The sequence below is a fragment of the Leiobunum rupestre genome, chromosome 5, assembly GCF_980474605.1.
Source record: "Leiobunum rupestre chromosome 5, qqLeiRupe1.1.hap1, whole genome shotgun sequence".
NCBI lineage: Eukaryota > Metazoa > Arthropoda > Arachnida > Opiliones > Sclerosomatidae > Leiobunum > Leiobunum rupestre.
The window spans coordinates 48,795,281-49,083,638 of NC_143388.1; the positions used below are offsets into that span (position 1 = coordinate 48,795,281).

Below are 288,358 nucleotides of genomic sequence, written 5' to 3' on the forward strand. Positions count from 1 at the left end.
TTGCTCGTTGACATACAAGTGAGATAATTATGTTATACTGCCTGATTAAAAATATCTGTCCAAACCATCGTTCCTCCCATACAAAATTACTGGGGAAAGCAGTCTTAGTGCTATTTATAAAATGGCCTATTGCACTTAAACGATTTTGGAGAAGACTTGATGCGAATGAAAACGAGAAATCGCTGAATTTTTGGATCAGACGATGCCAATTGTTCTTTCTTGCGCCTTTCTTCGTTTTAAAAAGCACGGTTGCGGTGATTGAAATCATGGTCAGGGACAAAAGAAGGCCCATCCAAGTGGGTGAGCCAAGTGCTTCCTCCGGTAACAAAACATCGTCGTGTTCTCCTTGTCCATCCAAACAACTGAAGATGCGATATGATTTCCATTGAAACGGCGGAGTAGCGTGAATCCCCTTCACCAGAGTGTACAAGTTATACACTCTTCCTTCGCCGTAGCAGATATCGGTTCGCTACAATAGGTTTCAAAATATTAATATCAAGTCATGAATAAAATGAATTAGATATTTTACTTAATCAAGAAATCAGATTTTTTAAATTAAACATCTCAACAAGAAGCGTGTTTCTTTGTTCCGCTCTACTAGTTTAGAGCAGTGCATTGGATCTCAACATGATTTTAGGATTGGAAATAAGGAAGCGAGGACATCTTACACTATCTTTTTATCCAAGGAAGGGACTTCTGATTTCAGAGAAATTCTAATATTATAAAATTAAACTAAAATATCTGATAATTTCTAGGTCCACCTTTAAATCTTTGGGGACAGTCGGCAACCGACAATAAAGCAAGAGAGGAACTTTGACCTCAACCTTGGACCTCAACTGACAGTCAATAAAATTAACACTAGAGTAAAATTTATTGATTTTGATCATTTGGCTATTGATGACGCCCTCATCTAGCGATAGCCTTTTCTTCATATGGTTGATCTTGTTGTATCTCTGAGTCAAATGGTATTTCATAATGCAATTTCACCTGCTACAAGAAATCCAAAAAATCCATACTTAAATGCCCTAATTTCTTCAATCTGATCAATTTCATAAGCTTCAAGAATTCCGAAAAATCATATTTTAATGCACCAAATTCTTTATTCTGGTCAATATCACCAGCTATAATTCCAAAAAAGTCATACTTGAATACACCAATTTCTAGAATTTGGTAAAAGGAAATGAAATTCGAAGCAGTTTTCCTTCTCGATATAAATGGCGCTCAAGTGTATGCGCTGGCACCATATTACTGTAATTGTTTATGTATTTACTTGACGTAGTAAAAACGAATACTATAAAGATTTGTTGTCAGAATTTGGATACATTATATTAAAAATTAATAATTTATCGTTAATAATAAAATAAATAGAAATAACATTAAAATAATAAAATAAATATAAATAACAAATTATAAAACTATTAAATATATAAAGTTAATTTTTAATAAAAGGTTGGAGTGTTTATTCCATTGGTTGCTCCCGGGTTAGCTTTGATGGCTTTTTATTACTGTTTTTTCGATATGTAGTAAAATGTCCTCCTTCTAGCAAAAGATTATCTAAAAATCTTTGACGGAAGATAATAATGTGCACTAATGACCAGGGTTTGTTAGTGAAGGCTTTGTAGTTTATTAGGATAAATCAGTAAAACGTCTCACGCCTTCGAAGAGATTAAGGATATTTGCGCTGTTCTCGTTGAATCGTTCCAACCTGAAACATTTGACAAAAATGTGAACAAATTCATTGTATAATCTCCATATTAAGTACACCCAAAGTCGAACTTAGTACTTAAAATTTCAATTTTTTTTAGCTTATTCTACATTTGTTTTTGATAGCTGCTTTTAAAACTGTTAAACAGTTGGGTTTAATTTAGAAGTCTTATAGGAAATTAGATATTATCGTTTGCGGTAACTTTTAAATATCCATATGCGATAGCTCATAGACCTTCTTAGCTGTTATCTACGCATTATAAGGATATTTGAGCTGACAACTGTTTTTATGTAATTAAAATTGTACTAGCTATTTGTGCTAATACACTAATTAAAACGACGAAGACACCGATAATATAAAGTGCACAATAAAAGTTTAAAACAAATAAATATTAGACCCGACTAGTTTCGGACACGTTATTGAGCCGTCATCATGGGTATGACCCGTTTACGAAGTTTCACTTATTTATAGCCTTTAAAAATACTTTCAAACATTTTTACCTCTTACCTCTCCGAGGGGACTAGGTCCCCTAGGAGGGCTTATACAATCACCGTGTCTGGGTGTCTGGGTGTCTGTCTCTCCTAGGAACGCGTTCGCATTTTTCTTGCAAAGCTTAATCATTCCTTACGCAGTTGCTAGGAATTAGGGAACGAAGTCGAAGGGTTGGCAAAACCACCGTGCGACGGTGGGAGTTAGCGGATTAATTTGCGGTTGGGTTTGGTTTGGATATATTTTTCGTTAACGCTCACCGTCGCAACAGTTTTTACTCAGTTTGATTGGATATTTCGTTATTGTAATGTTTATGTGTAGGGTGTGAATGTTGAGTTTGTGTTATGACGGTTGTGGGTGTTGAGTGTGTTCTGGTTGTGTTTGTTGTGTCTGTGTGTTTTCTCTTCCACTTCTTCTTATTGACTTTGGGGACGGACCCAATGAGAGGGTTTCCACAAATTGTTCACGGTATTCGTCTTGGTGTCTATTTGCGATTTATTAGCGCCGGCCGGGAATCGAACCCGGGTCTGCTGCGTGCAAGAGATTTTTCCTGTACCATATTATTTTTTTTTATATATATAAAATTGTCAAATGTGGAAATTGATCAATTCGTAGTTAAATACGATCGTCGTCAGGAATCGAACCCGGGGCACATTCTTATGACGCGGATGTTTTACCGATGTGCCATTGACGTCTACATATCTAAAGTTTAAATACCTGTAAAACCGGAATAAAAATAACTATAATATTTGTTTGGGTGGGAAGATTATAAACACCTTATGTAGATTTTTATTTGGTTTTTGTTTCTGTTACTTTAGTGTTTGATATTGCATTGGGTGTAGTATAACGTTACTTCTGCGTATTTTGAATGTGTGTGACGTTGAGACAAGGCTAACTTTGTTAAAGCTTTGTTATAAATAAAATATTTCAGTGTATTTAGCATCACATTGTTTTATAACTTGGCCATTAGCTTGAAACTCTTTAAGCCACAACCTGATACATTTTAGACGTATTATCCGAATCCCTCTTCGTTTACCTTTTAAGTTTCACATCGAATATATATATTCGAAGTGACACTATTGCTATGGACGGAATGTCGTTAAGTGTTCTTTGTTTGTTTGGCATCGGCGTGGAAAGCGACTACACGGTAGAGGGAGCGGCAAAAAAATTATTATATTGGCGACACTAAGATTCGAACCCAGTTTTCTGGCCGCGTAGTTTCTAAAACCGACGCCTTTACCAATCAAGCCACGCCGTCCTCCTCGAATTTCATGCTTGAACTTTTAGCCTTGAACACTTTTATAGATTGTATAGCTGGTCCAGAGATTTTCCGCCCCCTCTCGCATGCCGTTAATTCCCGCCCTCTTCAACCAACCTACTTAAAGGGCGAGTGACTGAAAAAAAACCAGTTGGTCTCATTCGATAGAACTCTTTGACGCGCAAGCAGTGCTGTTAATTTCCGCCCCTTCCGACAAACCCCCTTAAAGTAAGAGTGACCGAGAAAAAATTTGGTATCATTCGATAGAACAATAAAAGAAAAAGATTGGAATCGTCTACGCTCGCGTCTGAGTGAAATCAAAAAATCCAAAGCAGTCGAACTTGGGGCCTGTTGCAAAAGTCTGCTTTGTTAGAATCGCACATGTTAAATTCAATAATTCAATGGGCTAGCACTTTTGCAACAGGTCCTTAAGCTGCAAAGTATGCGACCATGGGGACAGAATCTCCGTCTTGCCATATTCTTAGTACATAAATACATTCTTGCAATAATATGATTCATGCACTTGTTAATAATACATGTTAAATATCTGCTCTAAGAAAATACCAATTTAATCACCGAGATAGTATAAATTTCGAGAATGATATATTCTATTAATTTCTGTTCTGCAAAATTACATTAATGGGTATTTTTTTAATGAATTTCCAAATAACCATGACTTTTGGTGATATAAATTTCCTAAAATAAGCATATTTAAATCCCAGTTTAAGAATTTCTTTAAATCATATTTCCACTAATTTCAATAATTTAAAAGAATTATGTTCGTCGTGTTTTGCTTACCTATTCCACCTTTGGTACTTTCCGTCTATCTAACGATAGAAAATCACATAGCCTCAACAGATTTTGTATTGCTTTGCCCACCCGCGTACCCTGAGGGTGGGTGGAGCCTAAGTTTTAAGCCTTCAACTTGGGATGGTATTTTATATATCTAACGATAGGTAAACATGGCCTCAACAGCTTTTGTATTGGTTTGACCACCAGCGTATCCTGAGGGTGGGTGGAATCCACTCTTTAACTTAGGATGGCAATTTATATATCAAACGATAGGAAATCACATGGCCTCAACAGCTTTTGTATTAGTTGACCTACCTGTGTCAACTAAGGGTGTATGGGTTTGCCCACCCGAATAGGCCGGTGTGGAACTAATAGTACGGCCTGGGCCGACTTGTTTACTTTAGGACAAATTATCGCATTAATTTTTATCGGCTTCGTTGGGTTGTCGTCATGAGCCCACGCAGTTTTTATTGGTGCTTTCACTTATAGTTTTGGTTTTCGCTTTAACTTTGGTTTTTCCATATAAAGTTGATTGTTTAAGACCTATAATACCATAGGTTGGTTTTTCTCTGTGAAATGGTTTCTTGCACGTTTATTTTACGTTTCGTGAGCGTTGTAATAATTTTAAATTTGTGTTTCCTATTTCGCATTTTGTTGCTTTGGTAATTTAATAACATTTTGGGTCTAAAGTTGGTTTTTTGTTCTATTGAAATTGGAAATTTGTTAAATACAAAAACATTTGTAATATTAATAATAAAAATAAAAAATAATCTTCTGGTTGGGATAAAACCGGGATACTTTTTGGGGCATCGCTTTTGCTGGCGGAATATCATTGAGTACCCTGTTCAGTAGTTAATACACCTTAGGGCAAATTCTTCCGAGGAGAGGTATATTTTGGCAAGCTTGACATCTTGTTTATCCTCCATAGCTTTTTTGATAAAGTAAGTTTCCGAAATATATCATTCCATAGGGTTATTACAATGTTTTTTTTTTTTAAATGATAGGCAATAAAAGTAACTAGGTGAATTGTTCCTAAGGTATAAGCCTAGCTGATTATAATTATTATTATTATTATTATAATTATTATTATTATTATAATTATTATTATTATCATTTTTAGTTACCTAGCTAAGCAAATAAACAAACAAATAGAACAAATAACATGGTTAATCAAAGCATTTGATCTATGTTTAAATATTTGAAATGGATTACGTAACGTTCTGAAGGTTTCGTAAAATATATCTCAATGCCCTCGATATCGTTGAAATGTCGAACTGAAAGCCATTGAAAGACACGGCACTCGCAACCTATGAGAAATGAAATGCAATGCTCGTAACGTGGTTTGAAAAACGTTTTGTAGAGTCGTTCAAAGCTTAAAATGGTGAAGTGTAGCAAAGAAAATTATCAAAATCAAGATTAAAATCACTTTAACTAGGAGTATGCAGACTCAAATATAGCCTCTGCCGAGGGATCGGAAATCCGACGCGAAATCTCTAACCAGGCAAGAAATCCCGAAGTCCGGCGAGATATCCCGAAATCCATTGAGAATTCGCTAAATCCGGGAAAAAAGTTAATAAATCTGAAATCCAACAAGAAATCTTGAAATCCCGGATTTCACGCTGTTTTTTTGGTGAATTCAAGGCCGATGCTCTCCACCTTCAAGTTTAGATAGAAGGAGCTAAGGATAACGAGTTTATCAGGGATTCTTTCCTCCTTATCGTCCTTAGGTGTCCATTTAGCTTGGAAAAGTTAAGAGGTGCGGTTTTTCTCCCGAAAATCACGAGGTGAAGAGCGAGTTAGTCAGATAAAGATAATTCGTTCTTGGTTTTTCTCTCAATGGTAAACTATTATTTTACTCTATTTATATTAATATTAATTGAAGCGAAGTTTCCTGATAACGAACTTAAATAACGCAATGCTCGTTCGTTAGTTAATTAGCACCTTAGGTATAGTTAACGTTAAGCGACGAATTAAATTTTGGGGCATTATAAAATCTATCTCGGGTTAAAATTATAACTCGCGAGTCTATGCGAACTTTCATCCGCATCAGATATTATATTATCAGTGAAATCGAATGGCTTTAAAGGTGCAAATAAATATGAGGAATAGTTTTCCGAACTGTACTCTGCGTGTAACATTTATATAACATTTTCAGTTATCGTTTCAATCAAGTTCGAATCGTTTATAAGTTTATAAAATTTTCTTCTTACTTCCTTTGCTGAGTAGTCTTGATATTTAATTAAAATATTCTCGGAAAAATTCATAATATGTTTCTAAATTTTTCAAACTATCATTAAGATATACACGCCTGTTTTATTGCTGAACGTTTATAAAAAATGACTTGGACAAATCTATTTCAAAACATATACATGGTAGTAAGAAAACGAGATGGTATACAATGAGGTTTTATGAAATTGTAACCATAATAAAAGGATAGAGCACCATTTTATCCTTATACTATTTGTTTTCGTTTCCACAACACTTCAATCAAAACATTTACTGTTTTCGCTCCATCAAACTGACAAGTTTATTAAACCCACAAATCGAAATACTACCAACATTGTTCCAACCTTTTACTAAGGAAGATCTAAATTGATCTGTTTAGAATCAGACCATTTTGTAATATTACACTTCTAAAACAAAACGAATTGAGATGAATTGTGTTTTATTCAAAATAATATTGACATTGTCTTTGGTCAAACGAAAATTCAAATGCTTACTCGAGCAAATCTCTTTTAGTAAAGCGTAGCACGAATGCCGGGCTGTGGACAAATATTTCAAGTGGGCGTTAATTCAACTATAGAGTGGTTGTTATAGGTCCGTTATAATCAATATTTCCTCGAAGTAATAAAATAACGAGAGTGGAGATTCGCAAAGAGCTAAGATTACTTTCCAAGGAATCCCCTGGTTCGTTTCAGTTGTCGATTTTCAAAAATTGTTTGATCGTCGGTGAGCGGTCCTTGTTGTATTGGAAAGAAACTCAAAGATACCTTAATATTGATCATTGGGCTCGTAACGAAAAATATATTTAAAAATTAAACTTGTGGACGCGACTTATAGCGGATTGAAGAGCAAAACCTAGAGGGGGAAAGTCATTCGTAAACCTTGTGTACAACTGATTACTGGTTTTCAAAAAATATGTGATTTCCAGTGGTTTCTCAGATTTTTCTGCATTCCTAAAACACCCATATAGTCGAATATAGTTGATGAAAGGCCCGAGTTAAAATTTCTAAACTCTAAACATTTACGACTTGTATACATTTCTGATAGTCAAACAATTATGCTTGATCCCATGTGTAAATTATCTCACCTGGCTCTGGTCTAAGTAATTAGTGCTACGTATTTATCTAGTCCCACCCTGATGTCGCCCCGTTCCAGAAACTTCCGGATCGTCAAGCAACAATTGTATCCCCGTAGGGGATGGATGATAAGTCAAAATGGTCCACACTGTTAAAAAAAATTGTTCTTATTTGAACAAATCGCCGTTCAGTTCTAATATGAACAAAAAATATTCGTTCGATAAAGAACGATGGTTGATGGTTCAATATTGAACTTAGATGTTCTATATTGAACAAACGTTCTTTGTTCAAATTAAAACTTTTTGTCGTTCGCGGTGGAACACTTTGTCGTTCGCTGTGGATCATTTTCTCGTTCGCCGCGGAATGCTTAATCATTATTGCTTTCTAAATTATAGCTCATGTCTTCTGCCGGCAGTTCATCATGCTAAATTAATAAAAATATCCTAACCTAACCCATTGCGCACCGAAGAGGAAAACCAGGCCTAAAACTAGACTACTTGAATTTAGTTCCAACTTCAAGTTTCCTCAACTACAACCATCTTATTAAGCATAAAATATCTACCACGTAAGAGATATGCGTTAAATAACTAAAACCTTTTCCATAGCGCATAAGTTATTACATTATATTCTGAGCCTAAAGGCCGAGAACTGCTAACAAATGATGTTAGAATTTATTTCTATGCTGAAAACGTCAAACCAAATTGCAGTATATTACGATATATTTTCTGTAAATTTTAATTCTGGAACTTTGGCAATTACATTTCCGAACGAGTTTCGTCTACCTTGCCAATCAAATAAAAATACACTTAAAAAAAACGGTGCGTGTCCTAAACAGCATTACAGACCTAACTCCATTTGAGTCGCTAAAGTGAAGGAGCTACGCTTTAACAATGAAATTGAATCTTCGGTAAATTTCCAAACACACTGTACATACAACTACAAAAACAACTTCATTACAACATGTTCTTACTCACCCTGTAAATAAATAACTACGAGTAATAGTTTGATCAACCAGTACACTAACTTAAAACAACATAATAATGTACGAAAAAACTACTTATAACAAAGCGCACTCTAAACCACTCATTTATTACTATATGGATGTTATACTTTTGGCCATACGAAGTTTTCCGCAAAAAAGTGACACACTTATTTATACTTTTGGTCATACGTTGAAAGTGTTACGCTTATATGTTAGTACATGTACATGAAGACCATACAAAGAAATCTATATAGGATTGTGTGTAAAACCTGTTCTAAGGGGAACGATCTCCTAGCTATTGAAACGAATCTATTCTATTGTGTAGTTTACAAGCCTTCCTCTAGAGGGCGAAAGAGCATTCGTTCTTATTTGAACGAAATATAATATCTTGAACACACCGTTCTCTGTTACATACCTTTAGAACGCTATCGTTAATTTTTTAACAGACTGTTCTAAGTTGAACGTCTTCTGAACGAATTTTTTTAACAGTGCATGCATGTGTTAAATAAATAACTTTAATAAATTTTGGAACCCTCAATTGAATACTTTTTGTTAAATAAAATTTTGACACTAATTATACTAACAATAACCCCTAGACAACGAACTTCGTTTATTAACTAAATTACAATAGATAGAAAAAGAAATGTTTCTTAAACTAAAAACTCTTAATCTCGATGACATCGCACGTGTAATTATTCATTCTGATAATAAAATCGAATCACGTAGGCTTAGCAATATTTATCTGCATTTGTGTCAGCCCATTAGATTATCCCTTCCGAACCAGCGCGCGCCAGTTGTTACCGTGAACCGTTGAAGGTTTTCAAATCAATTTCTATTAATGGGCCACACCGGCGTTGGAATTTGACCTTAGTCAGGGGAAGATGTATTTTACTTTGAAATTTTTTAATTGGATTATCATAATTGTATAATATACTTAATATTAAGATTTGTTGTCAAACATACAACTTAATTTAATTAAGAGTTTTAGGCAATAAAAGTTAAGAGTAAATTTAACTATTTTGTTATGCATATACTGTGTACTTTAGAAAAGATTGCAAACATATTATAATAAAACCTTTTATTGACTTCAACTCAACAACATTGATTTTACAAATTATGTTTATAATATTTTTTATTTTGTTTACAATTCAAATAAATTACAATACATTGACATAAAAAAGTGGATTATCAGTTTCTACAACTATTTCATTCTAATTGCAACACTCATCTCCGAAAGTTTAATTTTCTACATCCACACGCCCTTCATTTGCAACCTTTAGCGCATTCCGAAGTGCGATAAGAGCTTCTGGTGTGGGTGGTAGATTACACTGGTGAGGTTGTAAGCGACCTTCGGTCTCTAACAATCCGTACGCCGTTACTGCCGGCAGCTTTGGAGTTGGAACATCAGAAGTCTTTAAGACCATGGCGTGAAAATGCACCCGCTTAGTGTGTGGAATAAGTGTTCCAAGTGTTGGGGGCAATTGCCTTCCTTCTTTTCCAAATTTTGCGAACATATTCCAGCAAAGTTCTTTTAATGTTTCATATTTATTGTCGAAATATCTGAAAAGTCTACACACGTATCTTTCCATTTGCCTGGAGACATAGTCTGGTAAATGCTCATCAGACCCTAAAAAAGGTGAAAGCCTTCAAAATATCACCATCGCTTGATATTAAGGCTTTGAAATGAGATTTTAAGTCTTTATCACAGCCCTTGAAAACGTACCACCCAATTAATGAAATTTTCGTGAATACTGACCGGTTCGTCATTGTTACGCGTAAGAGTTGTAATTGTAGGTATTTGAGGATAAAATCCAATAATAAGTACCAGTACGTTAGTATCAACGGAATAAACGTTCAGTCTAGTATTTGGATCTGACATAGCGACGTCTGTTGAATGCAAGATTATTTGTTGGTCAGCTTCTTCAAGTTTTTATTCTCATTTTCCATATCTTCCAAAGTGAAGACTTCCTCAACATTTCGGTTTGAAGAAAGAGTACTACACGACGAAACAATGCATGTTTTTTGCTGTGTTCATAGTACTCTAGCAGCTTTTCTCAGATATAGTGTTAAAATGTTGAAGAAAACTTTTTACATTTTGTATTTTCGTATTATCATTAACGTGATAATGAATTGCAATATTCTGCCCTAGACGTTTTTCTCGAGTTCTCGATTTAAATTAATTTTCTTTATAATCATCAAACAGAATTCTTATCACATCGTAGGGCAATGTCATCGCACTAATTTTCTTCACAAACCTTTTTCGAAAATTGCAATGCGGTTGTAATATCCTTCAACGTTTGGAAGGATTGAACGAAACACATCGCGTCAACAATGAGGACTGATCTTCCACAATTGTCTGGTTCTTTTGCAAATTGAGTGGTAATAAAGCGAGGCTAGAAACAAATTTGTGTTTCGAGGTTAACATGTACATGGAACCGTCCAGATAAATATTTGAGGGTGAAATTCGTATTCTCCAATTGCATCCTTCGCTACTAGGTCAGGACGAGCGTTTGCTGCCACTAGTAGTCTAGAAATCAAGTTACTCTCTTGCTTCAAGTTGACGAGATCACCTTTGATTTCCATTCGCACTGTACGCCCGGAATCTTTGAATAATTTGTAACCGTTGCGTTTCTGACTTTCCCAGTATCCTACAGCTTGCCGACATTTTTTAAAAGCCGCGTTTCCTAATTCGTCCCGTTTGTAAATATTATTCGTAATATCAGCATCGCGAATGTCATTTAATTGTGCAAGTCACTCATGGAAAACGGGTTACCTTCCTTGGAAATAACCTTAGCTACATTTTACGTATTCGTAAGTATTTTACAGCCTTTGCCACACTGTTAAAAAAAAATAGGATTTTTCGTACCAGAAAAGGTAATTTTCGCTGCATCCCCAGGAGGCCTTAAAAAGGTATACAAAAATACCTTCTCATGAAAGTACTTAAAAATACTTCCGTAGCTAGGTATTTTTTAAACCGTAACGTATAAATTGATATCATATCTTGATTTGAAATAAACCTTTATTAGCACTATATAGTCCCTATTCAATGATCAAATAACGCTTCTATTGGTGTTAAAAAAATACCTTTTAAGAGAGGTATTTTTTGAACCCTAAAGATATATATTAATACCATTTGTGTATTTGAAATTAGCCCTTGTAAGTACCATTTACTTCCTTTTTAAGGATCAAATAACGCTTCGATTGGTGCTAAAATAATAGCATCACCGCAGCTTTCGGGATAGATCATTAAATTCCTTACAAATATATCATTTTCTTCAAGTTAGAATTTCTAACCAAAGAAGTATGCCACCTAAGACTAAATTGATCGCTCAGTTCCCAACTGCAAGAAAATAAAAACCAAACGGTGGTGTGGCCAGGGTTTTAGGTTTAGGGTGGCTTAAGCCAGCCGTAAGCTCTGGGGAACGTTATGTGTTTTTAAATTACATAACGGGTAGATTTTGGCCAATCTAGGGCGAATGGTGCCAAATGTAAATTTTTGTTTTTGTCCAAAAAAAACACAAAATCATACCACACCCTAGGTGTCTCAAGTTATATAAATACACCTCAAAAGTGTACTAAATGGGCTTTTCAAAGTGTTTAGTGGGTTTCAGAGTTATTTGAACTTTTGGTGTTTACAGAATAATATACCGAAAACTGCACTTGTATCTTTTACTTGTAAAACTAACGTCTATACGTTCAACTATAATTTACACGGCATAACCCTTAAACGGGAAAAATAATATTAATTAAAGACTTAGGCGTCCTATTCGACATCAAACTCAATTTTGGTCTACATATACAGAATACCTTAATGAAGTGTAAATGACTTCTTGTTTGCTCCTACAAAATTTCGCGCCAACTACAATCAGATAGATGCTTTGTTACTCTGTATACGTTTTTGGTAAAATCTACTTTGCTATATGGGTGCGCTCATTTCTCGAATGCTAGGTGCACAAACCTATAAAAATTAGAAAGCATTTCATTAATCAAGCCCCCCCCCCCCACCCCCCGACCCCAAATACGAATTCCATTAACCAACCGCCATTGTTTTTAAAGGGAATAGAACCTCCAACGCGTTCTTTAAGGAAGACCCCATCAATTTACTTTATTACCTTCACAATCAGCGATTATCAGCGTAGCAGGTGTGAAAAGCCATGGGGTGCAGTGGACATTATTGGAACCCTCAGAAGGCGACAGAAATATAGAGGGTTATATTCCCTTTAAGGGCAGCCAACAAACAGTTTTTTTGGATATCCTCATTTTCAAAGGCCATTTAACAAATAAATTTATGAACTTTTGAACTGAAATATATTTTTTATTACATTATTTCGTCGCTACCATCATCCTCGCTACTTTCAAATTGTAGCTTTTGCTCCAAGAAGTGTAACATTAAGGCGTTTCGAATGTTTTTGCCATCGTCGCCATCATTTCATCCATTGATTTGAACCGGTTGCCTTTCTCTCATATTCTCTATAATTTTAACGACATTCCTTTTTTCTACCGTGATTTTGCAGTCTTCGGCAATGTTGTTTAGAGGCAAAGCAACGTTTATCATTGGAGAAACGTCAGTAACTTTCATTTCAAGTTGCTTTCGCAGTCGTCTAAATCGACATTAAGTCTGCCAAATAGGTTTACTATCACCCTTCCGGCCCTACTTATACGTCGATTAAATATACTCTCTTCGCTCCCTTTGTCGGCCGAAGAAAAAAGGTTTCAGAAGCCAATCGGTCAACGAGAAGGCCGAATCACCCAGTAAATGTAATTTTACATCAACTCCATTGATTTCCTCACAAGATTGTTTGGAAATAGCCTACCTTCTTGCGCTTGATTTAGTTTTTTTCTGAATGCACCTGATTTAATGTACATTGCTTTGTATTTAGCGTCGCAAATTACTAACGCGGACACCGAATACCACCCTTTAAAATTGTAGTTATCGTCCGCGAATTCCTTCGGCGGACAAATATTAAAATGGCATCCGTCAATCGGCCCTACGGTCATAAGAAAGTTTGAGTTCTTCCGCCTTCGCAGGCATCTCTTCGAATGGGCTCCACTTAATATGGATAGGGATTAAACGTTGAAACGCCGAAGAAATAAAAGCTTTGAAACAATCGTTTACCGTCTTTTTCCCGACACCAAATAACGAGGCGATCACGTTGTATTCAGCGCATGAGGCAAATACTTTTAAAGCTATCGCGACTTCCTTAGTTACCGGCAATGCTTTCCTCATCACGGTATCTTGCGTAAATAAATAGTCATGTACCTTGCCAACTAGGTACAAGAAGGCTTCTTTTGTAGAACGAAAATGTGAAATGAAATCTTTTTACGTTAATTCTCGGACCACAACGTACTACCATACAGACTGGGACGGTTTTTTCCATTTTCGCGGACCTTCTAACTCAGCTTCTGCTGCTCTGTATAATAATAATAATATCCGATGTTCAATTAAGAAGATCAGAAAAGTATTTTCCATCATTTTTAAATTTTCCTTTTGGCGTAAAGCCTCCTTTGCATCATTAGAAACTGTCTCTTCCTGTTAATATCTTTCTTCGCGGTTATTATTTGCGTTATAAAATTTTGGTTATTAATTAAAAATATTGAAATGGCTAGAATTGTCATAAACAAGCGCGTAATGATATCATCATCGTTGTTAGTTAGCCATGGTGAAAAACGGATGACTGTATTCGACAAACGTGGTAGCGAAAAGAGCGTGCGAACGGTTGTCTTTCGATTTAGGCCACCGTGTCAAATATCGGGAAAAGAGATATTCTTGGTCCATGATCTAGCCATGCACACAGAAATTTTTCTGAAGATATCGACTTTACTTTTGCCTCTTATGTATTCATTGACGGATTAGATATTAGAAAGTATATGAATTTAAAAAAAATAATGGCCGGTCCCCACAGGAATTTTTTCCATCGCCGTGGTTGGCTAAGTCTCTTTAAAAAAACAATTTGATCAACTAATGCGTTGGAGTGGCCAACATGTTGTGGAATTTTTTCTCTATAGACCGATTCACAAATTACATACAGTAAAACAAGCCAAAGGGGCAAAATTTCTATACTGGGTAATATTGTTTCTCACGCTAGGCACGGTAGATGGCGTACCATTCAGCACGCGAAATCGTCTGCTTATATTAGAATATGGCGGCGTCCTAAGAGTGTAGCTAGGGATTTATTTTGTCATTCAAATTGAGTTAAAAACCTTAAAATTATTAGTTTAAGATGAATATAAACGCGGTTTTGGATGGTGGATTGATATTCCCACTTGTGGGGTATAAAAAAACCATATATAGAAGAATTTTACAAGGCAAGGTCTAACACTGCCAAACATTTCAAGAAGAGCTACAAATATTTAATCGAAGGATACATAAATTCAGAAGCTCTACTGAGTAAAGCAGTTTTGTAAGTATATTTTTAATAAACAAAACTTAGGTTAACTAATTGAAACTAAAATTTTGGATAAGAATGAAGATTAGCTATCGATGTGCAAAGTTATGGTTATTTCAACTATTTGAAATGTTTCCATTGATTCAACATCAAAATAGATGACCATACTATTTCCCATTTTTAGGAAAGAACACATAGTTTACGTGAAAACTAAATGTTACCGAAGTTACCGTAAAAATGAAAACCCCCATACCGTTTGCGCAGCTTTAAACATTTCAAGCCCTACAATTTTGGACGAAAACTGTTCATGCGCAGCTGGTGTAAAAGGAACTTGTAACCATACAATATCTCTCTTAAGGCTGCTATGCATTTTAAAATCAAAACATGTAAACACGCCCCCTAATGAGTTGTCTTGCACTGACAAGCCCCAACAGTGGAACCGACCGAGAGGCAAAAAAATCACACCGTTCTCAGTTATTGATGTCAACACGCAAGCGCCCAAAGAAGGTGGAAAAAGCAAGCCAATTTTTTGCAAGATTTACAATGCAACCTCTTCTAATCTGGATAAATCTGAGGTTATTTCATCTAGCAAGGAATTAATCGCTAATCTGAATACTAGGGGAGATAATGGCTGGGCAAGCATCCTCCCAGACCCAGAAGAGTTTATGTGGGTGGAAACTAAAATGGGTTTAGCTCCGGAAGGTTCGCCATTGAGCCAACAACTTCCTCTAAATGAACACGGGTTTGAAATTGTCCACAACTTACGTGTGTTTCCATGCGCTGTTTCCCACCAATCCATACCAATGGAGAGGTTTGCAATACCTTCACATTCATCGGAATCTTTTGGGTCATCTGGTTGGAGGTTATCACAAATTTCTCATCAATTTCATTCGCCAGAATTATCAGTATTACAGGTATAATTTATAAATATATAATATATTTTATTATGTATGTATAAATAATATATAAATGTCTACTGTAGAAAATTGAAGTTTCATATGAAGATGCCGAAGACTTAGAAAAAAAAACCAGGGATCAAGTAGAGTCAGAACTATGAAAGGAACAACGAGCTATCAGACTGAATTCTTCAATGTTTGGACAAATATGCAAACGAAGAAACCAAAGTTGGACAGAGGTCGGAGTAAAGAACATCGTAAAGCCTAAAGATCTTGGACATATTAATACAATCAAGTGTGGAAAGCAGTTCGAGCCCATTGCAAGAATGAAATATACAGAGAAAATGCAGAGCCTGGGACACGACCCACAGGCATCAGACCCATATGGGCTTTTGGAATTAAAATGTATATACTCTAAGCGAACCAAAACACCAAGCGAAGTCCTCACTGAAGATTTTCAAGTTAAATTGGTATCTGGAAAACCAGTTTTAATGGAAACGCATTATCATTTTTATCAAATAATGGGGCAAATGGCTTTGACTGGACTGAGATGGTGTGATTATGTCTCATACTTTCCTTCAGGTTTAATTATTGTAAGAGTTCCTTTTAATAAAAAAAAATGGGAAGTAATGCAATTAACCTTAAAAAAATTCTACTTCACACGCAATTTCTAAATTAGCTGAAATTAATTAATACTCAATTGTGTCTTAACCTCAAAATTGAGAAGTGATAATGAATTGTTCCTAAAAAAATGAATTGTAATTTTCAAGCCAAAAGTTTTTAATAAAAATGAAATTATTTTAACAACTTAGTTGTTTACAGTTAAATCTATTTCGGTGATATCGTCTACACTGTCTTCAGTCTCCTGTCTGGCACGCCACTCTTCCTCTTCTTCAAGCTGCCAATTTTCAGGTTCCAGTATTTCTTCGTGAAAGTCAACTAAATCATCATAATTTCCAGGTTCTAAAATTTCATCATATAGATCTGATGGGACACTGTCATTCAGTCTCTCTGTCTTTTTAATTATCGGAGTTTGAAAATTAGTCAATATGGTAATGACTGTCCACATTTGATTAATTACAGGTGCAAGACTAAGAGGTATTACACGGTCAAGGATATGATAACCCCTAATTCGGGCTATTCTTCTTTCGACGTGGATCCGAAGAGCAGCAATTTTTTGTGTTTTTTCTAGTTCCGCTTTGGAAAATTGCCCTTTCTCTCCAAGAAAAGGCGGCATATATAGTTCAACACCTATTTTATCTAACATGTCTTTAATCAAGAATCCCTTGTCGCACATAACGCTATCATTTGGAGAAAAGTTCAGAGACAAGAAACCGCTTCGTCTCGTTATTTCTTGGTCCGAAATATTTCCAGTAAAAAGTTGGGACACAAATGTCACATACCCATTCGGGCTAATCCCAAGAAGGCCTTTGAAAGTATTACACGACTTATAGTTTGAATATGTTCCCGACTGCAGTACTAGGGATTTAGATGTTTGACATTTAAGTTCACTTGCATCGATAATCACACGAGTATTTGGGTAGTCTCGTTTAAAATCATCTGGCATTGTTTCGTTGATTTTTTCACGTGTTGGCCAGATATTTATTTGCCCCAGACGAATGTACATGAAATTGATCCACGTAATGCAAATATTGCTTACAGTACTCATTGCCACTCCAAATCTATCGGCAAAATCCTTTACAAACAATCCCAACCGAAGGCGCATTAAAACGAGCAAAAATTGATCGTGAACGTCTAGTTTTGGGGCCGTCCAAGTGGGGAAGCAATTGTCTCGGGCACTTTTCTACCATTCCACAAATTTATGTTTCCCCGTCAGGGCCGGGATTAAGACGGTGATACAAAGCCATAAGTTGATCGTAGCTTGGTAATCCGGTATAAAACAATATATCTTTGTCATTGTCTTTAATGTTATTTATACTGGGCTTCAAAACTTTCAACCGTCTTTCTGCTTCCGCTTCATTTCTCTTTGATGCTTTCAATTCTATTTCCATTTTTCTTAATTTAAAATCTTTGACATGTATTACTCGTTTTTGGATATTAACTTTCAATTGGAGTTCTTTAACCAGAGCTTTCAATTCTTCTACTTGTTCAAAACAAGCGGAACAATTGAAAGTGTTAGCGGAGTCACTGGGTATTATTTCCATTCCCATATCGTTCGTTGTTTTGATATCCTTATTTATGCAATCTTCAATATTATTATTTAAAGTCTCAACTACGTCAATAACATGTGATAGCGTTTCTTGAACAACTGATTTGAGATCTTCAGACCGTTGATCAAGATTGGACGGAGTTGATGTTGATGAGGAAGTGTTATTTACAAAATTCCATTTAAAAATTTAAGGTACCACTCCCTCTTTTAGATATTTGTTGCCATTTTTTGCTCGTTTGTTTTGGTAGTCGGAATCTTTAAAATGACGTGACAAACGAAAATGTGATTGTATTCAACCAACACTGTCGTAGAGCAATTCTTTTCACAGAAGGCACCTTATGATAGGATATCTAAAAACAAATCAATCAGTTTCACAAATCTATTCTCATATTGAAAAGTGATTACATTTTTCATCGTTCCTCTCTGGTTACAGTATAAGACACAGCACACTTTGCCTGGTGGACCCATAGTAAAGGACGCTAAGGCTTAGCAACCCAAAAGAAAATTTAAGGTTAAAAAATAAAAAAGGTTGTTTAAGTCTTTTAAACTTACCGATTATCCATCCAATATTCTTAATTATATAAAATTGTGTTATATGACCGTTACAATTAAATATTCGAAAACTACTTATCGAGGGGAACAACTAACTTATCTTTACCAGATTATATTTTGAAGAGTTAAAATTTTAAAATTTCTAGCCAATCAGGATGATCGCGACGAAAGCGCCATCTCTTGAGGAAGGAGAGCGGAACATTATTTACCTAGTCTGGTTTTTGCCCCTGTAAAGGTATCTTCAACCTTTCCATTATGTATCGGTCTATTTACAAGGAAATCGAGAGCACTTTAAGAAAACTGTAATTTTTACTCTTTATAAACTCTGCGTAACTCAAAAACAAGTATATGCAACAGCCGATTCATTTCAATGCGTTGGAGGCAATTTCAACTTATCTACACTGAATATTTATGGAGTTTGTTAGTATTATAAGTGTACTACGACTACGTTACAATACATGGCCTTCGGAGTTTTCAATTTTCTGGTTATTGGTGTGGAGGATGGGCAACAGGAAAAACAGTCTTAATACAATTGCCCTAAAAGAACCCCACTCTTACTTCAAGGTAAACGTGCATAAAAATTAATGAAATTCTAGGAGTTTGCAATCACGAATTCCTGATGCATGCCTGGGTTTACCAGGCTCGGTAAATATGATGCTAGAGTTTGGAGAAAGAGCCAACTTTATCAAGATTGGTGTTTACCTGATAATAAAAACATTTTGGGAGGCTCAGCATATACAATGGACATTTAACAGTAACCAAAAAGACTGATCAGAGCTGAGACCATAGCTCGTCTAGACAGATGATTGAACGGACTTTCCCTCAACTAAAAGTCAAAAGGAAGAGCTTAAAAGCACTTGACATGTCGCTGATTTATAAGATATCAGAGGTTATGTAACGTAAAAATTGGTATTTGGAAATTCTAGAAGGAGTTTTTATCTCACGCCCTCCTTTACTTCACGCTCATCACTATAATTGACAGTTCGCCGAGCTCCCTTCAAGCTTAGTCTATTCTTTACTGCTCGACCGTCGCTGCTCCGGTGCCTAAAAATAAAATGCCATACCAAGGGTACCAACAGACCAAGGTCAAATTCAAGGTCGTCTTGATCCCCTCTTTTATTTAATTATATTCATTCGACGTAGCCACCACGGCGGCTATACTATTGAACCCCGTTATATTAAAAAACTCGTAGGTAATCTCTAAGTGGGTCAGTCTGGCGCCAGTGACTGCCTAGTTACGGTGATCCTTGTATTAGTAGATGAGAAACTGACACTGGCACATTTTGTGTTGTGTTGTATTGTATTTTGAAATAATTGATTGCATTTTTGCGGGTTTTCTAGTATGCACGGGAAAATTCTAAGTTAGGATAGTTTAGAAGATGCTGCAGGGATTAGAGATGCCAGTGCCATCCTGCCTAAATGCCATCCGAGATATCTGTCAAATAGCAAAGTTTTGTGTTATGCGCGTTTACCGGTGGTTTTAAATTTCTTACCCCTTTTGACCATTGGTCGGGGACAACTCCACCTTTAGCCATGATTGGACTTAATAATGAAAAATTAAATTCTGTTAGGTCACGTGGTCTATTGGTACAAAACCATGGAGCGCGCCCAGAGATATATATTTTTTTCAAAAACTTCGTCTCTGAGGTTTTTCAGAACAACCTTTCGGTTGTCTAGTGAACCACCGAGCTAGAATGTGCTCTAAGTCATTTCATCGGTCGGAAAATCTTTATTCGGGTATTAACTCATTCGTTTTAGTCGACAAGAATAACCGTCACATAATCATCAACATCCAGATGGCTTCGCTCCACGAATCTTCGATGTTTCTCGCTGGACGAAAACTCTCAACTCTTCGAGCGTCGCCTGAGATGTCTTACTCACGACCACAACGTGGTCCCTTCACCTTAATGAGTTTGGCCACCCCTTCGATGGACTTCGTTTCCTAGTGAAAAGACTTGTAATAAGTTTAAAACGAAGATTTAAAATCATGGCAGATGGCACACAATTAGGTTAGGTGAAAATGGCATCTAAATGTGGTTTAGCTTCGGAGGTTTATTAGTAGTTTTTAGTTTCCTTTCATTTAAGAGTGTGCATGCTTTAACCATTTTTATGTCGCGTAAGTGTTTAAAGTTATTTGTCTAGTAATAATTAAAATTGTTTTTTTGGTATGGCAAAATATATTTCCTTATTTCATCTCTACCCACAAATTCAAATAGTAGCATACTCCGGGCAGTCGGTTATAGTAGATTCACAGTAGTAGTAAAATAATAGAAACAATTGGCAACTGGTAGGCCTACCTATTATGTGTGTTAATTGGAATCAAATTAAACTCATATTAAGTAAAATATCTAAGCTTTATTGTCATGACTGATTGCGGTCAACGTCGAGCCTGGAGTGGGGTCTACCCAGGCGGGGGGGATCTACCTGGGAGAGGGGAAAGGGTGTGCCCTCTATTGGTGACCTTTGCCTGAGATTACAAAATAATTAAAATGAATTAAAACATATATACATATATTTTTTTCTTTTTAATCATTATCTTCTCCAAATCGCTTTGGCGGATGGATGTTTGTTCTGGATCTGGTTGATTTCAGTCCGGGCCCCAAGCGTACTGATTGTACCTCTTGTTGACGAGGTCCTTGACGAGGCATTGGGGAGTTCCCTTTTGTGATATCGTCTGGCATCGATAAACGTTCTAAAGGAGATTTTGTTGAGCTTGTCCCAGCCTGAACTCGGTCGTACATACTATAGTGATCTTCCTGAGAATGACGTACCGGGGGGGATATGTGATAACGTGGCTGCAATTTTTTCCGGTGGTGGTGGGTAAATTAAGTCTCCCATTCCCCTCAAAGATAGTGGAGACTCAATTTTTTCCTGCGGCTCAGTACCTTTTGACTCTCTTGCCCTCCTCTCATTGACTTCTTGGGAGTGATCTTGACATCCGGTTTCATCACTACCAGGCAGTCTTTTCCTTTCTTGTGTGACGATGTACGTTTCTGGAGGAAAATCTGATATGAAATTTCTGATTGGTGGTTGATCCTGCTTGGCCTTCTCATCTTGAATAATATGCTTATGCATTGCATACTCAGGTAGTATATTTTTGTTTTACTGAATAATCGATTCTCAGCTGTTCTCTGGTACGGCGGAATATTTTTCCTTCCGGGGTTTGAATCCAATAAAAATGTGGCTCCTTAGCTTTGTCCACCACGATTGCTCGCTTCAACGCTCTAGGCCCCGTGATGTACCACACTGGGGATTTTATTGCCAGCTCTTGTGGCTTCATGGCCTTTCTTGTTGCGTGTTGTAATATCATTGTTTGTTGGCGTTGTTGTAACGTTTCTTTAATTCCTCTGATGGTGTAATTCGGCTGCAGTGATTTTGCGGATACCGTAAATGGGGTGCTGATGCGTCGGCCCATTAGCATTTCTGCTGGAGATGGAAGTTGACCAATGGGGGTAGCACGATACTCCATCAGGACAAACTGGAGATCCCGGCCATCATGCTTTGCCTTAGTTGCCAGATTTTTAATAGTTTGCACTGTTCTCTCGGTTAGGTCGTTGGTTTTCGGGTGATATGGACAGGCTGTCGTGTGTTGGACACCCCATTGTTTCAGAAATTGTTTGACATCGTACGAATTATACGGAGGGCCATTGTCCGATATTAAGGTATGAGGAGGCCCATATCGCGCGAAATGAGGATTTAGGAAGTTTATAAGTGCCCGCGCATTCGTGGTCGTTAGGATCTTTCCCTCGACGAATTTAGAGAAGTAGTCGACTAGAAGAACTACATTTTTGTTATTTAAATGGAATAGGTCCGATCCTACAACCTCCCATGGACGTGATGGTACGGGCAAGGGATGCAGCGGAGGCTGGGAATTCGCCCGATCACGTGTACGGCTTATTTCACATTGTGTAATAAATTCGGTTATTTCCTTCGACATCTCCGGCCAGTAAACCTGCTGCTTAGCTCTCGCTATACAAGCCACGACCCCTTGATGAATTACTTGAGTGCTTGTGTTCTTAGTTGCAAGGGGATTAACAGCCTTTCACCTCTATAGATGAGTCCTTGTTCCACATGGAGTTCCTCTTGGATTGCCCAGAGCGGTCTAATCTCTTTGTGACAGCTGTTATATGATTTTGGCCATCCTTCCTTAATGAAACGTAGCGCTAATTGACTAACTGGATCTTTGCTTAATGTTTCCTTCATTTCAGTAATTTTGTGGTCTGCCAACACTGAGAGAGCATGGACGACAACGTTGGGCCCTTCCAGCTCCGGCGTGCTAACAGGTCCAATAGTATGTAAAAATAATGCCACTTGCCGTTCATGAGACTCGTTATTGAGGTTCGAAGCCGTAGCGTAAATTTTAAAATCGGCGCGATATTGAGCCCACGCTGCCGCCGGGTTGGAATTTCCGGGGTGAAAATGATATGGGCCTTTGATTGTTATGGACGTCGCCATCTTGAATCTTGAAGCAAGGTTTAGGTTGGAGACGCGATGCTCACGCAAAAACTAAGAAGCACGTTTACGAAGAAAACTGTGCTATCGATATAAACGCGCACGGACGTGAGAAACTTCTGACACCATATTATGTGTGTTAATTGGTATCAAATTAAACTCATATTAAGTAAAATATCTAAGCTTTATTGTCATGACTGATTGCGGTCAACGTCGAGCCGGGAGTGGGGTCTACCCGGGGGGCGGGAATCCACCTGGGAGAGGGGAAAGGGTGTGCCCTCTATTGGTGACCTTTGCCCGAGATTACAAGATAATTAAAATGAATTAAAACATATATACATATATAACACTACCCAGATCTAAAAGATTGGTCAGGGGATACAAATTGTGAATGGGTCTGTGCTAAATAACTTTATATTGAAAGAAGATGGCGTTGTAGACGTTAATGAGATCAGTGAATGGTTTTGGGCAGGAAGATTGTGGTTGATCCACTACCAGTGGCGTAAATAGCGCCCCCGCAGACCCCGCAGCGTGGGGGCCCCTGAGAACAAGGGGGCCCCCAAACGTTTATGATTAAAATCGGTGCTATTTAAAAGGGCCCCGAGTCGTTTTTCGCGGGGGGCCCCGGAGTTCCTAGTTACGCCACTGTCCACTACTGAAACGGGTTTGCCTGAAAATTTCTATAATATAATGGAGTATAATTTTAAGTATAACGTAAAATTGAAATTATCAAATGCTTCCCGGCAACTTGTATCTAATAGGTGTAATGTTATAATATCTTGAATATATCGCATCAAGCTCATAAAAAAAATTATTAAACCCTCTACCAGTTTTTGATTGGTTGTCTTGGCTTTTCCGATAACTAATGGTTAGTTTTAATTATGCAGTGCTATACGGGAAATATAACAATTAAAGTCACTCTGCTCACCGGAAAAACTAAACGGATGTTGTGCTAATTCTATGGATATTTTTTGCCACACAATGCTTCTTTTAATTCATCTTTCAAACTCGTGAATATGGTGATAAGAAGAAGAATGATTAGCGTCACTAGCCATACCCTCACACTCTGGCTAAGATCGAATTTCAAATTCAACATATGACACTTCAAAGTAATTTGTTTCACAAAACGCTTGAGGTTCTTTCATTTCAATATTTATTTATTTTTTATTTTTTTACCACGGACTTAATAAAATATTAATATGTAATGATATTATAAATATTAAAAGGAATAAACCTTTTCGATATTTGTAAAATGGTCTCAATAATTTCGTTTTCCATAATATATATACGACACTTCAGACGATAAATCCGAGAGGAAAAATAAGTTCAACGCTAGGCCAACGCTGCACTGCGCCGTTGAGTTTGGTGATCAAGCGTTGAATATCGTAAAAGCAGTTGAACCAATTTCAACGATCAAACGCTGACACCAATGACTTCGTTGACTACTTACTGAACGTATACATTGTATTATAAAATCCAAATGACCAACTATACATAAAAATATTATATTTATATTAAAGGAACTGGCAAGAGGGGAAAATTTTTTAATTTGAAAAACGTCATAGTGACGTTTCTAGGGGGAGAATTGGCGAGATTTAGGAACTATTAATTGCCTACGTCACGCGATAGCGTAAAGAAAGAAAATGCAAAAAACGGCGTTTCGATTGTTTAATTTACGGGAATTAACGTGGTTCTAGAAGGATTAACCTAAGCCATTTAAAACAAAAGCAATTGTTTATCTGAGAAAAGAAATTCTGTGGTTTGTCCAGTTGAAGGTAGAAATAACACATTGCTGTGCCAATGCGGTAAAGATGGTGGTATTCAGTGCAATAATGGAAAATTACTTAATTTTGAAAGTTGCTATCATGTTGAGCCTTCAACATTAAATAAGTAACCAAAAACTAAAAGTAGACCTAAAAGCTTGAAGAAAAGACCTCATCGTGGCAATCTTGATGTAAGTTTTATTTTTATAATGCTTTCATATTGAAATTTTCAAATTTACTTATTGAAAACTACCTTCCTAAGATATCCAAGATGCCTCGAGCAAAACTAGTAACTGTTTTGAATGCCATAATAAAAGGTAACCCACAAATCAAGTTGTAAAACTATGTGAAAGGAATGGAACCAGTACATGTTGAGCAAACACCACGTGTGAATATGGTTGAATGTTTCTTGCAATGGGAGCCCACTCTCTCCAAATACTCCTGAACCAGCTGGAGATCCAGATGATATTCCAGGGTGGTGTAATTGTGGGAAATGTAGGGATATGCCAACTCCAATAGAAAGATATTGTTGTACTGCCCGAAGGCAAGCTAATTTTAAATTTTTCTAAATGAATGATATTTCACCTTCGCTACGCTATAGGAATACTGGGTGTATAACTGACGGGCCTTCGGAAATGCTAATTCTCAATCGTGCAGCTCTGCATATTATTATGGAAATTCGCCACGATGATATAAACAAACATTTAGATAATAACAGGTGCTATAGGCACTCGGTATACAGGGCCTTAACAGCTTGGCATGTTGGTCCGTTGGGCAGAGGCAATCGTGAAATAGTTCCTTCTTGTTCCGTTGTCAAAATTAGACAGAGGTATCCTAGTGCAACCGGGCAATATACTGGATATAAATAATACGCTGCAAATCTCCTGAGAAGAATGATGGGAGAAAGGGGTGGACGCAGGTAGCCATTTTAAAACACTACTAGCAAATTGGTTTTAGTTATTGACGACAAATAAAATAATAAAATTTTAATAAAATCATGTAATTCCTATTACTTTTAATATTCGTTGTTAGACTCACATTTTTCAAACCAATGGTCCATTTCTCCATTTGAATTTTCAAGAGAAAACCTATATTTCTCTTCTCGCAGTACAATCAGCTCCTGTTTAGAGGAAACAGATGCTGCTAATGATTTTTTAATTAATATTAAGTCATCAAACATATCACATGATTTTCTAACTGTTTCTTTAAAGAGAGTTAATTTTAAATGTTCTTCAGCTGGTTTTGTATTTTTTTGCTACTTTCACTGGCACAGCCGTGCGTTTAGTGGTAGATTTAGAGCTTTAGACTTTATATCTATTACAACGCAAACCAATTAGAATAAAACATAAAAATTACTAACAGTTTTACCCTAGGACTCCTTTTTATATATATACTAGCTGGGTAGCCCGTCCTTCGGCCGGGCCCCAGCTAGAACTAAAATCCCGTGAAGACTGTTTCGGCCGGGCCCCAGCTAGAACTTAAATCCCGTGAAGACTGTTTCGGCCGGTCCTCAGCTAGAACTAAAATCCCGTGAAGACTGTTTCGGCCGGGCCCCAGCTAGAACTTAAATCCCGTGAAGACTGTTTCGGCCGGTCCTCAGCTAGAACTAAAATCCCGTGAAGACTGTTTCGGCCGGTCCTCAGCTAGAACTTAAATCCCGTGAAGACTGTTTCGGCCGGTCCTCAGCTAGAACTAAAATCCCGTGAAGACTGTTTCGGCCGGGCCCCAGCTAGAACTTAAATCCCGTGAAGACTGTTTCGGCCGGTCCTCAGCTAGAACTAAAATCCCGTGAAGACTGTTTCGGCCGGGCCCCTGCTAGAACTTAAATCCCGTGAAGACTGTTTCGGCCGCGGGCCCCAGCTAGAACTAAAATCCCGTGAAGACTGTTTCGGCCGGGCCCCAGCTAGAACTTAAATCCCGTGAAGACTGTTTCGGCCGCGGGCCCCAGCTAGAACTTAAATCCCGTGAAGACTGTTTCGACCGGTCCTCAGCTAGAACTAAAATCCCGTGAAGACTGTTTCGGCCGGGCCCCAGCTAGAACTTAAATCCCGTGAAGACTGTTTCGGCCGGGCCCCAGCTAGAACTTAAATCCCGTGAAGACTGTTTCGGCCGCCGGCCCCAGCTAGAACTAAAATCCCGTGAAGACTGTTTCGGCCGCGGGCCCCAGCTAGAACTAAAATCCCGTGAAGACTGTTTCGGCCGGGCCTCAGCTAGAACTAAAATCCCGTGAAGACTGTTTTGGCCGGTCCTCAGCTAGAACTAAAATCCCGTGAAGACTGTTTCGGCCGGGCCCCAGCTAGAACTAAAATCCCGTGAAGACTGTTTCGGCCGGGCCCCAGCTAGAACTTAAATCCCGTGAAGACTGTTTCGGCCGCGGGCCCCAGCTAGAACTTAAATCCCGTGAAGACTGTTTCGGCCGGTCCTCAGCTAGAACTAAAATCCCGTGAAGACTGTTTCGGCCGGGCCCCAGCTAGAACTTAAATCCCGTGAAGACTGTTTCGGCCGGGCCCCAGCTAGAACTTAAATCCCGTGAAGACTGTTTCGGCCGCGGGCCCCAGCTAGAACTAAAATCCCGTGAAGACTGTTTCGGCCGGGTCCCTGCTAGAACTTAAATCCCGTGAAGACTGTTTCGGCCGCGGGCCCCAGCTAGAACTAAAATCCCGTGAAGACTGTTTCGGCCGGGCCTCAGCTAGAACTAAAATCCCGTGAAGACTGTTTTGGCCGGTCCTCAGCTAGAACTAAAATCCCGTGAAGACTGTTTCGGCCGGGCCCCAGCTAGAACTTAAATCCCGTGAAGACTGTTTCGGCCGGTCCTCAGCTAGAACTAAAATCCCGTGAAGACTGTTTCGGCCGGGCCTCAGCTAGAACTTAAATCCCGTGAAGACTGTTTCGGCCGGGCCTCAGCTAGAACTTAAATCCCGTGAAGGCTGTTTCGGCCGGTCCTCAGCTAGAACTTAAATCTCGTGAAGACTGAGTCGTAAACCAAACCCTTCCACCCCCCCCCCCTCCCAGCGCAGCCGCTAAATTGACTGAGGCAGAAAAATATTGGTTGTATAGGTGTATGTAGGTGGCAGGATTCACGGCACCGTTCCAGGGCCAAAATACATGATTTAATTAATTAACGTAATTGGAAATGAAGACTGAGTCATAACCAAAACCCTATTCCCCCCCCCCCTCGCCCAAGTCTCCATTCTTCAAGTGACGATGACGCAGCCGCGAAATTGACTTGACAGAGGCAGAAAAATATTGGTTGTATAGGTGTATGTAGGTTGCAGGATTCACGGCACCTTTCCAGGGGCAAAAATACAAATACATTATTTAATTACTGAATGTAATTGGAAATCGATGAAAATAGCGCGACTCGCTGCCTTTGCGCCTTAAGAATAGCTGTGAGAAATTTGGAGGTCCTAGGTTGAACGGCTCGGACGCCTATAGGGAAACAGACGCAAGACAGACAGAAGACACTTAGGAATATAGTATAGATATATATTTATATATATATCGAAGTGGCACTATTGCTATGGACGGAATGTCGTTAAGTATTTGTTTGTTTTGCGTGGAAAAGCGACGACACGGTAGATGGAGCTGCGAAAATTATTTTTTTTTTATAATTTATATTAACGGCGAGACTCGAACACAGATAGCTGCTGGCCGTGTAATCTCCAAAAACCGACGACTTTACCAACTGATTTACGCAGTCCTATGCGCAATTCTTGTTTGAACTTTTACCATTAAACACTTTTTGTTTCGTGCCCGCAATATAGGGGGGCGCATTTCTTCCATTGGGGGCGGAACGAAATTTTGCGTTTACTCAATAGCGGTACAAGTAGATTGTTAACTAGTAGTGCCCGTAAAGGCGGGAGAGATAGATCCGTTAGACATTGCAGCAGAGAGCATATAATATTATATGCTCTCTGATTGCAGGGAGGTCTACGGGTAACCTCTCTGTAAGAGATGGGGCGGAGAAAACTGGAAACAGTCACCTCGTAGCTGTCGCAAAGGTTAGAAGTAACAAATAAGTGTGGCACTTTCTTATCGAAACCGTGTATGATCAGAAGTAACAAATAAGTGTGGCACTTTCTTATCGAAACCGTGTATGATCAGATGTAATAAATAAGTGTGGCACTTTCTTATCGAAACCGTGTATGATCAGAAGTAATAAATAAGTGTGGCACTTTCTTATCGAAACCGTGTATGGTCAGAAGTAATAAATAAGTGTGGCACTTTCTTATCGAAACCGTGTATGATCAGAAGTAACAAATACGTGTGGCACTTTCTTATCGAAACCGTGTATGGTCAGAAGTAATAAATAAGTGTGGCACTTTCTTATCGAAACCGTGTATGATCAGAAGTAATAAATAAGTGTGGCACTTTCTTATCGAAACCGTGTATGATCAGAAGTAATAAAAAAGTGTGGCACTTTCTTATCGAAACCGTGTATGGCCAGAAGTAATAAATAAGTGTGGCACTTTCTTATCGAAAACGTGTATGATCAGAAGTAATAAATAAGTGTGGCACTTTCTTATCGAAACCGTGTATGGTCAGAAGTAATAAATAAGTGTGGCACTTTCTTATGGAAACCGTGTATGGTCAGAAGTAACAAATAAGTGTGGCACTTTGTTATCGAAACCGTGTATGGTCAGAAGTTATAAATAAGTGTGGCACTTTCTTATAGAAACCGTGTATGGTCAGAAGTAATAAATAAGTAAGGCACCTTCTTATCGAAACCGTGTATGGTCAGAAGTAATAAATAAGTGTGGCACTTTCTTATCGAAACCGTGTATGATCTGGATCGCCACCTCGCGAATTTTTAAGGAAACAAAAATATAGGACAATATGGCTGCCTCCTAGCTCTTTGTTAATTTTCGATTTTTTTTAATTTTATTACGTATAATGACGGTAAAAAAGTGTTTTTTTTGGCGACTGCAAGAATGATTCAAGGCGCGAAGTTGAGGGAATTAAATACTATAGGTTTCCAAACCCTAAAAAACAATTTACAAAATTTGAAACGTGGTTATTGAACAGCGGTTGGAACTTGGCCTATATTGATAAATTCGACTACAAGAAGAGTGCCAAATATGTTTGCTCACTACATTAATTTTATAGGACAATCTGGACAAACTATTTTAAATCCACATCTAGTTCCACTAATTGGAAAGTTAATTAGTCAGTCTGTTTATAATATTTAACATATTAGGTTTTCAAAATCGTTGTTAAGTATACCTGAAAAAAAAAAACAATTAGCCAAGGCCTAGAAGTCATAAGCAATTATCAAGAAAATATTCTAAACACAAGGCTAGAAAGATTCATTTCATTTTCTAACTATTCCAAATTTATTACTACTAACACAAAATTAATTAATCCGGTATCAAAATTTCTCAAAAAACATTTTTTACATTTTATTAGCGACTTGACTCGTTTGGACGTTGCCATTTGTCCTAGATTTCTTACTCTAGAGAGCCGCGCTAGAGGGCGCGTCGTTAGTTAGGCTAGACCGAAAAAGGCAAACATTTCTATGCTTGCCTTATGAGTCCCTATGTTATTTGTCGATGGTGAGACCAAAAAATCCAAAGCAGTCAAACTTAGGGCCTGTTGCAAAAGTCTGCTTTGCTATAATCGCACATGTTAAAATCAATGGGCTAGCACTTTGGCTAGGGCTTTTGCAACAGGTCCTTAAGCTGCTAAGTATGCGACCATGGGGACAGAATCTCCGTCTTGCCATATTCTAAGTACATAAATACATTCTTGCAATAATATGATTCATGCAGTTGTTAATTATCCATGTTAAATATCAGCTCTAAGAAAATACCAATTTAGTCACCGAGATAATATAAAATTCGAGAATGACATATTCTATTAATTTCTGTTTTGCAAAATTACATTAATGGGTATATTTTTAATAATTTCCGAATTTACATGACTTTTGGTGTTACACTTCCCAAATGTTTGATAAAAATTTCCTAAAATAAACACATTTGAATCTCAGTTTAAGAATTTCTTTAAATCATATTTCCACTAATTTCAGTAATTTAAAATAATTATGTTTGTTGTGTTTTGCTTACCTATTTCACCTTTGATACTTTCCATCTATCTAACGATGGGAAATCAAATGGCCTCAACAGCTTTTGTATTGGTTTGCCCACCCGGGTATCCTGATGGTGGGCGGTGCCCACTCTTTAACATAGGATGGTGAATTTTATATCAAACTATAGGAAATCACATGGGCTCAACACCTTTTTTATTAGTTTGCCCACCCGGGTCTGCTGATGGAGGGCGGCATCCACTCTTTAACTTAGGGTGGCAATTTATATATCAAACGATAAGAAATCACGTAGCCTCAACAGCTTTTGTATAAGTTTGCCTACCTGTGTCTACTAAGGGTGTTTGCCCACTCTAATACACGGATGTGGAACTAATATTACGGCCTGGGCCGCCTTGTTTATCAGTAGCATGGGGGCGATTGACATTGGCGTTGTGGTCGAAAACTGCCAATAGATTTCGGGCTATATAAGACTTGTAGCTGAAAAAATTATACGTTAGATATATGTATTTAAATAATTCGTAAAAGTTGCTTTTACCCAAATGGAAGTTTTTTCAATGCGTACGCTAAAATTACTGAATGAAACGATTCCAGCGAACCAATTTGTCTTAAAAAATAAATCAAACAGTGAATTTTTTCAGGAATAATAATAAGATAAAAGAATGTACCTAAAGTTTCCATAAAATGAAAATCTTTTAAAAAAACTGGCCACCAATCACAGTACGAAGTTTTTGAAAAGCAACACTCTCATACTCCAACCACTCTTTATCACGATATTCCTTAGCATCCAACTCTTCATGGGCACAACCACCGATACCTCACTTGTGTTCATTGGTGTCAAGGTGCAGATTTGTTAACCCAAGTTTCTGAAATAGGTATTTTCAGTTTAGTAATTAATAGTTATTTTAAAATTATAAATTCACCTTCATTTTATCTTCGTCCTGCTCGCAGTTTTCTGATGACCACCAGAAATGGGTGACAATAGGGTCTATCCATGGCTCATTGTGTGGCATCCCCGTGCTTTACTAATCTGATAATGCCATTTGTCCTAGATTTCTTACTCTAGAGAGCCGCGCTAGAGGGCGCGTCGTTAGTTAGGCTAGACCGAAAAAGGCAAACATTTCTATGCTTGCCTTATGAGTCCCTATGTTATTTGTCGATGGTGAGACCAAAAAATCCAAAGCAGTCAAACTTAGGGCCTGTTGCAAAAGTCTGCTTTGCTATAATCGCACATGTTAAAATCAATGGGCTAGCACTTTGGCTAGGGCTTTTGCAACAGGTCCTTAAGCTGCTAAGTATGCGACCATGGGGACAGAATCTCCGTCTTGCCATATTCTAAGTACATAAATACATTCTTGCAATAATATGATTCATGCAGTTGTTAATTATCCATGTTAAATATCAGCTCTAAGAAAATACCAATTTAGTCACCGAGATAATATAAAATTCGAGAATGACATATTCTATTAATTTCTGTTTTGCAAAATTACATTAATGGGTATATTTTTAATAATTTCCGAATTTACATGACTTTTGGTGTTACACTTCCCAAATGTTTGATAAAAATTTCCTAAAATAAACACATTTGAATCTCAGTTTAAGAATTTCTTTAAATCATATTTCCACTAATTTCAGTAATTTAAAATAATTATGTTTGTTGTGTTTTGCTTACCTATTTCACCTTTGATACTTTCCATCTATCTAACGATGGGAAATCAAATGGCCTCAACAGCTTTTGTATTGGTTTGCCCACCCGGGTATCCTGATGGTGGGCGGTGCCCACTCTTTAACATAGGATGGTGAATTTTATATCAAACTATAGGAAATCACATGGGCTCAACACCTTTTTTATTAGTTTGCCCACCCGGGTCTGCTGATGGAGGGCGGCATCCACTCTTTAACTTAGGGTGGCAATTTATATATCAAACGATAAGAAATCACGTAGCCTCAACAGCTTTTGTATAAGTTTGCCTACCTGTGTCTACTAAGGGTGTTTGCCCACTCTAATACACGGATGTGGAACTAATATTACGGCCTGGGCCGCCTTGTTTATCAGTAGCATGGGGGCGATTGACATTGGCGTTGTGGTCGAAAACTGCCAATAGATTTCGGGCTATATAAGACTTGTAGCTGAAAAAATTATACGTTAGATATATGTATTTAAATAATTCGTAAAAGTTGCTTTTACCCAAATGGAAGTTTTTTCAATGCGTACGCTAAAATTACTGAATGAAACGATTCCAGCGAACCAATTTGTCTTAAAAAATAAATCAAACAGTGAATTTTTTCAGGAATAATAATAAGATAAAAGAATGTACCTAAAGTTTCCATAAAATGAAAATCTTTTAAAAAAACTGGCCACCAATCACAGTACGAAGTTTTTGAAAAGCAACACTCTCATACTCCAACCACTCTTTATCACGATATTCCTTAGCATCCAACTCTTCATGGGCACAACCACCGATACCTCACTTGTGTTCATTGGTGTCAAGGTGCAGATTTGTTAACCCAAGTTTCTGAAATAGGTATTTTCAGTTTAGTAATTAATAGTTATTTTAAAATTATAAATTCACCTTCATTTTATCTTCGTCCTGCTCGCAGTTTTCTGATGACCACCAGAAATGGGTGACAATAGGGTCTATCCATGGCTCATTGTGTGGCATCCCCGTGCTTTACTAATCTGATAATGAAAATAAAAGGTAATGTATGCAAAGGAATTTCAAATTTACTACCGAAAAATATTTACTTTACTTAATCTTTTTCTCAAATTTTTAGCGGAATGCCAAATATCGTGAGAGTGATTAACGTAAGGATACTCCTTTCCGGTTAAAAACAATTGTTAGAATCTTCACAAATGATATACTTTTAGTAAGATTTACTTAAAAAGCACTTGATTTGGGAATGAAAACCTCCGAAAACAAAGAGGTTCCATATTTACACTTTTATTTTCTGCTTCCCTTTTTTCAGCAAATTCTATGGCAATAATTTTGTGGGTTCTGGTGCAAATGGCTGTATACGTGCCGAATTTTGAGTAGTATCCCGGGGAATCATTACCTAGGCAACGCAATGATTATGATACAATCAGTATAAAGAATAGCAATTTGAAGAATTAGAATTTTTCAAAGAACTTATTTACGTGCATAGCAGGAGATTATTAGTGGCTCCTTAATTTGGGAGAGTAATTTTATTTGCTGTGTATCCGAATATTGCAAAATTTCAGCATAGCAGGATTCTTCGTGACATTAGCGGCACCAGGATTTTTGGAGAGGTAGGCCAACCATTTGGAGGCTCCTCCAAAATTATGGAGGCCCCCCACCACAATTTTTTTAAATCCGTCCACGTGGATTAATTAATTATTTTGAAACCAGTGGTGACATTTTTGGGTAAAATGGGTACGCGATGAAAAAAATTAGAGTTGATTATTATTAAAAACTGAGTGTGTGTTGATCCTCTTTTGTGTACCGATAACACTGAACAATTGAGTGGTTATTTAATTATTTCTACGACTGAATTTCAGTCTATAAATTTCCATTCATTCCTTCGGTACTTCGCGTGTACATCCCTTACCTCAGAACTTACAACCTTACGTAGGTACACTAAGTAAAGTAAATATAAGAACCATTAATTTCTAAAGATAAAATTAAATATACAATTTCGATATCGTAGCGCTCGCGAAAAATTAAAACTAAAAAATAAACTTCTGTCAAAGAAAAGTTACTCGTCCCATTGAAAGGAATAAAAAAAGCAGTTTCGTTAAGCGAATCACTCGCGTTGAATATTGGAAAATTAATAATTAAATAAATTATTTCGCAATCAAATTACCGAATTTTTTATATTAAATAATTTGGAGGCCCATATATTAAATTTTGGAGGCCCCCAAAATTTCAAGTAAGCCCAGGCCTACCCCGGACTATTGCTGGCGCCGCTACTGCTTCGTGATGATGGTATAGTAAAGTATGACTCATAATTTCGACTTCCAATAGAGTGTTGTCGTCTGATACGATTTTGAAAACTTGTATCGTCTCAGCTGAAGTGTTAATAGTGGCCGCCATGACAGTTACCGTTTTTTAGTTCCACATTGAGTATATATATATCGAAGTGGGACTATTGCTATGGACGGATTGTCGTTAAGTGTTGTTGATTGTGTGTGTGTTTGTGTGTTTGTGTGTTTGTTGTGGAAAAGCGACGACACGGTAGATGGAGCTGCGAAAAATAATTTATTAATATATTTTATATTGTTGGCCTGGCCGGGGCTCGAACACAGACAGCCGCTCGCCGCGTAATCTCAAAAAAAACCCACGACCTACCAACCTAGCCACGCCGTCTTCAACATACATTTGCTTGAAATTTTTCCATTGAACAGTTTTTTTCTTCCATTGGGGGCGGGACGAAATTTTGCGTTTACTCAAAAGCGGGGCAAGTAGATTGTGAACTAGTAGTGCCCGTAAAGGCAGGAGAGCGCTGACGGTGCAGTCTGCGGATCGGACTGAGGATTTGCGGACAGCCATATTCCGTTCTCTTTTCGTATCACATAGGCTTTTTCGCCCGTCAATTTTCTCCCTCGCCCCTGAATCGCGACTGGGGATAATAAGTGTGGCACTTTCTTATCGAAACCGTGTTTGGTCAAAAGTAAGAAGTGTGGCACTTTCTTATCGAAACCGTGTATGGTCAGAAGTAATAAATAAGTGTGGCACTTTCTATAGCGGTACAAGTAGATTGTTAACTAGTAGTGCCCGTAAAGGCAGGAGAGATAGATCCGTTAGACATTGCAGCAGAGATCATATAATATTATATAAAAATAATAAGTGTGGCACTTTCTTATCGAAACCGTGTTTGGTCAGAAGTAATAAATGTGGCACTTTCTTATCGAAACCGTGTATGGTCAGAAGTAATAAATAAGGGTGTCACTTTCTTATCGAAACCGTGTATGGTCAGAAGTAATAAGTGTGGCACTTTCTTATGGAAACCGTGTATGGTCAGAAGTAATAAATAAGTGTGGCACTTTCTTATGGAAACCGTGTATGGTCAGAAGTAATAAATAAGTGTGGCACTTTCTTATCGAAACCGTGTATGGTCAGAAGTAATAAATAAGTGTGGCACTTTCTTATGGAAACCGTGTATGGTCAGAAGTAAAAAATAAGTGTGGCACTTTCTTATCGAAACCGTGTATGGTCAGAAGTAATAAATAAGTGTGGCACTTTCTTATCGAAACCGTGTATGGTCAGAAGTAATAAATAAGTGTGGCACTTTCTTATGGATACCGTGTATGGTCAGAAGTAATAAATAAGTGTGGCACTTTCTTATCGAAACCGTGTATGGTCAGAAGTAATAAATAAGTGTGGCACTTTCTTATGGAAACCGTGTATGGTCAGAAGTAAAAAATAAGTGTGGCACTTTCTTATCGAAACCGTGTATGGTTAGAAGTAATAAATAAGTGTGGCACTTTCTTATGGAAACCGTGTATGGTCAGAAGTAATAAATAAGTGTGGCACTTTCTTATCGAAACCGTGTATGGTCAGAAGTAATAAATAAGTGTGGCACTTTCTTATCGAAACCGTGTATGGTCAGAAGTAATAAATAAGTGTGGCACTTTCTTATCGAAACCGTGTATGGTCAGAAGTAATAAATAAGTGTGGCACTTTCTTATCGAAACCGTGTATGGTCAGAAGTAATAAATAAGTGTGGCACTTTCTTATCGAAACCGTGTATGGTCAGAAGTAATAAATAAGTGTGGCACTTTCTTATCGAAACCGTGTATGGTCAGAAGTAATAAATAAGTGTGGCACTTTCTTATTAAAGGGAGAGTGACCGAAAAAAACAGTTGGTCTCATTCGATAGAACTCTTTAACGCGCACGCAGTGCCGTTAATTTCCGCCCCCTCCGACCAACCCCCTTAAAGGGAGAGTTACCGGAAAAAAAAGTTGATTTCATGAGGGTGGGCGGTGGCCACTCTTTAACATAGGATGGTGAATTTTATTTCAAACAATAGGAAATCACATGGGCCCAACAGATTTTTTTATAGTTTGCCCACCCGGGTCAGCTGATGGTGGGCGGCATCCACTCTTTAACTTAGGGTGGCAATTTATTTATAAAAAGATAATAAATCACGTAGCCTCATTAGCTTTTGTATTAGTTTGCCTACCTGTGTCTACTAAGGGTGTATATATTTGTCCACTCTAATACACTGATGTGGAACTAATATTACGGCCTGGGCCGACTTGTTTATCAATAGGCAAATTACAAAGGTGACGTCCCAGGGTTTCAAACGACAACACTCTATTGAGAGAAAAAGGTTTGTAACTATTTAAAATATGAATTTTTATCATAATAAATCAATTTGAAAAAATTAAATTTAAGATTTTATACTGAAATATGCATGAAAAATAAATCTTTGTTCAGAAAACTAAGCCATTTTTTGTAAAACAGCTCCGATTTCATTACTTTTTTTTCAAAATATTATAAATTTTCTTATCCTAGTAATTTGAAAAACTAGTAACAAGTTTAATTTGTCAAATTAGTAAAAATTTTATCGCTTAGTGATTATCTCCCAAATTGGTTCAGATTTTGCCTTAAACCACTATTTTGAATTATTAAGTCCTTTCTAAGGCGCAAACTAAGACACTCGAAATAGACCTGGCTTATGGTGTGGCCTATTTCTGAAGCCATGGTAAAGAGTTCTTGTCAGCCATGACATTAAGTAGCCCACGGTAGTCACGTGATAATTTGACAAATAGGATCGTGTGGTATTTGCCGCGACGTAGGATAAAGTTATGGTGCCTTTTTTGGCGTGCTTAGCTACAAAAGTTGCACATGACGTAATGTAGAAACACCGAATTTAAAGTTATTTAATATTAAATTTATTTTAAAAATATAAATTAATTTTATTTCCACGTTTATATTATTATAACTTTTAATACAAATCTAGCATAGCTAGCAGGTGAACTGATAAATAATCCGTCGTGTCTTTCACCCAAGAATAGAGACGTAACGGGTTATACCGAACAACTTGTAATAAGTGAAAGTTACCGATCGCCTAGCATTGTTTTGTCAAAGCGTCACCAAGTGAACCGCTTATTGGCTCCAGCATCGATTTTAGTAAGATCCCCGTTCAAAACAGAGAATGAGCCATTAATCTGGGCTAGTAAAGTTTGTCAAAAATGTCATTCTGTTACGTAAATTACAATAGAAATCGTGTAACGTTTTTAACGATAGTTAAAAAACGTACGCAATAACATTGTCACTTTATCAGTGGTCCAAATAACGCTGTTATATAAATAAGCCTATTGCTTCGAAGTCTGTGTAGTAACCATTTTCGAGATGGGAAGAGCAACTATGGAAATTCTGCTTTCAATTTTAATCTCGGCATTGCCTCTATTGGCTTTTGCGGCACCAACAACAGAAGGTAAACGTTAAAGTATTTTAAAAATTGGGCATAGCAGTTGCGGCGCCAAGGGGGTAGTCCAGGGTGGACATGGGCTAACTCATTATTTTAAAGAAAACCCCAAAACTTTTGCGACATTCTCTTGAGAAAAATAATTAATTTAAAAGTTTTACAAGAGAGGCGCGTTGATAAAAATATTAAAACCTTTATTAGGGTGTAGAAGGCGAACAAAAACAGAACTGAGTTTTTGACCCGCGGATCTTGTCGAAAGCCCAATAATATTTTGCGGGCATCCACACCCCAATAAGGTTTCAATATTTTCTACATGCACGTCTCTTTTGGAAACTTAAATTAAATTCTTTGGGGATAATCCTTAAGTTCCTTAAAATTATATTTCAATCTATAACAGGTAGCATTTTAATTGAATTTTCGAGTATGAATCGCCATATTTCGCTAGGTTTGGGAAAAAAAGGGTACGCTAAAATCCTTCAACAGGGTCCAAAAATAAAAAAGGACGCACCAATCCTCATTTCTACTTGGCCTATCTGACCATTACATCCCGGAATGTTGAGGGCAGTAGTTAAATTTTAAATCAGCATTTCACCCTCCGCGAAATCTACATTCCTGAACCGCACGTTATGATATTTCCCGAAATTTACGCCATGCGTTGTTTAGTTGAATTTTACATAAAAATGCTAGTTGCTAATGTTTTAAATTCGCTATATGCAATAATAATAAATTTACCACTTAACATAGTAATAGAGATTTTAATAATTGACTTCTTTAGTTAATTACTTAGAAAATCAGATTCCTTTAATAATAAAATACTAAAATTAGTCATTTCCAAAGTTCACATAAATAAATATCACGAACAAATAAGAATACACTGCAATCAAATCATTGATATCAGAAATACTGTGATCCTCGCGTGTCTTGACTTGCCAAATTTACCTAGGGTTTTGCAAATCGTAAACCTGCTACTTTCGAAGAGTGAAATATTTCAAAAATCGTCGAGTGATTTTCGCAATAGAAAATAGAATCCTCTACAAGTTATTCACCCTAAAAAACAACTAATAGTGCTCGAGGTAAAACCCTAAATTTGTTTAATCGACTACCGAACTTCCTGTTTCAAATTTAAAACAAGATTATTTTTATCGCCGCAAATGATAGTTCTAATAGCTAAAACGAAAAGCTGGCGAACAAAATTGTACTTCGATAAGGTACATTTAAGTGGAGTGGCGGAGTGGTTAGCACTTTCGCCTCGCCTGGTTCGTTCCCAACTTAAGGCACTGGGTGATGACTCGAAAAACTCCTTCCGCGTTGAGTTTGCAACTTCTCTCCCCACTGGTTAAAGGCGTTTTCCCTCGAGCTATTCGGTTTCCCCTTTCCATAAATCCTTGTCGAGGTTAACGTTAATAGTAAGTGTAGAGAGCTGTTGGCTCACGTGGCATGAAGGGCTTGCAACCACCCACCCACGCATTGTAACTCGGCCAAATGAAATTAAGGCTTTAGAAGTCACTCTATGACTGGGAGCTAAGTGGGGAATTGGGCATTAGCCTAGCTGATTATAATTAAAACGCATAATAGGCGCTTAAATAAAACATCTTCCAGGAAATCTCTAAAAAGTAATATTTCCGAGATAAAGGAAAATTTCCATTATTTCAACAAGCACTATATAAACAATATCTTGCAGGTCCTGGTGCGTTGGTTTATTATTATGTTCGTTAAGTAAGGATAATTTTAACTTGGCAAGAAATCATTGAAGAATAACAATTTACCTCTTCTTACCAAATTCACTAAAATCAGGATTAAAAATGAACGTTTATCACTGTAAGATTTGTAAAAACAAGAGGCTTTAAAGCATTTGTAATTGGAAATACTTTTGAAAAAAGCGGATGCAATTTGTAAACGTTTTAAAGTAAAAATCGAGTCGAAACGTGCGTAGCGCGCAAATTAAATATTTCAAACTGTGCAATAGAGGATTTTATTTTAAAACTTAGTTGTATGTACAAGGCTTAGCCAGTTTTTCATAATTTTTTGACTTACTAGAATTTCCATTTATAAATATGTTTTCTTTTAGGAGAAATCCGCGAATTCGATTTCAACGAATTTTGCAAATTTCTGAGTGACAGTGAGAACGACTTTTCCGGGAACATCGTATGTTCTACCCTTAAAAGGGAAATTACTACTACTTGATAGCACGTCTTCAATTAAATATTTCTGCACCAAAAACCATATTTCCTCGTATAGATAAAACTTCATTTATGCACTTTAATTTGATCAAGATAACGATTTGATTTAATAAACATATTTGTAATCAACTGGAACCAAGGTACATTTAGTTCCAAATCAATCATATTTTGAATCAAATAATCTTTATGAAATTGGAATAAAGTTAAATTTCAAGCATTGTAATTGGATTAATTTTGGATTGAAATTTCGATCCAACATTTGTGTAAGCAATTACAGAGTCATCACTCGAGGTTAGTCTTGATATAATACAGCGTCTTTCACTAAAAATGTGTTTTTAACTTATTATATTTTGAATTTGATATTGTCTAAGCACTAGAAAAAAGTGTATTTTATTCGAGAAAATAAGTATTCCGAGTGTAATTTAGAAAAGAACTGTGTATTTGAAATGGGTAATATATAAAAAAACCTTACATCACTAAACTAATTGTTTAATTAGTTTTGATTCTTCATTCTGGCATAGCGGTGTCCAAATCATGTCCAAGGCTTTGAAAACGCTCTAATCAGTCTGGTCATTTTAAAAATACGATAGCACCCTTTTTCCAAAATGGAAAATAATTATATTTCATTTTGGCCGACAGAATTGCCCGTGTAAGTATTTCCAAAAAACGTGAGATTACTACTCACTACCTGAGAGCAAAACCAAGTAAAGTCTAAAATCCCAATTTCATAAAGACAGGTTTTGTTTTTTAAGATGCAATAGGCACTTAAATAAAACATCTCCAAGGAAATCACCTACAATTTTTTTCCAAAAGCCAGGACCTGCAAGTTACTGTTTATATAGTTTTTTTTAAATAATGGAAAATTTTCACCTGTATATTTGTTTAGCCTAATTTTATCAAAAAAGCTACCTGGTTAAAAGGAAACACTTGTTGCATCACGAACAGGTGAAAAGTTTCCATTATTTGAAAAGGCACTATATTAACAGTAACCATAGTAAACTAAAAATTTTATTCCACGAAATGGAGGTTAAAAATACTTCGAATAAATTAAGTATTGAGTCTGCCAAATGTAAAAACACTCGAGAATTCTAATTTCAAATTTTTTTCAAAATTCACTTGCTTGACTCTTCTTTTTTGCTGTTTCTTTATGGTACACCAAAAATAATAATAATACTGTTTTCTGCTTAAGGATGAGATACGTAATTGTACCGTAAACTGTATTCTGAGCGACACGAAAGAGTCAAAGGCCTACCCATTTCCCAACAACACAACTTGCGGAGAGAACATGGTAAGATTCGATACAATGCATATCTTAATCCGGAGGTAACATTGTTGCATACCCTAAATCTTGTAATATTTCATAGTTCCGTGGAAAAATTGGAAATTTAGTGATTCATGTTGCAACTACATGTAAATTAACAAATTTGACATAAGCTTTAGGAAACCAATGAGATACTGACCGATCGTGAAGCTAAACATATTGATTTTTACTGTGTATAAACAAACACGTTCTTGCTATTTCCGATTTAAAAAAAAATAACTAACCCCATCCATTGGTCTAAGGATATGCTCATAATAATAATAATAATATAATTCCAAAATTAACAAATTAAATGGTTTTGAGTTGGTTCGAAAAATATATATTTTTTTATATCTAAAGGGTTAACCCAAAAATAGCAAAAAACAAATTCCTTAATTATAAATAAATACATTCTTGATTAAGCCTTCAATTTATTTATTTTTAGTAGTTGGGAAAAGTTCGTTACAAAGTATCCTTTGAACCAATGACTCAGTCTCTAAGAACTAGTTTCATAGTTGTTGAAATTTTCAATCTGGGTAGAATACGTGAAACGCTTCTTACTTAAATATTGTCTTTGCAATAAATATTATTTTTCGAATTCGCGACAGATATGTCAGGAAGGAGATTGCGTTGTGAATTTGAACCAGAAAAAACCAGTAAGTTTTTTTTAATTTACCACATGTTTTCATACTAAGTAAAAATTTTCTGTTCATTTTCTGCGATCACATGTTACTTATTCCATAAGTCTATACTTATGCCATAAATCTATACTTATGCCATAAATCTATACTTATGCCACAAATCTATACTTATGCCATAAGTCAGTTAACTGTTACTCATACATATCTATGGAGTTACGTACAACTGACTTCATACCCAAGTGAGCTAAGCCAGAGAGAAATGCCAAGGTCTTTTTAAGTTTCTTATTATAATGCTGATCGTTTTTGTATGGCAGCAATTCTACGAAACGCTATCAGTAGTTATTTCAAATATCTGTCACACTTATGGTTTCCCTTTTCCATAAAAACGTACTGAGGTTAAAGGTAATATTAAGTGTAGGGAGCTGTTGGATTGCCACCACCCTTCTACTCAATTCTACCGGTGATTTTCTTGACAAGCCACTAGTTTGATTTAGACCTGTGTGGTTCCTTGTGAATACTAGCTTAGCTGGTTATTGTTATTATAATTATTATTATTCATGACACAGGTCATGTCGACAGATAATTTGTCTCAGTTTCTTTTTATTTATAACATTTTTAAATAGAATATCTTAATGAGGAAAATTTTTACACCGACTATGCAGAAGATGGCGCTACGCAACATTAGGGGGGCTTTCTCTCTTTTAATTAATAGCGGCACGTTCAAATTAACACGTTACACCGAACATGCATCGTGCCCGTCATTAAATAGAACCGGGAAAGCACCCCTAATGTTGTGTAGCGCCATCTTCTGCATAGTCGGAGAAAAATTCTTCCTTACTATTTCAATTTTCTAGAGATATTGAACATTTGAACTTTTTACAAACTTATGTCATTTGTTTTTCAGAAAGTCAAATCGTATTACGGATATTATCCCTATTATTACCCGTATTACAACCGAGGCTACTATTACCCATACCGTTACTGGTACGGTTAAATGCAAATACAACGTCTGTAGATTGAATAAAGAATAAAATATTATGGCAAATAACCAACTTGTGATATTCTATAATGTACACATTAAACATTTAAAAATTCATAAAATATAAAACTCACGATATTAAGTGCACGTGCTGTTTTTAAAAATATAGATAAAATTAGTTCTATAACAGTCTTTGGAATCTGTAACATTGAACCAAACATGCGGAATAAAGTCTTTACTTACAACCATCGTAATATATTGGCTATCATCTCTTCAACAAACAATTTAAAGAACTATACATTGGTGACGGAGATGGGGTACAGTTCAACTCAATTGTTATAAAGCGACATGACCTCTGACTCCCCTCATTACTACCGTGTCTTATATCGGAATCAAGTGACAACATTGGCCTTCGTTGGGAAAGATGGATACGGAAACTCTAAATCTTGATTGACGTACATGTAATCAATGTTAACGATCCTCATGGGGGCGCACCAGGGGATGCTCAGCGCCCCAAATGAATACTTTAGCATCCCCAACCCGACCGACCCAAAAAATATTCGATGGCTCTACTACCAATAGATATTATCTAAAATATTTGTATATTAATCAAAAAGGAGAGCTACATCACAATTTAATTTCAGTGAATATTTAAAACGGTTTTACTTTAGTTTTGAAAAATGTTGTTTTCGCGCATTTCACTGCAACCAAAGTTTAAATATTTCAATTGAAGAATTACCGAACTAGCCAATTAAGTGTTTAGAACATTGAGTTGGGAATAAATAGAGGTACAACTAAACCTGGCTTGCGCGGGACCAATTACGTTCAATAAGAAGACTATATCAACTTTATCGTTCTACCGTGGCGGCATCTGTCTCTAGTGGTGGCAACTATATTACAATTGAATTTTTTCGCGAATCTGATGCGAAATTGAAATGTATGATTTCTTGTAACAAACAAACCTTTGAAGTTGTTTAAAAATAATTTTATTTTGTCAACACGATCCTTTTTAACACAAGTTACGGTGAGTTAGATAATAATTATTTATTTTTAGCCATATAACTTTACAAAATATAGATGGCGCTATTGCCTAATTATAAAGATGAATTTCGTACAGGTCCCACGTAACCATGGCAACCGAAATCGTAATTGTAATTCTAGCAGTATTATTCCCAATTCAATGGTTTAGACGGATATAACATTGCCTTGGTATTTTTTGGCTACACCACGATACACGAAATAGAGAAAATTGATTGGACAATACTATACTACAACAATGGTAAAACGTTCATAGCACTGCAGTTCATGCTTACTATTTCATCCAATTCATCGACGTGTATCCTACTATATTAAAGAAAACTATTAGCTAATCTTTTTAAAGATTAGTTGTTTTAAATCCAATGAAAAAAGCGAATTCTTAAATTATTTTAAAAAGCAATACCAATTAATATCATCATGAATATATCTAGCTATGAATATACAATAGCAATAGCCTCTCTAACCTCCCGCTCAAATTTGGGTTGGGCTTATCTAGTCACGTGATCAATCACATCTGCTCCGACCGAGTGAGGAGCATGCCGTCATTTCCTTCAGTCTCCTGATTGGCTGAAAACGCCTCACCGGTCTCGAAAGTTGCCACCCAAATCAAATCGACATGATAGAAGGGCTATATCGTAGGGTTGGATATTCATAGCTAGATATATTCATGATATCATATATCGGTTACGTGTATTTTTAATAAAATATTCTGTTTTTAATGAAGTCGAAATTCATAATTTAAAAAATAACAAAATAAAGCCAATTTTGGTATATTAACTAATAACAGGAGTGGCAGTTCAAAATTACGATTTTTAGTATCAAGGCATTGGCGCCCGCGAGTTTTGGCGGCTCGTTACGAGCTTGCCTCTTCGAAAACGATCTCTTATCTTACATAACGGAGGTGACAAAATTCAAGACCTTTATGCAACTTTAAATGTACCTGCATCACACGCTGGCGTACAGGATGTTGCAGCTCAAAACGAATACGTAGTCTAATTACTTCAAACCTTAAACAACCATCTTCTTCCCCGGAGTAACCCCAATTTCGAAATCATCAGATTTCACGACGCGACACCATTTGAATCTGAAACCATTGAAGAGTACCAAACCTGTGGGTTTGTTAATCTAGACCGATAAATATTGTGACACCTCATACCCACTTGCCTTTTTAGTAAGTTACGTCGTAAAGGTCTTCGAAACCCGGCTATTACTGTCGATTAATTTATAAACATAGCCAAATCATATGAGCAGTCGGAAAAACAAGCCACTTTAATCGAGACAAAACAGAAGAAATCTTCCGCTACTGATGCTAACGCTATAACAGCTACAACTCCCTCGGATTTCACGACGGAGACGATCCATCCATCAACATCTACCTACCAACAAACACCACAGTCACCGACTTACATGGTACAAAGTGTTCCTTCTTTTCAATATCCATACAATAGACCAAACTACCCAAAAACCCAACAATTAATTCAATTCCGGCCAAAACATCCGCCAGTCAACTCACCCAAAATATCAGCTTCAGTCACCAAACCAGAATGCTTTCTGTTTCAATTGCGAAGGTCCTTTCCCAGCGGTCTATCTCAATGCCCGGCGCTCAACACTGTTTGCATATACTGTGAAAAGTTGGGATATTTACAGAAAGTGTGTATTTCAATGATGCAAAAACAATCCAATTGGCACCCTCCGCCCTCGTGTTGCAACACTGATAAATCAACAAGACGCTGAAATATATACCAAATTATTAGAAACACACTTTTGTTCTTTACATTGGTAATAGGACCAAGTCACTCTGTGACTTATTGCTGATCAGCCACCATTAGCCGGTGTCATATCGGAAAATACACCAAACTTTGCTCATTTACAACTTCCAAAAATATTTTCTATCAATGGCGATAATTCTCAGCGCTACTCGACTCTCGAGCGTGCGTCAATGTTATGGATTATGTAACTTATACGTACATTCGTCCACAACCTGAACTACATCTATCTAATATCCAAGTGTACCCGTTTGCTTCAACTTCTCCACGAGCGCCGATCGGTTTTTTCCCCAGGGGGGCCGGGGAATCACTATTAGCTCGCGTGGTATGACTTGGGTATAAGCCTAGCTGATTATTATTTTATCTCATTGGCTCCTAGTAAAGGTGAAAAGATTAGTTACATTAGTACATTACAAAAATTATGGAATGTTTGAGGGAAACGATTAAGTTTTAGTTTAACTTTCAATTATAACGTCCACCCTTGTTGGTTCTCTCAATTTTAAACGGTTAAATCAGGATTATTCAACTTTGTTAACCAACTACTATGTGTATTATCAAAGTCATGTGAAATTTTTTCAACCAGTGGCCGGGTTATATTTACTAAAATATAACCCGACCACTGGTTAAAAGGCGTTATAAGTCGCTAGCTGATTTATACCTGTAGTGGTTACTTGGCCTGGGTATTAGCCTAGCTGATTATTATTTTATCTCATTGGCTCCTAGTTAAGGTGAAAAGATTAGTTATATTATTAATTAATAAAGATTATGAAGTAATAAAAAATAGAGAAAAGAAAAAGAACTTACAAATGTAATTGTCAGTGTCAACTGTCAAGTGAGTGATACGAGACTCAGGGTAGCCAACGGTCCGTATAATCCGCTAATCCGTTTCCGTTAGGAGTAATCTAAAGACTGAACCATTGAGTTGAGAATAATATAGAGCCCCAGACCGGATTTTCTCCAGAGGCTTTAAGCTAATTACCATTAGTGGCAACGAGACTCAAAATCAAGGAACTTTATCAAAGTAAGCCTGGCGCCTCGTAGAGTTGCATGCGCGCGCAGTCTTGCGCGAGACGAGATGCACGTAGAAGTTAAATGGTAAAAGGAAAATGAGCTGTGAAATATCTTCGGACCTATCTAATACTAATGTGCCTTACTACACGGACAATCTTTTTGCACCGGATGAAGAAAGGCCAATTTTCTTCCTCTCAGATGCACCACACTTAATGAAAACTGTTAGGAATGCTTTGTTTTCATTGTTGAAGATAAGAAACGTTATCGGCTTTTTCCCGTTTCGTTTTTTTAACAGGTTAAAAATGTTAAATGTAAATTTGATATTCTTTTTAATTATTGCTAATCTTGTTTATTATTTTTTAACCTAATATATATATATATATATCCGCTCAAATGCGTTTATAGAGTCACATTGTATTCTGTCATTCCATCTTGTACAGTATTCACTCTTAATATGTTTTAATTAATAAACGTTTGTTATTTTAATTAATGTATTATAACTCGTTACTAGTTTCGTCAGTTTAGTGTAGTGTAGGCTTTGCTGTTATCATTGGTGTTATCATTGGTGTTTAAAAACTCCAATAGGTTATGGGCCCAGCACGCTCCCACTGCGCAACAGCAACACTGATGAACAAGTCTACTGCCTGCTGAATCCGGTATCCTGGTCCCAGTTACCATCACAGTAATCCGTATCCTAGCCAACAGTTCCCGAAAGCCACCAGGGATAGTCTACTTCGCCAAGACGTTGAAAAGCTGTCTGGTCCGGAGAACTGGAGGAGTTGGAAACGAGAAATAGTCGACATCCTCACCGTACGAGACGTTTACGAGATATTGACTGGTGAATGGGTTGAACCCGCGGGGCCGTTATTATCAGCAACAGCAGAAGAGAAGTCTGAATGCACCTTAAACAAGAAGAAATACCGAGTTGCATTCACTACAGTCCGGGGTATCATCTGGTCAGCCTTGTCCAAGAAGGTCCAAAACATGATTACCAATTGCGAGACACCAAAGGAGATGTGGGACAAACTACTTGAAATTTTCGAGCAGAAGTCGTCCAACCGTCTGCGAAAGCTTCTGGCGCAACTTATGCGAACTACGAAGTCACCAGACGTCGACATGGCCACCCACATTGCCCAGATGTGTTCTCTCTGGACAGACATCTTGTCAACGGCACAGACAGAGAAGAACGTTACATTCAACGACTGCATCTTCGAGTCTCTACCTCAGGATGAGTATCGAGAATTCGGTATGATTTGGGACACGCTGCCAACAGAAAAATAGACGGTCGCAGAGTTGGAACGATTATTGATTGGCTTTCAGAGATTCCTCTGGTCTGAAGGCGAAACGCAATGGCGGATGTCGTAAAGGTCACTCATCATGAGGCATGAGCTAAAATGCACCAATTGCCGAAAGTTTGGTCACATAGCAGAAGACTGTCGAGGACAAAGAAAAACTCCTATAAATACGAGCGTTGACGGAAGTAATCGCACCAGCATTGGGGATCTGTTTGCAGCAAACGGTCTCGTTGCTTGCTCATCGTCTGAAGCAGCATGGTACTTTGATTCGGGTGCAACACAGCATATCACGAACGACGCCACAAAGTTCCTAAGTTTCCGCAAGTTTGCTACTCCAGCGACTCTTCAGATTGGAAACAAAACGCAGATGACAGCGGATGGTGAAGGAGACATAAGGATTCAGTTCCGGATCGGAAAGAAACTCTATCAAGAGATAGTCCACAATGTCTGGCACATCCGTGACTTTGCCTGTAATGTTTTCTCGCTAAAAAGCGCAATGAAGAGAAACAAGAATCTGGAGTTCAAGGTAAAGCGCGCCGAAATCTTATATTCCGCGGTCTAAACTGACCTTCTCTTTAGACGTGATGGGCATCGCCTTTTGTCAGAATGAAAATACTTCAGAACCATGTTCTATTCCATTTTTCTGAAAGTTGACGAGGCACAGGTTAGTATTATTAACGTTTATTATACATCCTTAAGTGCTTTATCGTTCAGAATTAAATTATTTCTGGGAGCGACATTATTAGATAAAATATCAAGGGCGTAAGCTCATTAAACAAGTTAGCCAGCCAAAATATACCTATCCTCGTAAGAGTTTTTAATTTTCAGTGAAGCGTAACTGTATCCGTGGTTCTGCGGTAGAACGCTCACCTGTCGTGTAAGAAGGCACGGGTTCGAATCCCAGCCGATTTAAAAATTATGCTACACCCAATGACAAAAAGAGGGCGCTTTTGGAAAAGCCTTTTCCCTGATTCTAAGAAACTGGGGACGCAGTTATTACGCTTTGCCCCGAAAATGCGTTCGCAGGCCTGACAGACAGACACGGTGGTTATATAACCCCTACTAGGTTACAAAGTCCCCTCGGAGAGATGAAAAGCGTGCCGAAATCTCATATTCCCGACCACAAATATCCATTAATTCGCCACTATTTATTAAATAGAAAGCATTATACTACCTTTTTTATTATTTTACATTTAATTTAAATGTACATGTTTTTTGTGTTTTGAACGTGTTTGGTGTTTGATTTCTTTATCTTCGATTTTCTTGTTGTGTCTATGCTGCAGTTTTAGAATTAGACTGGAATGTAATCTCCAACTTCGTTTTCTGTTAGTGAAGAAATAATTTGTGAAAAAAACTATTTTGAAATAGTTTATCGTTATTTAGTCTTCTTATTTTAAACCATTTAGTTTCGCTTTTATATCTATTTAAATTATAAATATAATTATTGTTATTTTTTATTTTCTTTGATTATAAAAGTTACTTATGGCACACGCCGCGTAAAGGCAGATAGGGTAAAGTCGCGTCGTTACTGAGGCGTCTCTCGTTCAAAAATCCGTATTTATTTTTTTCCGCGAAAATGCCCACAGGATCCGAACGTTTGGGGGCGCTGCAAGAGTATCCACCAGTCCTAGCGCGCGATTCAATATTCAGTTTAGGACGACGCAAAAACTGATTAGTTTGTAATTTACATTTTAAATGATTTAAATTTGACTGGACCATTTTGTTCCGCCGTAAATTGTTCTAATACGAAAAATAAGAATTATCGATTATCATTTTTCAAGTTTCCAAGGCAAAATGAATGATGAATAAACTGAATACGCGTTTTTTACATAGATTTATTCTTACTTTAACTTTCTTATTGATATTTCAGTTCCCTATCATGGTTGAATAATGTAAAAAACGAGAAACTGACAAATAAAACAACGGAATACCTGCATTTTAACCATAGGCTTTGCTCTAATCATTTCACTGACGATAGTTTTATGAATATTAAAACTAAAAATAGTCTAATACCATCAGCTGTGCCAACAATATTTTATGAACAAAACTTATTTTCCAGTACAGTTAGTGAAGGTAAAGAAAAACATCTAAGGGCTCTTAATGTTGTTTAAAACATTTACTGACAATTAATATACTAAAATGTATAGCATATCCATACGCGACATAAGAACACGGGTTTGAAGAAAGCGCGTTGGTCACAAACGCATTACAACCAATTTCATAGGAAAAACATTGAATGTTCTAGATAATAATAATAATAATAATAACACTTTGTCCAACAGTATTTCATACGAAAATTCAGAAAATGGTAATTGAAATTTGAAACTGTCTAATTGTCTATCTCAATAACAAATGGATTTTAATACATTACATTACTTTAGTTGTTAATCCCAATGGTAAAAGAACTTTAGAATTAAACACGCAATTGTATATACGATAAGTAAAGTTGGAGAAAACCACCTATGGACTGTGAGAAGAATGATAAAATACGCGAAAAAGTAGATTAGTTCATAATAAAAGGGAAAATATAGCTAAATCTCACAGTCCATAGGTGGTTTCTTCCAACTTTACTTATCGTATATACTATTAAATATTTCTGAGGTGGCTGAAGATGAAATCGAAAAAGAAATTGTAGAAATATAAAAACTCAATAAAAGTCACCATAAATAACTTGCAATCAAAAATTTGGCGTCAAAACCTAAAATTACAGGTTAATTAAAGGTTACCAAATTTCAAGGAAAAATGGTTTCCTCAAGCTCCCATCAAAGATGACCCTGAAGAGATACGTTGGAAAAATTAATGGTGAAACGGGAGTTACAAAAGCCATCTCCTTGGTGTGATACAAGACCTTCTAAATTGTCCGACAATCAAATTCCTGAAGACTATAAAAATATTTTAGATGCCCTTTTGATCACTCCTGAAACTCAATGTTCTACCTTAAAATTAGCCTGTGAAGCATACTTAGCTGGGTATGTTTTGAGGGAATTACAAAGAAGGAATTTTGTGGCTGCTGCGTTGTAAACATTTCCCAGCCATGTCACAGCTCTCCACTATTGGATTTGATTAAAAACCAAGATAGAGGAAATCTTAAATATCCAAGTCGTCCATTCATATTAATTGTATCAAGAATAGTCACCTTTGTGCAACATTTGCGGGTCTCAAGGTGTTTACGATGAACTTGAGAAATGCATTTTGCCAAAGCACGAACTCTGTCCACTATTTTATAGTTGTGATCCAGAACCTGCCAAATTAATTGCAGGAATAGTCTGTCAGAAAATAGTCCCTCCGGTTATGGATAACATAACGCGCACAATTTCTGCTAAGCATGAAAAAGTAAAAGAGCTTGTATATAAGCCAATATCTAGAAAAGAATACAAACTTCAGTAACATTTACTTTGTTATTCAAAGATTCACTTTACAACTATACTAAAAATATATCTATTTAATATCAAGAATAATTATCAACAACATTATTTTAAAGATGTAGGTAAATAATTACCTAATTTAAAATATTTGAATTATTGGTTTTATAAAAAATACTATTCATAATTACGCATTACCGTGATAAGGTGTTGACCACATCTGCCGGAGCAGAGCCGGAGATACACATTTTTTATTTTTATTGTCGTAGAATATAAATAGAGTATTAAAAATATTTCAAAGCTAAATTATAATTTAAATATAACTAAAATATTAATTTACTCTTTCGTTAATAAAATAAAAATATAAAACCTGGGAAAAAACGACTTTTTCTTTGAAGAATAACAGCTGATTGCACTGGTAGGCGGCAATAAAAAGAGAAAATATGTGAGGAGTTCTAGCGCTCCTTCTCCCTGGCGGGAAAAATCTTATTTTGCAAAAACACGGCGATTGTTATGGCCGCTATAGCGCGGCAGCGCGAAATCAAAGTTGGCCGTGCCAGTACGCTTTTTTATTTTATTATTTAAATATTGGTAATTATTGGAGCTTTTATCGGTTTATTCGAGTTTAATTTTTTTTACTGAGTTTTCGTTTTATTGTGTCATTTTCCATCGTAGAAATTGGATTTAAATATTCAGTTCGTTTTCCTTTAGAATAGACTAAATGTATTTCCGTCTTCGCGTACCCTACCTTATCCTAACATGTATTTTTCCGAATTATTCAATCAGAGTATCAGACGTTGGTTTGGGATATCCCCGTTTCAGTCGCTAACTCGCTTTTAGGAAGAAGGTATAAGCAAGAAGGTATTATTCTTGGTATAAGTATAACAAACTTTAAAGGTTGATAAATAATTGAAATAAAATTTATTTTGTTAAGTGTGGAAAGCTCAGCCATCTGACATGACAAATAAATCATTCATCTACGGAATCCTTCTTTCCAATATACATACATGTGGCTAGCATTGAGTCATTTTTCGTTGATTATAGGAAACAGCTGCACTTACAATTATAGAGGAGTTTAAACTTAGGCAAAAATTTAAGACTATTATTTCTATTCACTATGGCAGAATAGTTTTATTTCAGTTTGCTAAATTTTTTAACAAACTAAACCATTATGTGTACTTTGATAAAATAGCATACAAGAATATATTTATTTAAACTTATTGAGAATAATTATGTTAAGATGATCTGTGGGCATAGTGGTTGAATTTACCCTAGCATGAGAGAGGAACTGTGAGGATTTCATTTTCTTATGTGGAAGAAGCTTACTCTTTGATCATGAGTGGTTTTTGGAGAAATGCTAAAAATTGTCTATACATAGTCATTCTCCCTAAGTATAAATAAATACTTATTTCTACTAAACTTATTTTTATGTACAGCTAAATCATCATTGTGGAGCTATGACTAGGAGACTTTTGTTACTTTCAAACTCTACACAGCATGGAGGAGCGTACCTTGAATATTGCTCAAATCAAGTTAAAGCTTTCTTTTTGAAGTAAGAAATAACTTCATCATGTGATTTATTTGAGATCTAGATCAGTTCTGTGACAGTTTTATTTTTCCTTTAATTCATTAAAATGACAATTTTTAGAGAAGCTGGCTCTATTCAAATGTGACTTAATTACCAAACGTTTCTCAATTTATATACTTACCACTGTTAAAGATTGCTAAACTATAAACTTGTAACTAGTGAAAATACAGCATAGCGTTGAAAAATTCAGCCTTATTAAACATTCAAAAAAATGCATCTGTAACAGCATAATAATCTTAAGTATGACACTTTTTATTGTTTTAGTGTTAATTTCTTGACCAATCCTTTTTTTGACACTGCCGTTCTCATAAAGCTCCAACTTGAACTTTCACTCAAACTGAGTAGCATGTTATGTTCCTTGGTAGAAGTATATTTCGCCTTTGGCTTATTTAGACACTACGGGGCTCTGTCCTGAGAACTAAACTTAGATTGCGAAGTAGCTCTAAAAATCAGTTTGTTGATAATTTTTCCTAATTGACATACTTATTATCATTATGTTTCTTTGCTATTATGGGCAGGGCTGTGCATAGGGGGAAGGGATAGCTGGGTCACTAAATTTGTGTATATACCGGAGGGCCGCTACACTCAATTTCACCCAGGGCACTATTTTGAAATGATATCCCGTATTCGATAATCGTACCGCTATGATGGTCGAATTTATAATAAAAGGAAGCTCAGTAATTTTGCTTTCTGTATTAAAAGTTAAGTTTATTACTGGATGTTCTTGCTATGAAGGCAGTGGGATCCCGGTTTATTTTCACCTCTGCCTATTTAAATTTCAATCTCAGAATGAAAATGAAGCGTAACAGTTATCCATAAGATTTCTTTTTATTAACTTCAGGTATGATGTAAAAAAGGTTTTATTCATTCCATATGCTCTGAAAGATTATGATAAATATTCAAAAAAGGCAAAGGAGGGATTTAACAGATTGGGTGAGTAGGTTTTCTATCGAGTCCTTTTCAAACTGTGAACTGGAGCTTTCTAAGTACACTCTTTCATAGGTCTATAGAGTGTTGTCGTCTGATACGATTTTGAAAACTTGTAACGTCACAGCTGTAGTGTTAATAGTAGCCGCCATGACAGTTACCGTTTTTTATCAATAGGCAAATTACAATGGTGAAGTCGCAGGGTTTCAGACGACAACACTCTATTTTAAAAAATTTAAAATATGTAAAAATAAATAGACTTAAAAAAGTTTAAATTCACAATACAGAGTAATGGTATTGTGAAGTCCTAGTACTTCACCCATGCTTTTTCCTATAGATAATACCAAAGCTACAGAGTACTGTTCCTTTATTGTCAAGGTATTCAAAATGGCGACCACAATAACATAAAATATATCAAAACAAAAGATAGTGACAAGAACTTTAACTTTCCCATTTAGCTATTAAGCGTTAATTTTTAGTGTTGTGAAGCTCATTTTTTCAATTTATTTTAGACTTACAAGTGGAGAGTATTCATGAAACACCAGATCCAGTAGAAGCCGTAAAAAACGCCGAAGCAATATTTATAGGTAATTACCAAAGTTACAAATCAGAACTGCTAGTAAAAAAAGTTAAATTATATAAATATGTTGGGAGTCACATGGCAAAACCTCCAATTCTGATAAATTGAAATTTGAGATGGTTTTATCGCTTCAAATCAATCAAGTTATACATGCAAGTACTTTCTAAGTAATATAAGTGATAAAAGAAACTAGATGGTGTTAATTATCGAACATTTTGTACACTAATTAACACCCTTCAGACATTAGTTTTACTGTGGGAAATACAAATAAAACCACATTTTCAAAAATACAAAATAAGTTAAGAATTACTTTGTTTGGCCATTATAAAATCTTTAATTTACTCCCATTATGAAACCATGGCTGTATTCAGTAATACTTAATGTTGAGGAAACCATTTTGTGTAGAATCTTGCTGAGAGCACCACATGTGCAAAGGCTTAACTAAAATTCCCATGTTTAGAATAATTCAGATAAAATGTTAAAATATTTTTTAACTGTTTTATTGATTTTTCGTAATTACTTTCTAACAATATAATTGTTAATATATTTGGGCCATTCTTCGCTTGTGCTGATCCCACCATACCATTGAGCAAAGATAAAATGCTTTTCAAGTGGATGACTTCATTGAGCAATGTTAAGTTATGTTAAAAACCATATAGTAAGAAACCGGACTAAATCTTTACTCAGTAAAACGTTACTGAACACAGTTAAGATATATTTTACACATACCAGGTTTGATGTGGTTTTTTTAAATTTTCACTGGACAAAATGGCCATTAGTAGTTTTCACCAAATGACAGACAACCTGCATACCTACAATAACTTTAAGGAAAAGTTGTCCAAAGAACTTCATAGTAGGTAATGCTAGCTTTATCGTAAATCCAATATGCTTTCTTTCTTTAGGTGGAGGAAATACTTTTAAGCTTTTAAAAACACTGTACGAATTAGATCTTATTGAGCCTATCAGAGGCAAAGTTTTAAAAGTAAGTTCATTATGCATTACTTAGTTCAATAGTTTTCACACATTCTTCCCTCTCCAGAATCTTTTTCATCCAAAACCAATAACCTTCAAACCCCTAGCATTTGGTTTTAACATTTTCCAAAATATTACTTAGTACTGTAAAACTCTTATTATATAATTTTATCTAGTGATACAGATGAGTGTTTTGTTTAAATCGCATCCTGTAATTTTGGTGTTTTATAGTTTGACCCCTTCAAGTGATTTCAGTAATGCTTTTCGCAAATGAAAACTTAAATAACGTAATTTTTTTTAAATAAATTGAATCAATGGATCACATCATATACAGATATAAACTGCTCTGTGCATGCGCCTTTTCTTGGGAGTGTAAATGTGCTTCACAACTTGCATTTCCCTTTAAATAAATTAGTGTTGTAAGTCGGAAAATGTTCCGTATTTTTCCGAAAAAAAGTTTTCATTCCATAACTGTCTAATATATTGTTTGCAAATTTAAATAAATCGGCATTTTCGCCTCATTTTTTTAAATCTTAAAGTAAAACTAAACCTCTAGACAAGTTTAAACTGATTAACAATGTAACACTATTAATGTTTTGTAGTATGTTTACTAATATTAGACATTTTATATCGTTAAAAAGTTCAAAACATTAAAAACCCTTAAAAGTAATTTATTTTACAATTTTTATTTTCCCAAAAAATTAACAAAACTAAAATAAATTAAAACAAATAGTACCATAGCGTCGTTTCACCCTTGCTTTTTCCCATGAAAAAACGTGTATAATGGCAGTCATAAACAATGCAAAAGAGTGATTATACTCAACAAAAAGAAAATGAATAAAGTTTTTACTACCATAAGTTTATTCTGAACTATTTGACCATGGAACAGTTGTTGACAGTTTTGGTCAAGTATGATTTTCCAAAAAAATTCATAGGATTACTATTCATTTTCTTATTTAGGATGGAATTCCCTACATGGGAGTTAGTGCCGGAACCAATATGGCCACAGTAACTATTTGCACAACAAACGATATGCCAATTGAATATCCACCATCTTTTTCAGCTTTGGGATTAGTTAAATTCAATATAAATCCACATTACATCGACCTTGATCCAGGCAGCACACATATGGGTGTAAGTATTGTGTTTATTTTAATATAACTAGTACAAGTTATGTTGTAGAAGGATGCTTGTGTGCAGCTTTCTTCAGAATTTATTGTAATTTTAATTAGGATCATTAAGTTTCAGTGTTTTAAAAAATATTGGTTAATAAGTGGGGTTGGGAACTGGCGAAGAGCAATAACCAGTTGTGTATTGGTAATAACTTAATTGCCAGCTCACACTCTCAAAGTCTGAATTGAAGGTATTCAAATACTTTTCAAAGCCACTAACAGGTACTGACTACTGACTCGCGAGCCCTCTGGGAAAAAAGGTACCAGCTCATTAAAATAAGTCAGTGCACGGACACTGCATGACTGGAAATAACTATTGCCAAGTTTTTTTATAATGCCATTAAAAGTTAAAATTCAGAATTAGAATTTTAATTATTGCTATGGAATGATATAATTTCCTTTAAAGTAATGTCAAATGCCCTTTTATAAATAATTTAAAAACTTTTTCTAAAAGGAAACAAGAGATACAAGAATAAGCGAATACCATGAAATTCCAGGCATGCCTCCTGTTTTAGTAAGTATAATTGAAGATGGGCATGAATAATTTACTTCCAAAATCATGTTTTAAGATTAAAAATTGCTAAACTGCTTCTTTGTATATTATGGTCATAAAGGCTCATGTATTCAGCACTAGACAGGTGCTGGGGGAAAAATAAAATTGTGCTACGTGGTGGAGAAAAAGAGCTAATCTTCCCAACCCCCCTCACCCCTACGACCTATACTACCTCTTGCCATCCGGTAGCATTTTGAAATCTGTGCACAAGTTTAAATTTTTCACCACCAGATGGATTCATATAGCCAGTTGGGCCAGTGAAAATCCCATTTGTTTCAAACTTAGGGGGGGGGGGTTGATAGTCTTATGGTACGGTAGTATTCTCCAAGAATTTGCAGTGAACTGTTTATATGAATCAATTCAATTAAACATGATCATCATACATACAAATTTTGCAGTAGTAATAATGACACACTCCTACACAACCACCCTAAAATTAAGAGTACTTGTTGCCACAGAAATTTTAAATGCATTTTTCCACCAGTGTATGCCCTATTTTGTTACTCCCTCAACTTTACAAGCTTAGTTTAGTGTTGCCAGAAGTCATTGAACTGATTTTCAGTTATAGTCCAGTATTTTCCATTGTCATCCCTAGAGCAGCTGAGTGTAGGTTTCAGGCTATAATGATAATTTCAGGGCCCTAGCTATGGGAATATTTATTTTAATGAACTATCTTTGTAAAAAAAATTTCTATATGTGGTACCATAAGTCTATAATATTGTTCTATAAGTTTATCACTTTGCGAAATATTTTACTGAGAGCTATTAACCAAGTGACGTCATCACAAGAAGAAAATCTCCACCTAGCGAGGCGCTGTCAAAGGCTACATGTGACGCGAGAGCAAAAAGTCGCCGAAGCCCGTAATGCAGTATGCCTTGTGAATAGCTCTCAGTAAAACTTTGACATATGAAGAATAGGAAGTGTCAAACTTATGTGTCAATATTATACATTTTTGGTGGTACTTAACTAAGATCCTCAAATGAGGAGAATTATGAAATAAACCCTCTATTTTAATAGGATCTTTGAAATTGTCTTTGGTCATAATAGCAGGCTCAGGTGGAACCATTTTAGAGAGAGGCTTGTACTCTTAGTTGGAATCTTTTTGTCATGGGTCGGAACTTTTAAGGAGAGTGATTGCTCTGGGAATAAATTTAAAAAAAAGGAACTGCAAAATCGAAAAATTATTTAATTTAATGTTTCAATTCAATAATTTATAATTATTTGACTAAAAAATCGTTAGTTCAATTTTTGAGAGAGTACTCATCATCCCGTAAGCCTGTCTGTCAGAGATTTTCTGATCACTTTTCAATGGGAACGAAAGGGTAGTTTCAGTTGTACACAGATAAAGTTAGTCTGTATCGTATGTTGGTAGTTTTAAAACGAGGGGCGCAGCTAGACCATTTGCCACCCAGGGTGGTTCCAGAGTTGAGTTGGCCACCTCTCTCAATATACACAAGATTTTGGTGTCCCCCTCCTCTACCTATTTCCAGGGATAACTCATACGAAAAACTTAACCCCTTAAAAGTTTCCGGACCGCCCCCCCCCCCTTGCTACGCCCCTGTTTAAAACGTTGGCACATGCTTGTGCACAATCGGGATTCCTAGTTGAGGACAAAGGGTGCCAATTTACAATACCTATCAGTTAAAAGGTGTGCACTCAGACCATGACTTTTAGGGACATTAATGATTCAGTTCATTTTCTTCTCATTTATCACAAGTATCTGGTGATTTTTAACACTTTTAGATTTTATTTTATGGTAGAACAATCCGTATTTCCGTTTGAGACATTTGGCTTATTATCTCTTACTCCTTTTGTTTGTAAATTTTTAAATCAACTTTCATTTTCAGGCAATGAGAGAAGGATCCATGTTAGTCATTGACAATGATAAAGCAATATTAGCAGGGTTAAAAGGAGCAAAACTTTTTGTGGCGTAAGATTTCTTTTGCTGATTTAATTCAGATATCCTTATTAACACTGAAATGGAGGAAATAAAATTGGGGAAAGCTCCCGTTAGTGTTGTTTGGAGCCATTTTCAGAATAATCGAAGTAGAAATGTTCCACATTGCATAGTGCTAAAAAATGCCAAAACTGAATAGATTTTCCACTATCAGGTTGTTCAGTGTTGTCAGGTAGTAAGCTAATAGGTTTTTTAAATGCCAGTGGGGCCTTATCATGACAATAACTAAAGAACTTTTAGGTGGTGAAAGTACCTTTATGAAAGTCACCATTTGCTTAGTTTAGTAAGCCCAATTGTTTTTTTTTGTTTAGCCCCCTGGCCTCATTAAACGTTTATTATAAATTGAGAAGGGATAAAATATGTAAGGTCTAGCTTATGGCTTTCATCTTGTAATAACTAATTTATGAAAAAACTTATTTGAATCCATTTCGGAGTTGTCAGAGCAAGGTTTTTCTATACAACGTTTAATCAATAATATTTTTCAGAAATAAGGAGCCAGTGGAATATGATGTTGGTTCAGATGTTAGTTTCCTGCTAGGTTGAATAAATATGGAAATTGAAAATGTTGTATTTTATATTACGCAGTTAAATAAATTTTTTGTAATTTCCAAACATGCATGAAATTAAGTCATATGCGAGTATATTTTAAACAAAAATCTAGAAAATTCCTACTGTTTGGTTTAATTTAGGACTATGGTTGCTTATAGATAAAACCACCTAAAATATAACTGTCTTTGGATGGAGCAGCTTCTCCGCTGAATTATAGTAATATAACTAGTTACTTATAAAAGCTAGATTACTGTTTTGAAGGCTTGTTTTGTGATAAATTTACTGGAATGTTCAGAGGTGGTGCTTAGCTGATTATTACTTAATTTGGTAATCACAGGACAATTTACCCACCTTTTCCACCTTTCCGCATAGATTTTGATCAAATCTCTTGAGAAAATTGAGATAGACATGTAGGGGGCGCTAGTCAGAGTGACATAGAAGGCGCTTGGCTTGGCGCCAATCATTTCCTGTATATATAGGAGCCACCTAGCTAGATAAGGGGTAGCATAAACGAAGCTTTAGGAGTAGTCGAGATGAAGAATTGCTCAGTGGCAGACGTAATGGTATGAAATAATAATAAACTGTTTATATAACTATCAAGGCATATTCCCCGAATTTAAAAATAAGACGTATAAACTCGCTTTCTTGCTTAGGCACATAAGAGTTTATTACAGACAGAGGTGTACATCATTTTGTAGACAAGGACAGATAATTGAAGTATTTATCTAGCTCTATTTTGTAGATATATATTACAGAAAAAATGGTATGACAATTGGAAAAACTTTTACCCAAAATTTACCTCCTTTGAGTTACTTAAAATCTGCCACAAAAATTTACGTCCTTAGTACGTTAAGGTTACGTGAAATTTACGTAAATTTTGGGTCCCAATCTGTGATTAAATTATTACCTAAATTGTTTAATTTTTTTTAATTCAATATAACTTAATATATACCTATATCATACTCCTTACAGACCTAGTGGCAACCTAAACGTTACTAAGCATAATTTCCTACCTGGCAACCTATTTTTACCTCACATTTACCCTGTTTCACCAAATATTTGGTATAGTTACTCTTCATTTACCTTTATTCGCTACCCACGATTTACCTCTTCTCCACCTGCGATTTACCCTTTCTTCACCCCTGATTTACCTTTTATCAACCCCCGATTTACCTTCCTCCACGCGCTATTCCATTAAAATTATTTTATGATACCTAGAAATAATAAAGAATATATTAAAACTTAATTCTACACAATTTTTTTTATTCAGTTGAGCAAAATCTTTTCGTTCTTAACGAAATCTTTGCGTACAAAGCTATTAGTTGGCACAACACTACTTATTTGGTTATCTAGTTCCCAGTAGACCAAGGCCTTTATAGGTCTAATGGGGGCCACGTTTTTAACTGTTTTATTTTGGGTTTTTAGCAATTGATCTTGGTAATGCTGTTGTACAAGTTCACTAATTGATGCTGACATTTTGTTTTAATTAAAAATTAAATTACTTAAACTGAAACATTTAATTACTAAATGAAACGCTTAAAAAATGAAGACCTTAACCCATAGGCTTTTCCAGCGTTTTGAACGCGTAAAATATGTGACTTGCTTTTCTATTGGCTGTAACTGAGCATGCTGCCAGATGGATGTGAAAATAGCCAAATGGCTACTTTTAATACAATTAAAAAAATTTCTATTCAATACTTTTTGTACTATTCTGAGTGTCATGTAATTTAAATATACATATATACGAAAATATATTTACTTGTAAACTAATGCAGTAATTAATTACTTACGAGTTTTTATTTATGCTATACATATTAACATTTGCTATAACAGACCTTTGTTTATTTAAAATTTACCCAATATAATATTTACTTTCTTCAACTTAGAAAATTTCAGATTTTTGTTGATGTCGTTACATTTACTTAGAATAACCAAGATGCATGTTTTTGTTTATTGAAACTTTACCTAATATTTACTATCTTCAACTTAGTAAATTTCAGGTTTTTGTTTATATCCTACTAATTTGTGATAGCAGAGACCCTCTTTGTTTATTTAAAATTTACGAAATATTTACTTTCTTCAACTTAGTAAATTTCAGATTTTTGTTGATGACCTTATATTTACTTGGAATAACCAAGATGCGCCTTTAGGTTTATTTAAAATTTACCCAATATTTACTTTCTTCAACTTAGTAAATTTCAGGTTGTTGTTTATGTCTTAATATTTATTTGGGGTAACAGAGACCCTTTTTGTTTATTTAAAATGTATCCAATGTTTACCAGGTAAATTACAAGTGCTTACTAAATACTATAAGTTTACCTTAATATTAAACTAGGTATACTATAATTACTCAATATTTACCAATATATGGCCTTCATATCAGAGGTAAATTTTCTTGACACCTACTGTTACCTAATTATGATCTGAAAATTATTAAATTACCTCAAATTTGTTTAAAATTTACCAAATTCATCATTCCAATTTTTGTAAGGCTAGGGGAAATAAGTATTTATTTAGCTCTAATTTTGTAGATAATGAGGACAAATCTAAAAAGCATTTATCTAGCTTTATTTTTTATAGATAGCAAGGACAAATCTGAAAAGTATTTATTTAGTTCTAATTTTGTAGATAACAAGGACAAATCTAAAAAGCATTTATCTAGCTTTATTTTTTATTCATAGCAAGGACAAATCTGAAAAGTATTTATTTAGCTCTATTTTTGTAGATAACAAGTCAGCTAAGGCTGTAATAATAGTTCCACATCAGGTATGTAGATATCTGGGCATATTGAAATTAAACATACCATTGTAAAAATGAAACAGAATTTAAAAGTCAATCGGATCCAAAATTTCAAGATTGGGTTTTTTTTTAATGGGGCTGTTGCACCTCCTGTTTACCTGACAGAGCTGAAACATGCACACAGTGTAGAGATATAGCAGTAAATATAGATTAAAAACAAAACGGAATTTAAAAGTCAATCAGATCAAAATTTATAAGTGCGTAATTTTTTTTTAAATGGGGGGGCTGTTGCGCCCTTTGTTTACCTGATAGCTGAAACGTGCACAGTGTAGAGGTATAGCAGTAATATAGATTAAAAATGAAACTTTAATTTAAAAGTCAGTCTACGTATTTTTCTTATGAGTGTTTAAGGAGGGTCGAATGATAGGGGTTGACAAATCACCGCTAACTACTTTTCACCTGTATATCTTAAAAAAATGGTATTGATATGTTTATTGGATAAAAATATATGGGAAGTGTTGCAAATGGGGAGCACAACAACTGATGAAGTGGAACTAAAAAGGACAGCTATCTGAAAGTATGTATCTAGCTCTAATTTTAAAGTTTGAATTTTAACCTCTAAAATAACCATTTTTAACCCTCCACGATTAACTTAATTGCAAAATGACCTTATATTACAATTTTTATTTAGTTTAGAAGATACTATAAATTAATTAAAGAGTTGTCATTTAAAGAATTTCTGATTGACAAGAGTTATTTACTGCAAAAAATAATTCACACTTTGTATTATAATGTTAAATAATACAATCAAAATAAGAATTATATATCATTTATTCAAGTGTTTCTGACAAAATACTAAACTTATTTAGCCCAGCTGAACGTTCATCACTTTCTTTGGTTGTACTATCATCACTATCAGAGATAGGACCATCATAATTTTCTGTATGATCAATGCCAAATTGTTTGGATATGCTTTCTAATTCATCAGCATTCTCCCATGAACCTGCATTAGTTAAATTTATCCAAGTCATATAAAACCCAATCTGGTATATACCATATGTACTTTACTTTTGTTTTGTAAAAATCCAGGAGGATAGAAAGACAAGCAAATAGTTCTGCCATCAAGAGCCATCCTTAATATATGATTTGCAGCTCTGTATGCATCAGGTCTACCAGATTTTGCAGATAAGAATCCTCTTTTTAATGCCCATGCTAAAAAAAAAATTGTTTACTTTAGATATGTAATATAATTTGCACATTAACTAATAAATTCTCACTGTTAGATGTTAATAAGATTTCTCTTTCCGACCTTTATTTTAGGTAACTTATGTTAAGTTCATTTCCCACAAGATGGAACCACTATTTATTGATTAGCAATTGTTAAGCTAAATTAGCATGTTGTCTACATTTGACCTTAGTTTACTTAACTAATTATAGTTAACTTTAGCAATTACGTTTTATTTATACCACATGCACTGTAAATTTACAAAATCAAAAGGCAAAAATAGGGAAATCCAAGTGGGAAATATGCTCATAAAATGTCGCATGGGTTCAAAGAAAGTCCGGCTGCGTGCAATAATACAGTATATTTCCCTAAGGGGACCAGAATACGCTCAGATTTTTAGACCCCACCACAGTCGCTTTGCGACCAACTCCAAGAGTTTGTATCGATGCTAAGGCCCCAACTGAATAAAGACAGCCATACTATAAACGTCCCGAAGTTTACGTTTATTCCCCCCTCTTTCAATAACAGAGCGTCGATGAGTGAAAAAGCGACATTAATTCACTGAAATATACGCGATTTCTCATCCTCAAAGGGATATAAACTGTCTATGCTGCCATACAACAACTAAGGTACTATCTTCAGTGTCATTGCTCAGTTTCAGCAGTTTATGCTCCACGACCCTTTAATTGCCCTTTAAAAGATACGTCAAATGGACACCCTTATAGTTGATAAAACTAATACCCTTACTTCTTAGTTTCTATATGTATTATATTTTCTTTGGTTTTTAACGCTTTGACACAAAATCAGTTTCCAATCCTCATAGTAGCTCCTTAGAAGCATAGAGGTAGGTGAGCAGTGACTATATAGAGACAAATTACCTTCACATATGTCATATGCAGACCATGGTTCCCCAGCACCATTTGGATGCTTAATTTTCAAAATTTGAGGGACTGGAAGATATTGTGCAAAATAGCCAACAATGCTATACGGTTCACGGACTTGGGCAATTGGGAAGCATCCACTGAGGACCTGAAAAACAAAAATGTAATTTATCTGTTATATTACAAGGAGATTGTTAAATTTCACAACTTACTTGGAGTTGTTTAGGTGCCAGTGAAGGAAACACTAAACCTGGACAATCACACAATTTAACATTACTCGTAAGAAATATTGTTTGAAAATGCTTAGTATGGCCTGGTGTTTTTGAAACGCTAACCACCTAATTAATTAAGAAAATGCATAAAAATATATTAATGGTTGTTAAAAATTTAATTTCCCAATCAATTATATAAGTTGCAAATTGAAGCTGCTAAAAACAGGCATCCCTGCTAGATATTAGAGTCCCTAGCAGGGCTCACAACCAATAACAGCGCTCAAAAATCTATAGGAATTATATGAAAATTTGGGAACTAAATTACCAATATCAAGGAGTTCTGTAGTTTTTAAATATAAATACGCAAGTTTTATCATAACAATGTTAGACAAATCAGTAGAGAAAATTTAAAATCTTTTCAAATCCGCGCTTTTATGATTTAAATTTTCGTGTCATTGTTTTACTGGAAAAGGAAAAATTAAATATATTTATTATTGGTGTGTAAATCTTTTGAAATTTTATAAGAAGGGTTTTAACCGAGTATGATAAAAATATTGGAATGAAATTGCATTATAGGATTTTATAGGACCATTTCAGAATTATAGGCAATTTGCTTGGTGAAATCTGATCTCAAATTACATTTCCAACTTTTTGTTACTGAGGAAACTGGTATTGGTGGGGAGGTTTGGCTTAAGTTACTAATTTCACATGCCTTGAAAGTTATCAGGATGTCAAAAGCAACATATATTTGATACTTTCATATTTCATAAAAACCCCTATAATAATTTAAATATTTTGATATGGAATTTGTAATGCTTTTTTTCTACAATACTAGAATATTTAATCAATATAAAAATTGGCTCAATAGAAATATTAAATATTTCCAACCGAAAAAACTTCTAAATTTATAAAATACCTTTTTTCCCATAAGAGCATTTAAAACCGATGATTTTCCAACATTCGGATGACCTGGTAGAAAATTGTGGGTTTAATTAAGATGCCACTATTCTAATTCTAACTTAAAAATTACCAACAAGGCCAATAGTTAAAACTCCTCCGTTATACCGCTGACTTGTATAGTACGAAGTATCATTTTTCACGACATTTATCGGACCTTTGGTCAATGGATCATGCTCATCATCATCATCTTCCTCACATGCTTCGGTGTCATTTTCTTCTTCCTTTATCTTAGTCTCCCAAGAGGTTAAGTCAACTTACATGGAAAAAAAACCACAAATTTTCACTTAGTTATATTTTAGAAGGTAATTGAGAACATAACTAAATATAACAACCTGCTTCTTTGACAATATCTTTGCACATTGACAAAATCAAACTGGATATTCCACTTTCAAGTTTAAATTTTCTTATTTTCTTTCCTATATTTTTCAGTGAAATATAAAATAAAAAAAGCATAACTCACACATAGTACTGAAACCTGCTACATATTTTGAATAAGTTCAATGTAGAACAGGAAAAACTAAACTATATTAGAAGTTTAGAACTTACAGTACTTCAGAAAAATTGCCTTTTCCATTAGGCCTGCGAGCCGCAGTACCATGTATGGAAGTGTTTTTTTCCCTCCAAAGTTATTGGTATATTTTACTCCTTTGTAGTTTAAAATTATCTCAGTAATTCTCCCACAACAGAATATGGTAGCTCTCGTATACAAATTTAACCTTATATGAAGTATGTTTTGAGTCTACACCCTAATTGGCTATGGCTAAACCATCTCTGTGGCTTTTTCTCTACGACAAAAAGCATTCCCCGTGCCGATTTAAGGATTAGGCCTACTAGGCACAGACCTAAGGGCGCCCTTCACTGATTCAATTTAAGATAAAAAGATTTCAGGCTTGTTGTTTTATTATTTCAAAATCATTATTCTCGTTACATAAGCTCAGCTTCGGGACATGCGAGTTTTGAGTTTTTATGCTTTGCTTACATTGTCCCTTACAAAAGTCTGCCTAGGGCCCCACCTTCAGTAAATCCAGATGATTCCCATTGTGTGAAATGTAAACTACTTCTAGGTAAATGGTTGTTACTCCTATTTAATCTCCTTAACAAATTCACTCCCTTTTGCAATCCATAACTTCAGGCCTTTAGCAGGGTGTCTATGGTCAGTCATTGATTAAAGGATATTTTGGGTTTAGGAGCCGAGTTAATTCCGCAGAAAAGGTTTTAAAGTGCAAATTTTATAATTTTCATTAGATTTATACTGTGTGGGAAGCTCATACAAACCTAGTTTATTGGATCCAGCATACGCAGTAAGGCAAACAACATGGAGGTCTGAAAAATTTTCTTTGAAATATTGTTTCCATGCAAGAACCAACGAAGGAGGCACAAGATCAATCTTGTTCAGAACCAAGATAACATCTTTGTTCATTTTCTTTGCACTTTCAAAGAGAGCTGGTGAAAAATGGAGAACCTAATTTAAAAATAAAATATTACAGGGTCATTTCTACACAATTCCGCCCAGTGATGTAACCATGCACCATTGTTTTCTAAATTTTACATACCACTATGTAGGTCTATAAAAAGATAGTATTATAATTATTCCCATTAAACTAAAACCCTACATTTTATAATATTGCACCAATTGATTGCAGTTCTTCATTTTCACCTCCGGTTTATTTAAATTACTTAGATAGTTAATTTGCAGAAAAATTTCTGTAATTATTTCAGAATTGCGGAAAATAAAAATTTTTTGTTAAACATTGGAATTTTTTTCTATACTTACTTCTGCTTAGTATAATTGTTCTACTTTAACTTTTTCAAGATGTCTTTATTGGCACTTAAACATATATATATATATATATATGTATGTATGTATGTTACAATTTTGTTGTGTGGATTTTTATGACAGTTATAATTGAGTATAAAAATCCACACAGCAAAATTGTAACATATATTACTTTAAAAGAGTTTTGATACTAGACTAGTCTAAGAGGTTTAGTTCTACTTTTTGGATTTGAAAAAATGACCCTAAATTTAAATTTGCAAACAATATTAGGCTAATAATGGAATGAAAACCATTTTTTTTTTCTATTTCTCAGAAAAATACGGAAATTTTTCTGAAAAAAAAACCTCAGTAATTTTTCTGGAAAAAAGGCCTCGCTAATTTTTCGAGCTAGAAATTATTACACTTACAACTCAATAATGACCAAATAGTATACAATAACATGCATTTTAATATATAAACTATTCAAAACTTCATTTAAGTGTGATTTTTATGGATTTTAACTTAATGTATGAACAAACTTACTGGATGACGGATATCGGCAATCAGTAGCACTATATCAGACATTTCAAGTACTCTCCATAGCTGTCGCCAGGTTTCCAAGTTCAGTTCCATATATCCCAAGGAAATCCCAAATTTTCTTTCCAAATCATCTAAATAATCCTGGGGGGAAAGGTATCAGGCAAATAGGCTATTCTATAAAAGCGTTAAGGCAATTCCACTGTTCAGAGAAACCGTAAAGTTGGTTTCCCATTCACCAATTCAATCGGTTACCTATGGGTGTTAATTGGTATTTGAATGGTCAGAGAAACCCATTGGTTTCCCATTGACCAATTCAACTGCTTACCTATAGCCTATAGTGTCAATAAATAGCAGGTCATGGGTTTTATGTTGGTTTAAATTCTGTTTAGTAGGTAATACTCAAAATAATTAAACAGTTTTTAAGGGAAGTAATCAAAAATTCGAAAACAAATGGATAATGATTTACTACATATGAAAATCGAAAAGTGTCTTAATAATTTCAAACAGGTACTTGTCTCAGGGGCGTATTAACCATTAGGCAAAGTAGGCACGTGCCTAGGGCGCCATTTTTCTAGGGGCGCCAAAACTCTGATAAAGCCCCACGGTCCATGTACTTGGCTTGCCCCTACTCAAAATAACGCCGAAAAGGTTTGGGGAAACTAAAATATATTTATTTATTAAAAACCAATACGCCCCTGCGGGCCCTCCTTAGCTGACCAATGCCAAGGGGCGCCAAATTTTTCTGTGCCTAAAGGCGCCGAAAGGGTTAATCTGCCCCTGACTTGTCTGTAATATCAAGTGACAATTACCAAAAGTGTGTCAATCAAATCTTTTTTTTAATAAATGTTTCGAGCTAAGTAAAAAGGGGGAATGGAGAGGGAAAGAAGTTTAAAGTAGTAATAATTCCACCTGGTGAGGGCTTTGAGCTAACAAGAGTTTTGATTTTTAGCCACTCGACGGAAATGCTACTGCCATCTATCTAGGTTTTATTACAAAACATGAAAGAACAAACCGGAAATAAGGTGCATTGTCCATCCTAGTTTAGCCTTCTATGTGATCTATCTCGATATCTGCATTCAGTAAATCTTTAGCATTGGAAAAGATAGGAACTTGCACACTTTTAGTAATTATGTCACTCTTGGTAAGATGTTATAAAAAGAGCTATTACAATGGACATCGTAAAAATACATACCACGAAATATTTTTGTTCCAATGCAAGAAGTTTCTCTTTCGAAAGTGAGTAGTTCCAAGGTGGTCTTTTTGGAATTTCAATATGAAACTTTAAAGCATTCTGATAAAAGGCATGATATGATATTTCTCGTGTTTTCTGAAAATACAAAGTATTCCCTTACCAAAAAATAAGTTGGTTTTTAGTTGGTATTCACATTTAAGTTGATATTAAGTTGGTTTTAAGTGGTCAGCATATTTCAGTAAACTAGTTAAGTTGGTAATAAGTTGGTTTTAAGTTGGTGGGAAAATGCCTTTTTCTTTAAGTTGGTATTTAGTTGGTTTTTAGTGGTCAGAAAATTACATATTATTTGTAAGTTGGTTTTAAGTAGGTTTTCAGTAGGTATTTAGTTGGTTTTAAGTTGGTATTTGTCTCAAATACCAACTTAAAATATTTCCTAGACCACTTATTTTTTGGTAAGGGTTACGCTTTAGCTTCAAAATTCTGCAGATTGGTATTAGCCTAGCTGATGATTATTATTATTAGTATGCTAGAGTCAGTACAGATTTTACGGAATATTAAATGGATTTACGATTAAATTACTGCACACCCAGGCACGTGCCTATGTCGAAATATTTTGGGCCCACTCACGGCCTCCAATTTAATGGATAGGTAAGAAATACCAGTTAGTACATTTTTTGATATCCTTAATGGAACTATGGGAAATTTCTCCTAAGAGGAATGGCAAACTATTTTTCCTATTTTTGGCATTTTCAACATTTTTAAATTTGTTAAAATTTTTAGGAATGAGTTAGAATCCCATGCTATTTTCAATGGTAAAATTTTAATTTTTTGTTCTCAAAAACATTTGTCATTGCCATGGGAAAACGGTTGCCCATTGAATAAATTCCCTTAAGGATTTTTCATGTTGCATAAGGGTCTACAAATCCCCCAAGTTTGAACGAAATTGGTGGTTTACACTTCTTGATGTCTCCTAGTTAGTTAGGTACTAAAAAGTTGTTTAATGCATTCCCGTGGTTAAAATTATTTCTGAAATGAGTTTGTGCCATGAATAGAATTGGAATGTGTCTATGGTGCTACGGACAACAATGGGAGAGGATAAACTTTCTAACCTACATGGCTACACTGTTGTGATTTATCAAATTGTTTATAAGACAGTCCAATAGTGGTTATTGAATTTGGAAAGAGCTATAATCGAAGAGTGTCATAAGGTGATTTTAAGCAAAGAATTAAAATTTAAATAAGTAACTTTTACAAAAAAAATTCAATCTATCTTTTTCGTATCTTTTTACATAGATGGCAGCAGCTATACTATATTATAAATTTTTACCCTCTGCCATTTCGGGTGAAGTAGCGTACAGCAACCTCATCTTGTTTTTTCATTATTTTAGGCGGATACGATAGTTTGTCACATAGATAGTGTGGGTATTTTTTATTTTGTCCGCAAATGATTATTTAATTTTTTAATTTAATTTTAGAAGTTGAACCTCTTTGAGTATTTTACAGTTTTTTTGGGGTTATTATTTTCGTCTTGTATTCGACGACACCACGTGTTTTTCAGCCCTTGGAATTCCGGTAGTTTGTTAAAACAAATTATTTCCAAGTGGTATGCCGGTATTTTGAAAAAACAAAATTCCATGTGGTATTCCGGTTGTTTGTTCAATAAATTACAAGTTTTCTTAATTTTGGGAATTTTGGGCTATTTCTAGCTGTGCTGCCTTTATATGGCCGCAACCGCTTAGGCCTTTTCACGATTTATGTTATTATTTTCGTCGTGTGTTCACCGACACTTGCAGTTTCGGTAGCCCACACCACGTGTTGTCCACTCTGAATAATTTCCACATGATATTGCGCTACTTTCTTGTTGTTCTTTGCGTTGTTGATTTGCATAATCTCCACGTGACATTCCGCGAGTTGCTAAGCATCTATTATGTCTTCAGGCAACAGTGAATCGAGTGATGAACCAACAGACTCTACTGAAGAAACGTCGGACGGCATTTGCGAAGGAGAATTTTTCACTTTTTTTTAATTGGATCACCTCTCCCGTAATTCCGCGGAAATGATCAAATGGTTGCAAAAAAAGAAAATGTAAGCCAAGGGCTTTGATTGTGTTAAATGCAATAAACAAATGCAATTATACCCAGCTGACTCTGCGGTTGACCGTTTTGTATGGAGATGTCGCCGGCGTTACACTCTACCGAAACAGAAGAAGAAAGTGCAATGCAACATGCAATTGTCCGTTCGGAAAGATTAGTGGTTTGAGGATTCTTCATTGCTGCTCAGAGATATTTTGCTGACAATTTACTTTTTCATTTTCAATATTCCACAAACCTTTGCTGCTCAAGAGCTACACATTGCCAAATCGTCCGTTTCGCAGTGGTATCAAGCCTGCAGGGAGGTGGCATTTGATGCCGCCATTCTCACCAGCGAGAGGATTGGGGGGCCAGGGATTGTCATCGAGATCAACGAATCAAAATTTGGGAGACGGAAGTTCAATCGTGGCCGTCGAGTTGAAGGACAGTGGGTGTTTGGAGGTGTGGATTGAGAGAGCAAAGCGTTTTTTATGGTGCCTGTCGCTAAGAGAGATGCAGCTACTCTTATCCCTCTCATTGACGGGTGCATTGTGCCGGGTTCAACCATAAATTCCGATTGCTGGAAAAGTTTTTCTCCCAACCCTTGACAATTTTGTTAATTTCTCGCCATATTAAAGGCTTTTTAAATCTTTGAGTTCAGTTAAATCCAACAATGACTATAGTTATTACAGTTGCGTAGCCCACTTTGCCCTTGGTCTGGCGATATATGCTCCAATTTTTTTCACGCCTGACAATACTTGGTAGGGTATTGTCCTCTAGATTGCGTTATAGAAATACCCAAAAAAAATTTAAATTTTTAAATTAAATTAAAAAATTAAATAATCCTTTGCGGCCTAAATAAAAAATACTAACGCTATCTACGTGACAAACTCTATCGTATCAGCCTAAAATAATTAAAAAAACCAGATAAAAAACGTGAAAATACCCAAATATTTTAAAAATTTTAAATTAAATTAAAAAATGAAATAATCATTTGCGGTCAAAATAAAAAAATTCCCACACTATCTACGTGACAAACTCTATCGTATCCGCCTAAAATATTAAAAAAAAAACAAGATAAAAAACGTGATACCCAAAAAATTTCAAATTTTAAAATTAAATTAAAAAATTAAATAATCATTTGCGGCCAAAATAAAAAATACCCACGCTATCTACGTGACAAACTCTATCGTATCCGCCTAAAATAATTAAAAAATAAGATGAGGTTGCTGTACCCTACTTTTGCCGAAATTTCTATAAAATATTCAATATTTGATATTTTCGAACATGGATGGCAACAAAATCATTCACAATCTTTCATTAATTTTTAGTTTTGGCCCTCGTTTTTTTCACGATCTTTAAAATTTCATTATTATTATTATTATTAAGTAGGGTGGCAAGGCAAGCACTTCGACCTAAGGTCCATTGTCCAACCTCAAACTGGGTGACTTAAATAAGTCCTATTGCTGACACAAAGCTTAAAATCTGCATAAGAGTTAAATGTTTGTTTAGATGGAAGTGGCCTGTAAGTAGGCCAATAACAATCTTAATACTAGCCCTAGAGAGTGAGAGTAATTCTCTGGCTCTCTCCCTAGAAGGGCCAAGAGTAAACTCTTTTAGCCTGCCTTTGACCCTCAATATCAGACCATTGTCTGAGTTGACGATCTGACAAACTTGGAGATCAAGCCGCATACAAGTCCTTGGGAGATGAGGAGAGCAGGTTCCTACCCAATGAACCCAGCCCTCGCACCTTCCTTGGCCAAAGCGTCGGCCCTTTCGTTCCCAAGATGCCCCTTATGCCCGGGCACCCAACAAAGTTGAACTTTATTGTGAAACCCAAGAGCAGAGAGGAGATCTAAGCAGCTAAAAACCAGTTTAGAAAGAATACTATACGGGCTGAGAGCTCTAAGAGCAGCCTGGCTATCCAAATAAATCTGGATAACCTTCCCATGATACCCCTGATGTAGACATTACTATTTCTAATAGTCCCTAGACTCAGAGGTTGGCTGACACAAGATACACTCTAATCTAAACCAGTAAAATTGGGGTATTTTTATAATTGTTCTGTTCATAATAAATACAAAGAATTTTCCATCCCTGACCCTGATCCCACTTGTTTTTCGCGAGATTAGACCCAGCCTGACTTTATTTTGACCCCCTATGATCACTACCCTTTCCGTCAAACGTTCAGCGTAAAGGCTCGTTCATTTTTACACAACACTGCTTTAGCGTGTTTAAAGGCTATCTGCGTTCTACATTTGATATGAAAAAAATTGGATTCTACTTTCTCGTGAAACGTGTTTGAAATAGTTTTAAATATACTTTTCATAATAATGAAAACTAAAGAAGTATTTGAAATACTTATCCAAATCTTTATAGGTTTCTATTGATATTTTTCTGGCAAGGGCAAAAAAAAAAAATTGAAATGAATTGAAACTCTCATATATCTTAAGGAAATTTGAAAGATCATGAAAAAAACGAGGGCCAAAACTAAAAATCAGTTTAGAGCTGGTGCAGGGAGGTCACCTCATGGTTAATCCTAATAAAACTGTCTTGGTTCTTTTTACTTGTAAAAGGATAAAGGCATGTTTGAGGGTATTTCCTCGGGGTCATCCTGGATAGCAAACTAACATGTAAGCCACACCTTGACTATACAGGGTGTTAACTAAGAAACGATACAGATCCAATTACTCAAAGTGTGTTTTATGTAAGAATTTGAAATTTTCAGGTTACATAGAGAGTGCAGGGGGAAAATGACAATGAAAATTTCAATGACCTTGAACCAGGTCTTCAAGGTCATTCAAATTTTATCTCGAAAACCCTTAGGATTAGAAGAATGGTTTCAATTAGAAATGTGTTCAATGTTTAAGTTTAAGTCTAAGCAGCTTTGATCCGATCTAATTTGACCAATGGGAAGTTGGGAAATGTTAGACCAAAAACCATAAGGTCGTGTGTGGTATTCTAATGAAGACACAACATTTAAGAGCTTATAAATCGAAAACCACCAGATCTAATGGATCAAAATTGTCGTGACACTCTAAACTGAGTAAGGGAGTTCGTAATTTGTAACTTATGATGACCAGGAAACATTAGTTCAAGGTCAATCAAAATTTATCTCGGGAACCATTAGGATTAGGAGAGTAGTTCCAATTAGAAAAATGCCCGCCAAGGTTTTTTAAATCAAATTACCTTTAACCGAGGTAAATAAACCAAGACCTTCTAGAGTAGAGTGCCAATGAAGTCAGAATCAAGCGTCAAGCGAGAACTACATCAGCGGCATCAGCCGAAGGTCATTCTATTGTCACCCACGACAAAAGGGAGAGAAAGAACCTATCTAGATATTTTATATTTTGAGGATTTTAGCGGTGCGTCGGTGCAAAAATTTAAAATAACCCCGAGAAATGGAAAATCCCAAATTAGTTTGCGACAGTCGGGGTCCCCGTATGAACACTAGGAAAGGGGGAAGACAATTTCCAAATTTTCCCCTTCCCAATGAAAATTGTACACAAGAAAATACACGACATTTGACGAGTTGCGTTCTCCTTGCTGTGCTGTGTTGTTGCTCCTAGCTGCCACTTATAGGGAATTTATGTAACTAATATATTGAAGAATTCCATTTCATTCAATATTGCTTAATATAAGTTCAAGACACACCAATCGTAAATAAATATAAATTCTACCTCAGGCTGTGAAGAAAGAGGTTTCATGGATTTTTCTGTACTCTGTCTTATCTCTTCTTTAGTTTCTTTCTTAAAAATTAAGTTGAATCTGAATAATAAAGATATAAAATATTCTTTAAATTCGTTAATTTCATCAACAATAATTTTGAGCACCAAAACAAGGCAAGTTTATTTCTCTGCTTTCTGCACTATGCTATGCCCTTGTGTTTAATAACTCTAAAAATGCTCAGCGCTGAGCTCAACGGTCAGCAGTTTTTAAATGAACGGGTTTTTTAATTCCAGTTTTGACATCATGTTGCCCGTCCATTGAGCAATGAAATCGTGGGCTGTAAAAGCAGGTTCTTCCATTGCTCAACAGTCACGTGACATTGCAGCACGGAGTATGCCTAGTGGCAGACGCCGCAACAGACTATATTTTACAAAATTTACAACAAGCGTAATAAGCGTTCAAAAAGGTCCTACATCTCATTAGCAAGTCCCAACTAAAATAATTTTTCAGATACTTCGTTGCTAGTTACTGAATGCAGCCTTTATAGCTAAAACTTTTGATGTATTAAAGGCGTCATTATTATACTATATACATTTTCTTCACCTGTTTCTCATTGCAAATACATCTGTTGGCTGCTCATTAACTGAGAGAAGATTACTCTCAGCAGAGAAGTTTTCTGTTGAGGTACCTGGTCTGATTATTGTTGCTTCTTCATTGAAATCACTAACTGGTTCCGTTTCATCTGAAGAAGAAAAAAGTTCATGCAAGAGAAAAATGTAATTTACAAATTCAACCATTACCTGATATGGCATCTTTTTTTCTTTCCCGTTTTTGTTTAAGTTGAACTTTCTTCTGTTTGGCACTGAACGGTACTTTTCTTCTACCTTGAGGCATTATAACTATTCTTCAAGATTTTCTTTTCTATTAAATGTAGATCATTCTTTCATTTTACCACAAGACTATTTAACTTTATGTTTTGGAGTATCTTTATTAAACACTTTGCCTAGAATAATAGGGCAGGTGAGATCTATATCTAAAAGGTTTGACTTATTGGCACAGTCCATTTCAATGAACTGATTTCAAAATTAATTTAAGGAAGATAACACTCATTTTACTGCCAAGGTAAATTCACTATTATTAAAAGTTAATTGTCAAGCTGATGCTAATGTAGATAAAGGTTCTTATTTTTCAAACACAACTGCCAGGCACTCAAGCATTTCACTTTCACGTTCATTCAGTTGTTGTTGGACTTCTAAACGTACTTCATTAATTGATGCTATTGATCGATAAAAATTTCCAGAAAACTTTCAAATGACATATGAAAAAGTGAAACATGTGACCAACCTCTAACCCATAGGGAACTAACACTGTAACCATCATGTTGGGTAGAGTTTTTTTTTATAGTAAAAAGCTTGGGTGACTTAAAACTGTTAGCTCCCTATTGAACCAAATAACAAAAGGGACATTTCAGCATCCCTGTATCTGGAAAAATAGTACAAATTGTGTATGCACATGTAAAAGGGTGTCACAAGGAGCAGCTTTGTAGAAACTGCCTAACAAAATCACTCCAAGTGCACATACAGAGATTTGGTTACTTATTATTTTTCCAGTTGAGATTCGTCATATGCTTTGTATTTTTTAAGCATAAATGTCCATGTTATTAATTAGCTGAGAGGGTGAGAAAGTTGGTGTGACAGATGGTAAATCTGTTGCTTGTTTTATTCTTCCCCTAATCAGTGAATGTAACGTTTTCAGGAAAATTTAGTTTTATTCAACAGCTTTAAGCCAAACACCAAAGTAAGAAAATTACATAATTAAAAACCAATGCATAGTTTATTTTTATGCTGTTTATTGTCAAATTACTGGCAGTTGCAGGTAATTATAATGAATAATGAAAATGTATTACCCTTACCAAATACCGCTGTCTTGGGCTTTATTAATCCTGTAAAATCATTTTTCATGATGGGCAACCTCTCATAATGAAAATTTATAGGGCAGAACGATATTGGGTTGAACCATAAACTACGTACGTAGTTTAAATTTCGAGTACCGACTACGGACTACCGAGTACCGACTGAGTTGTAAATCGAACGTGTTAAAGACAGTGATGCCAGGTCGCGAAAACGGAATTTTATTTTCCGACTTTTGAAATTTTCCTTTTTGGACAAATTTTCCTAGTTTTCCCAAACACTAAAAACAATGATATTTGCACAAAACAAAAATAACAAAGGTCCTGAATAAAATAATACTTTTATTTTCATCTCGCAATGAATAAAAACTAGGAACAATTTTACCAGTATACACCATAGATATAATAAATGTATATAAAGGTCTAGATAAATTATTTCAAAGGGAGTGAATACGGAGGCGACAGCTAGCAGAAACGCGTAATTTCTGCAGGCTATCCTTATAAGGCGCTATCTATCGGTAGGAAAGCTCGTGCTATCGTCGCGAGACCCATTGTCTCCTGCTTAAAAATTATACTAAAAGTAACTTAGTACTAAAATGCTAAGAGAGCTCGCGCTCTTGGTCACGTGCCTTCCATGGTGTCTGCTAGGTGTCAATAGTCTTAGTCGATAATTTAAAATAACGGTCAAAAACGCCGCTGAACAGTTTAGTAAAATATTTTCGACGGCGTAATCATCGGCCAATTTCGGTATGGAGATACCGTACTGGCCGGAAGGCAGGCAAGGCTGCCAGATTTCGATAGACTGAAAATGGCCAACTCTCTCAAATGTTTCGTTTTCAAAACGAAAATTTTGCGGCGTAGCTATCGACTAGGACTATTCCGTATTTTATGTTAGGCTTAGACGCCCCGAAATTTATCTAGACCTTCATATACATTTCTTATATCTATGGTATACACTATACACTCTTTTTTTTGGGAATTTTGCTGGGCGCGTTAATGTTGAGTTTACCCCCTTTAAACCCCTTTCTCCATATCCTGGGACCAAAGACCCGAGCCTAGACCCTCCACCGGTGGTTCCAGGTAATGGCCGACTAGCGGGGGGGGGGGAGGTAAACTCAACATGGACGCGCCCGGCAAAATTCCAAAAAAAAAGAGTCTATACTGTGGGCCAGTTATTTAGCAGACGGTTTTCCAAATTTTCAGAAAAAAATTGCAGATAGGCCAGCTTAAGCGAATCCGACAAAATACTTATGATTGTATTAATTGGCTCCTTCATAATAAGTCAATTAAATGTAGGTGTGTAGGGGCGGCTTAAGGGCCGGGCAACCCGGGCAACTGCCCGGGGCGCCGTTTTGAGAGGGGCGCCAAAATTGAGTTGTGCGCCTTTTTAGTTTACCAAGAATTGGATTTGTTTATAAAATTTTTAATAATATAATTTGAAAAATCTTGAGCTAATTAGAAATACAAACCGTTTTCCCAACCAAAATGTCCAACATCATCGATGATCGTTTTTTTGCGACTATTTATTTTAAAATAGTAAATAAACCATAAAATTACGGTGCATAGTTCTGACGGATAAAACATTTTCCTGGGATTTTCAATATAAACCAGGGTATATAATATGAAGAAGAGAAAGTGGTTGGGCGATACTACAAGAATAGAAGTGTGTCAGAATTTTTAGCCCGGTGTACCTAGCAACAGGGGGCATACCACCGGAGGCCTATCATCATAGTGCCCTACGCCAGCGTCCCCAAGCCCGGACAGGTGACAAATCCAGCATGGGTAGTAGCGTGGGGCTAGCCAGTAAGAATTTGCATGTACACCGATTACGTAATCATTAATGAGTACAGAATGATTACGATGAGTACAGAATGATTATGATGAGATGATTACGATGAGTACACAGGCAACCCAAAACATTAAAATTGTTACAGATGAGTAATTGAGTACAGGATAATTCTAATGAATAAGCGTGATTACAGATGATTACGCACTTTACAGATGATTACACGTGATTACAGATGAGCACGCGTTATTTCATAATTATTACGGTGATTACAGATGAGTACGAAGATTACAAATGATAACGGGATTAAAAATAAGTACAAAAGATTACAGAAGAATACGTAATCATTACAGTTAGGGTGTACACCGATTACGGGAAGTCGATAGCCCCTAGGGTAGTAGTACCCTACTACTGTTGGTCGCACCTTTGACGCAAGCCACTCAACCCAGCAGAAGGTGCAGCAATTTGTGGACCAATTCACACTTCGCACACAGCCGTGCGAGTAAGAGTGGATGCTATAGCAACTCCTTCCGACAACCTACCTACGTAGGTAAAGAGTCATACCCTTTGTAGAGAGCTCCTAAAGGGGAACGACGGGACACAGCGGTCCACATAACCCGGCACAGCTGGCCACGGAGATCACGGTGTGACTCCATAAGGCCGGGAAACAGGAACAACGTACCCGCACACGGAGGCCCGCCACCCCACAGCAGGCTACCCAATCCGCCGAGGCGGCTAGTTTACACGGACCCTCTCCGTTAGCCTGAGTCGAAGCTCAGTTTCCAGCCAAACCTTGCCGAAGTCGGAGGTGGAGATAGGACCATTTGATCAGATCTAACATCTCCCAGTGCGCCACCGCCCTTATGGGTTACAAGAGCTGGACCCCGACTCCCCGGTAAACCCACCAGTTATTGCACACTCTAACCAATTTAGGGCCACAAGAATAGAAGGAAGCCCAAAGTAATACAGTACTTCTATGTACTTGCTTGCTATTTCGTTGTCATTTATCCAGCTTTATGATAAATAAACTAGCAGGCCATTTTCAAGAATTCTATTAGTTTCTTAGACTATTATGAACCTGCATTTAATATTCTAAAATGCATTTAAATCGTTTTCGATGGCTAGTTTTTAAGCAGTCTATCGGTACGATTTAATTTGTCGTGTGTCCGTGGTTACCGTTAGTCTCTTCTATTTTACGCGCACGCGCAGAAAGCCATTTATTACTTTCAGTTATATAGTTTTTGTTAGATAGATATTAATAAGTCACGTTGAATTGAATTAAGATGTCCGAGAAATAGAAGCATTCTGGTTCTTTTTATAAAAAAAAGTAAATTAAGAGAAGCCGTTAAAGCAGAAAAGCAAGCGACAGCTTTTAAAAAGTTCATAAGTGTAGGCCTTAAAAAAACCCGTAAAAAGTTTCTTAATTAAGTTGTTAAAGCAATTAATGTAATGAATAAAAGAATTAAGTTTACTAAGAACAACCCGTGAGTTAAAAATAAAAATATCCAGGGATTATTTTTATCTTTAACTCACGGGTTCTTCGTAAACGTAATTCTTTTATTTCACATATTAACCGTGATACTATTCAGTATGGACATTATAATTAATGTACTTAAGGTATACTAGTCTTGCCACCTTACCTAGTGTTTCAAGCTCCATGTAAAATGACCCTGTACCATAAAGAAGGTATTAAATACGTTTACACAAAGTATTTAGAAAGGGATTAAAGGGATTATTTATTGTTAGGAAAACGGTAAATTTATAATTTATTTGCTTTAGTCCCATTCGACCGAAATCCCATTCGGCCGAAGGCGGTTTTTGAGGTGTCCCATCCGACCGAATTCCGCCGAAATGTGCGGTTTTTATGTGTCCCATTCGACCGAACGCTGCTATATAAATTGGCTTTTGCTATGTTTTCAATTTAGTTACTGAAGTCGTTTGCAATGGAGCGGATAGCTAATAAAGGAGGTTATTTATACATCAATAATAATTATTTATTCTGTCTTAATAAAAAGATACAACCAAAATTGAAATAGTAAACTTAACCAACTCTAACCTAACCTAACCTAAACATGGACTTCGATAGTACATACCTTATAAATAAAATACCAAATCACCCCGCCAATTGGGCTACATTTTAAAATTCTTTCGGTCGAATGGGATTTCGGTCGAATGGGAATAAACGATTTATTTAGTCTCAAAATAAGAGGGGCGCCAAAAATCCCCCTTGCCCGGGTGGAAAATATTTCTTGAGCCGGCCCTGAAGGTGTGCCATTTTTATGTTAGCTTTGATCATAGAGATAGAAAATAAATAGAGGCACCATTGTATCTGGCGAAGTTGACCGCGAGTGCCGACCCCCTTTTCGCCAATGTAGGAAGCAATGAGATGGGCAGATTACGTGGCGCCATCGACGCGCGGTGAAATGAAATACATTATGCCTTTTGGAAAATCAACTGTCTATTGATGTTTACAAAAGAAGGATAGATGGCGTTGCAAGTTCTGCCCATCTCCGCTTTCATACATGCGTGGGGGGGGATGAATTTTCCTGATCAAAAACAGGGGTGCCTTAACGCGGTAATCTTCCCTCTATTTCTTTTCTATCTCTATGGCTTTGATTAAAATAATTTTCCCCTTGAATTTCCCTAGACTCCCTAGATGTGGAAAATTTTCCTCAATATGGCATCACTGTTGAAAGCTGTTGGCTCCTTAGGGATAGAAAAGAAATAGAGGGAAGATTACCGCGTTAGGGCACGCCTGTTTTTGACCAGGAAAATTCTTCCCCTTCCTCGCGCATGCATGAAGCAGCCTTGGAAATAACGGTGGTCAGGTGGTCAAAGACCAGTTAATTAATTGCTCAGACCAGTTTATTTATTCAAAATTTGGGGGGTCACTGGTCACCGTGTCCAGTTTATTAATTCGAAATAATAACAAAAAACAGAAGGTGACCAGTTTAATAATTCCAAATAATGGGAGATGACCTAATAATCCAAGGTTTATATCAATTTCTATGTACAGCGACTCTGCTTACTACCGCCGCGGCCACACGTCGTGGTTTTATGTAGAGTCCATTCGCTCGCATCCCTCGAACGAGTTGAACTGTCTAGCCCCCCTCTGGCCTCAAACCCTCAATCATGGACTCTAAATTAAATGCCTCAATCCTCTAGTCTCACTTTCCCCCGAGTACGCTAGGCTACCTGGCTACGCGGTAACGGACCGGGGACTCTGGAGTTACGGGGCCTAGAGAAAGAGAGATAATAGAGTGTTGTCGTCTTATACGATTTTGAAAACTTGTAACGTCACAGCTGTAGTGTTAATAGTGGCCGCCATGACAGTTACCGTTTTTTATCAATAGGCAAATTACAACGGTGACATCGCAGGGTTTCAGACGACAACACTCTATACGGTAAATTACGAGGGTCTTAGTAGTCTTAGGTGAGATAGTACTATATTGTACTATTCATGTGGTACTCATAAAATAAAGTTAACTATTTTGAATACGTGTAAAGTTAATGTTACCAACATAATCTAACTTCTAAACATTTAGTATAGGTTTTTTTAGGCTTATAAATGACATTGGAACATTTTATATACGACTAGTTTAATAATTCATAAGCTAGGGGGTCACTAGTCGTAAGGACCAGTTTAATAATTCATATGCTAGGGGGCCACTGGTCATAAGGACCAGTTTAAAAAAAATCCTTATTTCCAAGGCTGGCATGAAGGTGGCGATGGGCAGAATTTGGTCTACGCATGGTCTACGGGCAGGGTGATGAAAAAACCGGTTTTGGGGGGATGAAATTTCTTCGGTAGAGTGCTTGCTCGTCGGTTGCCTGTACGATAACGGCGGCGTCCATAAAACGTTTCTAAAAAGAGTTTATTCCTTAACTATTTTCATTGGTTTTGCCCCAGTGTGAGAAATAAGGCACTATCACAGGCCAATCTCCAGTTTAAAAATTAGCTGGGCCAGTTTAAAAATTAAATGTTTTGGGTGTTAGTGGCCCTGGTGACCACTTAAATCATTCAAGGTTTTTCTCCTTCAAGATTTTAGTTCTTTAAAAAAATTATATATTAATCCCTAAAATTATTTGGTCTTTGCTTCTATGCTGTGTGCTTGGACTTGTGACAATGGTAAGTGGCCAGTGACCGAGTGACTAGTGGCTAGTTTTTTAATTAAACTACCTAGGCTTTACAGGCCACAGGTCCAGTTTAAAAATACTCCTTTTTTCTCAGCCTGTTTTGCCCTTCATTCTAAAATCGTCTGCAAATTGTTTGTCTTCTGCTTCATTCCTCCTTAGTATGATGTGTCACTTTCTGTTACTTAAATGCGGCTTCTAGACTTCCTACTTTCAGCCGATATCAATCACATCATTAACAACTGTTGAGAAAGAGAAGTTTGGTTATATCTGGTAATATACGATATATTCTTTCCTGTATTGGTAATTATTTTTTAGTAATGTTCGCAATTTTTTCCATTTTAATAGTTAGGTATAATAATTAAGAATAATATATTTATCATGTAAATATGTTTCATGAAGCTTCACTTTTCATGGCTAAAAATTAATAAATCTTGCTAGGAAATCAATAAGTTTCCGAAGTAGTTTCAGATAAAATCCCTTGAGATATATTTAAAGGATATTTCAACTTTTTCTTGTGTCGAAACAACTGAACTTATTATGCTGAAATAGTTTTGTGAAATTTTACGGGAATTTAATTTAATTCACCAAAGTTTTGTGAAATTTTACGGGAATTTAATTTAATTCACCAAAACTAAACCGCCACAAGTTGTTGGATCAGACAATAAAGCAAAGGAAGTCACACTATTTTTTAAATGGACTTATGATATTATTGTAGATCACCTTACTCTTTTCTTGTATTTTTAAACGGGAAATTTTAATTCCATTATTCATCATTCTCAAATTCTTTTATTTCCTCATATATACCCTTAATATTTCTTCTGACAAATAAGTGGTCCCATTTCAAATCATTATCAAAGTTAATTTTATGCTTATCATTTGAACAATTCAGCCATTATCTTCGGCTTGTAGAAGAGCCTATCGCAGTATTAGGTTGCATCTCAATATTTACTACCTGGAGACATGACTAGGAGTTCACAGCCAGGTGCTTTTCCCAACGCGCGCTGTTAATGAAAAACATGTCTTTCCCTTCTCAAACTTTTACCCCCCAAACCGTGGTATCTCCAGTCTCGGAGAAGGACCCGAGATGAAATATTTTAGTGACGCTCTCTAGCGAGGATTGTGGGAACTACAGCTGAAGAAAAAACCAGTTCTGACTGGGTTTTGTTTTTCCCAGAGGGACGCGACGGCCGAGATAAAAAGAAAACGCCAGAGAGAAAATTCGAGTGGTGGGTAGAAAGCGGGAATTATTGGGAAAAACTGGTTTTTGTGTTCACGACGCCGGGGTCCATTCACCGCGGCAACCGCTGTCAACTCCTAGTATGTCTCCTGGTACTACTCATAGCAGGTGGTTGAGTAGGTACCTCCAGCCAAAAGGAGGGTGTCCATGAGAATTTCCAAGCTGCCTGCATATTGCTTTGGTGCGAGGATGTTCCAGTTAAGAAAACACAAGTTGTTTGTCCGTAATAAGTTGTATAAGGCTGATGCGATTTGTGTTAAGGATTTTTAAAATTTACAGTTAATTTTGTATTTTCTTATTCAAATAACTTAACCTAATGGTAGAACTCAAACTACGTCTAAAAATAAAATTTCCCTAAAAAGGCTTATTAGAAGTGACCCATTAATTTCCTTAATTTCTTAGAAAGTAATGCAATCTATAATTAATTTCCATTAGTTGCCAGCCCATATCACAGGCTAGTGCGTAAATTGTGCAGTTTCGTAACGCATTACAAGTGCCTGTGCGACTCCCTGAGTTGCACGTGCATAACCTTCGATAGTACCTGTTTCTCTTGATAAATGTGCCCTCCTTCATTAACGCGGGCCCCAGCTAGATGTTTGTGATAAAGTTATTATAATAGAGTATTAAAAGAGACCACACCAAGTGAAAGAGCGACTCTGAATCTATAAACAACCAAATTTTCATAAATGTTTCAATTTGTTCCGCGTCAAAACGTAAAATGCCTGTATTACTTGAACAAGGTTGGCATTTTTTTGATTTTCTTAATAAAAATCAAATCAATCGTTTTTTTTTATTTAAATTGAATTTATTAATTTTTTAACAATAGCTCTTTCCCTGTATAATTAACAGATATTTTACTTTTATCAGTTAGCTAATCTGGAAATAAATGAAATCTTTATTAAATTTAATTATTATTTAGTATTTTAGTTAGGTCAGATTTTCTATCAGTTTTTTTTAAGAACATATTTTTGCCATTTTTTATTCCTCCATTGAAATACATTGTGTGATTTCAAGAAATGATTTTAAAAAAAAACGATTTAAAGCTTGATTTTAATCAAATTGAATTAAATCAGCCAACCCGGGACCTGAACTTATTTTTAGAACTCTAACAATACTGAAGTACTTTTCAACGCTTGGAAATAAAACGAAATTTTTACTATAAAAATTGATGGTAAATTAAATTTAGATATGGGTAGAATTTATATAAAAAATTGGGGGAAGCTAAGAATTGAAAAAACTGTAAATTAAGAATTATGTTCTAAAAAATGTTATATTGATAAGAGGAATGAAACTGGGAAAAATGTATGAAGTATTAACAACTCATTTATACACATTTTGTTGTAGTGACAAGGGGCTAAGGCCCGAAAGCTTGCGTAAATTTTTAAATGTTTTAAAAATAAAAATAGCACCATGAAGTATCCGTCATTGGAAAAATTTTATTATTAAATTAGTTTATAAAACCATGGTAAAAAAATTAAACATATACGATTAACAAAGTTATCTATCATAACAGTAGTGTATATGATAAAATCATTGTAAAAGACGGTTCAGTACACTGTCATACCATTTATTCTAATTTTTCATGAAAAACGTTTGCAAGAGCGTACCCGAATGTTTCATTTCATTTTACTTGATACAGATTTTCTATCACACATCAAATATCGTTGTTTTTATTTATTTACACTCATAACCCCCTGTCTAAAAAAACGAATGGTCTAGCTTCAGAAGTCTGTCGTCCGTGGCGCGGCCAATCAAATAAAATATTATCATTAGTTAGGTAATCAATAATTTTTTATTTTAAAATGTTTTTCTGAAAATAATTTTCTAATATTGGTATCGGCCAATATCAGGTTTGCTTAAGCCGATATTGGCCAATACCGATATTAGAAAAAGATGCCGATATATCGGTGCATCCCAACTCATAATAAGAATCGTAATAATTAGAGGGGAAACCTGGCCAGTGGGTTGCTGACCAGCTTTGTTAAAGACATTTTCAGCTACGAAACACAATAATCATTAATATTTCATTAAATAGAGCAATTCCAATTCTTAGCGTAGTAAATCCCAGCCTTTGAAGAGTTTATCAAAAAAATGAATTTGGCTATTTTGAGGCCACATTGTCTTGATTTAAAAGGATGCCATATCAAAAAATAATCTATTTACCCATGAGAGTTTTGTAGAAAACATTTCTGAGACTTATCATAAACAAAAAACATTGCTATTTATTGTAACAGTGCACTCGTATTATAAGTGTTGTTAAATGATATAGAAACTAAAACGAAGAATGAATTTTATTTATGCTCAGGGAAAATGACTATGTTAAGACTATTTACGAGCATCATTGTCTAATTTTCCCATGTACATTAGTCGGAAGGAAAGACTTTCCAGTGCTTCAATAGAGTGGAAGATGCAAGTGTTGGGAACCTATGAAATACCACACTGATTTTATTTCTTAGATGAAAAGATCTTACTATTAGAGCCAGTGGCGTGGACAAGGGGGGTTTCCGGATCCAGACCCTCCCTTGGTCCTACCTTTGTGTGTTCTTAATTTCCACCCCCTTCTTGACCCTCCTCTTAACATTAACACACTGTGACCCCCCCCTTGACGAATTTCTGGCTACGCCACTGATTAGAGCACGAATGAGTTTGGGAGCAACGCTAAAAATTGTTGCAACATAGTCATTCCTTAAATATAAATAAGTACATTCATATTTAGATTTTTCTCTTAATAAAAATATTTTTCATTTAAAATTTTAAATTTATAGATAACATTGCAAAATGAAGTCATTGAAAGATAAATTAAATGGGAATGAACTGGATCTCAGTTTATGTGAGCTAACAGAAGTTCCTGTTAAGGAGTTGGTGAGTTATTACTTTTAATTAAAAATTGTATATGCAAAGACCAAATTTACTCGTACTGCTCCTATACGTTTCCAAAATGCTGAGTTAAATATGCTTCCGATTCCAGTCCAATATTTGACCATCTTAAAACACTTCTGCTTCCCTCTGAGACTCTTGAAGACACTTCTGATTCTGTTCCAAAATTTACCCTTTCTAGTACCCTTCTGATTCCGCTCCTAAATGTTATTATTTTTAATAAAATGCTTGTTCAAATTATAATACATTCCTATATTTCTCATATCCTATCAAATCTACTATTTTTGGTATCAGATTTAATATTTTTTTTTCAAAATCTATTAAATTTCAATTACTAAAAAGTGTAATTCTTCATGGTTCACAGAGTTCAATTACAGTTATGAATTATGATTTCCTTTGTCTAGTTTACATTAGTAGAAGTTTGAAAACAACGCTGAACTCTTAGTTTTTCAAAGAGAGAAATCCTATCACTTATATTGCTTAAAGGTCTTCCAACTGTTCTTTATTCTAAGCTTCTATTTCAATTTTTAAATACAAACGCCTACATTAACAACTTGAGCTTGAGCCGCGAGTTAAGATTGTAAAATCTTGAGCGTGCAACACTGTCGTCGATGACGGCAATCTTTCCTTGCGTGAGGAAGATAATTTATTCCTCAAGCCACCTCAAAGTACTTCATGAATATAGACAAGTTTCCCTGAGTAATATTGGTTGGTCTACAAAAAATATTTCAGTTTCTGAAATCTTTTTAAAAAATAATAAGCCAATAAGCTTCTTATTTACCTGTCTTAAGCCTACCACAAGGTCCCCCTATTAGTAAAGCTCTATGATAGGCTTTTTGTTCAACAAGAACTCACCCGTTATTAGGTATTATAAAGCAGCAAGTCCTAGCAGCTATGTCCTCAACTAGTCATTTTAAAAAAATATCTAGTTCAATGAATTATGGTTGTGCGCAAGCCATCCGTTAATGTTTTTAACTTTGAATAATATGTTGCCTACACACTTCCTGCTGTGTATAACTTCTGGTAACGATGCTGAAAAAATAAACTTGTTGTCATTTTAATTTTTTTTAATTATTGCTATAATACATTCAGTGCGGTAGAATACTCATTTAATTTTATATCTTCACTTGTATATTTTCGTTTCAGTCAGCCTTGCCCAAGGCAACACACTTGGATCTGTCTTGTAACTTTCTTTTGGCTCTACCAGTAAGTTTCTGAACCTTCGATCTTCAAAGTTTTAATTATGAAGGGTTTCCCAAAAGTTTTTTATGCTGAACTAATACAAAATTTTATAGAATGAATTTTGACTAACTCAGTGACACCAATTTTAAAAAGTTCAAATAGTAAATGATGTTCGAAAGCTGTTGTTAAATTTTTTGGGTGAAACTTATGCCACAAGTCACACAATGGTTGAAAACCAGTTTTATGACTAGTTTCTCTAAAGCTGTGTTCACACTCGCTTTAAATCAGCTTTTATGGCGAGTTTCTCTCAATTTCATTGCTTAAAACTGGAATTCAAATTGACTTAAATAGGATTTTAAGCTAAAGTCTGACTAACTTAAATTTTATTGGTCAAAACTGGCATTCAAACCTACTTAAACTGGGTTTAAGGTCTGTGTCCCAAGCCTTTAGAAATGAAACCATGTGTAACATAATTACTCATAACATTGCTTCTGTATAATGTTTCTATAGAGGGTCATTCCATGACAAATCGATAATTTTTTTTTTTAATTTTCCACCCTACCTTTTTAGAATTGGAAAAAAATTTGCTTTAAGGGTTATTCTGGTCGAAAAAGCCGATTTCCAAATTATTTTTAATGTGCGATAAGCGGTTTTTGAGATATTCGCTATAGAACTTTACCAAAAAAGGCCAAAAAGGTCTTGAGACCTAAAACTTGGAAATTGATATCTCGTTCAATAAAAGTCCGATTTTAATGGGATCAAGCTTATTTTAAAGCATTTTTGTTATAAAAACCAGAATAAAATTTAAAAATTCTATATTGAATTTCTCAGTCTTAAAAAACATGTCAAATTGTTTGACTTTTGACCTTTACCTGTAACCCCAATTTTAGTGAAATATAATTTTTTTTTCTAATTCCCCGTCTATGATTTAGTCGAAAGATAAAAATCCCAAAGTAATATTTTTAGTTCTTTAGAAATAAATTATTTTGTAGAACCCCTCGTGCACTTTTAGAGATATGGAACTTTGTATATCTATCTTGTTAGTCCAGTCGATTTACATTAAAAAAGGGGTGTAACTAGAAAAATTTGCAAAATAATTTTTCTCTTTTGCAATTTGTTCCTAAAATCGGTCTGAATGGCCCCTGAAAAATTTCATGGGAAAGTGGTCACAGGTGGTCAAGCTAGATTTTATTTGGGAAAGTTTAAAAATTTATCCTGACTTCATGCTTTGAGATAAAAGGCTGAAATTTGGTCAGTATACTTCACAGCTATAGGGGATGATTATAGGCCAAAGCTTTTTACCGCCGCCATCTTGGATTCAATATGGCGGACGCCAGTTAGGTGTAAATTCTCGGTATATCTTATCAAAAAACTTTATAACGTATGCAAATACTCTTGATATTGTATATTTCCGGTTTATCATGGGCTTGCGCGGTAATAATATTTTCCCGCCATTCTTATAATACAGTATGGCGGCCATTTCCCCCTACAAGAGTGAAAATCACAATTGTTACTGGTAGATTTATGCCGAGTTTGGACAATATAGAATTTTTAAAATATTATTCTGGTTTTTATAACAAAAATGCTTTAAAATAAGCTTTATCCCATTAAAATCGGACTTTTATTGACGGAGATTCCAAGTTTTTGTTGTCAAGACGTTTTTGGCCTTTTTTGGTAAAGTTCTATAGCGAATATCTCAAAAACCGCTTATCGCACATTAAAAATAATCTTTAAATTGGCTTTTTTGACCAGAATAACCCTTAACTCAAATTTTTATCCAATTCTAAAAAGGTAGGGTGGATACCTTTGGACGATTTGTCATGGAATGACCCTAGAACAAAAAATTCAATGAGACCTTGTTTCATGTGGAACATACATTTAGAGAACCCTATATGGAAAATTCTAAATATTATTTAGTGTTATTGAAAAGCTTACCATGGAAACAAAATCTTGCTATCGGTAGCCATGATTTCCAAAGCCAGATATGCACAAGTAATTATCTCTCTTCCATTTCCCGTTTATAAAGATAATGACAGAGTCTGAATTGACATAACTTAAGTCCTATTCCAGAAACCAGGTTTTCTTAAAGAAAATACCTTGATGGCACGCTCATGTGTAATTGTTTCATATGGTAAAAACTAATAAAACTTTTTTCAAAAAAACCTCATGGGAGCAGTGACAGAACTATTTAACAACACAAAGAAGTAAACGTTTTTGGGGAAAACTAATTATTATAACCTGATAATTTGTTGTAGGTGTCATTTTCAACATTGACATATCTCATCCACTTGGATCTTAGCAAAAATCAATTAGAGGAATTACCATACAATTTTGGAAGTTTGAAACTACTGCAGCACTTGGATGTGTATGGAAACCAGCTAACCAACTTGCCAGTTAGCATGAGCTCACTTAAAAAGTTAAGGTGGCTAGATTTGAAAAATAACCCTCTGGAACCAAAACTTCTTTCTATAGCTGGTGACTGCCTGGACCAAAAACAATGCCAACAGTGTGCAATTAAAGTGAGCAACATTTTTAATACATAACAGATGATACTGCCATTGAGAATTTGATATTTCACTTTCAATCTAATGAGTGTAGTGTAAATGAAATAATAATAATAGTAATAATAAAGGCACCACTTTAGGCCCAAGTCATCTAGTGACTTTTATTGCCTTTAGATGTGGAAGTATTTTGGCAGTATTGTGATTTAATCTTTGAAATGATAAGCTGTTTATTATTATTTATTTAATATCTTAATGTACGAGAGGATATTGTTAACAAAATCTTCTATGACATCGGCCACCAAATCACTCAGGCTAATTACCCATTTACCGTTCCTAAATCTGTTACACCTTTTCACTCCATCACCCAAAAACCAAATTGGGCATGCTATTTAATTAGCTCATTTTCCTTAATGATCAATATCTTTTTAAGGTTGTGGACTATCTTACTAGTGTTGAGTCAGAGCTTGAAAGGGAAAAGCAGAGGAGGCTGAAGTTAGAGAGAGGTATGTATTTATGCATAAGCATTTGTGTTGGGTGTCTTTTAAGAAGAAATCTGCTTTCTGTTTTTTTTTTTTCAAAATGAATAAATCTGACCAAGTTACTTAAATTTAAAGGATAAACAAGTTTGTTTGAAAGCATTTAGAGGAAGTATGAACTATATCTTAACAGTCATCTGCAAACATACGCTATGACTAGTTTTTAATGTAACTAGCTTTAATCACCTTTTGTTAGACCTTGGTAGATAGTAAATACGCTGTGCTTAGGAGGTGTGAAACTCTCTAAACCTCTAACGTTAGAATGCCGAACAGGTTTTATTCTTGCTTCCCCCAGCGCACTCATAGCAATTCCTTAAACCCAAAATAATTGCAAACAAACAAAAGGTCTAGTCCTAGGCTTAGAACAATATCACCTTTCTTCGTCTTCAGTGAGATCAGCTATTTCCATATTTGATTAAAATGTCAAGATTATTTTTTACTTTTATTATATAGCAAAGATGTATGCACAGAAGTTAGAAGAAGAAAAAGAAGCTAAGCGACAAAAAGAATTAAAGAAAGCTGAAAAGGAAATCAAACGAAAGGCAAAACAGAAGAAACTCCAAGAGTCAAAGGGAAATAAATCATCAGATGAGAAAAATGGAAGTTTTAAAGAACTGGATGGTAAATGTTTCGGATCAGTTTGATTGAAAAGTGACCATTTTCAGTTTAATGGTATTAAATAAAAGAATTATGCTCTTTTTAAATGGTTTATACAAAAATAAATATTACGTACAAAAGTCTGATATATATATATACCAAGTAATGACGCCATGCCTTCGTGTCTTAAAATTATCATCCAATAAATTTCAATATTTATTTCATAATCTTAGTAGCACAAATTGAAAGTTAGGGCGTGATAAACAACTCATGTGTATGAAGCTTGCGGCTTCACGTGCTTACGAATATTCAGTTTTAATTTTATAGTGCTTCAAAATTAGGCTTAGGCATTTTTTTAAGAAATCTTATATTTAAGGAAAACCTTATCCACCTTTAATACATTGAAAGACGCAATCAACATAGCATAATTTCTATCTTAAAGACTACCCACGCGCTAAAAGTGATTCATGTACAACATTGAATAAAATTATATCAGGGCGTCGCGGTACAAGATGCATTATTAGCCTGTGATTTGGTTTTGGAATTTTACTTGACATTTGCCTATGTTAAAAATTAACGGATGGAGCGTGTGAAATTATATCACTTGGTGAATATCATGTAGCCTCCAGAGCCACAGTCAGGATTTTTGTATGTTATTATTTATTTTTGGTACGCATAAACTTTTATCATTAGGAATATCTAAGAAAGACTATGGTTGTGTTGATGATTATATATATTTATATATATATATTCTTAACAGATGAAAGTAATGAAGTGGATGAGAAAGTTTCTCTAGCCATGTTAATTGGTAAGTTCATGAATTGACATAATTCATATTGGATTTTTGCAGTATTGTAAGAACAAGAGCCAAATGGCTTAATTTTAGTACCTCAATCTTATTATAAAAATTTATAAATTAGTGATTTTAGTTTACACCTATAATTTAATCTACAAAATTATATGAATCAATGAAAATGAAAGCCAATCCAATGTCTAAAATCCATCGCAGCAATAATTTTAGATTTAAATATTACTTACAATTCACAGATTTTCATAGCTTGATTGAGTTTTAATTAGGAAGTTGAAATTGGTTGCACACATACGGTAAGAAATTGTTGTGGGAATATTTAAAAGAACGATATGGGTTAAGAAATATTTATGTAGTATTAGAAAGTTTCAGAAAAATTATTGGATTTGGCAGATAAAGTTAAATTGAAAATAAATTAATTTAGAAACAATGTTAGATTTGTTTATAAATCTGGACCATTTTCACTTAATTTGTCAATTAAAATTTTATACTTCATTATTAGATATGCCAGTGCCTAATTTGAGGGTGTTTTCAGTATATTTTAAATAACAATACAGTGCATGCCACGTTTTTTTGTATTAAAATTACAAAGGACAAAATTCTTCATTTTGACTAGGTCTGATACAGACAAATAAAAAAGTCATATGAACGTTTTTTCTTAAATAAACTTTTAAAAGTATATTATTATTAAAATGCAAGTATCATTTTTTAGAAAGTAGATGGCCACTACCTATCTAGGTTTCAATAGCGAACTAAAGTAGGCGTAGCTATAGTTTTTGGTCGCAAATAGCACGAACAAAATAAATACAATCAAAACTCATTTTTTAATGCCTTTATTTTCTCTTCAGTTTACTATGTGAAGTGGACCATTTTCCTAATAGTTGCTCTGACGCTGATTTTGCTGGGGACTAATATATTTCTACGACTTCAACTGGGGCAAAAGATAAATTCAGTCACTGATGTCATTTCTGTGTCAAGCGAAGAGTTTAATAAACTCAAATTAAGAATTATAAAAGCTTGGCTGATAGTTTACGAAAAGGGTTTTGAAAATTACTTAAAGGTGCAAGAATATTTACAACATTTATGGTCTCAGTACATGGATAGCAATAAGAAACATGAACCCAATATACCATTAACTTCAAGCGAAGAACTGTGAATCAATAATTTTATATGTACATGCAATTAATACTATTTTTATGAAATAAAGCCAAGTTTTAAGTCATTCGATATCAGTACACTTCATATCACATCAACCACACGAAATGGATTTCTCCGCAAGTGAACATGTTTATACAAGTTACTACAGTCACTTTTTGTTTTATTAGAGCAATTCAGCTATGTAGGAATGGAACTTCACCATATGTCTACAATGAGTATTTTTATAAATAATGGTCAACATTATTGAACAGTGAATACTATTTTTCAACTCTATACATACTTCACAACGAAATTTCACACCAGTTAATGTTTGACTGTAATGCTTATCACCTAGAAGTTCCAAGTTTTTACAAAATTTTGTTATAAGAATTCAGCTGCAAAAAACCAATTCATCTTTGAATGCTGCGAAACATTGAACATTTAATCATCATCTTGCAAAGTAATTTCAGTGAACAGTGGTGCCATAAACTTTGAATTGCGATTACCAATATATAAGAATGAAACTGTATATACTTCACCACTTGCTTCAAGAGAAAATCATGTTTTTATGAAATATTGTATGCAGCTTAAACTATTTTGTAGTGTTATTTTCTGAAAAACAAATCCATTTATCAAGACACACATTCCTTAAACGTTCTCGTACACTTATACTTAGTCGAAATAAATCAATATTATCAAAACACTACATTGAATACATTTTCCGACTTATGAAACATCACTTATATTAAATTTATATTAGTCTTATTAAATCATACCAAGTACATGCATGTAATAATGTACTTCTTCATGAATATGGGAGGACCATGATTTAAAACCAATCTGTGGAAAGTTCCAAGGTTTGTCTACTTTTGATTTTTGTGACGCTTAATCTGTTTAAAAGATGTAAGGATAAAGCAGACGAAATTTAATAATAATAATAATAATAATAAAAAGCTTTTAATTGATATTCCAATTCAGATCTGGTTTACAATAGAGTCCGTCACAATTAAGTTAAATTACAAAAAATAAAACAAAACTAAATGTTCAAAGATTCCAAATAACGCTTAATTTCCATTTTAAACATTGGCAGGGAATTAATTTGTTTAACAGTGTTTGGCAGAGAATTCCATAGACAAATGCCACGTATTTTAAGACTTGTCGGTATATTAGATTCTTTATAAGTTTGTGAAAAATTAGATTGACACTTATGTGTATTGTGATTATGAGTAATATTTGTAAACATATTAAGGACATACTCTAGCATTTGGTTTTCTATTATCTTAAACATGAATATGCATAGATTGTATAAATATTTCTTTTTTAAATTCATCCATTCTAATTCATTTCTGGCATCTGTAGCTGACGATCTCCTATTTCTCTTTAAAATATATTTTGCACATTTATTTTGTATTACTTGTAATTTTTAAAATATTTTTGGGTGGCTGAGTTATAGAACAATGATCCATAATCAAATAGTGGCTGCACTAAAGCGTTATGTAAAATAGATTTAGATTTGATATTTAAACAATTATACAGTGGATAGAGAAGCCAAAGAGTAAAATCAATTTGGTCCTTCCATGACAAATCCTCATCTTGGTAAACACCGAAATACTTATAATTTTTGACTCTTTGAATATTTGTTGCGCCTAAAGTTTGAATGGGATCAGTGCTGTTTCTTAGTTTCTGAGGGAAAATAACATAATTGCAGATTTTGACTCATTGCATATCAAATCCTTCTGTTGAAGTACGAAAAGATGATAACAAAAGCTGCAGTGCTAGCTTGGCGGAGGATGGTGAGGAAAATTCTACACTATTAGTCACCTTAAGGATATTGTGGGCTCTGGGCACAAGGTAATTTGGGGCCCTTATACTTATTTGGTTTACTTGTGTGATTATTAACTGTAACATCAAGAATGTATTTATTGATACTTAGGAATGTTATGTCAAGACGATATTTAGCATTACTTCGAATCCACCTCATACTTTAAAAAATCTAGTATCTTTATGATTTCATAAAATTGGTATCTTCTGATATGATTGAAGCACATGCAGTTACTCCCCCACCCCCCTTACTCATGCCAGGGGAAGACTAGACCAGGAATTCTGTATAAATACATTCTTGGTCACATTAATTGGGCGAAACTTGAATTGCGGTTATGAAATCTGCCATTATTATTCATAAAGATTTTTTGTTGTAAAACCAGGTACATTATGATAAAATGAGTTTACACAATGCTACAGAACAAACTGACTTTTTTTTTAAATTAGTTGAAAAAACAGACACCAGTTACCACCCATTTTTGAGCAATGGTAATTTCCTCTGGTCTTTACAACTAAAACTCTTTTGAGCACATGCCTTAAGACGATACTGTATTTAGTGTTGACTCTGTGCCCATTGGTACTGCGGCAGACCTCCCAGAATGCCCAGTAGGTTTGGGATGTTTATATGGTTAAGCTGACGAGACGTCTATATGGAACATATAATTTCTGCTAGTTCGTTGGAGTTACTAAACAGTTAATTGCATTAATTTCATTTGGATCATTTATTATTGTAGTTAGTGTTTAAGCTAGTGCATTGTTATGGATTTATGAAGGCAAAATTGCACTACAGCGGCCTCATGTAATTTCGTGTTTTTTTTTGGTGGAGAATGTAGCACTTGACGCGTAGATTACGAAACTAATTTTTTTTGGGGCCGCAAATGATAATTAAATTAATTAACTTAATGTTAAAAATGTACTAATTTTAGGGAATTACAGTGTTTTTGTATTTTTGGGTGGCGGAGAATGTAGCACTTGACGCGTAGATTACGAAACTAATTTTTTTGGGGCCGCAAATGATAATTAAATTAATTAACTTATTGTTAAAAATGTACTAATGTTAGGGAATTACCGTGTGTTTGTATTTTTGGGCGGCGGAGAATGTAGCACTTGACGCGTAGATTACGAAACTAATTTTTTTGGGCCGCAAATGATAATTAAATTAATTAACTTAATGTTAAAAATGAACTAATTTAGGGAATTACCGTGGTTTTGTATTTTTGGGTGGCGGAGAATGTAGCACTTGACGCGTTACTAAACTCCCCGTATTGGCGCCTGACGGCGCCGCGCACTCGCTTCGCTCAAGCGCTGGGGGCGCGCAGCGCCTCCCCAACCCCATACTAAAAAAAGCGATGGGCCATCTATAACGCGACCTAGAGGACAGTACCAAGCCTTACGCATCAAGTATGTACTTTTAATCTCAACCATTAACAAAGTGGCCCAATAATAGAAAACACCGAGAAAATTAACAAAAACTGTAAAAGATGTGATAAAGTACGGGAATATCACTTTGTGGCCCAAAAATACAAAACACCGAGAAAATGAACAAAAACTGTAACTGATTTTATACAAAAAGGGAATATCACGTGGAATTCATTAGGACACCGAAACTGTGTTGCCGGCGAACACACGACGGAAATAAGTACAACAAAACACGTGCAAATGCCCAAAAATTAGAAATTTAAAATTACATTAAAAAATTAAATAATCATTTGCGGCCAAAATCTACGTGACAAGGTCTATCAGGCGCAACCAAAATTAATATAAAATTCAATGAAAATGATAAATTTTTTAAATTAAAAAAATTAAATTAAACAATTAAATACTCATTTGCGGTCAAAATAAAAAATACCCTCGGCATCTACGTGATAAGGTCTATCAGGCGCAACCAAAATTAATATTAAATTCAATGAAAATGAGAAATTTTTAAAATTAAAAAAATTAAGTTAAACAATTAAATAATCATTTGCGGTCAAAATAAAAAATACCCTCGGCATCTACGTGATAAGGTCTATCAGGCGCAACTAAAATTAATATTAAATTCAATGAAAATGAGAAATTTTTAAAATTAAAAAAATTAAGTTAAACAATTAAATAATCATTTGCGGCCAAAATAAAAAATACCCTCGACATCTACGTGACAAGGTCTATCAGGCGCAACCAAAATTAATATCAAATTCGATGAGGCCGCTGTACTACACTTCACCCTTTATGGACAATTCAATGATTTGGGAAACATGTGATAACCCACTTATTATTATAGGGTTTATTATAGTCTTGTGTTTGAAGTTAATATTAAGGAATTAATATTACTCTTAAAGCCTCTCCTCCTCATCACTTAACCCCTGTCATTCTAAATCATCAGCACAGACATAGCTTTGAGAAGACATATTGCTTTGTATCAGCCCAAAACAGCCTTGTAGAACTTGAAGAGACTGTTCCCCTTCAAGAAACACCACAGAAAAGGTGTCATTGATCGAGGAATGTAAAATGTTTCATGACAATCTTAATATTAGCTTTGATTAGTTAAGGGACATAAATCCATATACAACAAAAATAAGGATATTGTTCTACAGCCAAATTTATCAGGTAATCACAAAACCGCACGCTGGAATAAACATAGGTGTAACCAAAAATGTTTTTTTTTGCAGTCAGAACCCCAATAACATAAGAGGAACAAATTTACGGGCTGAACATTCACAAATCTGAAAACCAATTGACAACCCCCTTTGGCAGCACTCAAAAACTATGTCATTATACATCAGTGACCTTGACTTATATTGTCTCACCTATCACTGGAAATAATCCTAATGGTCGTGGCCATATTTTAAGGCAAATAGAACTACAAACAACTACGAATTCTAGAACAGTCACCAATGAGATGTGTGTAATTACCTGAGCAACTATTACATCTAGTACATATGAGCTCATCTTGATATCCAAAAAATTTTCATCTTTTCGCAATGTTAAGTTAAAACTTCGTGATTTTAAATCAATGGGGGGTCATCTTTGACGGGCCAATTTTGCTATGAGGACAAACTTCGATTTTCGATTTTAGACCGTTTGTCTAAACTATTTCTAATAGGCGAAATATTAGGTCAAAAGTTAGTAATAATTTTTTTCTTGTGCAAGATGCGGGGTAGGGATTTAATTGGGAAAATTTCCAATGTACCCTACACTCGTTTGTTATTTACTTCAAAATTGGAAAAGCTACCCATTATTTTAGTTATTGCGTTGTTAGTGACAAAATGAATCAAGGAGCCTCAACCATTCATTGTTTTCTAAAAACAGTGATTACTCCCATTAAGACCATAGTTCCACAGATCCATCACATTCATTACAAACAAGAAAGTGACGGTTTTGGCTCTCAGTACAAATATTGCAAATTTCCAAAAATACTTCATCGCAAAAAATTAAAAAGATAACTTGTTTAGACAAATTATTGACGGAAACGATTTTCAAACGCTGCCTGCACGCTATCTAAGCATATTTTATTCATCATCAGTTTTGAACGAAATTTGTCATTCATTTCTTTAGTAGGCTCTGGCAGAATACATGAAATGTTATTTAAGGGAACGAACACTTGTCTTCTTTCAAGCAGAATGTCATTTTCCTCCTCAATTGTTTCGCCAACTTGAGCCACATACCATTCTTTATCGGTCTTTAAATGTATCGCTTAGTTATTTCTAAATCCCATTTCGTGCCGTTGCGTATCCCACTACATCCAGTACATCGGTAGTTTTGTAGAAATAAAGTGTAAAAGCCTGCTGCTGCTAGTCCCAAAAACTAGACCAGCGTCAATCTGCCAGAACGAAAAGTACATTTTTGACTACAGTAGGGAACGCGACGAAAGAATAGGAATGTTGGTCTATACTACAGAAATACGAATTTAACAGTTTTATCCCATTTCTTATCGATTGATATAATTGCGCAAATACGACACGGCAGAACTAGTTGTAATTAACCGTAATAATGCTTCGTTAAAATATCTATCGATTGATATAACATATAGACGTGTACGTCATAAACAACCTTTATTATTAATTTTTAAACATTATCGTATTTCGAGTTTAAGGGCGTTATTTACCGTTCTCTAATGTTTACGTTCCGGCCGAATAGCGCAAATACGACATGGCAGAACTAATTGTAATTAACCTAAATAATGCTACGTTAAATTATCTATTGTTTAATATAACATATAGACGTGTACGTCCTAAACAACGATTATTATTAATTTCCAAACATTACCGTATTTCGAGTTTAAGGGCGTTATTTACCGTTCTCTAATATTGATGTTACGGCCAAATTGCGGAAATATGACACGGCAGAACTAATTGTAATTAACCTTAATAATACTACGTTAAATTATCTATCGAATGAAATAACATATAGACGTGTACGTCCTAAACAACGTTTATTATTAATTTCTAAACATTACCGCATTTCGACTTTAAAGCTTTTTTTCTCGTTCTCTAATGTTAACGTTCCGGTCGAATTGCAGAAATATGACACGGCAGAACTAATTGTAATTAACCTGAATAATACTACGTTAAATTATCTATCGATTAATATAACATATAGACGTGTACGTCCTAAAACACTTTTATTATTAATTTCTAAACATTACCGTATTTCGAGTTTAAGGGCGTTATTTACCGTTCTCTAATGTTAAGGTTCCGGTCAAATTTAACCTCGATTTAAAGGTAGCAGTTTGAAATAATTCTACCTTGTCATATTGGCGCAATTCAGCCCGAAAAGTGACATTACAGGAAACGAATGAAGAAAGTTAAACGCGAAATACGGAAATGTTTAGAAATTAATAGTTCATGTAATTTAGGACGTACACGTCTATAGTGTGTATCATTCGATAGGCAATGTAACCTAGATTTAATGATATCAATTTGAAATAATTCTACCTTGTCATATTGGCGCAATTCGGTCCGAAAGGTGACATTACAGGAAACGAATGAAGAAAGTTAAACGCGAAATACGGTAAGGTTTAGAAATTAATAGTTCACGTTATTTAGGACGTACACGCCTACACTTTGTATCATTCGATAGGTAATTTAACCTAGATTTAATAGTAGCAGTTTGAAATAATTCTACCTTGTCATATTGGCGCAATTCGGCCCGAAAAGTGACATTACAAAAAACGAATGAAAAAAGTTGAACGCGAAATACGGTAATGTTTAGAAATAAATAGTTCCATTACACGTCTATACTTTGTATCATTCTTTGAAATAATTCTCCCTTTGTCTATACTTGGTATCATTCTTTGAAATAATTCTCCCTTTGTCATTTTCTTAGTAGAAATGGGATATAACAATTAAACTTATGTTTCTTTAGTTTAGTCCAACATTCTTTTTCTATCTTCGCGTTCTCTACCTTAGCCAAAAATGAACTTTTCCAATTTTCGTTCTGGCAGATTGACGTCGGTTTACTACGTAACGGTCACTCCACTTAATGAAGTTCATTGTTGTAAATACAAACGATGATTAGGTTGGAATAAGCTGACATTGCAAGTAAAAGTTAAAACATTTGACTCGTTTCGTGATTGCAATATATGGTAGAAGATATTAATTTGTCTGCAGCTGTTAAAACGAAGAAAATTTTAAACGTCAAAAGTAGGTAAATTTAAACTTAACTTTCTTTACAAGTTCTACGGCCCAATGTGATTATGTGAAGAATAGCTCCCAATATTATTTTCCGTTTTTTTACGGTTTATTGATAGCATTTTTTACGCTGAATTTAATGGTGTATTAATTATTATCCGCAAACATGTAAATGGAAAGTTATCGGGTATTTGAGATTTCACTGGCTGTTCTATACTTCTGCCCCCGAGATAGAGTAGGACACACGAAAACAAAATTTCATTTTGGTCTACACTAATTGAACGCCAATTAATTTGGGATTTTTTAACAATAGGTACTTTTTTTGTTTTATTTGTTTTTTTGGTTTGTTATTTGTCAAGGATTACAGTAATGCAAAAAGTTTTAACCGCAAGTTATTATTTAAAAAGATATGATCAATGTAAAATTGCTACTTTCTAGCAATTTTTACAACGGAAAATACGACATATTTCGAGATTTCTGTAGGTGTTGGATGAGGTAGGACTGATGACGAGGACGATTCTTTAAATTCCTAGACATTAATACTTTTAGGATAAAGTAGGACTGATGACGAAAAAGAAAAAGGCTGAAATGCAAAACAGTACTAACTTTTAAGTTTTTATGGAAGGGGAAACCGAAGAACTCGAGGCAAACCCCTTATATGTCTTCTGTGTGATGTTGACTTATACAACGTCGAATGTATTCTAAGTATTGCCGCCCTCTATCCAAAAAAATATATAAAAATCGGGTGGGGGGCAGCTATTCTACACTTTACCCAAAATTGCTGGCAAGAACCAATTTTAGGTTCATTCCTATGAAAGAGGCCAAGGGGTTGAAATAGTGTGTTTTTAAGTTTTAACCAGGTAACACTGCAAAAATTGCCACAAAAAACCGCCCAATTGGGTGGGTTTCTTCACCTTCAATATTTTCTTCAATATTTGTCGAAAATGAGCAAAAAATGGGAGATGCCATTACAAAATGTACTATATAAAAGGTACAATATATAAAAGGTCTAATAAACCTCCTTTCGGGACCACGGGTAAAAATTGGGGCTTTGGGTGGGGTATATATAAAAGGTACAATATATATAAGATATAGTGTTGAAAAGGCCTCTATTATAGGACAATTAGCGTCCTATATGAGAGGCCAATAGCTAGATGTTACGTTGGAATGGCCTCTGTTATAGGACAACTAGCGTCCTGTATGAGAGGCCAATAGCTAGATGTTACGTTGGAATGGCCTCTGTTATAGGACAACTAGCGTCCTGTATGAGAGGCCAATAGCTAGATGTTACGTTGGAATGGCCTCTGTTATAGGACAACTAGCGTCCTATGTGAGAGGCCATTACAAAAGGTACAATATATATAAGGTACTTTATATAAAAGGTCTAATAAACCTCCTTTCGGGATCAAGGGTAAAAATTGGGGCTTTGGGTGGGGTAAATATAAAAGGTACAATATATATAAGGTAATAGTGTTGTAAAGGCCTCTATTATAGGACAATTAGCGTCCTATATGAGAGGCCAATAGCTAGATGTTACGTTGGAATGGCCTCTGTTATAGGACAACTAGCGTCCTGTATGAGAGGCCAATAGCAAGATGTTACGTTGGAATGGCCTCTGTCATAGGACTGAGAGCGTCCTATGTGAGAGGCCATTACAAAATGTACTATATAACCACGGTACGGTAAGGTTAGGTTAGGTTGGGTTAGGTTAGGTTGGGTTAGGTTAGGTTAGGTTAGGTTAGGTTAGTCGGGCGCGCCGCAGGCGCGTAGGCACCATTTTTAATTGGCCTCCGTCATCGGAGGTTTACGCTTCTAGAACGGAGGCCTTTACAATGAGAAAAGACTCCATTCGCAGTATTCGTTGTTATAGGTGGTGCTAGGGGCTTAGCACCATTTATTTGGACTAGTAGCTCTTAGGAATCTGGACGGGTAGTCCTTAGGACCTTTTTTATGGACTGGCAGACTTGTGCATCATCGGTATCATTCGTCATTTCGATTACACGGTGTACATGTGGTCAGTTAGTATATGATTTCGGGAATTGGCTTAGGCCTATTTTACAGTATAACGCGTTTTATTAATTGCCTTTTTGAATTTATATTGCTCGACTGAAATATTGTATTTTTTTTTATAAATTTTGCTCTAAAATTCTTACATGGCTAAATAGCTTTCCCGCGCCGAGGCTTAGCCTCAAGGCGGTAAGGCCTATTTTTTCCATTTTAATTGACGTCTTTTAAAATTGATTATGCGCCTAAAAATACCGCTACATTTCATGGGCAGAAAAGCATGTAAATAAGGCTGTCTGCCCAAGAAATGTAGTGGTTGCGGCGCGCGTCAAAACGTCATTTCAAATTCGGTCAATTTTGTTTTGGGTAGGTGTTTAAAAAGGTGCCTGGCAGCACTGTACTAAAACCGCCACTTTGGCGATTTTGCAGTGCTGCCAGGCACCTTATTTTACACACTACTCCAACCCCGTGGCCTCTATCGTAGGAAAGATCCCCAATTTTATATTTATCATATCTTTCTAAATAATAAATTGCCGTTAAAACTTTTCGCATTACTGTAATCCTTGACAAATAATAAACCAAAAACAATGAACAAAACAATAGAAAACACATTTTCGGTTTGCACACGTTTTAAAAATTTAGTAATATCTTGTCGTTAAATCTATGTCGTCATCAGTCATACCTGATCCAACACATACAAAAATCTCGAAATATGTCGTATTTTCCGAGGTAAAAATTGCTGGCAAGTAACTATTTTAAATTTATCATATCTTTCGAAATAATAAATTGCGGTTAAAACTTTTTGCATTATTGTAATCCTTGACAAATAATACATCTAAAAAATAAACAAATCCAAAAAAAACAAAAGTACCTATTGTTAAAAATAGCCATTAAGGATTTGGGCCAATGTGTAGAATTGAACATCAATTAATTATTTTCGTTTTCCGCGTATTGAGCACTTGAAAAATTTATCGGGAATTTGGACTATACTTGATTCGTTATGGCTAAGTACTGTTCTCTAGGTCGCGTTATAGACGGCCCATCGTGATAGCAAGAATGGGGTTGGGGTGGCGCCGCGCGCCAATATTCTGTTTTCGATTGCACAAGTTGAGATGTTTTTTTCTCACTTTGTCACTGTTGTTCATTATTTGGCCAAAAATTTTCTTTCAATACAAAATTACTTTTCTTCCCCTCGCAAATGCTTTGAAATTGTAGATTTTCAACACACGTTTACTTAACTAATAACCATTTGCGGAAATTTCAAAAATTTCTAGCTAAATGTCGATGCTCAAAAAACGGCACGTGCATAACGTGTTCCAAGTGCTCAAAACGCGGAAAACGAAGTACTTTGAGGTGCATATCATTTACATATTCAGTTAACACCCAAATCCCTTATTTGTAAGAGTTAAGTATAGTCTACACACTTATTTCTACGTCATGTAACCTACTACCACAACAAATTTCAATTTCAGTAATACTACTTAGTACACACCAAACATACATTTTGATTTCACGTGTCCTGCTCTATCTCGGGGAAAAAGTATAGAACTTCCATTAAACTAGTTGCGAAAATGCATTGACATTGGCGATTTTCAAAACGCGTTCACTTCACTAATTCTCATTTGCGGTAACTAAAAAAATACCATCGTACTCCTTACACACTGGGCTTTCATCTAAAACAAAAAAAAAGGGGGGGGGGGGTTCTTCACTTTTGCCGGTCTACGTTAGGATATTAACAATCTATTTTTCTCTACGAACCTTGATTAACCAATAACATAGATAACGATTCCATTTTTACGAAAGGGTAATACGTTATGGTTTATTCGTTTGTGTAATTATTTTTCTTAATTATAAATGGATATTTTGTTTAAATTTAATACGTTATCAAGATTTAAAATTGGTTGGGTATTCGGGGAAAAATAGCATATCTCGAATCGTCCGATCTTCTTCATATACTGTGTATATGACATAGTATAGATCAACAATTCGACAAGGGACTGATACGGAAGTGACAACTAGTAAACAACGCGTATTCTCGATGCGCTACGTTATAGGGACATCTTTCTACCAAAAGCAAAAAATAACATCTCTATTCAACTCCACCACGTTACTTTAGGGCTATCAACATTATTAGGCCTAATCTACCGCGTTTTTGTTTTTGTGTTTTTTTTTCTTCAAAATACTAACATTGATCACCAATAGATGGCACGTAGCGCATCCAGAAAATATGGGTCTTCTGCTAGCTGTCTCTTTCGTGTTCTTCCCACGGGCCTGTATGTCAGCCTTGGAAATAAGGATTTTTTTTAAACTGGTCCTTATGACCAGTGACCCCCTAGCATATGAATTATTAAACTGGTCCTTATGACCAGTGACCCCCTAGCTTATGAATTATTAAACTGGTCTTACATAAAATGTTCCAATGTCATTTATAAGCCTAAAAAAACCTATACTAAATGTTTAGAAGTTAGATTATGTTGGTAACATTAACTTTACACGTATTCAAAATAGTTAACTTTATTTTATGAGTACCACATGAATAGTACAATATAGTACTATATCACCTAAGACTACTACCATAGCCTAGAAGACTCTCGTAATTTACCGTATAGAGTGTTGTCGTCTGAAACCCTGCGACGTCACCGTTGTAATTTGCCTATTGATAAAAAACGGTAACTGTCATGGCGGCCACTATTAACACTACAGCTGTGACGTTACAAGTTTTCAAAATCGAATAAGACGACAACACTCTATTATCTCTCTTTCTCTAGGCCCCGTAACTCCAGAGTCCCCGGTCCGTTACCGCGTAGCCAGGTAGCCTAGCGTACTCGGGGGAAAGTGAGACTAGAGGATTGAGGCATTTAATTTAGAGTCCATGATTGAGGGTTTGAGGCCAGAGGGGGGTTAGACAGTTCAACTCGTTCGAGGGATGCGAGCGAATGGACTCTACATAAAACCTCGACGTGTGGCCGCGGCGGTAGTAAGCGGAGTCGCTGTACATAGAAATTGATATAAACCTTGGATTAATAGGTCATCTCCCATTATTTGGAATTATGAAACTGGTCACCTTCTGTTTTTTGTTATTATTTCGAATTAATAAACTGGACACGGTGACCAGTGACCCCCCAAATTTTGAATAAATAAACTGGTCTGAGCAATTAATTAACTGGTCTTTGACCACCTGACCACCGTTATTTCCAAGGCTGCTGTATGTCAGCGTAAGCGGGCAGAGTTAACCGTAAATTTCGCACTTTACTAACTTTACACACATTTTGCCACCGATCTTTGGAGCCCCTTTAAACTTTAAATGAAATGAAGTAGTAAACAAAACGTGATGCATACCTTTCGACTTATATTTTTTATTCTAATAGAAAATATAAGATTTACTAATAAATTCGTGTATTTAATGTGTATATGAGGCACGAACATGTATATCCAAATATGTATAATTTTAATAAAGGAACTTTACAGTCATAATGTGTGTAAAGTTAGTAAAGTGCGAAATTTACGGTTAACTCTGCCCGCTTCTGCCAAGGCCGAGTGAGAGGGGTAGGGGGTAGGAAAAGGATGCTCAATTTTCTTTTTTTTGCCACCGAACTTTGGAGCCCCTTCAAAGGGCAACGCAAGTGAGCTGGCAAAATGTGTGTAAAGTCAGTAAAGTGCGAAATGTACGGTTAACTCTGCCCGCCTCTGCCAAGGTCGAGTGAGGGGTTGGGGGGGGGGGTGAAAAGCATGCTTCTTTTTCTTTTCTTTTTTGCCAGCTCACTTGCGTTGCCCTTTAAGTGACAGTTAAAAAATGCAATATGATAATAAAATATGTAGTTCCCATTATTTAAATAAGAGCTATCGTCAAAAAACTCAGTTCTCTTAAACGTTTTACATGTAGTTCAAATCCGATTTGTCACCCCTCGTCTTCGTCGTTTTGTTTTTGATCACAATTCTTGTCCCAACTCTTCACTTCCCGAAACCGTTCCTGTCTAATGTGTGTTTTACCTAAGATTTCATAACTTCTTTAATATCAAATAGCTTTGCGATATTATGGCAATGGGCGAACAACTTCTGCATTTAATAGAAAAATCTTTCAGTTGGAGGTAAATTTAAAAATTAATTTCACCGAATTCACACTTGTCAATATAATTTAGCTAGTCACTACATTGTAAACAAAAGCTTGGACCTCATTGGTATATTTTATTGCATTAAACTGGCTTTACTGCTAGTCAATATGTCGTTGTAAACAAAAGAAAACCAAGGCTAATTTATATTCTATTCCAATCCTCCAGTTATAAGAAGATTATCTTAAATTAAAATGAAATGTCAATGAAAAAGCTTACCTTAGAAGATTATCTTGATACTGTATGCAGATAATTTAAATGTTTTACATAAAATTGTGAAATATTTCATATAAAATATTTAGAAACCGTTACGGCACGTGTAAATCAACCGAAAGCGGGAGAACAATATATCTCTAATAGTTACGAAACGGGACGAAAGACGGCGCTCCGATATTAGATTTCAAAATTTTGTCGTTTTAAAGTCGGCAAATGAACTAAAATTTTAAGTCAGCTTTGCGTCGGTATACCGACTCTAAAAAGTCCGAAATCCGTTGCTACCTATTTTCGTCGCTAAAACGTTTATGACTTTCAAGGGCGTATCCAGGATTTTATTTCAGGGGGGGGTTTAGGGAAAATTTCAAGGGGGGGGTGCTGACGAAAGTTTCACTGAGTTTTATTAGGCACCCCCCTCCCCGGTCATCAGCATTTCGGGGGGGGGGGTGTAAGAACCACCCCCTTAAATACGCCCTTGATGACTTTTTAAGTCGGCTTTTGGTCTTCGACTTAAAACCGACTTTTCGCCTACAACCCGACTCTAATACGACCGGCTGTGCTACAGGGGAATTTGCTTTGACTATAGACTCTTAAACGCACCTTCCCAGTCGACCGCCATTACCTTACAGTCTACGGGGAGGGTGATGAAAAAATCTTTTTTGGGGGGATGAAATTTCTGCGGTAGAGGGCTGGCTCGTTGGTTGTCTGTACGATAATGGCGGCGCCCAGTAAACGTTTCTAAAAAGAGTATAATCAATAACAAAATCTTTATTTAACACTATACACAAATAATCAAAATGGGAGAAAATTATTTTCTTTATAGCCAAGGGAATAATTCTATTTAGGAAATAAACAAGTCCGCCAAGAAGGCGATAATATTATTTCGGTGCGTGTTATATTGAAACAGGGAACATCAAATGATCAATCAATAATGAGAACCATTTAATAGTCGTCGCAGAAACCACTTAAATGTCCTCGTCGTCTTTCGAACCGGCCGCGTTTCTGATAGAGAAACGAATCGGTAATTGACCCTAGTAATTTACTAGTTAGTTAAATTACTACTAAATGAAAAAATTAATTAATGAAAAATAATAATAAAATGATAAACGTTAAATGATTAGCATTTTGAACGAAAATTCACTATTTATCCAGACAACTAGGTTGGGAGGTCTGGCAGGTTTGTCAGATAATCCTTTTCTGAGGCGCCCTGGTTCATGTAAAATTGGGCCAAAACTTCGGCCTCTATAGACCGATTTACAATTTTTAACGGGCAAAGACGACTTTAAAGGGGTAAAATTCATCCGAGGTAACGTGGTGATGGCGTTATTTGTTAGTAGATGGCGCTCTGATAACAACTTGACGTCATAATTTTGATTTTCAAGGATTGGTTGAAAGTTTTCAGTTTTTAGTGGAGGACGGTTTTTGTCGAGATTTAAAATACCAAATTCTCTTCCCTGATTGGATAGTTTAAAATTGTATTATAGTGCCATCTATGGCGGAGAGTGTTAACTACTGTTAAAATTAATTGTTAATTTAAATTACAAAAATTATATATTTTTAATAAGAATTTAAAGTACTATAATCTAGTCATTAATTAATAACTTTTTAAAAAAGTATATTTTTCATAAATTTATAGTGTCGCCATCTACCTCAAACATTATTCCTAAAAAGCTACCTTTTTTTTTCAAAACAACAAGAGTTACGTGATTTTGGAAATAAGGGAGCGAAAAATTAAAACTACAACGAAACTAAGCAAAAATCATTAACTAAAGATTATAATAAACTCTCCTCCGTGGGAAATATCTAACTTCACGTTTTCCTTCCAACATCTTTTTAACTACCGAAACAAATGTTTAAATCTAGCGCGTCGATCAGTATAGACGCATTCATATATTGCCTACAGGAAAAATTAATAAAGGGGGCGAAATCCACCCGAGGTACCTTCCTATTTAATAATGTTTGAGGTAGATGGCGACACTATAAAGTTAATGAAAAATAAACTTTTCATAAAGTTATTAATTAATTACTAAATTATAGTACTTCTTATTAATAAATTATATAATTTTGTAATTTCAATTAACAATTAATTTTAACAGTAGTGTCATAGATGGCACTATAATACGATATTAAACTATCCAATCAGGGAAGATAATTTTGTGTTTTAAAATCTCGACAAAACCGTTCTCCACTAAAAACTGAAAACTTTCAACCAATCGTTGAAAATCAAAATTATGACGTCATGCTGCTATCAGAGCGCCATCAACTAACAAATAACGCCATCACCACGTTACCTCGGATGAATATTACCCCTTTAAAGTCGTCTTTGCCCCTTAAAAATTTTAAATCGATCAACGTTTCCAAGACTAGCGAATTAGTTAATGCAATAATTTCACTTTGTACCTTTGGGCATGGCTGCCATTATGGGCTAATTTTTTATCTAGACGGTAAATCTCGACCAACATCGCTGTGCTTTTACTCTATCCGTTCTCGTGAAGAATTTCTGAAAGGGATGTTTAACATTTATTAATATAGGCGGAATAGGGAGTTACATACTTTGCCCCGAAGGAGGTTTACTATTAGTTTCTGGCCCCATTGAAATTGGATAGTGGGATATTTAGTTTATCTCTACGTATTAAAACTTTCGTTAGGCGTATAATAATTGTACGAGTTTAAGTTCCTGGTAAATGTATGAGTTTTGGCGTGTGATAAATGTAGAGGTAAAATGTATTATTTAAAACGTTTCTTACCACGATCAGAGATAATACTTAAAAGTACTATCTTAAAATAAAACACCCTAAAAGTGGCAAATCATTCAGACTTCACCAAAGCCTTACGTGGGATGATCCTCCATGCAGGCATTGCCAAAGCCATACTCATTGAATGACTTCATCAATAGAAGAAATTTAGGAAAGGGATAATGCATTCGAAAAAAAACCCACTTTCTATCGATTTATAAATGGGAAATAAGTCCGAAAATTATACTCTCGCGTTTGACTCGATTAAACTCAATTTTTAAAAAATTAAACCTTTTCCTAAAAGTAATCTTAACACCATGGGTAAAGCTTGTTTCTGCCGTAAAGGTGAAAAGTTTACATTATTTGAAAAAGCACTATATTATAAACAGTGACTTGCAGGTCCCGGCTCTCGGAAATATTACTTCTTGGCGATTTCTTGGGATCATGATTTATTGAAGCGTCTATTGAACTTACTGGCAAATGACGAACTCGAAATGATAATACACGGGTAAATACAGCGGAAAAGATAATCCTAACTGTATTAACATGCAAAGCGGAATGAGCTCTCAACCTCATGGGGACCTGTTTCAACAACATCCTAGGGGAACTCCAAAAGGTCTTCCTCCAAGATCGCCGGGCTTCTGATAACATTTACATTTTGACCCAAATGATCGAGATTGCTCGGTTGGAAAAACATCCTCTCTATTTGGAGTTTCTGGATTTGGAAAAGGCTTACGATTTAGTTTGCCGCGAAAAATTATGATTTGTCTTGGTATCCCCAGCAACTTTGTTCAACATCTAAAGGCTCTATACGGAAATGTCTCAACCGACTTTATTAGAAGTTCTGTGGGTCTGAAGCAGGGGTGCCCTTTATAGTCACTTCTCTTTGCGCTCTATCTACAGCCGCTGAAAGATCGCCTTGTCAATTCTGGTAAAGGGTTCTATATAAGGCTTATACAGAAATCGACTTTAAGCTCCCCGGCCTTTTTTTCGCCGACGACATTTTTAGCGCAGCTGAAGGTTATTTAGAACTTCAAGAGCTATACTTAAAGGGAATATAACCTCTGGTATTTGGTGTGGAACACCAACGTTTGCAGCTCTGGCCGCTCTTGCCTTTGGCTTTAAAAAGGCTTGGCGCCACTGTACAGGGTAATCTGAAAAATTGAAGGGGTCTTCCGTAAATATTGCTCTGCAGGTTATATTCCCTTTAACATCTGCAGTGATTACGCGCTTGACTTTGGTCTGGAATTTAGCGCCACTCAATGCGTCATCTTCCCAGCTAATGCTGTCGAGGTATGGCCTCTACCGCAGTTCAAGATCCAAGGCACACCGGTTCCACTTTCTGATTACGTTGACAACTGGAAAGGATTACTTTGAAGACCACGAGACGAAGATCTGAAAGAAAGCGTCTTCCCTTATGGGAGCTGTGAAACACAAGGGCTCACATTCGTATAATTGTTATACCGTGACACGTACTTTGTGGAAATCTGTGGCGGTACCGGCACTCGCATACTGTAACGAGGTTCTTTGTCTTTCAATGGATACCATCCGAGCTCTGTTCCAGGATAGAGAAGCTAAAAGTAAATTGCGCTACCTCGGAAGACTGCGTTATATGAACAACTCTCGACTCGCGCGCTCCGTGTACAAATATATTCGAAACACTGGTCTTCGAACGAAGCGGCTAACTCGTACAACGTACTTGGAGGGCGCGTTCGGTTCCGCGGTCTCGCGAGCAAACGTCGCAAATCTCCGTGAGGGGAATAAAGCCGTTGATAAGTCAATGGCGGAACGGTCGAATGAAAATGGGAAGAAAGACGTTAATTCCCACGCGATCATGGAACTGTATGGGCTGAAAACCGAACCAAATCTAGAGCCTTTCTACAACAATGACAGAAGAAGCCATCTTCTCTTCCAGGCCAGAACCGGCGCTCTCCCAACTGCCAGTCGCTTCAACGATATTTTCGCGGAAGAGCCCGAATGCTCTTTGCGCGGCTCACCTGTACAGGACATCTCCCATATCGTGATGGACTTTCCCGCTCTCGCGCATCATCGTTTACCATTGGACTCTAAACATTCAAGGGACGTTGAATTCCAAGACGCGTCTTGGTTTTTGCTCGGGGTCGGAGTAGAGGTCGGGGATGGTTAACTTTTATTCAATAGATAAAGCTCTCAAAATTATTCGAAAAATGTTTTGATCAAGTAATTTATATTTCTGTATTATCCGATTAATTTTTTGATAAATTTGTAAAACTAATCGGAAAAACGACGTTTTTTTCGATAAAAGCTCAAATTTTACGAATAATACATGTTTTTTAATAATTTTCCGAAATATTAACCGGTAAATTTCTTTGTTTATATTTTTTCCCGAAAAAAATCAATTTAAACATGGATAATGATTAACCGTCCCCGATCTCTAGGTCGGAGATTTACTGGACTAAATTAAAGTCAACGAAAGATATTTTGTTCGCGTGGACCAAATCTAAAACCGTTTGATAAATAACTAAGCTGAATCATTTGTTTTCTTATAATAGTTGTTCCTGTTCTCATTGTTCTCATTGTATATACCAGTAATTTTATTTATTTTATTTTATTTTATTATATTATATTATATTTTATTATATTTTATTTTATTTGTATTAGTAGTTTTAATATTTTAATCTATGTATCATTGTACCGGTAGAGTTTTACTCCCCCCTGTTAAAAAAGGGACCACTGTACTTGTGGACTGTAATAAAGTTCTTCATTCATTCATCCTTTCCTCGGACAACAGCGAGGGATTACACCTTTTTTCTAAGAATGTTTCTCTACGTTTTATAGGCTTTTTCAGATTTTGACCCTGGGTACACTTGATTCTTTTCAATGTCCTCCGCTGCGTTGTCGTTTCTTTGCTTACGGGATTTCACCATTTCCGGTTCACGCAAGATACCCGACACACGTACTTCACATACATGTTTTATTATAATTAGCACATCGCGATTTCCATATCGCTATATTCAATTCTCTATTATTATTTTTCTTCTTTATTGGCCGTCTACGGTTTGACGGCGGGATTGCGATCTTCTTAATTCCCTTTCTAGTGACTAACTTCTTACTAGCTGGCGACGGACAGGGTTGCCACAAAATTTTCCGATTCAAATTCCCTTACTATTCCCTGATTTCTCTGACCATTTTAACAGATTTTCCCTGACTTATTAAGGCAAAAATTTTTCTTTTATATTTTACTTTTATCAGAAGTTAATAAATTTAGATCAACTTATATTTCAGTACGGTTATTGCAATGTTGAAAAAATTAGCCAAACATTCAAGGAAATAAATGATAATCGTGGAATTTGTCATATATCTAGAGTTAAATTACCTTCAAAAAGTGCCAAGATAAAATTTAATTCCTCGACTTTTCCCTGAAATTTTACCAATTCTTAAAATTCCCTGACATTTCCCTGACTTTTTAGGCGCATTTTTCCCTGATTTCCCTGTTTTCCCTGACGTGTGGCAACCCTGCCGTAGGTTTTGTACTGAAACGCCAGCCTAGACTAGACCACGTCTCGACGAGGGAATCGGTCTCTTTCATCTGGCTTTCTTTTCCCGGGAGTGTCTGGTACTCCGTGACCAACAGGTGGCATGAGGACGGAGCAGACATGGCTGTTCGTAGATACACGGCTGCTTTGACCATCATTTTTTGATCGGAATGCCCTTATTGGCTGTCATCTGGGTGTTTGACGATGATAATTTCGAGCGCGACTTTATCGCGGGTTCTTTTCTATTTCTTCCGACATGGCTGTCCACCGGTCTTGTTCCGGGGATTGTTTGGGCGGAGTTGAAAACAAAACAATTCGTGACCTCACTTTTTACATGAGTCATTGGTTAATTTTGACTCGTGTCTTATGGTGTTACTGATGACGTCGTCAGATCCAGGAGAATTCGCGTGTGGTTAAGAAGGGGGGGGGGGTATTGCACCACGGTCATATGACAGGGAGAAAAACACTGTAATTAGAACTATAATGTGAGGGATTAAGCTTAAGCTTTGCTGAAGCCAGTGATTTCGTTTATAATTAATTTTATGATAATTGTTTAATTAATTAACATAATTTTCTTATGTATAGCGAGGGTAGAAATACTAAAATTAAAATAAATTAGGTATATCTAGAATTGTGTAAAAAGGTGAGGGCCCAATAGTCAGCAAATTACTGAATTAAAATGTATTTTTTTGTGTATTTGTTTAATAAACATTTATTTTTATTTATAACAATATCTATGATCTGTATAAACTATATTCAAATCGTATTTAAGTTTTAAGTTAACGTTAATTTTAATTATATTTAATTCATATCGGATAGTTTCTATGTACTAGATATTAGAATTCTAAGACTTTTGATATGTTGGACTTATAGAACACTCAAGAATAACTATCAATAAATAATACCGTATATACACACTGAAATGTATATCCAAATATGGATCCATTTTTAGAATAAGGTACATTTGGCGCAATCTCTAGGGTGTACGAAGGATGTAAGAGTAGAGGTTTTCCCCAATGTTTAAGGGGAAGCATTGTGAAAGTTTAAAAAACGTGACGTGTTTGCGCTTCTTAATCTAGAGTTCTATAGCTCGGATTACTAAGAACTCTTCGGTTTTGTAATCACGAGGTCTGGTTCTAAATAACCTTCGAACCGAATTTAGATATCGCTAATGGTTATTTAAATAATTGTACTTAAATTTGGATGAAATGAGCTTACAAGCTCTCACAAAACACCGTTTATCTCGTAAATGGCTAAATATAACTTCACGTGATCTTTTGTATCGTGATCAGCACAGTTCAAACTATAAATTGTTCGAAGGCAATTGGATTCCATCGTTTAGTTAATTATTAATTTAACTTGAAAAAGTACCTAAAATTAAATATATTTGGCTGAATTGTTTAAATACTTTGAAAGTCAATATTACTATCAAATTTATAGTACATTTTACGAAACATGTATTCTTTCATGTGTAAAAATAATTATTCAATTATCTTAAATAGATATTTAAATAATGAGCATTAAACTTGAACAATAATGCTGATACATATCAACTTCGCGCCTGGTATTCTAGAAAACCGTTCACACTAGAGCTTTGGGAAAGGTTTTAAGTTCATCTGGAAGTTTCGATTTTAAATTTGTTCGAGGCGAATTTTAATCGAAGACTTGGTAAATTTTTTATATGATGACAAAATTAAGCAATATTTAACATATTTCGTCATCATTTTTAATATACTTCAGTACTACGAAAATCTTTTAGTTTCATACGCTTCGTAAATTTAACCTTACTTTATTGAATAGAAAAAAAATTCAAAAAAAAACTATTATATTTTGGTAACTAAACACATTATCTAAAAATATTAGAATTTGATAAGTTTTCCTATACTCGGATCTGCACGCGGGGGCTACCTAGAGGTTGTTTTCCAAACTAACGAGAAATAAAGAAAAAAAAATGTGTAGATGGCAGCTTGAAGGTTTTCGAAGAGGGATTTTTTTTTTAAATGGTGAATGGTACTACTATAGAAGCCTCACGGAGGTTTTTGGTAGTAAAGGTAGTAGAGTAGAAAAACGGACACACTTCTTTCCTCCCCCTGAAAACTATGACCCCTTCTTTGGCGGACCGCGATTAGCTACGCTTGTCCATCAAATCTACTCTCCCCTCCGCTTAGCCTTTCTTCATTTGCGTTATTTCATATTGGGGCTCTCTACCAGTTTCAGTCTATGTTTACAGGGATCTGTAAAGCGTTCGCGCTACTCTCTCAAAACGTCCGTATTTCACCCGGTTTCCCATTTTTGAAAGTATTAGAGTATACGCTACTTTCATAAACTAATCTGATAACTATTTTAAAGTTGTTGTCAGATCGTTTTGATAATTATACTGTAGCCGCGTTCACACTAGAGTCTTTGGAAAAGTTTTGGAAAGGTTTCAAAAGCTAAATTTTTAAAAAATTTATGTCAAGAGAATTTATCGTTTGCTTGTTAATCCAGCTGATACCAAAATTTTACAATTTGACTTTTTGAAACCATTTCAAAGCGTTTCCAAAGTCTCTAGTGTGAACGCGGCCTAAGACTCTTAAACTTTTAATCGAATATTTCGATAGTTTAACCCTATAAAAGTTGAATAAATTGTCTAATTCGACGTATAATTTGGAATGTTAATTCTAGTATTAATAAATATTTCTGAGAAGTTCACAGGCTCCCAGACAATAGTTCTTAGTGAGAACTATTGTCTGGGAGCGTTTTGTTACGTTTGGAATTTTTTAGGTACTTAATATTTAAAATTGTAACATCTTGTGGTCCCTGTCGTAAAAAGTAAGAGAGGTTAAAAGTAACGTAAGAGATACTTTCAAATGTTTCAATTAAGAAGGCCCTCGAGAAGGTCACGGTATTTTATAGAAAGGTTGATAGCCAGCCCCATAAGAAAAAAGGGGCCGTGGAGTAGCGGATGACGCTTTGCTCAGGGTCGTAGCCAGCAAAAATTGCGCCCGGGGGGGGGGTTAAAATTTGGCGCCCCATAAAAAAAGCAAAAAATGTTTGAAACCGATATTTTGGTGCTCCTAATGGTTACTCAGGCCAGTGACGCCCGGAGCGGATACCCCACTCGTACCTGTCTAGATACGGCCATGCTTGTGACGTCTTACCCACCAATATGGCGGCCATGGCAAAGCTACGGAGTGCTAGCTCCCTGTATATGCAAGTAAAACGCGTTACGACCTTAAATTCTAAAATAACCACCGTCAGAATCGAAATGAATGTACTCGATTTAACTTTTTCGTCAGGTGGGGTTAACTGATTATTTTGCGCCCCCCCGGCCCTGCAGTGGGGGGTGACGTTTTTCTCCCTCAAAATGGCATCATGTGCCTTGTCGCTATTGTACAAAAAAAATTCATATTTTAAAGTTTTATTACGATGGATTTTACACTCTCTTTTCATTATTTTGCGCCCATATTTACCTGAATTTTGCGTCCCTCAGAAGAATTTAGGTACCCCCGGTCCCCCCGTGCGCACGCTTATTCTTAGCCACGTAATGATTTATATGGTCAATCGACCACTGTCCATTGATAAAACGGACTATTATCAAAAACATTCGTTGTCATACTTTCGTTATGTTACTTATGATAATATGCTGACAGTTTTAGCATTCTAATTTCTAGGCGTTTACGCGTACGTCAAAGCCCAGAAATTTGTTTGTTAAACTCTATTGAAAATTCAAGTTCTGGTAATTTTTTTTCATAATGGTACAATCCCATATATAAATGGTGTTAGGCGACTACTCGTACACGATGCGATTTTTTGGGGGGCAACTTGTCGCTACGATCCGGGAGATCGCGATCGATCGTCGGTTTTTGCCACACACGCGAAAACCCCGATGTTTCGAAACTGGAAAAATTTGACCAAACCGAGGGGTAGGTCACTTCCTTGCTTAACGACGCACCCCTCGAAAGATTAAATCTGATTTAATCATGATTATTTTGATTAAATTCAATTTAATCACGATTATGTTGATTAAATGACGTTTAATCGTGATTCTAATGTTTAAATATGATTTAATCATTATTAAATGGTTAAATCTGATTAAAATGATTAAATCCTGATTGAAACTATTAAATCGTGATTAGTATGATTAAATCGCGATTAGAAATTAGAACGAGAATCACAATGATTATATTGGTGATTGGAATGATTATAATTGTGCGTGATTAGAACAAGCGGATGATTTTAATTATAAAATCTCGATTCGACTGATTATATTAATTAAATCTGATTAAAATTATTAAATCTGATTAAAATTATTAAATCTGATTAAAATTATTAAATCTGATTAAAATTATTAAATCTGATTAAAATTATTAAATCTGATTAAAATTATTAAATCTGTTTAAAATGATTAAATCCTAATTAAAAAGATTAGATCATGATTAGAATTATTAGAATTAGATCATGATTAGAACGATTAGATCATGATTAGAATGATTAAATCTCGTTTAAATCGTGATTAGATTGATTAAATCTGGTTTAAATCGTGATTAGATTAATCAAATCTTGATTAGATTAATCAAATCTTCATTAGATTAATCAAATCTTGATTAGATTAATCAAATCTTGATTAGATTAATCAAATCTTGATTAGATTAATCAAATCTTGATTAGATTAATCAAATCTTGATTAGATTTTCTACATTAAATTATATATACATATATTTAATACATATTATTTAAATATATTTATATTTTACATAAATAATTATTTATTATTTATATAAACATAATTTTATATTACTTAGATTAATTAATAAATAAATAAATAATTAGATTAATCAAATCTTCATTAGATTAATCAAATCTTGATTAGATTAATCAAATCTTGATTAGATTAATCAAATCTTGATTAGATTAATCAAATCTTGATTAGATTAATCAAATCTTGATTAGATTAATCAAATCTTGATTAGATTTTCTACATTAAATTATATATACATATATTTAATACATATTATTTAAATATATTTATATTTTACATAAATAATTATTTATTATTTATATAAACATAATTTTATATTACTTAGATTAATTAATAAATAAATAAATAAATAAATAAATAAAATAAATAAATAAAATAAATAAATAAAATAAATAAATAATAGATATTTAAAGAAAATTAGAAATTTTCGTTAGCTGGTCTGCCGACTAGCCCATACACGGGAAGATTTTTGTTTGCGACTTGGGAAAATCGCTGAAATTTCCCGCCCTGGTCGGAAGACCAGCGACGGTCGCAATCGCCGTCTTTGGTCTCCCAACAACGGTACACACGGTACGATTTTTTCAAGGACAAACGACCGCGAGTCGCGGTCGCTCGAAAAATCGCATCGTGTATGGCCCGCGCTTAAGCCTTTTACGGCCTTTACGCCATTTAGATGTGAAAACCTCTGTGCCAACAAGAGTCGTGTCTTGTAGGCGCCAAATCTCTGCTGCAAGGTATCAGGGTTTTAGGGACATCTCGGTCAAGCTTAAGATTATACCCCTTGAAGCACTGGTTGCTAAAAAGCGCCCCCCGCCCTCGTTTTGTTTCCCGAAATAAAGTGGCTGTAAAGTTTATCTCGCTCTGAATGGTTTTTTCATTTATTCAAGCCATTTTTTTCAAATTATTAAATTGCCAATAGTTCTTTTTATAAACTAACGTGGCCTTCTTGTTGAAATGTTGCTCTTACGTCACAGTCTCTTACTTTGACAAGCCTACGAGCGCGCGCTACAGTCGCGAGGAATATAGCTTTTTCTAGAGCGCGTGCAAATCGCTCGTGCGAAGAATACACTAATAAACAGTGGCGGCGCCAGGAATTTTCGCGAGGGTAGGCAAACCAAATAAATGGGCCCCTGACCCGGTACCCCCCTTTTCTCAACGAAATGCTTCAATAAAATAAAGTAGCGATGTACATGACGAACAAAAAAGTTCTAACAACAGTAAAACGAGTCCAAATATAACATAACTGGGTTTATTTACTAGAAGATACCTGAAAAATTTCTAAATACATTATCGACAATTGTTTCATTGTTATTTATAAATTATTTTATCTCTTGGGACAATTTTGAGACCCTTTCTAGATCAATTTGGGGCCCCTTATAAGGTGATTTTGTGGCCCCTCAAAATTTTAAGGTAGGCAGTGGCCTACCTGGCCTACCCCCTAGCGCCGCCACTGCTAATAAAGCTGGGTCTTGTGACGTAAGAGCAACATTTTAACAAGTTGGCAAGACCACTTTTTATTTTATAAAATCAACTATTACTTTTTGCTGTATAAAGGGAAATGCAAATCGAAAAATGGCACAATTTAATAAATGAATTTTATTCTGGCTGAGAAATAGAGAAATAACAGTCCCGGTGGGCAGTCCTAGCTTTAGCCATGGCGGCCATCTTGGTGGAATTTTTTTTCAATAGGGAAAAGCATGGATGTTGTCACAACATGTCGCACTGTTAGCTCCCTATAATCACTGGTATGTTAAAAATTAACTGTGTACGACTCTGAGAAAACTGTCAAAATATTTTCTCCATAATAGGGAGCTAACAGTCGAGGGGCTAACCACTCCCCGTAATCGGTGTACATGCCTGTACCTTTGACTGCACTAAAATGATTACGTAAATGAGTACAGATTTAGCACTACCAAAGGCTGTACTCATTTGTAATCGGTGTACAGATTGTAAGAGAGTGGTTAGCCCCTCGCTAACAGTGTGACGTAGGCCAACGTCACCTATGCTAAAACCTATAGATAAAAAATTTCCACCCAACATGGCGAGCGCGGGGCCAAATCGGTACCAAATTTCGGAAAGGGCATTTATTTACGACACCTAAAATGACTTATTTCTTCAAAAAATATAAGAGCACAGTCATTCTAGAGTCAGTGGCGTAGCTGAGAACTCAGAGGCCCCCCCGCAAAAATCTCTATGAGGCCCCCTTTTTAATTTTTTTTATGGTTAGCGGGGCCCCCCTCCGAAGCTCGAGGCCCCCCACGAAGCTCGAGGCCCCCCCGCACCGCGGGCCCTGCGGACCATCAGCGACGCCACTGTCTAGAGTGACCAAAACGTCCCTTGGACTTTCAGCTGGAGGGTAACAGCATGGAAGAAGAAGAGAAGGAACGGCGGTCTCATGTTAAAAAACCTGTCGCAAAAAGCTTTAGAAATTCCCCTTTTTGTTCATTCCCCCCATACTTTTACCTGGCATCGAGTTTCATTTGCGCAACCCTCAGGCGCATCCTACCTTATGTTATTGGTCTGAATGTCCGTATTCAATGCTGTTTAGTAAGTTACAACTTATTTTTTTGGTCATCTACTCCGTACTGTTTTTAAAACTTTAACAGGATATTTTTCATGTGTAAAGCTTAGGTAGCTTAGGGCAAATTAAATTGCTGATTTAACTTTTAATTATAATGGTTATTATATATATTCATAGTTTGAATTTATCATATTTCATTTTAGGTTTAGGGAATGTTAAAAAGGAAACGTTTTTCATATAAGGTTCTTTGTAAAACCTACTGATATTTTTAAAACCCGTGTAACAACATTTTGTGTAGTTTACCATTGTAGATAATTATTCATAAGCTAAACTTAAAACTATTTAAAAATGTAAATAAATTACGCCTCTGCGCCTTGTGAAGCTCAACAAAAACACGGAAAACACTCTTTTTCACGGTCCTTTCCGCCCCCCCCCTTTTTGGCCGCCCGCTAGTCGGCCACTATCTGGAACAACGGATGGAGAATGGGGGTTAAGGGGGGTAAACTTCACATGAACGCGCCCAGCAAAATTCCCCAAAAAAGACGGTAATGTTTACAGCTGACTAGACTCCGCCTCGTGACGTGTTGCGCGTCGAATAATGCGCATTAAAGACGAGTGCCCTAACCAAAAGGGGGTTGAAATGAGGGAAGACAACAACATTTTCGGTACAGGCTTGGACCAATAAATATATATATTTTTTTTTATGATTTTTTTTTAATTAAATAACTAAAAGGGTCATTTAAAATTTGAGACGGCTAAGTTGGAGAACGGGTATCGTAATTTGATATACCAAAATCAAATCTACTATATCAAGTCTCCAATGTCCAAGGCGACGAATCGAAAATGACGAAAAACGTTCGTCCAATGAAGACTACGAACGAAGGAAAATCTCTCCCTTATAATATAGTAACATTCTTGTTTGTATATATTAACAGTCACCAAAAATTCCGGACCAAATAATTTAATATAGCGGTGACAATTTAATTCATATCCAAATTTTGAAGTTATTTGTTGCTTATACCGGTCCCAAAATAGAGAAAAATATAGTTGAACCAAAAACGTCATCCTGTATAAAACCTCTTACTACCCACAAAATGTAAAGAAAGCGCTGCCAACACTTTTTCGAAGAATTTTGTCGTCTATTGACGGTGAAAATTGACCGGAGTGGAGATCTCCCATGGAGCCAATACCCCCCCCCCCCCCCCCCTACCACGCTATCCTCCGCCACGGGCCAAACAATAAAGTTCGTCCGATTCAGTCTGGCAACGGGTCACCTTGAAGCGATATTCTAGGTAACGTTCGATACGTCGTACAATCTTCTTCCTTACACCTTTTCACGCCTTACCAGGTGAGCAGCAACAAGACCTCACCCCATAGAATTTTTTTAGGGAGAAAACGGTTCCCACAACCATTCTATTTCGTTATATAAAATGCTACTAAACGTTTAAAAATATTGAAATAATAAAACGAAATAATTATTTTATTATTAAGTTAATATATTTTATAAATACGAATCTCACGAAGAATTCATGAATTCTGTAATTTTTTTCTACATTTTTCTATCTTCAATATAATTATTTTGTAGATGGCGCTGTAAGATTGGAAGTACCTGCGAAAAGTGCAATGGTCAGCGCCATCTGCTGATTTATTTTGCTACTAATAGTTCAAAATGCTTCCCCTTAAGAAAAAAAGGTGACTAGGGCGTAAAAGTTTCAGTAAAATTAATAAATTATTCACATTCAGTAACGGGGCATAAAAGATTTAAGAGCCTGAAAATTTTATATATAGAATACGATATTTCAAAAAATGACAAAGGTTCATAAAACTTTAAAACTTATTTAAGCGGTTCCCTTCATTCATTTAGCATTAACATCAATATTATTTGACAAAACCTTAACCCGTTCCATATAAACTTGTGGTTAACGATAATAGTAAGTGTAGGGAGCTGTTGGCTCACGTGGCATGAAGGGATTGACATTAAAAGTGCCTAAATAATTTAAGCCTAAAAAACTAGGTGATGCCTTAGGTATTAGTCTAGCTGAGTATTATTATTTAATAAGAAAATTGCAAAAAGCACCCAAAATTTGCTCGATTTCAATTAAATCAGTGAGTAAAATTTAATTTTGCTAGACGATTTACGTGTTGATTCAGAGGGTTCGGATATTTGGATTTTTGGCTACGGAATTTTAGATTTTTTTACAAAATTCGGTATTTCCTTTAAAGGGTTTTGAATATAAAGACTGTGGGAGAAAAATTATCGAATTTTGGATTTACCTAAATTTTCATTGGTATTTTGCGAAAGGTCCGACCCCTCGATTGATTCGAAATATTGTCTTCCAACAGAATGGTTCTTGCCTGCAAGGAATTTCTTTTCGGATTCTTCGACGGTATGGATGAAGGGCTGCTAGACAGAATAACCGAGGCCATCCACGACCACCAGAATCGAACCGTTGAGGAAACCACCAATATATTTGAGGAAATTGCTTTGGAAATTGAAAAGAACCACGGGTCGGACTATTTAGTAGGACACATGGTCGTCAGGGAATTCGCCTTGCTTCTCAAGTAAGCCTGGTGTTAGGTTATCAGATTATCCCAAAGAAAAGCTAATAGTTAAATAACACGCGCCAAAAATTTGCCCTATCTTTTTAATGCAATTTTTGCATGCACTTTAGTTAAGTAACGATACATAATCAATCAATTGTCGTAGGCTTAATTTTTTTTAAAGAATTTAACGATTTTTTTTAACAATTAATAATTTTTTTTTCAGTTGCTTTTGTTTGTTCCATAATTAACCATTTTTGTTTTAGCAAAAGAGAAAGTAAAGTTGGAGCCATTGATTTTCTCAATAGAAGACTAAAACGAATCGGAAATGATGATGTAAGAAATATATTACAAGTTCACTCATAGCAATAGCTTTGATTCCATTGAAAATTCCCTAAAAGTGTAAAATTTATTTGAATAAACAAGGTACACTTCGATAGGTCATATAGAATACCGAATATACAGAAAAGTGTGTCGCGGAAGTACCTAGCTTATCCCCATAAGCAGGAATCCATACCTCTACTTGGAATGCTTATCGCGGCAGATTTTCGTCTAGATGTGGCTGACGTTTTTTTTGACGTCACTATGTTAACTTAACAAACAACAACGTGAGAGGGGAGCGCGCGCAGAGGGGTTTTTTTTCTCTCGTAGACGGGGCCAAAGTTGATCCTTTTAACCTTTTCCCTTAGTTTAATCACAGACCACCTACTCAAATAGGGTCATGTATTGCAGGTAGTAATTTCCATTTTTTGATACCTCGAATGTGATACGGCTTTTTTAAGAGCTTGCCATCTCACGGCAAGTAGAGGCAGTTTTAAAGGTACAAAGACTAGCACGCGCGAACATAAAAAATGTATTGTAGGAGCTGGCTCGCGCACGCCTTTTTATTTTTATTTCGTAAAAAAGCAATTTTTTTTTTGCTGCAAAAAACCGTATCACTTTTGAGACACCATCTTTCGAGGTGGATGCTAGTCCTTCTTGGGGTAGGTGGTCTGTGGTTTAATAGTGTATCTGTTCCTTTTCAGTTGGTTTAATTTCTAAAAGAATATTAGCCTACCTGACTAGTCTAGCCTAGCAAAAGTGGCTTTGGAAAAACCAAGTTGCAGACTCTGCTCAAACTGTACCGTGACATTAAAGTTCATACTTCTAGAGTAGCACTCTAGTGCAGAAGGTGGACCCCTTAGAATTAGATCCTGTACCCCTTTCCACAGATTCACGGTATCGGTTGATTAGATTCTGCCACGTAGTTTTCCCCACGCCAGTTCGGTTTTCCTTTGTAGTATTATAAAATATCATCAAATTAGACGCTTTTGCCACTAGGAGCGCTGCTGATTGACTTACAAGGAGACGACCCGAGGTGTAACGCGCCGATTTTGTTCATGTAACTTGAAAACCCTTACGGGAAATGTCTCCATAGGGAACCGTTTTGCCAGGGCAAAAAAATGTTTTTGACTTCACGAAATGGAAATTTTCCCATTGAAAACCATTGAATATAACATGGGAATCTGACCCCCTGTAAAAAAAAATTGAAAATCCTAAAAATAGAAAATAATAATAATTACTTAATTTACATCTCCAATTTAACTTCCCCATGGGGGAAACAGCACTATTTGAGAGTCTGCCGCTAAAAAATTGATTTAATCATAGACTAAAAACTTTGCAATTTTAAAAATTACTAAGAAAAAACTTGATAAAAATGTTTTTAGTGTATGATTAAATATATCCTTAATAATTTGAAAAATAAAATATATTTTATTATTATTGCATAATAAATATAGACCAACTAAAATTAATGATTCTTAACTAATTAAAAAAATTAATACATAATAATGTAATGTACTAATTTAATTTAATAACTGAAATTATTAGTGGTTTAATAGTTTTTCATAATTTTTAGCTAGCGTTATATTGGTTTTTGTATTTGTGTGTGTATTGACAATATAATAACCAAAACATGCATATAAATGTAACATTTATTTTACATTAAGTATTTATATGCTTTAAACGCATTCGAATCTTCTTTAACTAAGAACTATCTGTATAATTAATTTTTATAAAGTAAAAAAAATAACCTTATTAATAGTTAATTAATAAGCTATATAAATAATTATGCTTTATTTGCGTTAAGTATTGTGTTTACTTCTATATTAAGCTATTTTAAATACCATTATTGGCTCAAGTACATACCATAAATATAATATAGCAAATATAATTTTAATAACACTGGAAACTTTTAGTATTTTGTATAATAGTTTCCATTGATGGCTATAGATGTCAGCAAAGCATCTATTAAAATAGATTTATCGCTAGTTATAATAGTCTATTTTAAAAATCATTATTTAATGTAGAATTGAGTTTCGCTTTTAAAACATTACTGTAATTAAGTTAAAAAATATAAACATAATGCATCTAATTTAATTATTTTTAACTGATTTGAAAACCTTGATATATTTTTATTTTTAAACATTAGTTTTATGTTATATAATTTCAAATACAGATATTGTTTAAAGTACAAATGCATAATTTAATATAGCAATTCTAATTTTAATACTTATATTTAATTAAATAGGAAAATTGTATTTCTAAAACCCGATTTTGTAACTCCAAAGGAATTGAGACTAGTGTGTAACAAAAAAAGTTACTTGTGTTTAACAAAAAAATGTCTATTTTTTATATTTTATGTAAGATTTACAGGTTTAGCGTTTTACGATTAGAAATTTATTATCAATGATCGTTATCTAGTTATATAAACTCGCTTCTTCAAATGTATTGAAATCCATATGGTTATAAGTAATAAAACAGGTTCAGAAATACTAAAATTTAGGTCGTCTGTAAAGACCCTTCTCTCTACTACGTCACAAGAGTTTTGTTAAAGTGAATCAAACAATTCCAATATGTAAATATAGGTATAAAATAAGATAAAAACAACTTGACAATATTTTAAATACGGTAATCTCGGAAATCTCGAGTCCAAACTTCTCAAAATTACTACATCCCCCAAAAATCCGACGCTTTTTAAAACCTCAAAAACTGTACGCACTCGAGTGGAGAAATATTCCAATGAATATATATTAAAGAAGTTTAAAATAAATTTCTTTAAATTACTTCAACTCCTGGGAATAATCTCTAGAAACGACATTAGAAAAACTCTCTTGATCACAAATATCAAGTCGTTAATTGGGACCACTTCAACGCGTTGAAATAATATCTAGAAATGTCATTTAAATTATTTTGTTTTCAAAATATCTCAATTTCCTATAACTTTCGAAGAACTACTTCCAACATTCTAAAAGACATTTTGTTTTCAATTACAAAAAAACCGTATAATTTGATTGGTAACACTCGTGTAGACTTCCACGGTAACAGCAGGAGCTTATCTCAACTGATGGTGGGGCGAATGGATACATTTCTCATAAATTAGTAGGCTTTTATACACAAAAACGTGAAACAGTTGAGATCGTTGAAAACTTTTCCAATTGGGATTTCTTTGATTGACAAATGTCAAAACGTAGTGAAATCTATTATAATTCGTGGGATATTCCTTCTCGAGATTTTATCTTATACCACCTCTCAACTTAAGATATTCCACTTGAGTCAACTTGATCTTGGACACGCGCGTTTATACATGATACAACAAAATTCCAATACATTCGCAACCTATTCCACCTACTATTACTAAAAACTTAACGAAGTTTTAACATACAACACCCACCACTACTTAATAAACAAGCCGGACACAAATTTATAATGTTTTACACCCAGCGTATGCGGAAAACGCGCTCATATCCTGAAAATATCGCGGAAAAACGCGGGTGTAATTGATCAGGACTATACTGGGAACGTTTGTGTCATTTTCATCAAGCATGGAAATTCCAAATATAGAATTAAGAGGGGGGATAAGATAGCACAACTGATTTGTGAATGTATTATATACCCATCAGCTGTAGAATGTAATGTAAGTTTTATTCAATTTAATATCCACTAAAAAAAGACTTATACGTGATTTCTTTAATCGACAGCTGTTAGATGAAACTGAAAGAGGATGTGGAGGTTTCGGTTCTAGCGTTATAAATTGATAGTATGCCGATCAAAATGTGTTTAAATAAAAAAATATTTAAAATGGAATAAACAATTTTTATTCGGTTTTACTACTTTCATTGAAAAACTGTGCTAATTGCCGCGACTTATACAAGGCGCAATTCTTATTTCCAGTGTGATATCTACAATTAAATTTGAAATCTAATTTATTGAGATAACTATATTTAGAACATCCATTATCTTCCAAGTTTCCCACATTGTGTTTTAAGAGTTTGGAAAAAATTACACTTTTTTCTGAGCCCTTGGCGTAAAACTTCGTCGACTTCTCGGAAATGAGCGAGAATACACCTGATAAGTCATCTTCCCCTTCGTTCCACAGTAGATGGCAAATATTACGGGAAATCCACGAATTTGTACGTTTATCGTTGATAGTTAAGTCTCCGTATGGGAACGGAGCTTTGAAGTGGAAGACTCCATTTGCTCCTGTTTCCGTTAGGAAAAACGCCACCTCTTTTACGACGTACTCGCCGTTCGCACGAAGAAAGTTCCCATCGATAATGCATGGCATCTTCTAGGGGAAAGAACAACTTTTAATACAAATATACAATGCAACTTTATAGTTGCGAATCTTACTTACTTCAATTTGCTTTCTTTAAGGAATAATTTATAAAAGCTGACGGAATGATGTTTTTGTCTCTCCCGACGCGTCTTATATATCAGTATTATCTCGTAGTAAATACACACGCGCGATATCAAGTTCTTATCTTATAAACTTATCTCTATGGTCTCGAACTATCACCCAGCTCTATCGAAATTTAACTTTCAACCACACCTGATTTAGAACTCTCATCCAGCAAATAATTCAAATGAAAATTTAACGTACACCTCCGCCAATCCTGATTTAGAACTCTCACCTAGCAAAACTCTATGCAAATTTAACATACACCTCCGCCACACCTCCCTGCACACCTCCACCACGCGATATAGTTCTCTCATTGTACCACTACTAATAGTATCCCCCAATTTTAAAAACACTTCTAAATTTAACAAAAATGTTTTCAATATTATTGGCAGGATTTCCATACGTTGATGACAATTTCGTCTCTTCATGAAAAGAATGGCGAATATCAAAAAGCCATCGAAGTACTCGAGCGAGCCAAGAAGATCATTCCAGGGGTAAGTTCAACTGCGGTAGTTCACCTGGTAATTTTGCATAATGTTTTCGGGCTCTCCTGCAAATCAAGTGTTTCTAGCTGGCACTGCGGAAGGGAGCATTTTTCTTATGGTGGACTGCTTAGTCCTTTCGCCTCGCAGCAATAGGAGGCGGGCAGTGTTCCCGGGTGGTAAATACCACCTGACATTTATTGTGGCAAATAGTGGCAAAAAGTGTCATGGAAAATAATGATTTTTAGTGACAAATTGACATATAGTGGCAAATATTAGAAAAAGTGAAAATACGAATACATTTTTCGTATGAAATACCATAAAAGCATTTTTAGGCTATTTTTGTTATTATCCTACGCGGGGTTGCCAAGAATTGGGCTATTTTTTATATTTATTTTATTTTACTCATTGCTAAAAGTTATAGCAAATAAAGTGTTCTAAGAATACAAAATAATTTTTTCCCTATTTGTCATTATATGCCATTATTTGTCAAATTTGCCATTATTTGTCACTATTTACCAGTGACATGGCCTATATTCGAAAAAAGTGACATTTTAGGAACGCTGGAGGCGGGATCGGTCTCAGCTAGTGGCGTCATGTGAAACTTCGGAACAGCTCATGCGTTGAGTTTGCAAGTTCGCTCCCCACTGGCTAAGGGGTTTTTCCCCGAGCTCTTCGGTTTCCCCTTTCCATAAACGCTTGTTGAGGTTAATAGTGATAGCAGGGAGCTGTTGGCTCGCGTGGTATGAAGGGATTGTCATCACCCGCTTACGCAATTTAACCCGGACACCTGAATTTATGGCATTAGATGTCGTTAGCTGATTTGTGCCCTTGGGTATTAGATTAACGGCTTAATTATTTTATTTTATTTTAATCTTAATTTTTATTTATTTTATTTTATTTTAATCTTATTTTTTATTTATTTTATTTTATTTTAATCCTTTTTTTTATTTTATTTTATTTTAATCTTATTTTTTATTTTATTTTAATCTTATTTTTCATTTTATTTTATTCTAGGGTTGTTAATTATCCGGAAAAATAAAATGCGGAAAAATTTCCAGAAAATGTTCCGCAAATCGGAAAAATAAAAAATTTAAACATAAATTACTTTTCAAGGGTTTTTAATGTTTTAAACTTTTTATCGATTTAAAATGACTAATATCAGTAAAAACACTACAAAACATTAATAGTGTTACATTTCAACCAGTTTAAACTAGTCTATAGGTTTAGTTTTACTTTTAGATTAGAAAAAATGAGGTGAAAATGCCGCTTTATTTAAAATTGCAAACAATATATTAGACAAATCATGAAATGAAAACGTTTTTAATATTTTTCGGAAAAATACGGAACATTTTCCGGAAAAAAGGCCTCGGTAATTTTCCGAGCGGGAAATTTTCCGACTTCAAACACTATTTTATTCTTATTTTTCATTTTATTTTATTTCATTTTATTTTATTCTTATTTTTCATTTTATTTTATTTCATTTTATTTTATTCTTATTTTTCATTTTATTTTATTTAATTTTATTTTATTCTTATTTTTTATTTTAATTTATTTTGTTTCGTTTTCTTTAAACTAAGTGGTGGGCGCCTCTTGTTAAGATGCAAGATTAGAAATATCGTTTTGTGGTGTTTAGTCTGAATTAATAATTAATTATTTGGTTGTAAAATACACAGAATAAAAGTCAGATGTCAGTACTAAACATTATTAGTACTAAAAGCTTTTTTATAAACGCAAAAGTAATGTGTAATCAGGCAAATATATCAGAATAGTTTCAAGCCATTTCAGCTAATCTATTCAAGTACTAATTTAATCTTGATTTCTCATAACGACTCAAAATGGGGTAGGTACATTTGTTCGAATTTCATTCGTCCGAACGGTGGAACAAGTGTTCGAATTTCATTCGTCCGAACCGCCGAAATAACAAATGTTTCAATTGTTCGAATTGGACAACTTGTTTGTTTCATCCGTCTGAATCGGTAGCATCACTTCTCCGAATTCTGTTGCTAAATTAGTATTTCTTATTGCTGTTTTTTTTTGGTCCGGATTTTTTTTGGTGCAAGAATTCTGTTTCTGTGGAACTGAAGTCTCGTGTCTTTTCCAATCCGAGAGAGTCCGTTAAACGTACCTACGACAAAGTTGTGGATATTTGAAGTTAGGTTAGGTTCACGTTACTATTTTCTTATATTAACAACTAGCCGAGACTTTCAAATCGGAACGACCCTTAAACACCCCACCCCTCCCCGTTTCAGAATCTCACAGGCTTTCTGAAACTACCCCATACGATCCTTCCCCCCCCCCCCCTCGATCCCCCCTCTCCGAAATTCACGGCGGAGAGAAAGAAAATTTCGGGTGTATTGCGGGCTGGGACAAACACGGCCCAACTCTCAGGGGCGACAGATTTTGAAAAAATAGATAGTCGAACCACCTCAGTAACGAAGCTAAAGGCAGTCTCGGTTTCCCTCTGTGCCGCGGGTCGCTTTTTTTACGCCAGCCCGCCTTCGCCTTCCTTACGGACTAACCAAAAGCTCGAACGACGACGACGACGACGAAGTGGTTTTTATAATATAGATATTTAAAAAAAAAACAACCAATTCCTAATGTTCGAAAAAACGGACAAACAATTATTCGAATCTTCCATGTTCGAACAAATGAAATTCGACAGTAAAGTTAACATAAATTGAACGACTAAATCCCGTGGGACAGATCACTAGCATGATTATAAGGTCACCCTCTAATGATTAAATCGGATTAAATGATGATTGAAATGATTAAATCGTGATTGAAAGGATTAAATCTCGATTAAAGTGATTAAAATGATTAAATCGTGATTAAAATGATTAAATCGTGATTAAATTTATTAAATCGTGATTAAAATTATTAAATTGTGATTAAAATGATTAAATTGTGATTAAAATTATTAAAGGGACTTTCAAGTGAGGTCTTAAGTCAATTTGAAATACGTCATTCGGTCGCCACTCGTTATTGTTCCCCAAAACGCCGCTTCACTTTCCGCGTAGAGAGGTGGCGCTAGTAATCCGGGAAAATTTGAATTGAGTGGTTGCAACATCGATTTACGATTACTGTGTTTATAATTTACTTCTTAAATAAAAATATTCTAGTAAATCTATTATATATACATGTATTTATACTACAACAACACGTGTTTAGGCTCTTGCGTTTCTGGGAATTATAGTATTCGTCACCCGCCAGCGAGGAAGAGAACAAAGAAGAAGAAAATTCATTATTAGCGCTGGCCTCGAGTGAAAAGACACGAGTTTGTTTTTTTTTCCGATATACACAATGTGGTGTCAGCCCAAAGCCTTAGACACCAACACAAAATAAACCACACAAACTAAAATAAAGCATTTATGAAGAAAGATAAGTAAACCACCGTAATATTTTTTAAAAACGCTGAAGTGTACGCAAAAGCCCAGACAGCGATTTCATATACGCCGCACGAGAACAACGTTCGGGAAGAACTGAAAATCGAGACACGAGTGTCGAAAACGAAACTAAAACAAAATAAATTGATTAAATCGTGATTGAAATGATTAAATCATGATTTAAATGATTAAATCGTGATTAAAATGATTAAATCGTGATTAAAATGATTAAATCGTGATTAAATGATTAAATCGTTATTAAATTGATTTAATCGTGATTAAATGGATTAAATCGTGATTAAATGGATATAATCGTGATTAAATGGATATAATCGTGATTAAATGGATTAAATCGTGATTAAAAGGATATAATCGTGATTAAATGGATTTAATCGTGATTAAATGGATTTAATCATGATTACATTTTTAATCATTTAATCATGATTATTAGGCCACTCTAAAGCTTAGTGATCTGCCCCTCGCTAAATCCCCAACAAAAGTTGTGATAAATTTTTCGGGCAAATGAAATACGTTTTCGGACATACAATCCTTTTGGACATTTGTACCCCCGTTCGGACGAATGGAATTCGAACAAATGTACCCAAATCCTCAAAATAATGTCTATATACTAAATATCAAGTAACATTTTTCAAGGCTAACGATATTTGTTTAATGTATTTTTGAGGATGACGATTTAAAGATGTCTCTTATTTGCTTGAAACTGGCTTGCGATCACTGGAACTTCGAGAGTCGAAGTGTGGCGTCTTATGGTTATCAGGAGAAAGGAATGAATTTGTTGCGTTCTTTGCAAACGGAGCTCAACCAACTAACATCGCCGTCTTCAGAGAGGGGAATGATGGTACGCTAAATTGTCTCGTGGTGCATGCGCTATATCTGTATTTTATTCTCATACTCGTGTTATAAATATAACATAGCAGAGAAAATCCATTATCACCCCCTTTCTCTTCGCCTTATCTGAATTACTTAACCGATCTGCTTTTCATTTTAAAAAATCAGTTAATCAAACGGTTATTTATAACTATAAGTCTTAAAGTTTGTCCTTTTCTTTATTTATTTATTTGTACGTCATGTTCCTAAAAACTCGAGAACGGTTAGCTCTAGAGCTTTGAAATTTAAACTCAATGTTCAGGGCCTGATTTCCAACTAAACGCGCCTAATTCGAAATACCTGACATGGTTATTAATCTAATTCAATTTTATCTTACTCGACTCTGGACTTTCGCCTCTTTGCATCCCTTATCTCCTCTCATGAGTTCCTTGCGCCCGTCCCGACCTTTAAACTTTTTGAACGGGTTAGTGTGAAATTCGTAGAAGGGGAGTTAGTGTGAAAGAAAGGGACTTCGTAGAAGGGGAGGTTTAGTTGGGATTTTAAGTAGTTCAGGACTTTATGCTACGTGTGTTACGTATTTGCTACGCGTGTTGCGTTTTGCAACAGCGTTTACCTTTCTTACGTACAAATCAGATCTAATTCATTAAAACTAAGACCCCGGGCGAAGCCGGATATTAAAGCATGTCCGCTATAGATTTTAGTACACTATTAAGTTGTCTTATTAATAATTAATTAAAATTTAAAAACATTAAGAAAAAGGTTTTAAATTTAAGGCTTAAGGAACTTTATTAAAAAGCATTACCGTACATACGACAAGCTTTTTAAAAGGTTTACACGGTTTTGTTATCTCGGATAAGAAACATTATAAATTCGATTGTAAAAAACGAAATTTTGTTTATTTTTGTCAGATAAATGAGATTCGTGTTAATGAGTTTAGATGATGTAGATGGTTAAAAAATGGGTTAATCTGATTTTGATTCTGTTGAAAAAATCTTGGGTGTTATGAGCTAAAATAACACTTCACGTTTCATTGAAATGTAAGCGAGCTCACGAATGGGGTTTATTTTTTTCACCCTATAATTTCTCACCGTAAAACCACGCCATCGCTGCTTGCGATTATCAACAAGAATTCATGAAACCACACATATAGTTCCGCCAAAAATATTCCAGCTATCTGAATAAGTTCTTGGTGAACTATGAAATATAGGAACCACTTTGTTGTCTGGTAGACCATTACATTAATATTAATAGCAAATTATCACTTTAACCAATTTTTTTTAATTTTATTTTTAGTTTGTCGATGCTTATAAAACAGCGGCCTATTTGTACGGGGCTCAGGACAATTATCCGCAAAGTGGTGATTGTTACGAGAAAGCTCTGAACACTTTGAGAAAGGTCAGTATTTTATCGCGTGATCTTTTAGGATCAGAGTCAGACTGCGGAGGGCCCCTTGTTCCGGAATATGGGCGTCGAAACCACGGAGGGCATCTTGTTTCGGAATGTGGATGTAGAAACCGCGGATTGCGTCTGGTTTCGCAATGTGGATGTCGAATTCGCGGAGGGCTTCCTATTTCAGAAGGTGGGCGTCGAATCCGCGGAGGGCTTCCTGTTTCAGAAGGTGGGCGTCGAAACCGCGGAGGGCGTCTGGTTTCGCAATGTGGATGTCGAATCCGCGGAGGGCTTCCGGTTTCAGAAATTGGGTGTCGAATCCTCGGAGGGCGTCTTATTTCGGAATGTGGATGGCCAGTCCGTGGAGGGCTTTGTGTTTCAGAAGGTGGGTGTCGAATCCGCGGAGGGCGTATTGTTTCGGAATGTGGATGTCGAATCCGCGGAGGGCTTCCTGTTTCAGAAGGTGGGTGTCGAATCCGTGGAGGCCGTCTTGTTTCGGAATGTGGATGGCGAGTCCATGGAGGGCTTCCTGTTTCAGAAGGTGGGTGTCGAATCCGCGGAGGGCGTCTTGTTTCGGAATGTGGGTGTAGAAAACGCGGATTGCGTCTTGTTTCGGAATGTGGCTGTAGAAAATGCGGAGGGCGTCTTGTTTCGGAATGTGGGTGTAGGAAATGCGGAGGGCGTCTTGTTTCGGAATGTGGCTGTAGAAAATGCGGAGGGCGTCTTGTTTCGGAATGTGGGTGTAGAAAATGCGGAGGGCGTCTTGTTTCGGAATGTGGATGTCGAACCCGTTTATTAAGGTAACGGCGCATTAAACAATTTTCCAGTCCGCGGCCCTATTTAAAAGTAGTAAATGTCCAATGAACTTACTCTTTACTGACCTTGCAGAGTCCGAATTCGAAACTGCAGCATCTAAAAGGTTTAACGTGGCTTTGTAGAGCTAGGGCTAGGAATGGCTCTTATAGTGTGACCTTCCTGATCGAAGAAGCTGTAAACATTGCCAATGAACTCAAGGAGGACGACGACTTTATGAAAGCACACACCGACTCGGTAAGATCTTTCTTCTTATAGTATCTAACGCAATAAGTAATGAAGTATGACTCTGAAATATTTCCGTTATTGAGAGTGTAAATGGCACTAACCTGGTCTGGCTGGGCTGCGAATGCGTACGCATTTTCGGGCAAAGTGTAATCACTGCGTTCGCCTTTTCTTGGAATTAGGGAAAAGCTTTTTTCAAAACAGCCCTCTTTTTGTCATTGGGTGTAGTATTAATATTTTTCAAATTGCGTTAGTATCGGGCGGGATGACTGGTGAGCGTTCTACCACAGAAACACGGATACATTTTGTTTAAGGGGGAAGACTACTGTGGCCATTGTCTACTTTCGCGCTATTTCAAGCTGAACTCTTTTAATTTTTTATTTTAACTTATAAAATTAATATTTAAGTGTTGAACAGCCTCTTGTTTAGTGCCTTAAATAATTTTTACAATTTTAAATTTAAAGTAATTAAGTTATTACGTTTTAATTCGGACCCCCGAGCTTAACAAGTTGGGCAAGCGCCCAAACTATACCCTTAAGTTAGAACCTTATATCTCGTTAACTATTAATATTAGAATTATCAAAATTATTTTAAGCAAGAAATATAAAAAATATATTTCAATTATGTAATTGTTAAAACAGAAACGTTCAACTTGAACGAAAAAGAGGCTTTTACTGTATTTTTCCCCCTTAAATTCGCGTTCCTAAAGAGGTAGTTTCTATGATGGAATGAGACCTACGACAAGTCCATAGGATAAATCGTTTTAGAGCTATAACGGAATGAACATTAGCAAATTAACATTTAATCCTCCAACAGTGTCTGAAAATCTTTTTTTCTTATTTTTTCATGTATTTTAAACCGTATTGTATTCGACTAGTGTTTGCTACCAGAAGCATGCTAAAAGCACGGCTGACTTTGCAAGACGTCATACTGATACTATTTGTTCTTGACTGTTTTCTCTTACCTGGGCAGTAGATCCATCATCCCTATAAATGCCGTAAACACGCGTCTAGGTCTCAATTTTTTTAGTGAGATATTCATTCATTCTATTTTGTTGATTGCCATTTTCAGACACAGTTGGAGGATGAAATGCCAATCGGCTAATGTAAATTCCGTTAGATCTTGGAAGCGATTCCTCCTACGGACTTGTGGTTGGTCTCATTCGATTCGGCACTAAACAATTCGTAAGATCCGAAAGCATGGTCGATCATGGTCAAAATCTTGATATAACCTCTCAATATGTAGTTAAATTTTGAAAAAAAAACCACGTTTTTGAGTGTACCTTTGGTCATAACTCCGAAACTATTAGTCCTAGCGACCCACTGTGGGTCTTTTTCGACTCGGTGTTAAAACATACTATGGAAACGAGACCCCACTCGATCGGATTTCTAAATGTAAAATTTTGGGATTTTACTTTGAATATTAGAGAAAAAACCCAGTAATTCGTGGAACGCAAAAAAAACTTTGTTGTCCACCCCGCATCGCTGCAGACTCATCGGATCCTCAAAGAAGACACCAAAATGCAATTTTTAAGCCACATTGCAAGTTGGGACAAATTTTGCCGCTGAGCCACCCTCTTTTACCCGTAGTACTTAGCAATATGTATCTGTATTTGTCTTAGCCAATAAGATTATCCCTTCCTAAACCGATTTCTTTTAAGATCTATTGGTACGAGTAATTTGTTAAGTTTTGTAATTACTTTAAATATGTTTAGGGTTATCTGTTTTTTTACCTTTTCATGGTGGACTTCTCTACCGTTTACCATTCTTCGCATTGCATTCCATAGGCGATTCTTATTATCTAAACAACATTATTCAATACATATAGGTTACTCATATTCTGTCGAGATTGGCCCATTCATATCAAGTAATGAAGCAACTGGATAATAGTTTGAAGGTTCGACTCACAGCATTGGATGTCATGAAGACCGTACGTTCGAGTAGCAACGGGAAACTTACACTCAACTCTATTGAGTTAATTTGTTAATTTATTATCGCAGTTTTTCGGAGAATCGCACCCGGAAGTCGCGCGAATGTCCGCCGACATCGCCTTGAACTTCTACCTCCTAAAGAGCCGAGAAAAATGCGACGAATACATTGCAACCTCCGAAGACATACTCCGTTCTTGCGGTTACAAAGAAGATATAACCAAAGCCAAACTCTACTTCAGACAGGTATTAATAATAATAATAATACCACCTTAGGCTTAAGTCATCGAGCGACTTTTAAAGCCATTAATTCAGGTGGCCGGGTTACTCAATCGAGACCAGTGTGACCACAGTTCCTATATTTCCTATTTTTTTCTATAATTTAACGTCCTTCCTTTTTTCTCCTATAATTTCATGAAATTTCCTATAATATCCTATATTTTAACTCAAAAGTCTGAAGAAATTAAAATAAATGATATTTTACCGTTAGAAGTGTTTATAACGTACTAGTTTTTAAAGATGCTTATTTCCAACACTATTTGCCGACTGTTTTCGACTTTTTCTATCGGTTATTAACTTTTTTTAAGGTTATACCCCCTTTAAACAATTTTGACAACCGTTTTCTCTTATTGTGTAATTAATTTTATCCTATTTTTTCCTTTTTTATCCGAATTTTCTTCCTATATTTCACTGATACGTTTCCTATAATTCCTTTAAAGGATTTTAAAATATTCTGTGGTCACCCTGCGAGACCCATTCACACGAACACACATTTTGGGAAAACATTATTGGTCAACACGAATCGCGAACTGGGTTGCTACGTGTGAATGGAGAAAATATTTCTACAAACAGACGCTTTTCTTTGCCAAGTTTTAAAGAATGGCTTGGTTTGATAACTAAGGCCTGGATCCGGATTTTTAAATCTAATAATATAAGTGCAGTCGTGCACATTTTTTGATTACACAAACTAAATTATCTATATAATAAAAATCTGTTGGTTGGGTGGTAGGTTTATTATAATTTATACATGTATTATACTGCTTATTAATTAATCAATGATTGCATAACGTTCAAAACCAACAAACAGTCACGTTTGAATTCAGGGTCGGCAAACCTTTTTTTGTTTAAACACAATTTGTTGTTTTAAACTGCTTTTAATTTAAACTAAAAAAAAATCATTAAAAACGTTGTTTAAAACACGTTTTAAACTCTTCTTCATACTTATTTATCGATAGAAGGATATATTTTTAGAGAAAATAGTATATTAGGAAGGACCAGCGGTCAGGTACCTTATATAAGCGTAATAGGACATATGAAGCCCAGTTCACACTATACAATTAATTGGGCCACTTAATTGAAACCAACTAATTGTAAGCCAGAAAACTGTACAATGTGAACAGAAAAAGTTGGAACAATGGTTACAATTTTTCTGCTCACATTATTCTTGCTTACAATTAGTTGGTTTCAATTAAACGGCCCAATTAATTGTATAGTGTGAACTGTGTTTCAGGCAGACAGTGAAATGGATGTTGTTCAATTTAATCAAAGACTGACATTTAAAAATATTCTTCTGCTCTTGGATAGACACGTTTGATAAGTTAATGGACTAGGGTAAGAACGAAGGATAAGACAAATAAAATCCTTAAATTTAATAATCTGAATAAATGAGAAATCATAGAACCATCTAAGTTCAATCCAGTTACAGGAAAGGTATCGAACTCCCTACAGGAGTAGTAGTTTTATTTGTTGGTTTTTGAAAATGTATATCCTATTTGCTAGTCTTGACGTATTCTCTGAATCAGGACTTCTTTGATTTAATTATCAGGTAAAGGAGCTGGGAAAAGGACGCGCACTATTTTTTACTTATTTTATTTGGACATAATCAAAGTCACAACTCGTCAAAAGGATGTACGGAGAGCCAATTTCATAGCAGACCTTTGAATCAAACTCTTTACTGTTAAGTCCTTAACATTACTTGTCACAACAGCAATGCGTCAATCGGAGCAATTTTTATCTCTAATTAACCTCATTTAAAAGACACTTCTAAAAGTATGTAAAATCTTAATGGAAAAAAATCATGTTTGAAACAGTTCGTTTAAAATTTGCCAACCCTGTTTGATTTTGGTGTAGAGAAACCAGGTTTATTTAATATGTAAATTAAGAGCCGGTGAACTCAATTATATTATTTAGCCATTTCATAATTTTCTATTAAATGTAATGGTTTCAAATGTTTTACCTTTGACCCATCAAAAACCATTTATAAACTTTATTTTTAATTAAATTCCCCGCCTATTTTTTACTGAAATCGAACAAAATTTTAAGGTTTATTGTTTTTTTTCCGTCGCTACCACCAAATAAGCAAAAAACTATGGGGCAGAATCATTGTTATGGCACTCTAGGTCGTGCTTTTAACTTAGAACTTGACACTGCCACAGTTGCCCCATTTAAATTTGCCACTTTTGGTGTCCTTCAATTGTCGTGTTTTTCGATATATATTCCACTATGATATCGAGCAATTCCTTAACTTTCCAATAACCGTTGATCTTAGATTTCGGACACACTTCGAATTTTGGCAAATTTATTTGCCATGATGAACGAATACGGAGATTCCGAAGAACACTATAAAAGAGCCCTGGATTTACACGAAAAGGTATTATACTCTTCAGCTCGTATAACATTCCAACCGCTGAAGTCAAAACTCGGACTTCATGATTCCAAGATTATTATTTTAAAAATATCACTGCGTAAACTTTGGAAAACTATAACCATACTATATGCACTATAGTGCAAATTTGGCTGTTTGACGGGTATTTGAAATTAAATTACTTTCCCCACAACTACCAACACACTTTCATGAAACACCCAGCAAAATTAGCCTTTCATTTTACCAAGAGTCACATAGTGGCCATTGCTGAGACACTTTTCTCAATTAAAATCACTTTTTTTAAATTATGTCACTAAAAGTAACATTTTAAAAAAATTATCAACTATTTATCACTTTTTTAGGATTTTTTCGTTTTAAATATTTTTTGTCTATAAAAAATTCATTCGAAACTATTTAAAAACCAAACTGAAATAAACTCCGTGTGATTTAACGAAAAAATATATAATTTTCTTTTAAATTCCGCGAGTTACTATTTCTGTAGCTTGTTCATTTGGGTGCTGCAGCAGCTCTTGGAAAGAGCCTGAGCATTTGAATTCGTTTACTTGTGTGTTACTTTTAACACATTGGATTTTTAGTCACTTTTCAGTCACTATTTTTTAAAATTGGTAGTCACTTAAATCGCAAAATTTTTCTGTGTGACTCAGCAACCGGCCTGCCAACCTGAAAACTTAATAAACTGCTGAATTATCGTTTGCTTATCAGACAAAAATACAGCAGTTTATGCGCTTCTCCCGCTACTTGGCTAATTCCATGTAAAACCAAGTACGTATTTCTGGGGCATAAATATTTACCCCCTTAAATACACCCTTTAAGTCTCAAGAAAGGGAGTGTTTTACGTAAGTGAATTTTTAGAGGAAGGTTTACGCCCAGCATCTGCCATGTAACTCGTAGTCTGCTCCTACCGGGGGAAAGGGATTACATAGATGGGACAAAATCAGTGTCACGTCGCACCATGTAACCGTGGTCTTTATATTGTTTCAATAATATTTTACAATAACTGTATCGGATTTTACCGTGAATGTATAAATTTATATCATGGCAGAGAAGGGCGGGCCTTAAGTGTTTGAACGGTGATAACGTGCCGCGGCCCCAAGTAATTTTATTGAACTTTTGGAAACTTGGTAATTTATACCAAATCTTTGTAGTAACATTCCAAAAATTTGTGAAATATTTATACTACACACTTTTCTTAATCCTAATTAACAAATTCGTACTGAGACAGGTATTTGTTCAAGAATTCGGTTCCCGGCGAAATTCCGGGAACCCTGCGTCGAACTTAAAATAATATAAAACTAGGTCTGCGATCAGGAACGTTCATTAAACTTAGGGAGAATGGCTAGGTTGAGACATCATGATCGAAGTGTCCTCTGGCACGAGTGGAAGACGCCAGCGTTAGAGAACCAATGATAGACCAGGCTGATTTGATGTTTTTGAGGGGAAAGGAGCTTACTGCTAGAGCATGAGCAGTGGCGTAGTGAGGTTATTTGGCGCCCAGGGCCAAACTCCAAAATTTGCGCCCCCCCCCCCTACGCCAGCCCGAATTTCCGAAATAAAATTGCTTGTTTTTAAACGAAACCTAATCATTATCAAAATAAATATTAATCTATTACAATTTAATTGATATATTAAAATTTTTTCAATTTTCCAATATCCGCTTTAATACTTTAGGCGCCTCTTTGGCGCCCCCCTGACCGTCGGTGCCCGGGGCGTATGCCCCCCCCTCACTACGCCTCTGAGCATGATGGGGATTGCGAGTAACGATGAAAATCGTCGCGACTGCTGCCTAAGATAATTAAATGCATTCATGTTAGAAATGAATGCATTCATGTTCTAACGATTTCAATTGCAGGTGTATGGTTCGAACCACCAACGCACCGCCCGCGTTTATCGCTATTTGGGAGTGATGTACTCGCGATGGGGGAAAAAGGAAAATGCCATTGAGACTCTCAACAAGGCCATTGAAATCCAAAGACTGTACCTCCCAGCCAGCCAGGAGTTTATCCTGGCTATCAACAAAGACTTGGTGAGATTTCCACATTTACAGCTATTTTTCTCAATAGTAAATTTTAATTTGGTGACTATTTAGTTTTCATACTTTCGTTCAACTATGGCGGTTAAAATTTAGTTAACAGGCTTCGTTAGACCAGGGTCGCCGAAATTTAGATTACATAATTTCGTTAGACCAGGAGCGCCAAAATTTAATTTACATACTTTCGCCAGACCTGGGGCGCCGAAATTTAATTTACATACTTTTGTTAGACCAGGGGTGCTGAAATTTAGTTTACATACTTTTGTTAGACCAGGGGTGCCGAAATTTAGTTTACATACTTTTGTTAGACCAGGGGTGCCGAAATTTAGTTTACATACATACTATGTATTAATACCAAACACGAAATAACAAACCAGAAAGTGACTATGTTTTCATGAAGGTAGGAAATACGGATTTGAGGAAATCCCGATTTTGTTCTCAGCGGGGAGCTTATTAAGAAACTCGTATTTGGACGTTTTCATGGAAGTCCACTCTTTACTTTCAAACGGGTTTCACACCCCAGAAACCTCTACACTTGGAATGTTCTTACTACTCTCTCCACTTCCTTCGGATAAGGGCAGCTGGCCGGTCGTTTCATTTTGCAGTAGCGCGTGATTACTGTAAACTCCAAGCAAATCGATCCCAGTTTAATGCTAAAAACTGATTTAGCTTTATTAATTTCCCAATTTATTAGCTTAGGAAAATTAATACGTCAACGAACACAAAACTCAATCCTAAGAAGGAGAAGCATTCTTTCGCTAAAATTAAGCTATATTCAGAATTAGGTTCCACTAAGCACTAACTTCTTCAAATGAGCCCAATCCTACTTTCGAGTGGCTCAGTTAACTTGTCCCCCTCCCCCCCCCCCCAAACGCTGTGTTCAAAAATTAACAAGTTGATTGAAAGGCACCCATTTTGCACCATCAGTAAACCATTACGCACCCATGGTGTTAAGTAAGAAATTGCAATTTCAAAGGGGGGGGGGGGCAACTTTATCCGAGCCCACCCCCCACTTCCATTTTTCCCTAACACTTGTTAACCAATCAAACGCACCATTATGCACCACAGTCGAATTAAAAAGTGGGGGCTAGGTTAATATTTGATGTAATGCTATAGGGATAAGGGTGCGTAATGATTCGACTGTGGTGCATAATGGTGCGTTATGGGTGCGTTTGATTGGTTAATAAGTTTTAGGATAAAGTTGGCCCCCCTTTGAGATTGCAATTTCTTACTGAACACCATGGGGGGTGCGTAATGGTTTACGGATGGTGCAAAATGGTGTATAATGGGTGCCTTTCAATCAACTTGTTAATTTTTGAACACAGCGTTTGGGGGGGGGGGGGGGCAAGTTAACTGAGCCCTTTCGAGTTCTTATCTGTAGTTTACGTCACTGGGAATTTACCAGGTTACCGCCCCTTTTCCGCGGCTTATTTTAAATAAAAATTTAAAATTTAAACATTGAAATGTTCGCGTACGATTACAAAAACCTATTCGCAAAATTTACTAATTTAATCACGTCAACAATTAAATGTATTGTTTATATCTTTATATTTCTGCTTACATTTATTTTTTTATTTAAAAAGTGTCGTTAAAACCTAGGTTAAAACATGTGAAACCACAACCTTTTAGTAGTGCTCGGAATTATTTATTCATTATCATAAATTGCGAAATTTTTTTCCTCATCGTATTGAAGAAATAAACTTGTTATGTAACCAACGATTTCGTTAATCTACTACTCATTCTACTTATTCAAATAAATAATTGTTTTTATTAAGTTTTAGGTGTATCCACTTTCTTTTATTCAGCTATTTCATCTTGAAATATTACTATTTAAATTAAGGCTAAAAGTATTTATTCGTGAATAAAAAAAGTCCGAGCACTACTTATTAGTAACTACATTTCCAACTAAATAAACCCCCAGTGTATCAAACACGTGTTCGTGCGTTTTCATTCGAAGAAAATCCAGATTTACCAAGGAAATACAGGTGCGTTTCCCGTATTTCAGAAAATACGTGTTTTCTCAAATACGAGCGTTTTCATTCAGCGTAGCACGGATTTAGAAATACGGATTTAGGAAATCCGTATTTCCTACCTCCATGAAAACATAGTCAGTGATTGCATCCATCCTAGTTCGGCTATATCTCAATAGCATCATTCAGTAATTTATTTTGCATTGGAAAATATAAGAGTTGGCATATTTTTGGTTGGTTTTGATCCCACGTAATCAGAGTTTTCTTGAAAATCCGCTTGAGTGCGCGCGTTTCAGCAACCCATCAGCGAGACCCTACTATACAGTGAAAGGCTGAAAGCAAACTACGTGGGACCTCCTTGTGAAACATATATATAGTATGGTTAGATTACTTATTACTTCATAATTTTCACCAAATTGTAGAATACAAAATATGAGGTTAAGTGATCCCTCGAAAACTTCTAGGGGGAGCTTGTAAGAGTATCGATTTAGATAAAAAAAAATAATCAGCTAGGCGAATTTTAATGCCTTTGAACAGGTGGCCGGGTTGTAGTGCCACGCGAGCCAACAGCTCCCTACACTAACTAGGACCGTTAACCTCTACGAGTTTTTAGGGAAAGGAGAAAACAAAGAATTCGAGGGAAAACCTCTTTAACCAGTGGGGAGATAAATTGCAAACTCTGCGCGTATAAAGTTGTTCGCGGTTTTCACCCAGTGCCACAATCTGGGATAGAGCGCGGCTCCTCTCGCTGCGAGTGCTAACCACTCCGCCACCCCTGTGTTATAAAAAACTGATTTATTTTTATTTTTGCAGGCGAAAGCAACCCAATACAAACCAAGGAGAGGTGGAAAGAGATTTTAAAAATAAAAAGTCCTTTAAATTTAAATATTTTTAACTTCAAAAAAAGATCACTACTTGATGTTGTTATATTTAAATAAAATATACAAATCACAATAAACAATGGAAAATATCAGTTAAAATATTATTACCTTTCTAAAAAGTTGTTAAATACTTTGTTGTATATTTAAATAAAATATATACAATTAGATAACTTAAGCAGTTTAAAAAAATTTCACTACTTGACTTATATGTTTTAAATAATCTAATCCAACTAAAACCCTTTTGATTCAAACTTGCAAAGGTCCTTCTTTAAAACAAAAATGTGAACTCAGTCAGCCCATACAAGTCGTCAAACCTTTTGAACACTGAATTATGGACTATCTCTATTCGTCGTGATGTAAAATTTAGAATGCATATCACGTTACTTGCAAACAAATATGCTAGACCTTGCGTTGCCTTGTTTTTTTACTGAGTCATAAGGTCTGGTTTAATTTTTAATCACTTGTTTCGCTACTTAGAGTGGTTGTGGACTTATAATGGGTCGAAAACAGCCCTTAGTGGTTTCGGGATAATGTAGCTTGGCCTCGGAGAGCTAGCTACCTCCCCGGACTCTGCTATGGGTATTATCGTTCCCATTGATTTCAAGTGTAAGGCATTTTTATTCTAAAAGTCGAAATTTCCGCCAGAGATTCCAACAGTAGACCGGTTTCGCCCTTTTTGGGCTCATCAGTACTGTGTAGGAACTTTGTCTTTTCCCGAAATCTGCCGAAATCAGTAAAACCATAAGTAACATAAAAACAATAAGTAAGTCAATTAGGAAAAATTATCATCGAACTAATTTTAAGAGCTAATGCGCAATCTAGGTTTAGTTTTTAACACAGAGCCTCCTAGTGTCTAAACAATTGAATATTTATTTATTGGTGACTTTCATATGCAATAAGATAATGAAGCACTTAAATTGGCATAATTAAAATCGGTGCATGGAGGGGTTACACACGTATTAAAAGATTAAATTCTTCGAAAATAGCGGAAGTTTTTTCTTTATTGTAGAATCAATAAAATCAATGGAATGTACATATAACAGTAGTTTTATTATTCGTAAATAGTGGTAAGATCCTCATACCCAGAGTCTATTTAAACATTTATGGACATAGCTATTAAAGAGCTGTATATTTTCACAATTATTTTATATCGACAGATAATTTGGTCCTGAATATGTTGCATGTTTTTGTCCTATTGGTTTTAACATCTCATTTGTTATTAATAAATATTGAATCGTTTAATGGCAATGCGTGGAATTTTCAAAGTAATTTAATAACAAGGTGACACAGCCACAATAGTAGCCTCTTCCTCCTAGCGCTCTTGATTTTACCACTTTGATTAAAAACCGCGGCTCAACACTGGCATAGCTAGATAGAGAGAACTAATACCATAAGTGGATCATTCTCTCTAATTAAACAAATTCCGGGTCTCGGTCGGGTATCTTAGTCTAGGTTTCGTGACGTCAGAGCTTGTATAGAGAGCAAACTCCAGAGAGAGAAATTTTGTAAATATTTCGGCGGAGGCGCCACCGAGTGGTCAAGACGGCAACTAAAAGGGCGTTTATTGAACAAAACTCTACCGTTGGATCTGAAAAAAAAGAAAGCTGTCCATAGGGGCCAATAGCCTTCGCATTTTTGTAAGTAAATGAATGAATTGTCGGAAGGATTTAATTTAACATTTTATTCGAATAAACATAAGAATTTTACAAGTGGGGTTCTATGATACCTCCATTTGTCGCGATACATGTTTGGGCACGATGAAGCATGTTTTGAAACGAGCGTCTGATCATATCAGGAGGGACAAGGTTGCAATCATTCGGTGACGCAAATCTTCGATGTTCTCAACGGGCGTCACGTAAACTTGTGCTTTAATGAACCCCCACAAGAAAAAGTCCATCGGAGTTAGGTCCGGAGACCTCGCAGGCCATCGAACGTGACCGTTCCTGCCAACCCAATGCTGAGGGAACTCGTTCACAGTTATAAGGTAGTGGTCTACGTCCGTCTTCCGTTACTAAGCGAGAGGGCGTCAGAGGGAGAGAGCACGTGACTTCTTATTTTAGGCGGGGATGTTATGCGGAGAGGCTGGTTGAGTTCGTTTTGCTCGTCTGTCTTCGACCTTTCATTTTCACTTGGTTCAGATTATCTCATTTCCTGGTATTTCGCACTTTGGAGTGGGTCCCCCCGAACTTTCGGGGTTTTTTTTTTATCACAATTTCACAAAGCATTTGGGCTACGAAATAAGTCAATTGTTTTGTTCAGGTTGTTCAGTTTTTATTACCTCTCCGAGGGTACTTTGTACCCTGGAGGGGTATTACAATCACCGTGTCTGTTAATCATTGCGTACGCAGTTTCTCGAAATCTCTGCGTTCGTAGTTTCTCGAAGGGTTGGCTTAAATGAAGGGGTCGTCCATACATCAATTGTTGCGTAACTTCGAAACGGTGGCCTAAATCGGAAAAATGCCATAGAACATTTTCGTCTTAAAATTATCTGTAGAACCCGAAGACGCTCGGTCCTACCACCATTTAGGATACACCCTGTATAAATTTAATATTTACGTGTATAAAACAAGAACAAATTGTAACTCTTTAAAAATCTTTATTTATTTTTCAATATTAGTCTTACCGCACAAACAAGTATTATATTTAATGATATATTAATTTTCTACAGGCTATAAGCATTCGTTTGATACCACATATGCAATATTAATTTAAAATATTAAAGATTTACACATAAGGTGGGCGGGTTTGACTTTAGCGACCCCCTGCGCCGGAAAAAATAAAATTGGGATGCCCAGTCATTTTCCATAGTTTAGTTATGCCTTACTGCCAAATACTAGCTCATATAAAACTAATTTTATTTAAAATAAACTTATTTTAATATTAAACCCTAATTAAACGCTTTGGGTGGGTTAGCGCCCCTCTGACGCGTCTCACGAACTTCCACCATCGAAATTCTTTTTCAGCTCATTTTTCTGAAGAGAATGACACCTTCCGCTATATTATTTCACGAACGTGCAAACGAGAAGGGTTTTAAGACATAACAGCACGGCCTAAGTGCCATAAGCTGGGATCGAACTGATTGAATTGTAGCCCAATCTTGGTAGCTACGTCACAGTTTGAACGAGAGCTTCAAAATTCTCTAACACCACTGCTGATTTAACTTCGTGAAAACGTCTGCAAAACAATGTGTAATGCTGGATCATCGAAGATATAAAAGCGTTGTACATCAATGTTCCAAAGCGAGGGTGATATGCCTTAGAAAGGATTATAAAATTAGCGAATAAGTAGATTAGTCCATTATGAAAAGGGATAATAAAGAGCTCTTAACCCTAAACAAATTTGAAGAAATTTAAAAACTTACTAATAGCTCGTAACGATAGGTCTCCGAGCGAACAAAAAGACGCGAAACTCGGACCAAATATTATATTTAGGCTTAGTTTCTCTATTTGGTGTTATAGTCGCAAGCCAGATTTCCCGCACGGTACTGAAGAGTCCCAAATAGGACGAAACCGGTCTACCGTTGGAATTTCTGGCTATTTTATTTAATTTAATTTAGTTTTTCACTCGAAGATCTATTTGGTCCGAGTTTCGCGCCTTTTTGTTCGCTCGAAGACCTATCGGTACGAGCTATTAGTAAGTTTTTAAATTTCTTCAAATTGGTTTAGGGTTTAGCTTTATTATCCCTTTTCATAATGGACTAATCTACTTATTCGCTAATTTTATAATCCTTTACAATGCAGTCCATAGGTGGTTCCTTTTAACTTAACATTGTGATATGCCTTAGTCGAATGAGTTACTGTGCCTCTTGTATATTTTCTATGGTCTAGACGTTCCTGTTGAAGTTCGGGTAACCTATTAATTTATCCTTAAAATATCTGATAACGATTTATATAGCCTTATTATGAGATCGTCGTGTATGTGATACTAACCTTGAATAAATAAATAAAAAAATAATGATTGATATAATAAGTCCTGCAAATGATCATTATTACGCAGACGTGTTATGACGTCTCTCCGACGATTTTTTTCTTCCCACGAAATGTCGGGAAGGAGTGTGTTAGCCTCGGGAGAGCACTATCCGCCAGCTGCCATACGCCAGAGGTAATGTTTATGTTTTGGAAGATAATAAACGCAGAAATGATTTTGAGCCCTTTTTTGTATATTTAACATCATTTTATCATATAGACGGGGCGTACCGAAGGTGGTCGAGTTGGGGAGGCTCCCAAATTGACGCCCCTGCAAATAAGTATTATTATTATTATATATAACCCAGCGTAGAAACATGTTTAATTTTGTGGTGTAGACGACTACATCTCTCATGAAATGGAATGACATGTTAAATGCGCATATCAACAGTACAGAAATACCTTCAACGATATACACAACAATAAAATATTTCTGGTTCTTCTAAGTTCAAGTACTTCCAAGTGCCGCAAAAACATTTATGCAAATTACGCTAATTATCTCTACAATATTTTAGTAATTAGAAACTTAAGTGTGGAAAAATTATCCAATTTCTACGTCTATACCATTTGGTTGTTTATTAATTAATAGTTTGTTCAGTAATATTATAGTTACGATCGTATTTATCTCTCCTGGCCTAATTTTATCGCGGATTTGAATAAATCCTCGTCGATAAACAAAATTTATCGGGCGTTGGATTAATTTCAAAAAGTGTTATCCAAATCGCTTTGATTAAAAACTTCAGAATATTTAAACGGAAAAGGTTGTTACCATGCGTCCAAGAGAGATTTTTTTAAAGAAAGACTTGAAGATATAAAGAAGAAAGAAGCTTATGTCTAGTGATGTTATTTGGCCTTCCTAATCACGTTTTAGTCTGTCGGGTTTTTCCGCCGAAACGGGAGAAATAATTAGGAAAAACTCGTTTACAAATCTAAAGTAAAACTATTTCTCGTCCAGTACGTTTTTTCGCGTATTCGCTCTTAAAACTTTAAAGGTGGACATCTTTTTGGGAAGAGTTCATAGAAACGCTGAAATTTCGAATTTTTGAATATTATCCATAAACAATCATGGCCAAATTTGGTCTCAGTTCGTATTTGTTGGTTTTATTTTTCGCTTTTCATTGTTCGGCATCACAAATCTCATCCAACAAAATTGAAGGTAAGTTTAAAGACATTAAGCCTATTGGTTTATAGTTTGTGATATGTATTTTCTTATAGGTCTTGATAAGAAGGAAAATTATGAAGTAATTGGGATTATGTGCTCCGTAATATCTCGTACAACAATTTTGTAAAGATATTCTAAAATAATATATAGAGGCTATATCCTTTAGAGTAATCTATATATATATTTCTATATGTGGCATTAAATTAATAGAAGTCCTCGCGTGGCATTATGAGCTTGCCACCACCCTCCTACGCTTTATAACCCGGCCATTATAAGTCGCTAGATGACTTGGGCTTCGAGTGGTGCCTTGGAATTAGCCTAGCTGATTATTATTAGAGTTTAGTTAATCTGAAATTATTTTTGAACAAATACATTAACCAAAATGACACATACTATTGCATAGTTGCTCATAGAATTTATTAACTACTAGAAATATTATTTTCGGAGTTAATCTTACAAAACTGTTGTACGGGTTTCTTCATTTGAATAAGGTTAATCGTTGATAGTATTTATAGAAAGTGGACAAACAACTTTTGGGTGTCACTCACATCGGTGATGTAGTTTGTCCAGGTGGCGAATATTTATGTCCCCACGAAAATACTTGTTGTGAGCTATTGTCCGGTGAGTGGGGCTGTTGCCCTTTGCCACAAGCAGTTTGCTGCGACGACCACGTAATTATTTGTCATTTCATTTTTACAAAATATCTTTATTTATTGAAGCTTGGATATAATTAGTATGTTGAGCCGATTTTCAGCGTGTCTCCCAATTCACCTTACGGTGCGTTAGTGTGCTCCTACCCCTTAATTTCAATCAAATCTGTCCGGTATCGCTTTGAACGAGATTGACGTGTGAAATATGACCATGGTCCAAGTGGATCCTCTCAACAAATTATTTCTCCCTTATTATAAATAAAAACGTTCTTGATTAAAACACGGAATATTTCACCGTCCACAAATAGATTCATTGCTGCCAGTCAGGAACCAATTGCAAAAAGAGTAGTTGCGAGTCATCAAGTGGATTCACTCCGCTGTTTAAAAAGGTATCCGCCAGGCCCATTCCTCGTCGCAAAGCGAACAATGTGTGTCCCGGTGGAACCTACACGTGTCCGGATGACAACACGTGCTGCAAGTTGGCAAGCGGAGATTGGGGATGTTGCCCGATTCCTGACGCTGGTAAGTTGCTATTTTGAATTTTATCAACAATCTATTCACGTTTAAGGTAGAGTGAACAACTCTCGCGTTGAGTAAGGAAGTTATCCCGAGTTCTTCGGTTTATCTTTTCTATAAAAACTTGTCGAGGATAATTGTAATAGTGAGTATAGGGAGCTGTTGGCTTGCTTGAAATGAAGGGCTTGCCACCAGGGCACAAGGGCACCATCCTCCTACGAATTGATACGCAGCCACCGGATTTAAGGCATTAATAGTTGCTAGCTGACTTGAGCCTTATATGGTGTGAAGGGTATTAGCCTAGATGATTACTATTTAAATAATATTACTTAATCAAAAAATCGGCTGCTAACACGCGCTACGAGTTCGATTTAAGCCAATCATCCCTAGCATTTATTAAACCAGGGGCAGAAATGTTTTCTTCCCCCTTTACCGAGAGAAAAGAAGAAGATTAAGTGACGGAGGGCGTTGTTTTTATTCCGAGATTCAAAATGAAAATAACAAGAAGTAAGCAAATCTGTTTATTAAACCAAGTGGGCACGTGCCCCCTTTCAATTTTTAAATCCAGTTGGTGCCAACAGTCTCAAACGTAGAAAATAAAACATTACAAAATTTATAAAAAATATAATGCAGATCGTTTGTTTGAACATTTTTTTCGAAAGCAAATTATGAAAAAATTGGAGATGGTTTGGTCTTTGCAAACTACAAAAATGTTTAAATTAGGTTTTGCAAAAAAAAATTATACTTCCTCATTGGTTATATTGCCAAGTTTAAAATTAATGTTCTAAATTAAACCTTTAGTTTTCTTTACAACAAATATTGAATTTATTAATAATATTTAATTTTATTTTGATGCTATGCTCTCCAAACAGAGTGCTGCGAAGACGAGGTAAATATTCATGATTTTATTTAACTTAATCTTGTCATTGAGCCGTGGAAAATATCTGAATAAATTCTAACGTCACTTAAAATACTTGCAGGTACATTGCTGCCCTCAAGGAATGACCTGCGAGGGTGGTGAATGTGAGCCTTCTGATAAACGCCATACTCCTATTCCCTGGTTCACCAAGACCAAAGCAACTCCAGTGACCAATTTGTAAAAGTTCAGTTAATTTTTATCTCAAAATGATCACAAATGTATCTAATGTTCTTATTAAATAGTGTTTTGCATAAAGCTTTTTTTATTATTTTTTTTTATATACTAAAGCTTCATTTTTATAAGGTGGGTAATTTTCGCTGGTTCTGCGATTTCGGAGTAGTATAATAAGAGCAACCTATGACTTCATTTTACTCCGATTCTGCGATGGCGAATAATTCAAGTCGTTTTCTAAAAATGGCAGCCTGTGGTCATTTTGGCAGATAAATTCTGTGTAAGCAGACGATTTTATTAATTCACTCTCTTCACTACCGCTTTTGAGGAGGCGTGAAAAGTGTAGCCCCAATACCCTGACCTTGACGAATAGGTCACGGTGTAAAGTATATTTATCCACCAGAACAAGCGAATAGTTTAATTTAGGAACAAATATCATATTTTCAATAGGGAGCTATATGAGATTCCGAAGATATTCTTCCCACACACCAAAGGGTGGGAATGATAAATTTTAATAAAGATTAAATATACTTAGGAGTATGCAATTTTTAATTATTAAAAAGGTACACATTTTTATTTTATCTTTTACACATTCATTTAGCTTCTGATCTAACTCTGAACATTTAAAAACTGACGAAACACCCAAATATAGAAAATGTCTAAAGGAATTGTAATTTAATTTAGACGATAAAAGGTAATAGTAATAATAATAATAATCAGCTAGGCTTATACCCAAGGCACCACCTTAGGCCTAAGTCATCAAGCGAATTTTAAAGCCATTAATTCAGGTGGCCGTGTTACAATGCGTAGGAGGGTGGTGGCAAGCCCTGCATGTCACGCGAGCCAACAGCTCGCTGCACTAACTATTACCGTTAACCTCTACAAATTTTTATGGAAGGGGAAACCGAAGAGCTTGGGGAAAGACCCCTTAAACAAGTAGGGAGATAACTTGCAAACTCAACGCAGAAGGAGTTGGTCTGAGTTTTCACTCAGTGCCACTAGCTGGGATCGAACCTTTCTCCTCTTGCTGCGAGGCGTAAGTGCTAACCACTCCGCCACCCCACCGCTTACGAAAAGTCGAAACGAATTTTTAAAATCAAATTGATTGAAACTTTCCTTCATTTAAGTTCCGCTTTCTTGGATGATTTTTTGCCGACTGGTTTACTGGGCGGTGGGAGCTCTTTCCCCTCTACTTTCTATGGTGGATTTTATGACCTTTACATTGCCCTTATAAGATATTTTTGAGATAAGATGTAGCTTTGCCCAGGGCCTATTTTAGTGGGTAGTTCTGCCCTTTTTGGGTAGTTCTAAAATTTATATTCGGCAAGTCATTTTGGGTAGTTCAAAAATTGAGTTTTTAAAATTAAGTTATTGTTCTTAAAGTTTTAGAAGCTGTCAAAGGTAATAATGAAATTAGCTCGCATTTTCAGTGATCTGTATCGATTGTGCTAGTGGTGACTTCTGGGGAGGGGGATTAATCAATCTTATTTGAGTAGTTCTGAAAAATCATAAAAATAGGCTCTGGCTTTACGGCAGATGTGGGCGCTGGTGCTGGGGCCCTTTTTGTATTTATACACCTTCTTAGGTGGTTTAGATTTCTTAGAGTAACCTTGAGCTTCAGAGACCTTGGAAGCAACGTTTTTTCTGGAAGTTATTATCTTGACAGCTTTGGTTTCCAAAACTCTCAAGGGATTTCTATTGGAAGCTGCTTAAGCATTGGCGTCATTAGGGTGTTTTAGGGGGCACTTGAGCCACTTTAAATATTTCTGAAGCCTCCTACTAAAATTTACGATAAGCACCTCCTGTATTTTGAACAAAAATGGTATATTGCAAAAACCATGAGAGTGTGAAGCTTTCCGATTGATGATTTTGAAACGAAAAGATTAACCCCTTCTGGCACGTGACCTCCGAAAAATCGGCCTCCATTATGGGTTGCTATGGTAGGTTACCATGGTAGCTATGGATCTTAATTTTTCGGAGTTCCAGCTATTGACCAAGCACCATGCAGTTAATTCGAATCTACGGTACGAGGTCTTTATTATCATTGCTAAGACTAAGGAAATTAATCCACTTTTTGAATAGCTAGGATGCCCTTCTGAAAGTATTTATGGCCTAAGCCCCTCTCCAACTTGAGACCCTGGCTTCAACGCTTGGTTGGCCTTTGTCTTCGGCTTTAATAGAGCCTGCTACATCGTGTTCAATCGTCTTATCATTAAGGATCGTCTTTTTGCCATTTGTTTTCTTCGCGAACTGTTTGAACGAGCATTTAGCACCGCGACCAGAAGAATTGAGCGACACTCGATCCTAGTCAAAGACTATACATACGCTTCGCTTACTAGACCGGTGTCTCCACACAAAAAACCTGTTCACACTTCGAAACACGGAAGAAGCTTCTGACCAGCTGTTAAAGGCGCCACTAGTAGCACTGCTGAAGCACTGAGAACATTTGGACCACTGGCTGTTATCGTATGCAAGTTGAGCAATTGAACACGCCAGTCTATGTAGCGAAGCGTATATTTAGTCTTTGGTCAAACTGCACGAGAAAGTTTCTTATTATGGTCAAGGACACTTTGTTCAGTTTATTCACTTCGTTGTAATAATAATAATGAACACTAGTTTAATTTGACATCGTAAAAAATAAAGGTATGATTTTTCATTAGCTGTAACGTTTGCCTAAAATATCAAAATTTTTCTTCAAACCTCAATTTATAATGAGGAATCGCCAAATAAATTGACGTCAAATAATTTAAATATGAGGGTAAAAAATTTAGTCCAAACAGGTAATAGGTATCTTGTGTGATAATTTTACTTGTAATCAAAAGCTATTGGATTACATATTTTTAAACTGGATTTAAATAAATGGGCCTAAAATATTTGGATCCAAAGTGCGTTATATTCATTATCCGATTACAATGTACGAAATTCAACTTTATTAGGATTGGATTCAATTTATTTGATGCAGAATTTCAGACCAAAATTGATTCAAACTGTTTGTGCCTTAATACCAGTTGAACACTGAATCTTGTCATTCTTGAGGGAAAGAGTGGGGAGGGGAGATGGTAGTTTTAATCGGGGTTTTGGGGCTGCGAAGTGAGTGACCCACCTGACTTTAACTTAAGCCGCCAACCTTTGAGTTACTTATTGTATTAATTTCAACTCACTCCTAGACCCAAGAAAATGGTTCTTAAAATCTTAGCCTAGCTGTTTATTATTTATTTTATCTTAAGCAAACCTAAAAAAATTGACCTACTAAACTACCATCAAAATATGACCATATGTGATATTACTTGAACAAATGATATCTTATCAAAATATGATCCAATAAAACTTAATACAATATTCTATGAAAACATTATTCAAATTTGATCATTATTTGATCAATTCAATTTTTATCAAAATTTTATTAATCCAATTTTTATCAAAATTTTATTAATCCAATTTTTATCAAAATTTTATTAATCCAATTTTTATCAAAATTTTATTAATCCAATTTTTATCAAAATTTTATTAATCCAATTTTTATCAAAATTTTATTAATCCAATTTTTATCAAAATTTTATTAATCCAATTTTTATCAAAATTTTATTAATCCAATTTTTATCAAAATTTTATTAATCCAATTTTTATCAAAATTTTATTAATCCAATTTTTATCAAAATTTTATTAACCATTTTCTAATACGTTAATTCTGACAAAAGTCTTGACAGAAGTCAAGGTATTGCAAGAAGGCATCTGAATCCTAGCTAAGTTAAAACGTTTGAAAGGGAGTCAAGTAAATTACAAAAATACTTTTGAATGAAAATTAAGATTTAATGGTCGCTGAAAAATTGTTGGATGATGAAATCCCACTTGAGATTTCAATTGGCGAAAAAATTTAATATACTGCGAAAATAAATTTCCCGTAGTTTCCGATTGTGAAATAAAATTTAAAGTTCCCTTCAAGTTTATTGCTACAATTTTTTGGTTATTTTATACAGCAGGCGTACTGATATTTATTTTACATAGTTCAATATCGGTATTTCGTTCTATAACTGTTGAATTTTGAGACCAATTATTTCTGTATTCGTATTGTCATTTAATTCGTTCTTTTGATAATTATTTTGAATTCCATTTTTAATATTTTCACTATTTTTCTCAAAATTTGATTGAGAGACTTTACTTTTGTTCATCGCTGGAGCAAAAAGTATTTTCCCCAACTTGTCCAGAGGACATTCGAAGATAATTCTGGCAACGAAAGCAACCATCATGCTGACTCCTAAATTTCCCAAGAACATCCACACCTTGATATAAAACAAAACTTTAAGTATCTTTCCATAAAATGTTCGTTACGGTAAGAGGAGGAAAGAAAACGGTTTTGGCAAGGATGATTTAAATCAACGTAAATTATATTACTCCTTGTTTTTACCTTCGCTGGACTCTTGAGCTCTGCTACCAAGTGTAAGTATTTACAAAACACGGCGGATTAAAATTAATCCAAATGATATTTTTATATCAAATGTTTGAAGTATTTTGTTTACTTAACAAGTCATAAAAGGAGATGATTTAAATATTTAAAATAACGAAAAATTTAGTATGGTTTCGATGATGTTTAACAGTTTATAGCCTTGTGAACTAAGGCTAGACATTTCATTGACAGCCTAAGTAGTGTATCAGGTAAAGATAGACTAACGGTCGTCTAGGATAAGTGGTCGCCGGACTATTGGTCGCCGGACTACTGGTACCATAAGAAAATTCGTAAGTCGGACTAGTCGTCGCGTATAATAAAATATTACTTTTACACTCACTAAAAGACACACTGATATCAAAGTATAGCTTAAAATTAACAAAATTATTAAAAAAGACACGGTCTTATAAATTAAGCTTAAATTCAACGCACTAATCTGCCATATTAACTAAATAAATTTTTAACTAATTAACATAAGATAAATAATTTATAGATTCTGGTCCTTTCGTTCTAAAAAACCGGTTTGAACTCAAATCATGTAATTTTTTAATAGTCGAACAGACTAACTAATAAAGCTTCTTCACCTTACAATTTAATTAATTCAACATCGAGGTAACAAACATTACATGTTCTTCGATAAGAACTCCAAAAATATATTATACTGTTATCCCTAAAGTAACTTAATCTTACTTCACCAAGAGTGGATCACCATTAATTTTAATTTAACTTAGTTTATTAGCTACCACTCCAGTATAATTAATTTAACCATAGAACTAGAAAACATTTATAAAACCAAATAAATTAAGCTTTATAGGGTCTTATCGTCCCATAGACTCATTCTAGCATTTTTACTAAAAATTTAAATTCAAAATATTTAATTTTGCTACCTTAGCACAGTCAGGCTACTGCTAGCGATGACTTTTGAATGAAAAACTATTAATGAGCGACGACTTGTCCATCTTATGAACTTTCTTAGGGTACCAAATGTCCGGCGACAACTTGTCCCAGACGACCACTAGGCCGGCGACGACAAGGCCGGCGACCACTCGACCGGCGACCACTTGCCCAGCGACCAGATGGCATGATCCCAAAAATGGTAACTGTAACATGCAATTTTGAAATGAGTGCCATTTAATGCTAAACTATACTATACTATGCTTTTGAAAACGACCCTTTGGAATTTGAAATTTTGGCTCTACTAATAATTATCAGCTAGGCACCATCTGAGGCCCAAATCATCTAGCGACTTATAATGCCTTTAAACAGGTGGGCGGGTTACAAGGCGTAAGAGTGTGGTGGCAAACCCTTCATGCCACGTGAGCCAACAATACAATAACTATTACCGTTAACCTCTACATACATACATTCCTATGCTGATGGGAAAAATCTCAATGGGCGTATTTCCAACAACATATAAAGAAATGAAATATTGTTATGCCCAACATACTGGAAATGGTGTTGGCCATAAACTTGGCTTCCCATCAAAATCTGGTGGTTGTCATTATTTGTGACCTTCAGTAGGTAAACTAAATTGCTCCTGCCAAGCGTCCTATAGCAAAGGACGATCTTAATCCCACTTGATTTTTATAAGTTAAACCATATGTAACATAATTACTCATAAGTATGCCTCTGTATAATATTTCCATTGAAAAAAATTCAATGAGACCTTGTTTCACGCGGAACATACATTGAGCTGACCCAAAAATTCAAAAATGATTATAATCCTTGCGCTATTGAAAAGGTTACCATGGAAATTAAATCATGTGATCGCGAGGCACGAGCTAAACTTGACATGGACAAAGCCAGAAACGCGCGAGGAATTCTCACTAACTTCCTTTTTCCATCAGTAAAGTTGATGACGCATATTTTGTCACGGAGTTGTAAGTAACGTAATTTACGTCATATCCCGTGAACAAGGTTTCATTAACGAAAATGCTTTTATGGCATACTTATGAGTGATTATGTTACATATGGTTCAACTAATAAAGCGAGGCAAAGTGAATTTCATTTTAATTCCAATTATATAATAAAAACGTAAAGAGAAAGGCATTTCGAAAAAGCACTACCTGGCGTAAATTCTAAAATCTATAAATTCTGTTAAAGGAAACTTATTACTTTTTATCTAATTAACGTTTGGTGTGGCTCCAGCCAGTGGCGGCTTAAGGGGGGGCGAGAGGGTGGTCCACCCCGGGTACCAGGGTAGCCAGGGGTGCCATCGGAGAAGCTCGAGGGGAGGGGGAAGGTGCAAATCAGAACGATTAAACTTGAAGAAGACGGACGTGAAAACTTCTGCACGGTCCTGCGGGGTGTCACAAAACACTGCCGCCGCCCCTGGGACCAGCCTTCTTAAGCCGCCAATGGTTCCAGCCCTACGCTGTTAAATAACCAAGAAGTACAAGTACATGAATTATTGCGTAAGTATAAAAAAAATTATTAACATAATATTAAAACGACTAGTTTCGGCAATGTTAGTGCCATCATCAGGAATAACAAAAGTTATGTTGCGGCAACACCATTTATACAGACAATACAGATTAAAAAAAATAATAATAATAAAAAAAGGCGGGGGGGGGGGGTTCTAAAAAATTGATTTCCTCGCAGAGTTAAGATAAATACCGTCGTCAAAGTTCATCAGGTTATTTTTTCGTTTCAAAATCTCAATACTTTCACGAGTATTTAATATTATGTTAATAATTTTTCTAATACTTACGCAATAATTCGTGTACTTGTACTTCCTGGTTACTTTTTATCTGTTAATTTAGACAATCTTAAACCAGTTATCTGCTTTCTTAATGAAATTGGTTATCAAAAAAATAACAACTAAACAATCGCTGTTGGAAGCCCCAACGATATTTGATTTTATATTGTAGTATATTAGTACTAACACTTGTAAGTGAAATCCATTTGTCCTTACATTTGTGATGTGACTGGGGTCAATAGGCCCTTTCAAGTTTTTGCAGTAAATTATAATACTTAGCATATGATAGATATAAAGCATAAATGTCAATCGGTCAAGTACCGCGAAAGCCTTCCACGAGAGTATTTTTGATACGATACCTGAAATAAGAGTTAGATATTTTAAAATGTGAAGTTCTTCTCAAAAGTGCCATTAACTTACCTCCGTTGCCCGTGGAACACACCAAACACATCCAACCTATTCCTAGTCCAAAACCAAATCTCGCGAGCCCACCGTAAATCGCCGCGTAAATAGTCGGGACTCTGTTTCCTCTATTCCAAATCACAGCCGTGTAAATCGAAAATAAGGTGATTACAGTAGCCACCGTCCAACCGAGAGCTCTTTTCATCTAGCCATTACAAAATAATTCAATGAAAGAAAATTATTGTAATATTAACTGTTAAACATTCAGAGTGCCCTATATGTGAGCAGTCCATTGAAATTTATAGTGAAATTCTTCACCAATTATTGCATGGCGGTCGCTATTCAGCAGACACCTTTTACGCTCGGGCTTCCGTTGAATTCCAACGTTAAGATAATTATATCAAAAGACAAAATTTTAGCCAGAGATTCCAACAGTAGACCGGTTTCGCCCTTTTGGGGCTCATCAGTACTGTGTAGGAACTCTGGCTATCCTCGGAAATCTGACTATATCAGTAAAACTGTTGGAATCTCTGGCCTAAATTTTGACTTTCGAAATATTAACTGTATTTTGTTTAAATGTTTTGTATGATTTTTAAATGGATTTAAAAGATTTTATAACAGAGGTTGAAAGCGAGTGACCGGTATTTGGGACACACTATTATAGCGTAGATTTTCGTTCTATCTGCATAATACCTACTATAGGCAAATTTGCACACCAAATCAAATGCTAAAATTTTAACCTTAAACATACCAACAATTTTATAAAGAAAAGCATAGAGAAGTAGTGCCGAAAGATTTATTTTACGCGATAAAATATTTTTTTAAATAATAAGGGGCCGATAATACAATAGTAAATAGACTGTTTCGAGCCAAAATGTAGGCGCCGCCACTGTTCTTCAGTGTGTCCACCGCTCTCCATCACTTATGAATGTTAACTGCCCTTTGAATATTGAATAATCAAGGTTTTCCCAGAATTAAACACTGAAAAATTATTCCGAAACCATAATCGCTTAATTTTTAAAATACACCATTGTATATATTCAAATAACAATATCTCATTGATAATGTAAATTTTCATTAATATTTGTTATATATTTTTTAAAATACCCACTTCATTTAAGCTACGTTTCAGCTCCTGATTTATAAAATACCATGATAAAGAAGGTGATAATTTTTTTTCATGCGGTAACTAGGTGCTAATAAATAAAATAAATGTCTAACTAACCAGTTACGGTTTGTTCAAAATAGCGGCGCTCACATTTTGGTGCGAACAACAAAGTGGGATAAATTCTATGAAATATTTGAGACCATTCTCTCTAATTTTTTGTTTTACATATTTCTTTTAACACTATTCCGTTTCGCACTTTTAAAAAGTAAATAAATAAAGAGTTGATTTGAAATAGGTAATGTCGTTTTCGTACCATACAAAAACAAACGATCGATATAACAAAACAAAATCAAAACCAATTTGGAATTCTAAAGACCTATTTGTATAGATATTCTGAATCTATGGAATGCCTAAATGTTAATCTTAAAAGATCGTCAATTTGAAGGTCGAGATCACCGTTTTCTTGGGTGAGATTGACCTGCTTTTTGATAAATATTTTAGGTAAACACTTGGAGATCGAAATCGCCATTTACTAAGATCAGCCATATGGGTTCCCAGCTGGATTTTAAAATTATTATTCTTCTAATTCTTAAAAATAACGTATTTATTTATACTTACAAGGAGAGAACCCGAGGTGTTTATTGCCGATTTTGTTCAAAGTCGGGCGTAATGTAGACCTATATGACATATGAAATTTCCCAAAAGGAGACGTTGCACTACCCATTGGTTTTTCCATGGCAACCGAAAATGTCTTTGATCACTTAAAACAAAAATAAGAGTTTTTCCTTATTTTACCCAAAAATTGTTACAATTTTACCTAAATGTGGTACAAATTACCCATTTCGTGATTTTAAATTGAAAAAAAAATTATCGTAGCTGTGAAACCAAGAAAATCCCATTTTTTTTAAATGGAGATTTTTTGTTTTAAGTGATCAAAAACATTTTCGGTTGTAATGGCAAAACGAATGGGTAGTGCAACGTCTCCTTTTGGAATATTTCAAATGTCATATAGGTCTACATTACACCCGACTTTGAACAAAATCGGCAATAAACACCTCGGGTTCTCTCTTGTTAGTTAGAATGATTATGTTAAGACGATCAGCGAGCATCAAGGTCATATTTTTCCCTGCTAAGAAAAACCATCAGCGGTGTGCTTCAATCGCTGTGGATGACGTCAGTTTAAGGGCTGATTGAATTTGTTAGAGGGCAGGAGCTTACTTTTTGAACAAGAGCAACGGTAAAATCTTCTCAACATTGTCATTCTCTCAAAGTATAAATAAACGCATTCTTGATCTCACCATTGACATCTTGAGTTGAGTTTCTTCGGACAAAAAGGTCCCCAATGCTAATCCAAGAGCGAAAACGCCAATGTGCAAATGCGAAAAGAAAACGTTTCGTGCACCATACTCTCGTAAATAGCTGCGAATATTTGGAAAAGTATTTTAGGTTAATTCCGAGTAGAATGGGGGAACGGGTTCATCATTTGTCGGCGCATTGCATAGAATATTATTTCAAATATTCAATATAAAGTACACAGTGGTTAATCTCTTTACATCAACACTAAATTACATCTCAGAAAGACTTTGTACCCTTAGAGAAATTTATGAATACCTATTTTGTTCTAATAATGCAACAAATTTTGTAATTTTATGTAAAACTGACTAAAACAACATCTTTAAAAATGAAGCTCATGTGTTGCAAAATAATTTCAATCTTGTAATTATGAAAAATCTATTAAGCTTTGAATTTGTTTTAAACTCAAATTTCTTAAGAAAAATTATACCTTAAAATGGAGGAGTTGTAGAGCACATTTCTTAGAAAAATTAAAATGCGAAAACGATTGATAATCCTTTAATTTATACTTTCCGGCCAATTACAGGGGTAAACTGTCTTTTAAATTAAACTAGTTTCTGGGCCGAGTTTCTAATATATCTAGGAAAAAGCCCAAGAAAGTGATTGGCTGGATCGGCTACTACGAGGAACGGAGGTGACGATGGACTACTGGATCTTCAGCCATATTTTAGAAATGACCGTTTAATACATCTGAAGGAAGGTCTCACCAGCAGCTACAAGTAAATGTGATTCATAATATTTCTAGAGTGAGGCGTTTTGCACTATTGGTTTACGTGGGGTGACGGAGTGCTTATCACATTCAGCTCGCAGCAAGAGGAGTAAGGTTGGATCCCAGCTTGTGGCACAGGGTGTTTGGCACTTAATGGGTCAGAGTGTGCAATAACTGGTGGCTTTAACGGGGAGTTGGGGTCCAGTTCTTGTAACTCATAAGGGCGGTTTTGCACTGGCAGATGTTAGTTCTGATAAAATGGTCTTATCTCCCCCTCCGACTTGGGTCAGGTATGGGCTGGAATCTGGGTTTCGGCTCCTGCAAACTGGCCGCCTCGTAGGATTGGTTAGCCTGCTGTGGGGCGGCGAGTCTCCATATGAGGCTCAGTGGTCCCCTTTCCCGGCCTTTTGGAGCACACCTATGTAGGTAGGGTGTCGGCTGGAGTTGCTATAGTATCCACTCTCTATCCCACAGCTGTGCGTGAAGTCGAACCATTGGTGCGCCTTTTGTCGCGTTGAGTGGCTTGCATCGAGGGTGAGACCATCAATAGTAGGGTACTACTACCCATGCTGGATTTGTCACCTGTCTGGGCTTGTGGACGCTGGCGTAGGGCATTTTGATGAGACCACCGGTGTAGTAGGCTTTTGATTCGCTTGGAGCACCGTTATATAAATTCTGACCACATGTGGCACAGGGTGAACGGAGGTGACGATGGACTACTGGATCTTCAGCCATATTTTAGAAATGACCGTTTAAAACATCTGAAGGAAGGTCTCACCAGCAGCTACAAGTAAATGTGATTCATAATATTTCTAGAGTGAGGCGTTTTGCACTATTGGTTTACGTGGGGTGACGGAGTGCTTATCACATTCAGCTCGCAGCAAGAGGAGTAAGGTTGGATCCCAGCTTGTGGCACAGGGTGTTTGGCACTTAATGGGTCAGAGTGTGCAATAACTGGTGGTTTTAACGGGGAGTTGGGGCCCAGTTCTTGTAACTCATAAGGGCGGTTTTGCACTGGCAGATGTTAGTTCTGATAAAATGGTCCTATCTCCCCCTCCGACTTCGGTCAGGTATGGGCTGGAATCTGGGTTTCGGCTCCTGCAAACTGGCCGCCTCGTAGGATTGGTTAGCCTGCTGTGGGGTGGCGAGTCTCCATATGAGGCTCAGTGGTCCCTTTTCCCGGCCTTTTGGAGCACACCTATGTAGGTAGGGTGTCGGCTGGAGTTGCTATAGCATCCACTCTCTATCCCACAGCTGTGCGCGAAGTCGAACCATTGGTGCGCCTTTTGTCGCGTTGAGTGGCTTGCATCGAGGGTGAGACCATCAATAGTAGGGTACTACTACCCATGCTGGATTTGTCACCTGTCCGGGCTTGTGGACGCTGGCGTAGGGCATTCTGATGAGACCACCGGTGTAGTAGGCTTTTGATTCGCTTGGAGCACCGTTATATAAATTCTGACCACATGTGGCACAGGGTGAAAATTTGGAACTACTCCTTCTCAGTTGAGTTTTCAAGTTATCTCCCTACTAAATAAAGGAGTTTTCCAACGACTTATTTTGATTCATCTTACATAACGGCTAGTGAGTGTAGGGAGCAGTTGGTGGCTCACGTGGAATGAAGGGCTTGCCACCACCTTCCTGCGAAGTTTAACCCGACCACCTGAATTACTGGCATTAAAAGATACTAGATGACTTTGGCCTAAGGTGGTGCTTTAATTATTTAAGGGTACCCTCAACGGACCTCTTTCAAAATGAGATAAAATAAATAGTAAAATTTTGTGAAGTTTATTGTTTGTGTCAGCTTTCAATAATGTCATTTAATTGGAATGTAGTGTAATTTGTTGTAAAACATTAACCGCTGGCTATTTGAAAAATTCCTTTACAATAAATGTTTAGTGCGTAGTCTAACTTTTGGTCAGCAATATCGATATCTACCGACCGAGTTTCAAATCGGATTCAGTCAAAGAAGTCCACTGATTGAAAATGATATCGGTACAACAAATAAATGTTTCCGCCTGGAAATATTCAAATTCAAAAGTTGTCTACTATTTCCTCATACATTTAATAGAGCATTAATACACCAGATGGCGCTATTCTAAATTCGACGACAACCGAACCATTTACAATAATCTTCAATAGCATTACTTTCCATCAATTATGCATGTATGATCTGGTTATATTAGAAGTGAAACAGGGCAATTACTTTATGTCCAATATGGAGATGGATAGTGTTGGAGCGTCGTCATTGACGTAAATCACGGCTGCAGTTGCCATTATTGAAAATATGACGAGAACCACCAAGAAAAACTGTCCAAACCATTGTTTTCTTCGAAATACAAAAACAAAATATAATTAATATATTATTAATTTTAACCTAAACAAGAAATTAAAACCAAATACATCATTATCGAGATTTGAATGTATTTATATCTACGCAGTGAGTTAAGAATAATTAGTTTAGTAGCGCCTCTAGCACGCGAGTATTGTTTAAATTGAGGAATTTTTAAAAACCACCTCTTTAAGTTAGGCATACAGGCTAGAAATAATCGACTACATTAATAGTAATACGTTTAATGTTTTATACATTTATGAAAACGTAGCTTAATGTAAATTTCTACTTATCCACCCTAGAGCTTGACGAAACGGATAAATTAACCGCTAAAATTTCGATTAACCATAAAAATTACGATTAACTGTTTATTCGTGGATATTATCCAGACTAAAATGCAATTTAACATGTAAAAATAATAGATTTTTTCGGATAATTTGTGGATAATTGTGAGTTTTGGATAAAAATAAATAAAGTGATTAATTCTTATCCAAACGCCGAGCTCTAATCCACCCTACTATACATTGAATGGACGGAAAAGATAACGCGAAGTTCCGGAATGGTACGGAATAGACTTTTCCCTTGGTCGTGATACTTTAAATCGCGACAGGTAGGTTATGGGCGAGAATGACAGATTTTATATAAAATTTAATTGTAATGCTTAAAAGAGACAATCTTAATGGAAATGGGATGAGAATGGATATTGTTTCAATGGGCGGGAATGGTAACGTGTCTGCTTCAAGCGCAGCACTCCAGCTTGCTGGCTTGAGCTCCGGACCACCCATCACTGGGTGGCCGGCCCTTGTAGAAAGTAATAAACTCTTTCTTACTTTAAATGTAGCCAAATGTAGATCAGTGCCACTATTGTGAATTGCATTGTTGCGCTCAGGTACCACGTGTGAGGACCACACTGTTCCAGATTTCGAAAGAATTACTACGGTTTATGGAGAAAATTAACACATTTTTTAAGACCTACAATATCATTTTCTTTGTAAAAATTGCTGATGAACAATAAGCTTTTCCACCAGTTTCTGCGGCAGGAGTCAGCTAACTGATTAACTTCAATTTTCCACATTGGTCCTCTGCCCAAAGACGGTAACCAAAGGTAGACTCCAACCATTAGTAACAAATGAGGAACAAACCTTCCAGGAATAAATAGAACGTTTTGTAAAAGGTCTCTACTGAACATATTAACCTCTCTTGTCTAGTAGAAAGCAAAAATGTCCCCGAAATGTTTTAGGGAATATTCGTCATATTATAATTATTTTAATTAGGAAATTTTTCTGGAAAGCAAAGCGATTCTATAAGGGGAAGGGGGGGGGGATTGATGAAAACATTTATTTAAAGGAAAAGTCTAGGTTGGGTAAAACTTGGGTCTATTTCAAAGATCATGTTTAAATATACTCAAAAATATCAGTCGTAAAATTGTATCTCTTTTTAATGACGATAAATTAATTTTTAAACGAGCCAAATTTACCCGCCAAGCGATCTGCCATTTTGTTTCGCGGTGATGTTTTAGGACTTTAATCACGCGCTGTTCGCGCTATAACAGCCCACTGTTCCCTGCGCGCTTTCTCCGCGTGCCGTCTGCGGAGGGAAAGCGAAAGAAAATGGCAGCGCGCTTGGCGGGTAAATTTCGCTCGTTTAAAAATTAATTTATCGTCATTAAAAAAAGATACAATTTTACGACTGATATTTTTGGGTATATTTAAACATGATCTTTCAAATAGACCCAAGTTTTACCCAACCTGGACTTTTCCTTTAAGCTTTTCACTTAAGACTTTAATAAAACTCCGAGGTTTATACTCCGACAATGGAAAGATGAACTGATAAATTTCCGCGGGCTTTGTCAAGTTGACCTTATGTGACTTGGTTTTTAAATATTTCTTACGATTTGATCATGGTTTAAAAATTCATTTTCGATAAAATATCCAGCCAAAATAAATCAGTTTCCGTTTTTCTCTTTTGAAAAATTGAAGATTTTTCCGATAGAAACGTCGTACGAAGTACATGATCTTTTAGTAAATTTTGTTGTTATTATTAATGTACAAAGAGATTAAACCGAAACCGTATTTTGTTACTGGTGATTTTATAAAATATAATTTTTACCTTATATCAAATCATAAAAAAATATTTAATAGATAAAGGTTATATAAGGCCAACTTGATTATTAGAGGTAAAACCTTCACTCGTTGTAGTATATACTTTGGATAACGGAACGGAATGCAGACAAAAAAAAGACGAAACCAAATTCGATGGTGGCGACGCCAAAGCACGCGACATTTTCACAGTTCTTCTTTCATTTGTTGGAGAATAATAGGCTATGTTATTCTCCTTTCATTTGTCGAAGCATAGTAGGCTATGTTATTCTCCTTTCATTTGTCGGAGCATGGTAGGCTATGTTTGTCCCCAATAAACTACCAGCATCAAAAGGCTTTTAAACCATCGGGTTAAAGCGTAGATTACGGTTTAATTTAAGGAATTGAAAATAACTGTATTAAACATGGTCATACTTCCACAGTCTTCTAGCAATGACAATTGGAGTGCTGAACGCTCCCTTGCCGTACGATTTCACAGCCATCATAATTTGATACGAAGTAAGCATACCACTGTAAATAAAGTTATATTTTGTAAAAGCGAAATCACATCGTAGCTTTGGCTATGGCCGCCATTTTGCGCAGTTTTTTTCTCTATGCGAAAAGGCATGGATGAAGTCGTGTCACGTGAGACTGAAATTACTGAATAGCTTTTACAAGCATGACTATGTTGAGTTGATTCACGGCCACCATGGCCATGGTCAGGGGCGAAATTCGAATAGGAAAAGCCCATGATAGATTGAACTAGCAGAGATAAACACTAAACTTTGCCTCAATATAGTCCTTCTGCTCATGTGTAAATACACGCATTATTTTTCTCTTTAGTAACCAGATGGTTTAAGACTGCCTCAGCATCGCGCTGCATTCTTAGAATAACACTTTAAATGGTCTCTTACTAGAAGGGAGTAAGAAGAATCGTCTTTTAATTAATTTAAATCTTGGCCGTAAAATAAGTAAATTAAAAATATGAGTTACATCGTATTTAGAACCACTGAAACTGTAACCAATAATATCAAAGTAGAATTTATAGGACACTTATATTTATCGAGATTGATGGCTAAAATAATAAAAAAATTAAGCGTCTAAATCGGAAATTTGCGGTAAATATATTTTATATTATTACCTATTTCATAAAGTTATACAATCCCCATCCATTTATCCTACGCCAATCTTATAAAAATGTTTTATAAATGGTCAAAATGAACGTTTAAGACCAAAGGTTACATTAAAAATTGCTTTGGACAAATTTTATAATACAGAAAGGAATTAAAAAAAAAGGCTGAGAAACTGATACAAAAATTAAGTATATCGTAACATAAGCAGGAGTTCCCCTTAAACCACTACTTCAAAAATGACATATTGTGATTTTTTTTTACGATATCACCAATTAACCTGCACGCTTTGTCAATTACATAACTACACTCTGAGCATCATCATACTTACGTTACAAAAAGAAACGCCTCTACATTGTAGAAACCATTAGCAATTATTTGGAAAGGAAGATCTTGAATAATTTTAAGTACTTTTAAGCCGCTTCCTGCAATGGAAAATAAAATCTTTAAAACATTTTAATTGTCTTTAGATGATCGTTGGCAAAACGTTAGAAACGTGCAAACTGAAATTTCTAAATGTTTAAATTTTTTATAATTGTTTATTTATTGCTTATTTCATACCTAAATAACAAAATTGACGAACTCAAGAAATTTGTTTCAAAGTAACAAAAATCAAAACGAAATTGAAGTTTAATTAGTGTAAAAGGTAAATGATAATATAATTGATAGTTCCAAAAGACGTTTAGTCCAAAATATTTGATTTTCAAAGGGTTTATTATAACGTTTAGGCTGTTGCTAGCAGATAAATGTTATATAACCTAACAAAAGGGAAAATATGGAACTTTTTACGTATTTTTATCATTACTTTATTCATAATTCCGCATTTTAAGCCAGTTTTTATTAAAATCATTTTCGACTTATTCCAACGTCTCTAATTATTAATCCTAAATTTAATTTCATTAAAGCGTCTTAATGAGATAAATCGTTTAAAAATACAAATCCGTTAGGTTAATTATCAAGGCACCACCTTTGTCCCAAATTACCTAGAGACTTTTAAATTTACCGGTAATGGTAAAGTTACGGAAAAATTTTTAGATGGCAAAACCACCCAAAAATATTTTGTTAAACTTCAAATAAAAGAAGAAACAAAAATATTTTACATTCGACCAGAAAACCAAATAATTTTCCTGTTTAAATCCGATTTTAATCTTATGTCTAGGCATCTTTCAGACATAAGTTCAGAATCAGATGCCGAAGACTCCGAAGTTCCAGCACTTTCCATACATTTAAGTGGTTATCTAGGAGGTTTCTCTAAGTTTATTGTAACCTAAGGCTATGTTAAAAAAAAATACTATTTTAATAATTATTGTGACATCAAATTATTATTTTGATTATATAAAAATTCATGGTAAATTTACCGTTTTTATTGGTATATTCACATCACTACTTTCAATGTCATTATCTCAGTACGCGTGGAGGGTGGGGGGTATCAAGCCTTTCATGCCCCGTGAACCAATAGCTCCCCACACTAACTATTACCGTTTACCTTAACAAGTTTTATTGAGCGAAAGAACCGAAGAGCGTGAGCGGAGGAAACCCCTTCAACCCAAGAGGAGAGAACTTGCTAACTCAACGCGATAGGAGTTTTCCCGCGTTAACAGGAATGGAACCAAGCTCCTCTTGCTACGAGTCGAAAGTGCTAACTACTCCGCCTCTTCATCTTTTCTGTTTTGTTAAATTTATGTTAATGAGCTCAAAACGTAATTGATTCAAGATTAAATACGAAAATATAACTTACTTACACCATAGCCTCTCGTCTGGAGATAGGTGTGATTGAGTATAACCCATGTGATGGACAAAAAGCGAATGCCGCAAAGGTAATCCGTCGTCGGGGGAAAAGTGGGAACTGAAAAAGTGTTCTTCAGAGAACGACTGACGGAGAAGCAAAGCAGCAGCCTCGCAATCAGAGCTACAAATTTAAGATTAAAAATTGTACTACCAAATGAAAAAAATCAATATCGTTTAAGAAAATTCATAATTTAGCAGTCCAAAAATAAAGATATTAAGGTCAAAAAATAAAAATAAAAAGATCCCAAAAAAAGATAACAAATCCCTAAAAATAATAAGATCCTAAAAGAAAAATAATAAGATCCTAAAAAACAAATAAAATTATTAAAATTATAGTAAAAAATGGAAATTATTAGTGATTCTACTACAAAATTCAAATTTTAAGGTCCTACCAGAAATTTAAAAATATTATATAAAAAAATTATTCGGGCATTTTAATATAATAAGGTCCTATTCTAGGAAAAACACTTATTAAGGTCCTAGTAGAAATTTCAAATTATTATGGTCCTTCTAGAATACTCGGTGAATATATATGTATAATTCAGGAACTATATATATATATATATATATATATATATATATATATATATATATATATATATATATATATATATATATATATATATATATATATATATATATATATATATATATATAGCTCCTGAATTACGGCACGCTGTACAAAGACTGAAATTCACTAAACTTTGAATTTGAATAACTCTATTTTGTACAATATGACTGTTAAGGCTTAAATTGTGATTGAAGCTAAACATTACCCTTAAATAACAAATGTTTGGAACCCACCCAGGGTGGATTATATTTTAATTAAATATTAATTAAGAAGTTATCGAAAGTTGAAGAAAAGAAAAGGCCTGTTGTTTCGGCGACTGGCGCTTTTTGCGGGATATCTCTTCGAATGAAGATTTAATGCCGCAATGGCTTTGTGAAATTTCTTATTCCTAAGCGTACTTTGTTCGTCCCCTTCTTTGGAGCATTTGAAATAGTCATAGACGCTTCCCACAAACCCAGCAAGTAAGAATAAAATTGCAAACGATCTGAAATAAAAATACAATTAAACATAGTCCATTTTTAATGGTAGTAAATGTTTTCCTTACAAAACAATCCACATATCATTTCGAATTACAATTGGCTCGTCGATTTCACAAGATATCACTTGAGCCTGTCCTCCGATTGTGGCAATTACTAATGAACAATTAAATTAAAACGGTTTTAAATCGGAAATTGTTTACAGTGAAACAAACGTATGAAGGGAAGCTTAACGAGGTTCGAATTTTAGGCTGTTATTTAAAATAGATGGCCACAATTTCAACGTTTTCTCATAGAAAAAAAAACAACTTTTGAAAATGTTATAACTGAGATTTTAAGTCAAACCATAAATTATGGAAAATTCGACTAATTCTTCTTACTGTTTTTAGATAACTTAATTTTTAAAAGGGAAGAACCATTTTCTAAGACTTCTTGCATTAATTAATCGAACCTTCAACGTCAAGCAGGAGACATGACTAGGAGTTCACAGCCGGGTGCTTTTCCCAACGCGCGCTATCAACGAAAGACGCGTCTTTCCCTTCTCTAACTTTTACCCCCCAAACCGTGGTATCTCCAGTCTCGGAGACGGACCCGAGATGAAATATTTGAATGACGCTCTCTAGCGAGGATTGTGGGAGCTACCGCTGAAGAAAAAACCAGTTCAGACTGGTTGTAGAGCCGCCACTGACTTACTAAAGCTTCCACCGCGTCTCCCAGAGGGCGCAATGTTGATAGTATAGTATCTCACGCGACGGCCGATAAAACAAGTGGGTCACGTGACCCAAATAATAGTCTTACACAAGCTTACTGTATCGAGTTTGTGAGTTAAACTAAGCCAAAAATAAATAAGCACGACGATTTATTTGAGTGTACATATATTTATTAAACTACTATTCCCCAGCGCCAGTCTAAACGTAGTGACGATTCCCGCGTCCTCTCCCCAGCCATTTCGCGGTACAGCTCTACCCCCAGCGCCAGTCTAGACGTAGTGACGATTCCCGCGTCCTCTCCCCAGCCATTTCTCGGTACAGCTCTACCCCAGCGCCAGTCTAGACGTAGTGAAGATTCCCGCGTCCTCTCTTGTGTGTCACGTGACTCTCCCGTGTCTCTTTCTCTAAGAGTTGTAGGAAGATTCTTCTAGCTTTTGATTGTTACTTCTAGAGGCTGATTTCCTCGCGTGGCTGTTATTCGCAATCGCGTGCGAGGATTCTTCTAATTTTAGTATGATTTCTACCCTGCCGTGTCATGCCTACGGCGGCGGCGGCGGACGCCGGACAACGGAGCGAGACCAGGAGTCTTACTAAGAGCCTATACGGCTCGTGTAAATTTAAAAAAAGGGAACGGCAGAGAGAAAATTCGAGGGGTGGGTAGAAAGCGGGGGTTATTGGGAAAAACGGGTTTTTGTATTCACGACGCCGGGGTCCATTCGCTGCGGCAACCGCTGTCAACTCCTAGTCATGTCTCCTGCTGTAAGGTTTATCATGGTTACGAAATAGATGAAAATAATCGTGATATACCCTGGAGTAGGATGGCGGTGAGATCATTCCTGGTACAAGCTGATGGTATACACAATCCAAAGCGAAATGCCGTATCGTAGAACAAAGTGATTGTCTCAATCATATATTCATCGATCTAGTCGTTACAAATGTAAAATCATGTATGGACATTAATTCATTTTACATTGAATTAGGAAAGTCAAATTGTGAAGATGTAAACACGATATCTCAGACATCGCAGATAAATAGTGCTCGGAATTGTTTATTCATTATCCACAAAATTTCCGATTTATTTAACAAAAGTTGGTAAAAAGAATATAATTTTAACTTATTTAATTATGTTTTTTACGCAACCAAGCATTTATTTGAATTAAAATGGTATTTATTCAAATAATTGTGTTTTGTTTAAATAATAGGCTTATCCACTTTCGATTTTTATACATTTTACAATTATTATTCAAATATTGGTTATTTAAATAAAAAGTATTTAAATATCGCCGAACTTATTTTATCCATGGATAAAAGTTAATCCAACGCCGATCTCTACAGATAAAATGGCAATGTTTTGTGAATTAATAAGTCTGCCAATCCGTAATATTATTTTCCCCTTACGTAACATAATTACTCATAAATACGATACTATAGCCGCATTTCTTCACTACGGCTTTATTTTATAGCTATTCTGCCATCTGTAGGCTACACTCTAAAAAATATAACATAATGATTCATAACTATGTCTCTGTATAACATTTCCATGGAAAACCTTTCAATGCGACCTTGTTTACTAAGGTTCTATTGAGATTGCATTAGAAAAATCACATTTCGTGTAACGTTTAATCTCTTTCGCAATTTTAGGGAAATGCGTCGTTCAATTCTTAAACTAAAGCATCGCTATTCTCTTTTCGCTGCTCTCTCAAAAACGAAAACCACGATCGTTTCTTTTCGTTTTCACTGAAAACCGAAAGTGGTGCTAATCTCTCTACGCGCTCTCTGAAAAAAAGAAACCCGCTCTAGTTTCTTTTCGTTTTCACTGAATAACGAAAACTATGCTTCGTTCTTTTCGTTTTCACTGAATAACGAAAAGTGTGCTTCGTTCTTTTCGTTTTCACTGAATAACGAAAACTGTGCTTCGTTCTTTTCGATTTCACTAAAAAACGAAAACTGTGCTCCGTTGTTTTCGTTTTCACTGAATAACGAAAACTGTGCTCCGTTGTGTTCGTTTTCACTGAATAACGAAACCTGTGCTCCGTTGTTTTAGTTTTCACTGAATAACGAAAACTGTGCTTCGTTCTTTTCGATTTCACTGAATAACGAAAAATGTGCTCTGCTCTTTTCTAATTCACTCTGGTCATAGTGAGCGTTCCCTCTAAATGCATTTCCCATTTCGTTCATTACCGCTCAACGTTTTTAAAAAAAAAAACACATGAGCTGATATTATCCATTACTGAGTTGACCCTAATTTTAAGATATATTAATAAAACATTGTTTTATATTTCCTTTGAAAAAGGTTACCAAATCAAGGATGACGATAAAATTATAATTGAGAATGCCTTTTTAAGAAATCGAAACTGATTTGTTTGTTAAACCACAAAAAAATTTCGTATTTTATGTTATTTCTTGTGGGGTAGGGTAAAATTCAAAAATGTTTATCACGATGACTCTGAACATTACTTTGGGATTGTGTTTCTTATGTAGTTGATAGTGAGGATTTCAAAAATAGCAATTTTTTTTGACCTACGATAGAGATGTCTAGATGAGGTCAAAGTCTCAAAGGTCAAATTGTTAAACCAACAAGAAAATAATGATAATTAAGCCATATTACAAAATTGAATAAATACTCTTATTTCGATGGGCAAAAGCTCTAAAATTTTCGATAAAATAAATAAATGTTAATAGAAATGAAATAATTAAATGTCACGCGAATGCTTAGCCTATATATAAGGTCCTCTCTTTAAAAGTTCGATACTTGTTGTATTTAGATTCTGGTGAAATTAATATTTATTTCCTAAATGAAGTTTTACCTCTGTTTTCGGAGTGTAGTTTTGAAAGACGGTCATCTTTTCGTTGAAGTAGTAATACGGTTTGTCGTTACGTGGCATCACTGATCGATAGTCCACCAAACAGTACTGACCCTGAAAATTCGCCTGAACATAATCTTCATCTTGGTATCGAATATCAAGACATTCTTCGTAGTCTCCGGACATAATTCCCGCACCACGCAGAAGACCACCAGAAAATTTCCCAGTTGCGTCCAACACTTAAAAGTAAATGGACTTATTTTAGTGTATGCTTTTATAGTGTAATAGGTTGATTCCTTAAGTCATTGGGTGAAAATTATTTTTCCCTGTCCCTTGAAAACACCGTTTATTGCGTGGTCTTCCCATCATCTTTTAGAATGAGAGCAGTCGACAGAATAATGTAGGGTAAAAAAGATAGGGTGAAGAAGATAGGATAAAGTCAATTTTCACCCAATGGATTGAGGTATCGTCCTGTTAGTATTTACTGTCTACGAAACAAAATTCGTGAAATGAAATTTTCAGAGCTTTCAAATAGAAATAGTATAAAATGTAACAACGCCAAATCCAAAATTCGAATTTATGAACTGGTAGTATATTGATTGCTATAAATAGGACCCGATCGATTTTAAGAAGAAGCCGCCAAACGAGTTGAGGAAAGACGATCCGGTAAAAAAAGTATTTTTATAAATAAATGGCTTCATATGAAGTTGACCAGGGTGATCACCTCTACATGGATTTGTTCAATTGAGAGTAGGCTTAAAATAACAACCAATTAAATTTCATATTTTTTAACTTAAGTTAATAGACGTTACTATTAAACACGGGAGGTTACGTGAAAATGTTTTTTCTATAGCTATTGAAGATAGGGGTCACGTGCAGAAGTCGAAAAAATGTGGGAATTTGAAGTCCACGTGCGAAACGCGCGTGCTAATAAAGTCCTAAAAATGTAAGCTCGTGACACGGAGAAAAACATTTTATACTTGTAATTTTTAATTATTTTATTTTATGGAAACACCTATTCAATTATTAAATTTAGGAAGCGGAATCTGAAAAACTTCATTTAAAGGGGAACGGCCAAGCTTTTCCAAATATCGCCTTATTTGCATATCAAAAGCAGTGGCGTAGCCAGGGGGGGCACAGGGGGCACATGCCCCCCGAAACGTATGGTCGCACGTACAAATATTTTTATTTTTTTACTTTTTTTCAATGTTGTGCCCCCCCCCCCAAACAAAATCCTGGCTACGCCACAGATCAAGACGTTCAATATACTTACACGTACCTTATTTAATAAAAATTAATGGTACCAAAGTTTAAAAAAAAGGGTAGACTAGCCATTGATAGTGGTAGCAGGTAAGAGTTTTCTCTGTTTTTTAGTTCTTTTCGCCACGAGATGGATATACGGCCGCTGTAAAAGCATCCTTATTTCTTATCAAACATTATAACTAATAAAGAGCCACGCTTTGGCATAGCTTAACTATTCGCAACTTTGCAACCACGTGACTCAGCTGTGGCTATCATGACGATGGGGCGGGCAGAGCGGGAAGGCAGCGAAGACATTAGGTGAGGGGACGGAGGAGGAATAATATTTTAAGCCGTATTATATTATTTCGGCCCTCCTTACTTGATTTTTTATAGCTATGACCCTATTTTGACGACTGCATTCTTCTCTGTTTTATTCAAATGGCGAACTAGTGATGGCGATGAAATAGGGTTGAATGAAGCTAATGGCGGTCGGTGATGTGGGTTCTAACAAGGAGCTCGCCCAGGTTCCTAACACAAAATTTTCCTCAAATGAGGAAAAGTGAGGTGGTTCTGGGATGGTTTATAGCTTGATGGTCATCATTGCGAAGAGAGTACTCAGCTTCGGCGATAATAACGAGTTCCCCGACTTGGTAACAGATTTTTAGCGATCCCGTATTGTTCATTTGGCACATCAGACAAATGGACACACATTATTTCCATTGCTAACCTAAGGATCCTAAGATTTCATCGCAGCGTGGTGGTTTCAGATTCGTAAAAGAACTATTAGTGGGTTTATATTCGCGGTTCATTTACGAATATCCGGAATGTTACAAAACCATGGGTGTAGCAAACAAAAATGTAAGTTAGAATAAATATAAAACTGAAAACCAACCATCGGTCAATGACGAGGCCGTCTGGGGCTTTATGGGCATTGGATCTGGTTTTGCCCATTTGAAATAGATTTTTACCATATTGGCGTTATAGCTATGGCCGAGAGAACCGCAAAAAATCTATACGTAGTCGTCCGAAACACTTTGCTTCAGGGCGAAGAGGGATTGAAACCAGTGGAACATAATTATGGCCGCAATTGGGATGACTCGTGCAGTGCGAGGGAAGCCCACATCCACGTTGAAGGTTTCAATTCCAGCATTGAAATGCATAAATTGCAGAACCGAACATTCATTAGTCGGTCACTTATGCACTTAAAATCAAATGTCGGTTTATGGGGACAAAATTGTCACGTAATAAATAATTCTACGAATAATTTGAAAGTTTGAAAGGGGAAAAGGATTAAACAGGGAAATTTTTTTCTAAGCCCATCATTAGTAGGGTTAGTAAGGGAACGCTAGCGGCAATTAGTTACCACGCTGCTTATGATTTATCTGTGTCAAGCGAGATTTTCTAGTATTAGGGAACCATTTAAATTGCTGTAAATCCGGGTGTGATAAGCTGGTACATGTAAATGGGATTCCAGTGGAAATTAGAAGGGGGGAAGCATCTATCGCTATTCGTGTAGCCGATAAGGAGCTGAATTATTGGACAAACTAGCAATCAGATCGAAAGTACCATGTCCGCTGCAGAGTTTTCATAAACAACAACTAGGGATTGGCTACCATTTATACTTGTAAATTACCATAACGAACCAAACCCCGAATGTAGTTCTCCAAAGACGAACTCGAAAACTCGAGTTATCGAGAAAAATTTCCAGGCGCTCAAAAAGCTTTCCTCCTTGAAAAGCAACCAACTTTGCAAAACGTTGGAAAAGCTCAGTATGGCAAAAACGCCATAAAACCTGACTTGACGGAAGAGAAGATGGTAGCTTTATCCAAAATTAAAAAAGTGGAGCAAATATACGTACATTTTTTGAAGCAGTGACAAGGGCCCAAAGCAACTTCTCAGAGTAGTAAGAATATAAGAAAAATATGCTGAGTGCCTCGAGCTTTGGAAATGGTTGCAAATTGCGGCCAACTACATCGACGAAAATCTCAGTACAGTTCCTCTTGTATCCGAAGTGTCCCTCGTCTTAAACGGACAGCATGTTTTCCTAAGCTTCGAGCTTAGGAAATATAGCGCCATCCGTCAACTGAACTGTTGTGCAGAGATAATTTTGAACGAGCAGACAGCTTTCATATTTTCACTTAAAAATCTGGTTGATAGGCGACGATACTTATAACCAAAATTTGAACTACACACGAAGCCTATGGTCGTGATGGTGAGGGAAACAGCATCAATTAGATGTTGCGGTTTTTTTCTTGATCTGGAATTTGTCTTTTTGGGTCGGAGAAGATGTCGTACGCCTATATTAAAAGATGGGTAAAAATGTCGATCCAACCTACTAAATTTTAATATATATGGAGACGAATTTCCTGTCTTGCGTAGTTTCGTGTTTTCGGTTTCATAAATATCCAACTTTCCTCAAGAGGGAATATGAGAAACGTTTCATTCGAAAAAGACCCACAAAATTGAACAACCCAAATAAAGGAAATAGTAGAAAAAATTGTTGTCATCAATAGTTAGCTAAAGTTATAGATATAAAATTAGAACGCGACTTGATATATAAACTAAAGTTCCCTAGCATTAATTAAAACTCTTCAGTCTATTTAAATTAAGTATAGTGGGTCTTGTTTCTGGAAGAAATCCCTAAAATTCTACACCGCCCTCCTGAAAGCACCACCAAAGGCTTAATACCCGTCATTGTTCTATACCTACACTATCTAGTCACGTGATTTTCTAATATAAATAATTTTAAAAAATAAATAAAATTTTTAATTTCGTAACAACATAATACATTTTCGATCAATACATATACAGGGTTCGTACACGACCTGGAAAACCTGGAAAAGTCAGGGAATTTGGAAATGTTTCCAAAAGGTGAGGGAATTTTAACAGGTTTCCAAAAGGTCAGGGAAAAGTCAAGGAATTCGAAAATGGTCCCAAAAAGTAAGGGAATTTTAAAATCACCCCAAAAAAATCGGGCAAATACATTTTTGAGATAAAATATTTTTCAATATTTTTTTATTCTACAAAAATAGTCGGAGAATATTTAGAAATTTGGTCAGGGAAAACCTGAAAATGTCAGGGAATATAATTCTGGAAATTTTGTATGAACCCTGATATAACTTATTCAACTATTGTTTTTCGAAAAAATATCTAAATTTTATTTGATTTAACTAAGACTGTAGATGGCGTGCAGATAATAGCTTAGATTTCGTCATTGGAACCTATGCAAGAGCTTAGTGTTTCCCTTGCTTTTTCCCACCAGAAGTCCAGAACCGAGTGAGTTTTTCCACCATCTTGTGGATCGAATAGCTATTACTCATTCACAAGGTTGCGCGTTAAACAAATTAATTACAAGGTTTTATAAATCGCCCTGACTATTAAGTAAAACATTTCAATCATCCGGTACGCTAATTTGATAAGCACAATATAAAAACTAAAGGGAATTTGTACAAAAACCAGCCCATCCTCAACAAACTAGTGTATTAACAACGATCCGAATTACCTTATCAACAAAATTAATTTTAGCAATGATTATAGCAATACCTAAGATATTATAATAAAGCATAACCTACACCCTTTATAACAAATGTGCGGTGTTTTAAAAGGCAAGTCGAAAGTATCGAAAGCCCCGTAGAAGACCATGGACACAGTTCGTAGAGGTTTCCAAGATCGAAGATTTGGAGACAGATAGCGCTTGCTTTTGAATCTTCTATTGGGACTAACTTTATATATCACAATAATTCGTACACGGGTTGTGGGGTACCGCGAATCAGCGACCATAATCATTTAAAAACATATTTTTTTGATACCACTATAAATGTAATTGGAAAATACGAGTACTAACTAAAAATATAATTTTTAAGCAAAACGAACGAAAATCGACGAAACGCACTAAAATTGGCAGTAGACTAACTTCGGGGTCGCCGATCACCGTAATATATATTGGGCTATACAGAGTGGACCACTAACATGCGGAGAAATGACCTTTAAGATTCATGTCACTAATTGTACACAATGAGCCAGCTTATGATTGGGATATTTTTCCACGTAAGCTAACAAATATCAACAAAGAAAACCTTGCTTAAGGAAAGATAACTTAACCACCAGCAAGTCCAGCTTGATAATCTTTGTGCTGCTTCACTCTTAGTCGTTTTCTTGAACTTTATAAATAAATATACCTTTGATATGCGAATTATATAATATCTGACAAAATAGACCTATTTTTATATTTATTGATACTTAAGTTTGGATAAACTACAATAAAGCGGGAGTGCTCAAATGTTCGACTACGGCAGGCTTCAAAATTGCGATCTTGCTTTTCAAAAGGTTTACTTCGAAACATGGCGATCATGACCTACAAAATGGTGATCTCGATCTTTAATATATTTATCTCGAAAATATACCAAACTATTGTGTTAAAGAAAAAATCTTTAAATATGGTTATCTCTACCTTGAGACTGTTGATCTTGACGTTCAAATTGGAAATTTTTAGAAGTTAAAACTTCGGCACCCATGAAGCATAAATTGCCCAAATGGAATAGTAACAATACCAAGAGACCTTAATTGGTTTTAAAATAAAATTATAAAGAAATCCGTGATGCCGTGTACACGGGGAATCGACAATAGCCGTCGCTGCAGGGGCGGAATTAGTTATGGCCTTTATGGGGTGAAGCCCCATCGTGCTCAAAAAAAATTTAAATCATTTATTTTAAAATTTTAAGAAAAATTACATTTTCCATTTACCCTGCAAAATGCATCTGATACACCCAAACTTGGGTTCATTGAATAGGCCGCAAACAGTGGTAGTCCATGGCCGTAGAAAAAACCCGCATTCAATTACTTTTATTGAATAATTTTCCGCTCCTCAAAATGTATATGACAGGAAATGAGATTTGATGCTAATAAAATCAACATTTAGCTATATAAAACTTTTAAGTGGTTCGAGAACGCAATTCCTAGGCTACTCGCGCTATCTACACACAGAGGAGACGTGTAATTCTATTTTCATAGTGAAAATTTATCCATGGGGTCCCGCTAGCCATTCTCTAACTGCCAACAAAGCAATTTACACGTGCTATTTGTTTTCACATATGTAGGCCTGCGAAGTTACATGATTTTAACGGCCTTGATAAGTTATTTACTTCTGATATCAACTTACTGAAAATGGCCCATTTTTTCAACTGCGTTAAATCGGTAATCAGCTGAAAAATGGACTCGGTGCAAGAATCGCTGATATTGGCACTGTCCTGAGCACTTAATATCGGCATGATTTGTTTCACCATTGCGCTCACTGATTTCAGGATATTATCTTGCGATTCGCTCCATTTGCGCAGAAAGACTTCGTTATCACTTTCGGTGACGAACGTTTGTTCTGACAATTTATAGCACTGAATTTCACTAAAACGCACTACGACGATCAGCGCGAAAACGAGTGTGGTAACACGAAACATGGTGACCGATTTCCTTTTCATGACGAATCTGAAATGCTTTTTATATATGCCATCGACAAACACGCTATATAATATTTTTTAAATTTTAAAATAATTGATGTAGTATATTTAAATCGATTCTCTAGTCAGTCATTTTCATCAAATTTTAATAATGGCCTTTTTGTACGACAAAAAGAAGTCAAAGGTCGTAAATACCGATGCGGAAAAAAATGGTACACAATGTTGTAATACGTTACCGGAGAAAAAAATAATAATTTAAAAACACTTTTGATCGAAACCTATTGTGGGTGAGAAGAAAGAAAGTTGCAATAAAGTAAGATGCGATGTTTTGTTTCCTTGCAAACGAATTATCGCTACATAGGAAAAGCATTGTTTAAAAGAGGATGCACCTTGTTTTCGAAGTCAATTAACCTTTTATTTGAATGAGGAAAACTTTGAAACGTTGAGCTTGGTGTATTACGAACAAATTTCGACCCTCTCGTATAACGGTTTTGTTGACATGTTTCACTTCGTGATTGGAAAGTAGTTTTCAACGGCGTTCAAATCAACCACGTAGCGGTCAACGAGATAAATTCATAAAATCATAAGTGGCATAATTACTCTAAGTGTGCCAGTAAGATAAATTTTACAATGATACCGTGTTTAACGGAAATGACGTAAATGACGTCACTTTTTCCAGTGACGAAATTGGCGGGAACATTAAAAGACCACATAGGGTACTAGATCGGAATTCGCGAGTCCTACGTTTTTTTGGTCCGTGTAGAACAAGCTCTCATTGATGAATTTCTATGGGAAAGGCTCTTATTGGCACACTTAGGGTTATTATGCCACTTATGATAAAATGAAGGATTTTTCTCTGCTAAGCAGACCGTAAATTACAAAAGTGTATGCATTGGAGACGAAAATCCAAGCTTCTAGTATTAACCACAACGTGGTGCTTTTTTAAACTGGAAAGGCTAATTAATGTTATTGTTCTTTTATATTCGTGGCTAGTGGTTTTTAACAAATATTTTACCTGTATAATCAAAAAGGTGGGTCCAAAAATATATCCTTTTTTTTCGGAAAGCTTCAGCCTATTGCAATAAGATGAAAAACTGCACAAAAAAATAAAATTTGTTAACATCTTCCGTTCGCGCATCGTTTTAAATTTAATGAGAAATTGCAAAAATCGCGCCTTTTTGTAAATTTTTCAAGTTTGTTAAAACTTTTAAAATAAACCGGCTTTATTTTTTTATGGTTTAAATAGCCTAAATAAATTGAATTCTGATCAATAATCTAATTTTTTCCGTTCGCGCAAAGTCTAAGAAAAAACAGAAAATTACCAATTTTTCGCAATTTTCATTGTGCAACTCTTCGCTCGTTTTGTTAGAACAAAACTACCCAGAACTCACCACGTGGAGGTGGTTGCACGTCGAGATCCACCTACACCATAAAGAGGCCACCACGGCCTTCACTTCAGTCTTTCGCTGTCTGTTACAAGTGGTACAGGCTTTGGAGCTGTGTTATGTTGTTTAATGTTTATTCTAACAACATTAGCTAATGATGAACATGAGTCACAAACTATAGTCACTAGGGTGTGATTGCCGACTCTAGACAGGAGTTTAATATTTGGTGAACATCAAAGTTTCCTCCAAAATAAAATGCCAACATATGAATGTGTTCTTAGATGCTGTTTTGAAAAGTTATACAATTTAACAACAAAAATATAAGTTTATCGATTCCTATACATGTATTAAGATAAGGAAGTCATATAAACGTGATAAAGATAACCCTTTATTTAAAGCTAGATCACTTTTGACGTTGCTGCTTTTAAATGCACGATGACGGTGAACTGTACATGCCCTTTAACATGCATCTATTTTGGCCTGTTTTGAACAAACTTAAAAATTTTGCAAAAAAGGTGCGATTTTAGCAATTTTTCATTAACTTTATTTTAACGGAAGATGTTAACCGATCATATTTTTTTGCCATTTTTCATTTTATTACAATAGGCAACTTTTCAACAAGTTAACATCGGAAAAAGTAACCATGCATTTATTTATTTAATACACACTCCTAAATAACAAAAGCACCATTAAACGTAGTATGTTTAAATTAAATTTAAAATAAATTAATTTGTTTTTAATAATTCTTATTATAACCAAATAACCTAAGTGAAAAAAGTAAACTTATTTAAAGTTTGGTCCCGATATTCATAAAAGGTTTCGTTACGTAGGATTGCTGAGACCCATCCCGATTTTTTATACATTTAGTAACACCAGAAGTAAGTAATAAATATCGTACTTATAAGCGTTTATTTTACTTTACCGGTAACGTTATTTTCTTCGCAGGTTCCAGCTGATTTGTTTGCTGAAAATTGGTTGTCATACTGACTTTCAAAACCTATTTAATCGGAAATTATTGCTGAAAAATAAGTAAACCTAATTACTTTAGGTAACACTTTACAAAACCCTCTCTTATTTGTAGTTTATACGCAAAACATTTCATTAAATTAGTTAGTTAATTAATTAATAATTAAAAATAATTGGAAAACAAGAATATTTATCATATTTCAAACCTTTCCTCTTTTTATTTAATGGTGTGCTTGAATTATTTAAAATTCCTCAAGCGGCGTATTAAAAACCTTCACCCTCTCCCGTAAGAAAATGTTTCCCTCCCGCTCAAACACTCGGAGTCTTCGAAGAGAAAATCCCCCTTGCGGATCTAAAGACGTTTTGTATCAATTATTATATACGGATTCTTTAAGTTATGAGAAATAAATTCGTCATTAAAAACAAAATGAAAAGAAACGCGTTATCATTCGCGTTTATTCTACGGGTTTAATTTCTCTACAATTCGTACCTGTTAAGAAAAAGATAAGCTTAGGAGGAAAGGCTTATCTATTGTTATTTATAATAGACAGGGCGGAAACCCTATTATTGAGGGTTTTTGTACCTAATAAGGCTTGAGAGTTGATTTTAGGGTTGAAAAGGTCACGGATTACGAATCTGCATGTACCTAACCGCTCAGCCGAAGTGCTGACCTTGAAATTCAAGATGGCGCCAAAACGGCTGATTTAGCACTTGAGACGAGAGTAGATATTTTAATTTTCCTTATAAATATGTGTGACTGTGAGTAATCTTTTCTAGAGTAAATCTACCCGTAGAATATGAATCTAAACTTAAAATGAACTAAGCGCGTATTGGTTAACCAAAAAAAACAAGATGGCAAGCGATATAATGATGGGCACAGTGGCAAGTTTTTTTCTCGTATTATTTTTTTTTATTCAAAGAAAATAATTGTTTTTCTTGCCACAAAAACGAAACCTTCATGCATATTTTAGCTAACTGTCATTGGAAAAGCGAAAATCAAATGGTTCGCCAAGTTAAACTCGACATTGATCTAAACGTCACGTTTAATAAAATATTTACTTAAATTTCCATTTCTTGGCATTCTCTAATACAGCCGACTGGCCCGTTATACGACTCCTCATATTTTCCAAATAGTCCTTTCAATAAAACCAGTTCATTGACTCGGCAAGGAGTATTTAACAGTGTTCAAAACAAGAATCCGTTCTCTTGATAGTCTGTGTCTCTGCCTTTGAAGCGTACCAAAGTATTTAGCTCAGCGATCCCTTTTTAACGGACGCGGGGGAAAAACGTTTATTAGCATATAGGCTTTAAAACCATAAAGGAAAAGTGGGTTATATTATCTTGTAGATGGTGAAAATTCGTGGTAGAGGGTAACGTTCTACCGTATAGTCGGCTGATCTAACGTATGGATGTGTGCGAGTTTCTGTCATCTTCCGAAATAAAACGAAAAACCTAGGCCTATCCCATATACAGAAATTATATTATCTAATCCTGTAGTCGCACTCTTTGACAGTAGTCAGTGTTTGTTTTGTAAAAGCGTAAGTAATAAGACTAAGGGCCACAATCAAAAATTGCTAGACGCTGCACGTAAAAAATGAGAAGATAAGGCATTTGGATTAGTGGATTCACAGTACAGTGTAGACGTGATTTTACAAATGCTTCGAAACATTTCGCTAAGCAATTGGAATACTCGTCGTCTTTGATGAATGACGACAATCTATCTTAAAATGAAACCGAAGCGAGTACTACTGAGGGATCTCCCTTAAGAAGATCTAAACGGGTCACCGGTAAATGTCGAGCAGCAGCTAGATGGAAAAGAATTGGGAAAACCGGGTTTCTGCCAGAAACTTAAGACTCAGGTTCGAAAAAATTTCGTTTTAGATTTGAACGGGAATCCTCATGCAACTTATTTATTGAAATGATAAAGGAACACTCCTTGGACGAAAGTGACCCTTTAAAGAAGCCGCTGATCATCTTAGAGTGGAACTGAACTTAACCGATATGGATGAAGCGGCTGCCGACTTTATGGTTCTTCATAGTTGTTACACCACTTTCGTGAAACGTTTACACCCTACTTAGTCCAAAAATGAACCTTTAGATAAAGAGAATGTTCGTAAACTGTCAAATTCGGCTGACCAAGATTTTAATTGTTTATTTTATAGTCAAGTTATTGTTCAAAAGAAGGTGTTCTTTTTATCAGAAATTTTTACGAAAGTCCAAATTTATCAACGAAAACCTTGAAAGCAAAACTTAAAACATGGATTAAAGATAGTATCGAATTCTTCACAATAGGTTCAAAAGTGGTTCACTCGTCTGAAATAGATGCATGCGCTTACGTATTTGCGTCTTTATCAGGATCTTGGCTTCGCGACGAATTGAAAGTTAAAGCTTGCGCAAAAATGGTTTCAAAACAGACATTAAATAAATAAAGAATCTTGAAACTTCAGACCCGTATCCCAGTACAGTCTGTTACAAAAGTCTTCGACAAAGGGAGTTTTTGCATTTTCTTAAATTTTCTCGAAACGTGTAAACGATAGAAAAATGAAACCATAGGCAATTTTTTATACTTTTTTATTTCCTTTCACGTGGAGTTGTCGTATTTTGCAAGGTGTTAATAGTTACGGTGGAAACACCAGATGTCGTTTTTGACAACTTTTCAAATAATGGAGTTACGCGGTCGAAACATATGATGTTTAGTTCCGTCACTCACCGAATTACTGGTAGCATCAGAAGTAACATCGTTTGGGCCACGGTGTTAGTTATGATAAGTTGGGAAGTACACTAAAAGAATGGAGCGAGAATGCAAAACAACAAAGATTAAAAATACCTAGTGGAATCTGTCCCATAGTGCCTACTCATATAGGAATTGACCTCTCGGATGGTATTGAAAGAACAGTTACTGGCATAGGTACGACTCATTTCACTAACTGAATCATATTCCAAAATTGTACCACGGAAGTCGTTTAATTCTGAACCCTTGGGTTCAATAAACGGAGAGAACACGTTCGAATGAGATATATTTAACGATACCATATGCACTGATGGCAACAGTAAATAAATTTACGGGGAATATAATTTAGGTAATCGAAACCGAATAGGTCCTACTGCGACTAAATAAAGCACGTACGTTGACAACGCGACTTCAGTCTTGCCGGATAAACATTTTCAAGAAGATGTTGCATGGGTCATTGCAAAGGCCCTTGAATCTCAAAATGGTACGTACGGCTTGTGGTACATGGACTAATTTTCATTAAAAAAATTACAGAAACAGACTTGCCTAAAACAACCTTGAACTATCTTCCCGTTGTACCGTTTAAACCCGATGACGCAATTTACAAGTGTTACTTAGATTATATAAGTAACGTCGCCCAAGAACTGAAACTTTATCATATATTTGTTCACAGTGACCAAGCTTTTTATAGTAAATTAGGCCAAATTATGTGGAAAGAAGGAATAGACAAGAACACTGAAGTTGTAAACATTCTTGGTCGCTTTCATACTTTGTTTGAAAACCAGAAACGTTTGTTCAAAAGGTTCGGTGCAATGGGATTACGTGAGTGGTGGGTTGGTTCAGGCGTTGTTGCCGAAGGATCGGTAAACAGAGATCTAGAAGGTCGTGACTAGGGATTGCAATTGCTGGATCCCTCATCCAGCAATCCAGCTGGATCCAGCGCATTTTTTGGTCTGCTGGATCCAGCACGTGGTGCTGGATCCAGCTATGCGGATTCGCAAGTAATTAACTTTTAAATAATTGGCTCATGAACCGCTTTGCTAGGTGCACTACGGCCCTGCGTGAGACAAGACCATCAATACCATTTGTTTCTTGAGATTGTTTTAAAAAAGGCCTCTTGTATTAATGTATGTGGTTTAATATTTTTTAAAAAGTAGTTAGTTACCAGTATTTACAATACAGTCTGGTTTATTTGTTATTGTCTGCATTATTCTTCCAAGATGTCAACAAGAATCCCCTTAACTAGTTGGTGTAGATAGATACCCCAACCCACGTGCGTTACAAATTATACAAACGTAATTGATTTAATCCTTTAAACTACTTTAAGACTAATATTTTATAACTTCTAATTCTAAGAAGACTTTTCCATAACAGAGCTCTCACGAGGGGTTTTACAATTTTTTGGTGTGTCTGTTGGCAAGGTGTATTCACCGCGTTGGTAGTTTCATGAACTTTGGAAAAGGTTTACCAGGGCAAAAACGGTGTAACGGCTAAACTCCTCGTTACATCTGATATATTTTTTAACGTTAACGCACACCGTAACGACGGATTTGACTTACTTGTTAATGTAAACCAGCTTTTGAACGTTTGTATTCGAATTCGTGCTTTTGTAATGTTTTGTGTACTGTGTGTTAGTGTTTAGACATGGGTGAATGTTGTTTATGTTCTGTAAGAAGTATGGGGCTTCTTCTCTCCAACTCCTAATTTTGTTGCAACGATACTTATACAAACAACTTTGGGAAAAGTCCGTCTACATTTACATTTTTATGAACACATTAACGTCATTTATTCTATATTATTTATTATATATATTAATTTAAGCAACAAGATTTTTATTATTTAGATTAAATTAAAATGAATTGAAAACTTCCGAGGAAAGGTATATTTTGGGTTTCTAACTTGTTGGGCATTTTTGATAATTTTTTTTTAAATATATAAATTGCTGGATCCGCGTTGGATCTAGCGGGATTGATGTCAGTCCAGCAAAAATCCAGCTGGATTGAAAACCCTGCTGGATTTCAATCCCTAGTCGTGACCATGCACGTTGTATACGTTTACACAAGCAAAGCTTTGAAGCTCCAATACGTGGAGGTTGATCGCAGCGAACAACGATATGGATATTGGAACGTGCAACGATGAAGAGGCAGACAGCCGCTTAGCTTTACACGCGATTAAAGTGACGACGTCAGTAGTGGTAGTATCGAAAGACACCGATGTGATCGTTATTGCACACGTATGATAAAATAGATCAAGTTGAACAATAACACTGGTATATGAAGGTATACAAAAGTAAATATGTAAAATGCTAGGTAAGGCTATTTGTGACCAATTACCAGTTCTACACGCTATCACTGGATGCGATATTACGTTTTTTCTTTTCCGAGTCAGCAACATGAAGGTTCTAAAATTAGCAATAGCGAATCCAGATGTCTTAAATAATATTATGAACATTGGCGTGGGAAAAGTACTAACTTAGAAGACGGTCTTCACTTTCTCCAAAGATTTTGTTATGGAGGAAATAATTAAAGTTATGTTGATACAAGAGTAAGACTCTACGAAAGACAGAAGTACGCAGTCATTACCACCAGATAGACAAAGTGACATTCAACACGTCAAACGATTTCATTTAGCTTCTTTTATCTGGAGAAATTATAACAAAACAGTGATTGACGATCTTGACCCGGAGCAAAACGGGTGGTTTAAAACCAAGAATGGTTTCAAACCCTTATGGTTCCCTGGTCCTCAACTTCCAGATAGTTTAATGCCTAAGCAAAAAATGTACCTCCTATAGAGAAACAAAATACTTTGGAAGAAGATTACGACTGTTCCGACAGCGAATGAGAAGCTAAACTTAGAAATTGAAGACAGCGACAATTCAGACTCGTACATTGAACTGTAATAGACTATAACGTATATATTTGTATAAAATATTTATAAAATTATTTTATTAAAAGTTAGATTATTTGTAAAATTATACTTAACTTAGATAGTTATAATCCAATAAAATATTTGAAGTTACTCTTGGCAAACAATTTGATTTTCGCTTTTCCAATGAGAGTTAGCTAAAATATACATGCAGGTTTCGTACTTGTGGGTAGAAAAACAATTATTTTCTTTGAATAAAAAAATAATACAAGAAAAAACTTGCCACTGTGCCGATAATTCGCTTGCCATCTTGTTCCATGGGTTAACCAATACGTGCCAATTTAATAAATAATAAAAATAATAATAATAATAATCAGCTAGGCTAATAATACCCAAGGCACTACCTTAGGGTAGATTTACCCTAGGAAAGATTACTCACACATATTTAAAGATAAAATTAAAATATTTACTCTCGTCTAAATAGCTAAATCGGCCCTTTTTGTGACATCTGGAATTTCAAGGTCAGTTCTCTGGCTCAGCGGTTAGGTACAGGCAGATTCAGAATTGGCGACCTTTTCAACCCTAATATCAACTTTCAAACCGAATTATATACAAAAACCCTCAATAATAGGGTTTTCAACATGTCTATAATAGACACTATCTTTTTATAATTTGTGTCAATAGCGGTAATTTCTTTAATGACAAACAATTTTACCGGCCGATAACACTGGTCAATTTTATTCTATATTTAAAAATCTGTTTTCTTAGTAATAATAATAATTAACTTAGAAAATAAGTAACAATAAGTATACATAGACCAACTGATTTCAACTAATTTATTATTTTTTCTTTCATATCGAATAATAATAATATCAATAATATCACTAATTGATATATTTTACAAGGTATTGGTTTTGTTAAGGCTCGTAAGGTTAAGTTTACGTTAGATTAGGTTATGGTTAAATTAGGTTATGCTTAGTTTCAGCAAGGTAATTCTTAGGTCAAGCTTAGTTTCAGCAAGGTAATTCTTAGGTCAAGCTTAGTTTCAGCAAGGTAACTCTTAGGTCAAGCTTAGTTTCAGCAATTTAATTCTTAGGTTAGGTTTAGTTGAAACGTGATTTATGTTAGTTTTAAGTTAAGCTAGGTAATGTTAAGATTAAGTGAAATTATAAAAATATTACACAAGATTTAGGGTAGTTTTAGGTTAAGCTAGGTAAATTATAAAGAATAAACAAAATATTTAGGTTAATTAATAATAAGGTAGATTTAGGTTTTTTAAAAATAAGCTATATTTAGGTTTTTTAAAAATAAGCTAGATTTAGGTTAATATAAGCTAGATTTAGAATAGTTAAAAATAAGCTGCCTTTAGATTACTTTAGTTTTGTAAAAATTAGCTTGATTTAGGCTAGTTTAGGTAAGTTAGTAATAAGCTAAATTTTTATTAGCTTAAGTTTGTTAATAATAAGTCCCAATTAGCATAGTGAATGACACACTTGATTTAAGTGGGTTATTAATAAGCTACATTCAGCTAAGTTAATATCATGCTTGATTTAGGGTAGTTATTAGTAAGCTACATTTAGCTTCGTTATTAACACCCTTGATTTAGTTTAGTTATTAATAAGCTACATTTAGCTTAGTTAATAAAACGCTTGATTTAGGGTTGTTTTAATAATCATATAGGCTAATCAGCTAGGCTAATACCCAAGGCACCACCTTAGGCCTAAGTCATTGAGCGACTTTTATATTCAGGTGGCCGGGTTACAATGCGTAGGAGGGTGGTGGCAAGCCCTTCATGCCACGCGAGCCAACCTCAACAAGTTTTTATGGAAGAGTAAACCAAACAACTCGGGGGAAAACCCTTTAAACCAGTGGAGAGAGAACTTTCAAACTCAACGAAGAAGAAGTTGTTCCAAGTTTTCATCCAGTGCCACAAGTTGGGATCGAACTCGGCTGCTCTAGCAGCGAGGCGAAAGTGCAGACCACTCTGCCACCCGACTTTAAGCTACACTTAGCTAAGTTAATAACACGCTTGATTTAGGTTAGTTATTAATAAGCTACATTCAGGTTAGTTAATAACACGCTTGATTTAGGTTAGTTATTAATTAGCTACATTCAGCTTAGTTAGTAACATGCTTGATTTAGGTTAGTTATTAATAAGCTACATTCAGCTTAGTTAATAACACGATTGATTTATGTTAGTTAATTAATTAGTCGTTTTCTGAAAATATATTTGTATTTTTAAAAACATTATTTTTTCACCACTAGGTACTAGATCAATTTTTCAAATGATTATTTGTAGAGCATTATCTGAAAGCTACGAATACCTTGGGTTCGATGGAAAAAAGCAGTTTTCGTAAAAAAATACTTACTTTACCCAAAAAAAAACAGCCTGTTTAATAAAACTCATATAGACCTTTGAGACGTCATATGGTTCCTTTTTATGTTTATGAAGACATATTTCCCAATGGGTACGACATAAATCTTTTATACGTAAAACAAAAGCTCTCCTTCATGCCTCGATCGGAGTAAAAAAAACTAATAACGGCATTTATCTGACGTTAGAGAATCGTTAACTACTAAACCTCGGGGATAGGTTAACATTAATCGTTAAAACTGAAAATTTTAGAACTTCTATATTGTGTAGGAGAGTCGTATTACGCAAGCCAACAGCTCCCTACACTTTCTATTACCGTTGACCTCTGCATGTTCTTATGGAAAGGGAAAACCATAAGGGTGGGGCTCTAATAACCAGTAGTAGACCAACTCAAAAACTCAAAGCAAAGTGAGTTCTTTCGAGTTTTCACCCAATGCCCCAATACAGCTCGTCTAGCTGCGAGGAAAAAGTGCAAACCACTCGGCACCCCATATATCGACACTTGGTAACTTGACGTCAAGTTTATAAATTAATAAACCAATAATTTGCACAATTTTATTATTTCATTTGAATCAATCTTTTCGGCCGACTCCGAAGAAACATTTTACAACTTCGGCGTGTCCATCCGCCTTCCCCAAAATGATTTCGTCCAGGTCGAAAATTTCCAGTCCGGCTTTCCTCAAACTTCTATTAACTAGTGTTAAATCGAAAGTAAGATGGGGTACGTTTGAGAAATGTCCACTCATGAACCCCGCTAAAATGAGGTGGCCTCCTGGCTTTAGGTAACGGGACATATTTTTAGTGCACTGCATGAAATCGTCAAACGTAACGGACGCAAACTCGATGCAGCCGCTACTGAATATAACGTCGTACTTGGAGTCCGTAGATTCCAGCATTTTGTTCTCCAAGACATCACATCGAATAACATCTCGAATTTTGACCTTCAAACGACTTTCAAAGGAAATGGCACCTTCCGTCACATTCCTTAGCGAGGTACGTAATGTTACAACATGATAAATAAAAATTAAATGTGAAGAACTAACTCGTGGCCTCCAAGCTGGGCAATGTGTTGGAACATATGTTTAAATTTCTGAAACGGTAGTTCGCCATTAGTGCGATAATGGTCCAGAAATTGAAGACTATCGGTGGAGATGTCACTAAACGTCAAGCTATCGCAGACGAGACTGGCAAAGGCTAAATGGTGGACAGTTGGTCCGCAGCCAACTTCCAAACAGTCACCACCAGTTATGAATCCTAGCAAAGATACTTAGATTAGTTCTTTAAAATTCGATTTTTGGGAATTATCATTATATTTTACAAAGATAACTTTCAAGATGATCCGTATTCAGTCTTAGTAAAAAAGGATAAATAAAACCATAATTAACAAAACTTTGGAAGATATTCTTCTCGTAGAAATCGCCAAGGACTGCCTATATCAAGGTTAATCCAAAGCTTATTGGAAATTGAAACGCTTTTAACATTAACCTAAAATTTTAGTTTTTGTATTTACCTCTATCACACTGCCTTATTGTAATTTTTCTAATGTATATCATTAACCGAAATCATTCAGTGTCATATTTATGGTTTCTGAGGGCTATTATGTTACGAGAGTGCTATTTCTAGAAAAGCATAAATTTCGAAATTATTTAGACCTAAACCCAATCTATACACGAAAAATTTCCACCGTAGAAATTATACTATGGAAAGACGATCAATTGTTGGAAGGGAATGTGTTTGAAAATGAGCATTTTATTTGAATGACAGAAAATATAACATTTTGTACCACAGACGATTATCCTTACACTATTTGTCGTTAAAATATTTGACAAGGATAAAATAAATTTCTTTAACCATTGCTTTTCGTAATGTCACAATTACAAAATTAATACCTTTTCGAAACGTTTCTTCCAATTTTCCTAGAATGTACGTATCCCAGGTGGGCACTGGCTTATCATCGCTGTAATATTCGTCGAGATAGTCTTCTGAATCGAATTTATCCTCGTAGTACCTCCGAAGTTTATTTCTATGGTAGTCGAAAGCCATTATCGACTGCGGTAAAAGATCCTCAACACTGAAATAGAAAGTCTATCTCATATTCATTTTAAATATAAACATATCTCGTTGCTTGATAACAGATATTTAATTGCGTATAGACTACTAAAAAAGACTCGAGTCTTGCGAAAGACAATCTCGACATTATAACCTCAGTTGACCTTTAAGTCGTGTCTATCGTCGAGACAGCTATCTACGGTCGAGTAATGCTCCAGTTATCTTTATTTTGTAGTGTTCGCGTAGAGCAACCGATAAATGCTTTAAAATTATTAATAGCCTACAGTCCCTAATCATATCATGAAGGTCAATTTATTTTCAATAGACCGATTCTGAAAGTCAGTCGCTGGCGTCGTCAACACTTATGCAGACGACTTCACAAGATAAGGGAAATGGGCTATTCGGCTACAGAACTTAGAATAATAATAATCAGCTAGGCTAATACCCAAAGCAACACCTTATTATCTATTCCAAAACAGTTTTCGAAATTGCTCTGAATTCTTTCTTAAAATATATTTAACAAAGAATTGTTAACTTTTTATAACATTGATTACGATAATTTTCTAAATTTCAAAAAAAAGTCAACGAGATTTCACTATTTCAAAATAGTTTTTCAGCTTTAGGTCATAAATAATAATTGTTAATGAAAGCTTAGACCAAGAAACCCAGGGACGTCTCGCTCATAGCATACCCAACGCTTTATTTTTCGGCGGGGCTTTGTTGCGGCTGTGGTAGGGAGAGGGGGGTTAGGTGATAGAGATAGTCAATAGGCGCCATCCATGAGAGATCCAAATAACGTTTTTTAAAGAACTTGAAAAAAAATCAGCTAAGAGTTACATAGTTTTAAATTATTTTATAATTTTTTAATATTTTAGAGACACAAATATTAAAAAACATACCAGCAATTTCGTTTTTTGAAGCCATGCTATTGCGGGCCACGTGCTGACAGATTGTATGGCTGTGCACGTGACTCAAATAGCCAATAAAAATGGACTCGCCTTCGCTACTACTACTAGCGACACAGCGTGAGATAAATAGGAAATAGGCAGCCGCAACGAAGCTTCGGGTGCGAAATATCTACCGTGCGACGTCCCTGTGTTTCTTGGCCTAAGATGAAAGAGTCGTAGAGCAAACTTTAAAACGTACACGTAAAGTTATTTCTATGTAAAATAGTTATGAGTTTATGGAAAAAACATTATGGTACTATTAAAAATTTATTTTTGCGTAGGCTTCTTTGAAAATGTATCTATGTCTGTTCTTATGTTTCAGTAATTAACAACTCTTTTGTTTTATGTATTGACAGTAAATATGTTTTGAATAAAATATTTAAAAAAAGACGTGTGAAATTAAATTGAAAGTTGAATTCTCACAGTTTGAGTTAGTATAATTGGTTATCTAACAGATGCAACAGTTAATATTTATAATAATAATTATAATAATAATAATAATATGTATTTATTGGAGCAATATTAAATACATGTGTTTGGGGGGAAGCAAATCGAAAAGCGACTTTTAGTGCTTAAATAATAAATTAATATTTCACATAAAAATTCAAGTAACATTAAACAACAACAAAAATTGAAGCAATATACGCGGTAACCGCCCCCTTTTTGGAGACTAGTGCTGTGGAAGCTACAGGCTTCGATTCACCGAAAAGGAATGTCAGCCAATGAAAAAGGCGTGCCGACATCTTATGACGGCGCCCACAGAAATGCTCTCGTAAAGAGTTGAAAAGTAAAAAAACTTAAAGAACCAAAGGGTTAATATCGGACTATATGTTTGAGATGAAATGTTTCGCAGTTTTTTTAAAGACCTACATGTACGTTAATATTTAAATCGAGATTAAGTTTATTAAATTGATTAATCGTTTTGTTAAGAGACGTCCAAACAGAATCTATATTTAATATTTGGTCCGTTCGAAAATTGTGCCGAGAAGGTATACTTAAATTGAATGGGTTATATAACTTTGATTTCAAAGATTTAAAAACCAATATTAGTCATAGATTTGATATATGGGCAAAATATTTAGAGAAGTAAAAATTTGCGCAGGGTGCGATAGATATGGTTTATTATCAATAATTCTAACAGCGCGTTTCTGGTGTATAAGCAATTGATTTAAATTTCGCTCCATGTAAATAACGTTACAACATGGTACTGATATAATATTATACTAGGTATGTGCGAGTGTTAAATGTTGGGTATCGAGTCGAGTATCGAGTATCAAAAATTTTGGTTTCGAGCATCAAGTTGGGTATTAAAATATTATGGTGTTTTCGGGTATTTAGGCTAGATTTAAAACAAGTCGGCCCAGCAGTAATATAAGATTCACATCAGCCAAATGTATGGGGCCCCAATGGGCACTGCTATCGAGAAATTTTTATACCTCATGAATCGAGGTATCATTTATATTTGTGGTCTCAACGTTTTCCAAGAAATCAATTTCCCAAATTTAAGAGCCCCGAGGGGCCCAATGGGTATCGCTTACGAGATAAAATTAAATCACCCATAAATGGACGTATCGTATATATTTGTGGACTCAGCAGTTCCTGAGAAATTAAGGTCCCAAAGTTACGGTTCTCCGAGGGCTCAAATGGGTATCATGCCTCTGAGAGTTTTTCATGCCCCATTAATGGCCGTATCGTTCGTATTTGTCGCCTCAGTGGTCGCCGAGAAATCAAGGGCCCAAAGGTCCGCGACCCTGAGGGCCCCAAAGGGTATTGTAATATAACGTTTTCAATTATTATTTTATTTAATTATACTATAAAATGATTTAATTATATTTATATCATCATTTTTCTATTTATTTATAATATAAAATGATTTAATTATATTTATATCATTTTTATTATATTTATTTATATCATTTTTATTATATTTATTTATATCATTTTTATTATATTTATTTATATAATTTTTATTATATTTATTTATATCATTAGCATTATATTTATATCATTATTATTATATTTATTTATATCATTATACTTTTGACTCACTGCGAAAGGATGTCAAGCGCCTACTGTCGCGTGACGAGCGCAACAACGCCAATGAAATTTATGCCAAGTCGCTCAAAGACCCGAAGCAGTTATGGAACTTTGTCAATGACCGACTTCACAATAAAACTCCACCTCTCTCCCTGACCATCAACTCTACCCTCACGTCCGATCCGGTTAATCTGGCCAAGGAATTATCCAAAAACTTTAAGACCATAGCTTCCGATACACTCACGAATACCGAACACTACGAACTACCTGATTCCATCATGTGTAGCAGCACGATATCGCAGCTCGAAGGCACTGAGGTCGATATTCGATTCGCCATCAAAAATAAAAAAATACGAACTCTACAGGGATTGATAATATTCCCATGTTCATTATAAAGGGGTGCTTACCTATTTTTGAACCACTACTCTGCCATATCTGTAACCTATCGCTCTCTTCGGGCCATTTCCCGTCACTGTGCAAAACTGTCGTCGTCTCTCCGATTTTTAAAAATGGGTTTAGTGGAGAGGTCAAAAGCTATCGCCCGATTTCCCTACTCTGCTGCCTTGCAAAAATCTTTGACTCGCTCATCCATAAGGCTCTGCACGAGTGGTTTAAGCCCAGCTTCGCGTATCATCAATTATAAAACCCGCCATATGTACACGTTTAGCGGTAAATCTAATCATTCCCCTCTTCGACGTATGCAAAACACATTTAATAACTATTGTAACCAAATTGATTTATTTTCCTGTAAAAATACCGCTGTTATGAAAATTACTTAGACAAATTGGCAATCGAACATGTTTATATGTTTCTTATTTGTTGTAAGTTGTAGTGTTCTACTTTCTAGGTCATTTTGTACTGTTGTAGTTCACTCCGCATTTCCTTTTCAGGTCACCATGCTATTGCGTTTTTGATAATTTTAACATTTTTACCTCTCCGAGGGGACAAAGTTGTGTTTGTGTTCTGATGGTTGTGCATGTTGAGTCTGTTGTGTTTATATGGGCGTTTTCTCTCCAACTTCTTCTTAATGACTTTGGGACGGACCGAGTGCTGAGTGTAATGCTACCTCTCAACGTCCAATGGCAGGGTTTCCACCAGTTGTACACGGTATTCGTCTTAGTATCAATTTGCGATCGCATCGGGCGGGATATGAACCCGAGACCTCCTGATTGACAGGCGGACGTTCTACCACAGAACCACCGACACTTATTACGCCTTATTGAAAATTAGACCTTCAGCTTTATCGGAAGCGTATTTAATAGAGTACGAAATTTTGGTTTAATTGAAATAGAATTGAAATTGAAATTATTGCATCGAAGAAATTCTAATTTAGCGTTTCTCTATTGATTAAAAACAAATGCGCCACCCAGGTTTCGAACCCAGACCATTCGGCTTGGCAGTCGAGCGCTCTACCACAGAACCACCGATAGCTGCTTAGATTCACTGAAATTAAGACAGGCATCGTAAGCATAATAGGTAATAAAGTCTTTTTTTATTAATGAATTTATGAAGGCCTAATCTGGTATTTTTTAAAGGTTAAATCTTGTTTTAGCGCAGTCAGCCGAGATTAGAGGGTTAAAGGGTAGACCCTGTGGGTGGTCAACTTTCTTAACGACCTATATATAGTTCTGTTAATTCAAAGGAGATAATTTAACGTTAATTGCTTTAAGAGCTGGCGGTTAGTCAAGTGGCTCTCTGTGCTTTGTTGATGGTAAGGTTTTTGCTTCTTGTAAATATATTTGGTGTGGATATTTGGATATCTACAATTTCTAACGCAGTCAATGATTTCTTGGGTGTGTGAGTCATTATATGATATTGGAAATTGGACGGCATTGGTCTTTTTCATGTGGTATGCGTCACAACGTCAACAGGAAGTGAACGAGTCGTCCACTACCAGACATCTACGGTATCTTCATCAAGGGCGAGTGTTGAAATAAAATGAGCGTTAAAGATGCGGCAAGTATTTCGTAAGCGAGTAATTCCAAAAAGCCTCTGTAGATATTTCTTTCATTAAAATTTGCTTCGTATTATATTTAACTGATAAACTTGTTCTGTAAAAGGGTTTAATTCAATTGTGCATTGTTATAGTACGTCTAACTTACTGTTGTAACTACTTAACTTATGATATTCTGAATAAATTAAAATTGGTCGTTTCGTCTCAATTATTTTAATTATAATTAAAATTTTATACCGGGCGGGATAGAAATGGGTTAATATTTTTAACAAATAACTCTAAATTGCGGAGATATATCTTTAAGGGTTATCTCGAGAAATTAATACCACTAGGGACAATTCTTCCGAGGAGAGGTATATTTTGGCTTGCCAACTTGTTCAATTGTACTATAACGCTGACCTCTTGACGGTTTAAATTGTTTGGATTGCTAGATAGTACTAATTTTTGTCTTATTATTGTTTATTTTTGTTTGGTTTTATGATTATTGTTATCTTTGGTTGTATCCATGTCCGGTATACTGTTCCACGAATGTTATATTATCCTCTGGTCATATGGCATCCAGTAAAGCGCTCTGCCTCAAATGTAACAAGGGTTTTCACGGCAGAGAGAGTTGGGCTCCCTGTATTAATTGCACAAGGCGCATCCATCGTAAATGCGACACGCAGTATTCTCCCTCCGATTTTGATACCGTGTGGGACGGACTTGTTTGCCATGTGGTGCCATAATTAACAAAAAAGCGAAGAAGGATATATCACACAACCACACTAGTGCTAACTATCGTGGCTCCCCTCCGGAAGCCCCTCCCTCAACCGCGGCTACCACTGCCTCAGCCTCTTCAGTTGCACGTACGCTGGATACGAACGGAATGGCTCTTGATGAACTGCCTGCCTTTCTCAATGAATACTATCACGCCCAGAGTCTTACTCGCGATAAAGACTCATCTCTACTTGATAGTGTTCACACTAATATTGTTTTGCTCGTTGATATGGTGGGAAAGCTTCAAGGCGCGGTAGCTTCCCTTACCACCGACAATTCCGATTTTAAAAAACGACTTGACGCGTTGACGCCACTGAACAGGAAAATCAAAAGCTTCATTTGGAATTGGAATTGATTCTCGATTCCATACTTAATCCGGATGCTCCTTCCTTTACTCCTAACCTCATTACTTCTACTGCGTCCAGTTTTGCTACTCAAGGCCTTAGGCACGGGCGAGCGGTAAGTCCTTCCCATGATGCTAAACCCATTGTTCAGCGTAAACTAGCCCGGGTAGGTGCCAATGGCACCAAATCTGAACCTCAGTTAAGAAATGCATCGAAAGTTGCGGATAACAGATTCAAGCTCAAATTAAAGGGTTAAAACGTTACCACCTCACTTAAAGCTGTTCCCAAAATCATTAAACCCCGTCGTCGGGCTATTTTCGTTACGAGGCTTCATCAAAATCGATCTTCCATACACCTCACGGCGTGTCTGGAGTCAGAACTGTCCTTGAAAACTATCGAATATGTCCGTCTCAAAACTCGCTACCCCTCCTACTCCTCGTTTCATGTGTCGGCTGAGGACTCGGAGTTCGAAATACTCATGGCCGTCACCACAGGGCCCCACGACTGCCTACTGAACCAATTCGTTGGGACACTACACAAACATCGAACGCACGAGTGCGAGATCGTAGCTTCAAACACCAGCGCGCACAAAATTTTTGATTAAATTTTAAGTGTACTTAAGGACATAATGTTGAGGAAACAATTTAGTATAGTTATGAAAACTGAGTTTAATATTTAAATGTATTACGCTAAAATTATAATTAAATTTGTCCACTGTGGGACCCGACTGCTCTTTCCGTACTAGCTCACTACCTTTTCGACTACACACCGACAACTAAAAATTGTTCGTTTTTTCTTTGGTCAAGTAAGTTGGGGGGATGGGAACCGCAGAGGCTTCAGACACAGTTTAAAAATTTTCCATCTCGTCATCCCGGGTTTTTCCCCAAACCTGGGTTTCTCTTCTTAACCGTGCTCTGATCGACAGTCTTTTAAATTCCCCATAATACGTTGGTTTCCCAACTTTTCGCAACACTCCCCCCAATGTACTGAAAGTTCATTAGTGTTCTTCTTTGTTGCTGGCTTCCAGCGGGTACACCAACTGAATCGGTTTTTTGATTACATTCCGATTCGGTAATCTAAGATTCCTTGGTCAACGAAGGCTTGCCTTAGGTCTTCTTTAGAGCCATTTAGGTCGTACCGACCAAAATCTGCCCCATCAGGCAGCTCTCTCCAGGTGTTCTACAGTTATCGAGATAATTTTTAACCTTTGGGCTCCTAATGGCTTCGTATGTTTCAGCCAAATCTTGATCTAGCTATTTATATGTGCGGGCTTTGTCGCTGTAGATTATCTAAGGTATCCCTCGTCTGCGCACGTAAAAAGTGTGACGTAAGCCTTGTCTAAATTTTTTTTATCCGGGATGTAAAGTGGTCCCATAAACTCAATTCCCGTTGTCTGAAATGGTGGAGTTTGCTGGATGCGATCAGCAGGCAATGGAGCTGTGATGGCTTTTCCTGGTTGACTTCGGAATCTTTTGCAAATTATGCAATCCTTTAATCTAAATTTTCCCTTGTGGCGCGTTGAGAATCCAATAGCGTTCGGTTAGAGTTCCATTAACCAGGGCTTGCAGGATATTCTCGTGTTAATGGTCCACGATAAAGTTAGTCAGACGGTGTTTGGTCGGTAGGATCGAGGGATTTTTTTCCGAGTAAGAAAAACTTGCTTATTGTAGGCGGCCGCTTACTCTTATCAGCCCGTCGCTGTCGAGGCTCGGTTCAAGGTTGTGAAGCTTGGATTCCTTACCAATTGCTTAATTTTTCTGTTCCTCCGGAAAATGTTCAATTTGAATAATCGATCAGATAATCTAAAAATATGGACATTTTTCTGCGTTCGATTGTTAAACATTCTGTCGGAAAACAGTACGTACGGACGACGGTAGTATGTCAGTTGAACCATAAATCGGCCTCCAAAACATCGAAAAACGGCAAATGTCCAGTTTATATTATTCCTGGGACCCAATTTTTTTCGTTTTAGTAAGCATGATTTTATTTTCGGAAAAGATAAGAAAACGATCACTTGTATCAAAAGTGTGATATTAAATTAGAATAAGTAAGATAAGTGTGTTTATTACATTTTACGTAAAACGAAGGTGTTTCATAGCGTCACCGCTGTTTGAATGAAAGTTTCTAAATGAACTGGGATCTTTTTATTGTTCAAATATCATGAAACACGTACAAATTTAATTTTGTTACCCATTCGAAGATTTCCATCAAGATGAGATCTTCTCGGATACAATGGGAGGGGGGCTCCGTCGTTCAATTACGAATCGTCGTTGCTTATTTACGACTTCCAGTAATTCAGGCAAATTATCTTTTACTAACCATACATACGCCTCACCATTTAGCCTCGCGGAAGAAAGAAAGTTCCAAATAAATGGTTACCAACAATACGACAACATTGCTGTGACGTTTCTTTGATTCCACTGGTAGTTAAATTTTTGTGAACATTCAGTATAAATCCACGGAAAATTGTTGGCCACGTATTATTCGTCACAACTAAACGTTATTGCCACGTACTTACTTTGCGTCAAAATGATACCAGCTATGGGGAATTTCACTAACTCTGAGTACATAAGTAATTACACCTTGTTTTTAAAACTAGCGTTTTTCTTATATTTATTTCTGCGTCGCTTTTAATTAACCAAAAATAGTATTTACTTCCATTTATTGATAAATTAATAAAGAGTCAATAATTAAAATACGTAGGTGCTTACCATTTTCGACAATGATCCCGAAAGAAGTACCAGATGGCAGATGAGGGTGAATCACGTTCATAGTGTGGTGAATACTTCATGGTCACCAGTATCACCCTGACCATCTGAAAAAGTTCCAGTCTCTGAACGAAGCAGATTATCCTAGGTGAGTTAACTTTTGCCAGTGGTTTGTGGACTGAGTCGCTGAAGATCAACAGTTTCCGGCTATAATCCTAACGGCCTATGAAGCCAATTTTGCTCGTGACGGTATTATCAATCTGCACAATAACCATCAGTAGATTTTAAAAAACCCTAACGCGACAACTGTTAGATCGTACCAACAGCAATTTAGCCTTAATGTCTGGAGTGGAATTGTGGGTAACACTTTACTGGGACCTGTCTTTCTTCTACCCAAGCTAAATGGTGAGGGGTATTTACGATTTCTACGTGATACTTTGCCAGAATTACTGGAAGATGTACCATAATAAACGTTGAGGCGTAAGTGATTTTTGCACGACGAAGCTCTACCACACTTTAGCCGAGAAGTAAGAGCCCACATTGATGAGGCGTTTCCTTTCAGATGGATTGGTCGATGGGGGACCGTTGCGTGGCCCGCTCGATCTCACGATTTAACCCTCCCGACTTAAAACTCTTAGAACACAGTAAACACTTGGTTAACAAGACTGAAGTTCACGACATTGATGACCTACGACAACGAATAATTGATGTTAGTGAAACTATCCATAACACGCCTGGAATCTTCCAACGGGTTCAGAAATCATTTGTACGTAGGGACCATGCGTGTATCGAAGCCCAAGGTGGTCATTTTGAACAATTTTTGTAATTAAATTAAATTTGTACGTGTATCATGACATCTGAAGAAAATAAGGTCCCAATTCCTTTAGAAACTTTCATTTAAACAACGGTGACAACCTCGATTTACAAAAATGTATTTCGCACACTTATTCATTTATTCTACTTTAATATCGCACTTTTTATACAAGTGATCGTTTTTTATCTTTTTTGAAAAAACAAATTCTAAGTAAAAAGAAACAATTGGGTCCAAGGAATAATAGAAACTGCACATTTTCCCGTTTTTCGACGTTTTGGTGGCCGATTTTTGAGGCCCAATTAGTCGGAAATGCCCAAAGAATCATTGCCACTAAACTTAGAGATCGTTGTTAATGGTGGGAACTTGTTACACAAAGTGGTTTAGCAGAAACCAGCAACGTACGCGGAAATATGTGACGCCTACTTGTCTTTAGCCTCTTTGGTAGTAATGCAATAGTAGTTTTTGATAGTCACGACACAGCGTCAAGAACAAAGGTAGTCGAACAGAGCAGAAGAAATATTATGAAGTCATCAGCTGTTATAATCGTGCAAGCTAATGCGTTCGCTACCGTTGGACATCAAGACTTTTTAGTCAGTAAGATTTGTTGACGTTTTGTCAACACACCTCAGTAATTCTGCAATTAATGTTGTACAAGCTAGAGCGAATGCGCATACATTAAACGAAAAAATCGTGCTCGAGTTATCTAAAAAATCAAATAGCATTGTAGTTGTTGCAAATGACAGCGATATTCTTGGCCATTTATTGACGCTTTGTCAATATTTCGTTTTTCTTCAAATGTCAGGAGTTGGAAGCAAACCGGATAAAATATTAAACTTCAAAACTATAGGTTAAATTGCGGATTCTTAAATGGTTTTGCACCAGCTCAGCGTTTTTAAAGAAAGGAAAGAAGTCGGCTCTAAAAATTGTAAAGAACGAAAAAGAATTATGGAAGAAACTGAACATTTTTACGAGCAACGGGGCTTCAATAGATCAAATCGCAGAAGCAGAAGAATCTTTAATTAGGGCTCTGTACGGACAAAATCAAATGGAATCGCTAGATGAAACGAGATACTACTCCTACAACCGAATTGTAGCCACGCAGTCCTTATCTGCAGATTTAACACCAACTACAGACAGTGCTAGATAACATTCCATGAGGGTTAACTTGCAGGTGAATCGATGTTTTTTTATAAACACGCGAAAACCACAAGCTAATCGTCAGTTATTCTTAGGTACAACAGTGGCTTGGAAAAGACTTGATGCCAACAGAGGAGGGGGTGAGATAAATTTAGCGATGGTATTCCTCCAATTCCTTTTTGAAAACCATGCACTCCTGACGACCTCTTTTAAATCATTAGTTGCAAGTGCAAAGCGAAATGTACAGGAAGATGTTATTGTAAAACTGCAGGCCTGTATTGATCAGCGGTATGCTATCATTGCAGAGGACATACGCCCAGCAACGTGGAAGGTATTTCAGACCAAGATGACAAATTTTTTTTCAACATATGGATAACATTCCGAATTACCTATTTACACAGAAAAGACTGGCTAAACGTCCTTACAGGATTTGTTTGGTATTCACAGATATAGGTTTCCAACCAGAAAATATAATAATAAAAATTCCTAGTGATATGTTCGAAATATCTTAAGTTTGATTGTGATCATGGTGTCTGTGCACCCAGGACGCTCTTTAAAGGGCACAAGAACAATAAAAGCAGGCCTTATGAGGATCCAAATAGGAAATTCCTTTGACATTAGTTGTCTCTCACTCGAATTATAAATAATTTTGCCCTTTTAGTAAGCCATGTTTCATATTTTTGTTAAGCCGGGTTTTCATGGAAGCTTCCCTAGTAGCACAAAAGTGGCGGCCCGCCGACTGTGATGGGCCACCACACTATTCGGAGTCGAAATGTCCTACCTGGCCCACACCTCGGTTAAGTGGCGGGGAAATGATAGAGCCATCTTCTAACCGCCCCTCTTCAGTGTTATTGCCGCCCCTCTCCCGTGATGTTTCCTCCTCGCTTAAAACACACACATCAACCTGTACATATATACTATAATTTAGTTAAATAACAACAATCAGCTAGGCTAATACCCAAGGCACCACCTTAGGCCTAAGTCATCGAGCGACTTTTAAAGCCTTTAATTCAGGTGGCCGGGTTACAATGCGTAGGAGGGTGGTGGCAAGCCACGCGAGCCAACAGTTCCCTACACTAACTATTACCGTTAACCTTAACAAGTTTGATTCTAAGATACGGCTATTGGGCCGATCTAGTATCATATTGATTTAATTTTTAAGGAAATGATACTATACACTTTGAAATGAAGGGAGAATGACAAATACTCTAAACAAGTTATCTTTAAAACTCTGATCAAAAGCAGAGTTGACAAAAACAATACAGGAAGAAATAATTACTAACAGACTAACCCACAAAAGATTTCGTCTACAATTATATTGCTTGTTTGGCCAATTAAGTATATATATTCAAGTATAATTATTCAAATTCTTTTAAAATAACTTGTTTATTTATAATAATTTAAGAATATCACAAATGTTTTATTTTGAAAGTGTGAATTTTGTCACATTTAAAAAAATTCTAACAGCTTTCATTTGGCGAGTCTTCAAATCGCGGTGTTTTGGATTTGCTTTTAGATTCGGGCCATCTTTGTGGCATATCACTTTCTTCGGACTCTTCCGTCTGCCTGCGAAGTCTTGATCTTTTTTCCCCCCTTGGCTCCACCATCTCGGTCACCTGAACGTTTGATCCAATTTTTTATGACATCTTCCACTTCAATTTCTTTAACCCCTTTCACATTCTGGATGACTGCATCTATTTGAAAAGTTATTTTAAATTTTATTTTCAGAGTTTTGATTAATTTACCAATGATGACGTCTTTCACTTTTAGTTTTTGAAAGCTGTACTTCCCATCATTCCAACACAGTTAAACTTGAGAATTAAACCATGTGCGAATACTTTCTTTAGTAAATTTCTGCAGCACGGTGTTACTTTTTTCCCCTCCATATTATGCAAACTTATTAGCCTTGGTGGAAAAATTTCCATAAATTTGCTTAACTGGGTAATGGATATCCATATTACCAAGAACGTATATATGTACAAGATTGAATGAACATTAACTGAGAATATGAAGGTCCTGTTCACTCTCGTCCTATTCGGAATAAAAACTACGCCTCTTATCTGAAGTAGGAAGACAGTCGATAAGGGTTGATAAGGCTGTGGCAAGCTTTCTCTCGCCATGCAGGCGGAGAAAATCTTTCGAATAAGACGAGGGCATAGGCTATAGTGGCGCCTTTATATTCTCAGTTAACCTTAATTCATTCTTGATGTTACACTTACAATTTTAATTCTTTGGTCTGAATTTCGTAGCAGTTCCTCTAAATTTACGAGATCTTCTATAGTTTGCAGCGGTAAATCCGGAAGACCTTGAATTTCTAAATCTTCATTTAGTTTATTTGCTGTTACATCGGTAAAGTTGACCACACGATTGCTAAGAATATCTATTTTCGTATTTAAATCTGCTAAAATCATTAGCACTGCCTTCTGAAAGACTTCGGGTCTAAGTTCTTTGAAAACCAAATAAAATATTTGATGGTATATGAATACCACTGTTTTAAATATATAAACAGTTTTATAAATCACCTTTAAATCTTTCTTGTTTATTCCAATTTGGTGAAGTCCTATAGTCACCAGAATCATCGATAGAAGTTTGGTTTGGTAAGAAGCATTGTGCAGGAACCTCCATGGCCTGTTATTTTAACTAACGGTTATATTGACTTGTTAGACCTCGCCTTGAACTGCTACTGCTGAATATTCTATTATCAAAGTTGATTGAAGAAGCTAGAATAATAATAATATTTTGTTTAATTTCACACATAAATATAGAAATTCATGGGACTAAATATTGGCATTTTTTAAAGAAAATAAACAGGAAAAACAAAACAAAAATTGAAGAATCAGACTCACCGAAATTTGTGTAGGAAGATTACCTAGGAGAGTATCAACTTTGCTTAAAATTGGTAAATTACCATTTTGATTAGAAGAATCTTTACTACAGTGGGTTTGATTTGATTGGTGTTCCTCTATTTCAATGAAATCTCTTCCAATTTTTCGTCCTTCGCTTTGATAAGTAAATCTTCCTAGGCTACCATCGGTTTGACTTGAGATTTTAATAAGGCTACACTGGCTACTACACTAAAACTCTTCCTAGGCTATGGTCTTTGGTTTGACCTGAAGTTTGTTAAGTTACAATAATTAATTAGACTGAGTGAAAGAATGATACAATTTAAGCTAAGATTGAAGCATGTTCTTTATTGACTGAGAACTCTCTTAGATCTCCTCGTTGGGCTCCTCTCTCCCTCTGGTGGGAGTTTTAAGAACTTATACAAATAACAATATATGACATATTTCTTTTTTTTTCTTTTTTAATATTAAACATATGGCTATGAAAGATTTATGTAGTAGTGAATGTTGTGATGTTGACTAGTCTTGTAGGTAACGGTCCGGCATCTTCGATATACGACCAGAACGAGTGGTTTGTACTGAGATACCCCGGGCTGTGTATTCCGCAACAGACGTGTGGGAGCCATTATCGTATTGTGGTCTATCGTAAAAGAATGTTTCATCATTTGAGTCTACCATGGAATCAGTATCAGCATTCGGAAAGATATTTGAGACATCTTGGAAATCATCATTATCACTAGCATCATCGTAACGATACTGAATAGCCGAGTGAGGTGCTACGTTGTTGTCAGCCGGTACATTGTCAGTAGTGTTGTTCGGTGGTATGGCATTGTCAGTAGTGTTGTTCCGTGTTATGGCAGTGTCAGTAGTGTTTGGGAACCAAACATGAGAAATCATCATTGTTGAGTAGGGTTTAGTAACCAACGTGTGAGGAGCGTTTGGCAGCAGAGATGAAGCAGTTAAGGGAGAAGACCCAGAAAGGGGTGTAACCGTGGTAGAATCCATATATGGTTTTAGATGTAAACCAGTGCGTCGATAGCGGGCACCATCATCCGTTTCAATTATGTAGGAATCAGGTGCATTAGTCCCTGCAACAACAGTGGCTGTACGCCAATGTCGAAGAGACACCTGATAGCGAACCCTGGATCCCACAACGTAAACAGGAGTCTCGTAAGATGGGGTTTTTATCATATGAGCACGGCGTGCCGTCAAAGCGTCGTGAATAGTTTGTGTTGGAAAGTCGGGTAGTAAAGAGGTATTGTTGGTCGTGGTAGGGGTGCGCAACAACCGGCCCATTAACATCTGAGAGGGTGCTGGGAGGTGAAACTGCGGAGTGGTTCGATATTCTAGAAGTATGTAGTGTGGGTCAGTGCCCGCTGCCTTGGATTTAGCAAGGGGATTTTTTATAGTTTGAATGTGTCGTTCAGACATTCCATTTGACTGGGGAAAGTGTGGACTAGAGGTGGTGTGGTCGACACCCCATTGTTCGAGAAAGTCTGCAAATTCCCTGGAGTTGAAAGGAGGACCTTTGTCGGTAATGATTCGTTGCGGTGCTCCATGACGTGCAAAATGAGGCTTTACCACGCGAATGACGGAGGCAGCATTTGTAGAGGGTAGCTCGTCAATCTCAAAATATTTCGAAAAATAGTTGACACAAAGTAAAAGGTTTCCCAAGGGCGCTGAGGGACGGGGTGTGGCGATCGAACCACATGAGATTGTGCCCTATCAAACGAGCGACATATGTCACAGCTTTGGACCAGGGTTGTTAAGTCCGTGGTTAAACCTGGCCAGTAGACATGGATGCGTGCCTTGCGAAGACAAGAATTGATACCCTGATGAGCACCATGCAGTTGAAGTAAGACAGTATTCCGCAAAGACGCAGGAATGATCAGTCTGTCCACTCGGTTCAGTAATCCATCGTGATGAGATATCTCTGTTTGAAAAGGCCAATATAGTTTCATCGCAGGTGTGAGAGCAGACAAGTGGCGTGGCCAACCATGTTGTGTGTATTGTAAGAGTTGTTTCATCTCAGGGTCCTTGACAACAGCATCTTTCATTGCAGCCACACGACTGTCGGATAACGTGGTCAGCGAGTGAAGAGCGGTATGGGCGCCTTCCATATATGACGTATCAGCATTCGTGGTTTGTTCAGGAGCCCTGGAGAGGGCATCAGAAATATACATCTGTGAACCTGGAACAAATATGAGCTGTTGATTATATCGAGTTAGACGTAGAACGAGGCGCTGTAGGCGCGGAGACAATACGTGGAATGGTTTTTTCACTATAGAAAGGAGCGGTTTATGATCAGTATGCACCAATGGATAGGCACCACTGACGTAGAGGTGAAAATGTTCAAGAGCGTAGACAATAGCCAAGAGCTCCTTCTCAATCTGAGCATAACACTGTTGAGTCGGATTCAAAGAAGTTGAAACGTAGTGGACGGGGTGGTCATTTTGAAGCAAAACAGCGCCAATGCTAGTCTGACTAGAGTCAGCGGATATGACGCTTCGTTGGTGTGGATTGAAAAAAGGAAAGTACAAGCGCACTTGTGATAGAGTCCTTGAGCAATTGAAAATGTCTCTGCGAATTGAAGTCCCATATGAATACGGAATTCGCCTTCAGTAAAGCTCTCAATCGAGCAGTCTTCCCAACATGATCCGGTATGAACTTGCTTAAGAAATTAATCACTCCCAAAAAGCTTTGAAGCTCCTTTTTAGTAACGGTGCTGGAATAGCATTTATGGCATTGGTTCTACTCTCATGTATTTGTATGCCTTAAGGTGACAGAATATGGCCAAGATACACTACATCAGAAAGTGCAAGTTGTAGTTTGGTACGACTGAATTTTATTCCAGAAACTTGTGTCTTGGAGAATACCGCACGCAAGATAGTATTGTGCTCTGACAAGGAATGTGCAGTTATCATCAGATCGTCCGTTGATATAAACAAGAAAGGTATGCCGTCAAATATAGCGTGCATGTGGCACTGAAATATTTCCGAGGCACTCGCAATCCCATAGGGAAGGCAGAGAAAACGGAAACGCCCATAGATGGTGGCAAAAGTACATAGGAGTGAGCTCTTTTCCGTTAAGCGAATCTGCCAAAACGCCGCTGCAACGTCCAAAACTGTAAATACTGTGCAACCACTTAATTCACTGAATATTTCCTGTGAAGTTGGCATTTTGTAGTGTGGACAAAGTAAAGCATCATTTAGATTCCTTTGATCAAGGCATACCCGTATAGTTCCATCAGGCTTTGGCACTATGACTAAAGCATAGACCCATTCGGTAGGTGCCACAACTGGTTGAATGATCTTTATATCAATCATACGTTGGAGTTTCACTTTGAGAGGTTGACGATATGAATATGGGACACTACGTGGGGGAGAGACAACTGGCTTCGCATTAGGTTTCAGTTTGATATCGTGAAGACCAGGAAGGCATCCAACAGTGCCAAAAGTATTTTTAAATTCTGCCACTAAACTTTCTGGGGTATCGAGTTGTTGTGCATATGGTGTCATGTCCACTGATAGAAAGTTAGTAGCGGGAATTAGAGAATGTTCACCTGTGTTTGTGGTGCTGTGCAGTATGCCATCAAGTCGGGCCACCTAACCAAGAGCAGCAGATGTGTGAGCTCCGATAATGGGAATAGTATTAAGTGTTGTAATATAGAATGAGCAGGACCGGACGCCTGTGAGTGAGTGGCACAAAAGGTTGACCATTCCCAGCCTAGGAACTTGCTCGCCATTTTTTTGCTAAGGCACGATTTTGAGGTGGTTAAGTCATTGGCGGGTTTTGCAGCTGATGAAAAAAGCTGGGAGGTAGTACATTAACCTGATAGCCAGTGTCGATTTTGAATGAAATGGTCTGGTTTTGTATTTGGATTGGAGTAATCCAATCTCCGGGAGATGTGGCAGTTGTAGCATTAACCGTCAGATAAGCGATATGAAAAGGGTCAATATCAATATATGGATCAGAGGTTCCAGGAGTCAAGGCATTGAAGTCTTCAGTTAATTGATCGACTTGATGTAAATCGTTGGAAGTCTGATTGTGTTGTGAAGATTGGTCTTGATAGTACAAGTCAGGTGAAGAGTTGTGGTCTTGGGTTAGTTGGTGGTAGCCGTGATCATCTAGCGGATAAGCATCAGAGTGTGTGTATCCATATTGGTCATTTGAGGAGAGATGAGTTTCGTGAATCGGAAGAGAACGACAGGCCTTAGCAAAATGGTTGCGGCCACCACATTTGGCATATATCTTGTTGTAGGCAGGGCAGGTACGGAATGAATGATTCTCAAGACAGCGGTTACATACTGCAGTTGGGGTTGACGCTGCCATAAATCTTCCACGAGCCATCATTGGGCGATTGTGTGACACATGGTTACCACGGTTGGGAGGAAGAGTGGGATGACTTGGCCATGAATACCCACGATTTGGATAACCTCTGCGTACGTAGCGTAAAGCATCAACCGCCATAGGAGGTGGAGGTAGCGGAGAAGCTGATGAAAATAGTCCAATAGCAGGACTGCTTGATAATGCAGATGCATGAGTGTCAGAAGATTCCTCAGCTCTGCAAATTGCTATAGCTTGAGTGAGAGTGAGGTTGTGTTTTGAGAAAAGGTTTTTACGTAAGTCAGGCTTTCTAATCCCCACAAGTATCATGGTACAGATTAACGAATCTCTAAGCGTACCCAAATCACAATGATCAGCTTGGTTTCTCAACTCAGTTGCAAATGCATCAAATGTTTGACTTTGTTTCTGCTTCATTGTAAAGAGACGATATCTCGACATTATTACATTCTTGTACGGTGCGAAATAAGCCGTGAAGCCATCAGTAACTTGAGCGAAAGTCCGAACAGCCCCATGTGCTAGAGCTGGTAAATCCAAAATTTTATAGATATTCCTACCCTCCTGGCCAATTACATGTAACAACATATTTATCTGAATATTCTCAGCTTTCACGTTAATTCAGTAGCTTGTGCAAAAATATTGAATTCTTCCAACCAATTGTCCCAAGCATCGGCAGGCTCATCACCAAGGCTCAGTTTTGGAGGCGTGGTAAACGTAGTAGTAGCGGCCATAGCGGAAGTTTCGAACGATGTAGAGAAGCCAAGGCCCGTGGAGCGTTAGAGGTATTTAGTTAAAAGAGGCGCAAAATATGATGCGGTAAAGTACAATGGTACAAACCATTAAAAATAGTAAATAGATCCGACTTTTGACACCATGTTAAGTTACAATAATTAATTAGACTGAGTGAAATAATGATACAATTTAAGCTAAGATTGAAGCATGTTCTTTATTGACTGAGAACTCTCTTAGATCTCCTCGTTGGGCTCCTCTCTCCCTCTGGTGGGAGTTTGAAAAACTTATACAAATAACAATATATGACAAAGTTCTGACTAGGCTATGGTCTTTGGGTTCACCTGAAATTCTAGCTAAGCCTTTGGTTTGGCTAGAAACTCTTCCTAGGCTACAGTCTTCGGTTTCACTAAAATGTCTTCCTAAGCTACGGCCTTTAGTTTGACTAGAAATGCTTCCTAGGCCAATGATTTTAGTTTGATTATATCCCCCCTGACTAGAGTCTTTTGTTTTATTAGAAATGTTTAATAGACTACAGTCTTTGGCTTGTACAGCATATTCTTTACTATTGACTTTGGTACAAATATAATTTTTTACAAGGTTAAGTTGTTTGGATTCAGTTAAATTGTTTTGTTGATTACTGCCGTGGCAATCATGGAAATCTCTTACTTTGGTTTTATTTAATGTTGATCCACGCTCTTGGTGGGAGATACGTCCACGGGGCTCTTGGTGGGAGATACGTCCACAGGGCTCTCGGTGGGGAAGCGACAGAGTGTAGTTCTTTTAACTTTATTATCATTGCTGGAACGTTTTACTGAAGGTTTCCTTTGGTTTTTCGTAGTACCATCTTTAAATTTGGGCAAAGTGTTTATTAGCGGATATAATGCAGCCTTCGGTAAAGCTATGGGATTTCGTCCTTTTAATGTCTTTTTCTTGGGTTGCGAACACATTTCATCTGAGTAAAAAAACAGAAAAATCAATTGGGTTTAGTAAATTTCACGGCAAGCCAAGGCAAAAAAACGTGTAGTTGTTGGGTTTTGAGGCGAATCTAGAATTGCACTAGTTCCCCAACAAGCTTTTAAACTCTGGTTAAACCTGCACAATATTTATGTTAAAGACTTACCACAGTTATTTTCAGACAAGGAGTCAGTTGGATCTATTTTTTTTCATTCATCTTACGTTTTTAAAGACCAATCGTTTCCCCCCGCCCAAGTTCTGTTTCACTGGTTAAATCTGATGTTATCTCCGATTTGTTGAGATGTTCTCTAGCACAGCTGTAAAGTGCTGCGAAAAGTAATGGAAGACATTTTTAAAATATAAAACTTTTCATTTCAATTTGAAACTTACGTGTTTTCCCATTATATAGAATCCAATCCGATTTTGGCATAGCAGATTCAATAATTAATTTTTGGCCACTGAAGTGTTTTTACGCTTAAAAAATTTTCCAAAAAAAAGTTAAATATGGTCGACATTAGCAAAATGAAGTATCTTAAAAAATCAATTAAAATTTCTTTATTCAAACTAGAGTGTAAAATATCCGGAATGCCATATTTCAATCAGATAAAACCTATTTCTATCAATCCACTCTGGTCAACCAGGATATTTTACACTCGGGGTTCTTTAAATTTAATTGGCATTAGGTTTCTAATCTTTTTAAAATTTAAAAAAAATACTTTGTAAAAACGTTTATGAATTGTGAAGTAGTGGGATAATATAAAACAGTTTAATTTTCATAATATCACCTGTAGTCAGTTTAACGCAGCTATCTGCAGAGCGTATTGTCAAGGTGTAAGATTTGGTTGGTAGTTTTTTAAAAGACTGGACATCCTTGGGTACATTAGGACTTAAGAATTATATCACTATCATTTGGTTCGTTAATTATTAAAAACTTACCTTCATTGACCCTTTTAAACAGTTGTTGGAGAGGTTTGTTTGGTGGGCGAAGTTTTTTTTTAAGTAGCTGAAGATGATTTTCAAAAGGGAAGGCACTAAATCTGTCTAAAGGAACAAACCTCTCAACATCAGCTGTTAAGTGTTTAAGTGCGTGCACGTTTAAAGACAAATTATTTTCCATAAAAGTCTTCACATGATGAAACAATCATTTTCAAATATTCTTCTGCGAATCTTAGGTTAGTCTCATTACAAAGATCCGGGGAGGCAAGAATATAAATTGCACAGTGCAGCAGTCTTTAATGATCTAAATCGTCTTTTGAAAGAATTCCAATAGACAATATCGGCCCAGTATATAACTGGAATTGTCTGAGTTCCGTGGCCTTTCACCGATCAATATATTTTAGTGATCGAGGCTTTCTAGCGAACTCAGAGGGTATAAATTACCTGCAATTTTTCAGATTAGTAGAAAACTCTTCAATCATTTGGTGGCTGACACGAACTACATATTTCCCTTTTTTACTCCAGCATTTTAAAATTCTTTTAACCCCTCCAAGGCACAACAAATGCATAACATCTGGGAGAAAATTGGGGTAATAGATCTATATCCAATCTTTCTAGAGGCGAAATCCCACCAACTTAATGGTGTTCCTCATTATTTTGATTTCTAAATGAACTGTTTGTTCGTTGAGTAACAATTTCATCAGAATCTTCATCTGGCAAAAACATATGCGATTTTTGTAATGTCAGCCTTTTATAGTGCATTTATCGCACGAATAATACCCTGTGTGACCCTCGGTGTTTTTTTACATAAGACCGCGCTGGTGAATCCAAAATAAAAGGGTCTTAGTTTCTAACATTATAATCACAACTATTTTAAATTAAATGTGAGATATCATCTACAAAAGGTCCTTAATAATCATCTAGAGAATCAGGTTTTCCCTCGAGACAAAAAACTGCTACCGGAAAAACATCACCAATAAGTCCTTCTGAAAAGCTAAATACACCAGCCAAGATGGGCGAAAAATTGGTATTTGAACTTTTGAATAAAGGCACACCATCAATGTTAATTGAAAATGATATATCATCAGAATAATTTGGATGAGAATCCAAGAACTGTACCTCTACAGTTGGCAGTTTCTAGAATAAAATTTCTTGGCCATATACTTACGCCTGACCAGATTGAAATAGACCGTGAACGGGTAAATTCCATCACTGAGCTCCCACCACCGGAGGATAAACTGGCTTTACAGCGATTTCTGGGCAAGGTGAATTATATCACCAAATTTATACCGGCGTACTCAGAACGGGCTGCTCCTCTCCGAGAGCTTTTGAAGAAAGATGTGGCTTTAATATGGGACTCCAATAAACAGGTGACATATGATTCACTAAAGCACCTAATCCTCCTATCCTTGCAGTCTTCAACCCGTGACGCCCATGCAAGATAACGGTCGACGCCAGTGTGAACGGCATAGGCGCCACTCTTCAAGACGACCAACCAATCGAATATTCATCAACGACATTTAACCTGACTCAGAAGCGGTACGCTCAAATTGAGAGAGAACTTCTTGGCATTGTCTATGCCTGTGAAAAGTTTCATAATTATATTGTGGGGATGCACCTACATATCGAGACTGATCATAAGCCATTGACTGCCATTGCCAATAAGCCACTACACCGGTTATCTCCTCGGCTTCAGCGTATGGTAATGCGTCTCCTTCGATATGACATTACTCTTACTTATATTCCAGGGACAAAGTTGAAGATTGCAGATGCTCTCTCGCGTGCACCTCTTCCTCAAACGGCACTGGACACGACTGAGATGGAGGGTCCTTATGCAGCTGTATATACTTTGACTGTGCTCTCTTCTGATAAACGCGAGGATTTGCGCCAAGTGATAAAAGACGATCTAACATATCAGACACTGATGACCTTTATTTACCATGGCTGGCCTCTCTCTCACAAAAGGGTTCCACCTGAACTCAAACCGTACTGGCCATACCAGGAAGAGCTCCACGAGTCAGAGGGTTTCATTTATCGAGGTAACCGCCTGGTGATACCACCATGCACGCGACCTGAAGTTATGCGTCAGCTCCACTCGGATCACCAAGGAGTCATAGCTGGTCTTTCCCGGTTGCATGTTTTTTGGCCGCAGATAACCGCTGATATTACTCAATTTATTTAAGCGTGCACTATATGCCGGTCTAGAGATGCTGCTAACACACGAATTCCAATGCGTTCCACAGCTACCATGGGAGACTGTGGTGACGGCTCTTTTCCAGGTAGATAATAAACAACTAATATTTCTTGTTGACTACTTTTCAAAATTTGTAGAAGCACAAAAGAGTTGCGTAATACCACGGCAACATCCGAAATAAATTTCCTTAAATCACACTTTGCACGATACGGTGCTCCTCAACGGTTGATTTCGGATAATGGATCACCTTTTACCTCCTACCACTTTAAGGACTTCCTGCAGACCTGGGGCGTTAACCACATTACAAGCAGCACGTATTATCCTTCCTCTAATGGTATGGTCGAAAGGACAATACAGACTATTATAAACCAGTTAACTAAAGCACGCAAGGAAGGGCATGACCTCCATTATGTACTAATGGAGTATAGGACCACACCTGTTGGAAATCTACCTACACCGGCTCAAATGTTGATGGGACGGCAGTTGCGTACCCAATTCAGCAAATTCGAGATACTGTACGAGCCAGGCAAGATACCATGATCGATTCACAACGAACCGTAACCCTACTCCACCTACATTCAGCTCAGCAGATCTAGTCTACTCATTTCATAGCCACAGGGACTGGTGACCGGCGATTATTATCTCTACTGCAACTGAGCCACATTCGTATCATTTGCAAACTACGGATGGCCAACTTTACCGAAGGAGGGGATTTCATTTACGTCCCCGTCTACCTGAACCTTCTATAAAGTTTCCACATGATCTTGGTAAACAGACATTTAATACTTATTGTCCTACCACTTAGTTCTACCACGAGTTCCTATGAATAATCCCCTGAAAGTACGATACGGTCAACTGCAAGTAAACAGTACTCCCAAAGAGAAATCCAGCCTATGCTTCAGCCTCAAGTTTAAGCTAATAACCACAATCCAGCTAACATACTACTGCAATCATTTTGGTCTCCCCGACTTGGGCACCAACACCAATCCCGCAGGATCTACATATTGTTGCACAAAGTCAGCCGCCTATCAAACAGCATCACAATAGGAGTCCAAATTGCACTCCTTCTACAACCATGACAATCCATATCCAACAGCAGTCGAATGACATGGACACGATATCACCTCTCCACCGGCCAATTCGTCCTTCGCCATTTCCTGCATTCTGTCCACCGTTTTCAACGACATCGCAAAGCTCTACTACCACAACACGTTCAGTGCGTATCATTAAAAACCATCAAAAATGAATTTTTAAAAAAAGGATGTTGTAGTATTATGTAGATGGCGTTAATTTAGTAAATGTAAATATGTAAATTAATTATCTTATTATCTCATGTTTATCTAACCTTACGGTCCCTTTGGATGATATATAAGTGAATGTATAAACTCGGTAGAAGAGAAGCACATTGTGAAAAACTAAATGAAAAGAGACTTAAAACGGTTTTAAAATTCATAATTTATTTATTTAGAAAATCCAACGTTTCGGAGGAACTGTTCCTCCTTCTTCAGGGATTTTCTAAATAAAAAAATTGTGAATTTTAAAACCGTTTTAAGTCTCTTTTCATTTCATTCGGTAGAATAGAATAAACTCGACGATTTTATCATAACCAATCTCTTTATTAAACTCTCGCAATAGGTGTATATGATACTTGGTTTCCCTCTTCTAGCGATAATTTTTCTTAGTGTCAATAGAAAGTCGTACGTGGAGAGTAGCGGTACAAGTTCCAAATGCACGGCCCGGGTGACAGCGCACGTGCAAAGGCAGATATAGACTTTATCTTCGACCTGCCCGAGTTTTACGTATAAGGGCCCACAAACGTCTATACCCACTACCTCAAAGCAGGGCGCCGGCTCGACTCTGTATCGAGGAAGGGGTACCATGGGTACTTCACTCGCCTTAGCGTTATATTTGGTACACATCAAGCATCTTTTCACCTCCGGTTTGACTACTTGTCTGGCAGAAATTATCCAGTAGCGACCTCTTGTTTGCTAGAGTGTACTCTGAATTCCAGAGTGATATACCTGTTCATGGCTTCTCCTGACAATTAGGTTCGTTAGGTTTTAATTTTTACTTAAGATTATAGGGTGTTATTCCTCTTCCTTTGGTCTCGATTCGTCTGACCTCCCTCCCATACGTAGAAAACCTTTTTCGGGGATAAAGGGTTTAAGCGAAACGATTTTAGAGTCTTTGTTGATTTTAGTTTCTTGTTTAGTAGCTGTGAGTTCGTCTTTGTAGTCTTGAATACATCTGATCCATCTAGATTGGGATTTACACATTTCTTTAGTGGTTATTGGACCAGTTGACGGTTTCCTTTTGAAGTGTAAGTCAAGGTATCTCAACACGTAGGCTGTAATTCTGATATTCTGAATGCTTTATTCGTTAAGACCCACTTCGTTATTAGCTTCCGAGCTCACGGCGAGACCTATCAGTTTCGTCTTTCTTTCGGCTTCAGCTTCCTTGCTGAATTCTTTGATTAGTTTACCTTTGGGCCAATTCGATCGGTCTTTTTTAGCCATTGTATGCCACGAAACCACATCTCTTTGATTACTAAATCTTCGGCTTTAGAGCACCTGGAAGGTATGTCTGCAGGATTATCTATGCCTACACAGTGATACCAATTTTTTGTGTTTGTCGGCTGCTGTAATTCTGCTGTTCTGTTCTGTACAAACGGAGGCCAACATTTTTAAGTGTCCTTTATCCAATGGAGAGTTTCCATCTAATCGGTTCAAAATATTTTGAGAGGTTTTCGTACTGGAATGTTCCTTCTATATGAGAAAGTCGGCGGGCGCCCGATAAGCAAGCCATCAGTTCGAGACGAGGAATTGTAAAGTTGGTTTGAGTGGCGCAACTCGAGATTTCGTAGCGACGAATGAAACGCCAATTTCTTGAGATGAAGTTATGTATCGAAGGTAAATGACTGTGGCGTAAGCTTTACAGCTAGCGTCCGGAAGACGTGTAATTCTTGGTGGATGATATTTTCTTCGGTGAAATAACAAAGATTTAAGTTAATTTTTCTTATTGAAGGCCTTTCTTGTCACCATAGCTCGAATTCTCGTTTGAGGTCCGATGGTAGATCGTCGTCCCATTGTAGTTCTGGTATCTTCCAACGTTTCTGAAACAGCATTTTGGCGTGAATAGGATCGTAAATTAGGGCAACCGTGCTCAAAACGTGTCGCTTCGACAGCCGTCCTTCTTCTAGTATTTCGCTTGCTGAGGTCAAAAGTAAATTGGTCTGTGTTAGGATTCCAAAGTAATCCTAGGATCTTGTTGTTGTCGTCATGACCTCTTCTATCGAAGCTGCTTGTTCTCCCCATTTCTCTCTTAGTTTCGGGCAATTAGTCTTTCACTTTCGTAGCTTCATGTTAGCGTCTTCCATGATTTTTATACTTATTTTGGTAGTTCGAAGGCATTTTCAGTGTTGTGCGCTCCACTCGCGTAGTCATCGACGTAGAGAAAGTTGCTCAAGGTTTCAACCGCCTTTGATTCGGAATCCTTGTATTTCTCGATGTGTATCTTTATGGTGGCGGTGAGTAACAAATGGCTTGGGATCGCGCCGAAAGGAACCCGTGTCATCTGAAGAGCTTGAAATTCCTTGTACAGGATTCGACCGTTCTCCTCCTTTACCCATAAAAAGCGGACTGAATTGCGTTCTTCTTTCTCTATGGCGATTTGTAGACAGCGCTTTTTCTATGTCCGCCGTCATGGCGACACAATAGTTTATAAATCTCAAGAGCATGTTGAGAATGTCCGGATTAAGGCTTGGTCCTCTTGAAAGGCAGTTATTTAACGAAGAGGATGCGTCCAAGACGACCCTGAGTTTCGTAGTAGAACTGCTTGATGGGGGATGTAATATGTCCCTGTCGGCTTCATTTCGGTATTTTCGACGCTTTCAACTATGCCCAGCTGTAGCTGTTCCTCGATGACGTCTTTGTAGTTTTGATAGAATACCGGATCGGCCTTGAATTTCTGAACCAACTTAAGCATCCTTGTTGTGGCGACTGTCAGATTGTCAGACAGTTTTTCTTTTGGAACAATCATTGGAAATGTGACGTGATAGCGTCCATTTTGGAAATTAGTTTTTCTCGGAATCTTTGCATGATGTAGCCATTTTCTGGATTGTCCTTTGTTGAGTCTCTAATTCCGAGCGCTTCGATTTCCCAGAACGCTCTTAGAGTTTTTTATACTTCAGCTTCGTGAATGCTAACTTCAGCTACTGACATCTTGATAGTATTCACCCCCAGAGGAGTGCTGCTTAACGGACCTTGGATAGCCCATTCTAGCTTAGTTTCTGCTGCAATTAGATTCTGCGTAATTCTTTCTATAGTTCCTGTTGCGACGTAAAAGTAATAGTCTACTCCTATTTAAACTTCTACAGCTGACACTGTAGGCGTTTCTTAACCTCTTGAGTTTACGAATGTCATAACTTCGCTGCAGTCTACCAATGTCAACGCTCTACGGTCAGTATTTCAATTCTTGGTCTGTTTCCTCCTCTGAAGTTTTGAACGGTTAGTTCAACGATTTTTCTTCTGACGGTAGTTGGTTTCTGATTTCCAAAACTTTCGACTTCGACGTCCATCTCTCCGTAAACGGGTAACTCCAACCTTATAGATATCTCCTCAGTGAAAAAAGATCCATGGCTACCATTGTCCAATAGACATCGCACTATTTGACTGTGGCCTGTTTTCTCTAGGTTATCTGCCCTAACTTTAGCGGTCTCTAACAAGATGGTCTTGTATAAGATTACGACTCCCGACGTGACCTTGACTTTAGTTTCCTCCCGGTCTTCTTTCCTTGGATTCGAGAAGCCTTTGGCTATAGTTTTATGAGATTTGTTTTCTGGACAGATAGCGGAGTTGTGTCTCCTTCCACACATGCTACAGGAGTTGAATCTTGAGCTGCAGTTTCGGCTCAAACAAACAAAGCACCTATTTTAGTTTCTGAAAAGTCTCGTTTTTTCTTCTAAAGTGTAGTTGACGCAATCGTTCCTGGAGTAAGCTGACGATTTGCAGAAGATGCAATAGACGCCTTTAGGTTTCTCGTTGATATTTATAGAAAACACTGCCGCCGTTGAGCGTGAAGATCTCTCGTGCGTGTCGTATTTGGATCCCGTAGCTGAATTTTCTCGCGTTTGCGGTACGCGTTTCTCTACGTTATCACTTTTAAGACCGAAACCACTTCTCTCGCCTCATTCTCGCTTCGTGAGAAACTCAACGGAACATCCACATCAAACTCCTCATTCGACTGACAATTCATAGTGCGCTTTAATCTAATATCGTATGGCAAAGTGCCTATTATTTTGGAACACAAAGCTATGCCATTTGCAGTAGTGTCAACCTCTAAGGCTTCTATTATTTGACGCGAACGAGTCAAACAGTTTTCTTAAAGCATGAGTATCGTTAGAACTTTCTTTACCCTTAATTCTATGAAATTTATTCATGAGTTCATATCTATCGTTTAGTAATTTAGTCGCGACATCGTAATTTTCATTTGAGGCTCTTAATCCTCATATAATCTCTCTACCATCTCCTTCTTAATAGGAATCTAAATAGTAAAACATTTCCACCTTTGATAGACCCTGTTTAATTTGAACTGACTCCAGAATCCTGGCCAGTCCGCGTAGTCTCCTTTGAATGTTCTTATTTGTAGCGTTGATAGGCTGCATTCCTCTCTTCTTGGTTGCTTAGAACCGTGGTTTGATTAACCGTTCGCAAGCGGACCTCCATTCGTTTGCAGTGACTGTATTTCCCTGTTAGCTCTGGTTTTCGCCAAGTCTATCTTTTCTTCGTACTCCATTACCGTCGCCAGTTCTTTCATCAGCGCCGTGTCTTCATCAGTATCCACTTGTGGCCATAAGGTCATGATTTGAGAGTCCAGGTCTTTTAGTGAGTTTTCTTTTAAGCTGATTAGTGATAACTGTTCTTCGAGCGATAGAACCGTTACTTGAGGACTTCTTAGTAGTGTATCGATTTGCGATGTAACTGTAGTAACGTTCTTCCGAATAGCAGTGCTCATACTTTTAAGTTTGTTTAGATCCATTTTCCACCTCTGGTTGTAGTAGCACTTTATTAGATAGTCCTTGATTTTTCCCGGCGTTTCCGACACCAATAATGTAGCGACTGATTTTTTTACGAATAGCGTGTCGCGTACTCGTGGAAAGCTAGTTTTAGGAACGACTGTAAATTCCTTTAGTTAGAGTTTGCTAATAAATTTGAGACTTGAGTAATAGACACTGTGTTAATATACAAAAGTGGAATAACTGATTTAACAAACGTCAATTTAAGTAAAAATGGTTTAATTCATTGGAATTTCTAAGTTTCCATACATTTTAGGGACGGCTTAAAAAGTGGGCCATTCGGGCCCGAGCGAAAAAAGATTTTCTTGGCGAAGGTTTCTTCACGGACGCTCCGGGGTTTTACCCCCTTTCGCAACCCATGGTACTCATTAGAAAGAGAGGAAAGCGCCCGAGGAAAGGATATTTCGCCATACATGGAAATTTAGAGGCGACCTTCGACGCCGAACACCGCAAGGGTTGGGCCCTTTGGCAAAAGGAGCTACACGAAGCTGGGTTTTTCCGGTGAAGTCGGCAATAATCTCTCCTCTTCTTGACAATAGAACACCTTTACAATATTTGTAACCGCGTTTAACAAGTTTTAGGCTTTTAACTTACATATTATAGAATAGATAGTTTTAGGTTTAAATTTAATATTTTAGCATTAAAGTTATTTATTTGACTTTTACACGAAAACGACATAATTTTCTACAAAGTCCATATAAAAATGTTTCAACTGTAAAGTAGCCTTGACCGTATTTTACCTGTATAAAAAATTATATCTTCGATGTGCAACATGCTTTTAAGTTGCGCCATCCCTAGATTTATTGCTTTTAATTATTATATAATTATAATTATTTTAAGCACAAACAAATATTAAATTCAAACTAATATTAAAAATATATAATAACGCAGAGCAAAATTTTAAAATTTAAATTTAAAAATGTTAAAGGTAATATTAAACGTATACTATATATTAAAGGAAAGCGAAATCCTAAACAAAATTGTGAAATCGAAAGGATATTTGAACCCACGTGATGATAGTTTAAGCCAACGACGCTTTTCGTTTACGCAATCACACACACACACCCCTAAAAATACACGGACGCGGTCAACCTATAATGACTCGTATAAAGTACACGATTCATAATTAGTCAATGTACGTCAAGTGATATGAAAAACGATAGTCATATAATATTGCAAACATATCAGAAATGTAAAAAATATTTATGAAAATAAAGTGATTATGTATTTATTGATGCGAAAGAGAGATTTCATTAAGCTGAAAATTATTATAATTATTAACGAAACATTTCATTAGTCTAAAATAAACGTGTAAAATGTGATTTCTGTGGAATTTTCAAAATAGTTCTTTATTCAAATTTCAAAATTATTAAAGAGACTTTGAATGATTGTATTAAATGGGAATTTTAAATGAAAAACAAGGGCATTCCCAACATCACATTGATATAAAAATCAGGTTTTACGTTGCCTTGACGAAAATTTCCTGTAATATAAAGCGTGTTATCACAATAGTAATTCACTAAACCTTAAATTTAAATTCCTCTCTGGAATGAAATCCCTCCGTGCCGCAGATCCAAATTTCTCACTCTCATACTCAATTGATCGTACGAAACTTCAACAGGCTAAACATTCAAAGGCTGTCGAGGAACTTAGAGACCGCCTGGCCAAAGGAGAAAGGGACTTGGTCATTCGTGATGGGGTGGTGCTCTCAAGAAATTATCAAATTTAACGCCGTAACTCTTCATCTTCGTCAAATGGTGTTACTTTCACAAAAAATGTCTAACGTCACTCAAGCATGTTTTGCCTCTCAGTAAAATCCCTTCAACTAACAATTTTTCAACTCTGACTCTAAATCCATTTGCTCTAGTTTTTTTCCGCTAACTCATCGCGCACTGTCTACTTTGTCGACCTAACCTCCGTCGTCGATTCAACCAAATCAACTAACTCCGTCAATTGAACCTACTTCGTCGATTACACTAACGTCATCGATTCTACCAACGTCGTCGGTTCTGCCACTGTAGTAAATTTTACCACCTTCGTCGATTCTTCCAACCAAAACTTTCACCTTAAACTCGTGCAGCATTCCGGCACACAGGTCACAGCATAAAAGTAAAAAAATTGCATCGCTTGCAAACAACGTTTCCGCACACGGCTTACTTTCTACGGCTAACCTTCCTACTACTAACCCTAACCATTCTATTCGGAAAAGTAATGAATTTAACTCTAATAGTACTAGTTTTGCAAAAACTGTCTCCTGTTCGTTAAACCCTCTAGCTGTATCCTTTATTCCTTCTGTGACTCAAAATTATAATAGTTCCGTTACCGATGGCTCTTTAATGTCTAATTCTCATGTTGTGACGAATTATGCCTCTGTCCTTCTCACCAATATACGTAGCCTTCACAAATATAACTTTAGGGAGTTAACTCATTGCATTTCGCCAATTACCAAAATTGCAGCCATAACTGAAACCTGGCTTACTAGTGACATCCCTTATAGTGAAATAAGTATTAAGCAATTCTCCCTTTATCGTCGCGATCACGACTGTAGCAAGCGAGGTGGAGGCGTGGCTATTTATGTCTCAACAGATTACATTACATCCGTCGTTCCACTTATCGATAGCGTACTAGAAGATACGTGATCAGCTACTCTCGGACTTGAATTTGTTGCAGTTAAATGCTTTAACGACTCAAGCAGTCTTTTAATTTGTTTAATTTATCGCTACATATACCAATCACGAAGAAACCATGACGATTATTAAAAAGGCACTGCGTTATTGCGCAACTAACAATTGCAATTTGCTGTTAGTAGGAGACTTTAACTACCCAGGCCTAAATTGGAATATTTCCCTACCATCGAACCATTGTTCCGTCGCTGCTCGTACCTTCTTAGAGTTCATCAACGATTATAGTCTATTTCAACATGTAGTTTATGTTTCTCGGTATGGTGGCCCAAGTGTGACTAGCAATAACCTGGATTTAATTCTTACTCTGGAACCTGATTTGGTATTCGACTTGGACTATGGCTCTCCGATCGGACGAAGCGATCATGTAGTTATAATGTTTAAACTTGCGTTTCCTGTTCGCCAGCCATTTCTTCCTTAACGTTTATGCCGTAATTTCTTCAAAGGGAACTACGATGCACTCAACTCTTATCTCCTAGCAATCAACTGGTCAAACACTTTTTCGTCTATTAATACTGACCTTGTTTGGGACTCATTTAAAAGTATACTCCTTCATGGTATTGAGCAATTCATTCCCTTTCGTACTCATGTGCCTGATAAGCACTCTTATGCAAGACTAACTATGTCCCGTAGGCATAAATTGATTGCTTGGCGTTTATATGTACAAGCTAAGAGAAATAACAAGACTAATCCTGAGAAAATTGCCGTACTTCATTCTAAATATAAACAGTCACGTAATGCTTATATAAATGCGTCTCGAAAATGCAAACGTAAAGAAGAAAAACACTTAACTGAACAAATATCTTCGAATCCTAAGGTCTTCTGGAGTTATGTGCGTAAGTTGAGAACCTCACATTTTACTATTTCGGAAATGGCACTCGGAGATGGCTCCATGACCACTGATTTTCCCACAATTGCCGATACGTTAAATGACTATTTTGCTGATGTGTCCTCCAACGTACCTCCAGCTCCTACCGTTGATGCTCCAACAGTTCCTAATGAATCACTGCATCTCTTTAGTTGCACTCCTCAAGATGTCATTCGATTACTACGCAAACTAAATATTTCCCAGTCAGCTGGTCCAGATGCCTTCATCCTGCTCTTTTAAAAGCGACCGCCCACTCTATCTGTGCGCCGCTGTCTACGCTGTTCAATCTTAGTTTTTCCTTAGGAAAAGTACCAGACGACTGGAAAATTGCCACTATCACCCCTATTCACAGAAAGGGTTCGCGAACCAAGAAGGAAAACTATAGACCTATTACCAAAACCAGCCATATTGCTCGTGTTTGTGAGCGCATATCTAAAGCCCAAACAGAAGACTTTCTCACTAGAACAAATTTTCTATCTGATGCCCAACATGGTTTCCGGCCCCGTCACTCATGCACTACCAATCTTCTATCTGCAACACATGATTACGTTAGCTGGCTCGATAGCGGTTCACCTGTGGACATTATTTCCCTAGATATGAGCCGTGCGTTCGACAGTATTCCACATAGTCATCTGCTACGGTCTCTCTCGGATGCTGGGATTTGGGATATGGCTTTACGTTGGCTTGGTGATTTCATTGAAGGTCGCTTCCACCGTGTTGTCTTGAAGGGCTGCTCTTCTTCACTACGATCTACCTTCAGTGGTGTCCCTCAGGGCACAGTACTTGGACCACTGCTATTTTCAATCTTTATAAATTCATTGCCAAAGTGTGTTAAGCACTCCGTCCCGCACTTGTTTGCAGATGACACTAAGCTGGCTACTAACGCCAATTCCGCTGAAAATAGGGCTAACTTACAATTGGACTTGGATGACGTTGTTGATTGGGTCGGAAATTATGGTATGAATTTTAATACAACAAAAAGTGCCGTCCTTCACTTAGGTAACTCCAATGTTCGCCACACGTACAAAATTGCTGGAGAACCTATTCCTAGTGTGCCTTTTATACGCGATCTTGGGATTCTATTTGATGAAAACCTAAAATTCTCCAAGCATACCCAAAGCGTCGTAAGTCGTATCAATTCTATCACTGGACTCACTCGCCGAATTTTTTTTACCGCTCTAAGCCTATATTGCGTGTTATATACAATGCTTTAATTCTTCCGAGAGGCAATGTTTCCCTAAATTTTTCAAAATTTTTTACTCTAAATAATACCGGCCGTATGCGTGGTCATTCTGAAAAACTTTTCAAACCGCGTAAACACCGCCGTGCGGCAAAATTACCTCACTTTTCGAGCTTTAAACGACTGGAATTCGCTACCTCAAGATATCCTTAACAGTCAATCAAAGTTTTCTTTTCGTGCCAAGCTAATTGATTGGGTTAGGGATAGTTAAATTATCACCGTGTTCTTTGTCTTTATTGTACAGTATATATTATATATATTGTGTGTGTGTGTGTGTGTGTGTGTGTGTGTGTGTGTGTGTGTGTGTGTGTGTGTGTTTTTTTTTTTGTTTTTTTTTAGAGGACGCCACAGAAGCCTCACTGGCTTAGGCGTATTATGTATCCTCTTTTTGAATAAATAAATAAATAAATAAATACACCCGGCAACCTGTTTAAGGCATTAAAAGTCGCTAGATGACTTGGGCGTAAGGTGGTTCCTTGGGTATTAGTTAAGATGATTATTAATATTATTATTATTAATCTCTAGAACAGACCATTGACGTCTCATAAGTCCTTCTATATTAAAATATAAAGTTTTGCGAACCAGAGCTCTGTTTATCAATTTAAGGTTACGTTACTGTAGGGTTTATTTTAATATTATGTATAGTTTAAGGCACTTTTAAACATGAATCTACTTAAACTCTTTAGACCAACAATTGTTTTTATTATATATGATTATTACATGTATCTGTGCATGAAATGTCATTTAGTGTGTACATCGAGATCCTACGTTATCCGTTCCCATACTTTTCATAATTAGATTAATTAGAAAAGCGTCGGTAGGCTTCACTGGGCTGGTTACCAATCGGATTTGGGAAGGGTAATCAGGATTCTGTATAGAACCTATATGAAGCCAAAACTTACATCCAAATCACGCAAATTTAACCGTTTCTTTGCTAAATTTCGCTTAATTGCAGGGGAAGTACCATTGAAACGCCACCAAATCGTGACTGATATGTTTAAACTGATAATGGAGAATGGTTTGATGTGTCGAGAGATGCTCTACAAGTATTTTGGAAAAGATTGGATGTTCCAAATAATGACGACGCCCACCACTCTGTCACTAAAACATGGGTTCCATTGAAACTCGAAAGATATATATATATATATATATAAATATATATATATATATAAATATATATATATATATATATAAATATATATATATATATAAATATATATATATATATATAAATATATATATATATATAAATATATATATATATATATAAATATATATATATATATATAAATATATATATATATATATAAATATATATATATATATATAAATATATATATATATATATAATATATATATATATATATATATATATATATATATATATATATATATATATATATATATATATATATATATATATATATATATATATATATATATATATATATATATATATATATATATATATATATATATATATATATAAATATATATTATATGAAACTGAAAACATGGTGATAAAACCATTGCCCTCTTAGAAGTTGGAACTTTCTTTAATATAAAACAGACAAAAATTAAGAAATAACGGCATCAATTAATAGTAAAGTTTGCTATAATTACGGTGATGATGCGATATTAACTAGGTGTTAGCGAAATATACTGCTTAATAATCATCTACCCTGATACAGGTCTATCATTAATTTATTTCACCATGAGTATTCAACCGTAATTGTGGGAAATACTGGCTTTATTTCCTTTTGTTGTATATACTTCTTTGCCATAGAGTAGAAGCACTCCATAGCTTTGGCCATGGCCGCCATTAGAGGCGCGAAATTTTTATGAATAGGAAAAAGCATGGGTGACGTCGTGTGTCTATATATAATGGAAATTTTCTTCCGGACCATCCGGCGATTTTGTAAGCCCCCTGGCGGATTGGGAAGATAAACTCGAGTGATCGAGTACTTGTAGTTTTCTCTCAAAAGACACGGTTTTATTTTTCCACAACAAGATGCAAACCGTTTGCATCTTGTTGTGGAAAAATGAAATGGTTGTTAACATTTATATCTTAGTCCTTTATTAGCGTCTCCCACACACATGGTGCCGAAACCCGGGGCTTTAAACAGATTAGCGAATAGAACAACTAAAAGTTTTTTACACTTTCAGTCCTCTCATAAAAAGAATATAAAAATATGAATTGTAAAAACATTTAAAAATAGGATTGAGAATTTATCAGATGATCCAATTGTTGACAAAAATATTTTAAAAACACAATTTTTAAACAGTGGCTATCCTAAAGAATTAGTAAATTCAATATTTAACGATCAAAATGTAAAAAATAATATAAAAAAAGACAAACCGGAACATATCTCTCTCCCCTACATTAGTGGTATAACGAAAAAGATTAAAAGACAATTATAAAAATTAAATATTGATTTAGTATAAACACTTTAAAAAGAGTTAATAAAAAATAAACCAAAAACGGAAGATATAAAAAAACAGGAGTGGTGTATGAATTTAAGTGTAATTGCGGCAAAATATACGTCGGACAAACCAAGAGACAATTACTGAAATGAAAGAAAGACCATCAGAATTGTGTAAAGAAACTACAGAAAAAAAAAACGGTTTAGGTATGCATATTAAAAAAGAAAATAACCATGATATTGAATGGGACTCGACCAAAGTACTATGTCAAGAAACAAATTGGTATAAGAGATGTTTCAAAGAGGCTGTGTTTATTCGAGATATGGGAAATTTAAATCTAGAAGAGGGGTCAATAGACATAAAAGGTTAGGGGGGATTTAAATTAAAAAATTAAAATGGTTAAATAAACTGACACCAGGGTAATGTCGCATTCTTAAAATTATGTAAAATTATAATCATTAATGTAGGAAGCGGCTGACGAAGGACTACGGTTAGAAAGCTTCCGAAATATTTAATCAAAATAAAAGAAAAATGAACTCCATGAAGTAGCAGGTCTTTTTTTCATTAATATTTTAAAAATATTATTAATTTACCATGGAACATAACTTTAAAATTCAAGAACTAAAATAGAGTTGTTTTTTAGTTATGAAAGTTTAGAGAAAATTAATTGTCTACAAGAACAGCTCGCGCGGCTCACGTTGAAATTTTTTTTCTTAAATCAGCCATGATAAATAGAGACGCGGCAACTGTCCAGCTGCTGGCGAAAAATCCAAGTGACTTATCGGGGAAAGTACCTTAGCAATTTTGAATCAAAAACATTAAATTTGAAATGAAGAAATTAAAGCGTTGACGCCGTTAGCAGAGTCACGTGAAGAAATAAATGTGGTGGAAGAAATGGAAGACGAAATTATTGCTAGGGTAAATGTTATGCACCATTTAAAGGTGATTTCATTTTTCTTAATTAGTATTATCGTTCATTTATAACTGTTATTTTTAAGGCCCGCTAATTGGTTAACGGTAGCTTTGTACAAAAGGGTACTTCCACTGTGTTAGTAAAAGTTATTCATTCATCAATGCATTACCGTTAATAATTTGAGCTTTATCCTTGAAGATTAAACCAAAATAACAAATTTGTGGTAAAAATGTAATATTATACGCAAAAACATATTATCAGATAAAAACTAACTTATAAATTTCGCAGATGTATTAGTAAAAAATTATTTGTGATCGTTTATTTACTGTGTTTGTGAAATCCAAATCTCGACTTCAGGCAATGGTTTAAGTTTTTGAGTCGTTTAATGACGAATATTATAAATCCGTGAATGTTAATCGAGTTTATCCCTTTTAAAACGTTTTTAGATCACTTCATTTTCCTTTCCATTGTTTTATTGGTGTTACTTTTATAGTATAAATTTCGCGCTGTTAAGCTCCGAAAGAAGCCGCTCTGTTCCAAAGAGTGTAGTTGCTACATGTACATCAGCCAATAAACCTGTAAGCCTGCTTATTGTTCGAAGAAGTTTTCTAATACGCACTAATATTTCATGATTAGTATCTAAAGACTAATATCATGGCAGACAGTCCAGCTCCAGGATATGTTGAAAAGAAAAACCATTGTTTCCTGTGGGAGCATATCAAAATTGAAGGAAGAATGACTATTTGTAGCTATTGTTAAACATTGCTTCACTCACTTCTGTTGTAACAGAAATAAAGATATCAGACCGATATTCCCTATACACTGGATACGTATTTCTTAAGCGATCACCCTTTCAAATCCCCTTTTTTTAAAAATTTCCTGCGCTACATCGTTGCCAATGCTATCCTTTGTTCTAATGTTTAGAGCTGTTTTTATTACTTGGCACGTAAGTTTTGGTTTTACATCTAAATGCACGCGCGCTTTATAATACGAAATTCGCTGCGACTTAATGTCTGGTGCATAATTGAATTAAAATCCATTGTAAAAGGTAACTCGTTCATTTTGGTTTTTTTTCTTCATGTCCCTCACGTTTTTTACTAGCGAAATTTTATCCCCCGCCCTTATGCTCGTCCAGCAGATTGCGGGCTCAAAACTCAATTACAGAACCCACTGTAACGACGCCCTTTAGGGTCACCCCCTTTCATATACATATGGTCAGATATGGACAATGACCAACCCTTTCTCCCCTCCAGGCGAGAAATGGTTTTGGCCCACTGCATGGGGTTTCGGAGAATTCCGAGAACGGTTGGGCAACGCGTGGAAATGTACGCGAGCCGTTTATACCTTGTGAAAATAAAGGCAGTTCTTTTTTGGATGTAAAATCATAAAGACGTCTTCGTCGTCCCGTAAATTATTCTAGATTATCATCTAAGTATTAGTTATTAAGTTTTATCATCGTAACTAATTATTTATAACGTGTTTTATCCGGGCCACGTTATAATTGGCGCCCGATTGCGGAATTTCTTCTTTTACCCTCCGTTATCCTTTTATGCCGTCTGATAACGCTCACAAAGAATTTTTACATCGTCAACGGGAGGAGCGTCTCCACAAAAGAACCCTCGTACGCGACGAGCTCTTCCCTCACCGTTCAACACCGTCCTTTTCCATGGCACCAACTGGTGAGTCCTCTTCTAGCGTGCCGTCTGTGTCGGTCCAGGACTTATTCACCCTTTTCCGCGAGGACCGCGCAGATCGCGACCGCCAACGTCAAGAAGATGCTACGGAACGCGCCCGCGTTCGACAAGAGGAGATGGACGAACGCGAGCGTGTTCGCGCCGACGAACGACGTGAACGGGACGAACAACGGGAAGCTGAGAATGCCCGTTATGATCACCTTATTGCCGCTTTTACGGCTACGTCTACTGCTGGTCAGCGCGCCCCACTTCGTGGTGCACCGCCGGTAAACGATACCTCTGCCAACGATTCCGCGCATCCGATTTTTCCGCGCATCCGATTTTTCCGCCGTCATCAGCCGATCGTGCCGCCGCTCTCCTCACGAAGCCTGAAATTCTCCCTTTCTTTAGTAACGATGGCGCGATCTCGGCTCGTGAGTTTTTGGACCGCGCTCACGCGTGCTTTGATTCCGGCTTTCTCACCGCGGATATGTTTTTAAAACAACTAAACTTTCGCCTTCGCGGTCCCGCTTACGATTGGTGGCAGCTTTGCCGTTCTCACGTTAACACGTGGGATGATTTCGTCCCTCGCTTCCGTCAAATGTTCGACGATACTACGCTTAAAGACGACTTACGTCGTAAACTGAAGCGCCGCGAACAACGCGAACACGAATCAACCCGCTCCTTCGCTCTGGATATTTCCTCTCTGTGTCGCAAGATCGACCCCCAAGTTTCCGAAACTAAAGTCGCCAGGAAATTCTTGACCGCCATGAACCCAATTTTAAAGGAAAAAATGAATCTTCCTCAACCACCACACACGGTGGAAGCCATAGTGGCCGAAGGTACTCGCGTCGAGACTATTTTGTCCGAACAAAAACTTTACCTAAAACGGATGTCGTACTCCAGCCGCTCAACTACTTCTACGCGCCGGTCCCGTGATCAACCATCCGACGATTCCAGTTCTCACTCGCTGCTGCCTGATGGTCATTCTTCCACTGACAAGAAGAGTCCCGTGACAAACGGCGCCCACAATGCCGTTATTGTCATCGTTTTGGCCACCTCCTTGAAGACTGCAACAAGCGAAAACAGCGTAACCTCCAGCACGACTCGTCCACAACTCCCAACTCCACGGATGTCCCACCCGCTACCCCTACCGCCGACTCCAAGAATCCGTCTCTTCAGGGAAACGACAGCGGGAGACGCTCTTAGAGGGCGACGTCACCATCCCGCCCTTTCGCCCTCTTCCAACGGCCGCGAGCTTGATGGGTGATACTTCTTCTCCATTACCTGGTGCGGATTCCTTCGTCCACATATCAATTGGAAGTTCCTGGAGTGGCACGGCGCTGTTTGATAGCGGCGCTCTTCGCGTGTCTCTTTTACTCTCCACGATCTGGGAGTCTCTCGCCAGTGAAAAATATCACTCTGAACCGTACCATGGTTCCCTTAAGCTCGCTGACTCTAGTATCACTACCAATCACCGCATGATTCGCGTTAAGGTGCCCGTATACATCGACGACAACATTTTCATTCATAATTTTCTTGTCTTGCCCGAGCTCAGTGCGCCGGTTATTCTCGGTTCCGACTTCTTACGTAAGCACCGCGTCGTTCTTTCCCCCCATACCGGTCAGTTCGGTTTCGTCGCCCCCGGAGAAAATTTTCCAACCCGGTGGTCCCCCTTCGCGAAACCAACTCCTCTCGGTACGGCAACCTCGAAAGTCCCCGCGGTTACGTTTTCGCCTCCCTCGGAACCCCAGCGCAATGGACCCATCGTTTCCGGGTGCCCGATTGCTCAACCCGTTGTGGTCAACACCTCGTACGACCTCGTGGCTCACGTACATACCATACTAAAGGACTTTCCCGACGTTCTCAACGATGTCCCTGGACGTACCAACCTCATCGAACACGAAATCGACACCGGCGATGAGAAACCGCGTCGCGCGTTTCCTTACCGGGTTTCTCCAGCTCGCGCTCGCGTCGTATCCGAAAAAATTGCGGAAATGCTGGCTGCTGACGTAATAGAACCATCATATTCTCCGTGGAGCTCCCCGATTGTTTTAGTACCAAAGAAAAAAGATAGATCGTTTCGGTTTTGTGTCGACTTCCGCGTTTTAAATCGCTTTACGGTAGGCGACGCTCTACAAATGCGTACCGTGAACCAAGTGTTAGACGTGTTGCAAGGCGCTACCGTGTTTTCTACATTGGACATGAAAAGCGGATTCTGGCAAATTCCTCTTGCCCCTGACGCCATGCCCAAGACCGCTTTTGTCTGCAGCGAGGGCCTCTACCAGTTCAAAGTCATGCCGTTTGGCCTGAAAAACGCGCCAATGACCTTTGAACGCTGTATGAAGCTGGCGTTGGGTGATAAACTTGGACCAAACCTCCACAAGGTTGCGGACAATTTCTTCGACGACCTTATCGTCTTCTCTCGCGCCGACTCCGATCACGTTGCCGACCTACGCTCAATATTCGAACGTCTCCGAGCAGCGAACCTCACGGTAAACCCCGAGAATTGCAAATTCGGTCATTCTGAACTGAGGTTTCTGGGCCACATTATTAGTAAAGACGGCGCGCGGATGGATCCCGAAAAAATCCGAGCAATCACCGACTTTCCGATTCCCCAAAATGATAAGGCTCTTTCTCGATTCCTAGGTCTCGCTGGCTGGTATCGACGTTTTATCGCTGGCTTCGCCAACATAGCCGAACCGCTGAACAACCTCCGACGGAAAGACGTCGCTTGGAATTGGTCCAGCGCTTGCCAGTCATCCTTTAATACACTCAAGGCTAAACTAACGTCGGATCCGATTCTCGGTTACCCCAATTTTGCCCACGCTTTCTGGGTAAAGTCCGACGCTAGCCAGGAGGGTCTTGGTGGAGTTCTGAGCCAACATATCGATGGAACGGACACTGTCATCGCTTTTGCCAGCCGCACTCTCTCCCCCCAAGAGCGTAACTACAGCGCTACCGAATTAGAACTTTTGGCTGTCATTTGGTGCTTAGAAAAGTGGCGCGAATATATCGAGGGCCATGAATTTCACGTGATCACCGACCACGCCGCCCTGACATGGTTATTTTCCAAACCCACTCTCTCCGGTCGACTTGCGCGCTGGGTTCTACGTTTACAAGAATTTATGCCATTTTCTGTCGAACATCGAGCTGGCAGTTTGAACGTTGTCCCGGATGCTCTTTCTCGAGCCCCTGTTGGTCCTCCTCTCGCCGACGCTCCGTATTCACCCGCCACCTTCCACGCCTTCGCGGAAGAATCCCAGGAGACGGACGACGACGAATATCTCCAACTCTGCTCCATCGAACTTAGCTCGTTAGGCGATTGGGATAATATGGCGACCACCCAAGCTAACGACCCTACCCTACGGCCAATTATCAAAGCGCTTACGTCTACCGACGATAGGGGAAATATAGCAAAGTTTTTCCGCTTAGAAAACAAAGTTTTATATCGGGTCTGTTCAGACACAAACCCGACCGATACCGAGATTCTGAAGCTCGTTGTGCCACAAGCTATTCGCCACGAATTCCTGCGGCAAATACACGATCATCCCTTAGCGGGACATTTTGGCATCCGGAAAACAATCCTACGCGCCGAAGCTAACCTTTTTTGGCATAAAATGCGACGCGATATTAAACACTACGTTCGCTCTTGTGTAGCCTGCCAAACATCTAAGCCTAGTAACGCGAAACCCATGGGATTCATGGTGCCCTCCCAGCCATCTCATCCAGGCGAGATAATCGCGACTGACTTACAAGGTCCATTTCCGCCGAGTCAAAAGGGAAATAAGTACCTCTTGGTGTCCATCGACTGCTTCACCCGCCTTACGTCCGCTATTCCGATCCGACGCGCAACGACAAACGTTATCGCTTCCATGCTCCGTGAGCGTGTCTTCAATGTGTGGGGATATCCAAAGTTCCTTCTATCAGACCAAGGCTCCCAATTTACCTCCTACGATCTGGACACCTTTTGCAAAGCCTGGGGCGTCACGCAACGCTGGACAACGACGTTCCACCCCCAGGCAAATCCTACAGAACGGGTTAACCGCGACCTTAAGCGTATGATGCGCTCTTATATCGACACCGACCAGAAAAAATGGGACCTTTACATCTCAGACTTCGCTTTCGCTTACAATAGTTCGGTCAACGAGTCCACTGGCACCTCTCCCTTCGAACTCGCCACCGGTAGAAAAATTCTCGGTCCTCTAGATCGCTATATCGCGACAAACCTCGCTCCTCCTCGTTCACAGAAACAAAAGGACTACCTTGAATCCACTCGTGAAAAACTCACCGAGCTCACCGACTTGGTCAAGGAACATCTACAAGTGGCTAAGGCGAAGCAGAAAAAGTATTACGACTATAACCGTCGCGAAGTCACTCTAAAACAGGGAGACCTCATTCTGCTTAAAACTCACCACCAATCCGACGCGGACAAGGGTTTCAACGCAAAATTGGCCCCCCTTTGGGAAGGTCCGTTTCGTCTCGGAGAACAATCAGACACGAAAATCAATTTTCGGGTCCACGACCTCTCAGGCAAGGACATGGGTACGAAACATGTCGAAAACATAAAGCCATATTTCGCGCGCGACACCGTGCAGCTCGATCTCGCTACGCCGCAATCATCTGGAACAACTACCTCAGCCAGGGATTCCCACCGGCCAATTCGATACGTTCGTCCACGAGCTCCTGCCGTCCCAACAGTTCCTCAGCCACGAACCGCGCCACGTTCCTACGGCAACATGTCTCTTCGTCGTTCACCAAGAGCTCCCGAACGCTACACGGCAACTGGGACGGAGTTATTGGCCCCCTGGGATACCTAGCCCCTCACGATACCGTCCCCACTCCGTTGTTAACTAAGTGATTTGTTTCATCTTAAACTTCATTAATGTTCTAATTTCTTCAAACTCTCTTTTTTCAAATTTGTTTACAATTTATTTTTTTATTTTTTTTAGTTTTACAAGAGCTGGGGACCACCTCTCGCCTGGGGAGGGGGTGATGTAACGACGCCCTTTAGGGTCACCCCCTTTCATATACATATGGTCAGATATGGACAATGACCAACCCTTTCTCCCCTCCAGGCGAGAAATGGTTTTGGCCCACTGCATGGGGTTTCGGAGAATTCCGAGAACGGTTGGGCAACGCGTGGAAATGTACGCGAGCCGTTTATACCTTGTGAAAATAAAGGCAGTTCTTTTTTGGATGTAAAATCATAAAGACGTCTTCGTCGTCCCGTAAATTATTCTAGATTATCATCTAAGTATTAGTTATTAAGTTTTATCATCGTAACTAATTATTTATAACGTGTTTTATCCGGGCCACGTTATACCACAATTCCCTAATTAAATTTCTGATAGAAATAGACATTTCTCACCGGGTAGTTGAATAGCTTCGTTTTTAGTTTTTAACGAGCTTGTGATGTTTTAAATAATAATAACAATTTTATCCATAATTCAAGAACTTGTGTTTTTTTTACTTCTGGTTACAACTCACCAAAAGTTTCCGATTTCCTCCATATGTGAGAAATCATGTTAGTTATTTAGTTGAATATTATTAATAACCACCAGCCAATAATAATTCCCATACCATGTCGAAAAATGGCCGTGCAGAAGCCGTGGTTCAAACGAAGTGGCATGGGGGAATCCTCAGCCGTAAAGACCTTTCTTTTACCGAGGGGGCAGGCGATTCAAATGCGGCCCGGCACAAACATGATCGGTCAATAACCTTGAAGCTTTGACTCGACTCAAAGATAAAAAGCCCATACGGGCCCTAATATATCAAGGGCGAGATTTTAATGCAACGCAATACTTTTTAAAGAATAAATTATTTGTTTTGGGAAAAGCCCAAAAAATTATAAATATTGGAACCACTGGGCTGGGGCGGTTTTTATTCTTAAGGAGGTGGGCAATGGGAAGTGGGAAATGGGTTGCGAGCAATGGAAATTGGGAATTGGTTGGTGGGCGATGGAAAATGGGTAATCGGTCGCGAGAATTGGGTCACGGGCAATGGGAACTGGGCAATTGGTCGCGATAAATGGGAAGTGGGAAATGGGTCACGGGCAATAAGAAGTGGGTAATGGGTCACGAGCATTAGGTCGCGAGAAATGGGAAATGGGTCGCGGGCAATTTAAAGTTTGAAATGGGTCGCGGGAAGTGGGTAATTGGTCGCGAGAAATGGGAAATCTGAAGCGGGAAATGGGAAGTGGGTTATGGGTAGGGCGTGACTGCATATCTAATAAAAATTCTTTTTTGTTTTAAAATAGTAATTTTTGCAAATGTGTAACCGATCGCCGAGTCCTTATATTCTCTCAAAATCAAATTGAAAAACCACAACATGATATTTATTAACTACAGTGTGATATAACCATTTAAAAAAATTGCTAAGAGACTGTTGTTATAAATTAATATAAAATTTCCGGTTAAGAAATTAACTAATACCTGTCAAAAAGTCGGTGCTGAACGTTATGTAGTTATTAGTTTTTAAATAAATATTACAAAGAATTATCCCTCAAAACATTATTTTTACCTCTCCGAGGGGACAAACTCAGTTTAAGCGGAAGATTATATTTATAGTTTTTACCTCTCCGAGGGGACTATGTACCCAAGGAGGGGTATAACAATCACCGTGTCGACTGTCTGGGCTGCGAACGCGTTCGCATTTTCGGAGCAAAGCGTAATCACTGCGTTCGCAGTTGCTTGGAATTGAGGAAAAGGTTTTTCCCAAAACCCATTTTATCGTCATTGGGTGTTGTATAATATCTCCTTCGTCTGCAGATTGTAATTGCGCGTGATGTGTTTGTGACGGACCGAGCGCTAAGGGTTACGATTAATGGCTCAGCATCCACCAAATGTTCACGGTATACGTCTTGTTATCAATTTGCGGGGGGCGGGGTTTGAACCCGGGTCGCCTGCATCGACAGACGGCCGCCCTACTAAGAGAGCTACCGACGCTTGTATAAATGCGATGTTTTTCAAAAACTGCTTTGGTGAAAGTCCTTTACGCTGTTATAAAGTTATTAACGTCAATTTATTCTATAATATTTTAAATATTTATTAATGAAATTTATTTTAAAATTATAATTATAATTAATTGATAATTTAAATGTAAAATACGAATCTGTTCACCAATCGAACCCGGGTCGTAGGGTTACTAAGCGGAAACAAGACATCACAGGCAAAATATTGAAGTAAAGGAACCATTATGATAAGGCGAGTTTTTTATTTTGGTGAACTTGTTTTTAATTCGTGGAGAATTGAACCGGGAGCGCGGTTTTAGGACTTTGATATTACGCCGCTGAGTCATTGATTCCTTTCCTACGTACCCCCCCCCCCCCCCCCCGTTGGTGTGGCCGTTACACTTATTTCACTCTGATTACTCGGTTATTGTGTGCTGATGTCTAAGGCCTTCTATCGACACTGATTTGTGTCTATAAAAAAGTGTATACATTGTGTCCTAAAGCTTATCCGGTTTCATTATAATAACGTCGAAAATTCGTATTAGAATTATTTTATTGCTTGACTAAGGAAAAATATTTTTCGATGAGTTATTTTGATTGTGAAGTCTGATTGATTGGGATAATATTATATATTTTTCTTTTCATTATTTTTTATTTGAAGCCTGATCATTTGGGATATAATTATATATTTTTCTATTCGTTATTTTTGCTCTGAAGTCTGATTGATTGCGTTGTTAAAATATATTTTCTATTAAAAATTTCTTTTTTGAAGTCTGATTGATTGGGTATTTATTATATCATCAAGGGCGAGTGTTGAAATAAAAGGAGCGTTAAAGATGCGGCAAGTATTTCGTAAGCGAGAAAAATAAAAATGCCCTCTATAGATATTTCTTTCATTGAAACTTGCTACGTTTTATATTTAACTGATAAACCTGTACTGTAAATAGGGATAAATTCAATTATACATTGTTTTAGTACGTCTAACTCACTGTTGTAATTACTTAATTTATAATATTCTGAATAAAATAAACTCGGTTATTTCGTCTCAATTATTTTAATTAAAATTAAAATTTTATAGTGGATGGGATTGAACCGGGATTACGTTTTTAGTAAATAACTCTGAATTGCGGAGATATATCTTTAAAGGTCATCTCGAGAAATTAATACCACTAGGATAGGTATATTTTGGCTTGCCAACTTGTTTCTATTTCAAAAGAACAAATAAACGTTGAAAGTTAACTTTTTTGCGGTTAATCATAGTTAACCGTTTATTTTAATGTTAGATTTAACGGTTTACCGAACCCTATACAAGCTACAATAAAAACCTGGCTTAAGGCTTTAAAATATTACATTCACAGACGGTCATCTGTGTATATATGTAGGTAGTGACGAATTTAACATTTAAAACCTCATCCTCCCTCCACCCTAAAGCTATGAAAAAAATAGCCCGTTTTCCAAGAAACGCTATCGGACTTCTAATGGGCTTCACGCTGTGGGATAATTAATAAGCCCTATAGGTATATTTACCCCGGGATGTTTTCTAAAAAACGCGTATGTTAGCAATTTTTATAGGAACCTTGTATATGGTGTCGCACAAGATATTTTCTATATGATTTTCAATTTAAATAAAAATTATGGTTAAAACTTAGAAGATAAAATTTTGTTATTAGCGTCTACGTATATCCTCTTCGGTTCATCATTGGAAAAAAATTACGGACCTTTGATGCACACATTTGAGTTTCAGCTAAGCCTTGGCCAACTGCTTAATAAAATACAATTAGATATTAAAGTAGCAATAACGAGATAGCGTGGCTGAATGGTTTACACTGTGTCGTCTGCTTTGTAGCAAAGTCTCATTAAGGATTTTAGCTAATTGTCAGACTTATAGAAGTAAGTTTTGAACTCACGAATGAAAAATAAACAAAAACGGCATTTTTGCCAATCCCACGGAACACATTGTGAGAAAATGGTAGGAGGGCTGCGGTTCATTTTATTATAATAAATAGATAAAAGACCAGGGTTCAGAGGAATTAGATTTTTCATTTAAACCTTAAATTATTGTACAACGAACATTTTAAATATCGGTTTAAAATCACTTTTTAGTCATCATGTTCGATACTGCTATCCCTTTAAATTTTGTTTCTGTAAAAAACACTTCTAAATACGCCACAAGTTTTGGTTTTAAATTACGTACTTTACCGCCGAACATTTTTTGGAGTAAAAATTCATTCACCTCTGATAACGCATCTTTCGCCAGAAGGGTATCAGTCAATACAGCATGAAGCTGATTAAAACTTAATATATCGATTGAAACGCTGTTGCCATCAGGGGCGTACCGAAGAGAGTATGTTTGGGGGGGGGGGGGGAGGTAAGTGAAATTTGCCAAGTAAAACCCAAAGTTTGTCAAGTCGTCTAAGTTTGGATTGTTACGGTAGATTTCAATTTAAATGTTTCATTAAAATTATAAACGGTGGCGCCATCCGCTGTTAGCGGCGGGAACTATATACTATACAATTGAATTAATGGTAGTAATGTACTTTGGAAGTTATAGATGGCGCCACCCGTATAATGATAGAGTTGACGGCTGAGTGCGCCGACTGGAAATTTCAGAATTTGTTTCGCGAAACCACGACTACCGAACACGCCTATGTCATTCTAGCGGGACTATTCCCAATTCAATGGCGAAAACGGCTCGGCTTCTAGTTATATTGAGTGAAGCATTTGCGTACTCTCTTTATATATAAAGGAGATACGCGAAGAAGAAAAAAGAGATTGAACGATGTTACAGCAATTTAAAAATCCCATCAAACCCGCTTACTATTTTCTCGTCGTGTAACCCGCTGTAGTAAAAAATAGATACATTTCATCCTGACGAATACTAGTTGTTGTTTAACTGAACTGCTTTGAATAACTGGAATTATTCATACCGAAATATAACATAAACAATTCAAACACTTATTACTGAAATATTAACGTAAGAACAACCGACACTGTATCACACCATATGATCACACGTTATCTTTATCCAACGCAACTTTAGGAATATTGGCTTGTGAAATTTTCACTTTCCTAAAGAATATCACTATAATATTCACGACTTACCTAATTTTCCTTAAAAAAACTATAACATCTCCTATAGAAATTAAAACTATTTTTATAAATTTTATACAGATTGCCAAATTTAACGTAGAAAATGAACACTGAAATAATAACGAACAACCGATATTCACTATCACGCGTCTATCTGCCTTTCAATTTTATAAGGTGCTGTTACTGCTGTAGGAAAAATGACTATTTAAAAAGGTTTTACCACAAGGCTGAACTAAAGTTCCGACACACTAGCTGCCTAGCGTAGAAATCAGGTCTTGAAAGTTATACATAAGGAGAAGCAACTAAATAGAAATCTCAAACATAGTTAATGACTTTAGGGAAGTAAATTGCTGGGAAATTCTAAATGATTTGTTTACTATCGATTTAGGAATAATAATTAGGAGTTTTTTTTAATTAACTAACATGTTTCATAATTTTCATTTTACCAAGTCCACCTCGATTTGCCAACTCTACAAAACTTTTGGGGGGGAGCCTCCCCCCTGTCCCCCCCAAAGGTACGTCCCTGGTTGCCATCTAGTGATTAAATTCGTTACAAATCATTCGCAGAGTTTCGCCTTAATTTACCCTTAATAATATAAAATAGCTCAGGTTCTAATAAAAAATTGGTCAAATAGAAGTTACAACAGACAATCCTATTGAAGGAAGAAAGTTGGAGGAAGTTGAAAGTGTTAAGAAAGAAGTTAATTTTGGCTCTTAATGAAAATTTGATTTTATCTCCTGACACCTTAGCTTGTTGACTTGTGCATATAGCAACAGATCAAAGGAGTATCTTCAGCAAAGTGACCGGTCATTTTTGCAGCTCAAATTCTTCTAAAGTTTTAAAATTGAATAAAAACTCTTCGAATATTTTTATGTTCTTACTTTGAATATTCATTTTGCGTAGCTTTGGCAACTAATACAGGATTAGCTGCTCATAACGGAGGAGAAGTTTTTTTACCACCGCTTGTTAATGTGGCCCGTTCAACGTGGAAAAACAGCTAAGTATTACAAATTAAGTCCAGACACCTTGCAGGTTATGCGCAACACGCTGGACAATTTGAAGGTACTATTTATTGATGAAATCTCTATGGTATCTTCGGCTTTGCTCGCTTACATCCGTTTGAGATTTTGCGAAATAACTGGAAAAGAAGAACCGTTTGGTGGCATTTCCATTTTGGCACTAGGTGACTTGTTGCAGTTACAACCTGCTATGGGTGATCCAGTTTTTTCATCGTTATCTCATACCCCTGTATCACATGAAGTCGTTTAAGGGTCGGGGTACGGTCGGAAATGTGCTTTATAGTCGACAACCAAATGCCGACTTAAAAACGTCCGAAAGTTTTTCGACACTAAAACCGTAAATCCTTTTTTGGGACTATTTATGGTCGGTATGCCGTCCATTATCCGACTTAAAATAGACCTTACATTTAATTATTGGATTCTACATTAACTTTATGAAACAGACCATATGTATTTAAAAAAGGGGATATTTTAATTATCTTCGGACTATTTGATGATTTTCTGAGATAATATTTTAATCACTTTTATTTTTTCTTCAAACTTATTTGTATTCGAAAAATTGGGCATTTATTAATTAGATCTGTTTTGGGTCGGAAATAAGTATTAATATAAAGTTGTCCCTACGTCGGTTCTTAGGTCGGCCCTAAATCAAAAGGTCGGCCGAAGTACCTTTGGCCGACGTCAGCCCAATTATAATTTGCTACAGGGGTTTAGAAACTAAAATACTTATTGGCTCAGTTGGTGGATATAATTCATTTTTTAAGTGTTTCAAATTTGACGAATCAACCATTAATTAGAGACATAACAAAGATGTTGCTTATGGAGAAATGTTGAGTAGAGTAAGGGTTGGCAATGTAACGGTATAAGATCTTGATATTTTGAAGACATGCTTAATTCCCCAAACCGACAATGTTGATCAACTATTATAATAAGTTGTGCAAAGAAGGTAAAACACCAATTTGTTTATTACCAAGCAATAAAATGTGCCATGTCATAAACAATATTATGCTTCAAAATTGTGGAAATCTATGACGATTAGGCCCTCGGGCACAAAGAAATGCAAAAAACCGTTAAAGAACATTTGGAGAAACTCGAAAGGAATATTTCAGTTACAGCTGGCTTCGAATCTACACTTTTACTTTACATTGACGCTCGCATCATGCTAAGAAGAAATCTCAATATGCAAAAGGGGCTTGTAAATGGAGCCATGGGTACCGTTAAAGGGTTTCAGAAGAACGATGACGGAATAATTTCAGAACTTTCGGTTTTTCTATAACCATGTTACTGAAGAAAAAATCTAAAGAGTTTGAAGTAAAGTTTGAAATTGTGACAATGTTTATGTTCAAAGAGTTCAATTTCCTGTGGTTTTAGCTTATGAAGTTACCATACATAAGAGTCAAGGTACGAGTGTAAATTCCGCCATGATAAATATTAGATCTAGTGCCTTTCAAAGTGGTATGGCGTATGTCGCTCTTTCGAGAATAACATGTTTGGACAGTCTTCAATTAGTTGATTTTGGTCCGACAAAAATTTTGACAGATTGGAAAGCTAAATCAGAGTACAATCGCCTTAGAGCTGCATATAAGTTTGAAATGCCTCAAATAGCCTTTATTCCCAGAAAAAAAAACAAATAAAGTTTAACAGTGTCAACAGCGATTTCCGAACAAATTGGCTAAGTGAATGATAGGGTTTTAGCAGCTGGTCGAAGTATTGATGCAGATCCCTCCAATACTAGGGTACCTAAGCCTCTTAGTGCAAATATTTTTAATGTAAATTGGTCTTTAGAAGTAAAAGGTTTCTTGAATAATGATAATTCGTGCTATGCTTTCTCCATATTGCAAGCCCTTTTTCAAATTCCAGAATTTTTTAGAAGCATTCGAGAAAAATCATTTCTTCAGGACCAACATCTGTAGCATTGCAACAACTAGTACTTGAGAGAGCAGATCCTAATATTCCACTTTTAAAAACTACTAATGTCAGAAGTATCTTTGCCTTAAAATTTCATGGAGAAAATCAACAGGACCCAGTGGAATTTAAATTGGATTTATTCCGAAAACTTGAAGGTGAAAATGCCCTTATTGCTCATTTCTTTTCACATCGTATTCAATATCTAACGAGATGGCCAAATTGTCCAAACAAAAAGAGTCTTTAATCAACCATCTCAAGATTATGGTCACGTATTTATCGTTAATATACTGCGGCTGATAGGAACAATTTTATTTTTAAAGACTTTTTGCGCCATTCGGAGCTGTTTGAATGCCAGTGCATTCAGTGTCAAAATGAAATGAAAGAACGTCGGACGCTATTGTACTCTCCAGAAAATGTTTCATTTGAAATTTGGCGAAATATACTTATCGGGGTGCTGAACAAATTACAATTGATACTCCAATTTAAGAATTTACCGCTGACAGCGTGTAAATTAAGGATTTACTTTTAAAACAAAAGCAACTGTGGTGCTCACTGGAAAATCCTCCATAGCAAGTCATTACACAGTTGCTTTAAAGAACTCAGGGTCTAGATCAGGGTGGACACTTGGCAATGGCAACCACATAACTCGAAGAAAAAGGTTTTTTTTATAATTTGATTGATGTCTATTGTTTATTTAATAAATTAAACATAGCAGAGTGATTAATTAACCGCTTAAATACATTAGTGGTTAAGCTTAATAACTTTATGTTGAGGTTAACGGTAATAGTTCGTATAGGGAGCTGTTGGCTCGCGTTGCATGCACGGCTTGCCAAAAGTCACTCGATGATTTAGGCCTAAGGATTATTATTATTATTATTATTATTAAATGCTCATATGGTTTTCAGCACTGAAAATGCGAGAAACAGCAATCAAAACGTTTATTGGGCCAACGTTAACTAATAGTTAGAAAAGGCAAATTATCACAACTTTCCTCTTTCACCCTACGTATTTTTCATAACCAAACTGCTGGTAGATATGTATTTCGGGTTAAGTTAAGTTCAAAATAGCGATGCGAACAAACAAAGTGTATTAACTGTTAAAATAATGTCATTAAGTTAATAACTTATGCCACTGCCGTGGTAATACGTTAGAGATAAGTGGGTTTGTATACCTATAGGGGGTCCCGCGGGCGGGGGAAACGGGGGTGAAACCGGCCCCCGTGGGGTAAGCATTCCCCCCCTTTCCCCCCATTTTGCGTACATTTTCAGCGGGGTCAAAAGGTTAGCTGATTTACGAGGTTGGGTCAATAGGTTAGATGATTTACGATGTTATACCACCTCATAAAACCTAGGTGGTAAGCCCCCCCCATTTTCGGCAGTTCAATAGGTTAGATGATTTATCTGTCCCTATTCGGCAGGTGGTGTGGAATCAGCTGACACGATATTATGCAAACAGCTATAAACCGTTTAAATGGGTCCGTCAAAACCTCTCCGTCATAGTGAATGTCCCCCTAGGGCACCTGTCTTTCGACTTGGTAATAAATAGTTCAATGGGTTTTCGCCGACAAACACTTTCCGCCACCAAACCATTATTTTCAAACACTTTCGCTGTCTTAGGGCCCCTAAGGGTTGTAAAAGGGTAGCGTAAAATAGCCCCAGCGGGTGGTCATCGCTAAAAGTGTTTTGAAAAAAAAAGAGCCGAGTGAATACAAATTAAAGGGTTTTATTATTGCTCCCAATCGCTAGAAATTGGCATTTTTCCCATTCACTATAAATCGCAGCAGTTTGCCAGAAATAATTAATGTACCCAAAATTGGACCGCCAGTTTATTATTCTTTTTAGGGGGATCTCTATGGGCGTTTAACATTACAATAAAGCTAAAAGGTCCAATTTGGGGTACATTTGGTCCGAAATGGGGTACATAGGGGCGAAAATGGTGACTTTGGACGTTTTTAGGGTACATTTGGTCCATTTGGGTCCATTTTTGGGTACATCCGAATTGCAGTTGGAAAAACGAAGAGCCGTAATTTGTTCCACCCATCCCTAAACTCCTTAAATTTATTGCTATAATTTATTTATCGCTGGCGAACCCTAGAATATAATTAATAAGGACAAGTTATTTAAATTTAATTTAGAACTTTTGTTTACATGATTACGACTAATCCGATATGATATATAATCCGTTTAAATCGTTATTTATCTATATAATTGTAATTAATTCGACATTTTAAAGGGTTGAAACGAACTACCTTCTGCAACTTGTATAAATAATTTAATTAAAAGTTCTAACTCACGTATTTGTAGTGTCTAGCCGCAGTATCGTCTGACATACGAGGGACAGCGACTTCCCACCCCACCACACCCCACAGTCGCATTCGAATCTTCTGTAACTAAGAACTCTCTGCATAATTAATTTTTATAAAGTAAAAAAATAACCTTATTAATAGTTAATTAATAAGCTATATAAATAATTATGCTTTATATGCTTTACGTGATGTGTTTACTTCTATATTAAGCTATTTTAAATACCATTATTGTCTCAAGTACATACCATAAATATAATATAGCAAATTTGAGTGTGTGTATTGACAATATAAATACCAAAACAGTAAAAAAATAACCTTGTTTAGCGTTTTACGATTAGAAATTTATTATCAATGATCGTTATATAGTGATATACCATTTCTTATCTTGATAAGTTTACAGATAGATGTAACCATTATTACGTTACAATGCGGTTTTTGTTATGGAACCAATGACAATAAGCTTTAAAATTTGCTTATCTTTTAAAAAAAGTCTCTTATTTCCAAGAACTTGTATAATTATCTAGAATGTACTAGAGCTTTTAGATATTTTGGATGAAAGGCGATCTAAAATTTATGCTTGTTTACTTAATTATTTCATTTAACCTCATTTTGGGTATGATCACTGTAGTACAAACATTGATCATAATCGATATCCTTAAACCATCATCAAATTGATAATATTATATTTTTAATGATTAATTAATCGCTTGTTTTATTTTTTTATTATCTTAAGACATTTTCTTGTTATTTAATAAATTAATTGTACATTATTTATCGTTATTTAGTTTTTCGTTGAGCAAAGTTTTTTGTCTATGATTATTTGATAAAAAACGTCTCTTATCCACAAGAACTTGTATATTTATCAAGAATGTCCTAGCGCTAGATATTTTGGAGGAAAGGCGATCTAAAATTTATGTTTATTTACTTAATTATTCCATTTCACTCTAGCCTTAACCCAACCAGTGTTTATTCTTTATATTTAAATAAAGCATATGATGTTTTTTATATTGACAACATTCAGATTAAACAGAAGCGAAGATATAAGAAAAGGTTTTTATTGAAATATCCATTTCAGAAGACCAACGTCAGTGAATGAATTGGGCTAAATTTGGAATGATGTAATGAATAAGGGAATTATACATAACATAAAACTGAATTGTTGGAAGATACAGGGTTATATCAAATGAAGGTGCTGAATAAGTAAACGTTATCTGAAACACTTAACTTGGAAGAAAATCAAAATAGGGCTGATATTATTTCTACCCTCAGAACCCACATTTTATACTTTATATACGGAGATCCCTCAAAAATCGAGAACAGTTTATGAATAGACTCGGTTCGAGTAAAACGTATGTGTTTGTCTTCTTCGAATATAATCCAAATGGGTCGAAACAAATATATTCAGGGTCCAAGTTGCGAGAAACGAATACGTGGCTATAGATTAAGAACCCATAAATGTAAACGTACATCGTGTACAACATGCAATAAATCGTTTAAATCACAACTGAGTCGGCATATTAGACGGTGCAGTCTAAGCCCTCACAAAGTAAACTTAGGTAAAGTATAAGCGGAAATTGATAAACAACGAGTCCGCGCAGAAGCCGTTGCTCGATCTGGACTACCATCGCATCTTTTTGGAAATTTGACAAGTGCTTGGGTGGAACAAATGAAAACCCCTAAACGAATAAACAAAGATATAGAACTTAGACCATGGCAGGAAAGTTTATTGGAACATTTAATTCTCTCAGACAGAAAAATAATATTTGTAATAGGAAAAGATGGAAATGAAGGAAAATCGTGGATGTTAAATTACTTGAAATCCCGTAAGCCCGACTTTGTACATTGTCAGCAAGTGACAGTTTCGGGGAGTGAAATGCTTTTTCAATTGAAAAAAGTTTGCTCTGGTGTGAACCACTTTTTCTTTAACACCTTGATAAGTATAAAAATATGCGACGAACACTTGGCAGTATTTGAAAGTTTAAAAGATGGTGAATTTGTTAGTACGAAATATAATTGTGTGAGTATAAATATTAGTACTTCAAATGTAGTTTGTGTTTTTGGAAATTATATGCCTGAATCTTACGGTTTAAGTTCTGATAGAATTGTACGATTTTATATAAAAAGTAATTATTTATGTAAATATTAATTAAGAAGTATATATAGTAAAAATGTTAATATAAAATTTGCATAATTGAGGACGTGTGAATATAAAAATAGTAAACTTAAGGTTGTTTGTGTTTAATTCCCGATTTTTTGGGTATATGTTCATATTATAGCCGTCCTCAGGTTATATATATAAAAACAAATGGTTGTTTAAAAAAATGAAAAGAAAGAATAATAAAATTGTTGATTTAAAACGGAAAAAGTATGTTTGTCAAATGTTTGAGTTTTCTTAAATTTATTTCATATACATTTCTACATGTTTTTATTTCACTGTAATAAAGTCTCTAACACTTATGAATAGATAATTGTATAATTGATTTACAAGTTATTAGAGTTAGAAATTTAGTCTTAGCAATTGTTTTTTCACGCTTTATTTAAGTCAAGCAATAACATTTTTAAAAATGAAAGCTGTTAAACGAAATAAAATAAGCATTTCTGAACTATTTATATTAATTATGTTTTATTATTTATAACGATATGGATTTCAATACATTTGAAGAAGCGAGTAAACTCAGCTTATCAGACTTGGGCAAAGTGGTTTTTAAGTGATGGTGTTAAATAATAAAATATACTTCTATCCCACCGATATCCTTTATATAAAAGCTGAAGTAATTTATCCATTCAATTCAACAAGCATTAAAAAACCCGGTTCAAGTCAGAATAGCTGTGCAAAGTACTAATAACGTAGAAAATGATTTTGGGGTTCAATTGACCTGATGAAAAATTTTCATATGGTAAAGTTACTGGACTGAAGGAAGCTTCAGTGTTGTCTTAATTGCATATTCTAAGTTTTTTTAAAAACAAGTTTATTTCTAAAAATGAAAAGGGCATGTTTTATCGGGGGCAAACTTTTTCCGTGTGAATGGAGAAATGATAATTAAAGAGTTAGCTATTTACGATACGGAAACGGAGAAGCATAACGTCTGGACCTTTAAACCACCATATCCATATAAATGGCATTGTAGATGGTTGTTTTGGAACATTTGCGATCTCCGTTGGGACGACGGACAGGAAGACTACAACAGCCTAGGAGCCATCGCAAATTATATAAAAGAACAAGGGTTCAAGTTTTTTTAGGTTTAGTAAAGGCCAAAGTTTTATCGGATTTCATAGGAGTTAACGTCAAGAACGTCGAGGATTTAGACTGTCCTAAATTATCTACCATTCTTTGTATAAATGCTCCTAAACATTGTCATTTTCACCGTGACCCTAATAATTGCGCCGTTGTGAAATCTCACAAAATCGCTGTGTAGTACAGCAAAATCGTATGTAAGAAAATATAATTCGTTTTAATATTATTTTTGTTACTTTTTCATCACATTGGTTTTACGTTATTTCCGTTGTCTAAAATTACGTTTCTTAAATAGCGTAACGTATTAAAGTTGAATAAAGAGTTTTTCATTTTATTTTAATTTTAGTGTTTTTATAATATCTTTATGACTATATTTGTATTGTTTAACTTCTTTCGAAATGATATTTACAAATCTTGTCCACTCTAAAGTCCATCTTTCGGGTATTAGTAAGTATTTCATACAAACTAACTTAATTAAGTATTTTTAGAAGTGAAGAGAAACACATTGTGAAAAACCAAATGAAAAGAGACTTTAAACGGTTTTAAAATTCTTAATATATTTATTTAAAAACTCCAACGTTTAGGAGGAACTGTTCCTCCTTCTTTCATCCCAGCATGTATCCCCTTTTATCCTGGTTTCTCTCCAAAAAATAGCCAAAAATCTTAAATCAGTAGGTCTCGATCCTATTTATCACCCACCGCCCAAATTGTCAGCTTTATTATGTAATAACAAAGAACCAACTGCCCTCCTCGACAAGGCCATCATAAAATCTCTGGTGATTATTACATTGGGCAATGCCGTCGCCCATTTCATCAAAGGCTTAAAGAGCACAAAAATATAAACAACCCGTACAATAATTCTCCCCTTAGCGAACACCTTCGTGTTTTTGGGCCATAATGCTAGGTGGGACTCAATAGACATACTAGCTCGACCCAAATTATATAAAACTCATTTTAATGTACGCGAATACATCGAAATTTAAAAAATAAATCTGCGCAATGTTTAAACCAAGACGATAGTCCCTTTAACTTATACACGTTTTCTCCACTTTTTAAACGTGTTTATGGTCCTCACCCTCTCACACACACAACAAACCAATTCCTCCTCTCGCAGAATCCACCCATTCCGACAATAGTAGCCTCGAGCGCGAACGAAGATATCGAGCCCGTTGCTCATATAACACTTCGACGGGGGTCGACTCGCCTTCGAGAAAAAACGCTCGCGGCTAAAGAACAGTAACCTCCACTATATGTATGCATAAATATTTTTTCGTCCCAAAGTTTTACCATTGTACTGTCAGACTTGTAAAAATCCCCGAAGAAGGAGGAACAGTTCCTCCGAAACGTTGGATTTTTTAAATAAATATATTGTGATTTTTAAAACCGGTTAAAGTCTCTTTTAATTAAGTATTTTTAAATATTTGAATATCTGAAGTGTATTTTGTTGCGTTAAAAGTAGAGTTTAGATGTATATTCGTTTTAAGAAATACTCGTGATATAGGTTCAAGTGCCAAGCATATTTAATTACTACAATTATATTAAAATAAAGTTAAAAAATATTTCCATTCTACATTACTTTAACAACGAATATTCTATGACGTCAAGACAATCAAATCCATGTTTCAAATTCAAATTAACCGCGCAAAACACTTAAATCTATGTTTTCATTTGATTTTTAAATTAACCGCGACGCGCCCCCCAGACCGCGTCCCCCCAGGGGAAATCCGAGCCACAGACCGCGCCCCCCCCCCGGGAAATCCGCGCAGGCGTGCCGCCCAGGTTATGACTTTGACCATTCTATTCTATTCTGTGGGGTGTCCCTCGTATGTCAGACGATACTGCGGCTAGACACTACAAATACGTGAGTTAGAACTTTTAATTAAATTATTTATACAAGTTGCAGAAGGTAGTTCGTTTCAACCCTTTAAAATGTCGAATTAATTACAATTATATAGATAAATTACGATTTAAACGGATTATATATCATATCGGATTAGTCGTAATCATGTAAACAAAAGTTCTAAATTAAATTTAAATAACTTGTCCTTATTAATTATATTCTAGGGTTCGCCAGCGATAAATAAATTATAGCAATAAATTTAAGGAGTTTAGGGATGGGTGGAACAAATTACGGCTCTTCGTTTTTCCAACTGCAATTCGGATGTACCCAAAAATGGACCCAAATGGACCAAATGTACCCTAAAAACGACCAAAGTCACCATTTTCGCCCCTATTTACCCCATTTCGGACCAAATGTACCCCAAATTGGACCTTTTAGCTTTATTGTAATGTTAAACGCCCATAGAGATCCCCCTAAAAAGAATAATAAACCGGCGGTCCAATTTTGGGTACATTAATTATTTCGGAGAGATAAAACTAATTCTGGCAAACTGCTGTGATTTATAGTGAATTGGAAAAAAGCCAATTTCTAGCGATTGGGAGCAATAATAAAACCCTATAATTTGTATTCACTCGGCTCTTTTTTTCCAAAACACTTTTAGCGATGACCACCCGCTGGGGCTATTTTACGCTACCCTTTTACAACTCTTAGGGGCCTAATACAGCGAAAGTGTTTGAAAATAATGGTTTGGCGGCGGAAAGTGTTTGTCGGCGAAAACCCATTGAATTATTTATTACCAACTCGAAAGACAGGTGCCCTAGGGGGACATTCACTATGACGGATAGGTTTTGACGGACCCATTTAAACGGTTCATAGCTGTTTGCATAACATCGTGTCAGCTGATTCCACACCACCTAACGAATAGGGACAGATAAATCATCTAACCTATTGACCTGCCGAAAATAGGGGGGCTTACCACCTAGGTTTTATGAGGGGTTATAACATCGTAAATCATCTAACCTATTGACCTCGTAAATCAGCTAACCTTTTGACCCTGCCGAATATTGCCGCAAAACGGGGGGGAAAGGGAGGAATGCTTACCCCCACGGGGGCCGGTTTCACCCTCGTTTCCCCCGCCCGCGGGGACCCCCTATCGGTATACAAACCCACTTATCTCTTACGTTTTCTGCGGGAAACTAACGCGTCCTGATTTTCATCTAAGATAATTGAAGGACACATGCTTCTCCTTTTTCGTACTTCATGACAGCAAATCCATCCAACCTTGCCGCGCTAAAACGCAAATTAAAGAACTAATCAGCTAGGCTAATCCCAAGGCACCACCCTAGGCATCTAGCGACTTTTAATGCTTTTATCCCAGGTAGTGGGATGCGACAGCGTTCCGTCGGTGTGAAAATCTCTTCTGGTGCCTAAAGCAGCTTAAGGTACCGCAGCTTTAGATTTTACGCAGCTCTTATAGCGATTTTACGTGCCCCTAAGTGAAATAAACGTAAGCTTAAGCTTGTCTCGCCTACCACTAACGCCGCCCTTGGTATTGTCACCTTTCCCGCGATTATATTAAGACTTTTTTTCGCGGCCAAACATGGGAGCCCCCATTGCCACTATTGCCCGTCACAACGGCCGCCATTCTATCACCTAGCAGTGTCTGTAGGGACAGGTCCTTTATGTTCCTAAAGTCAATTTATATGATTCTGCTCGAGAGCTTTCTCCCTTCTCTATTTAAAAAGGCAGTTTTTCCCCAATTTTAAATATGAGTACGAAACCCTATTCATTGATCAATTCACTTTTCGAAAGAAATTGTTGGTAGTAAAATTAGCATCAGCTATATAATAGTAAAATCCAATTAAATAGTGTCCTTTTTCATGCACACTATCCAGAATCCTCCCGTGCATATGTTTCTTCTAAACGCTGAAAATTATTTAGTGTAACACAAGTTTATAATTCCAAAACGTTCTTTAACTTTATATATCTTACTTTCCAACCTATAACTTTATTTTGATATCCCAACATACCTTGCTTCTTATACGTATGCCCGAAATCATTATATATCCGAAATGATTGATATAAATAATATTAAAAATTATTAATAAATATTATTATTATCAATATATGGTAGGATATTTCCTAGCGGGGGACTTTTTAATTTCATTATTCCAGGTGGTCAGATGTTAGTTAAGGAAAAACGCTAATTGGTACAGAAAACCTTTCTCTATAAAATATTAATTAAGTCTTAATTATATAATTTTTATTTAATAAAGAAATAATTATATCTTGTCAAAGTTCGGCTAAAACAATGTCAAAGAGGTTATTAATTTGGAGAGCTTTTTAATTTTTCCGGCACCCAACTAGTTAACCACTCAATAAAATCGATATCAAAGAGGTTTCATTCAGACGTAGCAGGCCGTACACTGAGATAAAAATATTGCGTAGAAATTACATGGAACTCCTGGACGCACAGTAGCCAGGATTGTTCTGTATTTTTTACAGAAAGTTTCGTAAATATCTTTTACTTGAGATTCCTATAGTTTATACAAATAGCTCATAGTAAAATTTTCAACCAGAATTATTGAAATGTATACAACTGAAATAATAATTAAAATTTCTAACACGCCTGTAAATTTTACGGAATAAACATTTAAAAACTGCGTGAATATAGACAGGAAATATTATATTGCGCCAGGGTTTGGGACCCACAGCCATTTTTTTACAACATTACCACATACGACCACTAGAGGAAAGATACCTTTATTATAAACACATCATTTTACATTTGTGACAGAAATTGAAGAGTTATTTTAATTGTGGCCTAGGCAGGGAATGTTTTCCGGGGCTCTTGCTTCAAGACCAAAGATTCATTTACAAATATTTTAACCTAAATATCAGCAAAATTTCAATCGGATTTGCCTGCCCATTGTAGCGTGACTTTTAGTTCATTGCTTTTGATATACAGGGTGTCTCAATTTGCTCGATCATGCCATTTTTCTCTAAATGTATTTAAGCTAGGGTTCTGAAATTTTCAAGGTTTATTTGTTAGGCATGGAAGGCTTTGGTTACTACATTTCAGAAAAATCGGACGATTTTCTGCCGTTTTGGAAAATTTATTTTTTCACCGGTAGGTGTCACGCAAAATGTTTCAATAGAAAAGTTGTAGGGCATAGTCGAAAGTGTAAAAATAATTTTGGGTCGGTTGAAAAAGACCTATTTTTCACTGAGTTTGGAGGTCGGGGGAAAAACAAGTTGTACTAGCAGGCAATAGCCTTTAACGTAAACAATCGTACATAATCACAACACACATGTACATTTATTTTAGGGAACTTATGCTTTCAGCTATGTAGTTAATAATCAGATATGCAAAAAGTTATTGTTAAAGAAAATTATTACGTTCAACACCTAATTAGACAAAGTAGACAAAGACCGCGTCTTCCATTTCGACGTGGTTACGAGTAAGATCATCAAACAAAGATTTGTAGTCCAAAAATTACGCTTATTTTTCTTTTGTTGTTTTGTAACGTGAAATATCAATTGTCCGAGTAGTATTTAAAGCGTTTACATTTCAAAGTTAAAACATTATCTCAGCTTGGCCGATTGTTGTCCAGAATGCCTCTTTACACTCGAGATCAGCGCGCTCATATGCTAGAATTATTTTACGGAGAAGGTCGTCGTAATGCTACTCTAGTAAGTCAGTTATTTAGACGAAGATTTCCCAATTGCAGACCAAGTCATACGACGGTTCTTAGAGTGGTCCGCGACTTCGACAACTGGGGTAATATCAATACGAGGTTTCGTGGTCGTGGTGTCCAGGACATCGACATGGAAAACACCATACTTGCCTACTTCGTCGCCTATCGTCGAGCGAGCGTCAGGACTGCCAGCTTTGACTTAGGGTTGGATCGAAACTACGTTTGGAGAACACTCAAAAGACACCATTTTCATCTTTATCGAGCGACACTTCACCAAGAACTGCATGACGGTGATAGACAGCGCCGACTCGACTTCTGCAATTGGTTTTGACTCATGGCTGACGCACACCAGGATTTTCACGATCAACTACTGATGTCCGACGAATGTTCATTCGGAAGAGATGGGCCTTTCAACCGTCAAAACCAACATATGTGGGACTACGATAATCCACACTGGGGATTTCCTCACCGCTACCAAGTGCAGTTTTGCTTAAATGTGTGGGCTGGTCTGTTAGGTGACAGAATTATTGGCCCGTTCTTCCTGCCAAATCGTCTGAACAGTCAAAACTACTTGGAGTTCCTTCAAAATGAAATATCCAACGTGTTGGACGACATTCCTCTGGCCGAGTACAGGCGCATCTGGTTCCAGCAAGATGGGGCGCCACCTCACCAATATCGTGACATGGTTGCATATTTAAACGACGAGTTTCCTGGAAGATGGATCGGAAGAACTGGTCCTGTTCGTTGGCCTGCAAGATCCCCTGCTCTAACACCACTCGACTTTTTTCTTTGGGGATTCGTAAAGGACTACGTATACCAAACACCTGTGACGAGCGTTGAAGATTTACGACAAAGAATCATCGAATCATGTCGCCGGGTGACTCCAGAAATGGTTCGGGGAGCATTTCGCAATATGCAACATCGTGCATTTTTGAAAACATTTTGTAGAAGTCATTAAAAAACATTTGTCACTTGGGCTAATTATTATTTGTTTATTTTTCGAAATCTTATAACTGAAATGCATGTTACCTACAATTCGTTAAAGGCTAATGCCTGCTAGTACAACTTGTTTTCCCCCGACCTCCAAACTCAGGGGAAAATAGGTCTTTTTCAACCGATCCAAAATTATTTTTACACTTTCGACTATGCCCTACAACTTTTCTATTGAAACATTTTGCGTGACACCTACCGGTGAAAAAATAAATTTTCCAAAACGGCACAAAATCGTTCGATTTTTCAGAAATTTAGTAACCAAAGCCTTCCATACCTAACAAATAAACCCTGAAAATTTCAGAACCCTAGCATAAATACATTTTGAGAAATATGGCCTGTTCGAGCAAATTGAGACACCCTGTATATTATTCGGAGGCAAATTCGATCTTCATATTCACCGTTATAAAAGAATTAATGCACAATTTCTGGATTCAAACACATACCCTTTAAACATTGAATAATTTAGGTAGTAATTAGAAACTCAAGAAGACCGTAACTTGTAAACTGTTGAAGCTACCTTATGTATGGTATGCTTATTTTATTGATATGGCACAGAACTTATTGAGACCATGGAAAAAACAAATTATTAAATACTATTTTTATGTGTATGTTTAGTAATGTTACTAAGTTTCAGCGTGGAAATCTTCTGAGAAATATCCGCCAGTTATTTAAAAAAGATTTAATAATATTGACAATATTAAAATTATCATAAGCAACATAATGCTGTTTATTACGTTACTTATGATATAATTATATTAAAAAAAATATATCATAACAATATGAAGTGAATATTTTATAGATACATGTTTTGATAGATTATATATTAGAATTCATACAGTTTTGCATTTATTCCAGGTTAATTCCAAAATCTCCTTCTGTTAAATATATTTGCATAGTTCGAAATATTTATGATTGTTGCCTGAGTCGCTACGACTTCATTGTTAAGAACTTCGACAACTCTGAACACTCATTGGCGACTCACGTTGAGCGCTTCGTCGAGGGAACCCTGTTATTTGGCGACTACTTCGAAACCTGTCAGTCTTGGTTCGAGCATAAGGACGATCCGAACGTTCTCTTTCTAGTTTACGAAGAGCTCAAAAGAGACACGAAGGCCTCCATTTTGAAAATAGCGAAATTCCTGGGAGAGGATTACCACGAACGGTTAACGACGTCTCCCGACTTGTTGAATCAAATTATTCTCAATACAAGCCTCAATTCAATGAAAGAAAATACCCTCAGTTACAGGTAAAGGTCGACATTATTAGTCCTGGAAAATCGGATTCTTCTTCAATGAAATAATTTCAATAATAATTCAATATTACATAATGATTTCGTGAATTTTTTGATAACAAAAATATTAATATCTTGGAAATGAAAAATAATACCGCGAGAGTTTGCATAACTTAAAAAATTGGGTGGCGGAGTGGTTAGTTCTTTCACCTCTCAGCGAGACGAGCTGGCTACGATTCCAATTTGTGGCATTGGGTGAAAATTCGGAACCACTCCTTCTGCGTGGAGTTTGCAAGTTCCCTCCCCACTGGTTAAAGGGGTTTTCCCCCGATTCGGTTTCCCCTTTCCGCAAAAATTTGTAGAGGCAAACGGTAATAGCAAGTATAGGGAACAGTTGGCTCGCGTGGCATGAAGGGCTTGCGACCACCCTCTTTCGCATTGTAATCCGGCCACGTGTTTAAGGCATTAAAAGTCGCTCATGACTTGGGTGGCGAATTCGATAACATTAGAAATAAGGAGTTATTTTGAGAAGTCAAACATTGATATTTTACAAATAGTGTTGTGAGACACACGGGCGGTAAAAATAGAATCGAAGGTATATATTTTGAACACATTTTCATACATTTTGTACATTACCTTAATACAAATTAAGAAAAATAACCACCATGTTATAATAGATTTATTTAAAAACAACATATAGCATGAAGCTACGTGCGCTTTAAAAAAATGACGCTACCCTAGTTCTCAATTTCCGATTCGAAAATAATTTATTTTAAAATTAGGAATGATTTATAATTTCTTTCGAATATATTAGTATATTGTTATTTGAACGGCCTTTTTAAGGAACCTAACATTAAAATAGGGTGTAATTTTCCTTTAATTTTTGGGGCCAGACCTGAGTGATGAATTGTTGATATTTTAAGACTCTTTCTCTTAATAAACTTTCTCGTTAAATAGCTTTCATTAAACTTCGAGTTTGTAAATTAATATTTATTGAAGGTTTAATATAGTTGTTTATATTTCTATAGTCGAATTTCCGGATTAGTATACCTATAAGACCAAATTTGTAAATTTGATTAAGGCATTTGCTAAGAGAAATAAATTATTTAAATTAGTAAAAACTACCAAAATAACAAAACCAAATTGGTTTTTCTTCGAAAATGAAATAATTAATGTGAACACAATTTTTTGTAGAGGTCCAAAGAAAACGTTTTTCGCAGCAGTTTAAAACGACCAGGAACACAAATCGATTGACGAGGTCGAATTAACTGCAGAAAATTCGCTTGAAAGAAAAGACTTAATTTTTAAGGGAGAAGTAGGAAGAGCCCTTCAAATTCTTTCGGACGAGCATCGGCAAATCCTCCGAGAATCTTTGGAGAGGAAGATCAAGTTTTCCGAGTTGATAGATATTCTCAATCAAACGACATAGAAGATCAAAGCGGAAAAACCTTGAACTTTACTATTACCGTTCAGAAAATTATCGAACATTTTTTGAAAGCTATTGGAAATCTAAGTGTTTTTAATTTCTATTGAGCCTTTTTTCGAGTTTAATCCATTTCTTGAGTTTTAGCTTAAGCGTGTTACGTGTACCTTCAAACGATACCTCTCGATCCTCCTTTTATTAAAATGTTGACATGGTTCTATGGTTCATGACTCAATCAATCCTCATAATTTTATCAACAAAATAACGAAACTGGTGATTTTTGAAAATACCCCTCACCATTAAAACAATGTTTACGTTCTATAACCATGTAATTTCATATAATTTTTAAAATAAAGTGTTTTCCAAATGTTTAGTAAATATGGATAAATATCTGAATGGTCAATTTGGAATTTTTAGGCTAAGTTATAACTTCAACAAAGCCACAAACGTGATGCTGCAAAATATGCGTTTTTAGAAAGATGTCAACGACGAATCAGTAACGGAAGCAAATTTTACGCGATGCTACCTAATTTCACCTTTACCCACAAAATCTACCACGAAACTAGCGTGTGAAACATGTGTTGAAATATTGGGTTTAATTTCGAATTTGTGCCAAGTTAGATTTTTTCATTGGAATAGTTAAGCACTTCATATAGTCAATAACTAAACTTGTTGTTAAACATACAAATCAATTTATTTAACATTCATCTTTAATTAAAAAGTGGCCAAATGTTTTGTTGCAATGAAGTGTATTGTAGTTTGCAAACATTGTTTTGCATATAGACCAAATTCCTGTAATACGATTCACCCTATGTGAACAACAATTGATATTTGCTGTTTTAATAGTTTGGCTATGATAAGAACCCTTGCCGTGTCGCAACATTTTTGACTCTACCAACTTTTTAACCACTACTCGATCCCCTTCTGAACTTCGATGCATTCTGACGGCCTCTTTGGCCTATTTCTGGCTACTTTAACAGACCAGATATTAGATCTGTGTGTAAAGCATTTTGGTTTGCAGGTGTCTAAAATCGTATCAATGTTTACAAGGCCACATCCGCCATTACGGGAACCCAAAGAGTGGAGGCAAGTAAGAGGGGTAAAATAATGGCGACATGTTGGAACTGGAGGCTGAAGATCCAGATAGCTGGCGTTTTCTGAATGATGGTAATTTCGTGATAACCAAAAGTAATGTACCTTCCACATCCATGGACCTAGACCACGCTATAGAAGAGGAAAACAAAACAATAAAAATAAGAGGCAAAACCGGAAGGCCAACGGCTTTAGATAAGTACTTCCTAATTGCCCCTGTTTTAAGTTCTACTATAGAATATTTTAAAGACACAGCGGGGATTGCTGCCAGTAAAGCTTCATCACTCCATCACGAAAGCTGCGGCGATGCTATTATTTTAGCACCAATCGAAGCGTTATTTGATCCTTAAAAAGAAGTAAATGGTACTTACAAGGGCTAATTTCAAATCCACAAATGGTATTAATATATATCTTTAGGACTCAAAAAATACCTCTCTTAAAAGATAGAAGCTTTATTTGATCATTAAATAGGGACTATATAGTGCTAATAAAGGTTTATTTTAAATCCAGACATGATATCAATTTATACCTTACGGTTTAAAAAATACCTAGCTTCGGAAGTATTTTTAAGTACTTTCATGAAAAGGTATTTTTGTATACCTTTTTAAGGCCTCCTGGGGATGCAGCGAAAAATACCTTTTCTGGTACGAAAAAGCCTAATTTTTTTTAACAGTGTGGTAAAGGCTGTAAAATACTTACGAATACGTAAAATGTAGCTAAGGTTATTTCCAAGGAAGGTAACCCATTTTCCAAGAGTGACTTGCACAATTAAATGACATTCGCGATGCCGTCGGCTGATATTATGGACAATATTTACAAACGGGACGAATAAGGAAACGCGGCTTTTGAAAAATGTCGGCAAGAGAGGTTAGTTACTAAAGCTGTAGGATACTGGGAAAGTCAGAAACGCAACGGTTACAAATTATTCAAAGATTCCGGGCGTACAGTGCGAATGGAAATCAGAGGTGATCTCGTCAACTTGAAGCAAGAGAGTAACTTGATTTCTAGACTACTAGTGGCAGCAAACGCTTGCCCTGACCTATTAGCGAAGGACGCAATTGGAGAATACGAATTTCACGTGTCTCCCCCCTCAAATTTTTATCTGGACGGTTCTAGGTGCATGTAAACCTCGAAACACAAATTTGTTTCTAGCTTAGCTTCATTACCACCATAAGATATATCTCAATTTGCGAAAGAACGAGACAATTGTGGAAGATCAGTCTTCATTGTTGACGCGATGTGTTTCGTTCAACCCTTCCAAACGTAAAAGGATATTACAACCGCATTGCAGCTTTCGAATAAGTTTGTGAAGAAAATTAGTGCGATGGCATTGCCCTACGATGAGATACGAATTCTTTTGATGAGTATAAAGAAAATTCATTTAAATCGAGAACTCTGGAAAAACGTCTAAGGCAGAATATTGCAATTCATTATCACGTTAATGATAATACGAAAATACGAAATGTAACATGTTTTCTTCAACACGTTAACACTAAATCTGAGCTCACCCAGTACCTACCAGAAAAGCTGCTAGAGTACCATGAACACAGCAAAAAACATTCATTGTTTCGTCGTGCAGTACTCTTTCTTCAAACCGAAATGTAGAGGAAGTCTTTACTTTGGAAGATATGAAAAATGGGAATACGAACTTGAAGAAGCTGACCAACAAATAATCTTGCATTCAGCAGACGTCGCTATGTCAGATCCAAATACTAGACGGAACGTTTATTCCGTTGATACTAACGTATTGGTACTTATTATTGGATTTTACCCTCAAATACTAAAAATTACAACTGTTGCGCGTAACAATGACGAACCGGTCAGTATTCACGAAAATTTCTCAAAGCTTGGGGAAAAACGAGCGAAGTCATTAATTGGGTGGTACGTTTTCAAGGGCTGTGATAAAGACTTAAAATCTCATTTCAAAGCCTTAATATCAAGCGATGGTGATATTTTGAAGGCTTTCACCTTATTAGGGTCTGATGAGCATTTAACAGACTATGTCTACAGGCAGATGGAGAGATATGTGTGTAGACCTTTCAGATATTTCGAAAATAAATATGAAACATTAAAAGAACTTTGCTGGAATATGTTCGTAAAATTTGGAAAAGAAGGAAGGCAGTTGCCCCCAACACTTGGAACACTTATTCCACACACTAAGCGGGTGCATTTTCACGCCATGGTCTTAAAGACTTCTGATGTTTCAACTCGAAACTGCCGGCAGTAACGGCATACGGATGGTTAGAGACCGAAGGTGGCTTACAACCTCACCAGTGTAATCTACCACTAGCACCAGAAGCACTTATCGCGCTAAAGGTGGCAAAGGAAGGGCGTGTGGATGTAGAGAAATAAACTTTCGTGTACAGACTTATGTGCTTTCGGAGATGAGTGTTGCAATAAAAATGATATAGTTGTACAAACGGATAATCTACTTTTTTATTTCATTGAATTGTAATAAATTTAAATTGCAAACAAAATAAAAAATATTAGAAAAAGGAGTATGTTGTTGAGTTGATGCCAATAAATGGTTTTTTAAACTGTTTTCCGTCTTTTCTACAGTACACAGTGTATGCGCAACAAAATTGTTAAATTTACTCTAAACTTTTATTGCTTAAAACTCGTAATTAAATTAAGTTGTATGTTTCACAACAAGTCTTAAAATTAAGTATATGATGCAATTATGATATTCCAATAAAAAAAACTTGGCACAAATTTCAAAGTAAAATACATCTGCCCCCTGACTAATGTCAAATTCCAACGCCGATGTGGCCCATTAATAGAAATTGATTTGAAAACCTTCAACGGTATCAACTGGCGCGCACTGGTTCGGAAGGGATAATCTAATGGGCTGACACAAACGCAGATAAATATTGCTAAACCCACGTGAATCGATTTTATTATCAGAATGAATAATTACACGTGCGATGTCATCGAGATTAAGAGTTTTTAGTTTAAGAAACATTTCTTTTTATATTTTCAAGCGAATAATTTCTTTTAGTGTTTATTGTTATTAGGTAATAAACGAAGTTCGTTGTCTATGGGTTATTGTATGTATAATTAGAGTCCAAATTTAAATAAAAAAAAGTATTCAATTGAGGGTTCCAAAATTTACTAGAGTTATTTATTTAACACATACATGGACCCTTTTGACTTATCGTCTATCCCGTACGGGGATACAATTGTTGGTTGACGATCTGGAAGTTTCTGGAACGGGGCGAAATCGGGGTAGGAGAGCTCGATTTTTGACGCAAAAAGCTAAAACGTGGTTATGGTTGGCTTGCATTTTTTACGATGAAAGCTTGGCTCTTCTAATTAAAAATTTTCAAATTCTAATTTTATTATTAGGTTTTAGAATTTTTATAGTTAAAACTAGATAAATACGTAGCACTAATTACTTAGACCAGAGCCAGGTGAGATAATTTACAAATGGGATCAAGCATAATTGTTTGAAATATCAGAAATGTATACAAGTCGTAAATTTTTATAGTATAGAAATTGTAACACGGGCCTTTCATCAACTATATTCGGCTATATGGGTGTTTTAGGAGTGCAGAAAAATCTGAGAAACCACTGGAAATCACATATTTTTTGAAAATCAGTAATCAGTTGTACTTTGTACACAAGGTTTACGAATGACTTTCCCCCCTCTAGGTTTTGCTCTTCAGTCCGCTATAAGTCGCGTCCGCAAGTTTAATTTTTAAATATATTTTTCATTACGAGCCCAATAATCAATATTAAGGTATCTTTGCGTTTCTTTCCAATACAACAAGGACCGCTCACCAACGATCAAACAATTTTTGAAAATCGACAACTGAAACGAACAAGTGGATTCATTGGAAAGTAATCTTAGCTCTTTGCGAATCTCCACTCTCGTTATTTTGTTACTTCGAGGAAATATTGATTATAACGGACCTATAACAACCACTCTATAGTTGAATTAACGCCCACTTGAAATATTTGTCCACAGCCTGGCATTCGTGCTACGCTTTACTAAAAGAGATTTGCTCGAGTAAGCATTTGAATTTTCAATATTATTTTGAATAAAACACAATTCATCTCAATCAGTTTTGTTTTAGAAGTGTGCTATTACAAAATGGTCTGATTCAAAACAGATCAATTTAGATCTTCCTTAGTAAAAGGTCGGAACAATGTTGGTAGTATTTCGATTTGTTGGTTTAATAAACTTGTCAGTTTGATGGAGCGAAAACAGTAAATGCTTTGATTGAAGTAATGTGGAAACGAAATCAAATAGTATAAGGATAAAATGGTGATCTATCCTTTTATTATGGTTTCAGGTTAAGTTGATTCTAGGCGTATCTAAAAATAATCTACAATTTCCTAAAATCTCATTGTATACCATTTCGTTTTATTATTACCAGCAATTCAACAGGCGTAGATTTATAAAAGGGCTTAATGATAGTTTGAAAAATTTAGAAACATATTTTTAAATTAGAGATAATTATGAATTGTTCCGATAATATTTTAATTAAATACCAAGACAGCTTAGCAAAGAAAGTAAGAAAATTTTATAACCTTATTAACGATTCGGACCTGATTAAAACGTTAACTTATAACGTTATATAAATGTTTCGCGCAGAGTACAGTTCGGGAAACTATTCCTCATATTTATTGGCACTTTTAGAGACCATGAATTTCACTGATAATATAATATCTGATGCGGACGAAAGTTCCCATAAGCTCGCGAGTTATAATTTCAACCACATATATCAAGGACAACACGAGATTTAAGTAGCCTTAGCAATGCCCCAATATTTCATTCAAATGGCTTAACGTTAACTATAACTAACTAACGAACGAGCATTGCGCCATTTAAGTTCGTTTTGAGGAAACTTTGCTTCAATTAATATTAATATTAAGCTGCGCCAAGAGTAAAATAATAGTTTACCATTTAGAGAAGAACCAAGAACGAATTAACTTTATCTGAGTAACTCGCTCTTCACCTCGTGATATCCGGGAGAAAAACCGCACCTCTTAACTTTTCCAAGCTGAATGTACACCTAAGGAGGAAAGAATCCCTGCTAGACTTGTAATCCTAAGCTCCCTCTATCTAAACTTGAAGGTGGAGAGTATCGGCCGTGAATCACGAAAGCAGAGACCACGTCGAACATTCACTAAAAAATCCAGCGTGAAATCCCGGATTTCAAGATTTCTCGATGGATTTCGGGATATGTCGCCGGACTTCGGGATTTCTTACCTGGTTAGAGATTTCGCGTCGGATTTCTGGATTTCTTCCTGGATTTCCGATCCCACCGCAGATACTATATTTGAGTCTGCATATTTCCAGTTAATTTAATCTTGGTTTTGATTATTTTTTTTGCTGAACGCATACAGTTTAAGTTTTGAATGACTCTACAAAACGTTTTTCAAACCACGTTACGAGCATTACGAGCATTGCATTTCATTTCTCCTAGGTTGCGAGTGCCGTGTCTTTCAATGGGTTTCAGTTTGACATGTCAACGATATCAAGGGCATTGAGATATATTTTACGAAACCTTCAGAACGTTACGTAATCAATTATTTTTACATAGATCAAATGTTTATTTTAACCATTTTAGTTGTTATCTAAGTTTGATTATTTGCTTAACTAGGAAACTAGACATGTAAACACTGGGAATGTTTATGGATTCATTGGGCTCTAGAAACGGGATGGTCTTTAGCTTCATGTTGCTTTTTTTTAAAGCCATTGTCTAGCTGCCGTTGTGAAAAAGACGCACGTTCATACGAGTATAATCAGGGTTACCATTACCAATAATTTTAAAATTAATCAGCTAGGCTAATACTCAAGGCACCACCCAAGGCAAGTAATCTTGCGACTTATATTGCCTTTAATTCAGGTGGCCGGTTTAAATTGCAAGACCTTCATGTCACGCGAGCCGACAGTTTCTTACACCTACTATTATCGTTAACATAATGCATATAGATATACATAGGGAATTTTTCTTTTGCTTTAAAAGTTATTTATTAAATTGCACATTATCTCAATTATTTGACAAAAACCTTAAAATTAATTAAAAAAATATTCGGATACCTGATTTGTGATCCGAGGCTAACATTTTTTTAGACAGTTCAGATATTGTATTCGGATGTTGACGTCATTTTCTGCGAAGATCAGGTTTCCTTTGCAGTTTGAAAACGGATCAATATTTATCCGCGATGAAAGATTTTTTTAATTGATCAGATCGGCTACCCGAGTAACTGTCGCCCTTTCGGATGAGATCTAGAATATGGTTGTAATAGGAATCAGTCAGTCGACCTTGGACTCTTTTTTTTTGTAAATTTAACGACATCTTAATTTTTGAAATAAGCCTTTTATTGCCAAAATATACCTCTCCTCGGAAGAATTTGCCCTTGGGCGTATTAACTACTGGACGCGGCACCCAACGATATATCTCAATATTCAAAGCGTCCAACAAAAAATGTAATCCCGGTGCTGTCGCAACCAGTAGAATATTTTTTATTATAATTATAATAAATATTACAAATATTATTGACTTTAAAAAAATTCCAATATGAATAGAACAAAAAACAACTTTAGACCAAAACGTTATTAAATTAACTAAGGAACAAAATGAGAAATATAAAATACAAAATTTAAAATTATTAGAACGCTCACGAAACGTAAAATATACGTGGGAAAAACTATTTTATAGACAATATCAACCCATTGTATTCTAGGTCTTAAACAATCAATTTTATATGGAAAACAAAAGTTAAAGCGAAAACAAAACAATAAGTGAAAGCACTAATAAAAACTGCGTGGGCTCATGACGACAACCCAACGAAGCCAATAAAAATCACTGCAAATAAAAAATCGTAGGCATGAATAATCCCCCACATTATCAACAAACAAGAAAAATAACCAATTGAAAAATATATAATAATAACCCAACTAAGTAACAAATTTATTAAAATACTTAGGAATCAAGAAAAAGTCCAACTAAATATCCACAGTAATAAACATGGTATTAGCAGAAATATATAATAATAACGCAATCAAACAACAAAGTAATTGAAATACTTAGAAAACCAGAAAATGTCAATCCATATACCCACGGTAATGAAAATTGTAATAGAAAAAACCAAAAACACCTTACCGTTAACAATTCCCGGCTTATAACGCACACAATAAAAACCTAAACTGAATAGTTAAGGCTAAACAACAGCGCATATCTCAAAATATAAACCCAACGTAACTACATTAATGATAAGATAAGAAAACACGTAAAATAAATTACGAAGTTTCGAGTAAAGTAAGCAAAACGAAAAAAAGCGTGTTGTATTCCTCTTGAAATTGTATTCATAAATGACCCTTAACGGTTCAAAAGTACCGATAGACAAAAAACTAACTAACAATTGTAAGTGGACCACCCACGGGTTCTACCCTTTAACCATCTTATATCTGCTGACTGCGCTAAAACAAGATTTGACCTTTAAATTTTCATACGTAAAAATATTTAGACTTTAAAAACTATTAATATACACTTCCGCTTAAGCTGAGCTTATAATTTTCAATGAACCGTAACATGCGGGGGTATTCTGCAGACTTTCCTAGGAAAGTTGTGACACGCCTTCTTTCTTGAGATTTCATGTCACATTACGTCCACAGGGACCGTACAAATTCGACCCCTTCGCTCCGATTGGTTGTCTTTACGTCAGAGAATGACACAACGTGATTGTGAGGCAATAAGCGCCATCTATGCGACAAATTCAGTTCAGTTCAGCAGCCAGATTCAGCGGGCCCGTGGTTAAGAGTTCTCATAGGCTGAAGTGGTCGTGACGTATGTCTATTGTAATTGGCTCCTGAAAATTGAAGCGGGAAAGATTTCCCCCGGGAATTTGTCGTTATCTCTGACGCTATTCCGGGTAAAATAACTTTTAGCTTGGAGGCGCCTTCTGTCTTTGAGCGCGAAAACTAACATCATGAAAATTCGAACGGAAGTGAGTTTATCAAAAGGTCACGGTCAACCGGAAAGAGTGCTGAAGGTCAATTTAAATTTCAAAATGGCGTGTGAAGATGTGGAAAATGTCCCCCGATCGTGCTAGTGTGGTGTATTAATTTGTAAAAATGTCGATAAAAATTATATGTAAACCGTAATTTACACGATCTGGACGTTGAAAAATTAGGTATGGAGTGCAAATTTTTAAGAAGAAGGTATATTTGAAGGTTTCAGGTTACTGGAAGTCGTGCATTAGTGTAGGCCTGTAACCCTTGCCTTTTAAACAAATTAAGATCCTTTTTTGCGAGCCGAAGAGGTTTCATCTGCATAAGTAAGAGAAGTACACTTGTTATAAGGTTCAATTCTTAGACTAATTAAGTTCTTTTAGATATCGTTCATGACAATGTACTACTATATGGATAAGAATGGAATTTACTCAATACACGAAGAGCTGGTATGAACATTTTCATGTTGAGAATAATTTTTATTTTAACTTTTGTAATAATGGTCCCAAAATTTAGAAGGTGGCTTGATGGTTTGTGATTACCCAACAACTTCATTGTTGATTCTAACAAAACTTGACACGCTTCGAGACAGAAAATGTCACGTTATACATCGAGCTTAAGTATGATTTTCATCTTTTTCGTAACTCTATGTGAAAAAGTAACCAATTTTCTTCTTACAGGCTGGTCTCACCATTTTCAAAGAGTGACCACTTCTCATTCTCCTTAGAAGATACATATTCCAACAATGACGGTAATCGACAAACTTGTTAAGAGCTGCTCTCCAAAAATAGATTATCTTGTTTACAGCAATAAAGCAAGTAGAGGTGCAAACTTGCCAGTTCAGAGCTCTAAAAGTATCTACGATTCGTTCAACTGACGTGACTGTTGCAACCATGTCAAGGTTATTGGAATGGAATTCCTTGGGGCTACTTTAGGTATAATTGATATAAATGTTTCAATCTCCATTGACACTTCAATTGAATTAACCGAAAAGCTCTTTGGAGTAAGGAGTGTCAATAGCTCTCAGTCATATTTTATGGATGGTGAGGCTAAATTAACTGGAGATTCTTATGGCTTGTTCAATTGGTAAAATAGTATTAAGTATTGTTTGAACTTTCGCAATTAGTCCAGAATGTGATTATAAAGCATTAAGATATAAGAAATGACCAGCTGAACTTTGTTTATTTAAATAATCATCATATTTAATTAGAATATCCTTTAAAAATAATATATATTGTTTTTATTCAACAAAGATCTAAAAAGTCAATTAGTATTTAAAAAATATATGAAGTGTATTTTTGAACTCAAACATACGATTTTGCTTACTTTTATTTTTTTTTCAAATACGGGATAGATGGCGTAGTTTCTTGAAAGTTTGTATGATCCAAGAGTTACGTTTTTTTAAGGCAATGTTCAGCTTTTAGTTTCTCAACGTTATTCATCGTAAAATATCAGTTATAAACTGAAAAGATATATTGCTACCGATATAACAGCGGGAAGATTTACTATCGGGGTCAGATAAATTGGAATATATTTAACACGCCGGGAGTAGTGGCTCACTCCTGTAATCCCAGGCGTCCGGGAGGCAGAGTTTGTGGATGGCCGTGTGAGGACGACCACCAATCCCCCAACGGGTGGTCGGAATACTTCCGCCACGGGTGTCCCCACCCCTGTCCCCACGTATCCCCCGTTGGCGTGGCCGTTACACATATCTCGCCCTGATTAATCAAATGGACGAGAGGACTGAATTGTCCCACACCTCACAATCGAATAAAAAAAATATATATATATTTAACACCCTATTAATCACCTTTTCATAAATATGCTTTTCTCTTCGGTGACATAGTTAATAATTGTGTAAAATAATTTTGAAAGCATTAATTGATAATATCCAACGTCTAGAAGATTTATTTAAGTATGTCACCACCTATTCATATGCGAACGTTTTACAAGAGGTACGCTACAACAGGCTGCGTTACCAAAGATACATACTTATGCAATATTGTGAATTTTTTAAGCTTAATTGCCAAAACATAGGAGGTTTTTGAAAAATTTAGCAGATTTAAGAATTTTCTACCAACATATATGTAAATTAGTTACAAAATGAACAAATTTACCATAGAATATTTCACCTCAACATAGTATTAAGGATTCAATTAAATGTTAGCCGATATCGTAATTTAACCTATACTGATTTTTACCTCTCCGAGGGGACTATGTCCCCTAGGAGGGGTTATACAATCACCGTGTCTGTCTGTGGGTTTGTGGGTCTGTCGCATTTTCGGTGCAAAGTGTAATCACTGCGTACGCCGTTTCTTGAGATCTCTGCTTTCGCAGTTTCTCGAAGGGTTGGCAAAACTACCGTGTGACGGTGAGCGTTAACGGATTCATTTGCGGTTGGGTTTGGTTGGTGTTTTTTCGCTCACTGTCGTGACGGTTTGGTGTATTACGTTTTTGTAATGTTTATGCGTAGGTTGTGAGTGTTGAGTTTGTTGTGTTTGTGTTCTGATGGTTGTGCATGTTGAGTCTGTTGTGTTTTTATGGGCGTTTTCTCTCCAACTTCTTCTTAATGACTTTGGGACGGACCGAGTGCTGAGTGTAATGCTACCTCTCAACGTCCAATGGCAGGGTTTCCACCAGTTGTACACGGTATTCGTCTGAATATCAATTTGCGATCGCATCGGGCGGGATTTGAACCCGAGACCCCCTGCTTGACAGGCGGACGTTCTACCACATAACCACCGACACTTGTTACGCTTCATTGAAAATTAGACCTTCAGCTTTATCGGAAGCGTATTTAATAGAGTACGAAATTTTGGTTTAATTGAAATAGAATTGAAATTGTAATTATTGCATCGAAGAAATTCTAATTTAGCGTTTCTCTATTGATTAAAAACAAATCCGCCACCCAGGTTTCGAACCCAGGCATTTCGGCTTGGCAGTCGAGCGCTCTACCACAGAACCACCGATAGCTGCTCAGGGTCACTGAAATTAAGACACTCATCGTAAGCATAATAGGTAATAAAGTCTTTTTTTATGAATTAATTTATGAAGGCCTAATCTGTTTTTTTTACGAATGAAATTTTAAAGGTTAAATCTTGTTTTAGCGCAGTCAGACGAGATAAGAGGGTTAAAGGGTAGACCCTGTGGGTGGTCCACTTTGTTAGTTTTTTGTTATTTATTTACGGGTATTATTAACGACCTATATATAGTTGTGTTAATTCAAAGAAGATAATTTAACGTTTATTGCTTTAAGAGCTGGCGGTTAGTCAAGTGGCTCTCTGTGCTTTGTTGATGGTAAGGTTTTTGCTTCTTGTAAATATATTTGGTGTGGATATTTGGATATCCACGATTTCTAACGCAGTCAATAATTTCCTGGGTGTGTGAGTCATTATATGATATTGGAAATTGGACGGCATTTGTCTTTTTCATGCGGTATGTGTCACAACGTCAACTGGAAGTCTACGAGTGTTGAAATAAAATGAGCGTTAAAGATGCGGCAAGTATTTCGTAAGCGAGAAAAATACAATTACCATCTGTAGATATTTCTTTCATTAAAATTTGCTTAGTATTATATTCAACTGATAAACATGTACTGTAAAAAGGGTTAAATTCAATTGTGCATTGTTTTAGTAAGTCTAACTCGCTGTTGTAACTACTTAATTTATAAACCGATAATAACTCTGAATTGCGGAGATATCTTTGGGGGTCGTGTCGAGAAATTAATACCACTAGGGACCATTTTGGCTTGCCAACTTGTTAAAATTTACAATACTATTATAACCAATAAATAAGTGATTTTTTCCGATATCAAGATTAAAGGCGCCATCTGCCTTGTTTTTGATATAATAATTTTGAAAATATCAGTATCAAAGACGTGAACCAGTTATTGACAATAATCACGATATCAGTAGCCTATCAACTCCTAACATAACCAATTTGTTTTATTTTCAAAAAAATTGTGCACCAAAGAAAATGCTGAATAAGTCGCCTCTTTTATCCATATTTGTTATTATTTACTGCGGAGGATTTGATTTTGACACGCAAAAAGTCAATTATGCAAGAAAAAAGTCTGAAAATATGTCATAATTAATATAAGAAGATGAGGTTTTTTACCATCTCTTCTTAAAAGTCTTCCTCTTCCATAGAGAATGAGACCAGGCCATTGTATGAAACCCCAACCATCAAGCTACCTTCTACATTTTGGTACCATTATTACAAATGCTAAAATAAAAATACTTTTCAACATGAAAATGTTCATACCAGTTCTTCGTGTATTAATTAATTTCCATTCTTATCCGTACCGTTATTTTGTTTGCGCTTTAAGATTATGTACAAAAAAAGCACACATTTTTTGGATCTAATCCCAGTACATTGTCACGAACGAGATCTAAAAGTACTTAATTAATCTAAGAAATAAACCTTATAACAAGTGTACCTCTTCGGCTTGCAAAAATGATCTTAATTTGTTTAAAATAGGGCAAGGGCTACAGGCCTACACTAATGCACGACTTTCAGTAACCTGAAACCTTCAAATATACCTTCTTCTTAAAAATTTGCACTCCATACCTAATTTTTCAACGTCCAGATCGTGTAAATTACGGTTTACATATAATTTTTATCGACATTTTTACAAATTAATACACCAGACTCTAGCACACACGTTCGGGGGACATTTTCCACAGCTTCACACGCCATTTTTAAATTTAAATTGACCTTCAGCTTTCTTTCGAGTCTTTCCGGTTGACCGTGACTTTTTGATAAATTCACTTCCGTTCGAATTTTCATGATGATAGTTTTCGCGCTCAAAGACAGAAGGCGCCTCCAAGCTAAAAGTTCTTTTACCCGGAATTGCGTCAGAGATAACGGCAAATTCCCGGGGGAAATCTTTCCCGCTTCAATTTTCAGGAGCCAATTACAATAGGCCTACGTCACGACCACTTCAGCCTATGAGAACTCTTAACCACGGGCCCGCAGAATCTGGCTGCTGAACTGAACTGAACTTGTCACATAGATGGCGATTATTGCCTCACACTCACGTGGTGTCATTCTCTGACGTAACGACAACCAATCGGAGTGAAGGGGTCGAATTTGTATGGTCCCTGTGGACGTAATGTGACATGTGATTTCGCGCCCAATGAAATCTCAAGAAGAAAGTTGAAAGAAAGAAGGCGTGTTACAACTTGAATCGGTGTTTCTGTGGTAGAACCACCGTGTGACGGTGAGCGTTAACGGATAAATTTGCGGTTGGGTTGGATTCGGTTGTTTTTTTTTCGTTAACGCTCATCGTTGCGACGGTTTTAATTCAGTTTTATCGGAAAGTTTATTATTATTGTAATGTTTATGTGTAGTGAGGGAATGTTGAGTTTGTGTTATGGTGGTTGCGGGTGATGAGTTGGTTTTGTTTGCGTTTTGTATGTATGTGTGTTTTCTCTCCAACTTCTTTTTATTAACTTTTGGGACGGACTGAGTGCTGAGAGTTACGGTAAACGTCAAAATGGCAGTGTTTCCACCAATTATTTACGGTATTCGTCTTAGTATCAATTTGCGATCGCATCGGGCGGGATTCGAACCCAAGCCCTCCTTCATGACAGGTGAGTGTTCAACCACAGAAACACCGATTCATGTTACGGTTCATTGAAAATTATAAGCTCAGCTTAGCGGAAGAGTATATTAATAGTTTTTAGAGTCTAAATTGTTTTACGTATGAAAAATAAAAGGTCAAATCTTGTTTTAGCGCAGTCAGCAGAGATAAGATGGTTAAAGGGTAGAACCCGTGGGTGGTCCACTTAGTTAGTTTTTTGTCTATCAGTACTTTTGAACCGTTAAGGGTCATTTATGAATACAATTTCACGCGCTTTTTTTCGTTTTGCTTACTTTACTCGTAACTTCGTAATTTATTTTACATGTTTTCTTATCGGCTTTAAATGTGTGATTCATTTTCATTAATGTGGTTACGTTGGGTTTATATTTTGAGATATCGCTGTTGTTTAGCCTTCGTTATTCAGTAAAGGTTATTATTGTGTGCGTTATAAGCCGGGAATTGTTAACGGTAAGGTGTTTTTGGTTTTTTCTATTACAATTTTCATTACCGTGGGTATATGGAAGTAGTAGAAGAGTCTATGTTCTGGGACAAAGGAGCCAATGGAGCCAAAGGAGCCAAAGGAGCCACAGGAGCCAAAGGAGCCACAGGAGCCACAGGAGCCACAGGAGCTAAAATTGTAGCTTAGGTATCCTAGGTGGTTTTTTTTTCAGCTTAGGTATCCTAGGGTGGAAATTTTTCCTAGCTTTGTTTACCTAAGCTGCTCAAGGTTTTTTCAAGCTTAAGTATCCTACGGGTTAATTTTAAAATGTTTTCTATGCGGAATAACATAGCATATATCGGTACTTAGAGGACAGATAACTGAAAAGCTAGGATATGGCATATTTCGGTACAGAGAACTGAAATAACGTTTTACGTTTAAGTACCCGCATACGTCACTTAAATGATTAAATAAAATAGGTGCGATATTGAGACTTCTAGGACAGTGAACTATGAAACGTGTTACTTTCTTTGGTGTTTCAGTTCACATTATGCCTGACGAAGATCGGGTAAATCACGACTTAACAAATAAACAACATTTTAATATGAAAATTAAGTTGAAATATGAACCATTACTCTATCCGATATGAACCAAATGGCAATCGACATACACCAAGTGTCAGTAAACATAAAATATAAAACGATAGAATAAACAAACAACGAAATTTTCCAAAAGATATTTGAAATGGGGAATGACTTATAACCGGTGTTTCAACAAGTGTGTGCTCGAGCAAAGTGATAAGGTCAGTGCAATTCTCCAAGAGAGATTTCAAAACGGGAAATACAATGACGTTTTGGTCTATATCAGATAACATTTGGTATAAATATGGGTCGGTACATTGGACCTTCCTCCATTCTCCTTCTATCGTCCCTACGAGACGAACACGACCAATCTTAAAATGTAAGTGAATTTTTTCTTTGGTTTTCAGTCCCTCTTTAGTTACTTATAGGTATTTATCTCTACCCTAGGTCCGGATCAAACGTATTTGAAATTTCACCAAAAAAGTCACTAACTATTACCGTAGACTCCAGAATTAAACTAGGATTTAATGACGGTTCATCAAGCATTATATTGACAGAAGCGGAATTTAAAGAATTATGGAGCAAACGCGAGGGAATCACGTCTTTCTTGGCAGATGATTCTATCCCTCCCTCTACATTGTTCTTCGAAGGGTCGTCAACAAAACGTATCCAGATGTCTACATATCAAGACCGTCGTGTGTTGGATATTCGAGAGGTGATTCATGGAACTGGCAAGAGTTACGGAACGCTCTTCATGACGAGAAAAGGCTTTAACGTAGGGCTAGAACTCTGGAAAAATTTACTCGAAAAATATGAGAGTGTAATGACTTTTTTAGCGGAAGCTCAACGTGTTTTCAATTCAATCAAAGACAATGTTGTTTCTCAGTTGCGAGACTCTATTATGTTAACCTGCAACGGATGTTTTACGTCACACCCGTCTCAATTAGAACATGATTGTTTATTTTCTGATTGGGCCACACGCGTCGAAGATAACTATTGTAACGCGGTAAAAGCTTTAAACATTAACGCCACTCACAATGTATTTTTGAACAATACATTTTTAAGCAACGATTTCTGTAAAGAGATGTTAACTCTCATTATCTGTAACGCCAAGAAATACTTGTTATAAATAAAAAAAAAGTAAGATGCATATATTTCATTCATTGTATATTCACCGACATTACTAGTCATGGAAATAGACCTAAGCCTAGATCACCCGTTTAACGGGATAATAGCGGGAGCGACCCAATCTGGAAAGTCTGTATTTGTTGCTAACCTTATTAAACATATGAGCACGTGCATTTTCCCAGTTCCTGAGAGAGTTATATGGTGTTATACCGAATACCAATCTGATTTATTTAATTCTGTATTGAAACATACTCCAGCTGTTGAATTTCACGAGGGACTTTTAGACGTTAATATTATCGACCCAATTATTAAGAATTTAGTTATACTTGATGATTTACTATGTGAAATTGCCAATAACAAGGAGGTTACTAACCTATTCATTAGAGCTAGTCATCATCGTAACACTTCAATCCTAATTCTAATGCAAAATTTATATTATCCTGGCAAGGAGATACGAACCTTAAACCTAAATTCGCATTATTTAGTTATATTTAAATCACCACGGGATCAATCGGCTATTTTCCATCTCGCGAAACAAATATCCCCGAGTAATAGTAAGTACGTGATAGACGCGTTCAGACAAGCAGTAGCCGAGCCATATGGATACTTGTTAGTCGATCTCAAACCAAACACTTTAGACAAACATAGACTTCGGTCTGGATTTCTTCCTGGAGAGCAAGCGGCTATTTATTTACCTAAATAGTTAATTGTGATGTAAATACAGAAGAAGATAATCACTGGGAAAAAAATACCGTCCAATTGACGTCACGTGCTATGTAAATAGTATCGATAAAGTACGGAGTAAAGGTTGCCCGTACACAGATTAAAACACTTGATTTTTCGTGAAATAAACATCGGAAAAACCATGAAATTGGTAACAGGCTCCAGAGGTCGCGTAAACAAAGATGATAACGCCTTTATTTCTTATCTTAGACCGCGAGCCTATCTCCTGAGAGAAACATCGATATCCGAACGTAAGTTAATGTTTAAAACTATTTTAAAATCATTTCTTAAGAGTGTTAATTTATATCTATTTAGAACTTGTAGTATGACGGCATTTATCGAAGCTAATTTCTTCCGTGCTGAAGATGAATGGATCATTAAAGAAGTTGCTATTTACATACAAGAATCGGGAGACTACCAGGCATGGTCCTTCAAACCGCCTTTTCCTTTCTCGGATCTTTCGTTGGTAGATAAAAGACAGTGTAAATGGCTGAGTAGGAACATTTGCGACTTACGCTGGCACGAAGGACAACACGCGTACGACAGTCAACATAACGTTGCGAAACGTATTAAAGAGAAAGCGACCATATTCTACTGCAAAGGTCTGGAAAAAGCGTCAGTTTTATCGAAATTCTTAAAGGTGGATGTTATAAACATTGAAGATTTGAGCTGTCCAAAACTTGCTACGATAAGTTGTTTCAATCCACCTCGACACTGTGACTTTCACCGAGATCCCAATCGCTGTGCTATCGTTAAAGCGCACAAAATCGCGACATGGTTCCGTCGAATAGGGTGCGAGAGAATATAAACTTTTTAAAGTATTTATCTACGGGTAAAGCGCTTCAGAGAAAGTTTGCGATTAAAAACGCAAGTAGAGAAGAGTTAAAAGCCTTAGCCGAATGTTGTATAAATGTTTTGCGCGGTACTGTAAAAATATCAGAAGACCAGAAGACGCGGTTGAAGAAACATTGCGCAGTCCTTCGTAAAGTAGTTCGAAAACAGTCCCCCACTAAAAGACGAAAAGTACTAAATCAAACCGGCGGATTTTTACCCATTTTGCTCGCACCTATTCTCTCAATTTTAAGTTCAGTAGCCGGTGCTGCTATAAGCAAGGTTATCAAGTAATGGCCCGAAAAATGATTTTAGTTTCGGAGGAGGTTCATAAAAGACTTAAAACAGCTAGTGAAAAAATTAATAATGCAGAGATGCCGAACGTAGACACGACTCTTGAGCTGAATACCGACCCTAGCCGTGTTATGAAACAAGGAAAATTAAACGTAACAGACCAATTAAATATATTCAACCATAAGTTACAACAGCGAATAAATAGCGCTGTGAAAAAGAAAGTGAAAAGTGGTTTAATGAAGTGGAAGACGGAAATTTCGACTGTTGTACCAAACTATTATATCGATGAATGTTTAGCCTTGTACAAATGGATAGAGAAATCCACAAAAATTAAATTCTCCGAAAAAGGTGAATTACTATACCACGGTAATACAATATCGGGTTCTCATATAGTAGATCTTCTCGCGTATGCCGCTGTCAATTCTAAAAAAGTAAAAAGCGTCCCCGGAATTGACGAATTCTATCAATGTTTGGCTGAAGAAAATGTTCCTAGATCTCTTTTTAGGAGCAGGGAAATAACGGAAACTCCTAAAAAGAGGCGAAACAAACGTAAAATAGAAAAAGACTTTGTTTATAAAAATGACAGTAGCATGGTTGGTAGTGGACTGACGAATTGGATTGTATTGTAATGTAATGATTTCAATAAAATATGTATAAAATCTATATCACAACGCCTGATTTATTTATTTCGCTCTTACTCTTCATGATGGAAGCAAGTACGGTTGAAGCTGCTGTCGTGGTTGGTCTAACTAATTCGTTTTTCAAATCACCGAAAGTTTTGACGGGGGTGTTAATAGTTTTCATTATTATCATTATTGAAGCGACAGAGTTAGTATTTCAGTATTATACCAAAAGCAACAGTACAAGTAATGGATAAGCTTAAGGAATTGTATTTTAACGTCTCCAAACCGGGCTCTTTAGGCGGAATTAAATCGCTGTATCGCGCCGCCAGGTCACGTGGAATAAAAGTCAACATAAAAGAAGTGAAAGATTTTTTAAAATATCAAGATACGTACACTCTACACAAACCGGCGAGGCGAATATTTAAACGGAACCGAACTATCGTGTACGGTATTGACGAGCAATGGCAAGCTGATTTAGCCGACTTACAGAATCTGTCCCGTCAAAATAAAGGGTTCAGGTATTTGCTATGTTGTATCGACGTGTTTAGTAAATTTGCTTTTGTGATTGCGGTCAAAGATAAGAAAGGTTCCACTATGGTTAAAGCGTTTCAAAATATTTTAACATCAGGTCGTAAACCGAAAAGAGTTCAGAGCGACCACGGAAATGAATTTGTTTGTACCGCGGTGCAGCGGGAATTAAGTCTAAGGGGTATAGAGTTCTTCGCCACCCATTCTGAAGTAAAGGCATCGGTCGTCGAACGTTTCAACAGAACTTTAAAAGAACGAATGTACCGTTACTTCACCGAAAACAATACCAGAAAGTATATCAATGTTTTGAAAGAACTTGTCGACGCCTATAACCATAGTTATCATAGATCAATCAAATGCAAACCAGTTGACGTCACGACTCGAAATTCTGATAAAGTTTGGAAAACTTTATACGGCATGATTGATTTCTCGCCACCTCTAACCCTCCCATTCGAAATAGGGGACATTGTTAGAATAAGTAAAAACAAAAAAACCTTCGAAAAAGGTTATCTTCCTAACTGGACGGAAGAATTATTCCGCGTAGTGGGAAGTATATCCAGAATCCCGCCGGTATATAAACTAGAGGATCTAAACTTCGAGCTCATTTCGGGCGTTTTCTACAAGGAGGAACTACAGAAAGTTGGAAAAGACCTACAGAACTCCATTTTTATAATAGATAAAGTTTTGAAAAGCAGACGTACATCTGACGGTCATATTGAGAAATTTGTCCGTTGGAAAGGTTATCCACCCTCATTTGACAGTTGGGTAAAAGAAATCGTAATATTATGAGTTTTTATATTACGCTTCCTTCGGATTCATCGTCGAGTTTCTTTCCGGGAAATAAAGTGAGCAAATATCATACTTATCTATCGGAATGCGTTCAACTCAACGGTCCTTACGAGGTCGGTTTGGCGGAGATCAGCTATCCAAGAACGTGGAACAATTTAAGAGAAAACTGCTTAGTCACTCTTTCAAAGAACAATGAGCGCGAGTTTCCGATTTTTATTGATATACCTAAAGGCTATTACGGAAGCGTTACGGATCTCTTGGAGATTATGGAATTTGAATTTGATAAAAAACGAACTACTGTTCTAAATGCTACTAGTTCAGTCACTATACCAGTAAAACTAAAATACATTAAACATACGCGAAAGGTTTCGGTTCGGTTGGAAAATGGAGTATCACTCACAATTTCGGGGCCGTTGGCCGCTATACTGGGTTTCACAAGAAATTCAATGGCTGATTTTTCAATTAACAGAAAAGTATCTTTATCGCAATTTACGGTTGATTTAGATGTAGGCCTCCATTCCCTGTTCGTATACTCTGACGTCATCGAAAATAGGTCCGTAGGTGATTGTAACGCGCCCCTTTTAAGAATTCTGAGTGTTCAAGGAAAAGATGGAGACACGGTGGATAAGGATTTTATCAAACCTCATTACATTCCAGTAGCTTCAAACAGATTTCAAACCATCGAAATACGCATATTGTCTGAAATGGGCGAACCCGTTCGGTTTGAAAGGGGAAAAGCACACGTAACGCTACATTTCAGACCGCGACGCGTGTGGACTTCCCTATAAAGCAATACACGTATACGTTCATTCTCCATTCTTGTATTGGATATCACACGATATGCACCATGAAATATTTGTCCGGAGAAGGTGAGACGGACTACGACCGATACTACTTAAACCAGGTGAAGTTTGGATCGAACCGCGAGATTGACTATGAGAACTATTACAGATCGCAAGTAGGCAACGGTTCAATGCCATTTTATCAGGGGCTCCCCACTCAACAAGGTTACGGTCTCGGAAATATTCTCGCTTCCGCTTTCAGGCGCGCTATTCCGATATTTAAAAAAGGCGCAATATTCTTGGGGAAAAAATTCCTAAGAACTGGAGCCAAAGTAGCGGACGACGTGGCGAGCGGGGTTCCTATAAAAAGTTCTCTGAAAAATCACGGTACGACTGCAGGGAAGGAAACGTTTTTAGAATTAAAGGATATGGTGCAACGTAAAATGTCCGGAAATGGTATTAAAAGAAAGCGTGGAAAGATTCAACTTGTCAGTTCAGTCGTGGCTAAGAAGACGAGAAGACGCGTAGCGAAACACTCCGACATATTCGCGAAATAATGGCTCTTATTCATCATCAGTCCGGAAGATGTACTAACTCAGAATTGGATCTTTTTGAGGTGCCACTTACGCAAACCGGAATTACGAGTGGAGAATGGGTGGAATTCAATCCCGTGTCTAATGCAGACGAAAATTCTAACATTAATTTCGATATTCCTGGAAACTCTGAAACGTATTTGGACTTGTCTAAAACACTTCTTCACGTGCAAGTTAAAATTATTAAAGCTGATGGTACCGCTCCCGACTACGACAAAGAAACCGTGGGTCCTGTGAACCTGTTTTTACATAGTTTGTTCAGCGAAGTACATTTGATCATGAACGAACGGTCGGTTACTTCGTCCGCTCAAAATTACGCTTATAAAAGCATGATTCAAACTCTACTAACTTTCGGTGGACCGGCCAAGGAAAGTTTTTTGACGAGTGCCCTTTTCTATAAAGACACAGCCGGGAAATTTGATGATTGCGATATTAACGAAGGTTTTAAGAAAAGAATGGCATTTTCGAAAAAGGGAACAATTGATATGATCGGCACCGTCCACACAGACATGTGTCAGCAATCACGTTTTTTACCCAATATGCTGAACTTAAAATTCAAGTTTATAAAAAATCCAAACGAGTTCTGCATTCAGGCGAAAGGAGACTTTAAATACAAGTTGAAGTACATAACCGCGTCGCTTTACATTAGAAAAGTGAAACTAATCCCGGAAATTATATTAGCACACGCCAAAGCCTTAGAACTTGGCACAATGAAATATCCCATTATTCGATCGGAATGTAATACATTCACAATTCCCGTCGGATCTAAAATGTCTACGAGGGACAACTTATTTAATTCTCAAATTCCGAAGAAAGTTGTAATTGGATTTTTAGATCAGGGGGCATATTTGGGCGATTATTCCAAATCTCCTTTCAATTTCCAGAACTATGGTGTAAACCATATTGCTCTGTACGTTGATGGTAGTTGTATCCCCCATAAACCGCTAACTCCAAACTTTAGAGATGGAACGTGCATGAGATCGTACATTAACTTGTTTCTCCAAACTGGACAATTTAATATCGACGAAGGAAACTTTGTAAATCGCGAAGAATTCGCTGAAGGAAGCTGCCTCTTTGTTTTTGATCTCACTCCAGACCTCAGTCACTCGGTCGATCATTTTCACTTGATAAAGAACGGAAGCGTGAGATTAGAATTAAAGTTTGAAAAAGATTTAACGAAGACGGTTACGGTACTACACTACGCCGAATATCAAAACCTCGTGGAAATTGACAAAAATAGAACCGTGGTTTTTGATTATACGAGCTAATGAACACTTTACAATTGACTAAAATCCTTCGAAGTGATTTCCACACCAGGGATTTATTTCACGGCGTTTATGCAGCCGATAAATTACCGAAATATGTTAAGTTATTTCCGGCACTTTATGTTGTTAACACCGGCCCATCAACTACCGACGGAGAGCATTGGACAGTTATCTATTTTTCGTCCAATCGTAATACCGAGTTTTTCGACTCTTTCGGCTACCCTCCAGACTTTTTTAAATTTAATGATTTCGTGGAAGGAAATAGCAAAACTGTAACTTTTAGTTCAAAACAACTACAAAGTAACAACAGTTAAACGTGCGGTGGTTTTTGCGTCTATTACGCTATGAATAGATGCAGAGGTATTAAAATGTTCGATATTGTTTCAAAGTTTCAAAATAATAAAACTGTAAATGATCGTATGATTGAAGAATACATGTACAAGAGGTTTTCAATAAAGTTTTTCAAATAAATTTATTTCTGGTTAATTTACATATTTTTATATATTTTCATAACTATAATTCGCGAGCAGCCCAGCGCGGAGGGGGGCGCGCGTTCTGGGGCACCCCACGCGGAGGGGCGCGGGATCGCGAAAATTTCATTCGCGGGTTAAAATATGACCATGAGCCAAAGTAGATATACCATCACTCAAAATATACCGTTTATCATCGCAGGGGTTTAAGCATAGTTTCGTTTGTTGCACTGTAAACAGTTCATGTTTCTTGCTGATGATCCTGGTCATCTCGGCGATGGTGGTTTTCCGTTTTATCAAACAATCTCGATAGTGTTCGTGACGCACTGACTTTTTTACGACCCGTCTGCAAATACCTTTTGCAGTTTTTTTTTCGCCCTTGTCAGAAAGAATTGAATACATTTTCGGTCTGAGACCGCAGAACTCCCGAATCGGTACGGAATCCATTTCGTCTTTGAACTTTCCCAAGACTTTCTTGTTTTTGTCGCTGTAGAGTGGGTGATTGGACGGGTAGCCAGAGAAATCGTAGTGGTCCGCTTTTTCGGCAAAGTCGGCGTACAAATCTTCTGTTTGAATATGATAAGTGAGACTGTCTGAAATTGGAAAAAGAGATTAGAGTTCACGTTATATTTATATATATAAGATTGTATAGATCCATACCAGTGTCTGTAAATAGTAGCTTAGCATTGTCCTTGTACTGCTCCCTTATGATGTCATAGTGGAATTTGTACATAACCAGTTTGGAGAGGTCCAAAATTGTAAACCCCGTGAATATTGGTCGATCGAGCACCAACTTCTTTTTGGCCATGTGAATGCCGACGAGGTCATTCTGAAATATAGTGAACCTCTCAAAGGCTGGAGAGTTCGCTTTCTTAACCGCTTTTTCCGGAGTTTGCACGAGGTGAAATTTGATTCTGTTTCTCAGATTTTCCATCGTTTTTCCTGAAAAATATTATTTTGTTTTGGTTAAAAAATATTTTTTACACGTACAATTTCTTTTCTACGTTAATAGTTATATCACTTACCGAAAACGGAGTTGTTTTGTAATTTGAAAAATTCCCGCTCAAAATTGTTTTTAGCCTCCTTCCTCTTCTCCGTGTTGAAATGTATGTACTCGCGCAACCACGGTCCTTGTTCAAACGACAGAACACGATGGACTTTCTCGATTTTCATACCCTTTTCCAGGTAATACTTGAGGTTCCTGTAGTGAAGGACATAGTTCTGTTTGTCATTCAAGTTCGGGACTAGCTTTGGTAAACTATCTTTTTCCGGAATTCTTAGGTGTCGCAGTTGCATTTTGGAGAACTCAGATAGGTCGGTGGTTTTTATGGGACGTCTTTCCGGGGCTAGTGGGTAGTCGTTATGTGCCATATGAAGATCTTCCGGGTATGACAAATCAACTTCCAGGATGTATCCGATTTTGTGGTCGTCCGGATGAATTGTGATATTTTCGATGTTCACGTCGGTGTCCCATTTAAAATGATTCATGGGCATGGAATCGCTCATTACAAGCCCATATAAATTATTTGCGTCTTTTAGAGTAGAGAAAACAAAAGGTTAAACATGGAATTACTGATAATAAGAGGTATATACACTCACCCAAATACGTAATGTAAGTATTTGGTTTGCCTTGATCGTAGTCATGTGGAATGTACGGGTTGTTAGCTTTCGCGAAACGGTGACTTATCATGGAGACACCTCCGCGAATACCACGTTCAATCATCAAGTGCATGTCGGGATCAACCAAAAGATCGAGGTGCACTTTTGTCATATGCAGTGCACTTTCCCACGCGAACCCGGGACCCGTGTAGGCGTGAGCGCTATCGAGACCGTAGTAGCTGAGACACATTGCCCGGAACGACTCGAACACATCGGCAAGTTGAATTGTATCGACAGCGCAATAGAGATCGTGAAATTCACCTATGTAAAACAATTTGTTAAATTATATATGAAATGGAAATAGCTCTTCTATAATTTATGTGAAAAATCGTACCTAGATTTTTAATTTTGAACGCGTCCCAGACATCTTGGGCGTGTTGATAGTCGGTATCGCTGATTTCCTCTTGGGTGAGACTGCTGTAAAACGCCGATTTATCGGGAAGCGAAGTTTCATTGAATCTTTCTTCTGACGTCATGTATTCGTATGGGTATACCCCTTTTCGCAACAAAAGATTGACGTGCTCCGGAGAATATACCGAGTTCAAAATTTTAAACTGATCCGGTGAGTCCTTCGCCAAATTTTCAACGAGGGTTTGCAGCGAAGCGTTTAGAAAGCGGCACGAGTCTACGAATCTTAGCTTTCCGAGAGAAAATGAAATGTAAGTCTCGGAGTTGGTGGGTATACAGTCAATGTTCTTGTCCTTGATGGCCCCAATGTGTTGCATTATCAAGTGCGAATCATAACGACTTAAGTTGTGAATGAAAACGGGTATATGCCTGGGCGCTTTAAGTTTCAGATTGCACGAATTGTGACAGGCGCCACGAAAAGCCCCGCTATAATGGTCGTGGTCTCGCACTTTGTAATCTTCCTCAGTAAAAATAAATTTGCACACGTAACAAACTGTGGCCGCTATAAACGACGACACTTCGCCCCTGGATAAATTCAAAGGTTTTACTTCTTTGATCTTGTCGGAAATGATAGCTTCCTCCTCTTGTAATTTTTGAAGAAATATCTGCGTCGCGTCTTTCCCTCGGTAAGTAAACGGCTTACTCGCTGTACCGTCTGGACCGACTACTGTGTAGCTGAATCCGCAGGAAACGTGAATTGAGAGGGTTGACGTTGACGACAATGATGGGTCTGGAACGCACGTATAGATTTTCGGAAGAATTGCCTCGAAATCCGCGTATATCGTATAGGGCACCTATTTAAAAAAAAGCATTTGATTATTTCATTAATATAAAGTGGAAATTATATTTACTTTAAATCGTAAATTAAAAAAAAAGAAAAAAATAAACTTACTTTTTGACACCATCCGTATTTTTTGAACCGCAACACAGGATCCTTGGTAGGCATGGATATCAGTTGTGGACCTTTTTCTTTGCAATGCTTTATGTGTTCCCGATAGTTTGTCTCCGCGTTAGCTCCCGAGTGGCGATGGAGACAGCTTCGACAATACCATGTTGTTCTGCAATCCTTTGTAAAATCGCTTAAGAGACGGCTTAAACTTTTAATAAGACAGTAATGTTGTTTCTCCCCTTGAGCTATCAGGAGTAGATCTACCTCCCGCGATTCATCAACAGAGTTTGTACTCACGTACAGCGGGAAAACATAGTTTTCATAAGCGAAAATGTTAACTGATACGTTATTAGCAATTTCAAACTTCTTGAGTCGATCAGAGTCAAGTTTAAAAGGAAACTCAATTCCGCACAAATTTAATTCGTTTTCGAAAGGGAGATACTGGTTTACACGTTCGCAATGTTCTTTCATGGGGTGTAATTTCGCTAAAACACACCACAAAAAGCATTTGCTGTCCTCGGTGTTCTTCACATTTATTAGCGCTTTTTTGTGAGCTAGTTTATTTGGCAATTCTATAAAGGATCCACCGATAAGGGGTGCGTATGCTATAATATTCGTTTGAAGAAATAAAATTTTATCAAGAACCCAACCGCTTCCTTGGTCTTCAAATTCGCTCATCGACTGAACAATTTTCAAAATACTTTCGTCTAGCTGTTGGTTGATTTGTCCTTCCAGCAGAGTCGAGTGGGTGAAACCACGAAAATAAGGGAAAACTTCGGCTATCCCGTCTTCGTTCGCGAGCGGTCGAGTATAGCGTGCACGGATTGTTATATAAAACTTGATACCTTTCTTCGCCTGAAGTTTGTTCCGGATGTACGTATGGATAGCTTCTCTGTGTTTGTTGATAAACATTCCCACGTCGGTTTCAACTCCACTCGGCGTAAAACGTGCTGAAAACACCGCGTCACCAAGTGCTTGGATTTCTTCTAATTGGTCCTGTACGTGGTCGATCAAAATAGGCTGGTCACCGTTATGTTGAATAACGTTTGAGTTGAGATGAGTTGCATCCCATTCAGACATAAATTCGTTAAGGCCGTCTTCATCTTGGTTCAGCAAAATTTCACTATCTTCGACTTTGTCGCAGTGATTGTTGACACGTTTCAGAAGAGAATCTTGAATGGTTCCGTCATTGTTCCAAAGATTACTTTGAAATTGGTCTGAAGATTTTGCGGCGACTGGGTTGATAACATCGGAACGTGCG

General features: G+C 36.4%; 12 protein-coding genes and 2 long non-coding RNA genes across 23 annotated transcripts; 7 read left to right on the plus strand and 7 right to left on the minus strand.

The window, feature by feature from the left end:
• Positions 1-16,615: 16,615 nt before the first annotated feature.
• Positions 16,616-17,476, minus strand: LOC149945195 (uncharacterized). Its single transcript, XM_090176424.1, has one exon. It carries the CDS (start codon positions 17,474-17,476, stop codon positions 16,616-16,618), a length of 861 nt encoding a protein of 286 aa, XP_090032550.1.
• Positions 17,477-38,064: 20,588 nt separating this feature from the next.
• On the plus strand, positions 38,065-43,346 carry LOC149945196 (uncharacterized). The gene is made up of 5 exons (XM_090175654.1): positions 38,065-38,186; positions 40,246-40,322; positions 41,547-41,645; positions 42,266-42,313; positions 43,203-43,346. Exons 1-5 carry the CDS (start codon positions 38,102-38,104, stop codon positions 43,290-43,292), a joined length of 399 nt encoding a protein of 132 aa, XP_090031780.1. The 5' UTR covers positions 38,065-38,101; the 3' UTR covers positions 43,293-43,346.
• Positions 43,347-48,469: 5,123 nt separating this feature from the next.
• Positions 48,470-50,278, plus strand: LOC149945197 (uncharacterized). The gene is made up of 2 exons (XM_090176426.1): positions 48,470-48,913; positions 50,258-50,278. The coding sequence occupies exons 1-2, from the start codon at positions 48,470-48,472 to the stop codon at positions 50,276-50,278; spliced, it is 465 nt and encodes a 154-aa protein (XP_090032552.1).
• Positions 50,279-50,999: 721 nt separating this feature from the next.
• LOC149945198 (uncharacterized) lies at positions 51,000-52,152 on the minus strand. The gene is made up of 4 exons (XR_016481004.1): positions 51,948-52,152; positions 51,524-51,628; positions 51,324-51,437; positions 51,000-51,269 (listed from the first exon to the last, which is right to left on the minus strand). It is a non-coding gene; the product is annotated as an uncharacterized LOC149945198 (long non-coding RNA).
• A 392-nt stretch (positions 52,153-52,544) lies between these two features.
• Positions 52,545-67,418, plus strand: LOC149945199 (alpha-aspartyl dipeptidase). 3 transcript variants are annotated; one of them, XM_090174422.1, is made up of 9 exons: positions 52,545-52,596; positions 53,186-53,301; positions 54,179-54,270; positions 54,777-54,851; positions 55,747-55,826; positions 56,777-56,950; positions 57,443-57,502; positions 59,389-59,471; positions 59,984-60,104. In XM_090174422.1, the coding sequence occupies exons 2-9, from the start codon at positions 53,207-53,209 to the stop codon at positions 60,039-60,041; spliced, it is 717 nt and encodes a 238-aa protein (XP_090030548.1). In that variant the 5' UTR covers positions 52,545-52,596; positions 53,186-53,206; the 3' UTR covers positions 60,042-60,104. The 3 variants fall into 3 exon arrangements, with proteins under 3 accessions (XP_090030548.1, XP_090030549.1, XP_090030547.1); XM_090174423.1 differs by lacking the exon at positions 52,545-52,596 and adding an exon at positions 52,598-52,622; XM_090174421.1 differs by lacking the exons at positions 52,545-52,596; positions 59,984-60,104 and adding an exon at positions 67,310-67,418.
• Ns4 (Nucleostemin 4) lies at positions 63,600-77,367 on the minus strand. 4 transcript variants are annotated; one of them, XM_090174417.1, is made up of 14 exons: positions 77,203-77,367; positions 76,091-76,211; positions 75,894-76,032; positions 75,302-75,389; positions 69,553-69,687; positions 68,364-68,501; positions 67,340-67,526; positions 66,397-66,480; positions 66,135-66,317; positions 66,021-66,073; positions 65,105-65,230; positions 64,890-65,040; positions 63,855-63,998; positions 63,600-63,789 (listed from the first exon to the last, which is right to left on the minus strand). In XM_090174417.1, exons 2-14 carry the CDS (start codon positions 76,182-76,184, stop codon positions 63,617-63,619), a joined length of 1,695 nt encoding a protein of 564 aa, XP_090030543.1. In that variant the 5' UTR covers positions 76,185-76,211; positions 77,203-77,367; the 3' UTR covers positions 63,600-63,616. The 4 variants fall into 4 exon arrangements, with proteins under 4 accessions (XP_090030543.1, XP_090030545.1, XP_090030544.1 ...); XM_090174419.1 differs by having other exon boundaries at positions 76,091-76,206; positions 77,197-77,367; XM_090174418.1 differs by having other exon boundaries at positions 77,197-77,367.
• A 5,888-nt stretch (positions 77,368-83,255) lies between these two features.
• Positions 83,256-94,137, plus strand: LOC149945201 (leucine-rich repeat-containing protein 59-like). Its single transcript, XM_090174827.1, has 8 exons — positions 83,256-83,392; positions 87,125-87,221; positions 88,383-88,442; positions 90,674-90,937; positions 91,353-91,425; positions 91,912-92,079; positions 92,816-92,863; positions 93,712-94,137. The coding sequence occupies exons 2-8, from the start codon at positions 87,138-87,140 to the stop codon at positions 94,017-94,019; spliced, it is 1,005 nt and encodes a 334-aa protein (XP_090030953.1). The 5' UTR covers positions 83,256-83,392; positions 87,125-87,137; the 3' UTR covers positions 94,020-94,137.
• A 7,130-nt stretch (positions 94,138-101,267) lies between these two features.
• LOC149945202 (tetratricopeptide repeat protein 19 homolog, mitochondrial-like) lies at positions 101,268-145,250 on the plus strand. Of its 4 annotated transcripts, none has more exons than XM_090174905.1 (12): positions 101,268-101,446; positions 123,612-123,830; positions 124,076-124,145; positions 128,922-129,023; positions 133,083-133,256; positions 134,540-134,641; positions 135,524-135,685; positions 137,501-137,602; positions 137,673-137,846; positions 140,149-140,250; positions 142,115-142,288; positions 145,078-145,250. In XM_090174905.1, the coding sequence occupies exons 1-12, from the start codon at positions 101,382-101,384 to the stop codon at positions 145,123-145,125; spliced, it is 1,494 nt and encodes a 497-aa protein (XP_090031031.1). In that variant the 5' UTR covers positions 101,268-101,381; the 3' UTR covers positions 145,126-145,250. The 4 variants fall into 4 exon arrangements, with proteins under 4 accessions (XP_090031031.1, XP_090031030.1, XP_090031032.1 ...); XM_090174904.1 differs by lacking the exon at positions 145,078-145,250 and adding an exon at positions 142,695-143,627; XM_090174906.1 differs by lacking the exon at positions 145,078-145,250 and adding an exon at positions 142,695-143,627 and having other exon boundaries at positions 101,268-101,442.
• Positions 145,251-149,879: 4,629 nt separating this feature from the next.
• Positions 149,880-152,612, plus strand: LOC149945203 (progranulin-like). Its single transcript, XM_090174683.1, has 6 exons — positions 149,880-150,266; positions 150,326-150,351; positions 150,788-150,943; positions 151,231-151,444; positions 152,311-152,327; positions 152,419-152,612. Exons 1-6 carry the CDS (start codon positions 150,176-150,178, stop codon positions 152,536-152,538), a joined length of 624 nt encoding a protein of 207 aa, XP_090030809.1. The 5' UTR covers positions 149,880-150,175; the 3' UTR covers positions 152,539-152,612.
• A 3,903-nt stretch (positions 152,613-156,515) lies between these two features.
• LOC149945204 (nose resistant to fluoxetine protein 6-like) lies at positions 156,516-168,164 on the minus strand. The gene is made up of 8 exons (XM_090174663.1): positions 168,085-168,164; positions 166,548-166,713; positions 166,402-166,481; positions 165,446-165,568; positions 162,479-162,599; positions 160,091-160,277; positions 159,887-160,029; positions 156,516-156,808 (listed from the first exon to the last, which is right to left on the minus strand). The coding sequence occupies exons 1-8, from the start codon at positions 168,153-168,155 to the stop codon at positions 156,554-156,556; spliced, it is 1,146 nt and encodes a 381-aa protein (XP_090030789.1). The 5' UTR covers positions 168,156-168,164; the 3' UTR covers positions 156,516-156,553.
• LOC149945205 (uncharacterized) lies at positions 156,556-165,214 on the plus strand. 2 transcript variants are annotated; one of them, XR_016481020.1, is made up of 4 exons: positions 156,556-156,965; positions 163,060-163,252; positions 163,717-164,032; positions 164,497-165,214. It is a non-coding gene; the product is annotated as an uncharacterized LOC149945205 (long non-coding RNA). The 2 variants fall into 2 exon arrangements; XR_016481019.1 differs by lacking the exon at positions 156,556-156,965 and having other exon boundaries at positions 162,970-163,252.
• Positions 168,165-169,106: 942 nt separating the features above from the next.
• Positions 169,107-181,841, minus strand: LOC149945206 (nose resistant to fluoxetine protein 6-like). Its single transcript, XM_090176427.1, has 7 exons — positions 181,529-181,841; positions 175,132-175,367; positions 173,132-173,246; positions 171,683-171,770; positions 171,537-171,622; positions 170,518-170,688; positions 169,107-169,204 (listed from the first exon to the last, which is right to left on the minus strand). Exons 1-7 carry the CDS (start codon positions 181,839-181,841, stop codon positions 169,107-169,109), a joined length of 1,107 nt encoding a protein of 368 aa, XP_090032553.1.
• Positions 181,842-192,682: 10,841 nt separating this feature from the next.
• On the minus strand, positions 192,683-194,212 carry LOC149945207 (indolethylamine N-methyltransferase-like). The gene is made up of 3 exons (XM_090175484.1): positions 194,031-194,212; positions 193,185-193,395; positions 192,683-193,125 (listed from the first exon to the last, which is right to left on the minus strand). Exons 1-3 carry the CDS (start codon positions 194,182-194,184, stop codon positions 192,714-192,716), a joined length of 777 nt encoding a protein of 258 aa, XP_090031610.1. The 5' UTR covers positions 194,185-194,212; the 3' UTR covers positions 192,683-192,713.
• Positions 194,213-220,673: 26,461 nt separating this feature from the next.
• Positions 220,674-221,763, minus strand: LOC149945208 (uncharacterized). Its single transcript, XM_090176428.1, has 3 exons — positions 221,340-221,763; positions 221,075-221,217; positions 220,674-221,024 (listed from the first exon to the last, which is right to left on the minus strand). The coding sequence occupies exons 1-3, from the start codon at positions 221,761-221,763 to the stop codon at positions 220,674-220,676; spliced, it is 918 nt and encodes a 305-aa protein (XP_090032554.1).
• Between the last annotated feature and the right edge of the window lie 66,595 nt (positions 221,764-288,358).

Bases quoted from the DNA above. Each gene is read 5' to 3' on its own strand.
- LOC149945204 (XM_090174663.1), bottom strand. From the start codon at position 168,155: ATGATGGCTGTGAAATCGTACGGCAAGGGAGCGTTCAGCACTCCAATT. The intron at 165,569-166,401 runs GTAAGAAAGAGT...TGTATTTCGAAG, and splicing joins TACATTTGGCTACATTTAAA to AAAACAATGGTTTGGACAGT. The intron at 160,278-162,478 runs GTGAGATCAAGA...TGTAATGGCTAG, and splicing joins CTCAACTCAAGATGTCAATG to ATGAAAAGAGCTCTCGGTTG.
- LOC149945199 (XM_090174422.1), top strand. From the start codon at position 53,207: ATGACTAGGAGACTTTTGTTACTTTCAAACTCTACACAGCATGGAGGA. The intron at 57,503-59,388 runs GTAAGTATAATT...TTTCATTTTCAG, and splicing joins CAGGCATGCCTCCTGTTTTA to GCAATGAGAGAAGGATCCAT. The intron at 59,472-59,983 runs GTAAGATTTCTT...AATATTTTTCAG, and splicing joins GGAGCAAAACTTTTTGTGGC to AAATAAGGAGCCAGTGGAAT.
- Ns4 (XM_090174417.1), bottom strand. From the start codon at position 76,184: ATGCCTCAAGGTAGAAGAAAAGTACCGTTCAGTGCCAAACAGAAGAAA. The intron at 75,390-75,893 runs GTGAAGAAAATG...TTTATTATTCAG, and splicing joins GTATTTGCAATGAGAAACAG to ATTCAACTTAATTTTTAAGA. The intron at 68,502-69,552 runs GTATGTATTTTT...CTTTCCCCCCAG, and splicing joins TGGAACAAAAATATTTCGTG to GATTATTTAGATGATTTGGA.
- LOC149945202 (XM_090174904.1), top strand. From the start codon at position 101,382: ATGGTAGAAGATATTAATTTGTCTGCAGCTGTTAAAACGAAGAAAATT. The intron at 129,024-133,082 runs GTAAGTTCAACT...TGTATTTTTGAG, and splicing joins CCAAGAAGATCATTCCAGGG to GATGACGATTTAAAGATGTC. The intron at 134,642-135,523 runs GTCAGTATTTTA...CTGACCTTGCAG, and splicing joins CTCTGAACACTTTGAGAAAG to AGTCCGAATTCGAAACTGCA.
- LOC149945203 (XM_090174683.1), top strand. From the start codon at position 150,176: ATGGCCAAATTTGGTCTCAGTTCGTATTTGTTGGTTTTATTTTTCGCT. The intron at 150,267-150,325 runs GTAAGTTTAAAG...ATTTTCTTATAG, and splicing joins CTCATCCAACAAAATTGAAG to GTCTTGATAAGAAGGAAAAT. The intron at 150,944-151,230 runs GTAATTATTTGT...GTCCACAAATAG, and splicing joins CAGTTTGCTGCGACGACCAC to ATTCATTGCTGCCAGTCAGG.
- LOC149945208 (XM_090176428.1), bottom strand. From the start codon at position 221,763: ATGTGTGGAAGGAGACACAACTCCGCTATCTGTCCAGAAAACAAATCT. The intron at 221,218-221,339 runs GTTGACATTGGT...ACGTCGCAACAG, and splicing joins TGAAATACTGACCGTAGAGC to GAACTATAGAAAGAATTACG. The intron at 221,025-221,074 runs GTATAAAAAACT...GCTCGGAATTAG, and splicing joins TTAGCATTCACGAAGCTGAA to AGACTCAACAAAGGACAATC.
- LOC149945207 (XM_090175484.1), bottom strand. From the start codon at position 194,184: ATGGCTTTCGACTACCATAGAAATAAACTTCGGAGGTACTACGAGGAT. The intron at 193,396-194,030 runs GTATTAATTTTG...TATCTTTGCTAG, and splicing joins GGAAGAAACGTTTCGAAAAG to GATTCATAACTGGTGGTGAC. The intron at 193,126-193,184 runs GTTAGTTCTTCA...TACCTCGCTAAG, and splicing joins GCCCAGCTTGGAGGCCACGA to GAATGTGACGGAAGGTGCCA.
- LOC149945206 (XM_090176427.1), bottom strand. From the start codon at position 181,841: ATGAAAAGGAAATCGGTCACCATGTTTCGTGTTACCACACTCGTTTTC. The intron at 171,771-173,131 runs GTATATCACGAT...ATTGTTCATTAG, and splicing joins CACCGCCATCCTACTCCAGG to TAATTGCCACAATCGGAGGA. The intron at 171,623-171,682 runs GTAAGGAAAACA...TTTTTATTTCAG, and splicing joins AATGATATGTGGATTGTTTT to ATCGTTTGCAATTTTATTCT.
- LOC149945201 (XM_090174827.1), top strand. From the start codon at position 87,138: ATGAAGTCATTGAAAGATAAATTAAATGGGAATGAACTGGATCTCAGT. The intron at 91,426-91,911 runs GTATGTATTTAT...TTTATTATATAG, and splicing joins GAGGCTGAAGTTAGAGAGAG to CAAAGATGTATGCACAGAAG. The intron at 92,080-92,815 runs GTAAATGTTTCG...TATTCTTAACAG, and splicing joins AAGTTTTAAAGAACTGGATG to ATGAAAGTAATGAAGTGGAT.
- LOC149945195 (XM_090176424.1), bottom strand. From the start codon at position 17,476: ATGAGTACTGTAAGCAATATTTGCATTACGTGGATCAATTTCATGTAC.
- LOC149945197 (XM_090176426.1), top strand. From the start codon at position 48,470: ATGAGGCATGAGCTAAAATGCACCAATTGCCGAAAGTTTGGTCACATA. The intron at 48,914-50,257 runs GTAAAGCGCGCC...TTGATATTTCAG, and splicing joins ACAAGAATCTGGAGTTCAAG to TTCCCTATCATGGTTGAATA.
- LOC149945196 (XM_090175654.1), top strand. From the start codon at position 38,102: ATGGGAAGAGCAACTATGGAAATTCTGCTTTCAATTTTAATCTCGGCA. The intron at 38,187-40,245 runs GTAAACGTTAAA...GTTTTCTTTTAG, and splicing joins TGCGGCACCAACAACAGAAG to GAGAAATCCGCGAATTCGAT. The intron at 40,323-41,546 runs GTATGTTCTACC...TTTCTGCTTAAG, and splicing joins ACGACTTTTCCGGGAACATC to GATGAGATACGTAATTGTAC.